The sequence below is a fragment of the Schistocerca americana genome, chromosome 3 (genome assembly GCF_021461395.2).
Source record: "Schistocerca americana isolate TAMUIC-IGC-003095 chromosome 3, iqSchAmer2.1, whole genome shotgun sequence".
Taxonomy (NCBI): Eukaryota; Metazoa; Arthropoda; class Insecta; order Orthoptera; family Acrididae; genus Schistocerca; species Schistocerca americana.
Genome location: NC_060121.1, coordinates 191,271,717 through 191,550,091, shown reverse-complemented (window position 1 = coordinate 191,550,091; position 278,375 = coordinate 191,271,717). Strand labels below are relative to the sequence as shown.

The window sequence follows — 278,375 nt, the reverse complement described above, 5'->3', positions numbered from 1 at the left end:
ATATGACAGCTTAGTATTTCATTAAGTAATGTAAGGGACTCAAATGGAGATTAGATTTGAATATGCCTCAATACTTGGTCTGCCAGTGCTGTATTGTGGTACAGGTATAAATAACTAACTTCATGAATCGGTCCACACACATCACTGTTCCTGTTTTAGTCTTTCTAGCTGTAATTTCCTACCCTGAGTCATCCAGTTAATATAACAATGCTGTTTTTGTATTATTGCTTACAGAATTTTATTGTTACTTGGTGGTAGAAAGAACTGATAAATATATTTACGAAAAGAAACCATTTGATGATATAGTGGTAATGACTGTTATTCAGTAACACACATATTTCTTTCTGGAGCAGTAATAAGTTTAGTGCATATAATTAGTTATCTTTGCTGTAATCAGAGACATGTCAACAAGTAGCCTAGTTTTCAAGCATTCTTTACAACCACTCCACTCAAACAGTACTTCAGAATGCTCTCCACTCTCTCTCTCTCTCTCTCTCTCTCTCTCTCTGCATGGACTGCCTTCTGCAGAGATGCCAAATGTAGTATAGTGAGGCCCAAGATTCCTGAATCCGTACTGGAACAATATTGTCACAGCCTTGTTGCCAAGAAAGAGAACACCTTAATCAATTATTCAAAGTACATGATCAGTCATATTCAGCATGTTGAAATTGCTGATTAGATCAGTGCTTCATATAATGACACTGCTAATAAGCTCAAATCAAGACATTGCTGAATACAAAATGTGGTGACTGGATTATGAACAAGGATCCTAGATGCTTATGCAAGAATGTTTGTGGGTGCTTAACATCATGGTCTTTTTTTATGACCTGCTAAATACCCTGTGGCTTCTCTGCATCTTTTGTGTTTTTTTTTTCAGTGGTGTTTCTTTTGATAGTGCTCCATCCTTCTTCAACGTTGCTAATATTCACCTCTACTGACCCTAATGTTGACAGAACACTATAAACTAACCTTCCTTAGACATGAATAATCAAGAATGATAGTCTTGTAAAAATATCTGCTAGGCACTCTTATATTATGTCCAATGATAATGCACACAGTGCCACATTCAGCTACAACATGATTATGGAGCACATATCAGGATCAAGATGCAGTTATCAGTGAAGTACTCATCACCATCATGCCATCTGCTCCTAGTAAAGATAAATTTCTTTTCTTCCTCTTAGGTCTTCAGCCATCACATTGGTTAGCAGCAGTTCACTATTAATTTCTGTCTTCAGCCACCCTCTTGAGAGCAGTGCTGCAGCTGGTAATCTCCATGATCTTGTTGATGTATTCTAGTCTCGGTCTGTCTTTTGCATTTTTCTCTTCTATTGTCCCTTCAAATATACTTTTAATGATACTTTGGCAGTAGGGCTGGATACTGGCCCATCTGACTGGTTAGCCTGCTAGTTTATGATAAATAATGCACAATGATATCTCCTATGCTGAGATGACAAGATCTTTGTTTGTTCATTCGGCAGTTAATACAAGATGTCTTTTAGACGCAGTGTAGGTCAGTGGAAGACACACGTGAAAATGAATGACTGACTTGACTTAAGAATTAATGTGGAGAAAATAAGAACATGTAAAAAACTATATGAATCGAGTTTTTTTAAAAGGGTATATCTAATGTTGAGTAAATTTTTCAGGACACACAACAAACTGTGTCAACTCCAAACTATGAAACAGATGCTTTTTGGTGGTTTTATGTGATTAGTAAAGTAATGTCTGAGTTTAAGTGAGAAAGATTTTCACCTTAAGTAATTATGCTATGTGTAATTGAGCTATAAACTTCATCGATTTACACCCTTTTAAAAAAATACATCCTAAATTTAAAAAAAAAAACCACGTCAGAATTAAGCAAACTTTGCTTTGTCTTTTTAAAATTTTGTTTAATTAGTTTTCAGAGGTATACAAAATACTATTAAGAGCAATGGTTTATGATACAAATCACAATAATTATTAAAGAATATAACACTAGTACTGTCATCAGCTAGATTACGTAAAATGCATTCTTATTATTCTGTGGCATTTTCAGGTTCAGTTGGCCAAGAAAATAGTTCTGTGTAGAAATACTTGTGCTCTTGAGGAATGTAGAGTTCGATTTTCTTCAGGTCTTCATTCTTTGATCTTCTGATGGGAAGTTTCCCAGAAGAGTGCGATGGTGATGACGGTGGAGCAGGTGTCATTGAACTGAGAGCTATGAAGAAAGTGTGTCTGACCATACCATTTATTGTTGAATACCCCTTAATGTAACCCTTTCTTTCATGGGAATAGACAAAGTGATAAAGTGTACTAATTGAAAACTTAATTCTTTCATTTCTGGGTTTACTTTTAGTCTCTTCAGAGATAGCATACTTTTTGTAGTGCAATGGCCACCAGCTTTTGAAATCCAGAATTTCTGTGGTTGCCACTTCTTTCACCACAAACTTTCCTGGTACAGAACTCTCTATAATATGATGAGCAACCGCGTGCGCTGAATAGATTCTATCAATTTTTTTGAGATGTTTTGCGATGATTCCAAAATCACAGTCACTAGGTAAAAAAGTGTGACCTCTCACAGGGAAAAATGGTTGTAGTTTCTTAAATCGATCTGTGTCTGTGAGTGAGAGAAGATATTAAGAAAGTGTCTGATTTTTGTTTTGGCCTGTGCAGTTATCTGAAAATAAACGGAGCTCTGTTTTAATTTGAGGCACCTCTTTTATAAAAGCTGATAAAAAAGAACAGATCTCATCTGGCAATTTTCTACCATTCCCTTCATGGTAAACATACAATGTATTCTTCTTTTGTTTAACGTTACTGATGCAAAATATACTAACAGTAAGGTGTCTTAAATAGAAAAGCTCCTGAACTGGAATCTTTGGTAGGCTTGTATTCTGCATGTAGTCAATTGTGATGGACAAAACATGACTTTCTTTTTGCCCCTCCACAGATAATTCATGCTTTAGAGCAGAATAAAACTTCCTACTCCTGTGTTTATGTATTAGTAGTTCAGCTGTAGCTGTCCTTTTAGCAACCTCATTAAGATGAGGGGCTTTAATTTTCTGGTTAAGTTCTTCACAGGTACAACATACATCTACTTGAGGCCTACGAAATCTGTAGCCAAAGTTCTTGTTAAAATAATACCAGTATGTGTAGTATGAGACAGTTCTGAATTCAGGATATTTCATTCTGAACAGTTTCCAATTGTTTTTATTGATAGCTGAGGGCTCAGGTAGCATATTTTGTCCTGAGAATAATGCGATTCATACAATGGGAAAGATCTAATATGATCATGAATCGCCTCATGCATTTCAGGTGCTACCTCTTTTATCTTCTGGAGTACAGCCAGCCATTTTTAAATCTCTGATTCTTCTGACTCACTTTTCACTCACAGAAAAAATTGAAAGAAAAACTTTCATGCACACCTTCGTTTGATCACTTCCTACAAGAATGTGGTAAGAGAAAGTAGCACTTTTCACTACCTTCGGATTAGTTCTGCCCTCTGGTCTTCTCTGTTTAACTTCACCTACATCGATCAAGCCTTGTAGATACAAATCCTGGGCATTCTTACTAAGAATACTGTAAAATTTTGAAGACACATCCAAACAGTTGTCTTTCCCCAGATTGTCCAAAAACTTTCTTGTACCTCTAACAGAAGATAGAAAAAGAAAGAAACAAATGAGTAATTGTTGCAGTAAACACAACTAGTACACGGCCGTTATGAAGAAGATGGAGGCTACCATTTAAAACAACTTTGGTTACCTATCAGTAATATTGTTATTAATTGCTTTAATTATAAACATAAAGTATAGCTTTGAAACAATAATGTATATCTAAATCATTAACACAAAAACAGAGCAAAATAATGGAAGCAAAGTGGCTTACCTGCATGAAAACACAGTTTTTTTAGCCTCAACAATGTTGCCTCTGTGGTTAACATGACCTTCACCCTTGAGTGGGGCTGCTTTTACTTTGTTTACCTTATATAATGACGGATTTGCACCACATTTCCTTTTACATGATTTGTCAGCATAATCACCACTACACACGCTATCAATGTCACTCATTTTATCATTTGATGTGAACTAATTGTCAACTGAACAGCAATGGAACGAAGGTGGTATATCACAGGTTAGAAAATAAGCGGCAAATTGAAACAGCTATTTACAATGCTACCAACAGATTTTTTTTAAGAGGTGGAAGTCAGTGACATATGCCCATTTTAAAAAAAACTATGATCTTTGGTCTGCAATTCTCACTCAATGTGAGACATTAGAAACGCCCTTTTAGAACTAATCGATAGGCATATCTATTGGGTTTCTGAAACAACAAAAAACTAAAAATCAGTGAAATGATGAGTTACACCCCTTTAAAAAAACTTGATTCATATACTAAGAATAAACAGCACAGAGTAACAGCCTGGTGGCTGGCACAGAAGTAATTTATCAGTGCAAAATAAAATACTTGCAGTGTGACACAAGGGTGATGCACTCGTGAACTGAACTGCACTGCTAATTGTGGTCACTACAACAGCCCCCTTGGCAGGAGTGGAGTGCCGTCCAGGTAGCACACCAGGAAGTGCATGCGCCGACCTGACCTGGTGGTGCACTGGTCCACCGGAGTTGACATCCTGCTCGGTGGTGGTGCCGGAGCTGCTGTTGCCAGACCAAGTTCTGAGTGAAGCTGTGTTCGCCGAGTCTCAGTGGGGGGGTGGCTTGTTGAAGATGTAGGCTGGTTTGACCCTGTCAATTGTAACAGAGGCTCATTTTCCATTCACAAGAATACCCAGGGTGCTCCTCCCCTACTGAGGATTCGATGTGGCCTGGTGTACGGTGCCTGGAGGACAGTTTGACGCCATGAGTTTGTAACATAATGTGAGTCCATGTCCTGATGTTTTTGTTTACTAAGGTGGCAACAGTTCCGTGCCTGGACAGTTGTGGAGGTTGAATTTCCCTGACAAGATCATGAAGGTGACTGATGAACGTAGACGGGTCTATATCAGGCTGTGGAGTCATGTCTACAAACTCGCCAGGCAGTTGTAATGACTCTCCATACACTAAAGTGCGCGTCATATATCTTGGCGGCCGAGTTTAGGTTCGTTCTGCGCATCTGACGTCACAAAACACAGTCAGCCAATGAACAGAGAACGACGTTGCCAGATCTCGACAGCAGTGCAGAGCACGGACGAGTGTCTTCAGTTTTAGAAACGTTCAGTCATAAATAAAGTAATAGAACAAAAGCAATGTCTTGATAGCAGGCTTTCTTTTACAGAAAGTTTGGAAAAAGCATTCTTTATACCAATTGCTTCATATTCTATTAATTAATTAAACCAAACAAGCAATAAGACTCCTAATTCAGGCGATAGCAAGGAAAGGTGTTTGTTTCAATCTCACGAACTGCTTTTTCGCAATAAAGAACAGCGGTAATTGTTTATTTCCTATTGTACTTCGACGAAGCGTGAATAATTCATAGTCATACCAACAGTGTTTATAAGTAGTTGCGTGAGGTGTTAAGAGTCCTTATGAAATTAGACTGTTCGGAGAGCTGAGGTAGCGGAACGATTAAGGTGTTGGGCTGCCAAGTGAAAGATAATGAGTTCAAACCTTGTGCGGTGCTTAATATTTTCTTTTTTTAAAAACAATATTGGAGTGCCTTACTTCATGAATTTTATTCGTGTGAATGAAATTTCTAGTGCTTTGCCTCTTCATTAACTTTTTCGCTGCAGCAGACACGTGCTCCCCGCATTCCGCGCTGTGCGCATTTTTGTCATCACTGCACTTCTCGCCTGTGCAGACACATGGTGTTCCCACTGCTTTGACACACTTATCATTCGATTTCACAAAAACTATTTGGCCAAAAAATTTGATTTTTACACGTCTTCTTGCCTGATACCTTCCCCCCATAAATGACTTAGTTTTGTTTGATGTGCAGCATTAAATGTAGTAAACCATTGCACGAAATTTTGAAGAGTTTGCAGAGGTAAAAGCCCATAGCGTATACTTTCCGTATGGTCGATTTTAGTTGCCACAATGTTGAGAATGAAATGTGGACAAGATACCTAAATTTCATATAATATTTACTGTATAACAATATCTCATTTAATTTAAGTGCCACATAGGTGTCGTATGTAATATTGAGAAATATTCCGTCTTTCGCGACTGTAATAAAAGTTTTATATACACACGGCGCGTTTGGCTTTATTTTAAAGCACTTCCATCGGTGAAAGGTATGGCACATACACAATGGTATTCATGTTCTATTTCTTGTTTTTGTTCCACAGTCACAGTTTTACCAATGGTATTGAAATATATCCCTCCTCTGCAACTGTAATAAGTGACTTATTTAGACCAGACGCGTTTCTCTCTTTTGAAGCATCATAAGAGGACTGTGTTTTGTGTCCTCCATTGCCAAGTCACCTTTCGTAGTTTTGTGCTGCGGTAGCACAATATTCAACGTTTGTGTTGGCTCATCAGTGTTTTAGCAAATAAATGCTGTTTGACATAGCTCTGAGCACTTCACTGACAGACGGTATATTCAAGTCCGTCCTAATGTTTTTGTAAGTCCACAGTTTTGTTTAATGTATTTTGTCTACTTCCTTTTGATTGATTGAAGTGCTTTAAAATAAAGCCAAACGTGCCCAGTGTAAGTAAAACTTTTGTTACAGTTGCGAAAGGTGGAATATTTCTCAATATTACATATGACACTTATGTGGTACTTAAATTAAATGAATATATAGGTATCTTGTCCACATTTCATTCTCAACATTGTGGCAACTAAAATCGACCATACGGAAAGTATACTCTATGGACTTTTACCTCTGCAAACTCTTCAAAATTTCGTGCAAAGGTTTACTATATTTAATGCTGCATAATAACTGCGTTGAACATCGAAACAAAATTAAGTCATTTATGGGGGGAAGGTATCAGTCAAGAAGATAGGTAAAAATCTAATTTTTGAGCCAAATAGTTTTTGTGGAATCGAATGATAAAGAGTGTCAAAGCAGTCGGAACACAATGTGTCTGCACAGGCGGGCAGTGCAGTGACAAAATCGCCCACAGCACGGAATGCAGGGAGCACGTCTTTGTAGCAGCGAAAGGGTTAATGCGGCCGTGGTGGCTTTACTTCATGAACTGCGCGCTCTCCCCTACACGTAAGCTTGCGAACTATGATATACTATGGCGCTGCTTCTATTGGCGCGTGCGTCGTGTGCAACTGGCAACGCAGCAATCTCGAGCGTCTGGGCGGGCATGCGCGAGCCGCCAAGATAAAAGAATTGAACTATAGCTGTACAGAGGAACTGTCTAGATCTGGCTTTTAAGAGTTTCATAAGCCAAGCAGGCCCATTGGGAGAGCTTCTGTCCACCCGGCATCATGGCATATCAGGGCTACTTTCAAAGTGCAGTGCCAATGCTCTACATGCTGTTACTGGCCGGATGGTAGCTGGTTGTGTTTTGGTGACTCATCACACAGAACACCATTAGGTTTGTGAACAAATCAGATCAAATTGTTTACCATGATCTATGGTGATGTGCGAAGGACAGCCAAATCGTAACACCCAGTTTAATTTGAAGCATATGCCAAGGTTTCTGCCGAGACATTGTCCACTGGGGCCACTTCTGGCCAACGCATGAATTGGTCGATCATTGTCAGCAAAAATCAATGGCCATTTGAAGGTGGTAACAGTCCCATGACGTCGACATGTACGTGTGTAAAACAAGTGGTGGTTTCAGGAAAGTTTCCAATAGGTGCATGCAAGTGCCGACCAACCTTACTGCACTGAAGCTGTATACAACATCGTGTCCACTCACGGTAGTCTTTCTTCATCCCTGGCCACACAAAGCAATTTGAGATTAGGCATATTGCAGTTTGTGCTCCAGGATAGTGCAGGTAATGCAAAGATGTAAATGCGTGTTTCCTGAATATTGCAAGTAAAAACGGTCGGGGTTGCTCACGCTGACAAAACATCAGAAAATTATCAAACAAATGTCAGCTGAAGAACCCAAGACAGAAGCCAACAGGCAAAGCAGTCCTATCACACTTCCCTGTGGCACTTCTGATGATACCCTTGTCTCTGATTAACACTTGCCGTCTGGGAAAATGTACTGGGATACATTATTCAGAATGTCTGTGAGGCACTCACATACCGGAGAACCCATACCATATGCTCAGAACTTTGTTTACAGTCAGCAGTGGGACTCTGTGTCCAACACTTTCCAGAAATCTACAAATATGGAATATGCCCAGTGTCCTTCGCAGGTTATTGTGTATGGAAAGGGCAAGCAGATTTTTGCAAGAGAAGTGATTTCTAAATCTGTGCTGATTTGTGAACATAAGCTTTTCTGTCTCAACGAAATTTAATGTATTAGAATTGCTCAATAATTCTGCAGCAAACCAATGTAAAGGATATTGATCTGTAATTTTGCAAGCCCATTCTTTTACCCTTCTTATATAGGGTGTTCAGTTAAACTGAACATATTGAAATATCTTGAAAACTACATATCAGATCAAAAAAGGTTTTAGTGCTAATTTGTTTGCCTCAGAGGGGGACATCCAATGATACCACACTTGACCCTCCACCCCATCCTGCACATGGCAGGTGGGGGGCTCCTTTGAAATCCTCAATGGAAACCGCTATTATGTATTGCAGATTACAGTTCTAGGCATAATCTACATAAATTTTCTCTGAAGCATTTTCTTCACCTCACCACAGATGGTGCTGTACTTGGAGGAATCAAAATGGATACACAGTCATAATTCATGACATGCTACTCAATGGTCCTTGAATATCCAATGGCACATAGGACCAGACCTCCACGTTGTGAGGGTAGGATAGGCTAGTACTTCATAACTTCTAATTGGAAACCACATTCACAATGTTGTATTCCTCCAACATATTGAGCAGGGGACTAGTTGTCATGCAACCATGGCCATATAACAAACTATGACATATCATAACAGGCATTCCACTGCAACTGAAGCTCATGTGTCATCCAGACATAAAACAGATAGTGGCTCTAAACATTAAAATACTTGCACAGTTCTTATTGCCTGCACACCTAGCTATTATATGGAGGGCATGTGTGCAAGTGGACAGTGAATGTTGCAACTTCAGGAGCAAAAATTGAAATGATCCTGATTTATGCTGAAAGTAGGAGAAATGAGGATGCTGTTGCCTTGTATGCCAAGCATTTTCCAGAGAAAGCTCATCTCATTCGTTCTTTTACAAGGTTGTGAACACCTTCATGTCTGATGCAGTGTACAGATTGGCAAAAGGAAACAACGCAAACTTGTTACAGGAGAAGCTAATGAAATAACTGTACTAGCGGCAGTGCACCACAACCCATGGATAAGTGCATGGCAATTACACCACAATTCCAGTATGTCTGTAGGTAGTATTGTTATAATACCGCATAATCATAACTATAATCCATATCACATGTCACTGCATCAAGAACTTCATGGCACCAATTTCCATGATTGGGCAGTGTTTCATGAATGGGCACATCAACAAATGCAATTACCCCCACATTCTTTGGGGAGGTACTATTTTCTGATGAGTCTACATTCACAAACCATGGCAGTGTTAAACAGCATAACATGGATTACTGGATGTAGACAATCCCCACTAGTTATGGCACGTCAACCATCAACATTCTTGGTCAGTTAATGAACAGTGTGGCATCGTGGGGAACAAACTCATTGGTCTGTATTTTATTGATGGCACCTTGAATGGCTGCAAATATTGAACATTTTTGGAACAGGAACTACTGGTACTAATGCAGGAAATTTGACAACATAAGTGGTTTCAGTATGATAGTTACCCAGCGCTTTAAGCAGTTGAAGTATGGAGGTATTAGACCATGTTTACGCTGGTTGGTGGATCAGCAGAGGCCGCCCTATTATTTGGCCCACTAGGTCACCAGATTTTCACTGGATTGCTTTCTTTGGGGATATTTAAAAGTTAGGGTGTATCAGCAAGTGCCAACAGGTCGTGAAGACAATGTTGACTGTATCAGAAACACCTGTGCTGACATTCCTGCAGATATGCTTCTGCCCTGTGTACGATCATTTGAAAAGTGGATCACCAAGTGTATTGAAGTTGGCAGTATTATGTTTGAACACTTATTCTAATTCGAAAAGTACAGCAGCAGTCACATTAAGCCACAGCCACAGAGGTGCATTTGGTAGTCCCCTGTCTGGTATGCTGGAGGAATACAAAAATGTGAATGGAGTTTTCAATTAGAACTTATGAAATACTGGCTTGTCTTAACCTCGTAGCATGGAGATGGGGTCCCACATGCCATTGGATATTCAATGGCCGTTCAATAGCATGTAAAATATGATTGTATACTCATTTCTATTCCTCTGAGTACAGTGCCATCTGCAGCAAAATGAAGAAAACATAATCTGCAATAAAAAAATGGGGATTGCCATTGAAGATTTCATAGTTTTCTCCCGCCACTCATGCATGGGGTACAGTAGTGTGTCAAGTGTGGTATCATTAGATGACCCCCTCCAAGACAAACAAATTGGAATCATAACTTTTTTTGATCTGATGTGTAGTTTTCAAGATATTTCAGTGTCCTCAGTTGAAATTAACACCCTGTATACAGGAGTCACCTGCGCTTCTTTCTAGTTGCTTGGTACTCTGTACTAAGTTGAGAGATTGATGGTGAATATGAGATAGGTAATGGGCCAATGCCTAGTTCTCTCTGTAGAACCAAACTGGGATTCTATCTGGACCTGTTTTTACTTACTTGTTTTCAACTCTTTCAGGTACTTCTCAATATGAAGGATGCCCGTCTCTATATTCTCTACAAGGGATTCTATTCAGTCGTCAAACAGGGGTATGCCTGTATGATCTTCCTACATGAATGATTTTTTTAACAGTGAAATTTAAGGTGATGAAATATTACCAGAAAAGAGTGACTCAAACTCAAATATCTCTGTTAAAAGTGCTTTGATGAAAAGGTCATTATTTGCAATGCTGAAAAATACATTGAAAAATAAAGAAAGGGAGATTTGTGGTTCCATTAATTTTATTGAATCTTATACAACCTGACAAACAATCCATTTTGATTGGGTGTCATTACATCCATAGTTGGTATATTCCAAAGTAGTTAAAGATGTGCTTTGTAGGTTGTGTGTGCTTTTTCAGCACCATGGGACTATAAACCCAGGCTCACACATGCAATAAAAGTGTCGTCACAGCTAGTGGCATAATGCAGTTGCATGTGTGAACTCCCAGTTTTTTGTAGTGCAACTTGAGAGATGTAACTTTTGTCATGTCACAAAAAGTTCAGCTCAGTTGTACTTTGTTACACCACTTACTTACCATCACTGCTCCCTGGCAGCAGTATTGTAAATCACGAGCATTCTGTTGTAGTTACCATGCAGTAATTGCTGCTGTGCTCCATTTGATTTGAGTGTGTTTTTGTTTTATTTCTGAAAAGAGTGAAAACAGTGTTCAGCAGGTACACTTTCTCAGCATCTACAACTACAAGAACAACAGCCAATGTTGGATGATTTGTGTGTGTGTGTGTGTGTGTGTGTGTGTGTGTGTGTGTGTGTGTGTGTGTAAACCAATGACATATCTCACGAAGGAATAAATAAATAAACTTAATGCTGTCGGTTAGTGCACCATTACAGACAGGAATTTTTGTCTCTGAGTGTATTTTCTTTTATAAATGTGCTTATTTTCCTGATTGATCCATATACAAAGACAGAAAAACAATTTATTGAAAAACCGGAGCTTACAACAGTTATCTCCTGAAAATAATGTAAATGGTGAACAAAAGTAAAATCTGGGAATGCACAGTAGATGTGGGTACATCATCCTTGTACTTGACATCAGAATAGTTTCCATGCACCAGACATATGTAGCTTCTTGCACTTTAACCATGAGTGGCTAATATGCATTGTTTGTGGATGCCTACTCTGAGGTCACGCACGAAGTTGATGTGTTCACATCTATTGCACACTTAAAAATGAGCATACTCCTGAAACTGTCTATTAGTGCAATATAAAGTACTAATTTAAAATAACAACCTTGTGGAAACAATGTCACTCTTTAAATATATATTGAAGCTGTCAATTCATGTCCAAAATAAGTCTACCAAAAGCATTGTGGGATGAAGCAATTTTGACTGGAGTATGTATTCTAAATTGCACTGTGAAAAGTAACATTTCGTGCAGGATATAATCCAGCAGACTAGTGAAGATCCACCATATGTGATTTAGATATTTCTGGTTGATCACTCTCAAATGTTGTTTGACTGTGCCTTCACTGCTGTTTAATTTTGCTGTCATTATCACTAGCACTAGCAGTAGCACTAACAGTATCATCATCTCAGGCTTTTACATGCAACTCATAATTAAACATTGGTTTTGTAATTTATTCTGTGTTTCATAAGCAATAGGGAAGCTGCGAAATGTGGCATTGACATCTTCTTTCCCTGCCCATGCTCATTTCCAAAAAGGATTTTATGTGATACATTAAGTTGAGGAAAAGCAAAACGTCTTTAGAATACATCATACAATATGTAGCTAGAATTTTGAATTTTTTGATATAACCCACATCTAAATGCAGCATTTGGTTTGTGTGTTATATAATTTTTAATGAATCAGAGCAGCAGAATTCAGGGAGCTTTGCAGCAGCCATACTTGGCCATTGTTACTCAAGGTGATGAGAAATAGCAGCATGCGATGTGAGTCTATAACAGGCTGGTGGAAGCCATGTCCAAGAGGGTGAGAAAGAGATGTCTCAAATATTCTAGAGTATTGTTGTAGGAATACTTCCATTGAAACTAAAAAGTAAGACACAGTTTGAGGGAAGAGAGGGAGACCCCTGTAGGATGGGAGGAAAGATATAGTCTACCAGTGATAGGCAATAATAAAAGTAGTCTAATCACGGATGTTACAAAAAGTGATGTATATGGTGTCACAGCAAGTGAAAAGTTTCAATACAGGATGCCTTGTGTGAACAGATCGCGATGGGGTTGGCTGAAAGTTAACTTGTAGCTGGAGGTGGTTCGATCTCAGCATTATGGTAAGCTTTATTGGTAGTTCATTTGATGTTGCAAAGTAAAACAATGTACAACTGCATATGAAGTGGTCCACAAAAGTTTTATTTTGAATGGTGACAATAACCATAGACTCAGACATGGTTAGATCAGATGACTTCAGCTTAGATGATATTACTGTGACATGCCTCAGAATGGCACTGGTAAGTAAGGCTATGCTCAGTATGTTGCTGTGCATATTCTCAGTGATGTGATAAATAATCATGGGTGGCTTTATGGTCATGTTGAGTGATACATAAGAGTAGTGGATAATCTTATTGTGTATGGTACCTAGCAGTATCTTAAATATCTTGGGATTTCATATATGAAGTCTTGTGTGGCAGTGTATTTTGTACAGCTGTCATGTTAAGTGTATGTTAATGTTCATCTGCTGAATAATCTCCTACTGGGATCACTTGTTCATAAATAGTTCATTGGGAAGGTGATGATTTGGAATTGGTGGCTTCAATCACAACACCTTGAATTCTGGAGTAATGCACATCACTCATTGAAATGAATACAATATTGATGGATACCAGCTTAATTGGAAGATACAGGGCCCCAGCAAAGTAGTTCATTGCATTGATTGACTATTCTGTCAGTTCTTGGTTTAATATTTTATACACTATGAATGGAACACACACGACCCTAGTGTAATATTCTACAATATTTATTATTTGTTACACAAACTGGTTTTTGGCTGTTATGTCATCATAAGGTACAAAGATAAGTTGACTGACAAACTCAAAAATACAATAAATGATGCACAATCCATACTTAGGAAAAGTTTCAACCTAAATAGCCAGAAAGCTTAAATCCAGGAATGTAAAAACATCATTCTATATGCACAACACTGTTGGACACTTTTTGCCCAATGGTAAAGACAGCATTCCGGCTTTGGAAAAGAGTGGAATATATAAAATTATTTGTAATTGTGGCAAATTCTACACACATCAAAAAAAGTTTTGCATCACCCCGGTTCCTAGTTTCCTGAAAACGGATGTTGACTGTGGATGTTGTATCACAGATACAGTCCCTTTGACTGTTCAGAGATGTTACTAAACCCACCCAAAGATGTAAACAACGATGCATCAGTAGTGCCTATTAGACCGAGGGGATCCAACAGCTGATCAGTTCCAGTCATTCCATCAGGAAGGAAGTACATGGCTCATGTTGCCTGTAGTTCAACCATGCCTAGACGATCAGTACCCCAGTTTGATCACATCCGCATTGTTACTTTGTGCCAGGAAGGGCTGTCAAGGGTAAGTGTCCAGGCGTCTCGGAGTGAACCAAAGCAATGTTGATCGGACATGGAGGAGATAAAGAAAAACAGTAACTGTCAATGACATGCTCACTCAGGCTGCCCAAGGGCTACTACTGCAGTGGATGACTGCTACATACAGATTATGGCTCGGAGGAACCCTGACAGCAATGCCACCATGTTGAATAATGTTTTTTGTGCAGCCACAGGCTGTCGTGTTATGACTCAAACTGTGCACAGTAGGCTGCATGATGCGCAACTTCACTCCCGATGTCCATGTCGAGGTCCATCTTTGCAACCATGACACCATGCAGCGTGGTACAGATGGACCCAACAACATGCCGAGTGGACCACTCAGACAAACTTAAACCAGACAAACTTCGGAGATGTGTTTGGAGGCAACCCGGTCAGGCTGAACACCTTAGACACACTGTCCAGCGAGTGCAGCGAGGTGGAGGTTCCCTGATGTTTTGGAGTGGCATTATGTGGGGCCAATGTATGCCACTGGTATTCATGGAAGGTGCTGTAACAACTGTACGATGCGTGAAAGCAATCCTCCGACTGATTGTGCAACCATATCGGCATCATATTGGTGAGGCATTCGTCTTCATGGACAACAATCCACGCCCCCGTCGTGCACATCTTTTGAATGACTTCGTTCAGGCTAATGACATCTCTTGACTAGAGTGGCCAGCATGTTCTCCAGACATGAATCCTATCTAATATGCCTGGGATGGATTGTAACTGGCTGTTTATGGATGACGTGACCCACGAATCACTCTGAGGGATCTACGTCAAATCGCTGTTGAGGAGTGGGACAATCTGGACCAACAATATCTTGATGAACCTGTGAACAGTATGCCACAATGAATACAGGTATGCATCATTGCAAGAGGACATACTGCTGGGTATTAGAGGTACCATCAGCAGTCTGAACCATCACCTCTGAAAGTCTCACTGTGTGGTGGTACAACATGCAATGTGTGGTTTTCGTGAGCAATAAAAAGGGTGGAAATGATGTTTACATTGATCTCTATTCCAATTTTCTGTACAGGTTCCAGAACTCTTGGAACCGAGGTGAACCCAAACTTTTTTTTTGATGTGTGTATACAGGTGAGTCTGGGAGAACAATATGTAAATGTTTGGAGGGCCACCACAGAAGTTAGAAACTTAGAAAAGGAGACTGTTCTTTTGCTGATCACCTGCTTAAAGAAGGCCATAGTTACAAGGTGAAATGTTAATATTACATTACATCCATAAAGGAAAGAATATGAACTATCTTGAAATAATGGAAGTTAAAAATGTGAACAAGTTAATGAACACCTAGGTTAGTACTCAATGACCAGGCACAGTTCCCTTACTCCCCACTTCTAACTCCAGATATTACTCACAATCACATCCAGGCCATGTTGTAAATTACCCCTCTTACTCTCATGCCCTTTTACCTTTATTTCAGTTGCTATAACTTCTCTCACTGTGTTAAAAAAAATATTTTTTATAATCATAGCTGCTTCACTCACTTGCTTAATATCACTATCATATCTTATCATCTGCTTGGAATTTAGGACCTATTAAAGACGGGATTGTTTTGTCCAGCCACATCTTTGGAATATGTTACCAAAGTTTAATGTTAAATTATCTTCTTCTATGTGCAACTGTTGTAATTTGTCTATAGCTCATTTGTTAATGTTGGATATTGTGTCTTAGTTAAATAATATTTCATCACATCTACACTGAAATGATCCCTCTTGTTTTGGAACATTAACATTTTTGTGCCTGGAATTGGAGGTACTCTGTAGATGCACTAGTTTAAAGTATTTGATCTGACAAAATTTCACTGCACCACATACTTATCTTTGTGTATGATAATGGTGTAACAGCTGAAAACTGGTTTGTGTAACAAATAATAAATATTGTGGAATATTACACCAGTGTTGTGCATGTTTCATTCATAATGCAGTCTGTTTTTACCAAACATTTTCTAGCCAACTAATATCCCCCCTGGCCTGAAAGAGCATGCACGTGTATGTGCGTTTGTGTGTGTGTGCTCTTATGTAAAAAGTGGGTAGGTAAGTGGATTCAGTTGTTGCACCATCACTTTCATATCTGCAAAAAAGAGAGAAATCACACTGTTGAAAGCTCAATGTATATTATATAACAACAAAAAATTTTTTTCACACTGCAGCTAAAGGGAATTTATTCAATGAATTTGAAGAGATTAAAATATTTATTATAAGGAAGAGCAATTCCTGAACAAACTATATTCTTATCTAGACTAAACTTCAAGATTTGGTTGTAAATTCTGCAAACTATGGATAACACATCAGCACTAGTTTCCACATTGCCACGAATTTCTGTATGTGACTGCATCTCAGCGGAACCTGGCTGCATGAAGTGAAGAACTGATGCTCTGGCAGCAGAGGAGAATTTAAATTTGAATTTTAAAAGCTTCTGCTTACATACTCTTACTCTTTATCCCACAGAGTATTTATGTTTTCTTGTTTTATTTCCTCTTTTCAAATTTTCCCCATTACTTACATTATAATAAAACTGTGATTACTTTATGCACTTTGCAAACATGGGTATCTGTAGTCAGTTTGAATACATAGCAGTGTCTGTCGCTGTATGTTTTTACTCCCTCAAGTGCAGAGCATCTATAATTTCATTTTACTTTCTCCTGTATAATATTTCTTTTTGCTTATTTTCTTACAGAATTGCTATGGGATTCAAACAATATTGTTATAAGACTGACCTTTCATGCAACCTTCCAATATTGTAAGCACTGTTAAGATTTTAAAACTGCTAGCTTCTGTTATTTCTATTTTTTCTATATCTTTTTTATTAGGTCTCTCCACATTCGTTCCTTTTACTGTGTGTCAGGGCGCTGATGACCTCGATGTTGAGCGCCCATAAACCCCAACACACACACACACACTTAATTGGAGAGCTAACGATACTTCTTCCTACTGTACTTATATTGTAACTGTGTGACTCTCTGTCCCCCCCCCCCCCCCTTTTGCTCAATTTGAAAATTCTTGTTGGTGGTGCACAACAGCTAATATTGTGGTGCTATCATGTTGATAGCGCATTGGACACATTTTGAGAACTTTGACAAGGTGCTGCTTGTAGTGCACCCGCATTGTTGCATTTTGACCTATGGTACACAATCCAGCCATAATTTTTAAATATATTAAAAAATGTATATCTTGAACTTTCACCAATTCCTGTATTGACAGTGTGATGTTACAAAATAAAAGTGATGTTGTTATTCAATGGAAAGTTGGAAATTGAGATTTAGCTTACTGTTTTATCAATCACAATTGGCGTAAGAATCATAGATTGACCATTGTCATAAAATATTGCATTATGAGATGTGATTAGTTTTTACTTGCAGTTTCGCGTGGCTTGAGGCAGTCACAACTAGCGTGCTATTGATTAAGAAATCGCATTATTGTCTTTCTAATTACTTCATGATCGTAGATATGATCATACCCGGTTGTGAAGTTATTGTTATGACAAAACAATTTCCTAAGGGACCAGAAAGTTCTTAAGGGTGCAAAAACAACTGTAACATCACACAAAAGGGAAATTCAATATTAAAGCTGATGCAAAAAGACGATAAAACAGTTTTCTTTTTATCAATGTAACACGCACATTGGACTGCTGATCTTGGTGTCTGTAATATTAGCAAAATGCATAATTAAAATGAAAATAATACTGAGGAGATAATAGGAATGAGCACTGCTAAATGATTCAGTATTCCCAGAACAAATAATTATTATAACTAAAACATATATCGTACCTTAAGCTTAATACAACAATGACGGTAGATTTTTATGTCCGTATCATGTCCATTGAGCGCTCTTTTATATAGCCATTGTCTTCTTTGAGTCGCTCGTGCGTCGTCACGGTAAGTTATAACAGTTCTTTACACTTCACTCAAACTTAAACATAACACGTTTTTATACATTTAGTAAAAATTAGATCAGACTGCCACAAATCTGCGTCCGTCTTACTTGAGAAAAACAGTACAAGTCTTTTTAGCGCTCAAGGCTTCATTTGTTCTCCAGCGAACAAAATAGTGAAGGATCGCATATCTATCCGTATGTTTCTGTTTGCCGCCCAAAGACGACGAATTACATTATTTAGAAAATTCCACCGTCGCCATGCGACGCCTCATTATGCATTAATCATTATTTACAAACAAGTATCTGCCTTCTGGCTGAAAGTATTAACTACTCGTATTTGCTGTTTTAATGTAGTCAAAAATAGCGAATATCACATTGCCTCCCATGAGGAGAGAGGGAATGCCGAAGGATTACCTCGATCCTCATGTCCTCATGAGATATTCGTGATTTTTGGTGTGACATTTACATAATGTTACTGGCGTACTATGTACTTAAATTGAAATTACATTAATAAACATATATCAGATATTGATCATTTTTCAAAATAAAGTTTTTCATTCTTTGTTCATTAGTCACTTCATTCCATAATACCAAGATTAATATTTATGTGCATATTTAAGTTTGGTCCATATTTGCTTATAACAATAAGTGAACGTTCATTTCGCTCTTCAGGGGATAGAATTCAGAAATTACTTTCTCTTGAGCTTAACAACTAATACATGAGTACAGTGAGTGCTTATTTTCACTAAACTAGAGTGGACAATGTTCGAGCATCTGTTGACTCATTGTGGTTCAATTACAGTTTAATAACGTAGCACTACACTTCGTGATGCTTTCACTTTCTGTGTTAGCTGTCTACGGCGTTCATCATGCAGTACATCTGTCCTTTCCACTGTGGTGCCAGGAATTCAAGTGGCTTCCCGGGTTTTTATTTACAATATGAAACAGAAGAAGTGGAAAATTATTAGTATAACTCACAACCTATTGGATACATTTGTTAAGGAGCGGGACTGGTCTGGAGTTTAGGGTCTTCCTATAGTGCACATTCATTTTCTTTGTCCATCAAGAGACAGGGTTATAATTCATTGGGTGCATTCACTTGTGAATAAAATACTTGAGACGGCTGCTGTCGCCCGATCTTTTGGTTGCCGGCAGAACCATTTCCTTGTGAAGGAAAGTTCGCATTTGGTACTGTTTGAAAATTGTTCCGCGGTCCTCTATTCTGTGAAAAGTTGTTCTGATGTGCTGGGTGGCCTCCGCCTTGCCCATGCCACTTGCTATTTTTCGACCTATAACTTTGATTGTACACTGGCCCATTTGAAAAATTACCAATCGTTTGTGGAGAATTTCCATACTGCTCAGGCGCAGAATTAAAGGGTGGGTTTCCGTACTGATGTTGTACCTGGTGGTTGTAAATTGGGTGGTATCTCTGCTGATTACTGTAATTGGTTTTCTGCTTCCATTTAAAGTTATTGCCATTTGCGTTTTCATAACGGCTGGCAGGTTGGCAACAGCGGTCGCAGTAGCTCGCTCTCTCCATCGGCGCATTGTTGTCCGCGTGCGATGCATTCTGCTGGCTGCCAGGGAAGAATTTGCCGCTGCCAACCTTGGAGCGCACATCCTCGCTAATTAAATCTAAGGAATCCAGCACAGGAAGGAATGCATCCGTGTCTTCTTCGGACACATTTACTAGTTTCTCTCTAATAGACACAGGGAGTTTGCTTTTGAGAATCATAATTACGTCCTTGGAAGAAATCGGAGAATCCCAGAACTTAATTTTTGCTAGATACTTCTCGAAGTATCGCCGGAGACTTCCATGCTTCTCATTGAAAATCTCCGCACCATACACCTCCTTCCTTAATCTCTGCTGTACCCCATTACTCCAAAATTCTGCCAAGAACATTTTCTCAAACTCTTCATAATTCCTACACGTGTCTACCATTTCCGTTCCCCATAATGCTGCATCACCAGAAATAAAGCCAGTGACGAACTGAATACGCTGTCTGTCTGTCCAGCTACTGGGAAATATGCCGGAAAAATTCTTTAGGAACACGATGGGGTGTATTTCTCGCTTCTGCGGATGAAAAACAGGAAAAGTGTGATGCTTAATCACACTTTCCTCTTGCATTAAACTCACAATTGTGGGCGGATCATTTATTTTCCCTACTCGGGACTCAACAGGACTGTTGTTTTGCATGTAATCAGGCGGTGAACGATAAGGAGTTGACTGACAGTCGTCACCGTCTAAAGAGTTGTTCCCTATAGTTTGCGTATGCGTGTGCGGATTTTCTACCCAGTTTCTCAGCATTCTGACTTCGTCCACTACTTGCTGCTTCCACTCAGGAAGATCCCGTGTAAGTGTCCTTCGAATCTGTCCCAATTCAGAAACCACTGTGTCTCCCGACTTACCAGGAGCAGCTAAGATTTCATAAGTTACATCCTTGACAGTCTCCCTAAGCTCCTCCCTGACCTTCTTTTCGACAAAAATATCTTTACCCTTTATCCATTCACCGTAGTGTTCCGACAATGCCTCCGCGTGTGCTTTCACGGTGCTCTTAACCTGTTCTTCAATATTGATTGAGTCTATCTGCCTCGACAGATCCTCCACTACACCTTCAATATCAGATACTGCATTTCTAACTGAGTTTATTTCTTTGGTAGCTGCCTGAATTTTTGTGTTTAATGTTCCAGATACTTCAGCTATTTCACTTTTCAACTGTTTCTGCATTTTCTGAATTTGATCACTGATCTTAGTTTGCACCTCACCCAAGTGAGTATTTAATTCAGCCGTAATTTCTTTATGCAGATCTGTTTTGATTGTGCCTAGCTGTGTTTTTAATTATTCGCTTACAGCATCTAATCGGACGTTAACAGCCTCAATTTGTGTTTTTACTGATTCGCTTAAAGCATCTAATCGGGCATTAACAGTCTCATTTTGTGTTTTTATAGTCTCATTTACTGCGTCAAACTGTTGTTTCAGCATTTCCATTAACGCACCGAGGTCATTTGTAGCTGCAGCGGGAAGAATTTGGACTTTAGGGTCACTTTCCCCTGTTACAGACATGGTTAGTTCAGTTTCCACACGGGAACCTACCGTTCGCGATCGTAAAGGGTATGGAATACTATTAACGTCTTCACTCCCGTCTCCTGTTGTCACCTGTCTCTGTTTACTATCTGCCATTTTCGTCAGTAAATCACGTGCTACGTAAGGCTTTCGTCGTTTGTCAGTGACGTGGTGAGTCCGCTAAGAGCACCGCTCTCGCGTGAGCAACAAATGAAATTCTATCTGGCGAGAAGACAAGATGGAACCTAAACGTTTCAGACAAATGAATGAAGATGCTCTTCACTGCAAATTGCACACACTATCCACCATGTTGAAAATGTAATACAGCTATACTAACAATGGAGAAAAATAATTTCTGTTATCAGACTACGAAGAATTTTACTTTGAAAGATAAAATAAAGCAGATTTTCTATAGCGGGAAGGAGATAGAAAGGATGTGGATCGACTTGGAAAAGCAACGTTGCTACTGAAGCACTACACTGCGTATGCAAAATTCTGACTTACTTTTTGATGGCTTGGTTACCGCTATGTTGTCTCAGCAAATTCGCGTCTCCTTTCTTTTCCTTTCTCTCGATAATTAAACTGCGTTATCGACCAGCGTATTTTCTGTCATTCTCACAGACAGATGATGTGTACATGAAACGACAGAACATATATTAACACAAGCACATAGAAAATTTTCCAAGAATTTGAACTAATTTTTGGTCAAGTCCCTGTTCGGGCGCCAAGTGTGATGTTACAAAATAAAAGTGATGTTGTTATTCAATGGAAAGTTGGAAATTGAGATTTAGCTTACTGTTTTATCAATCACAATTGGCGTAAGAATCATGGATTGACCATTGTCATAAAATATTGCATTATGATATGTGATTAGTTTTTACCTGCAGTTTCGCATGGCTTGAGGCAGTCACAACTAGCGTGCTATTGATTAAGAAATTGCATTATCGGCTTTCTAATTACTTCATGATCGTAGATACGATCATACCCGGTTGTGAAGTTATTGTTATGACAAAACAATTTCCTAAGGGACCAGAAAGTTCTTAAGGGCGCAAAAACAACTGTAACATCACACAAAAGGGAAATTCAATATTAAAGCTGATGCAAAAAGACGATAAAACAGTTTTCTTTTTATCAATGTAACACGCACATTGGACTGCTGATCTTGGTGTCTGTAATATTAGCAAAATGCATAATTAAAATGAAAATAATACTGAGGAGATAATAGGAATGAGCACTGCTAAATGATTCAGTATTCCCAGAACAAATATTTATTATAACTAAAACATATATCGTACCTTAAGCTTAATACAACAATGACGGTAGATTTTTATGTCCGTATCATGTCCATTGAGCGCTCTTTTATATAGCCATTGTCTTCTTTGAGTCGCTCGTGCGTCGTCACGGTAAGTTATAACAGTTCTTTACACTTCACTCAAACTTAAACATAACACGTTTTTATACATTTAGTAAAAATTAGATCAGACTGCCACAAATCTGCGTCCGTCTTACTTGAGAAAAACAGTAAAAGTCTTTTTAGCGCTCAAGGCTTCATTTGTTCTCCAGCGAACAAAATAGTGAAGGATCGCAAATCTATCCGTATTTTTCTGTTTGCCGCCCAAAGACGACGAATTACATTATTTAGAAAATTCCACCGTCGTCATGCGACGCCTCATTATGCATTAATCATTATTTACAAACAAGTATCTGCCTTCTGGCTGAAAGTATTAACTACTCGTATTTGCTGTTTTAATGTAGTCAAAAATAGCGAATATCACAACAGATAACTTGTTGTTGTTGTTGTTGCCTTCAGTCCTGAGACTGGTTTGATGCAGCTCTCCATGCTACTCTATCCTGTGCAAGCTTCTTCATCTCCCAGTGCCTACTGCAACCTACATCCTTCTGAATCTGCTTGGTGTATTCATCTCTTGTGATCTACCCATCTAATCTTCAGCATTCTTCTGTAGCACCACATTTCGAAAGCTTCTATTCTCTTCTTGTCTAAACTATTTATCGTCCGTGTTTCACTTCCATACATGGCTACACTCCGTACAAATACTTTCAGAAACAACTTCCTGATACTTAAATCTATACTCGATGTTAACAAATTTCTCTTCTTCAGAAACGCTTTCCTTCCCATTGCCAGTCTACATTTTGTATCCTCTCTACTTCGACCATCATCAGTTATTTTGCTCCCCAAATAGCAAAACTCCTTTACTACTTTAAGTGTCTCATTTCCTAATCTTATACCCTCAGCATCACCCGACTTAATTCGACTACATTCCATTAACTTCGTTTTGCTTTTGTTGATGTTCATCTTATATCCTCCTTTCAAGACACTGTCCATTCCATTCAACTGCTCTTCCAAGTCCTTTGCCGTCTCTGACAGAATTACAATGACATCGGCGAACCTCAAAGTTTTTATTTCTTCTCCATGAATTTTAATACCTACTCTGAATTTTTCTTTTGTTTCCTTCACTGCTTGCTCAATATACAGATTGTCAACATCGTTAAAAGCTTTCTCTAAGTCCACAAATGCTAGAAACATAGGTTTGCCTTTTCTTAATCTGTCTTCTAAGATACGTCATAGGGTCAGTATTGCCTCAAGTGTTCCATAATTTCTTTGGAATCCAAACTGATCTTCCCCGAGGTGGGCCTCTACCAGTTTTTCGATTCGTCTGTAAAGAATTCGCACTAGTATTTTGCAGTGACTTATTAAACTAATAGTTCGGTAATTTTCACATCTGTCAACACCTACTTTCTTTGGGATTGGAAGTATTATATTCTTCTTGAAGGCTGAGGCTGAGGGTATTGTGCCTGTCTCATACATCTTGCTCAACAGATGATAGAGTTTTGTCAGGACTGGCTCTCCCAAGGCTGTCAGTAGTTCTAATGGAATGTGGTCTACTCCCGGGGCCTTGTTTTAACTTAGGTCTTTCAGTGCTCTGTCAAACTCTTTACGCAGTATCATATCTCCCATTTCATCTTCATCTACATCCTATTCCATTTCCATAATATTGTCCTCAAGTACATCACCCTTGTATAGACCCTCTATATACTCTTTCCACCTTTCTGCTTTCCCTTCTTTGCTTAGAACTGGGTTTCCATCTGAGCTCTTGATATTCATACAAGTGGTTCTCCTTTCTCCAAAGGTCTCTTTAATTTTCCTGTAGGCAGTATCTATCTTACCCCTAGTGAGATAAGCCTCTACATCCTTACATTTATACTCTAGCCATCCCTACTTAGCCATTTTGCACTTCCTGTCGATCTCATTTTTGAGTCATTGGTATTCCTTTTTGCCTGCTTCATTTACTGCATTTTTATATTTTCTCCTTTCATCAATTAAATTCAATATTTCTTCTGTTACCTTAGGATTTCTACTAGCCCTAGTCTTTTTACCTACTTGATCCTCTGCTGCCTTCACTACTTCATCCCTCAAAGCTACCCATTCTTCTTCTACTGTATTTCTTTCCCCCATTTCTGCTATTTATGCTCTCCCTGAAACTCTGTACAACCTCTGGTTTAGTCAGTTTATCCAGGTCCCATCTCCTTAAATTCCCACCTTTTTGCAGTTTCTTCAGTTTTAATCTATAGTTCATAACCAATAGATTGTGGTCAGAGTCCACATCTGCCCCTGGAAATGTATTACAATTGAAAACCTGGTTCCTAAATCTCTGTCTTACCATTGTATAATCTATCCGAAATCTGTCAGTATCTCCAGGCTTCTTCCATGTATACAATCTTCTTTTATGATTCTTGAACCAAGTGTTAGCTATGATTAACTTATTACCTCTATTTTTGGTAGATCTAAAGATGATTGTTTCACAACTAAAAACAGTTATGTGGCAGCTTCTTTATGTTGTGATCACAACAAATGAATTCAAGAAATAGTAACTGCTGAACAGTAGGTGTAAAACAAACCATAGGGCAATAGAAACAGAATTGTGATACATGAACCCTTCAGTGACTATCTTAGCAAAACTATATCAAAACATCTGTCACTACTGTAATGAAATTCTGGTCATACGTAAAGGCTGTCAGTGGCATCAAAATTAGTGTCCAGAAACTCTTGCATTACAAAGGAACTGAAATTGAGGGTAGTAAATCAAAGGCTAAAGTGCGTAACTCTGTTTACACATTCTCAGTTACAATGAAAGATACAGGAGTACTGTTCTGGTTTAATTCTCACATCATGGCTGAATGAGTTATACAGATATTAGTGTCAGCAGTGCTGACAAATGCCTGAAATCTGTAAAACTCAAACAGCCTCAGGGCCCGGTTAAATCCTCATCAGATTCCACACAAAATTTGTGACTGAGGTAACCCCTCTGTTAACTGTAATATACCATAGATCAATGAAATAAAAAGCTATGCCCAGTAGTTGAAAGAAAGCACAGGTAACATCTCTTTACAAGAAGTGTAGCAGAAGTGATCCACATAACTATCATCCAGTACCACTGAAATCCAGAACATAGATAAGATTAGATTCAGTTTTCATTCCACAGACCCAGACCCAAAAAAATATATGATTCTTGTGGGTGTGGAACATGTCAGAAAGTATAACATAAAACATTTGAATACAATACGTACTACCCTGATCATTTGTCAGGAATTGTCAAACTAGGTGAAAACAATACAGTAAACTGGAACAACAAATACACTCCTGGAAATTGAAATAAGAACACTGTGAATTCATTGTCCCAGGAAGGGGAAACTTTATTGACACATTCCTGGGGTCAGATACATCACATGATCACACTGACAGAACCACAGGCACATAGACACAGGCAACAGAGCATGCACAATGTCGGCACTAGTACAGTGTATATCCACCTTTTGCAGCAATGCAGGCTGCTATTCTCCCATGGAGACGATCGTAGAGATGCTGGATGTAGTCCTGTGGAACGGCTTGCCATGCCATTTCCACCTGGCACCTCACTTGGACCAGCGTTCGTGCTGGACGTGCAGACCGCGTGAGACGACGCTTCATCCAGTCCCAATCATGCTCAATGGGGGACAGATCCGGAGATCTTGCTGGCCAGGGTAGTTGACTTACACCTTCTAGAGCACGTTGGGTGGCACGGGATACATGCGGACGTGCATTGTCCTGTTGGAACAGCAAGTTCCCTTGCCGGTCTAGGAATGATAGAACGATGGGTTCGATGACGGTTTGGATGTACCGTGCACTATTCAGTGTCCCCTCGACGATTACCAGTGGTGTACGGCCAGTGTAGGAGATCGCTCCCCACACCATGATGCTGGGTGTTGGCCCTGTGTGCCTCGGTCGTATGCAGTCCTGATTGTGGCGCTCACCTGCACGGCGCCAAACACGCATACGACCATCATTGGCACCAAGGCAGAAGCGACTCTCATCGCTGAAGACGACACGTCTCCATTCGTCCCTCCATTCACGCCTGTCGCGACACCACTGGAGGCGGGCTGCACGATGTTGGGGCGTGAGCGGAAGACGGCCTAACGGTGTGCGGGACCGTAGCCCAGCTTCATGGAGACGGTTGCGAATGGTCCTCGCCGATACCCCAGGAGCAACAGTGTCCCTAATTTGCTGGGAAGTGGCGGTGCGGTCCCCTACGGCACTGCGTAGGATCCTACGGTCTTGGCGTGCATTCGTGCGTCGCTGCGGTCCGGTCCCAGATCGACGGGCACGTGCACCTTCCGCCGACCACTGGCGACAACATCGATGTACTGTGGAGACCTCACGCCCCACGTGTTGAGCAATTCGGCGGTACGTCCACCCGGCCTCCCGCATGCCCACTATACGCCCTCGCTCAAAGTCCGTCAACTGCACATACGGTTTACGTCCACGCTGTCGCGGCATGCTACCAGTGTTAAAGACTGCGATGGAGCTCTGTATGCCACGGCAAACTGGCTGACACTGACGGCGGCGGTGCACAAATGCTGCGCAGCTAGTGCCATTCGATGGCCAACACCGCGGTTCCTGGTGTGTCTGCTGTGCCGTGCGTGTGATCATTGCTTGTACAGCCCTCTCGCAGTGTCCGGAGCAAGTATGGTGGGTCTGACACACCGGTGTCAATGTGTTCTTTTTTCCATTTCCAGGAGTGTATTTAGAGAATTAATATGCTGTCAAAATGAAACATTGTTATGCAGTATTAATAAATTTACCATACACAAAATACCTGATCTTGATTGTTGTGACAAAGTGCTGCCAAAACTGAAATCTAGCAGACATTGTTACTTAAGCTGGCCTACCAGTCTCTGTTAAAATATTCATCTATAGAGTGGAAGGAGTTGCTTATCAAAAAGCCTTTCAAACTCTGTTTAAACTGTGCTCCATCTGAAACCAAGTTTTTAATGGTTGCTGGCAATTTATTGAAAATATGTGTTCCTAAATACTGACCCCTTTGTGGAGCAAGGTAAGTGATTTTAGGTCTTTACATAGATTATTCTTATTCCTAGTATTGATACTGTTTATTGAGCTATTGGTTGAAAATAGAGATGTATTGCTTGCAAAAAATTTCATTAAGTAATAAATATACCGAGTAGCTGTGGATAGAATACAAAGTTCCTTGGACATGTTTCTACATGATGTTCTCAAATTTACACCACAAATAATTCTTATTAAATGCTTTTGCACGCTAAAAACTTTTGCTTGGTTTGATGATTTACCCAGAATATGATCTTGCGTGACACAATAGAATGAAAGTAAGCAAAATATACAAGTCATTTTATATTTATATCTTGTACATCTGACATCATTCTTACTGCAAATACAGACTTATTTAGGTGCTTAAGCAATTCTGTGGTATGTTCTTCCCAACTGAATTTGTTAACAACTTGTAATACCAGAAATTTAACACTGTCAACCTCTTTGATCTGCATGTCTTCATATGTTATACACATGGTGGAAGGAAATCTCTTACAGGTTCTGCACTGCATATAGTGGGCCTTTTTAAAGTTTAATGACAGTGAATTAGCTTTAAACCATTAATTAATGTCAGTGAAAATTTGATTAGTAGCTATTTCTAAATCTGTACTTGATTCGGTACTTATTACAATGTTTGTATCATCTGCAAACAAAACAAACTCAGCATCTGGCAATGTAACAGATGAGAAGTCATTAATGTACACAAGGAAAAGCAATGGACCTAAGATGGAACCTTGGGGAACACTGCATGTAATTAATTCCAAAACATATGAAATCTGACTGCTTACTGCACAGGTATTTCGCAACAACGCCCTTCGTTTACTGTTAGTTAGATAAGATTAAAACCATGTCGCAGAACTGACAGTGACACTGCAATATTCTAATTTACTTAAGGGAATGGTATGGTTCACACAGTCAGAGGCTTTTGACAGGGCACAGAAAATGCCAGTAGCCTCTAATTTATTATCCAATGAATAAAGTACATTCTCACTGTAAGTGTTAATAGCTTTCTCTATATCAGAACCCTTACAAAATTCAAACTGTGCCTCGGGCAATTTATTATTTGCAGTCAGATGCTTAAGCAGATGCTTGTACACAACCTCTTCAAATATTTTTAAGAAAGTTGGCAAAAGTGAAATTGGTCAATAGTTCGATAGTATCTCTTTATCCCGCTTCTTGTTAAGAGACTTAACTTCAGCATATTTTAGCCAGTCTGGAAATATTCCACTGATTAGAGACTTAATATAGAAAACTCACATAAGCACTCTTTGATTAACTTCATTCATATGTGTCATCATACCCACTAGAATAATTAAGATTTTAAGGATTTTTATGATGCAAGCTACTGATTTTGGGAGATTTGTGAGTCATTTCCATTTTACTGAAGTTATTTTTAGAGACTGGCCTCAGATACTCCATTGCACTGTGCGCTGAACCCGATAACCCCAAGCTGTCAGTAACAGAAATGAAGTATTTGTTTAAGAGGTTTACAACACTAGATGCACTTGTTACCAAAGTCTCATTTATTTTTAGAGCTATCTGTTCCTCTTCCTTTTTAGCCTCACCTGTCCCTGAGTTTACTACATCCCATACTGTTTTTATTTTGTTACCCAATGTAATTATCTTTTTCTCAAATAAAGCTGCTTTGACTTCTGGATTACTTGCTTCAATATTTTGCAGTATTCTTTGTAATGCATTACAGTGCTAACACAGAGCTGTTCCTAGATAGTAGATACAGTCTCCTTTTTGTCCCACATGATGTCTTAATTCCTTGTGTAATCCATGATTTATTTTTTGACTTCTGTGTGGTTTGAGTTACCTTTTCACTGACAGCACTTTTCAATAAATCCACATTAAAATCACCAGCAAGGACTATTTCCTTGTTTTTTACTGTGAGATGGGACAAAAGAGCTTCCAGATTTTTTAGGAAGAGGTTAAAATTGCCTGAAGGTGATCTGTATATATTTACTATTATAAAGGACTTATCATGAAATACTACTTCTGTTGCACAAGCTTCTAAATGCTGCTCTGAGGAAAATTTATTAATATCAATATTCTTGAAATCAAAAAATTCTGACAAATGTAGCATCTCCTCTTTTCTTCATATTTTCTCTACAGAAGTAAGAAGCAAACACGAATCCTGCAACATTTAACATATCTATACCAGTGGTCACATGATGTTCAGAGAAACAGATTATATTAACTAGTTTGCTCAACTTTAATTCTTCAACACAAATAAGCAACTCATTAAGCTTACCCCTTTGTCCTCAGATATTCTGATGCAATAAGGATCACTGATTTTGTGCACTGGCTAAATTACAACTTCTTCCGTAGTGGTCAATCCAAGGATTGGTTTGCAACAGCTACAATGGCAGCTTGTCTCCATTCTGTGCGTCTTTCAGCTTTTCTCTTCATTTCTTTATAGGTGTCACATCCCACATCTTTCATGATTTGATCCATGTACCTCAGTCGTGGTCTTCCTCTTGGTCTTTTTCCCTCGACATATCCCTCTATGATTGTGTTCAGGAGTCCTTTATGTCTTAATAGATGGCCTGTAAATTGCACTCTTCTTTCAACAATGAAACTCCAGAAGCTTCTCTTCTCACCTGCTCTTTCCAGAACCACTTCGTTTGTGACCTTGTCGATCCATTTTATTTTGAGCATGCGTCTATAGCACCACATTTCAAAAGAATTTAGCTTCTGCTGTTCCTCTGTCCCGACAGTCCATGTTTCACACCCATAGCATGCCACACTCCACACATATGATTTCAAAAATCTTTTCCTGGTTTCAAGGCTGATGCTCTTAGATGTGAATATGTTTTTCTTCTTGTTAAAAGCAGCCTTTGCTTGAGCTATTCTACTTCTCACTTCTGCCTTGCTCCTTCCATCCCTGGTAATATTACTGTCCAGATAAGTAAATTTATCAACTTGTTCAAGCAGTTCATTGCCTACATGAACTTGGACTTTCACTTGATCTTCTTTGTCGCATGCCATTACTTTTGTTTTTGCTTTATTAATTCTCATATTATATTCTTCACCCATAACTTTATACATTCTATTCAGTAGGACTACAAGATCTTCTTCACTTTCAGCCAGGACAGCTATATCATTGGCATATCTTATCATATCTATTCGTTGGCCATGAATTACAACACCTGTCTGTGAATTTTCCCTTACTTTTTTCAGCGCCTCTTCAATGTATACGTTAAAGATAACAGGGGATAGTGCGCAACCTTGTCAGACACCTTTCTGTATCTGCACCTCTTCTTGTTTTGTCCATCCATGGATAACTGCTGTCTCGTTTTTGTACAGGTTCCATATCATTGTTCTATCTTTATGGTCTATTCCTACTTTTTTGAGTACCTCAAACATCTTATCCCATTTAACATTATCAAAGGCTTTCTCTACATCTACGAAAGCTATGTATGTTTTTAGGTTCTTATCTAGTCGTTTCTCTATTATTAGTTTTAGAGTAAATATTGTTTCTCTGGTTCCTCTATCTTTCCGGAATCCAAACTGGTCTTCGGAAAGCGTAGCTTCGACTTTTTGTTCTATGCATTTTAGGATAATTGAGGTTAATATTTTAGAGGCGTGAGTAACTAGGCTGAGTGTCCTATAATTTTCACATCTTGCAGCATTTGCCTTCTTTGGAATGGGGATCATAATGTTTTCCTCAAAGTCTGTAGGAATTTTACCCTGCTCGTACATGTTGAAAACAAGATTATACAACTCCTGATTCAGTTTTGCTCCTCCAGATTTCAGAAGTTCGGCTGGGATATTGTCTATACCAGGCGATTTGTTGTTTTTCAATTTTTTCAGAGCTAGTTCAAACTCTACCTTTAATATAGGTTCACCTATGTTGTGTGCATCTACTTCTGTTTCTTCTTCCATGATGTTTTCAGACAGGTCTGGTCCACTGTACAGTTTTCCTATATATTGTTTCCATCTTCTTGCAACTTCATCATCATCATCCAACATATTGCCATTTTCATCCATCACAGCCCTACACTTGTTTCTTGTGTCTCCAAAGCAATGTCTCACACATTTATAGGCCTTGTCGATATTTCCCTTGCTCATGTTGTCCTCAACTGAAATACAGAGATCATCACGGTATTTTTCTCTTGCTTGTTTTGCATCTCTGTTGATTCTGTTTTTCAGACTCTTGTATTTCTCTTGGTCTTCCTTCTTCACAGAATTTTTTAATTTCCTTCTTTCTTCCATCATATTTAGTAGGTCATTAGTGATCCATTCCTTCCTTTTCTCTGTCCTTTCTTTTCCTATTACTTTTTCTGCTGCTTCTAAAATACCAGTTTTTATTTTTTCCCAGCTGCTTTGGATGTCATTGCAGCCCTGTGTATTTGTTTTCTTGTCTGTTTCTAGTTGATAGTGCTTCAGTGTATTTTCGTTTTTCAGGTTTGTCAAATCCCATTTACATGTACTTCTTCTTTTAATGTTCTTGAATTTTAGTTGTCGTCATCATAACGAGTATGTGGTCACTTTCCACATCACAGCCTGGATATGATCTGCTGTCCTTAACTTGGTTTTTAAATCTTTGCTTCACTAATATGAAGTCAATTTGGTATCTGTTAATGTCTCCAGGCATTTTCCAAGTATATCTTCTTCTTGGATGATGATTAAAGAAGGTATTTGTACTGCAAAGTTTATTTCTTTGGCAGAATTCTACAAGTTTATCCCCTCTTTCATTTCTTAATCCTAATCCAAAATTCCCTGCCACATCCTCTTCTTTACCTTCCCCAACAGCAGCATTCATATCTCCCATGATGACAAGGTTTTCAGCTCCTTTAATTCTGCCAATTACTTCTTCAAGGTGGTCGTACATCACGTCGATTTCATCATCCTCGTGCCTCGTAGTTGGCATGTATACTTGGATTATGATTGTGTCTCTTGGTTTAGTTTCCAATCGGACATAAATTATCCTCTCACTATGTTGAACAAATCCTTTTACTCTTAACCCCATCTCTTTATTGAGGATAATTCCCACTCCTGCAATCCCAGGACTGTCTTGTGCTGTTCCAGTGTGTATGATTCTGTAATCCCCTGACCAAAAGTTGCCAGCATTTGGCCATCTCATTTCTGAGACTCCCAGTACATCAATATCCATTTGTTTCATTTCCATTTTCAAGTTTTCCAGTTTACCGCATTTAAGAAGTGAGTTGACATTCCATGTCGCTATCCTTCTTACATTAATGCTTTTGGATTTTGGTATCTCTTTAGTTGTCCCCGCCCGGAGATCCGAATGGGGGACTATTTTACCTCTGGAGAATTTAACCAAAGAGCTTTTCATCATAAGCTGTTGATACTTGGGATACCCGTCCAGGTCTTTAATGGAGTGGTTTCCCGTTGCATTCTCCATTCTATGCCATTGGCCACCTTGTGGCTCCTCCGCCTTTAGGAGCAGTTTCCCACCCCAAGGGCAAGAGAGTGCCCTTCCTTCTAGCCGCTCATCTGCCCTCCTAGAAGGCCGTTGGCACTTGATAGAAGGTAATCTCCTTATCCCGGGAGATATTCGGCTCAGTAGAAGTATAGGTTGGAAATGGAAGACCCCTAGCCCTCGAAACCTAATAGTGTCAGGGTCGGAAAAGAACAAGAGTTGGCCGAGGGTGGCCAAATAGGAAAGATAAAAGTGAGGAGCCTGGGATAAGTAAGTGGAAGCAATGCCAGGACTCAGCTCGGGACCCTGTGGTCGCCAGCCACGTACTCACTAGGTGTGAGTCCCTGAAGGAGAATTACAACTGGATGAACCTAATTTTCTTGTCAGTTTTGAGTGTCTCTAATTTCAATCAGAGGCTGTCTGCATGGATTGTGTACATTAAAATTTGCTTTCTGGATGCCTGTTTTATCAATGTGAATATCATTTTTAGCTTGTCTCTGAAAATCTTTTGTTTCGACCCTCCCTACTGTAAAAGAACGTGCTGTTCTTTCACTTGTAACCACTGGTACTTTACCACTTGTGACAGTGCTTCCCCGCCCCCCCCCCCCCCCCCCCCCCTCCAAGTTATCTGCTATTAGCCCAGACAGTTTTCCCTTCCCTTCCCTTCCCTGTTGAGGTGAAGGCCATGCATAATATAGTCCCACCTGCTGATAGAGTCAGCAGGAACTACACCGACGACCCCATACCTGATCCAAGCAGATGTTCCACCTCTAAATTAACTCTCGTAACAGAAGAGTTTAAATGAGGCCGGTCATGGTGCCTCAGAACAGACACGAGCCCACCACCAGTATGTCTTGTTGCTGAAACTATCTTTACCAGGTCAATCTCAGTTGAATAATTAGGGTTCCTATCTATGTTGTTGCCCACCCCACCCACTATTACCATACTGTCTTCCTTTGTGTAGTCTTTGCAAAGTGAACCTACATCCTCTATCACCTGACCCTGACTCGCACTAGGTTCAAAAAAACTTGTGACCTGGTAACCTGATTCTAGTTCATCCTTCAACAGTTGCCCAAAACCTTTACCATGTGAACAACCTAACAACAAAACTTCCTTATTTTTCTGACTTTTTACTTTTCAAACACTTTTTGAAAGTTTGTTGTGTCCTGTCTACTCCTAAATCTACTTGTGACTCATCAGTTTCCAACTGTAACAACAGATCAAACCTGTTTTCCATATTGACAACAAAACTGTCTGAGAAAGTCATATTCCCATTTCTTCTACTACCTGTTGTCACTTCCCACCTCTCTTGTCCCTTCTCCCCCCTTAACCTTGTTTTGCTTTATCTAGTTCCACCTGAAGGGCAGCAATCTTCTCCTCCTGTTCCACTATCTTCCTATCTCTACATCAAATCCTACACAACCAGTGAGCCTTGTTTACTTCCCCAATCCCCACGCCACTACAGTCACCCACATGAAAGAAACTGCAACAACTCTCACTCCACACCCCAGAACTAACAATCCTACAGCAAGTTATACACTCCTCACTCATGGCTAACAAATTTTAGCTTTAGTGTAAGTTAAAACAAGAATAACTTCCTAGACTACTCAATTAATATATTAAATTTCTTAGAAAGTTTAGGCCTAAAGTTTGGATGGTAATTCAAAAGTTCTGGAGAAACAAAAACGATTTAACCTGTATTTTTTGCGAGATGAAATAAAAAGTAAACACAGAACTGAGCCTACACTATACAAACTTTTCACTTATTTTGGAACTTCCCACTTCAGATACTTACTAGAGAATCAAATGGATAGCGGGTAAGAATACACTAACAGCACAAACTTTACTTTATTGAAATATTCTGAGCTTAAGCACAATGAGGTATCTCGGACAGAATGACCTCCTCCATGCCAACCAGAATGGATTCTGTAAACATCAGTCGTGTAAATCCAAGTTGTACTTTTCTCACAAGACATCCTGAAAGCCACAGATCAAAGCAGTCAGTAGATGCAGTATTTATTGGCTTCCAAACAGTTTTCGACTGATTGCCAAACTAATACTTACTAACAGAAGTATGGACATATGGGGAATCAAACAAAATTTGTGACTAGATTGAGAATTTCTTGGTGGGGAGAAAACTGTGTTATTTTGAATGGAGAGTCATCAACAGATGTAGAGATAACTTAAGTAGTGCTGTAGTGATGTGAGTTGGTGCCTGTACTACTCATGTTGTATGCTGCTAACCTGGTAATCAATATTAATAGTAGTCTCAGACTCTTTGCAGTGATGCTGTTATCAGTAATTAAGTAGTATTGAAAAAAAAGCCTCACATATATTCAGGGAGATCATGATAAGGTTTCAAAGTGGTACTCAGATTGCCAACTTCTTTAAATGTTCTGAAATGTAAAAATGTGCACAACACGAAACACAAAAACTCAGTGACCTATGATTACATATTCAGTAGGTTGTTATTGGAATGTCAAGTTATACAAATATTTGGAAAGCCATAGATAATGCAAGGTGCAGACAGGTTTGTTGGCAGAATATCAGGAGACTGCTTGCAAACTTCTTGTGCAACCCATCTTAGAGTACTGCTTGAGTGTGTGGGATCCATACCAAATAGGTCTAACAGTGAATATTAAACAGATACAAAGAAAAGTGGTTCAAAATGGTTCAAATGGCTCTGAGCGCTATGGGACTCAACATCTTAAGTCATAAGTCCCCTAGAACTTAGAACTACTTAAACCTAACTAACCTAAGGACATCACACACACCCATGCCCGAGGCAGGATTCGAACCTGCGACCGTAGCAGTCCCGCGGTTCCAGACTGCAGCGCCAGAACCACACGGCCACCGCAGCTGGCAAGAAAAGTGGTATGGACTATGACAGAACTGTTTGACCCATGAGTGTGTCACAAAAATGGTGAAAAAACTGCACTTGAAGATTGATCTCAACTATGTCACAAAAGTATTTTACAGAGCTCAAGACCCAACCCTAAGTAAAATCTGGAAATATTTTGTTGCCTTCTGTGTATCACTCCCATATGGCCCACAAACACGGGATTAGACTGTTTACCACACACAGAGCCATTTAACCCGTTCGTTGTTGATGGAACACATATGACGCTCTAAAGTAATATGCAGTAATGAGAATTAGGGCATTAATGTTCCATATCTATCATATGCTGTTATCTGGTGAGAAGCTTTTGAATCTTTGAGCCACGAGCTGGATATATAGGGGACTGTGAGTGGAGTGACATGTGTTGATAACTGGAACAGTGCTTCTGTTTCACGAAAATCAAATCACCATCTCTTCTGTTCCAAGAATGTCTGAAATGTGTAAGTGCTGTTTCCTTACACATCATAGGAATTGTTTTGAAACTTTACTACACTCTTCTGTAATTGATTGTACATGAGTTGTAGTTAATGGGATGTATACAGTTCAGCAAACTACATCGAGTGGGAGAAGCTCTGGTGTGTGTATGTCCACGGGTGTCAGCAGAATTTTTTCTAAGACGGAGCAAGTGTCAAAAGTTGCATTTTGATATAACTGATTGGCGAGTTTGAAAATGTGAGTGCCCCATAAACTAAATCTGGTGAGTGGCACACAAAACTTTCTGTATTTCAAAATATTAATAGCTATCTTGGTATTTTGAACATGATTACATTGGTGCCTAAACATTAAACATATTTGTATTTCTATAATACATGCAAAGTACATATCTTTATGTTATTAATATAGATGGCTCAGAGCACTATGGGACTTAACATCTGAGGTCATCAGCCCCCTAGAACTCAGAACTACTTAAACCTAACTAACCTAAGGACATGGATGTCACATTTTTTATATAATGACCTGAAATTTCAGCCTCATACAGTTAAATCCAGGCTGTCCAAGGATTTACGAAATAAAGCTTGAAAACATTTTTGAAAATAATTTATTCATACTCACATATTATTAGGTTAAACCAAAAATTAAAAATCTGAAATGTGAACAAGAGTCAGAACGAGTAGAAAATACTGCTGGATACCAATAAAAATGCTGCATTAATACCCCTCCAAGTGGAGAAACAGGGAATAAGATTTAAAATAAGGCTTCTTCAACTTTGATACCTTCTATAGTACAGTTTCCTTATAAAACTCCACATCTGTTCATTTTAATGGATTTATTGTGTTATTTTCTTGATTTATATCTTTTACTGTCAACTGACGTTATTATGTCTCCATGTTCATCATCAAATGTGGGGTGTCTAGGAAACCTACTTTCTCAGATCACCAGACAACATTCAAACACATCATATTGAAGAGTTTTATTACAAAAAAGTAATTGACAATACTTTGACAACTAAACAGAAGTGTCACAAGCAAAGGGTGACATATGAAATAGTGGATCTGGTTCAGTATAAACAATTCCAAGTCTGTACAAGTGAAGTAATGAGTCTTGACACTCTATCCATGTGCCTAATCTTGAAGCCTCTGCTGTCGTGTTGTCGTTCTGGAGAGGGGTCGGTCAGCATGCTATTGGTTGACGTCTTCTCACAGCCATCTCTTCTCTATTATTCCCGACTAGCATGCCAGTGCTTGACTTTACATCATAACAGACGTAGCTAAACAGAATATGTTTTGAAAGGTACATTATTTGGGTTGATTATGTAAAGTGTAACCTAGGGCCAATAAATGACTAGATGAATGTAGGAATCATCCCAAAACCATTCTCAAATTGGCTGGTAGAACCAACTTTTAGCAGCCTAGGATTGTACCAGGGTAATCAATGTGTCTCCGGTTTGTCACACAGTTGTGCAGCATGCCAACTGGAAGGCAGAATTCATAGTTCTGTGACTGCATGAGGCACTGTGTTGGCACATAAAAGCTTTGACAAAGTCCCAATCCTGGAGAGGACATCATGACTGACGTGTTTGGGGTGAAGTGTAGATATTGATGTGTTTGGGATTAAATGTAGGTATGTGCAGTTTCGCATCCATAATGGCTTCTCAACAGAGAAACCAATACGTGATCCCATAAACTCTGTTACGGCACACATAAACATGACAACATGCTCTGTTATCATTTTCAAACAATGGACAATCCAGGATAGAATAATGACAATATTATGAAAAGGATAGAGTGTTTACTCACCATATAGAGGAGAAGCTGAGCTGCATATAGCCACAGCAAAAACATGAATATGCACTTGAGCTTTCAGCCAAAAGGTGTGTTCTAAAGTAGAAAACACACACACATATGCAGAACCTGTCTTTTCTACTTTTGTAATCATTTTCTCTAGACCCTTAGCAGACATCAGACCAATGCCTTTTTTTTTCATATCCTTGAGTGTCGAGATGTTCTGCAGGACTACTGGCGTACAATCACTGTTCTTGTGAAACAGCTTTACCAGCAGCAAGCAATTCTTCATGGAGGTAGTTAAGTTGGGCATCTTGGATGCAAACAGAGGAACAGCCATGTGCCACACATCTGTTAGTGTGCATATTCTGATGCTTACAGTACCATCTATTGGTCAAATTTTCTTTTTGTTCCATGACGTTTCCCCTGTATCTATAAAATGCTGTTCAAATCTGACATCATTCTGTGTAGTGGTTCTCTTTCTACAGCACAAGCAGAAGACTGAATGGAAAGGAAACTAATATAATAAATGTTTTCCATTATATACTGTATCATCTGATGAATGAGGATACATTCCTGAGAACACTGAATAATTATCTGTTTTGGACACAACAACAATATGGGTAAGACAGATTGCTGCTCACCATATAGAGGACGCTCTGAGTCGCAAATAGGCACAATGGAAAAGTATACTAGTATGGTTCAACTTTCAGACTATGTCCTTTATCAGAAAGAGAACCACCTCCTCCTCCTCCTCCTCCTCCTCCTCCTCCCCCCCCCCCCCCTCCAGTACTAAATTGGTGATCCCTTGATGCCTCAGAACATGTCCTACCAACCGATCCCTTCTTCTAGTCAAGTTGTGCCACAAACTTCTCTTCTCCCCAATTCTATTCAATACCTCCTCATTAGTTATGTGATCTACCCATCTAATCTTCAGCATTCTTCTGTAGCACCACATTTCGAAAGCTTCTATTCTCTTCTTGTCTGACCTATTTATCGTCCATGTTTCACTTCCATACATGGCTACATTCCATACAAATTTATTTATTTATTTATTGTTCTGTGGGACCAAATTAAGGAGAAGTCTCCATGGTCATGGAACGAGTCAATACATGAAATTATAACATGATAGTAGAAACAGATAAAATGAAATACAAAAAACATATTCAGGCAACAAGTCGTAAGTTTAAATAAAGAAAATCAACAATGTAACACTAGAATTTGCTTAATTTTTTAGCTCTTCCAGGAGCTCCTCGACAGAATAGGAGTGAGCCATGAGGAAACTTTTCAGTTTAGACTTAAAAAGAGTTTGAGCTACTGCTACGATTTTTGAGTTCTTGTGGTAGCTTATTGAAAATGGATGCAACAGAATACTGCACTCCTTTCTGCACAAGAGTCAAGGAAGTGCTTTCCACATGCAGATTTGATTTCTGCCTAGTATTAACTGAGTGAAAGCTGCTAACTCTTGGGAATAAGCTAATATTGCTAACAACAAATGACATTAAAGAAAATATATACTGTGAGGGCAATGTCAGAATTCCCAGACTATTGAATAGGGGTCGACAAGAGGTTCTCGAACTTACACCACACATAGCTCGAACAGCCCGTTTTTGAGCCAAAAGTACCCTTTTTGAATCAGAAGAATTACCCCTAAAAATAATACCATATGACATAAGCGTATGAAAATATGCAAAGTAGACTACTTTTCGTGTTGAACTGTCACTTATTTCAGATACTGTTCTAATGGTAAATAAAGCAGCATTTAGTTTCTGAACGAGATTCTGAACATGGGCTTTCCACAACAGCTTACTATCTATCCGAACGCCTAGGAACTTGAACTGTTCCGTCTCGCTTATAATATGCCTGTCTGATCAAAATATCAGTTCTTGTTGAAGAGTGAGTTAGAAACTGTAAAAACTGAGTCTTACTGTGATTTAGCATCAAATTATTTTCCACAAGCCACGAACTTATTTCATGAACTACATTATTTGATACTGTTTCAATATTACACACAAGATCCTTCACTACCAAGCTAGTGTCATCAGCCAACAGAAATATTTTTGAATCACCTGTAATACTAGAAGGCATATCATTTATATAAATAAGAACCAGCAGTGGCCCCAGCACCGACCCTTGGGGAACGCCCCACTTAGCAGTGCCCCATTGGGACTGAACATCACTACCACTCTCAATATTGCGGAGAATTACCTTCTGCTTTCTGTTCTTAAAGTAAGAGGCGAACCAATTGTAAGCTACTCCCCTTACTCCATAATGGTCCAACTTCTGCAGTAATATTTTGTGGTCAACATAGTCAAAAGCCTTTGTTAAATCAAAGAAAACACCTAGCATTCGCAACCTTTTATTTAATCCGTCCAAAACCTCACAGAGAAAAGAGAATATAGCATTTTCAGTTGTTAAACCATTTCTAAAACCAAACTGTACATTTGACAGCAAATTATGTGAATTTAAATGCTCCAGTAACCTTGTATATACAACCCTCTCAATAACTTTAGCAAACACCGATGGCATAGAAACAGGTCTATAATTGTCAACATTATCCCTGTCTCCCTGTTTATAAAGTGGATTCACTACCGAGTCCTTTAATTGGTCAGGAAACCGACCACTCCTGAAGGAAAAGTTACAGATATGGCTAAGTACTGGGCTAACATACATAGAACAATACTTCAGTATTCTGCTAGATACCCCGTCATATCCATGAGATTTCTTGATCTTTAGTGATTTAATTATTAACTCAATCTCCCTCTTGTCAGTATCATGGATGAGCATTTCAGGTAACAATCTCAGAACACTTTTTTCTACGAGCGCTATATGATTCCCTGTTGGGACTAGGTTTCTATTTAGTTCACCTGTTATATTCAGAAAGTGATTATTAAATACTGTACATATATGCAACTTATCAGTAACACAGACATTCCCACTACGCACTGATACTATATCCTCGACCTGTCTCTGCAGACCAGCCACTTCCTTTACGACTGACCATATGGTTTTAATTTTATCCTGAGACTTAGCTATTCTATCTGCATACCACATACTTTTTGCCTTCCTAATAACTTTTTTAAGCACCTTACAATACTGTTTGTAGTGGGCCACTGCATTTAGATTTTGACTGTTTCTGACGTTCTGATATAATTGCCACTTTGTTCTACAGGTTATTCTTATCCTTCTAGTCAGCCACCCAGACTGCCTGTTTGTGCTAGTACCCTGTTTTGAATGTTCTAACGGAAAGCAACTTTCAAAGAGCACGAGAAAAGTCTTGAGGAAAGCATTATATTTATCGTCTACTGTATCAGCACTATAAACATCTTGCCACTCTTGTTCCTTGATAAGGTTCACATAACTATATTTAACATGTGTTGCAGCACAAAAATCTTTTAGAGTTAAAATTTGTGCATCATGATCGAAGCAATTGATCGGCATCTTAGGGAGCACAGAACATTCCAGCCTATGACTCACGACTGGGGAAGACCTAGAACGACGAGGACACGTTCGAAGCAATTGATCAGCATCTTAGGGAGCACGGAACATTCCAGCCTATGACTCACGACTGGGGAAGACCTAGAATGACGAGCACACCTGCAATGGACGAGGCAATTCTTCGTGCAGTTGACAATAACCCTAATGTCAGCGTCTGAGAAGTTGCTGCTGTACAAGGTAACGTTGACCAAGTCACTGTATGGAGAGTGCTATGGGAGAACCAGTTGTTTCCCTACCATGTACAGAGTGTGCAGGCACTATCAGCAGCTGACTGGCCTCCACGGGTACACTTCTGCGAATGGTTCATCCAACAATGTGTCAATCCTCATTTCAGTGCAAATGTTCTCTTTACGGATGAGGCTTCATTCCAACATGATCAAATTGTAAATTTTCACAATCAACATGTGTGGGCTGACGAGAATCCGCACGCAATTGTGCAATCACGTCATCATCACAGATTTTCTGTGAACGTTTGGGCAGGCATTGTTGGTGATGTCTTGATTGGGCCCCATGTTCTTCCACCTATGCTCAATAGAGCACGTTATCATGATTTCATATGGGATACTCTACCTGTGCTGCTAGAACATGTGCCTTTACAAGTACGACACAACATATGGTTCATGCACGATGGAGCTCCTGCACATTTCAGTCGAAGTGTTTGTACGCTTCTCAACAACAGATTCGGTGACCGATGGATTGGTAGAGGCGGACCAATTCCATGGCCTCCACGCTCTCCTGACCTCAACCCTCTTGACTTCTATTTATGGGGGCATTTGAAAGCTCTTGTCTACGCAAGCCCGGTACCAAATGTAGAGACTCTTCGTGCTTGTATTGTGGACGGCTGTGATACAATACGCCATTCTTCAGGGCTGCATCAGCGCAACAGGGATTCCATGCGACGGAGGGTGGATGCATGTATCCTTGCTAACGGAGGACATTTTGACTATTTCCTATAACAAAGTGTTTGAAGTCAGCTGGTACGTTCTGCTGCTGTGTGTTTTCATTCCATGATTAATGTGATTTGAAGAGAAGTAATAAAATGAGCTCTAACATGGAAAGTAAGCGTTTCTGGACACATGTCCACATAACATATTTTCTTTCTTTGTGTGTGAGGAATGTTTCCTGAAAGTTTGGCCGTACCTTTTCGTAACACCCTGTATAATGTCCCTAATCTCGTCATCCAATTCCATAAAAAACTATTGAAACTGACAAGTATAATAATTCCTTTGACTTATGACAATTTACTATTTGTACCACTAATTTCATAATGAGCTCATGCTTGGAAATTTAGTACAAAGTGCTTCTTGAATACAAAACAATGAATCCTATAAAAATCGTCTGTTGATCATTGTAATTTTTTGGTTTTTGTTACCTAAATGTTTAAGTTCTTCAAGCATCATGCCATGATGCCACTCTATAATAAATATTTGGTGCCCAATGATTAAGCAGTTGCATAATAGACATTGAAAATTCTCATCCTTCTCTTCAAAAAAGTACTATGACTCCCCTTCTATTTTAAGGCTTGTGGTGATAGATCACTTGAGTGCCTATTGTTCCACTGTGTTTGTCCCTCTGCAACAGCCATTTCCTTTGTACCACAAGCAAACAGTGAGGGATAAACAGTACTGCCACTATGATTCTGCCGAACTGAAGAAAGTCATGCCTACTGGAAAATGGTGCACCACATGCTGGAAGGAACAGTGTTGCATCGCACTTCTGAATGAAATGTCATGCTGCACTGAGCAGTTCTGAAAAGGACAAAATAAAGCTGCGATGAACCTTGAAAAGCAGATATGTACTGAGTAATGGTGAGACGGGCTGAGTAATGGAATGAATGCTTGCAGTACACGGAGTACATGTGAAGTTTTGTAAGGCTTGGCTGACTCTGGTCTAAGGTATGAGAATTTGAACAAATGACACTGCACAATTCATGAAAAACACTGACCAAGTTATACATGTTTTTCAATAATAAATTCATAATAGCACAACAAGACATATTGCAACATATTTGGAAGAGCATATCAGAGGCACATTCTGCAAACTGTACAGCAGTAAAAAGTGTACTTTCAACAATTATTACTGTAAATGTCTGTTTCATGCACTTATATTCTAATAAAGAATCAGAAGGTGTACATTTTATTGATGAAATCAACTGCAATTCTTTCTTGATCTTTCAGCATTCTGCATCTTTCCTCTTGATTGTGGTAAGGAAAAGAAAGTATTTTTATACTTCATACCTTCAAAGTTACAAGAGGCTCCTACAATGATGTCAACACAATGAAAGAACACAGTATAGATAACTGTGACCTAGGATGTTGTCTGCTTAGTGTCAGATGAGGACAGAAATGAAATTCAGATAGATTGACACACCATGCTAGTCTGTAGCACCCCAAGGCAACAACTGGAAAAGTGAATTTATGTTTTGGTTAATCACCTTCACCAGCACATTATAATCCTGTTCTGTAAGGCATAAAAAATAATTTGTAATTTAATCTGGGATTGTGATGGGTAAAATACCAAATAAAAATTGTAAATCAAACTTTTCATTTACTGAGCCAATCAGATAGTGGTATATTTATTTCAGTTTATGTACAGTGTGTTGTCATTTATATGGTCTTCTGTAACCATTATAAAATATAAAACTGTGGTTTGTCTGTACAATACAACACCAACATCATCATATACATATGTATAAAATGTGCATTCTGAAGAACACACTAATAAATATTTTCAACCAGTATTTAAGTGCAAGTAAATTTCTTACAATGATTCAAAACAAAGCAAATGCAGAAAAATTGTAGAAACTGAAGTTTATATTTTTTTTTCACCAGCCCTATTTTCACATATTACTCTCTGGCATTCCTGCTATATACAATGCTCTATACTGTACAATCACAATACTGTTTCATAGCAAGCATGAGCAAAGCTAATCTGGTGGTGAGCAGTTTCCCTCACTTATGATGCAGCATAAGTGCATGTTGGATATCACACCATAATAAATATCTATATATCAGTTCAGCATCACCAGCAGCAGATATATGCAGTTCAATGAACGAAAAAAACAAAAAAAGTATAAAATAAATGCAAAGAAATGTGGAAGTCTGAAGTTCCATTTCTGACCTTCCCACAATTTCTATTATATGTATACTGATTGTGTAACAATTACACTATAAAGCACCTATTTAATTCTAACTGTAGCAGCAATTAACAAGAGAAAACTGTTGATCACTGACTGTTATAAATGCAATAGAGTAATAGCTGTAAAGTTGATGGAAAAATGGTTTCTTTGAAGCAAAGCTGTAGTACAACAAGCTTTTCAAATAGTTACAAAATCACAGATAATGAATAAGGTTTAATAAAACGGTATCAACAGTAACTGTACTCAATATAGAGGAGGCTCAGTCAAAAAACTGCAGTCTGTTGCAGAAAAATTAATAATCTCAGAAAATGGACAATATGGATCACAGCTGCTTCATGCACCATATGATCAAGTAGCAAGCATTCTGGGATACATTCCGTTCTCTTTACTTTAAATTCGTTTTCTCAAGAGGGTGACTCCTTTTTTAAGAGCTGGTCAATCTGAAACAAAAAACTCATTTTTACTTTCTAATTAAATTTATAACAAAACAATAGTGTAGACAAATCTGAATATAACTTAGATCCTCTTTCTTTTATTTTTTCATGGTAAGTTCAGATATATATAGGCCTATATTTTAAAAAGTGTCACTATGTATCTATTGTTCAGTTCCAGAATTGTAATAGTTTAACGATGCAAACATTTTATTTCACAGGCACAAGGGAGTGGTTCACAGAAACAAAGTTAATAGAAGTGAAACACATGCTTAGTGGCATATTTTTTCTTCACATTATCACAATGTGTTGCTAATTTATTTTAATTTTTATTCAGATGGAAAAGGAGAAACACTGTTGACTGAGCAGATGACTGTATTGAGGTCAGTCATCAAAAGTGTGTGCAAAATGTGAAATCATCAACCTGAAAATGTATATCCTATAAATCATACAAGAAAAACCTAAAAATCACATGAAAACTAACCCTTACTGCACTTTTTGTAACTATTAAAAATCTGAGATTTTATTAATGATAAATGATGCTGTTGGTAATGTCAACTATGATGGCATTATATTGCACTATTTCCTGTCAAGAAGTGTACTGATCTGGAAAACAAAATCAATCATGTAATTATAAGTTGTATAGCTGTATAATAAACTGATATAGTTCTGCATAAGTACAGATCCTTTGTTTAGTAGCCCAGTCAGACATGGATGTAGAAATTACACCGTCATGCTCTGTAATTGCTGTGACATCCACCAGCAGGAAATCTGTGGGCCACCTGGCATGAGGTTAGTGTACACACAAAAGTGAGTCAGCCACCTGGGTGAATAAATGGCTGGCTGCATCCTGTTGTAAGCCACTTCAGTATTTACATGTGCGTATGTCCTGCAGTGGTATTGGTGCCCTTCATAATGAAGAGTCGGGCCTCAGAACTGCATTTGTTTTGCTCTTTGGACTTTGCTTATAGCTGCTGCTACTGACTCGTGATAAGTTTTCTTCTCATGATCTGCCTGCCTTATCTTGTAATGAAGGTGTTTCCAGGTTTTGTGATACTACATTCATGTCACGTGTTTGCACTGTGATTTATATAGACATAAATATTGAATGCTATTACAAAATGTTGTATAACAAAATGAAACCAATTTCCTTCCATCACTGTTTGCTAGCAGTGATATGAAAGTATTCAAGGAAATCTTTATCATGATTAACAACAGTAACTCCCCCTCTTATTATGAGTATGTTATAAGGAATATATTTTCTTCAACTCTTTTTCCTGAGTCTGTTCCACCATAACCATTGGCCCTTGTCATAGTACACATACCTATACACTAAGGTGACAAAAGTCATGGGATGGCGACATGCCCATTTACAGATGGTGGTAGTATTGAGTGCACAAGGTGTAAAAGGGCAGTGCATTGGTGGGGCTGTAATTTGTACTCAGGTGATCCATGTGGAAAGGTTTCCAACAGAATTATGGCCGCAAGGTGGGAATTAACATACTTTGAATGCGAAATGACAGTTGGTGCTAGATACACAGGACATTCTGTTTCAGAAATTGATAGGGAATTCAATAATCTGAGATCCACAGTGTCAAGATATTGCTGAGAACACCAAATTTCAGGCATTATCGCTGAGAACACCAAATTTCAGGCATTATCTTTCACCATGGACAACATAGTGGCCAATGCCCTTTGCTTAGACTGATAGCAGCAGCATTTTTGTACAGTTATCAGTGCGAACAGACAAGCAACACTGTGTGAAATAACCACAGAAATCAAGTTAGGGCATATGACAAATGTATTCCTCACGACAGCGTGGAAAAAGTTTACATTAATAGGCTACAGCAACACATGATCAATACAAGTGCCTTTGCTAACAGTATGACATCGCCTGCAGTGCCTCTCCTGACCTTGTGACCAAATCAGTTGGACCCTAATTGACTGGAAAATTGTGGCCTGGTCAGATTAGTACCAATTTCAGTTGGTGAGACATGATCAAAGTGTTCAAGTGTGGTGCAGGCCAAATAAGGCCATGGAACCATGCTGTCAACAAGGCATTGTGTAAGCTGGTGGTAGCTCCAAAATGGTGTGGATGGTGTTTACATGGAATGGACTGGGTCCTCTGGCCCAAGTGAATCAATAATTAACTGGAAATGATTATGTATGGCTACCTGGAGGCCATTTTCAGCCATTCATGGACTTCACGTTCCCAAACAAGGATGTGCAATGTCACAAGGCCACAACTGATTACAATTGGTTTGAAGAATATTTTGAACAATTTAAGTAAATTGATTTGGCCACCCAGATTGCCTGACATGAATCCTATTGAACATTTATGGGACATAATCGCATGGGGTGCACAAAATCCTGGACCAGCAACACTTCCACAATTATGGATGGCTACAGTGGCAGCATGGCACAATATTTGTGCAGGGGACTTCCAAAGACTTGTTAAGTTCTTGCCAGGTCAAGTTGCTCTACTATTCTGGCCAAAAGGAGGTACAACGCAATGTTAGGAAGTATCCCACGACTTCTGTCACTTCTGTGCAAAGCCACATATGTGGCCAAGAACTTCAAATGTGGTGGAGTACCACCCAGTCCTCAAGAGAGTGCAGATACAGTTCACTGTGCAAGAGGTGTGATGGCACTAGCCATCTGGAACTATCACTGTCACCTGACAATTTAGTATGGATAAATAACATCAGACTCTGGGGCTATGAAATTGGGCATGCAAGAAACGAATCAAAAATGGAAAAAAGAAAACTTATGAACTATTAACAATACAGTAGTGTGAAAAGCATCAGGTTGAGGATCAGGAGAAAACTAATACTCATTCAAAAACCAATTCCACTTTCAAAACTGGAAGACCTCCGCATGGGATCACTAGACAGTGAATCCCTTGCTGATGTCTTCTTAAGTTCTGCTGAAAATAATATTTTTGAGTGGTATCTAAGTAATGTAGTGTAATATACTGGCATTATTATTACATAGATTAATCATTTGTCTTATAGATGAAACACCCAATCAGATGCAACAATTTATAAAAATCCTCTCACTATTGAAATAAAACAGAAACAAAAAAAAAGTAAAATTTTCTACATCTCATAATTCACAAAAAACCAACACATGTCAATTCCCCACATTCAGGAAATGACCACAATCAGCCCAGCCACTCATAAAGTAGCACACACATGCAATGCTGATTTCAAAATGCAACTCAATGAAAACAATTATAACAGAGAGCAACAGAAAGACAGACAAACAAATAAGCTATTTTTGAACAACAAGAAATTGGTTTCTGTTGAAGTGAGAAGTCTCAATATACAATAACTGTTGAAGTGAACACTGAACAAATAGCAAACCTTGCTTCTTGCATAATTTCATGGTTCTACGTCAACGTGAAGTACCCTATAAGTTTTAATGAGGGAGTTTGTAATAATTAAAATATGTGACATGAATACCCACATCTTTTGATTGCATTGGCATAGAAGCTTCAATTTCTTACACTGCCAAGGGACCGTAGATCTTAAAATGTGACAATTTCTAGATGATACGTCTACCAGTTCCTGAGAAAAAGGGGTCTTAACAGAAGGATGGATGGATGGATGGATGGATGGATGGACAGACAGACAGACAGACAGACAGACAGTCGGGAGGGGGGGGGGGGGGGGTGGAAGGTAGGGAATTGGATAAATAAAAAAATCTACTCACCAAGTGGTGACAGAACACACACATAAAAGATTATATTAGGCAAGCTTTCAGAGCCAGTGGCTCCTCCAGACAAAAGGGTTGAAGGGGAAGGAAGAGAGTGAAGGAAAAGGACTGGAGAGGTGTAGGAAAATGGGCTGGAGAGGTGTAGGAAAATGGGTAGATTTCGGGGAGACTTACCAGACGGGATGAGAAGGAAAGCTTGCCTATATAATCTTTTATGTGCGTGTTCTGCCGCTGCTTGGTGAGTAGAATTTTTTTATCTATCCAATTATCTTATTTTGTCAAAAAAGACAAAAAAGTTTTTTTTCTAGTGTAATATAATTACAAATGCAACATTTTTGGATTTTTTCCCTTCACTTGTACAGTGAAACCTTGCTTCTTGCCAAATTTCATGATTCTAGGCCAATAGGAAGTACCCTATAGGTTTTGATGAGTTAGTTTGCAAGTGTGAAAATATGCTTCATAAATGCCTGTATCTTTTGATTACACTGACTTGGAAGCTCGGTTTTTTACACCACCAAGCACTGTGGATCTTAATATGTGACATGAATGTCAACATTATGTGTCTACCCATTCCTGAGAGAAAGGGCTATTAACATTTGGGCAAACAGAGAGAGACAAACAATAAAGTGATCCAATAATGGTCTGATTGTACCTCAAGATGTATTTATCTTTAATAATGATCCACCACTTTAGTAGATACAGTTTATACTTGTAACTGTAACTAGAGGTGAAATGAATGTGGAGTTATACCTCTGTCTCCGAGTGTAAAAGAATGGAATGTCAGCCTTAAAGCTGTTGTGTTGCTGTTGCTTGAGATGTCAATCCCACATTGCCTACAGCAGAATACAAGATTTTCAAGACTTTGAATTTCATGTAAGTTTTGTAAATAACTTTGAACAGTTTTTGTAGGGGCCTTGGTTTGCAATCTCAACATTTTGTGAGTATTTAGGGACTGCTTATTCAGTGACAGAAGCATCAAGACTTCAAAATTAATACAATAGAGTGATGAGTTTGAACTCTGTTTCATTTGTGGTAATATTAAACCTATATTACACTGTAAGAGGACTTTGTCGTGAAACTTTTATAAGATCTTTAATGATGTACTTAGGTGTTTTTATAACATCTTTCATAAAAATTGGACCACGGTCCTGCATTTTATATAAAGATCCCTCACACTTCTTTGATGAGATATTACAAACCTTTGATTTGTTGGAAATTCGATTTAATCGTGCCGGAGCATCAAATTAACTTTGATTTATTGTAAAATAGGATGTTTGTGGACTTTTCACAAGTGCAGTGAATCTTAAACTTTCCTAAAGAGTTTGGAAAATTTTTTACGAGAGAGACTAGCTCCCAATAAAGACATTAGAAACATAATTATTTATTGTGGTTGTACAGCTCCTTTTTATTAATGTCTTTTTTGATTAATTTCGTGGTTATCGGACTCAAGTACTGTGAGCTTTAAATAGAGATCACACTTTGTTCCGAAATAAATCTGACCATGTTCTTCATACAAATGTGTCCCCCACATTTTTCAAATAATTAATTTATTCAGTTAATAAATGAAAATGTCACTTCAGAATGGCAACAGTACAAGTAAGATTATTTTACTGACACTTAAAACACTATGCTCGTCCAATCTTGTTGTTAACAGTTGTGCTTGTTTCCACATTCATACTGAAGTAACTACCGCTACACTGCATTTCCATGTTAATTAAAACATGTAATCACTGATTACAGAAGCCTTTTCATTTTATGTTCCACTATCAATATGTCCATCCATAACAATTACTGATTCATAAACATGACACTGGCTCAACCATAAATCTCATAATTAATCCATGCACCTTTCTGTGAAATAACTGAATTACTGAAAATTTTTCTTCTATGATGTGACATAAAACTTAACTCTTAATTATTTTTCAACCAAATTACTCATACTAATTATCCATGATGCAGCTGCACACAAATGCTATGTGTGGGAGCTCAACACTGATACTTTTTCACACACCAAGATGGCTTATGACCACTAGTGCTATGGCATTATTGCCATTATAAAGCAAGACAATACTCCCACAGAGAAAAGGCATCTTCAGCTTTGAATGTTCCAGAAGCCAGCAATAAGTAAGGAGTTCAATATCAATACATTACAACACTAAAAATACCAGTACTACTTAAACGGTCAACAAATGATTCTAATTAAAATTGTAATTGCAGGTGGTTGTGTTTTATCGATTAGGTGTCACTTTCTCCCAGAATGCTTACTGAATTTATGTATAGCTAAACCACTGAAGGTCTTGTGTTATTTGATTTCTTACTAGTTTTGCTCATCAGAGGTGGGCATCTTCAGATAGAATTACCATAGCGACAACACATTAAATGTTGTTATTAGGGAAATGAATATCTGAAGACTCGTACATCTTATAAGGGGAAATAGTAATCAGTCAAATGAACACTACTTATTGTGGGTTACCTGTTCAATACTTCAATGGTGGTTGTTTCTTCTTTCTCTCTTTAACTGATGGTCGATCAAAGACTGAACAAGACACAGTGACAAGTGTTGGAAGTTGCAATACACGTTAAATGGTTTTGTTCGCAACTGTTCACTGCATTGACGTCTGGAGAGGTTTCTGTTAACTACATCACAATATGTTGGTGCATTAGTACTTGGGTTGTACTTTTGAATCAAGAGTGCACTATTTCTGTTTCCTCAGCATTTTCCAGATTTGATAATTAAACCATGGAGGGTCCTTTCCATCCTTAATCCATTTACTTGGCACATTCATTTCCAGAGTGTGATTTATAATCAGTTTAAACTTTGCCAATATCATACTGAATCTAAATGTCCATTCATTGTAAACTAAGTTGGATGCTAACAATTGCTTACCTGTTTTCTCTAGCATAAATACTATCCTAGCCTTCCTGATGGGCTATTACCTATAGTGACGAACATCACTACAGTGACATCAAGATCACTAATCTCTTTCTCTATGCTAACAATGTGGATAACATTATGTCTGTTTGTAGCTACAATGTCTAAAATATTTTCATTGCGTGTGGGTTGCCTAAGTAGTTGTTTGGGGCAGTTTTTGGAAAATGTGTAGAAAATTACTTCACAAGACTTGTCTGTCCATAACACCTGCTGTGAATCCATTGATGCCACAGTCTTTACTTGGTAGATTAGACAGTCACCACTAGCTAATACTACATGATCTTGATATTTATGTGCTACTGAGCATTAGTTTTTCCTTAAATGATTCTACAACTACTCTGTTGGAATCAGGAGGCTGGTGAAAATATCTGATAATTAACCTGAGTTCAGCCAGGCTTGCTACTCACATCCAGATAACTTTACAGTCAAGACTCAATTTCAATGTTGATAGAGACAATATTTTTACTGACAGCAATGAACACCCTCCCTCCTATAATGTCTAATCGTTATACATTTCATACCTTGCTCAATATTTTGGTGCTTTCTACCTTGGATTTCAATCAATTCTCAGTTTTGAGAATAATTGGTCCACGACAACTTTCCTAGGGGGGGGGGGGGGGGGGGGGGGGGGCGCAGTAAGCTCAGGAAAATTGTCATAAATGCTTCAACAGTTTATTGTTAAAATTTTGACCGTTGAAGTGCCTCTACTTTGTATGCAATCTGATTTTGCACTCTGCATATCGACTGGCAGGCATTCATCAAATGACCTCAAACTACCGCCGAGCCTTATAAAGACCATGCAAATACCACAAGTACTACACTGCCCAAGCTGCTGCTTTCTTTGTGTGGTGCACCCCTCACCATCAGAGTAGTCCTACAAATGTGCAGGTCCAAAAATCTGCAGCTATGACCATCGCGGAATCGATGGTTGATGAGACCGAAACCAAAGGACCCCAACTGATTCTGGATACAGTGCCACAAATTGTGAGCTCTGCTTGCAGGCTGCAAGTAAGGCCAGCAGTCTTCACTACTTCCACTATCTGCCTGTAGGAACTGAGGTGGCCCTCAGAACCCAGTGGTGCTGACATAAGCAAGAACTTGCACACTTCTGCACCCTCCACTCTTGATAGCTGCAGGCAGGGTGTCCATATCTGGGATGAGTCTGGGCTGCAAGTTTGGATGTTGCCCAACATGAGTCCATGGGATGTTCATCATCCACTATAGGTCCATTATGTGTGTCATAGCCTACACCCACACACTTCTGCAGCAGAACCGAAATCAACTTCGGACCCTACCATCCTGGGCAGGAGTACCTTGCCCAGTGGAACCTTTGGTTCCCAAGTAAGATGTGCAGCTTACATTGAGCTTTTCTCACTACGACCTTTCACAGTGGCACCAACTGGCACTGATCCACTATCCCTCCTGGTCGGCTTCTCCAGACCACGCACCACCTACATTTTTCTCCCAAGGCAGTTGCTGTTGGCGGAGGAGGGGACGGCAATGAAGTGGCACCAATTGCCACTATGGAAACTGAGTAACTGCTACAACATTATTGTCAGCTCCTGTGGTACCATCAAGCAGATGGCACTTCTACTCAGGAACACCCTCTGACAGGACCATGTCAGACTCCGACATATAAATTAGCCCAGGACCAGTCTGAGTCAGTTGTAATGAAATAACAAATTATGAACCATAGGCATATTGGTTTAGTTTACAGTGTTAGCATTTTGGACTCCTGTTTTTTTTAAAAAATAGCTTGCAATGCTCTGGACATGTTCTGCAATAGATCTCAAATTGTCTAATTAATCAGAGATAAGTCTCCTTCAGTTTCGTGTGCAACCTACCTTTACGAAAGTCTGACTTGGTGTTCTCTCACTCAGCAGTTTCACGAAGAGTTACTCAAACCAAAGTGTAAAATAAATAGTGATTTATCTCTTAATATTTTTTGTTCTGTTGAATTATTTTAACCTTCAAACATAAAATGTTTTACATCATCAATGTTAGTATTACATACCTGAGTTTTATACATTTCTTTGACATCTTGCAGGTCAAGTTTGAGTTCTTGTGTCTCTTCCACTTTCTCTCCATACATCTGCAACAGAGCATCATACTTGTGCTGAATATCTTCAAACTGAGCTCGGAGCTCTTGAGCACTGGCGAGAGCTGTTTCCTGTTCTTCAATGCGTGCTATCAGTGCCGATACTTCCCCTGTAAGTGCTGCCCTCTCTGCATCCCGACGTGAAAGTTCCCACTGTAGCTGCTGGACTTCACCTGAACAGAGCAAGCAATGATTATAGCTTTTCGGATACTTATAATCTGACATTCTGTCTCATATAAAAAACAAAAAATTTAAGAAGAGCAAATGAGATAATTACTTAGCTACACTAATAAGCAATTGAATTAGAAGTAGATGGCATGTCATTTGACTGAATAACTGTCGGACTCATCAGCATGGTAGTCGAGTGGAAGGTTATAAGAGCACATTTCACTGCAGGCAAATTGCGGGGTTTGGAATGTGAAACACTTCCACTTCAAGTTCGTGCAGGCATTGGGAACTCACTTGTTACAATATAAATGGTATACTGCGTGTAGTTCAATTTGGAGAAAGATGCCGCATAAGAGTCAACACCCGTTTCGGCAACAATGTATTGATGACAGAGGTTGCTTTTGATTGCTGAAGATTGCAGCAGTGGCAGACAGGCTAAAATATAGCAATTCAAGAATAAATGCTGGACAACAATGATCAGTGAATACCCAAACCTTTCAGAACTACCATCATTGCTACGCAATACAGAAATGACCCCTCACATGTGGATCTCTTCTCACAGTATGCCATCAGGAATAGACATTAGGATAGGCACAGTAGCAGCACCATTGAATGCACAAAGCACAAAAAAGTGTCACGAAGCTGAGAGTTCCCATACACATGGCAGAGAAAGAATAATTATGTCAAAAATCACTTGAGGGGAAGCAACCTGCCTGCCAACACAACACCACTAATACAAATGGCAGAGATGTTCTTTTGTTTACATATAATGAAATGGAGCCTCTGAAATAGCTACCGTCACCTCTACTTGCAAATGACGCAGGAGCTTACTGTCCTGCAATGTGCATACATTTTCTCACTTACAGTGTTTTCATTAACACGCTGCTCTACATCAACATTCCTGAATTGTGTCAGATTTGTCTAAGGATGTCCTGCAGACTTGAGAGAACCTGTGTGGTATCTAAGATCAACTGACCTTAATCCCTTTAGGCATACCTGAAATTCCATCAAGCAAGGTGTATGTGCTTTGGCCCCAATCCTGAGTAATCTCCGTAAGTTGTGGGTGGCAATTTAAAGGACACGGATCAAGGTGGCTCTCCAATACTTCTGGTGTCTCATAGAGCTCACGTCAACACGTGTCACCACCACTGTTAGTGCGAAAGGGAGTGCTATACATTACTTGGTAGGAGTGTCGAGTGTGTGTGATTAAAGAGAGGAGTGCTTTATTCAAATTTTTCCATCAACCACTGACCATGAAAATGACATGGGTTTTGATATGCATGCAGTAATAAGAATTTAGTTCAAAAATTACACATTGCTTTTACATATTACATTGAAAAATTACATGTTAGGTTTAGGATAATACACTACCACAGAATTCTTCCACCTCATAAACACAGCTGTTGATTAATAGCTTCTGTAGATTGGTTGGCTGTTAGAGTTAAAAGAGAGCAAACTGCAAGGTCATCAGTCTCTTCATCCTATCTGTGTTGAACCAGGAATAGTCCTCAAACAAAGGATATAAGAGCCAAATCCTGGGAAGACCAACTAAGCTTGATACAATATGACAGAAATAAAATAAAGGAAAAGCAGGAAAGGAGTGAGAGGGGGTAAATTCAGTAAGCCACTTCCGTGCGGAGTGCAGCTGGAGGACACCAGGACATTATGGGACACACACCCTCTACAACCCACCAGCACGAAGTCACTGTCCATTACATCAAGGAAATGACCAACACAGACAAGACGATAAAAGCTCAGGAAAGATAAAACATTAAAAACAGCAAACATAAAAGAACAACGAGAATAAAAAGGTGGGTCGGGTAGAGGCCAGGCCAGACCGCCAAGCAAGGGTCAGTATGGCATCCCAGGGCCAGAGCAGCCAACTCTTCAGTTGGTCAACAAGGCTAAAGTCCCCCACCTCACAGACACAAGTAGAAACTACCTGCACAGGTGAAATGTAAAACCAGGTCATCCGCTAACACCAGAGGTAGCGTGTCAGGAAGGTTAAGAGATCGCCACAAAGCAGCCAGATTTGGACAGTCTAGTAGGATATGAGCCACCATCAGAAGGGCACCACATTGGCGGTAAGGTGGGTCCTCACATCAGAGAATTTGGCTGTGGGTCAGCCAAGTGTGGCCAACGCACAGCTGAGACAGGACAGTGGATTCCCTGCGAGAAGCGTGAAGGAAAGACTGCACATGATCATGGTCTCCTTTATTTCTCTCAGTTTCTTTGGGGTGTTCATGGTGAACCATTTCCGCGTTCAGACATCCAACAACTGATGGCACAGAGAAAACCGAAGGTACAATTCTGGAAGCTCCATTTCCAAAATTGGATCCTGGCAACCAACTTTGCCAAATGGTCGGCATGTTCATTCCCTGAGATCCCCCCATGTCCAGGGGTCCAAACATAGATGACCGGCCATCCAGCTTGATGGAGTCAGAATGAAGATTCTGGATAGTTGTCACTAATGAGTGACGAGGGTAGCATTGACCTATAGTCTGAAGGCTACTCAGGTAATCACTGCAAATTAGCAGGATCTTGATGATGCAAGGAAGAGCATGGATAAGGGCTAGTTTACTGGCCACCAGTTCAGTAGTGGAGACACAGGATACATTTGACAAGGACTGTAGTTCACTGAAATTTGCATGAGGGTATGCAAAACCGATCTGTCCATTAACCATTGAGCTGTAAGTGTACACCACTTCTGAACTTGGAAATGCATTGAGGACGGCAATGAACAGGTGGAAAAACACCATGGGGTCAACTGAATCTTTCAGCGAAGGATAAATCGAGACATATGTGAGGTCGGGATATATGCCATGCGGCCATAACCGATAGCTCCCTGACAAGAGGCAACAGTGGGGGAAGTGGATTTCAGAGCTCAGACAATGTAGTCTAACTGTAATTACGACCCCAGTTTTTGGTCTCTGTTGTGGGAGGTGAACACCCCTACTAGGAAAAAGGACACAGTAGTTTGGATGCTTCCGGAAGCTGTGAATATGTATAGCATAATTGAGTACCTGTTGCTAGCATCTGATCCATAGTGAAGGAACCCTAGCCTCCATGAGTAGGCTTCTCACAGGGCTAGCTTGAAAGGCTCCTGCTGCAAGTCGGAACCCACAGTGAAGTATCAAGTTCAGCGACTGTGGGCAATGCCGAACCGTATGCCAGACTCCCATAACTAAGGCAGTACAGAATCAGGGCTTTGTAAAGCTGCAGAAGGGTGGAGTGGTCTGCATCCTAGCTGGTGTTACTGAAGCAGCAAAGTGTATTAAGGTGTAGCCAGCACCTTTGCTTAAGCTAGCGAAGATGGGGAAGCCACATCAGCCAGGCATCAAGGACAAGTCCCAAAAAGTGATATGTCTCCACCATGTCGATTAATTGGTAGTCACAGTAAATTTCTGGTTGTGGATGAACTGTGTAATGGCAACAGAAGTGCACGACGTGAGTCATCGTGACAGAAAACTGAGAACAATGGGCGAGAACCCATGACTGCGCCTTTCAAATGGCACCCTGCGGTCAGTTTTCAGCGACACACACACACTAGAAGAGCAATAGTAAAAGCAAAAATCGTTAGCATATGAGGGGGCACAGGGACTATTAATACAGAGCCCTGTGGGACCCCTTTCCTGTGGATATGGGGGTACCATGGAAAGCACCAACTTGGCGTGGCATGATAAGAAGCTCTAGACTTATATCAGGAGTGGGCCATCGAGATCCCACTCATGTATGTGTTGTGGTGTTGCCATGTGATGTCATAAGCCTTTTGTAGGTCAAAGAAGACAGTGAGCAGGTGTTGTCTCAAAAACTGTCCAGATGGCAGATTACAGGCAAGCCAAATTATCAGCAGTGGAACGGCCTTGACAAAAACCGCCCTGGGATGGAACCAGAAGGCCCAGAGACTCAAGGAGCCTACACAGCTACAGGCTCACTATGCATTCGAGAAACTTACAGAAAATATTGGTGAGACTAATTGGGTGATAGCTGTCCATATCTCGGGGATGCTTCCCCAGTTTCAGTACTGGGATGATGATGCTCTCCTCTCACTGACATGGGAGCTACCCTCACTCCAGATACAGTTAAAAATGGTAAGAAGAAGGTGCTGTCAATCCACTGATAGGTGTTTGAGCTTTTGGTTGTGGATGCTTTGTAGTCTTGGGGCTGTTTCAGGGCAAAGGGCTACGGTGTTGAAGAATTCCCACTCACTGAATGGAGTGTTATAAGGTTCCAGGTGCTTTGTAGTGAGAGGTAAGTACAATCGCTCAATTCGCTGTTTAAGGACTTGAAAAGCAGGCTGACAGATCTCAGATGCAGAGGCTCATGCATAATGCAGAGCAAAATGTTTGACTATGACATCTGTGTTAGTGAAAACAGCACCGTTCAAGGAAATACAAAGTACACATGCAGAGGACTGATAACCACAGAGGCATCTGATCTTAGCTCAAACCTGCAAAGGAGGCACGTGTGGTCCAATGGTTGAAATGTGCCATTTTCGGCATTCTTACTTCTGTCGTTTTATTAAGTGGCAGACCTGGACATAGAGCTGTTTAAAGGCAATGAGGTGCTCGATTGATAGATGGTGTTTATAGATTAGAGAGTCCACCTACAATCTCTAATGGCCTCAGCAATTTTTGAGGTCCACCGAGGTGCTACCTTCTAACGGAGGGAGAACCTAAAGAACAGGGTTTTGCCAAGTCGGCTGCTGTCAAAATGACTGCTGTTGTATTCTGAACAGCCTCGCTAATGTCTCCATTTAGTGGGCAGTGACAGGTGATGTGAAAGCATCCCAGTTGGCATTGTGGTCAGCTCATCTAGACAGGCACCCATGGGAGTGATGCTGAGGGATGGACAGGAAGACTGGGAAGTGTTCACTACCACACAAGTCTTCATGGGCCCTCCAGTGGATGGATGGGAAAAGACCAGGGCTGCAAATAGAAAAATCAGTGGCCAAGTAATTTCCATGTGCCACACTGAAGAGTGTGGAGGCACCAGTGTTTAAGAGACAGAGGTCAAGATCTGCCAGTAAGTGTTATATGTCTTAACTGTGGCCAGTGATCATGGTTCCACCCCAAAAAAGGGTTATGGGCACTGAAGTTGCCGCAGATTAGAAAAATTGGGGGGAACTGAGAAACCAATGCAGGTAATATGTTCTGAGGCACTCCACCATTGGGAGGGAGATAACCATTACAGGCAGTAAATACTGAAACGCTCTTGCCCAAACAGCCACAGCCTCCAAAGTTGTATCAAGAGGCACAAGTTTGCTATATACAGAGTTCAGGACACATGTGCAAACTCCACGTGACACCCTATCATAATTGGTACGATTCTTAAAATTCCCCGATAGCCACAGAGGACAGGAGTCCATGTTGCCAGAAGCCAAGTTCCTTGAAGGACAAAGCAGAAAGCAGGAGAGGAGCTTAAGAGATGTCATAGCTCAGTCAGGTGGTGTGAAAAAACCACTACAATTCCACTGGAGAACTGTATTGACAATTTACTGTGAGGGTGTGAAGGGACCAAGGAGGCAGATTACATCTACTGGTTAAGAGGGAGTGGTATCATGATGTACACGTTCTGCGACACGTTGTTAGTGACATTATGGGCCCTAGGGGCCGCTGGGATTGCTGCTGTAGTCACAGAAGCAGAACATGTGGGATTCAGTGTGTGGGTGTCACTGGAATTTTCTTCATCTCGGAAGAATTATTTTGTCTTTCTTTTCTGCAGGCATTTGGATGACTGGGAGGACCTCCCTGAATCAGTTTCAGGGACTGAAGAAGCTCATGCAGCTCTATGATCAGCAGTCTGTGGGTGCTTCAGCCACTGGCTGGTATCCAGTTGCAGAACGGAAGAAACCTTGGAGGGGAGTGTCCCAAGTGACCCTGACATAAGAAGCTGGACAAAGGTGATGCGTCTTGGCATCCATGGTGGGTGGGGAGCCATTGCTCCAGAAGTAGGTGTGGGGGAAACAGCAGTAGGAGAACCCCCAACCATTAGGGGAACAAGCACTGTCGAGCAGCCCCAAGGGCTCACTGTAGGATACGTTATGGAGGAGAGTACCAACGGCAGAGAGGGTGATGTCATCATAGCTGTAGCATATGACACATCATGCATGCACAATATAGATGCTCATAATTTTTCTTGGCCTCTTCATACATCAGCCTGTCCAAAGTCTTATACTCCCATATTTTTTTCTCCCCGCAGTCTGGTGAGCAGCTGGTGCAGACAAGCGGAGGAGCACAAGGAATGTTCATGTACAACAGTTGTTCACAATTTCTACAGACTGGGCTGGCATTGCAACTTGAAGACATATGCCTGAATTTCATACCTTTGAAGTACTGCATGAAGTTGGCAGGACAAAGGGACACATGGTGTCACGGCACAGCGGTATACCACCTTTTCATGCAACGAGGAGCCCTCAAAGGCCTATTGACCTTCGAACCCTTGTGGACACAACTGATAGAAAGTACACCCTGTCACTCCAAGATGGCACGTATATAATCATCGGATTGCAAGAGGAGGTCACGATGGAAAAGGATGCCTTGAACCCTGTTTAGATTATTATGGGGAGTGACAGTCACCAGAGTGTTACCCAGCTTGTCACAAATGAGAAAAGTCCATGACTGGACATGGGATGTTATTTTAATCAAAATAGATCCACTCTTCATTTTTAAGGTGGTTGCAACTTCCCCAAACCTGTCCTCAATAATCTATACAAAGGATAAAGGCTTTGTGGCCAAAAAAAGAATCCACATCTGTCCTTGTACAAACCAGGTATTGGGGAGAGCATTTCTCTTGCTTCTCACTTTGGCTGATGTCCCTCCCATGGTACACCCAAGGAAGGAAATATTTTGGAGTCATATTGCTCTGCCATGGAGAGGGAGTGTTTCTACAGATACCTCTCAAAGGAATTCTATGGTAGGTCTATCACTGCCAGGGGTAGTTTAATATACAGCTGTATGCCAGTATACTGGAAACTATTTTGGGGCTTGTTTAATTTATCCTAAGTCTACATTATTTATGTTTTTTGTTCGATAATTGTGTATAGAACTTCTCCAATTTAAAGTCTCCAGCTGCTTCATTGGTATTGTCTCTCCTAACTGCAAAGAATAACCACCAAATTCAACAGAGATCACTGAAGGTGAAAGAAACAGCCACAATATAATATCCGTGTTGCTCTTATGAGCCACTTAATTGCAAAATATGTGTTCATTACATCATTACATGACGATCCAAAAGATGCCTTGGTACTATTTATTGATCATATTTTATGGCTTTATGAATCTTAAACAGTACAACGAAGACTACACATTTAAATACGGTTGGTACAAATACCACTGACATGAGTGTCTGAACCCCCTCAGATTTTCTAAATTAATAAACATTATCAAATCAGCGTAGACCATAGGAACCTAATGATTTTATATTGCACCCCTATGTACTAGGATTTTGTTATAAGTGCCAACCAACTAAAAGATGACCTCCTGAACACCATTGATAATCAGCTCAGTAAAGGCTGGCACATGACTATTAAAAAGCGAAAAACAACTGACATCAATAGTAAACCATTACAGTAGGCTTTTACAACAATCCCAATGAAGTGTATTTGGAGATTGAGTAACCTGTTTCAACTCTAGGAAACAAAATTTAATTATGTTGCAAGAGACGCTGTAACAGTGCAAAGTAGCTAACAGCGGCTTTCTAATGCAGCTTATAGCAGCTGTTCTTGTGTTCAAACAGAATAAACAATCACCAAGTGTACAAACCCATTCCATCATACATTTTACATTATTTTACAATGAAAAAACTGTCAACTAAAAAGAGATTAGGAAGTAAAAAACAATGTGAAATTCAAGACCATCCTACAGAACAGGCAATCAGTTTGGAGGTATCAACCTGTAGTGGTACCTGACATCAACAGTAAACATTTTTACAATCATAAAATTTTGGTTGTGGTGTAGAATGTTTGTCAACACCTTTCCCAACATTTCCCCCGTGTTTTCCCCCTTGTTCAGTCCTTTTTAAAATGAAAATTCTGCCATATGTATCACAAAGTATCTTACTTATCTGTCTCAAACGTAATTTGCAAATTCAATTTGAACTAATACACATATATTCTTAGAAGACTCCATCAAGGTGGCCACAAAGAGCAGCTGAACTAATAGAAATTGAACGACATTGTGCACTGTTGTCTGGTGTTAAGCTGCTGCCGACTTACCTAACAAACAACATTATTTTTAATGTGTCTACCTTGTCTATGTAAGATGATTTCAAACTCAATTACAAACACTTCAGCGACTGTTCAGTCTACAAGTCACTTTTACTTTCTTAGATAAGGACACAGAACAGTGTAATTATTTTCTTCAACGATTTATTGCGAAAAGGTCGAATTTTATGTTGTGCTATAGTGGATTCCCTTAGAAGTTTCTTGCATTTGAGAATATGATTAAAAGGTTTCATACTTAATTTTAACCAAAGCAAATAAAACTTCTAAGTGATTTGTTTTGTCAGTTATAATCTAATCCCATAACATGGCTTTGTTATGACTTTCTACTCAGGTGCAGCAAATGCTTCCAAGTATTTTCATCCATTTTTCCTGTGGCAGAAATGACATACTAGAGTTATTTTGTTATGATCTTGTCTGAGTGTCAATCACTGCTGCAAAATGTCTCTTAGATTCCCAACTGTGTTGCAATTTGCTGTTCTATATGCTTTGATATTTATCTTTTCTGGAGTTAATCACATTGATTATTCATACAACCAGCCACAAAATAAAAATCATATCACAGTGTCTCCTAACAAAATTTAATACTGTTTAAGACTATGAAAAATGCAGCCAAAAAAACAGATCAAAATGCTGTGCATCCACTGGTCTGCCACAATGTATAATAGTATATACTACTCTTCTGTTATTCCAAATTCCTACCATGCCACATTTTTACCACTGTAATTGACAGTGAGTGTTTAGGTATAAGACTCCTACTGTATGTACTGTTACTCATGCTAGGAAGCCAATTATAGACATTTCTTGATAAACAGTGTAAGTATTTGCTTAATCTCAAGATGTCATCCAAAACCTGGTGTTTTAATTCCAATTGGATTTTTTCCAGCTTCACTATATATCAATGATGTCAATAGTATGTGTCTAGCAAACCCCTACTCATCATTTTCAGTTTCTTCTATATGGCCACCTGTGACATTATCTCCAGTATATGTTTACATTACTAACATTCTACTTACTCCAACATATACAATTACCTAAAACTTTTTGAGATTTAATAACAGTGTGCTGCCAACATACAAAAGTACTAACCATCCCGTAACTTCAGCTGTGCCTGAAGTCCTTCGAGCAGTGATGTTGTGTTTCCAGAACGCAGACTATCATACACATTGCTTAAACGCCCAGAATTTGATGCTGTGTCAAATGCCTCATCAGGAAACTGAAACAAATCACTTGTTAATTATAATGCACATTAAATGTACACTCACTGACCACTAAATATTGAGAAATTTTCAAAAAGGTGAACTACATTTTATATCTCTATTTTTGGGTGGAAAGCTAGAGCAACAGTAATTTGTCTAGGGAAGAAATCAACACCAGCAGCCAAGTCAGTGAAGCTGCGGACAAATGTAATACTATAGCTATGATTTTTTACCAATTGTTCTAGTTTTTCCTAATATTATAAAATTACCACCAAAAAGTGTCACAATAGATGCAGAAAGGTCAAAACATCAAATCATAGCTGCATTTCATAAAATTACAGGACTTTTCAATATGAAAAGTACAACATATGTAGGGGACCTCCGAAAGAAAGTTGCACATGTGGCTCCACACTAAGACCACTGCACAACAAGAGTGGGAAATTGTCAGAAGACAGTACATGTTCTGGGTTTACTGCAGAGACAAATCTGTGTATGACTGAAATGGTGTAGAAAATGGAAATATACTCTGAAGTTGAAGTATACAGGACAAAATGGTTCTTGTGAGCAAAACATCTAACTTGCTCACACATTCACCATGAAATTTTGGTGGTATATGGACAAAATACAATGTTGCATCAAGTCATAGAGAAATAGTGCCAACAATTCGACCAAGACTGCTTATATATGTGTGTGTGATGCCAATCGGGAAGGAAGGTCAACAACATCAACCACAGATGACAATATCCAAGCAATTAGCAAGCTGAGAGAACATCTGGGGAGAGAGAGATTTTCCGTCAATGAGGACATTCACGCAATGGTTCTTGAAGGATCAAGGAGCAGATTCTATCACTGACGAATCGAACGACTATTAGAATATTTCAAGTGTCCTTTATAGATACTTGGTGACTGTGCTGATAAATAGTGTACATATATGCATTAGTTTGAAGTGTGATGCAGTATTCAATAATAGTTACTTTGCCTGCAATATAATGTGTAATTTACTTTTTGAAGTGCTCTTGTACTACAAAAATTTACAGTTCTTTCTTCAGATAAAGATGTAATTGTAGACAATTACAAATTTATTTATTTATTACATTTTATGGCCTTCATTGAATCACTCTATCCAACTTTGTATAAAGAATTTTTCAGTTTCCAGTCAGCCCAGTACTTCTTCATTCTCTCGAATCTCATCCTTCTTTCTTCATCGGAAATCACCCTTCCTATTGTCTGTTTGTTGATTCTTGTTTGCAGTCTGGTTTGTTCGCCTGTGAGCTTCCTGATTTTGTCAGATTTGTTTTTTAGGTCTTCCAATGCAATGTGTAGCTCATCCATATCTTCCTTGATTTCTGTAAGCCACTTAATGTTGCATTTACTATTCCACAATTTTTCTATTATTCTCGAGATAATCCTGTTCTCTGGTGTTCTGATTAGATGTCCGAAACATGAAATGCATTTCTTCCTGATTGTACTCATTATTGGTTCTATTTCCTTGTAGACTGTTTCATTTGTAGCTACTCTCCAGCGTCCATCTTTCAAGTACGATTTGTTAATGCACGTTCTGACGATTCTTCTCTCTATTTTGAGTATTTTGCCTACTTGTGCAGTGTTAGTTGTTTTGAAGATGGTTTCACTTGCATATGTTATTTCTGGTTGAGTAGCTGTTTTGTAGCGTTTTAATTTTGTTGCTATTGACAGGCTCTTTTTGTTGTAGGTGTTCTTGATGATATATTGTGCTCTAGTCAATTTGTTTATTCTGCTATGCCATGTTGGCTTTTCATTGAGGTTATAAGTTATGATTTCTGCCAGATATTTAAATTTATTGACAATTTTGATTTCTTGGTTTCCTATGGCAATTTCGTTTATGAGTGGTGGGTCAGTTAACATGATAATTGTTTTTTCAAAGGATATTCCAAGATCAATTTTCTGTGCCATTTCCTGTAGTGAGGTAACTTGTTTGGTTTCCTGAATACAGTTGGACAAGAGAGCAAGGTCATCAGCAAATCCTAGACAGTTTAAACTTGTGTTGTCTTTGGGTCTTCCAATTTGGATGTTCTCTGGGTGAGTCTTGTACCATTCCCTCATTATGTATTCTAAAGCAAAGTTGAACAGCAGGGGTGCCAAGCAATCTCCTTGTCTTAAAGCTGTTTTTATGATGAACGGCTCAAAGAGTTCCTCCCTGAACTTGACTTTTGATACAGTGTTGGTTAAGATGAGTTCTATCAATTTGATTAATTTTTTATGGAGCCCGAAATTTATTAACGTCTATGGATACAGTCATATGCTTTTTTAAAGTCCATGAAGGTTATTACAAGAGGTTTATTTCATTTATTGTAATATGCTATGGCTAATTTTAAAGTGATGATCTGTTCTGCACAGCTTCTCCAAGGTCGGATTCTGGAGAAAATCGTGTATGTGCAGTCTAAGAGATACCTCTGTTATTAACTGGGTTGCTTTTATCTCCTTTTTTGTGGAGTGTGTGGATTATGGCTATGGTCCAATGTTTAGGAAACTTTTCTGTTACCCAGATTTTTGTTAAGGCTATGTTTAAGGATGTTCGAACTGTATCACTGGCATATTTCCACATTTCTGCAAAACCTTGGTCTTCTCCGCATGCCTTATAATTTTTCATCTCTCTGAGTGCCGTTTCGACCTCTTGGATTGTTGGAGGATTTATGAGATCAGGTGGAGTCTTGATGGGTGTGTCTGTATTAATTGCTAAAAGTTCCTGGAGTTCTTCACAATTCAAAAGTTTACTAAATGCTTTGCCATGATTTCGGCATTTTCCTTGTCATTATGTGCTATTTTTCCATCTTCCCTTTGCAGCATTAATGTGGAAGGGGCAAATTTTTGTAATTGTCTTCCAAACATTTTGTAAAAGTCTTTGGAATTGGTTTTGTGGTAATTTTCTTCTTCTGAGTCAATTAGATCTTTCTGTGATTGTCTCTTGGTTTGACTGATAATTTGTGTGAATTTTTTCCTGATTTTTTTGAGGTTGGTTGCATTTTCCTCTGTTTTCTGTGTTTGAAATTTTAACAATGCAAGATGTCCAACCATGCACGATGTCTTTCTTAATGAATGTTGTCACATTCTGAGTTCCACCAGACATGTCTTTTACGTGGGTTCGATGGGACTAAATTTTATGCTTGTTGCCTGAGAATTTGAACCAGTTCTTCAAAATTATTTGTCAGTTTTATGTTTTGTGTGACTTCTCTATATTTATAATTTCTAATTAATTGGTGGGGATCAAAATTCCTCTTTCATTTATTGCACTTTGGTTTCTTTTTTAGTGGTGTGAACTTAATTTTGATTTTGACAATGTAATGATCTGAACCTATATCTATCCCTCTTAATATTTTAACATTGTAGATTTCTCTGTGGAAGAATTTGTCCATAAATACATGATCCAGCTGCCATTCTCCTTTTCTCCAATCAGGATGTTTCCACATTATGAAATTATGAAAAGATGATATAACCACATATGAGAATCTGTCATATTTGGACTCTGAAGTGAAAGAGAGAGATAGGTGATTTGTGTGTTGGAGCAGCGGATATGGCATACTTCTACATTTCAGTCAGTTCAGAGCAGTTGGTAAAAGACAGAAATTTGAATTCAGAACCTGATCTGAAATACACTTGTGATCTGCCACATAAGTTCACCATTATTAGTGACAGACAGACCTGTCACCCTCTGTTCATGCTCAAATTGGCATCAGTTGATGGACAAGTAGGTAGTTATATCATTTACCCAATATGCATTTTATATTTTATAACAGGTTTCCAAAAATCAGGACAACTGTTCTATGCTCAAGTTAAAAAAAAGCAAAGTCTGTGACACAAAATATTTACAATGAAGAACTGAGAGTTGCAAATGTGTAATGAACTCAAACACACTTGACTGCTGGTCTCTGTAGGGGTCTGCTGTGTTCATCACACCAGTCATTATACAGTGTGACTCCGAAAAGAGTACTGCTCGAGTATTGCTTCAGGTACTTGCAGAATATCACTTCCGATCTAGGGTTCCAAGAGCATTGTTATCTTTCCTCTGCCTGCCTACTTATTTGCCTGAATTGGGAAATTCCAACATACAAAGACAGATGCAACACGTTCAGTTATTTTGTGTCTATTCATTTTTACAAAATGCTTATATTTGGGTAACTGTTAACTGCTAAGCAAATGCTTTTATCCAATCTGAACAGAGCCTGTCTACTGCTGTGCAAGAATCTTGTTCAAGTCTTATGAGTATTTCAACAATTAGACTAATTCAGGAACTAAACAAACTATCTTGATGGTTAAATTGAAGGTGGGTAAGCAGCAATGGTTGCTAGAGAAGGAAACAAGTTTTGTGGCTAGAGAAAAACTGAAAAAGGAGGAGGAGGAGGAGGAGGAGGAGGAGGAGGAGGAGGAGATTACTGTTTAATGTCCCACTGACAATGAGGTCATTAGAGACGCAGAACAAGCTCACATTAGGGATGGATGGGGAAAGAAATTGGCCATAATCTTTCAAAGGAGCCATCCTGGTATTTGGCTGAAGCAATGTAGGGAAATTGCAGAAAACTTGTATCAGGATGGCCAGACGAATGCTTGAACCATCGTCCTCTTCATTGCGGGTCCGGAGTACTAACCATTGTGCCACCTCACTCGGTAAACTGAAGAAGATGCTTCTCGTTTCCAATATTACATTTAGTGTTCTCTTGTTATCTGACTGGAAGCTGTCTTTGAGATGTTACAAGAGCATTTTGCCATCAGGAAGGTTGTGTTGGGAGAGATCACACTAAACAACCAAGGGGTAAAAGCCTCAAAATTCGGATTTCTGTCAGCAAGAATTTAATAGGCTGAACACAGGCAGATGAAGTATGATTGTATGAAATTGGCCTGCACCAAAGCTACCTGTCATGTATCTAGTTCTTCCTCCAATGATTTCCCTCTAACAAAACTTCAGAGAGTAAGGAATGAAGGCGGTGTACTTATATGCATTTTCTTCATTACAATAAACGTTTTACCACACTCTCATTCGAAGAAAGATCAGAAATAACTGCAGTTATGTATGCTGTAGTTTCTCCCCATAAGATTTTAGTAAGCACCCAAATATGAGCTGTACAAGATTTTGTGCTACCACACCAATGTACTGGCTATTGTAATCATATGTCAAAAAGTATCAAATTCAGACATTTTGGCAACTGTCTTACAGCTGAGTGCCTCATGGGATCTCTTCTTCTCCCAAAAGTGGAAGAGTGCAATTGCTAGTGCACTAAGAAGCAGAAGTATCTGTTTCCTTCATTAACTGATTTGGAAAGATACATTGGTGCATAGAAATTCAAGGTGAAAACTTGGAGAAAAGAAGACGTATAAGAGTTATGTTTTCCTGAAAATGTAGATTTGTGTCACCTTCTCATAAGGAACTACTGGTTATTATGAAATGTTACGAAGCAAGACCTCATTAAGTTGACTACATCTAACATGACAATCACACAATGTGTGTACAAGTTTGAAGAACTATGTCACATGTCCTTATATACTACATGCAGCTTTAACACATGGTGGAGAAAAAATTAAATAAATAAAACTTACAGCAGATTTTCACTGATGAATTGCTCTTGGGTTAGCAAGTTCAATTTTCAATAGATTATATTCATTACACACATTATCATGTGGAACGTGTCAACTGAACAAAAGAATGCTTTTAGCCATTTACAGATTTATAAATGGCTACATATGTCTATTAAAGAAGTTTTCTGTGTATAGAACAGGTTGTTATGGAGAAACAATCTGAATCTGCATTTGGAAACATATGTTGTCAGTCATACAGTCCATGGCCAGATTATCACAGAATTTTATATCTCTTTCAAAAAGAAAATTATCTTCAGAAAACTATGAAATTATGGTACAGACTTGTTGGCCAGTACTTCACATCAGAAAGCAAAATTATTAGTACTGCCGACAGGCACACATGAAAGTATGATAAACTATCCTAGCCTTTGTATTATTAGATCCTTTCTTAGGGATAAGTCGGGGAAAGTTAAGAAGGAAGGTCCGAACACTCATATCCCAGAATGAGAGGAACTTGCCCTCTGTGAGGAGGAGGGTGATCTCAAAACAGACGAGTCTCTCTCATCCTGGCATCTGAGTAACATGATCTTCTTTAGTTATCTTTCCCAACTTACCCCTTTTCCCTATCCAATGAAGCAGCTAATAGCTTAAGAAGCTACAACAGTTTCTTGTACTTTTATGTGTGTCTATCAACAGTACTAAGAATTTTGCCTCCTTAAGATTTCATAGCTGAGTATTTTTCTCCCCTCTGCGCCAAAGTTAGATTTACTACAGAGAAGTGCAGGTCATGTTTTCTTCTAATATTGTGTTTGTGAATATCTACATTATTCTCACAATGCAATGGCTTGTTGGAAAAAACTTTCATCAGTAAATAAATACACTGTAACACTGTGGTTAACATCCCAAATCACTTAAACAAATGCCAGCAAACTACATGTGTGTGCAGCACAAACGGTTCGAATTACTTTCTTCTATTGAATAAACACTTTTTGCAGAAGTGAGGAGTTAACCCAGAATATTAGCCTGCAGGCCATAAGTGAATGGAAAAATGCAAAATAAGCCAACTCACTATTTCCAAGTCCACATAGTCGTCAGTTATTCTTACGTGAAAAGTAGCTGAATAAAAATGTTTAAGCAGGTCTACTATATGGGCTTTCCAGTTTAAATGTTAATCAGTATGGATATCCCAAACTTTAAAACTTTCTACTCTGTTTATTATTTTTTGTTGGCACACAACATTAATATGAGGTGGGATGTTTTTGACAGTACAAAAATAGACGAGTTGTGTTTTTTCAGACTTTAAAGCTAATACATTCATTCAAAACCAGTCAATCAGTCAATAACTTTAACAAAAGTGTCATTTACTGATTCCCTGCTATTGCTTATATGTTGGGCTTGACAATAATCCATATATCATCTGCAAAAAGTGACAAATTCTGCCTCCTGATTTACAGAAAATGGTCGGTCAATAACATATAAGACTACCGTTTTTTGTTACACTTGCATATGCACCATGCATCAGTCCACTATAGGTGAGTGGTCACCTTTCCCTTATTTTACACATAGCAAGAATAGTAACTGGTACATAATAAAAACTTGTGGATCCCCTGTTGTGATTTCTTGTCATGCAGACAACATGGCACCCCTAATTGTATAACTCGAACAGTCTTGCTCAACTTTTCGCCTCTAGTAGCTCGAATAGATACTAAATCAGGCAGGTGTTGAATAATGTATTCCATAAAAACTTAACTTCTATTAATAGAACATTATAATTGACATTCTGAAATGCCTTCGATAATTCACAGGGGAACCAAATAGGTGAAGCTCCATTATTTGAAAATTTTATTACGACTTCAGTTAAAGCGTAAACATCTTCCTCAGTAGAGTATCCCTTTTGACGTCTAAACAGTGAATGACGAAGTATCCCCTAACTACAAAGATGGATGACAATCCTTCAGTACATCACGTCTCAACACAGCTTCGTCTAGGAGTACCATTAAGCTTGGACTCTTCTGTCTATCTGCCACTGCCTGTCATCCTACTCCTTTTAGTGAGTCTTTTCCACAGACCTCCAACACCAACTAGAACTAAATTTCTATTTCATGCATTTTTTCATTACTTGAGAGCTCTCTCTTATTTTGTTCTTCTTCCACTTGTTTCCACAACAAGCAACCTAGTCATCTTTGGATATAAAATCTTGAGACTGCATCCATTTAATTATACATATCTGCAGTAATTTCAAAATTATTTTGTTATGTTTAACAACTTCATCTATATTATTAAAGTGCTTGCACTATAGAAGAAACTGGTGTCTTAACCAAAAAGTTTTTCATCCCCTTAAAGTTCAGTGCCAATGACAAAAATTGATTCCTGACAGTTTACTAACTTGAACAATGTAAGAAAAGATAAGATTTGCTACTTACCATAAAGATGACGTGTTGAATCACGGACAGGGACAATTGACACACTTACACACAAGCATCCTGGTCTGAGCTTCCACAGTTTGTGGGCATGGGTGTGTGAGGTGTGCTTGCTTGTGTGAAGGAATGGTGTGTGTTTCTCTTTCTTTTTCTGACAAAGGCTGTGGCTGAAAGCATATGTGTAAGTGTCTTAATTGTGACTGTCCGTGACTTAATGTGTCATCTTTACAGAAAGTAGCAATCTATGGTGTCATCTCTACAGAAAGCAGCAATATATCTTTTCCTACATTGTTGATATTCCAATCTGGTGTTTCCGTTGTTTGAGTTTGATAACTTGATGTTTCTTAGAAGGACCACAAAGAAATCAGCCACTATGTTGTTGAAAGAGCTATTTGATTGTATGTCTGAATTAATTCTGGAAAAAAACACAAGTAAATATGTCCAGTCAGAAATCGATTTGAATCCAACTCCCTCTGAATACAAGTCATCACGTTATCAATATAAATCCTGCACAACAGAAACATGAAGGCTTAGCTTACAATGTGTCCCTAATTCACACCATAATAATCTCCAGCAGAGTACGTTAGCAGGTGTAATACTGAAGTGGTGGAAGAATTTGCTTCTTGATGTCAAGGGGGGGGGGGGGGGGGGGGCGGCGGCAGGTAATCACCATCTGCAGATAAACTGTGAATGGTGCACAGGCACACACATAAATCTCATAAAATCATATTAGCATTCAACATATTGCACATCTTTTAGCTGCAGAATAACTCAATCTCACCCCCAGCACCACCAACCACCCACAATATCACACATCAAACTGACATACTGGACTTTCATTTGGGAGGATCAATGTTCAAATCCCCATTCAGGCATTCAATCTGATTGCCATGGTTATTCAAAATTGCCTAAGTGAATGCTGGGATGGTTCCTTTAAAAAGAACAAAGCCAATTTCTATCTGTACTTAGACCAATCCAATCTTGTGCTCCATCTCTACTGGGATTTTAAATACTAATATTAATTTTCTTTTCCCACAAACGCAAAGGATGATATTCAAGACCACAGCAAAAAATGACAAGTGAAGTAGGAATAAAAATTAAAAGGCATCTAGCACACAATATTAGCATTGTCAGAAACTAAAATGGTGAACTGGTGTGCATCACACAGAGTTCTGGCTGCTCTCTCATATAGGGTTGCTTTTTCCTCACCCATAAATGGAATAACAATGTAGTATATCAATATGTATAATGTCTATTGCTGTTCTCAAAAAAGAACATAACAGCAGAACATACATACCTGTGGCCAAGTTACACTTGACACAGACTCTGACAGTGACATTCTGCCAAAGCTCAATGTGGGTGATGACCTTGGAGTTCCTGCAGGAGAAGAACCTCTGCCACCAGAACGCTCCTTTTCAACTGCTATGTCTCTGTCTCGTAACTGATCCTGTTCAAGAGAACATTTAACAGTTGTAACACCTTTACTATTATAAGTGCAATGATGGTAATTTAGCCACATCATCTGTCTTTCCATGTATTGACATTATATCATTAAAATAACCTGAACTCACTCATATGAACATTATATTCACGACATAACATGAAAAAGATATGACAGTTTCCACTTCTTTATGTACTCGTTTAGCACTAGTATGACAGCCTGCTTGCTTACTGGACACACACACATACCAACAACTATCTGCAATAGTCAAATTACTACTACACAGTGAGAAATGACAGAATTTTCAGTATTTTTGTATACAGACCTCACACTCATACAAAGGAATTCTTTGAGAAAAGCTACATCTGGAACTGGTATCCAAGAACAACAAGTACAGTTATCAACAGATAATATGAACATTCCAATCAAATCCCGTAAAGAAGCACCTGAATCCAAAACAGGAAAACTACACACAAATGTCTTATCAAACGCTATCCCCACATCTAGAAGCATCAGTCACCATTTAGTAAAATCAGTACACAGAGAGGTCTTCCAACTGGTAGTCAAAACATATTTTGAAGTACATACTCAAGAGTGACGGCCAAGTCCAATAAATGGTTATAAGTATAATTCGCTGTGAATGTCAGCAAAAGGACAGTGAGTAACCAGTACAAACAACACATATACAGTTTATTGAACATTTGGTCCACAACCGACTACTGTCCTCAAACATCTCAGTTGCTGAAGAACTCTGTAGAGTATATTATGGTGTGTGAACAAACAAATGGGATAACATTGCCAAAACGATAGTGGAAATTTGTCTCAATAATCATTTCATATATCAGGATAAAGTGTACAACATGAACACAGAGTGGGACTTTGTACGGAAACTGTTGCAGAATTCATACCAATGTGCCCTATTCACCTGGTACCTGGGACATGGCAGTCCCAGGTACCAGGTTTGGGATCCTCTGGATGAAGATGATCCACAGAACACACCTGCAAGGAAGTACCAGAGCTAGATATGAACATCATTCATCCACAGAGACAGAAGTTCAGCAACAGGGACAGCATAACAGTATTTCAATCTATGAGAGATCCTGACAGTAAAATCTCAGTTGTGATTTTTTTTCCTGGCATACTACATCTAAAAAAGTTTGCATTATTGTGTGATTGTGGCACTTACAAGAAGTATTATTATTATTATTATTATTATTATTACTATTTTCATGAATGGGCAGTTTAATACAGATGTAGGCTTATGTTCCACTGTAAAATGTTGTGTATGACATTTGAAACAAAAGAATTGAGACTGATGTTACTAACTGCCACTAATTTGCAGTACCAGTTAGCAGTGGTCAACTACAAAATAGGATCCATACAAGCCCAGACACTTCTCCATTCATTCATTCATTTTACCGCTCAAAATATTTATTGAATAGCACTGTTTAAGATACTGCTTAGGAGCTATTCCACTATTGCTGACTGATGGCATACAGGAGCATGATTATGTAAGGGGCAATTAAAAAGTTTGTTTGAACGCGATACAGTCCAGACACACTAAGCCAATCAGACAAAATTGCTGTGAGCATTGAGGCAATCATCCCATTGATGCATTATGTTGAAGGTAAAACACCATGTTCTGTTCTGTGAAGAAGCCGTAACTGCCTGCTTCACATTCTTGTCCAACAGGAACTGTTGACACTTCAAGCCCTTTTTTAAGGGACCGAAGGTGTGATAATTGCATGGGAAGAGATAAGGACTATAGGATGGGTGCTCAAGTGTCTCTCACTTGAATTGGACTCCCAGATCGACCGGAGTCTTGTGTCAAATGTGCATCTCTGCTTGCTTGTCATCAACTGGTTCAAGAACAACACCGATTACTCCTATTCTGTATCATTACTGGTGACAAGAAATGGTGTCTTTATGCTAATATAAGGAAAAGAAAGGAATGACTGAGCCCAAACAAAGCAGCAACTCTCCGACAAAAGCCTGCTTGATTCCAGAAAAGATAATGTAATGCATCTGGTTGAAAAGTGACAGTGTGGTGTACTATGAAATACTTCCCAAGGTGTAACCATCACTGCTGACATTTATTGTCCACAACTGAGATGTCTTGTAGATGCAATCCAAGAACAATAAACTGCATAAAGTGATGCTACTCCAAGATAATGCCTGCTCACATTCTGCTAGACTGATAAGAATGCTGCTGTATGGGAGTTTGGCTGGGAAGTCATTCTGCAGCCACCTTATTCACCAACTCTTGTGCCCTCAGATTTTCACATTCTCCACTCTCTATTGAACAACCTTCAAGGCATTCCCTTTTTGGATCAAAATGTGCTCCAAACATGGCTTGTTGAGTTATTCGCCTTAAAACGACTTAATTTCTACAGCTGTGGAATCAAAAAGTTACCACACCACTGGCAGAGTATTGTAAATAGTGAAGGAGAATATATTATGGATGCCTAAATTTTCTGTTATGTGTATCTGTTGTGTTTGTCAAACTTATAGAAAATCACTATGAACTTGTGCACCAAGCCAATATTTTACCAAAACTCCACTAACCTTCAAAGTAATCATCATTAGCTACCATAAACTTCTGACATTGGTTGCAAAGCTGTTCTAAACTGCCAGCAAACACTTGTTATGGAATCTCTTGAAGCGCCATGGACATGCATTGTTGGATATTTGCATCACTACTGCAGATGAGAACTGATGCTACCAATACGATCCGGAACCACGTGACAGTCAATGGTATAGTATTCATTGCCTTCCCTGCCTCCCAACAAAAGTCAGCTGACAAAATCCAAAATTAAGACAACATTAATTGTTTTACACAACAGCAAAGGCTTGATCCATAATGAATTTCTACTCGAGGGAGGCAGGGAAGATGACAAACACCATGCCATTGACTGTTGTTTGTTCTCGGATCATATTGGTAGTACCATGTCTTATCTGTAATGGTGCGGATATCCAACAATGTACGACCATGGTGCTTCCACTAATTCCACAAGAAGCATTTGCTGACAGTTTGCAACAGCTTTACTACTGATGCCAGAAGTGTGTTGTAGCTAAAGGTGACCACTTTAAAGTCATTAAAGGTATTTACTTTCTAACTATTGTTTCTTTTATTTTCTGAGACCATTCACTGAATTTTTCAGGCAAATCTTGTATAACAACTATGGCATTGTGCTTTTCTAATATTATAGTTTGCACCTGTAACAAGATGTGCATACTACAGTGGGTGTATCATTCACCCATTCCTTAGAATACAATACGTACAATGACATATGAGAGTGTTGTCAACCAGTAAAATCACTTCAAAGCTCTTTTGAAAATAAAGCTCACATTTTAAATGTAACAATTATGTGTAGCTTCGGCAAATTTATCTTCATAAATTATCAAATAACAGTATGGTAAAAGTATGACAGAATCAAGTAGACAAATGCACATGCATGCCGCTCTCCCCACACACATGCTATTCTTTGGGGGCACTTAGCACACATATGTTAATAAATTAATTGATGGGACAATATGTTCATAGATGTACTATTATCTCAATATAGATGAAAAGAGCGTAACCTGGAGCATGGCAGTTTTCCTTTTCTCAGCTTCTGTAGCAGCACGCTCTACTGACAGCTGCTGCTCTAAACTGTTAATTTGCCTCTGTAAGTCCTTCATCTCTTCTGCCAATGTCTCCTGCATAGACTCAGATGTGCGGTGTTCCCTGTGTGACAGACAAAACTTCTAGATAAACTAGTGAAATTTGTTTTAACCCACAAGCACACGCACACGCGTGCGCCCATACACACACACACACACACACACACACACACACACACAGAGAGAGAGAGAGAGAGAGAGAGAGAGAGAGAGAGAGAGAGAGAGAGAGGGGGGGGGGGGGGGGGGGGCAATATTTAAAGTTATATTAAAAATACAGAATACACAGCACAGCAATCACAATGCTTATACAACAGTCTACCAAGGGGCACATGCAGAAAGTTTTCTATGTCTACGAAGCTGCTACCAAAATGAGACACTGCACATTACCATTCACCTTGACTGCAAAAACAGTTGCCTTCATCTATACTAAAAGTGGAAGCCAAAGAAGAAATGAACAAGTCTCACTCTCATAAGTTGTGCATTAATATGACTTCATGGCACAATACTGCTGACAGAGATCATCTAATTTACAATAACATCAGAGCTCACCTAAAAATTGTTATGATACCATCACACCACACAGTGCAGACAACTAAATGAAATTGTTGGCCAACCAGAATACTCCCAAAGCCTGTTAGATCTTCACATGGATTTAGGTTAGTGATAAATTAATTCGCTTACCGCTGCTTTTACAATCTGTACACATGTGTGCTTGGCACTGCCCAACAATGAGCTCTGACCACGCCAACTTTTTTTTTAAGCAAGGTGGTAGTGGTAATAAATAAATAAATGTTGTGTGGCACCATGGCCTGGTGCACGTCTTTCAACTGGATGCCAATCCTGTGTCTTGCTTGACCTTAAAATCAATGGCACCCATGTTTCCCCAAAAACTCATTCATCCAAGTACTATCCTGGCCCAATGTTGCTTAACTTCGATGATCAGGCAGGGACCAATGTTATCAGTGTGGCAAGGTTGTTGGCTGGTAGTATTGGTCATCTTCAGAAACTTACACTGAGTTATACAAAATTCTTATGATCTTGCATCATAGCTAAGTGACGACAATGCGGTTCAGTCTCACACTCCTTTGGTCATCACACTTGAACTCCACATCCCATAACTACAATCCCCTAGACATTTGGTTATGAAACAATTGATGGAGTTTGTCTATGACCCTCCAGTCAATGATGTGCATAAATTTACAAGATTGTGTCTTCAGTGCATGTCAGCTTGTACAACACCCACCAGTATTTTTCATCAAAATACAGAAGCCTGTTATCAGAATAATATCTCATGCTAATTTAAGAACTTCCTACCAAGACATCTACTTTTAATTTTGTTTTTTAATGGGGGAGGGGAGGTATTCTGACAATTAGTTCATAAATGTCCTTAGTCACTGCCAATATTTCTCTCAAATGAAACAACAATTTACTGTTTCCAGTCACAATTTATTCTAACAGTAAACTTGTGACTGATAGCAGTAAACATGTTGTTTCACTCCATATCAGTAACAGTAACCAAAAATGTTCAGAATACTTCTCTTTCTCAAAAACCAGAGAAAAGCATAAATACAGGGTGTTTCAAACAGAATGAACTCATTTTAGATGGTGATAATTACGAAACTTGGGAAGTGCTGGCATGGAAAAGTGCACTGTCTGAATTGGTGTAACCTAGAGTTTCAGAAATCGCTGTTAGATGTCAGTCAATGCGTCTTCTCAGTTTGCAGTCAGTCAGAAGCAACATAGCATCTGCTCAACAGAATGCATTTTGTCTGCTGCAGTTTGCAAAGAATGAGTCAGTAATTTCGGTCCACCGTGCTTTTCGTCGGTGTTCTGAAATTGATCGGCCTGCACTCAAAAACATTAGTTGTAGGTATATCCAATTTGAAGAGACCGTATGCTTGCGCAAAGGTAAGAATCCAGGTGGACCTTGCACTTCTAATGACATGGTGGAGAGAATACAGTAAACAGTCAGCTACCTTCAAAAATGCTGCCGAGTTAGCTCTCTCCACAACTTCAGGAGGATTCCAGTGACTTTTATTTTCCAACAAGATAGAGCTCCACTACACTGGCACGACAATGTACATCAGTTTCTCAATGGCACTCTGTCTCAATGCTGGATAGTGTGCATGGGACCCTGAGACACTGCTCTGCATTCTTGGCCTCCAAGATCACCTGACACGACCAATGCGATTTTTTCTTGTGGGGACATGTGAAGGAAAGTGTGTTGCCCTTTACCTCGTGACACAGAAGAAGTGAAGTTGCCATAACTTCTGTAAAAGCAAATACAATGTGTAAAGTTTATGACAATTTTAAGTATCAACTAGATTATGTCCGTGTTGCTGCTGAGAGATAGAGAGTATTTTTAACAGCTTAGCTAAAAATATAAGATTTTGTGAGTATTTTGCAATGCACCTCCCTTTGTAGCATGTTTTCATCAATAAATATGGAGTTTTTAAATAAGGTCATTCTTTCTGAAACACCCTCTACAATGACTTCTAGGGGCTAAGATTAGTAAAGAAAAGAGCCAGATATATATGTACTCAACAATGTTACTTATATGCTTACTTACTTACTTACTTACTTACTTACTTATACTGGCCACATGAATGGAGTTGGTCCTTGGCCTCACTCATTTCAGCCTTCCACACCTTTCTGTCAGCTGCATCTTCAGCTCTCTGACCAGTACCTGCATGTCTGCCATGGTATTATCCTTCCATCTCTTTCTCGGCCGTCCTAGTGGTCTCGTTCCTTTGGCTTCTCCATCCATCACTGTCTTTATTACTGTGTTTTCATCTCCCTCCTCACATTTCCATACCACCTGAGTCTATTAGTTTTCACACTCGCTACAATGTCATGTAGTGTGTATAACTGCCTGTGTTCTCATTTTTCCTTATTCTCCACTATACATTTTCTTTCACTGGTCCATATTTTTTCTCAGTACTTCATTTTCAAAAGTGATGAGTTTTTTCTCAGTTTTTGTCAGGGTTCATGTCTCGCTTGCGTAGCACACTGTTGGTTTGATGATGGTCTGATATATTCTTATTTCTGCCTGCCAGGATAGTAACTTAGATCTTATGATGTTATGTATAGCTCCTAGACATCTTCCCTTGGCTTGAATTCTCGTTACAATCTCTTGTTCAATAAGGTTTCATTGGTTGATGTTGATACTGAGGTACATGAATGTGTCTGTCTTCTGTATTGTTAGGTTACTGACTGTTAGATGGTTTGGTCCTAACTGAGCTCTTCTTCCTATTACCATGAACTCTGTTTTATGTTCATTTATGCTTAGGTACATTTCCTTAGTTTCTTTCATCAGTACAGTTCCCATTTTCTCCAGGTTTTCCATGCTCTTTCCTATCACCACAATACCATCCGTGAAAGCCAGAACATTTATCTTTATGGTAACTCATGCACATTTTTGTGTTACTCTCCTCAGGATGTTATCGAGTGTCGAACTGAACAAGGTTGGTGATATAATATCTCCCTGTCTCACTCCTGTTTTCACCTGAAATGTTGCTGAGAACTCCCCCTGTACTTTCACTCTACATTTTGATTCTATCACACACATTTTAGTTAGCTTATCTGGTATCCCATACTCCTCTGTTATACTCCACATCTCCTCTCTCATTATGCTGTCACATGCTTTGTTGCGGTATACAAACATACAGAAGGTATCCTGATTGTGCTTCCACTCCTTATCTATCATTTGTCCTAGTGTGAATATTTGGTCGGTTGTAGACTTGTTGTGAACCCCACTTGTGCTATGTCTAATATTTCTTCAGTGTATTGGTTGAGCCTGTTCAGTATAATCCTTGATGTTATTTTATAGCAAGTGGATAGTAGTGATATCCCTTGTAGTTCTGTGTCAATGTCTTGGCTCCCTTCTTGTATATGGGACACAGAGCAGCAGTTTTCCATTCCCCCAGCATTACTTCTTTCCTACATATGTCTTTTATCAATTCCGCTAATCATTCATATGTCTTTGTCTCCCCCTCTTTTGTTGAGCTCAGCTGATATCATTTCTATGCCTTGAGCCTTCACATTTTACGATCTTTTTATTGCCTCCTTCACCTCTCTCAGATTCTGTTCATCAACTAATGGTTGTACTTTCTGGTTGTTTTCTGCCCTGTTCTTGTTGTTGTATGTGTCTACCACATTGTTCAGCAGTTCTCTGGTGTTTCCCCTCCAGTTCTCTAGATATCCTTCATTTGTAGTGATCAGTTTTCCATTCTCAACCTTCATTATCACAGGCTTAGGTCTGTACTCATTTCGATAGCTTCTCATTGTCCTGTAAAACTGTTTATTATAGTTCTGGCTATAGTCCTCCTCTGCCTTCTCTATGTGTTTATTGATGGATGATCTTTTCTCTCATTTGATTGTTCTCATCATTTCTCTCATGGCTGTCCCGTATTTTATTTGATTTTCATATTTGTTATTGATCATCATTACCTGTCAGGCAGTCTTCCTGGCCTGAACCGCTTTTCTACACATTTCATTAAACCATGGCTTGTTCTTGATATTGCTCTTATTGTTATCGCATAGTAGTTCTTCATCTTCTTTCCTATTACTTTCGTTCTCTAATTCTGTAAACCTATTTCTAAGCTTCATCTTAAACTGTTTATTCACCTTCTCTTCTTTTAGCCTACTCACATCTACTCTTTGGGTTCTTTCACCACTGTTGCTCTTACTTGGTTGTTTTGGTAATAATTGTTTCATCTTTATTAGCACAAGAGAATGGTCTGATCCTATCTAAGCTCCTCTCATTGTCCTAACATCTGTTACTGCCTAGTTTATGCTTTTTCCTCTATCAACACATGGTCTATTTGGTTCCTAGTTAGTCCATTCGGTGAAGCCCATGTTGCTTTGTGTGTGTTTCCAAGGGGAAATGATGTATTGACTATGTTTCTAACTGTGGCGAAGTTGATGAGCCTTGTACCATTATCATTTGATTCAGTATGCAAGCTGAAATGCATATATGTGGTTGCCATTGGTGTTCTTGTCCTATTTTGGCATTTAAGTCTCCCAGCACAATTTTCATGTAATACTGAGGTAATCTGGAGCACATATGATTTAAGGGTCATAGAATTCGTCTTTTATGTCTTCCTCCTTGTCCTCGGTTGGGACACGGACACTTACTAATGAGATATTTCTATATTTACCTTTGATTGTGATGCAGCATATCCTTTCATTGACATGTTCTAGTGGCATCACACTGACCATTATTTTATTATGTGCCACAAATCCTGCCCCAAATATATGGTGACCATGTTTGTTTCCACTGTATATGATTGTACAGTTTTTCTTTCTGTGCATGCCTTGCCCAGTCCATCTTATCTCCTGCAGGGCTGGAATATCCATCTTGTACCCTGTTAGTTCTTCATTGTACTCTGTTACTTCTTCATCAAATATCTTTGTCTGCCCAGCAGCATATAGTGTTCTTACGTTCCATGTTCCTATTCACAGTCCTTTCCTCGTAAGCTTGAGTTGTTTTCCGTAATATCCATTCCACTTGAAGGCTGGGTGTAACTTTATAGGAACCCTCCATTTTTTACAATGTAGAGTGGTTAGTCCAACAATTAACCCTGCCACTTTATTTGGGCCCAGAACTGGCTGGAAGGCTATCTACCTCCCAGAGCAAATTAAAAATTATATAGAAAACAAGATGGAGTTTAAGACTGAATTATTTAAGACTGAATTAATAACTTTCTATTGAGCAATTCTATCTACTCCACTGAAGAGTATTTTCAAAGACACTCTTAAATTTAACGTTCTACATTAGTTTATAATTACAATTAGCATTATAATACAGTAATGCAAAGTAATTTCACTTTATTGTACTTAAATTACACCTAAAGTACATCTTCGGCTTCCATTAAATGTATATCTTCAGCCTTCTTTCCACAGCTCAGAGACTACTTTCCATGGGATCAATGGAACACGAGTAATGGAATGTAATTGTTACATGTGAAAAATCTTCATCAATCAACTTACTTATCTCGCTCCTCACGTAGTTCAAGGTAGAGTTTCCGTTGACAGCTCAGATCATCCTGCAACTGGGCAATCTCAGCATTAGCGCTCGATAGCCGGTGTTCCAGAGAAGAAACTTGGGAATGCAGAGATATGTTTTGCTCCCGAGACATACGTTCCTGTTCTGTTAGAGCAGACATTCGGCCTTGCAGCTCACCTATGCAATCATTGAAATATTTAGCATTGTTTAATATATTGACACTGCAATATTTCACACAGTAATATTCTAATGAATGGGTGACTAAGATTATCTTTCATGACCTACTTCATTTCTCAATTGGTAGGCTGTGTCTAAAAAGGTAAACTGTGTCCAGTTCCATTTCTGATACGATCACCTTCATAGATCATTCATGAATACATTTCCTCTCCAGTTTATAATACTAGAACAAAGCATCTGCAGCGTGGTAGTTTTGAAATGGGAAAGAGCCAACATAATAACTACTAACATGAAACATAACACCACACACATGCTGTCTTCTTTGTTTAGTGGCCTATGTCACATGTTTACAGGTTATAGAGGTTAATACCGTCTTTTGCAACTATAATAAAAATCCTATCAAGGAGAAATCCATTTTACTTTATTTTAAAGCATTTTCGGTGGTCACTATAACAATTTGGCTTTTGTTATAAATCTAGGATCATGGTACAGTTCTCATACTTTAACTTACTACTAGAAACAATATTGAATTATTATCATTACTTGTGTTTCTCATTTTAACGTTCTCCAACACATATGGATTTTTGTACACAGTGCTTTCACTGATACAAAATATATTTATGTTTTTATGTCATGTTGGTCTACTGTCCTCTTACGATTTCGTATACTTTGTTTTGGTATAGTGGGATGCAAACTTCTTTTGTTTTGTTTTGTTTAGAGGGTAGTTATTACTAAATATGTCTGTTCCTATTGTGGTAGGAAGGAGGAAAAAGGAGGTTAGTATCTGATGCCCCATTGACATCAAGGTCATTAGGGATGGAGCACAAGCTAGGATTAGAGAAGGATGGAGATGGAAAGTGGCCATACCCTTTGGAAGGAACCATCCCGGCATCTGCCTCAGAAGATTTAGGGAAATCACAGAAAACCTAAATCAGGATGGCCAGATGTGCATTTGAACCATTATCCTCTGGAATGTGAGTTCAGTGTGCTAACCATTGCGCAATCCCACTCGGTCCATTGAGGGTGGGTGGAGCTTTTCTTGTTTTACAAATGTTGAATGGCCCGTGTCCTTGCTCTTTTATGTTCTTTCTATCTTACTTCAAATGTTCTGCTGATCTGTCCAAAATATAGAGTGCCATAACTGTTACAATGAAGTTGATAAATGCCATCTTTTAGATATATGTCAGTGTCATCCTCCTGCTTTAGACATTTCTGTATTGTATACTTATATTGATATGGTTTCTGTGACCTGCAGCCGTCTAGAATGAAATTATAATTATATATTAATACCTTCAGCTGCTGAGGGTGTTGATATATATCAACGGGGACTGGTGCAAATGTGTGCCCCAACCGGGACTCGAACCCAGGATTTCCTTCTTATATGGAAGACACTCTATCCATCTGATCCACCGAGGGAACAGAGGATAGTGTGACTGCAGGAACTATCTTGTGCACGCCTCCCGCGAGACCCACATTTTCACCTGATATGTCCACACACGACATTCGTCGTGTCCCTAGCCAACACACTCATTACTCGTGGAAGACATTCTTACCAAGTCCCGAAGGAGTTCAGGTAATATGTGTGCATCTGCACAGAAGAAGAAGGTCATGGCCCGTATTGCCAGAACTATATACTTACATGGATAAGGTGTCTGTTCTTTCGGACATGGCAGTATGTATAACTACAAAGTCTGTCACATTTCCTGTACTGTTTGAATAATAAAACCCATATTGTTTCAATCCAACAGAAATTAAAGATATAAATGATGCTGGAAGACACACAGAACTCAATTAGCTCAAGTGAATAACTCTGAACTTTGATGAAGTAGTTGTGGTGAACAAGGAGTGAGGGTTGGGTTGGGTTGTTTGCATATCCATCCGCACATACACACGTCTGCTTGTGTCTGTGTACGTGCGGATGGATAGGTGGTGGTGGGAGGGTGCATGGGACAACTTTTACACCGCGGACGGTTACAAGGGTAGGAGCCAGAGGGTAGGGGAGGTGGTTTGGGGGTTTCATAGGGATGAACCAAGAGGTTACGAAGGTTAGGTGGATGGCGGAAAGACACTCTTGGTGGAGTGGGGAGGATTTCATGAAGGATGGATCTCATTTCAGGGCAGGATTGGAGGAAGTCGTATCCCGGCTGGAGAGCCACATTCAGAGTCTGATCCAGTCCTGGAAAGTATCCTGTCACAAGTGGGGCACTTTTGGGGTTCTTCTGTGGGAGGTTCTGGGTTTGAGGAGATGAGGAAGTGGCTCTGGTTATTTGATTCTGTACCAGGTTGGGAGGGTAGTTGCAGGATGCGAAAGCTGTTTTCAGGTTATTGGTGTAATAGTTCAGGGATTCAGGACTGGAGCAGATTCGTTTGCCATGAAGACCTAAGCTGTAGGGAAGGGACTGTTTAATACGGAATGGGTGGCAGCTGTCATAATGGAGGTACTGTTGCTTGTTGGTGGGTTTGATGTGGATGGATGTGTGAAGCTGCCCATTGGACAGATGGAGGTCAACGTCGAGGAAAGTGGCATGGGATGTGGAGTAGGACCAGATGAATCTGATGGAACCAAAGGAGTTGAGGTTGGAGAGGAAATTCTGGAGTTCTTCTTCACTGTGTCCAGATCATGAAGATGTCATCAATAAATCTTTACCAAACTTTGGGTTGGCAGGCTTGGGTAACCAAGAAGGCTTCCTCTAAGCGACCCACGAATAGGTTGGCGTATGAGGGGGCCATCCTGGTACCCATGGCTGTTCCCTTTAATTGTTGGCATGTCTGGCCTTCAAAAGTGAAGAAGTTGTAGGTTAGGATGAAGCTGGCTACGGTAATGAGGAGAGAGGTTTTAGGTAGGGCAGCAGGTGATCGGCGTGAAAGGAAGTGCTCCATCACAGCGAGGACCTGGACGTGCGGGATATTTGTGTATAGGGAAGTGGCATCAATGGTTACAAGGATGGTTTCTGGGGGTAACAATCTGGGTAAGGATTCCAGGCGTTCGAGAAAGTGGTTGGTGTCTTTGATTAAGGATGGGAGACTGCATGTAACGGGTTGAAGGTGATGATCTACGTAGGCAGAGATACGTTTTGTGGGGGCTTGGTAACCAGCTACAATGGGGTGGCCGGGATGATTGGGTTTGTGAATTTTAGGAAGTAGGTAGAAGGTAGGGGTGTGGGGTGTCAGAGGGATCAGGAGGTTGATGGAGTCAGGTGAAAGGTTTTGTAGGGGGCCTAAGGCTCTGAGGATTCCTTGAAGCTACGCCTGGACATCAGGAATGGGATTACCTTGGCAAACCTTGTATGTAGTGTTGTCTGAAAGCTGACGCAGTCCCTCAACCACATACTCCCGACGATCAAGTACCATGGTCGTGGAACCCTTGTCAGCCGGAAGAATGACGATCGATTGGTCAGCCTTTAGATCACGGATAGCCTGGGCTTCAGCCGTGGTTATGTTGGGAGTAGGATTAAGGTTTTTAAAGAAAGACTGAGAGGCAAGGCTGGAAGTGAGAAATTCCTGGAAGGTTTGGCTAGGGTGATTTTGAGGAAGAGGAGGTGGGTCCCGCTGTGACGGAGGATGGAACTGTTCCAGGCAGGGTTCAATTTGGATAGTGTCTTGGGGAGTTGGATCATTGGGAGTAGGATTAGGATTATTTTTCTTCGTGGCAAAGTGAAATTTCCAGCAGAGACTATGAGTGTAGGACAGTAAATCTTTTATGAGGGCTGTCTGGCTGAACCTGAGAGTAGGGTCGAAGGTGAGGCCTTTGGATAGGACAGAAGTTTCGGATTGGGGGAGAGGTTTGGAGAAAAGGTTAACTACTGAATTGGGGTGTTGAGGTTCCAGATTGTGTTGACTAGAATTTTGAGGTTTTGGGGGGAGTGGAGCTGTAAGTGGGAGATTGAGTAGATGGGAGAGGCTGGGTTTGTGTGCAATGAGAGGAGGTTGAGGTTTGTTGGAAACCTGATGGCCCCCTCGTACGCCAACCTATTTACGGGTCGCTTAGAGGAAGCCTTCTTGGTTACCCAAACCTGCCAACCCAAAGCTTGGTAAAGATTTATTGAGGACATCTTCATGATCTGGACTCACAGTGAAGAAGAACTCCAGAATTTCCTCTCCAACCTCAACTCCTTTGGTTCCATCAGATTCATCTGGTCCTACTCCACATCCCATGCCACTTTCCTCGACGTTGACCTCCATCTGTCCAATGGGCAGCTTCACACATCCATCCACATCAAACCCACCAACAAGCAACAGTACCTCCATTATGACAGCTGCCACCCATTCCGTATTAAACAGTCCCTTCCCTACAGCTTAGGTCTTCATGGCAAACGAATCTGCTCCAGTCCTGAATCCCTGAACTATTACACCAATAACCTGAAAACAGCTTTCGCATCCTGCAACTACCCTCCCAACCTGGTACAGAAGCAAATAACCAGAGCCACTTCCTCATCTCCTCAAACCCAGAACCTCCCACAGAAGAACCCCAAAAGTGCCCCACTTGTGACAGGATACTTTCCAGGACTGGATCAGACTCTGAATGTGGCTCTCCAGCCGGGATACGACTTCCTCCAATCCTGCCCTGAAATGAGATCCATCCTTCATGAAATCCTCCCCACTCCACCAAGAGTGTCTTTCCGCCATCCACCTAACCTTCGTAACCTCTTGGTTCATCCCTATGAAACCCCCAAACCACCTCCCCTACCCTCTGGCTCCTACCCTTGTAACCGTCCCCGGTGTAAAACCTGTCCCATGCACCCTCCTACCACCACCTACTCCTGTCCTGTAACCCAGAAGGTGTAGACAATCAAAGGCAGAGCCACGTGTGAAAGCACACACATGATTTACCAACTGACATGCCTACACTGTGAAGCCTTCTATGTGGGAATAACCAGCAACAAACTGTCCATTCGCATGAACGGACACAGGCAGACAGTGTTTGTTGGTAATGAGGATCACCCTGTGGCTAAACATGTTTTAGTGCACGGCCAGCACATCTTGGCACAGTGTTACACCGTCCGGGTTATATGGATACTTCCCAGTGACACCAACCTATCAGAACTCCGGAGATGGGAACTTGCCCTTCAATATATTCTCTCTTCCCGTGACCCACCAGGCCTCAACCTCCGCTAATTTCAAATTGCCGCCCCTCATACATCACCTGTCATTCAACATCATCTTTGCCTCTGTACTTCCGCCTCGATTGACATCTCTGCCCACCCTCTTTGTATTTACATATGTTTGCCTGTGGCTGTATATGTGCGGATGGATATGTGTGTGTGTGTGTGTGTGTGTGTGTGTGTGTGTGTGTGTGTGTGTGTGTGTGTACCTGTCCTTTTTTTCCCCCTAACGTAAGTCCTTCCACTCCCGGGATTGGAATGACTCCTTACCCTCTCCCTTAAAACGCACATCCTTTCGTCTTTCCCTCTCCTTCCCTCTTTCCTGATGAAGCAACCTCGGGTTGCGAAAGCTTGAAATTTGTGTTTGTGTTTTTTATCGTGTCTATCTACCAGCTTTTTATTTATTTTTTTTATTTTTATTTTTATTAAATAAGCAAGCATAGGTAGGTGTATGTGAGGCACAAGGGTACAGGGGAGGTAGTTTGACAAAATGGGAGGGTACTGGGAGAACAGCAAGGAAACTGTGTGGGGGAGTGTACACAGTGGAAAGGTGAAGAAGTAGCTGAAGGACAGAGAATATCAGAAGCCATGGGAATTGTAGTATTGGAGGAGACACTGAAGGGACAGTTAGAACATACAGTACATGTCATGTGTTTGGTGTGAAAAATTTACGCTGCTCAATAGTTTTGAGAAAGACTGTAACAATTATAAAAAATGGTAGAAGCATTCTTTAGCATTCTGCCAGACATATGTTCAGCTGATCCTGTTTCATCCATGAACTTTCACGGACTTGTTTAGCCTGCAACCAAAGAAAATATGCCACTATCTCTCATAGCACCACTTACCTATTGTGTCCGTGAGTGACTTTTCCTGTTTCTCAAATGTCGCCTGACGACTTGCAGCTGTGGCTTGCAGCTGTTCCAGCTGCCTCAACAGTGGTCTCGTTGCTCCTGAGGCTGCTTCAGCCAGCTCCTCACTCCGTGCCTCTGCTGCCTCAAGTCTACGTAGCAGCTCAGCAGTTTCTTGTCGTAAAGATGCCTCCCGCCTGTAAATTACTCTCATACAATCTATTTCTGCAGTAAACCAATGTGCACCAGTAATAAAACACTATCTGACAGGAAGCTACTTACAACTGGGTATCTGTTACCCAATCAAACAATACATTTAACTACTTTAGAAAGACAATTTGAAACAGCATTATCCTGGTGCAATTGTCTTTAAGAAGCTGCTTACATGCAGAAGAAAGCGAACTGGGAATCTCCATAAATTCAAAACTAATTTAAAGTCATACACTGAAGTGACAAAAGTCATAGAGTAGCAATATACAAGTACACAGATAGCAGTAGTATTGAGTATACAAGGTATAAAAGGGCAGTGCATTGATGGAGCTGTCATTTGTACTCATGTGAAAAAGTTTCCAACATTATTATGGCTGCAAAATGGGAATTAACAGACTCTGGATGCAGAATGCTACTTGGAGCCAGATGCATGTTATAGTCCATTTCTAAAATCACTAGGGAATTCAATATTCCAGGATCCACAGTGTAAAGTGTGTGCCTAGAATACAGAATTTCAGTGGAGTTGTCAGTGCTTAAAAAAAAATATCCCTATGTGAAATAACTGCAGAAATCAATGTGCAATGTACAATGAACATATCTGTTAGGACAGTGTGGCGAAATGTGGGGTTAATGGGCTATGGCAGCAGATGACCAATGCGAGTGATTTGCTAACAGCACGACGTAACCTATAGCACCTCACCTGGGCTCATTACCATATTGGTTGGACCTAGAAGACTGGAAAACGGTGGCCTGGTCAGATGAGTCCTGATATCAGTTGGTAAGAGCTGATGGTAGTGCTCGAATGTAGTGAAGACCTCACCAGGCTCCAAGTTGTCAACAAGGCACTGTGCAAGCTGGTGGAGGCTCCATAATGGTGTGGGCTGTGTTCACATGGAATGGTATGGGTCTTCTAGTCCAACTGAACAGATTATTGACTGGAAATGGTTATGTTTGACTACTTGGAGACCATTTGCAGCTCTCCATGGACTCATATTCCCAAACAACAATGGAATTTTTATGGATGACAATGAGCCATGTCACTGGGCCACAACTGTTTGTGATTGGTTTGAAGAACATTCTGGACAATTCGAGTGAATGATTTGGCCAACCAGATCACCCAACACAAATCCAATCAAACATTTAAGGGGCATAAACAGTGAGGACAGTTTGTGTACACAATACTGCAGTAGCAACACTTTTGCAATTATGCATGGCTCAGTATTTCTGCATGGGACGACCAACGATTTCTTGAGTTCAAGCAAATGTTGAGTTGCTGCTCTATGCCAAGCAAAAGGTGATCTGATATGATATTAGGAGATATTGCACGACATTTGTAACTTCAGTGTATATCATCAGCCATTTCTTCTAAGAATTATTTAAATATTTTGGTTCTGCTTTTGTACAACTACCATTACCGCTGTACAAAATAATGGTCATTTAAATAACTCTTGATCATACATCTCATAGTAACAATTGTTTTTGATAGTTATTAGTAAAATCACGTAAATGTTAAGCACATTGTAGTACACATGCATCAGCAGAATAGTAAAACTGGAAAATCAGTAGTTTTTCAATTAATTATTGAATGCATTAACTTCCAGCCTTCTCAAATATGAATAGAATATGGTCAATGTGTTTGTCAAATGATCTGGGATACCAGTATCTATCTTTAATGATGATTATTTATTTAATCCTAAAAACGTCTTTCCTTCTCATCCCATCTGGTAAGTCTCCTCTGACCCGGGGTTCTGGGTGACTTTTCTGAACTGTAGCCCTTTCCTTAAATCTCTCCAGTCCTTTTCCTTCACCCCTCTTCCTTCCCCTTCAACTCTTCTGCCAGAAGAAGGAGCCACTGGCTCGAAAAACTTTTAAAAGTTAAACCTTTGTGTGTGTGTGTGTGTGTGTGTGTGTGTGTGTGTGTGTGTTCTCCTTCCACTGCTTGGTGAGTAGATTTTTTTTTATCTATCCATTTACATTATAAGAACAAGATTGTTATAGTTGTATCTCAGGTAATTTATGAAGTGACTTTTCCATCTCTGTAGTACTCATGCTTGAGCATTCATCTTCATGGTCTATGACAGTTTGGGATCCACAAAAAATACTGTGTGAATGACATACAACCAAACTAGGAAATTTCAAGGGATGCTTATGATTAGAATGTGATTACTGCACACATCAGCACAGTAATTAGTGTAATTACTAAAACAATGTCAATCAAATGTGGCAAAAAAATCTATAACACAACGGAAAATCCAAGATAGAATAACAACGATATGGAAAGGACCAATTGCCATTCACCAAATAGAGGAGTCGTTGAGTCACACACAGGTACAATGAAAAAGAATGCTGGAAATATTCAGCTTTCAGATGAAGTCCTTCATCACACATAGAAAAAACACACACATTCACACGAGCTCAATTCTCTCTCTCTCTCTCTCTCTCTCTCTCTCTCTCACACACACACAGACACACACACACACACACACACACACACGTGGCTACTATCGTTACCAGGCACTAGGCCAGCTGCAATTGCATCTGAGGTGAGTAGCAATCTAATTAGAGTGGTTAGTTGAGGCATTTGGGGGAGGGGGGGGGCAGATGGGGAATGGGGAGGGATAGCAGGGCAGAGGTGAGTGTGGGGCAAGATGCTAGAGCTGCCTGTGCGAACTTGCAGGGATGTAGCAGGGACAGGAGAGGCCTGTTAGGTGCTGCATCAGGGGCTGTTCCACGGGGGTGGGGGTGGGGGTGGGGGTGTGGGTGGAGGGTTAGATGGCATGTTTAGTACTGGAATGGGATCAGGAGAGAGGGGATAGGCAGATGGAGGGCAGGGGATATTGAAGTTTGAGACGGGGCAGTTATGAGAGCAAAGGATATGTTGTAGGGAGAGTTCTCACCTGTGTAATACAGAAAAGCTGGTGTTGGTGGGATGAATCCAGATGGGACAAGCTGTTAAAGCATAACAGCACCCATTAAAGTGATGCATGTTGTGATGGGTGGCATACTCTGCAATTAGCTGGTCTAGCTGTCTCTTAGACACATTCTGACACTGGCAATTCTTGTGGACAGGTAGGTTGTTACTTGTCATGCTCATGTAGAATGTGGCACAGTGGATGCAGCTAAGTAGGTAGACCACACGGCTGCTTTCAAAGATGTCCCTGCCTTTGATGAGGTACGACATGCCTGTGACAGGACTGGAGTAGGTGGTAATGTGAAGATATATGGGTCAGTGCTTGCACACATAAGAATCTGGTACAGTAGTGCTTAAAGGCTTCACAAATTGTCCTCCTGAAGTCAGCATCTATTTATCTATGGTCCTATGGTTCATTAACATTATACAGAAATTGTTGTTTCGTTACAAGTTTCTTTACAGTGATTGTGTAACTTCCAATCATGAACTGTACTAAGTACATATCTCTCCTGTCTACGGTCAACTATTATTTTAAACTTGAGCCACAATACTTTTGTGTAGGCCTGACCTCTCTGATGCTGTTTGTATTGAAATTGGTCTTAGTGCCCATGAGGCTGGTACAGCAACAATGATTACTAAACTGCAACTGGCAGCTAAAACAAGTAGGAACATTTACATATTTAGTAAAATTATATATTTACCAAGCAGCAGCAGAACACACACATAAAATACTGTTGTAATTGGCAAGCTTTCAGAGCCAGTGGCTCCTTCTTCAGGCAGAAGGGTTGAAAGGGAAGGAAGAAGGGTGAAGGAAAAGGACTAGAGAGGTCTAGGAAAAGGGGTAGATTACAGGAAAGTCACCCAGAATCGTGGGTCAGGGGAGACTTACCATATGGGATGATAATTTTGTCAATAATTGACTGTTTTTGTTGTTATACATATTTAGTAAGACAGATAAAGGGGCAGTTTGTCACATTCCAAAGAGATAATAAACATTCAATGATTTAGTTGATGAGGAAAGAGCAAAAAGCCACAATAATCAACAGATGATTTGTATGGGATTCATTGTTCTGTACTAAATAAGAAGGTGTGAAGCATGTGATGAAATTGGTGGCACAAACAGTAAATTTTCTGAAGACCCATGCATTATTACATCATTAGCTGTGATAGTTTTTGACAGAATTGAACAAAGAGTATGGAGATATATATTACTGCAATGAACATTAGTTGAGTCAACGGGCATACCTGGAACAGTTTTTCAATTTAAGACTCACTATTGTTGAGATTACGAAGGAAAAAGGAAAGTACGAACAAAAATTAGAACAGTCAGAATGGACTGCAGACATCTCACTTGAAGTAGACTTGACTGCACAATACACACAGTAAGATGCCGCAAGGTGAGAAACAATTTATTTCTGATTTGGTGGGGATGAATTTAGAAAGAAATTGCAAGACATCCCGTGTTCCTTGTGTTATTTCTTTCTGATCTAAATGTGGTGCATTTGCAGTTTCTCTTTCTTCCCGCTCAGACAATGTAGATGTGAGCAGCCATGCAATTCAACTCCGCATGTGAGTGAGAGCACTGCATGCTTGGAGAATTCTTGGCTCTCAATTCATGACATGATGCAAAACTTCACTGGTGCGCATAACTTTTGCATGATGCGGCACTGCCAAGTAACACAGCTTGATGAAACTTGGACCATACATAGAAAGCACATCTATAGTATGGTGTGGTATGGTATGGTATAGTATAGTGTAGTAGAGGAGATAACTGAAAGAAATATGCCATGAGGTGAACAGAAATGGCATATATATTCAAAGACTGTAATTACACTGAAGTCACCACGATTTATAATGGTCCTCTGGACTTTACAATAGGTGGGACACGGTTCTTAACGAGTTGCATGGTAACAACGGACAGCACTGCGACATGCTCCCATGCTGGCCACAACGGTAGTAAGGAATTTTTGTGGTAGTGTGTTCAGTTTCTTTACCAGCATAGTTGACAACTGCTGAACGTTCGTTGGTGTATATGGACATGCCGTGATATGTCTCCTCATCATGTCCCACAAGTGCTCAATTGGATTTAAGTCGAAGGAATGGCAGGACAGTCCATTTGCCAAATGACCCTCGTTCCAAGAACTCCTCCCCCTGTGCAATCTGATGCTCTCATGAACTGTCATCCATTAAAATGAAGTCAGGGTCGAATGTAACCCTGAAAAAGTGTTAATATTGACTGATGAACTTGCTGTGTTCAAAGATTTGGTGGTAAATAATCTCAAGCGACATTCCGCCTCTCTACGCCATAACACCTGACCATCAAAATCATCAAGTTTGACAATGTTCCTGGTTGAATTGTGTGTTACCGTCTTTGTCATATGAGGGTAAGTTTTAATTGTGTGTTCCCACCTCTAGTCATATAAGGGTAAGTCCAAAATCAATACTCAGACTGAATCTGCTCACATCTGAGAAAAGCACGTAATCTCACTTCTCATTGGTCCAGTCCCTACACTATCGGCACCATTGCAAATGGTGCCACCGATGTGCGGGTGCAGGTGTCAACGAAACACAAAGTATTGGTTGTCATGCAAAGAGATCACTCCCATACAGTTGCCATGCTACTATGAAGCATGTAATTGCTTGTCTTACAATACTGTTAAATGTTGTTGCAATTGCACCCACTGTTTGACATGGGTCCTTCTTTGCCTGCTGCCCAATGTAGTGGTCATCTGCAGCCATGGTTGACAGAGGTCAATCACCTCATCTCCTTTGGGCAGCAGTGCCTGTGGTTCAGAACCTCCCCGCAATGCTGTGAGCAATACCACACTCCTGGGCTCCACTTGTGAAACTTCGTTGTTATTTCAGTTTTCTGATTAACCTTCCTCTGCTGTCTCCAGACCATGTTTTAATGGAGAACACTAACACCATGCACCACAACTGCTCACTGATTATCACACACTGTCTTTTCCCAATCCTTCAAATGCCTCATGTTGACGACCAGCCCCATTTGGCACTACAGTCATGCTGACATCACGCCGTGTGACGTCCAACTATCTGTGCACGCTGGGAGACCTCTCACAACCTGCTCCCAGACTTTCATTCATTTCCAATGAGTAGTTAACACGTTATGTTACATTATGTACCTCATCCATCAGTTTTGCAGAGCAGTGTATTTCTACACAGTTTATTTCATTAACAGAAGTAACCTTATTTTACAGCAAAATTCATTTTTTTCGTGGAAACCTGAGAAATTGTATTAATGGCACTTAGTGTTGAATAATTCTGATTCATGATAAATTAAAATCATTGTTATTTAGCATGCCATTACATACCCTGAATGTTCTTCTTCAGTTTGGCGCAGACGCTGCCGTAAGTCTTCAATTGTTGCATTTAAGTGTTGCTGCTGTTCCTGTGAATTACGTTTTGCCTCTTCAAGAGCAGCTTCCAGTTCCTGTTGGGCCATGTTTTCAATACTCTCCATAGCCTTGGCAAGTTGTTCTTCTTTGAGTGCAAGAGCCTTCTTACTTTCATTCATCTCCCTAAAAAAGTTATAGTAAAATAACAAAACAGAAATGCAATATTATAAATGGATCAAGCAGTCACTTGTATTTTTTTCCCTTGAGGACTGTTTTCCTCAAAGTCAATGTACTTGCAGTAATTTTCAAAACAGAGTTGCCTGTCATCATCTCAGCATGTATGTTTCAAAGTCTTTTAACATTGGTTATATTATGTTACATGTTTGCAGTTCCTTTTAACAGTCTGAAATGCAATCCTTGAACACACAAAATAAATAAAATTCTTTTATTTCTATGAACACAAAAATGTTTGGACTATAGGTTTCGGTCAGTGATGACAGTCTTCAGATCTGTAGCAAAGCATGGGAAAACCAATACAACTAGTGGGCAGTATATATCTTATTTTTCTTTTTAACAATTCAACTTTATTCTCGTTTCTAATTTATTACATTTTATCACTGTCATAACTTACACAGTCTATAAGCCCACTTTTGTATTCTTCATTTTATTGCATTATCTACTATTTTACAACAGAAAAATTAGTGCAGACTTACAGCAGCAACATCTATTGAGCTTATAACACATACATATTTTGTGACTACTGTACTGCAGTTTGTTATGAAGAGTAGACTCTTAGCAGCATGACTCAATGGCTCTGTGGCCTAGTTTACACCACAATTCAAACATGGTTCAAAATGGCTCTGAGCACTATGGGACTTAACTACTGTGGTCATCAGTCCCCTAGACTTAGAACTACTTAAACCTACCTAACCTAAGGACATCACACACATCCATGCCCGAGGCAGGATTCGAACCTGCGACCGTAGCGGTTGCGCGGTTCCAGACTGTAACGCCTAGAACCGCTCGGCCACTTCGGCCGGCAATTCAAACATGTGTGATGTTGCTAAGCTGATTTTGTATGTTTTAGGATGATGTCACTGTGCCTTCATTATATTAGGATATGTTTAAAACCAGTATGCTTTTTATATTTTAAGCACAATTTTTCACTTGTATAAGTAATACTTTTCATTATGGCTTTTATTATTTTAAGAGGTCTACTTCCCACTTCTTGTATTTGGTTTTTCCATGTTTTGTTGCAGGTTTGAAGATGGTCATTGCTGACCAAAACCGATAGTCAACGGACCAAACAATTTTTGATTGTAGACGGACGTAAAAGAAATTTATTCTACAGTTTCTAGATCATTGTTCCATTCACGATTATGTTGCAGCTTATGAAACATGAAATAAAAAGTAATTTACAGATTTTGTAGTATTTAGTATTTAGCAATTAGCAATAACCTATATGATAACAATTAGGACTGTAAAGAAAGTGAACTGCAATAAACGTTCAAATGAAAAATGAGAGTTAGCAGGAGTCAAGAGAGAACTACAAAAATAATGACTGATGACCAGACAGGATGTTAAAGTTTAGCATCTTGTTGACAGCAAAATCATTATAGATGATGTAGAAGCTCAGTAGGATAAACCACCACCACCACCGTCAGTAACAGCAGTTGCCGCACCAGTTAACATCATGTCTTCTGGACAAATGCTTCCTGTACTCTTTTCATAGCTTTTTGTTTCATATTGCTTCCACACGTCTTCCACTGAACACTAACTAACTAACCAACCAACCAACTTCCCACTTATCCCCCCCCCCCCCTCCCCTCTGCCCCATCCTCCACCTCTCATACAGCCATTTATCATGGGAAACATGACGACAGCTGGTCAGTACGTGAAGACTGATGCTACCACTTTCAGCTGTGTGTTTTTACAATTTCTTTGTTCATTGCGACAGTTTTGGTGCTACAATGCACCATCATCAGCTTCTGTGTACATCAGTGTGACAACAGTGTTAGTCATCCAAGAAACATAAAGACAATGTGGCAATAAATGTTATCAAATATTCTTTCTTTAAGAAACAACTTATTTAGGCACATCATCATTAGATGAAGAAAATCATAATAAAAAGTAATTTGTTATGTTCATTAATTATATTAATAGTAAATCTCATATGACTATGAAACAAGTTTGTTGCTTAATAAGAGAAGCCACTCACTGAAAAAAATCAACATTCGAGAGCACGTACTGACAGTAATTTTTAATTCAAAATTGCCACAAAACAAGACTGTTGCACCAGGAAAGTAATAAATCATATATATTAAATTAAAAGTCAACCAATACGAACATGTAAAAAGTATCTCAGGATCAATACGTGCACTGCAGCAATCATAAGTTAGTTAAAAAAGCACTGACTGTCTGCTAAGTTCCACTACCTGTGTCTAATATAAATATAACATGAGAAAACTGTTCTTAAACAAAAGTAACAAGAGTAAGCATATAGCTCAACAACAGCACAGAGTACAAAACTCTAACGGGCTGCCCTCCTTGTCCATAATAAACTGCACTTATTCTCTTCTCAACACAGAAATGAAGTATGAAATCAGTGCAAAATAGAATTATAAAATAAAATCCTTCCATAAAACCCTGTAATATTATATAACTACTATGCTTTGGCACTGAGTGTATGTTTTCTATATACAGTATCTTGTTTAGTGAGGCAACACACAGTTTCAGGTAAAATTTTAATTTACCTGTCTTACACGTTACCTGTACCATGCAGAATGCTGTTTGGGCATGTCTAACCAGTGATAGTAAAGGTTTTATTTTGTAATCCTACTTTTCAGTGATTGCAAACTTCCATTTCTGTGGTGAAAACTTCCATTTCTGTGGTGAACGCAGAATATGTGCAGTTTTTTATGGATGGGAGGGCAGCCCATAAGAGTTTTGTATGCTGTGCTGTTGTTGGGACTATATGTTTATACTTGTTGTTATTTAAGAACTATGTTATCATATTCAACTTATATTAGACACAGATGTTGGATCTTTGTGGACAGTCAAGCTACAATCCATATATTGATGGTGACGTACCTTTTACATTTTCATAATGGTTGTATTGTATTGTATTGTATTGTATGTTAACTGGGGACCTAGAAACAACACAGAGGCTCCATCCCCGCTGCAGCCGCAGTGGTCCACAACCCCACAACGACTACCGCCGTCCACTTCACCCCTCTGCCGCCCCACCCCGAACCCAGGGTTATTGTACAGTTCAGCCCCCGGTGGACCACCCAGGTAACGTCTCACACCAGACGAGTGTAACCCTTATGTTTGCATGATAGAGTAATGGTGGTGTATGCGTACGTGGAGAACTTGTTTGCGCAGCAATCGCTGACATAGTGTAACTGAGGCAGAATAAGGGGAACCAGCCCGCATTCGCCAAGGCAGATGGAAACCCCCTAAAAACCATTCACAGACTGGCCGGTTCACTGGACCTCAACACAAATCCACCAGGCGGATTCGTGCCAGGGACCAGGCGCTCCTTCCCGCCCGGAAAGCCGTGCGTTAAGACTGCACGGCCAACTGGGCGGGCCTTCATAATGGTTGACTCTTATTCTTAATGTACACAACTTACTACTCTCATTGAGCAACAGCTCTGTTTTGCAGCCATTTTGAATTCACAATTACTGTTAGTACATATTCTCAAAGATTGATTTATTCAATGACTGGCTACTCTTATTAAGCAACAGAACTGTTCTGCAGCCTTATGCAATTTACAATTAATTTAATTAATGCACAGTATAAATTACATTTAATGTATGATTTTCTTCATCTAATGACTATGTGCTTAATTAAATTGTTTATTAAAGAAAGAATATCTGATAGCATATGTTGCAACATTGTTTTTATGTTTCTTGGATAACTAACACTGTTGTCACACTGATGTACATATAAACTGGTCACACAGAACGAAGAAATTTCAAAAACACATAGTTGAAGGAGGTGCCATCAATCCTGACAAACTTCCATTAGGTCATCATCTTGGTCTTTTCAAGTCTTTTGGAACCCAGGAAGGAACTTCTTTCAACCATCATCTATTCATCCACTTCAACAGTATTTTCATAATGATCAAAATTACATCTTAACTCAAATCTTTTTCCTGGTCCATTTATTTTCTATCTCTCCAAGAAATTCTTAACGTAAATCTCTCCACTGTTCACCACACAACTCTCAGTTCTCTGGCATATTCACAGTCATTTTCCTCTATTTCTGACACAGTTTGCAATGATATATATGAGTCTTCACAGTAACTGTGTTCCATTGATTGGTGCAAATATGTCTACTTCAGTGTAGTATATTTGACACTGTGTGGTGCTGTTCAATATGCCTCCCAAAATGCATGTATGTGGTTCTGTCACACACTGAATTTTAAATATTGGCCTCTTGACCAAACTTTTCAGATGTAGCTTGTACATCTTCCATTGACATGCAAGACAAACAAACGTGGCTGAATTATTTTGCAATTCTCCAATAATATAGTATTTCCCACAATAACTAACATCTTTTATGTTTCACAAATAAAGAATAGTCAACAGAGATTAAAAAAATAGCGGAATTGCTTACTTTGATGCAGCTTCAAGTGAAACACTTAATGTTTCCACTTTCTGATTCAGATCATCAATCTGGCTATGCAGAGCAGCTATCTCCTTTTCTTGGTTTTTGGTTCTTGCTGTCAGCTGATGCACTGCCTCAATCTGTGTCCTCTCCACTTCTTCCTTGGCAGTAAGAGATCGTTTCAACCTTTCAACTTCTTGTGACAATTCTTCTAATTGCTCCCTAAAGTTTCAAGAAGCAAAAATAAGTTTGCAAAAATATATTTCATTGATTCACATCTTGTACATGATTATTTTATAGGTCCTAAACAGATAACAGCATAACTGAAAATCATTTAACTTATTAGCATCAATAAAAACGTATGTATTTATGCAGCTGAATGTAGCTGACTTAAACCCATTAGTACCATAATTTCAAATTTTTGTTCAGTATATGCAGAGTCAATCACAGTGAAGATATTTGCATGTGTCCTGTGCCATTCTGTGTGGAGAATGTCCTAGCTCACACGGACATCAGACTTAATGAGTTAATTTTATTCATAATTTAGCAAAAGTGCATGTATCAGCACAAGCTTTCATCAAAATTTTGATGAGAAACTGCTGCTCATTATAAATAGTCCAAATTGTAATGGCACTTAAGCTAATTTAACCAATGGAGTAGTTTTCTGTTAGTTATATTTTAGTCTTTACCCTTGATATAATAAAATGAAGCAAGTTCCTGATAAAAATATCAATTCAATTTTTGTTACTTCATTATGTTGTTGCTTCACATTGAAGTTACTATACATTTAGTTTCTCCATAATATACTGAACGCAATATTTTTAGTACTTATACCTTACAAGAGATTTTTGCCCGAATGAAAATATTATAAGGGAAAAAATAAGTGCAGTCATTCAGTGAACTGTAGGTTCATACAGTTACCTTTTCTCCTTGAAATGGAAGTGTAGTGTTTTAAGTTTAACTGTTTAATGTGGGTGACAATAACAAATCAATCCAGAACAGTGATGCACCCTGTTGATGATGCCAAAAGTGTGTGTGTGTGTGTGTGTGTGTGTGTGTGTGTGTGTGTGTGAGTGAGTGAGAGAGAGACTTACTGCACCTGTGATATTTTCCACTAAGTAATCAGATAGGCCACAATTTCAGTAATAAAATTTCAATAGGACGAAGAAAGGTAACACATTATTTTACAACATTCTTCTTGAAATAAACCTTACTTCTGATTCTTGATTGTGTTGTCACTTTCTTTTTCCTTAACCCTGAGCTTCTTGATAATATTAGAATATTGCAATTGCTGTTTTGACAGTTTTTCTCCTTCCTCTCTCAGTTCTCGTATTACTTCGTCCTTTTCTGCCACTAAGCCTTCCAGTTCAGTTTTTGATAATCTTGATGCTGCATCTAATCTTGCTTGCTGTAAGAGAGAAACAGAATTGAACTATCGCACTTAACACAATTAAAAAAATGTCATTCTTAAAGTAAAGCGTACCTCAAGTTGCTTCCTCAGTGTCTCCTTGTCACGTATAGCTTGCTGGAATTTACGTTCTAGAGATGACAACCTCTGGGTATATTCCTCCGTCACTTGATGGATGTCTTGGGATTCTGACACACTTGACTGTAGGGCTGTTTCTAACTGCCTGAGCAGAGTTTCCAAAATGTATTGTAAATTTCAAAAGGAACAAATATCTTACTGTTAGAGCTTCATTAAGACATGTCATAAATTTCAAATAATAAATAAAATATTTCAGTAATAACACAGACACATAACAATGCCAAAATATTAATGAATCCAAAATTATCTGGAAGACCTTCACATTCATCTCTAGAACTCTACTTAAATGAAAATTTTAAGGATGGGAAAAAACAAAGGAGAGGAATACCATTAGAAGAAAGATAAGCTAAATTACATTTTTTTTAAAAAGTGCAACAATAAGATGCAAAGAGAAGATTAAAGAAAAAAGGTAAATGGAATCAAGTAGTAATGAGATGTTAGTGAGAAACTACTTGTACTATCCACGGCCAGGTGAAAGAAAGCAATGAAGCCTGGCTGGATATATATGTGTTGCACATGATGAGTTGACACATAATAGAAATAAAAGAGAGGGGAAAAGTGTGAAAAGTAAAAAACGATGAGAATTAAAAGAAAGTATATAAGAATAAATTTATTTTATTTATTTAGTCATCCAACGGCATCTAGAAATGATGTAGTATGTGTCAGCACAATAGAATGAAAATAAATAGCTCATATATATAAGGATTTTTTAATTTTTTTTTTTTTTTTTTTTTTTTAGAGGCTAGGGCAGATTGTTGGCCATGGCCTTGCTGAAGAAACCACCACAGTGTTTCCCTGAAATGATTCGGGAAATCTATGGAAAATGTAAAACTGGGTGCCTAGACAGAGCAAACTCCATCCTCCCAAATGTGAGGTAAGTGTCTTGAAGCAAAGGATGAAGATGTTGGATGTGTTGCTGTAAGAGACAGCTCAATGGCTGCAGAGTTTTGAGAAAGAACCAGTTTAAAATAAGCTTGTGCCCCCCCCCCCCCCCCCCCTAACCATGGACCTTGCCATTGGTGGGGAGGCTTGCGTGCCTCAGTGATACAGATAGCTGTACCGTAGGTGCAACTACAACGGAGGGGTATCTGTTGTCAGACCAGACAAACGTGTGGTTCCTGAAGAGGGGCAGCAGCCTTTTCAGTAGTTGCAGAGGCAACAGTCTGGATGATTGACTGATCTGGCCTTGTAACACTAACCAAAATGGCCTTGCTGTGTTGGTACTGCGAACAGCTGAAAGCAAGGGGAAACTACGGCTGTAATTTTTCCCAGGGACATGCAGCTTTACTGTGTGGTTAAATGATGATGGCGCCCTGTTGGGTAAAATATCCCGGAGGTAAAATTGTCCGCTATTCGGATCTCCAGGTGGGGACTGCTTCGGACGACATCGTTATCAGGAGAAAGAAAACTGGCGTCCTACAGAACGGAGCATGGAATGTCAGATCCCTTAATCGAGCAGGTAGGCTAGAAAATTTAAAAAGGGAAACGGATAGATTAAAGTCAGATATAGTGGGAATTAGTGAAGTTTGGTGGCAGGAGGAACAAGACTTCTGATCAGGTGAATACAGGGTTATAAATACAAAATCAAATAGTACCCCTAGGTAGGAGTAGGTTTAATAATGAATAAAAAAAAAAAAAAAAAAGGAGTGCAGGAAAGCTGTTACAAACAGCATAGTGAACACATTATTGTGGCCACACCTACCACAGTAGTAAAAGTTTATATGCCAACTAGCTAAGCAGATGATGAAGAGATTGATGAAATGTATGATGAGATAAAAGATATTATTAAGATAGGGAAGAGAGATGAAAATTTAATAGTCATGGGTGACTGGAATTCGATAGCAAGAAAATGAAGAGAAGGAAATGTAGTAGATGAATATGGAATGGGGGTAAGAAATGTAAGAGGACGCCACCTGGTAGAATTTTGCACAGAGCATAACTTAAATCATAGCTAATACTTGGTTCAAGAATCATGAAAGAAGATTGTATACATGGAAGAAGCCTGGAGATACTGGAATGTTCCAGATAGTTTATATAATGGTAAGAAAGAGATTTAGGGATCAGATTTTAAATTGTAAGGCATTTCCAGGGGCAGATGTGGACTCTGACCACAATCTATTGGTTATGAACTGTAGATTAAAACTGAAGAAACTGCAAAAAGTGGGAATTTCAGGAGATGGGACCTGGATAAACTGACAAAACCAGAGGTTATAGAGTGTTTCTGGGAGAGCATTAGGAAACAATTGACAAGAATGGGGGAAAGAAATACAGTACAAGAAGAATGGGTTGTTTGAGGGATGAAATAGTGAAGGCAGCAGACGATCAAGTAGGTAAAAAGACACGAGTAATCCTTGGGTAACAGAAGAGATATTGATTTTAATTGATGAGAGGAGAAAACACAGTTATGCAGTAAATGAAACAGGCAAAAAGGAATACAAACATCTCTAAAATGAGATTGACAGAAAGTGCAAAACTGCTAAGGAGGGATGACTAGAGGACAAATGTAAGGATGTAGAAGGTTATCTCACTAGGGGTAAGATAGATACTGCCTACAGGAAACTTAAAAGAGATCTTTGGAGAAAAGAGAACCACTTGTATGAATATCAAGAGCTCAGATGGAAACCCGGTTCTAAGGAAAGAAGGGAAAGCAGAAAGGTGGAAGGAGTATATAGAGGATCTATACAAGGGCAGTGTACTTGAGGACAATATTATGGAAATGGAAGTAGATGTAGATGAAGATGAAATGGGAGATATGATACTGCGTGAAGAGTTTGACAGAGCACTGAAAGACCTGAGTCGAAACAAGGACCCCGGAGTAGACAACATTCCATTAGAATTACTGACAGCCTTGGGAGAGCCAGTCCTGACAAAACTCTATCATCTGTTGAGCGAGATGTACGAGACAGGCACAATACCCTCAGCCTTCAAGAAGAATATAATAATTCCAATCCCAAAGAAAGTAGGTGTTGACAGATGTGAAAATTACCGAACTATTAGTTTAATAAGTCACTGCAAAATACTAGTGCGAATTCTTTACAGACGAATCAAAAACTGGTAGAGGGCGACCTTGGGGAAGATCAGTTTGGATTCCAAAGAAATGATAGAACACTTGAGGCAATACTGACCCTATGACATATCTTAGAAGACAGATTAAGAAAAGGCAAACCTATGTTTCTAGCATTTGTGGACTTAGAGAAAGCTTTTAACAATGTTGACTGGAATACTCTCTTACAAATTCTGAAGGCATCAGGGGTAAAATACAGGGAGCGATAGGCTATTTACAATTTGTACAGAAACTAGGTGGCAGTTATAGGAATCGAGGGGCATGAAAGGGAAGCAGTAGTTGGGAAGGGAGTGAGACAAGGTTGTAGCCTATCCCCGATGTTGTTCAATCTGTATATTGAGCAAGCAGTAAAGGAAACAAAAGAAAAATGTGGAGTACGAATTGAAATCCATGCAGAAGAAATAAAAACTTTGAGGTTCGCCGACGACATTGTAATTCTGTCTGAGACAGCAAAGGACCTGGAAGAGCAGCTGAACGGAATGGACAGTGTCTTGAAAGGAGGATACAAGATGAACATCAACAAAAGCAAAACAAGGATAATGGAATGTAGTTGAATTAATTCGGGTGATGCTGAGGCAAATAGATTAGGAAATGAGACACAGAAAGTCGTAGATGAGATTTGTTATTTGGGGATGTTCGAAGCAGAGAGGATATAAAATGTAGACTGGCAATGGCAAGGAAAGTGTTTCTGAAGAAGGGAAATTTGTTAACATCGAGTATAGATTTAAGTGTTAGGAAGTCGTTTCTGAAAGTATTTAAATGGAGTGTAGCCATGTATGGAAGTGAAACATGGACGATAACTAGTTTGGACAAGAAGAGAATAGAAGCTTTCGAAATGTGGTGCTATAGAAGAATGCTGAAGATTAGGTAGGTAGATCACATAACTAATGAGGAGATATTGAATAGAATTGGGGAGAAGAGAAATTTGTGGCACAACTTGACTAGAAGAAGGGATTGGTTGGCAGTGCATGTTTTGAGGCATCAAGGGATCACCAATTTAGTATTGGAGGGCAGTAGGGAGGGGAAAAAAGCATAGAGGGAGATCAAGAGATGAATACACTAAGCAGATTCAGAAGGATGTAGGTTGCAGTAGGAACTGGGAGATGAAGAAGATTGCACAGGATAGAGTAGCATGGAGAGGTTCATCGAACCAGTCTCTGGACTGAAGACCACAAACAACAAAACAACAACAACAACAACAACATGTGAAAACAACATGCACAAATAACTGCATTTTTCCTTAATTATAATTTTATATACAATAGAATATGTTACAACACTATAGAAGTTACTGAAAACTAAAGCAAAATATTTTTGTTTGTAATCTCCACTACTCATGAATGTCTCAACTTTTCTTTTCATTTACAGGACCTCATCTTTCCACAGAAACCCCCAAATTTCTGCTGGACATGCACAATTCCCTCGTGTGTGTGTGTGTGTGTGTTTTGACAGTGCTTGAAATAATTCCAGTTACATAAGAACACTTAACAAGCAGTGTCTTTTTACTAGTTCTATCAAATCATCATATTTATTTATTTTGGGTGTTTTAGATGTTAGGCTGGTGTTATTGGGAACTGTGATGTCAATAATCATGTGCTATGGTAAGACTTATTCACTAAAATTATTAATTATACCAGGACAGTTTGCTAAGTTAGTACTGTTCTGCTCAGTACATTTCTCACTGATCATTTTCCGTTACATATGAAACATCGACATTTATCATCAGAAACCAAATATTGTGTTTGATAAGGTTCCATTAGTACTATTTCTCAACTAAGTATATAACTAGTTTTATCTTACATTCCTGACATTGTCCAATATATTGTTTCTAGAGCATTGTACACATATTGAGAGTTGTTTACCATAGGAGTCTCTTGCAGTGTACTTCATGTTGTCTCTTATCATGATAACATGATCTTGTACCGTCAGGTTACAACCCACAATTTCCAGGAACAACTGCACAGAGGTCAAGAAATAGTGTTACTGTATATTTCTGTGTTACCTTTCATGTTGACTTAATTAAGATGTAATCAAAGCAAGGATTTTGCCATCCATGCATTCATATTTATTTTTACAATTACAGATTTTACAAATTCCTACGCGACTGAGATTCAGAAGTACGAGGTGTATCAAAAAGAATCATCTGATTTGGCATGTCCATTTTTCTGAAACTAATACACATATACAATGAATTTTGTTTCTTTGATGAACAGGAAATCAAAAAGTTTTTTTCATACCATTTCCTAAGTTTTCAATATGCCCCCCCCCTCGACGCATGGCTTATGTCAACGCAGTATTCAAACGGTCCCCACACTGCAGTGAGCAGGTCTTGAGTTATAGGTTCCACAGCTGCTCTTACGCAATGTTTCAGTTCATTCATTGTTATTGGTAACAGAGGCGCATATAGAGTCTTTTATAAACCTCCACAAGGAATAATCACATACAATCAGGTGTGTGACCTTGGAGGCCAGTAACGTAAGGCTGAATCATTTGGTACAGCGCAAACTGATACATCTTTCAATAATCCTTTGATTTAAAAATTTCCGTGCTTCCAGATGCCAGCGTGGCGGTGCCCCATACCTTTGGTAAATGAAATCATTCAAATCAGTTTCCCAACCGTGGGAAATGAAAGTTCTCCAGAATATCGTGATATGTACTTCCTGTAACAGTCTTCTTGGCACAGAAAAATGGACCAAACACCTTTTCCCATGAAACTGTACAAAACACATTAAATGTTGGAGAGTCCCTCTCATGTTGTACAACTACTTGTGGTTGTTTCGTACCCCATATTCTCACATTATGCTGGTTCATCTTTCCACGTAAATGGAATGTTGCCTCATCACTAAACACTAAGTGTGGAAGAAAACTGCCATCCTCCATCTTGCCAAAAACAAAATTTCGAAACTCCACACATTGTCATTTGTCACCTTCATGAGGAGCTTGCAGTAGCTGAATTTTGTACGGTTTCATGTGTAAACATCGATGCAACACGTGGCAGACAGACATCAGGGGCATGTTGGGCATGTTGAGCTGCACAGCGAATTGATTTCTGCGGACTCCTTGTGAAACTAAGGCAGATACATTTGATACCTGTGAGAGACACTTGGGGACAGCCAGGCGATTTGCCTTTACACAATCAACCTGTTTCTTGGAATTGTCCATACCACTGTGTAATGCTCTGTGCTGTAGGAGGATACACACAATATCTAGTATGGAAGTCAAACTGAACAGTTATTACTCAACCATACAGGCCAAACATAGAATACAAAACTGTTTCTTTTGTCCTGACACCATTTTTACTAGAACTGAAATGTGCGCACACTGCTGCTGCCTAGCAGGACCCATGTAAAACTCGAAAGTTGGCCCTTTACAGCACTATGTTGTTCAAGCAAATATCTCAATTTTTAAAAATTGGATGATTCTTTTTGATATAACCTGTATTTAATTGTCTGCATGACATGCGGCATGATGTAATGAAAAACTATGAGAGATTATCTTATTTTTATGTTACTGTTGATTTGTAGACTTCGTTTCATGTCTTGGAAGTGTGATTTTTTACTGTTGACTGGAGAACATGTTTCCATGCTTTTATCACAAACTCTCCAAGTTTTTGCTGTAGTTCTTCAATGGTAGTATTCGAGGTGGCTGCACCAAATACATAACCTTACTAGACATCTTAATTATTAATGGATTTGACCATGTTTTGCTAATTTGGGCTGTTATTCAGGAACTTATGCCATGTAAATTCCCCACCCAGCTTTTTTTTTTTTTTCTCCACAGATATATGTCACCGAGCTAATTTCATGGTGCCCATAGATTTAGTAATTAATGCAAAACTGAAGACAGAATACATGTGTGAAGGATAGTTCAATGTTTGCTGAGTAACAGCCACTCATTCGTGTGTGTGTGTGTGTGTGTGTGTGTGTGTGTGTGTGTGTGCGTGCTTGCGTGTGTATGTGTGTCTACTGCTGACAAAGGCCTCAATGGCCGAAAGCTTTAATTGTGTGAATCTTTTGGTTGTGCCTATCGCGACTCAGCATCTCCCCTATATAGTGAGTAGCAACTTTCCTTCTCTGGCATTGTTATAATGAGAATTTATATTTTGTTCTACTATTTTCATACACCTTGATAATTCTTTGTTCATATTCCTTAAGTTATAACATTCTTTTGCCCTGTTCATGTAATTTTGCTTCATTTATTCCCATTCTGTGTGTTTTTTGAAAGACAGTTTCATGTCTGATATTCTCCAATATTTAGTAGTTCTAAAAATATTCTGTGTGTTTGTAATTTTTGAAATGAACTGATTAATAACAATAAAAGTATCAAACTCCAAAATTAAAACTGAAGAACAAATAACTTTTTTGACACACCACTAACATATTTACCAAATACCCAACTCTGATACCAATTTGGTTTTAAGTAGTTTCCTTGCAGTAGTCTAGAATGTTACATTTCTTTGATGACATTTACTTAAGCTCACTGCTGATATCAATGGGTGATTACATATTATGTATACCAGTCTTCTTTACATAAGTTAATTGCATACTATCTTCTCGAAAATTTCTTATAACAGTAGCTGTGGTTTACTTATAAACCCTATAATTATACAACAGCAACAGTTCTCTTAATGTCTAATTTCAGAAAGAGATCACTAAAATAACCTAAATAGGTAATGAGAATGTTATATGCTTTCCAAAACTGTACCAAAGCTATAAAGTTTGTAAGTCCATTGTTCAAATCTTTCACATCATTCTTTTTTTTCTGTGGTTGAAAGATCGACGAAATTATATATTAATTATACTTTCCTATCAGTTCCTAGCAGATTCATGATGGAGCTGTTGCAAACCAGCAGATCTGAATTGACTAAAAAGTCTAACACTACACATAGGTGCACAGATTAAATCTATTCTTATGGTGGGCAAAGAAGAGTTATTTCCCTGAAAATATGTTTTATTTAATAAGCATACATTTCTTGTTATGTAATGTAATTACTTTAATGGTATTTACTTTAGCTACAATTTTGATCATTAAACCCCATAATGTTTGAATAACTGGCAGGAGTTCAACTAGCTAAATTCATCAAAAACTCTTGATATTTTAACAAGTAACCCTGTCTTTTCAAAATACGAACTGAATCCAGTGGTGCTCTGCAATACAAACCCATGGTGGGTAAGGCTGTGCAAGCATGAACCAAATAAGACGTTGTACAGGGCAACAGACAACACATAATCAAAACTAGCACCACAGCCAATGGGAAATAACAATCTCCAAGATGTACTGATGAAATACTTGTGGGCAGACTAAGGATTGGTGGTCACATGATCCCTATATTGGTTTTTCTTAGAAAAAAAGAGAGAGAGAGAGAGAGAGAGAGAGAGAGAGAGAGAGAGAGAGAGAGAGAGAGGATCCCATTCAGAATTCAAATAAAATCCTTCATCCCTTGTCACAAGTGGAGGGCAGTGTCACAAAAGCATTAGAGCAACTGGAATAATGATGATGGTCACCAATAAAAGCAACCAATTACTTTTCACCAATACTACTAAAGTGTGGAGAAGTATAACAGGAACTTCAGAATATGTTTACTGAATTGTTCTACAAGGTGTTACAGAAATGCTTTTACAAAAATTTTCAGTTGTATTTAAAATCAATGCACCTGGGTAAAACGCAAGTTTTTAACAATGATTAAAATTAATTTTATCACAAAACTTACAAAAATACAGAACTGCAAATTTCAATGAATGTTTTATATCATTTCCATGAGCCATATTTCTTAATGCTGGCCGGTATAATTAAACTTGCACAAATGTCTGTTGAAAGATACATGTTTTGGGTGGTTGGTGGGAAGTGTAAGGTAGGCCCAGAACTTGTCTAGTTCAACATAATAAACTTCTTAAAATCACCTCAAACTGTCTGGTACAATTGACTCTGAACAGCCTGTGGCTCTAGCATGTGTCAAAAACGCTGGATATACCAGTTTCCAAATTTGATGAAAAATTCACAATTTTTGCCCAACTTCTCTTGTGACTCACAATATAAATCTGGGTTCACAAGTGAAGGTTAAAGAACAAACCTACTCTGTAAATGGCAATGCCTTTCAGTGTCTACCACAATCATACTACCACAGAAAGTTTGTCAGTAAGCTACTACAGGTCTAGGGTGTACATAGACAAAAGGTATAACACTGTGTCTATTAAATATAAAAACAAAGATGAGGTGACTTACCGAACGAAAGCGCTGGCAGGTCGATAGACACACAAACAAACACAAACATACACACAAAATTCAAGCTTTCGCAACAAACTGTTGCCTCATCAGGAAAGAGGGAAGGAGAGGGGAAGACGAAAGGAAGTGGGTTTTAAGGGAGAGGGTAAGGAGTCATTCCAATCCCGGGAGCGGAAAGACTTACCTTAGGGGGGAAAAAAGGACAGGTATACACTCGCATACACGCACATATCCATCCACACATACAGACACAAGCAGACATATTTAAATATGTCTGCTTGTGTCTGTATGTGTGGATGGATATGTGCGAGTGTATATGTATGCGAGTGTATACCTGTCCTTTTTTCCCCCTAAGGTAAGTCTTTCCGCTCCCGGGATTGGAATGACTCCTTACCCTCTCCCTTAAAACCCACTTCCTTTCGTCTTCCCCTCTCCTTCCCTCTTTCCTGATGAGGCAACAGTTTGTTGCGAGAGCTTGAATTTTGTGTGTATGTTTGTGTTTGTTTGTGTGTGTGTATCGACCTGCCAGCGCTTTCGTTCGGTAAGTCACCTCATCTTTGTTTTTATATATAATTTTTCCCACGTGGAATGTTTCCCTCTATTATACTGTGTCTATTAAGTTGCACAGATAGGTGGGGTGGGATGGGTGTGAGGGTGAGTGTTCTTCCCCTCTGAAAATAAGCAACTGATGACTTCTACTGAAAGAGATGACACTGTGGTTAGCACTCTAGACTTACTTTCAGAAGGATGATAGTTCAAAACCCATGCACCCACCCAGGTTTAGCTTTCCCTGATTTCCCCAAACTGCTCCAGACAAATGCTGGGATGGCTTCTTCGGAAAAGGCATGTTCAGTTTCTTTCCCCATACTTTCGTAATGCAGGTTAGTGTTCCACCTCAAGTGCCCACAGTGTCAATGGGTAGTTAAACTATACTCTGCCTTCTATCTACACTCTGTAAGCCACCTTATGGTGTGTGGCAGAGGGTGCTCTGGGTACCACTGTCACTGCCCCCTTTTCCTGTTCGTCATGAGTGGTTCGTAAAAGGGGGGGGACTGCTGGTAAGTTCCCATGCACACTCATATCTCTTCAATTTTATCTTCAACAATATTATGAAAAGGATAGGTGCTACTCAACAAATAGCGGAGATGCTGAGTCACAGATAGGCACAACAAAAGGACAGTCAGAAAATGAGATTTTGGCCAACAGGGCCTTCATCAGAGGTATAACACACCACACACACACACACACACACACACACACACACACACACACACACACACACACACCTACACACACGTCACTCATACACACGCGACTGCAGTCTCTGGCTGCTGACACCACACTCCGATGAAGGTCTTGTTGGCTGAAAGCTCATTTTCTGACAGGCTTTTTGTTGTGCCTATCAGCATCGCAGCTACATGGTGAGTAGCAACTATTCTTTTCATAATATTGTTACATTCCATCCTCCATTTTACATTGTTTAATTTTATCTTCGTGGTCTATTCGCAAGATATATATAGGAAGAAGCAAAATACTGTTTGACTCTTCTAGGATCTTGAACAGTAAACCATACTATGATGCAAGAAAACTCTCTTGCATCATTTTACGTATGTCATGAGGGGTAAGGAGTTAATGGGGCAGTTTGAGCTAGCTTTCTGTCACATAGAAACCGTTTGGTAATCCTTTTGGTAATGGGTTCAGCTAATTACCAAAGCTGGCTATTAGCAGTGACTACAAGTGTGTGTGTGTGTGTGTGTGTGTGTGTGTGTGTGTCAAAAACTACCTTTCCATTAATTGCTCAGCCAACTTGATACTGAAAAAACATTTGTTGCACCCATTGGATTTGTATAATGCTACTGGTTCTACTACAGTTTTTCCAGAAAGGAACTGTTGTGACTTGGCAAGACAGCCAAGTCACTATGCGAGGATGCCGAAAGGCACGCGTTAAGCTCACGCAGACTGGCGTGAGGTCTGGAACAGTTAAGGGAATTAATAGTAGCAAATAAAGTACGTAGATGATGTAATACTTAACTTTAATCCATAATTGGAGAACATCGCTCTTGCTGATACATTAATAACAATCTCAATATACACTGGTAATGGCGCCTTGCTAGGTCGTAGCAAATGACGTAGCTGAAGGCTATGCTAACTATCGTCTCGGCAAATGAGAGTGTATTTGTCAGTGATCCATTCCTAGCAACGTCGGCTGTACAACTGGGGCGAGTGCTAGGATGTCTCTCTAGACCTGCTGTGTGGCGGCGCTCGGTCTGCAATCACTGACAGTGGCGACACGCGGGTCCGACGTATACTAGCAGACCGCGGCCGATTTAAAGGCTACCACCTAGCAAGTGTGGTGTCTGGCGGTGACACCACAGGAACAACATTCATTTTTAACAGGGAAGGTGTGCAGACCGGACTGTAGAAGAAGAAATGACCACAAGGTGAGTGAACACATTTCTGAATGAAGAGTATATACTAACTGTGACACTGCAAGTTGTTAGTCTTTGTGAGGGGACTATGGATTCAGGTTTTTCCATAACTCAGTCTAGGAGGATGGAATGGAATCATTAGGAACAGTTTTATATGTTGAGTCATCTGACAGTTGACTCCAGAAGCTGTGTCCCCTGATTTGGGACAGATTTATCAGTTACATCTTTGTGGTCTGGACTTATGATGAACTACTCCACTTCCAATAACAGATTAACTCCTTTTACCAAATTGAATTCACCTGGTCTTTTTTTAAATTCCAAGCCACCTTCTTTGATATTTAGATACATTTCGCTGGGGTTCACACCCAGACCTATGGCCATATAAAATAAACTAATAAGCAATACTACTTCGACTTTGACAGCTGCCATCTTTCCAACATCAAAAGCTCCCTTCCCTGCAGTCTAAGCATTCATGAGTAATGTATGTGCTCTGCCTCTGAATCCCTCAACATCTGTATCAACAACCTCTGCCAGCTTGTCCTCATCCACAACTACTGCTAAGGTCTTGTCCTACAAACAAATTTCCTGGCTAGTCTCATACTCTCATCCCCCAACAAATACAATTCCTACTTTCAAAACATCGATAAGTACCAGTGGCGTAGCGTGAGGGGAGCCTTAGTCTCCCCTGTATTTGTGCTTAGCCGACCGGTATGGTATTCGTGCTTAGCCGGCCGGTATGGCCGAGCGGTTCTAGGTGCTTCAGTCTCGAACTGCGCGACGCTACGGTCACAGGTTCAAATCCTGCTTCGGGCATGGATGTGTGTGATGTCCTTAGGTTAGTTAGGTTTAACTAGTTCTAAGTTCTAGGGGACTGATGACCTCAGAAGTTAAGTCGCATAGTGCTCAGAGCCATTTGAACCATTTGTGCTTAAAAAAGATGCAATAGTAAGTCAAAACAAAAATATAAACAACTTTCTACTAAGAGCACTAAATGTGCGAAGACATCAGTTTTGTAGCCCGCGCCACCGCACCCTGAGTATTGGTGTGTCTGCCTGCTTGAGACTCGACTGCTCTGTCTCTGCCTCCCCTCCCTTACCTGGCTGTGCTAGTGGTGTTCTCGGCTCCCCACCACTTCCCCCCTTCCGCGAAGGCTGGTGCGCTGCACTTGCCAGCAGGTATCGAGACTAGTCTCTGCCACTTCTATGCTGGCTTTTGACATGGAAGTGAACAGTCGCGCGGTTTATGTTCGTACTCATTCTTCTTTGATTTTAGTGCATATTTTCGTTGTGTCGCCAACATGAGTGAGCCAGCAACTGAACACCTTATAGAATTTTTATTTAAAAAAGTGTGAAGCCAAACAAAAACGCACTTTTCAGACAGCCTGGTACGAAAAGTATGCTAGGTTGTTATATATGTCTTCTGTTTGATGGTGAAAAGGAATGGTGCAATGAGGGCATTTGTACAATAAAGGACTTTGACAGGAAAGCACAAAAGCATTAGATATCAACGTCACCTGCAGAACAAAGAATCATTTCAGTTATTGGGCAAATCTGAATTCAGCACGCCCTTTCTGAAGACGCTCGTCTAACCGCAATAAAATACAACGAACAAGTTGCATCCAACAGGAGAGTATTGGCTCGTCTTATTCATGCAACTGTATTTCTTTCTAAACAAGAACTAGCCTTTCGCAGCCATCGAGAAGATGAATCCTCCAGCAATCTGGAATTGTTGGATTTACTAGATCAAGGAGAGCAGTCACTCCGAGACCATCATCATCTTCAACCTTTAAAGGAACTTCTCCAGATATACAGAATGATGTAATAGAAATGATAACTCTGGCAGTTAATGAGAAAATAAAATCTGAAATTCAGAACTGCAGTTTCATTTCGATTCAGGCTGACGAAACATCAGACGTGTCATGCAAGAATCAAATGAGTATAATATTTAGGTACTGTATTGCAGACAAAATTGAGGAAAGATTCGTTGGATTTTACGATATTTCTGGAGATAAAACTGCTGAAGGTTTGTCAAACATTATTCATGCAGTATTGGAAGAATGGAATGTGGAAGGAAAAGTGGTTACTCAAACATATGAAGGCGCTTCAGTAATGGTGATCAGACAAAGAGGGCTACAACAATTGGTGAAGCAGTTCTGTCCCTATGCGCTGTTTATTCGTTGTTACGCACACCAACTGAATTTGGTACTGTTACATTCCCCCAAAATCATACGACAAGTACGCATGTTAGTAAGTGATCTTATTGCATTCCATTCGTTTTTTAGCAAATCATCAAAACGAACTGTATTGCTAACTGAGAAAGGATTGAAACTGCCACATGCAAGCAACACTCAACGGTACTTTCGTTCCGGAGCAGTTTCAACAACATCTAGTCGTTTCTCAGGGCTATATAGTGTTTTTAATTATATATTTGATGATACAGACTCTCTGTGGGACCCAGAATCTTTGAGCTGTGCTGTGGGAATGAAACGACTGATGGATGATCCTACGTTTGTCTACTTCCTTTGCTTCTACTGAGGGTGCTTTGTTTATGTTGATCATCTCTTTAATGTTCTTCAGTCAAAATCTGCCAGTATAACTGCTTGCCAAGACGAAATAAGAATTGTTTTGAGAAACTTACGACAATTAAGAACGGAAACATTCGTTGATGAACGCATTAAATGCAGCTTGTGTTTGAATGGATATCATTCTGTGACAGTCAAAAGACATCTCTCAGGGCATTAACTTACGAGATACTGGATTTGCAAATTGTTCAGATGGAAAGAAGGTTTCAAGACTTTTCCCAAATTCAGTTTGATGAACTTTTGAACGAAAAGTATTTCCCGAACTATCAAAAAGAATTCCCAAAGTTGAAACTACTTCAATTATTAGAACAGTACCCTTTTTTCAAACAAGAACAACCTGAAAATGAACTGTGTAACATAAACGCTGATGAGAAAAGACACTTATCTCCAAGAATCCTCTTAAAGTACATTGTCAACAATGATTTAGATTCTGTTTATGAAGAAACAACAAAGTTACTGCGTTTGGTTTTGACCCTACCCGCAACTACAGCAAGCAGTGAAAGAAGCACGAGTGCTCTTGAATGAGTGAAGAATTATTTAAGGAATACAGTGTCCAACATCCAGCAGTCGTGTTTGAGCACGTTAGCAACAGAAAAGACACTACTTGGAGAGCTATCCAGTGATCAGATCTTTGTAGACCAAGTTATAGACTTATTCGTGGAAAGAAAAGATAGGTGCATTGCACTTGTGTACAAGAAAATATAAGTGCTTCTTCTCTCCCTTGCTGCTGGAGTTCTACAAATTTGTCATCGTTTCTTGAACAAGTTAGTTATTATTATTATTATTATTATTATTATTATTAGTGGCGGTGGTAGTGGTAATGGTAGTAGTAGTAGTAGTAGTAGTAGCTGTTGTTTTATTTGATGCATTTTGTTTCATTTGTTTAAATTATTGTTTATTGTACTATTTTGTCTCCCTATAATAACTGCAGAGTCTCCCCAACCTTTACAACCACGCTACGCCACTGATAAGTACCCAGCTCCACTCAAGTGTTAAATGCCTCCATACATTATTCTGTCAGAGCTATTGCTTTCACAAGTCAAGCCTTGAAGTGAGATCATATCTTCCCAATATTCTTCCCATAACACTCACAGTCCTCTCCGGGGGACACCACCTTGACGAAGCACTGTTCGTGCGGTTGGAGAGGCTTGCGTATCTGTGGAAAGCCACGGGCTATGCCAAAGGTAGAGGACCTACTGCCGGAAAGGCCTCAGCTGATGGATCACACTAAGAGTGTCCCACAACATCCTATCTTCCCTATCCACTCCTAGTCCTACCCTATTCCCTGACCCAACCCAAGGTGTGATGCGATCCGTGCTGAGGGGTGCGTGGCACTTGGGAAGATGTGTCGCAAACGAAGCCTCAGGGATACCGGGCAACCTCCCTGAGTAATTAGCCTTACACCGCATGGGGTATTCGTGGTGTGGATCTTCTAGATCCCCATATCTCGTGGGACTAACATGGACACAACTACAGAAAAAGAACCTGGGGGGCAAATTGAGACCTCAGATACCCAAACATCGGGGACTGAACCGATGGAAGGCACTTCCACTAATCAGCCAGAAGTGGGAACTGTAACCAAGAAGCTAGACCAGATTAGGATCAAAGGCTTGTCTGGGGCCCAAAGGAGGAAGCTAGTCAGGGAACAGAGGGAAAATGAAGGAAAAGAATGGCTTCCTAAACACAAGTGGAGGGAAGTAAAGGGACTAGAACCCAAGACCCCCAGGAAAAAACTGTCTCAGGTTGAAAGGGACACGCAGACCCCCACAATGTCAAAGAGGGGTAGTAAGCGGATCAGGAAGTTGTCAAAGACTTCCTCCTCACTGGATAAGCGAGTCCAGAAAAAACCGAGGCAAGAAATAGTGAAACGACCTATAGTACTGCAGTCTCGGTTTTTAGGATGGCAGTTATCCAGGAAGGTTATCCACTGGTGACCATTACATAGCAGCAGGAGGAACTAGTACAGATGGCCCTCTTTGAAAAGATTAAGGGGGACGCTCGCCCAGGTCCCAACTTCAGGAGGGTCTATCTAGATCGTGGTGCACTCATTTTTGTCTGTTAGGGGGTGCACACAATAGAATGGCTCAAGGACAAGGTGCCCATGATATCCCCATGGGAAGATGCAAAGCTGCTGGTCAAGACGGCAGCGGAGCTTCTTAAGACCGCAAAGATATCATTATGGATACCCAAGATCCTTAAGGCAGTCTCTCCCACAACTCTGTTCGGGAAAATAGGGGCCCAGAACCCAAAAGTCCTGACAGAAGACTGGAGAGTGATTAATCAGAAGGTTGCTCTGGAAGGACAAACCCTGGTGGTGGTGGTTGGTGAGAAGTCCCTGAAGACGATGCAGGAGCAGGACCTGAAACTGTTTTTAGGGTTCTCACAGGTCACAGTCAGGGTTCTCAAAGACCCAAAGATGGCAGTAAGATGGAGCCTGGAGGTGCTGCAGATTAATCTGCAGATTAATCTGCAGCACAGTAAAGGGGCCTTCGCTGCCCTGAGCCACTGCCCCGGGGAGGCAGGAAATGGACGTGGCCCTGATACAAGAACCCTATTTATACAAAGGGGGTGTATTGGGCCTCAGAGGCACTGGAGGTAAGCTAATCTATGCTAGGAATCTAAGAAACTTCAGAACATGCATCTATGTTAGAAACGGCATTTCTTTCATGCCAATGATGGATTTCCGCTCTAGGGACTTAGTAACCATCAAAACACAGCAATGTGAGGAAGGTACCATGAGGGAAATTGTCTTGGCCTCGGCATACCTTCCTTACGAAGACAGTTCTCCCCCTCCCTTGGAGGTGAGGAGACTGGTAGAGTTGACCAACTGCTGGTGGGGTGTGACGCCAATGCCCACAACCTAGTCTGGGGCAGCAAGGACACCAGCAGTTGAGGTGAGTACCTTCTTGAATTCCTCTTAGCTAACAACTTAGAGGTCCTGAATAGGGGCAATCAGGAATAGCAGAAGGGAAGAAGCAATTGACATCACATTTGGTTCCAGGACGATGGGTAGCTATGTCAAACAATGGCATGTGGTGTTGGAACCATCCTCATCGGACCACATGTACATTAAATTCAAGGTTGAAATGGGAATCAGACAGACCATGACTTATAGAAATTCAAGGAAAACAGACTGGGAGACATATAGGAGGGACCTTGACTTAGGCTTATCAGAAATTAAAACCACGATAAGGAAGCCAGTAAATTTGAGGAAGTAGCAGACGCTGTTACCTCTGCCATAGTGACCTCATATCAGGACAACTGCACAATCACCAGGAAGTGCACAAACAGGAGTGTTCCTTGGTGGGGTGGGGTGGGGTGGGGGGGGGGGGGGGGGGGGGGGGGGGGAAATAATCCCGGTACGGAGACTGTTTAATATTGCGAGACATAAAAGGCAATGGGCTAAATAATGTGAGGCCCTTGTCAGTTACAATCTTGCAATAAGACAAGCAAAGGAGGCATCCTGGAAGGCACAGCTGCACTAGCCAGACTTCACAAGATTCTCACTAGAGTACCGACTAATCCAAGAGGTACGTTGAGGGAGGAGGATGGCGAATATACAACAACAGCACATGAGAAGCTGGAATTGCTCCTCAAAACTCACATTCCTCAATATGCTCTGCCGGATAGCACAGACCAGTATGTGAGCCCAGACAGACAACGGTTCTCAAACACTCGAAGAGAGGACTGGGAATCGGCCAAGGAGTGTGTCAACTTCATCAAAATCCAGTGGGTGGTGGGAACATTCCAGCCGTTCAAGTCACCTGGCCCAAATGGAATTTTTCCAGCTCTCCTGCAACAAGCAGGAGGAAAGCTTATAAGAATCCTATGCAGGCTATTTAGGGTTAGCTTAGCAGTAGGAATCATTCCCAATGTTTGGAGGGCAGTGAAAGTTGTCTTCATTCCAAAGCCAGGGAGAACTGATCATACCAAGGCCAAGGATATGAGACCAATCAGTCTGTCCTCCTCCATTCTCAAAACATTGGAAAAACTAGTTAATGTATACGTTGGGGAGAGGAGGCTATATGGGGGTCCCTCTACACCTGAACCAACACGCATACCAACCAGGTAAATCATGTGAGACAGCTCTCCACCAACTCATCAGGAAGGTGGAAAAAACACTTCACTTCCAAGAAATAGCCCTCTGCATCTTCCTGGATATCGAGGGGGCCTTTAGTAACACAACCTTAGATTCCACGATAAGGGCAGCAGAGGTGCATGACCTGGGGACCACATGTAGGTGGACCAGAGCTGTGCGTATACCTACTACTATAAAGGAATTATTATTAAATACTACTTCAGTTGCACAAGATTCTATGTGCTGCTCTGAGCAAAATTTTTTAAAATCAGTATTCCTGAAATCAAAACAGTTTATGACAAATAAAGTAACTCCTCCTTTCTCCATATTTTCCCTACAGAAGTAAGAAGCGAACTTGAATCCTGCAACATTTCACATATCTGTACCAGTGGTCACATGATGTTCACCGGGGCAGATTATATAAACTGATTTGCTCAACTCTAGTTCTTCAACACAAATATGTAACTCATTACACTTACCCCGGCAATAAGGATAACTGATTTTGTGCACTGGCTGAATTACAACTGGACGAACCCAATTTTTCCGCCAAATTTTGACTATCTCCAGTTTCAATCAGAGCCTGTCTGCATGGATTGTGTGCATTAAAACTTGCTTTCTGGCTGCCTGTTTTATCAATGTGAACGACATTTTCAACTCGTCTCTGAATGTCTTTTGTTTCTGCCCCCTACCCTAAAAAACTACTGTTTTGTCACTTGTAACCACTAGTACTTTAACATTTGTGATAGTGCCCCCCCCCTCCCCCCACATTATTTGCTATTAACCCATACAGTTTTCCCTTCCCTTTCCTGTTGAGGTGAAGACCATGCCTAGTATAGTTCCATCTATTGATAGAGCTGACAGGAACCACACAGATATGAGACCCCATACCTGATCCAAACAGCTGTTCCACCTCTAAATTAATTATTCTAACAGAAGAGTTTAAATGAGGCCAATCATGGCAGTGAACTAGACTGGTCTACAGCTTCAAGTTAAACAGCAGAATGATCAACTAATGCAGTGCCACCTGCATCTTGGCAAAATGAAGACAGAGCATTAGATAACTGATTGTAAGAACTTGGTACCATCAAAATCAAAAAGTACATCTCCTCTGAGTGACTACATTCAATTATGTTGGATTCAGGATAACCAAAATGGCCAGCTTACTGGTGAGGTAGGGCAAGAATTACTTTGGCTTGGGTGAAATGTGAATGAGAACCAGTGTCCCATTAACTGATAAATATAAATCATACAAAAACAAAAGACTATTTTATCATTGTAGAATAACTCTGTAAAACCACAATCAAAGGCCAGACTTATACAAAAGAAAAATGGAGAACCCTGACACAGTTTATCAGGCAGAAAATCATGACCACTAATTTATTACAATTTACTTTTGTGGTTCAAGGCCTCATGCAAGGCTTTCTAGTTGATTCCACTTGGGAAGCTTGCCTGGCTTGTGTAGTAGGTAACTGATGTGTAGATGCATAGTGTAGTATCATGCATTTTTTGTGATAATGGAAGGAAAGTGGTAAAACCTGTGACTGGTGCAGAGCCTACTACTCTCAAATAGCACCCAGGGAGCTTTTGAGCTTAACATTCGCATCTGAGAGACAGGTCACTATCAACAGTGTCCTTTCTCCATTAAATGCAATGGAAAGGTTTGGAACTTAACATGGCCTCTGGTGTAAACAAATATTAGTTTTCTTATGAGAGACTTAAATGGTACCGAAAAGAAGTTACTAATAATACATTTTAAACTTGCATAAAACTCTATTAAGTTTTTTATTATGTTATAATATTATGAAAAGCTGATGGAATACAAACAAAGAATGAGAGAAAAAACTACCAGGCAAGCTGTTAATGCAAATCTTTGCATGATGGATATAAACATAAAACAGGTGACGGCTGAAAGACACCATCAAATTGTAAAATACAACATGGTATTTAGTGTATTGTTCACTTTACTACTGAAGAAGAAAGTAATTTAAAAAAGCATATAAATGACAAGTGTGGCGAATTTCTTTGTTGTTGTGGTCTTCTGTCCGAAGACTGGTTTGATGCAGCTCTTCATGCTAGTCAATCCTGTGCTGGCCTCTTCACCTCTGCTTACCTACTGCAGACTACATCCATTTGAACCTGCTTATGGTGTTGAAGCCTTAGACTATAACACCACATTTCAAAGCTGCTGTTCTCTTCTCATCTGCACTGCATATATTTTTTTACTCTTTTAAATTCCATTATTTCAATATTTTATGGTTTATGGTATTTTTTAATTGTTTATCAATGTGTTTCACATAACAAATTTCAAATAACTCTCACTTTTGACACTCATCTTTCAAACAAATAATCTCATGCACACTACAGCTGTAGTCTTACATGCTCCAGTGTACCAATTAAAAATTAGGGCACCAAAACTTCTAAAACATCTTCGGTAAGCAATCAATAACCATGGCATGTTAAGAGAAAAAAGCTCTGTAGATATGTTTCCATACCAACCTCTTCAAATCTGTGTTGTGCTCCTCCAATTCAATATTTAGCCTGCTTATTTCAATCAATTTTGACTCCCTTGACTCCAATATCTCTGTCATATCAGCCACTCTCTAAAAACAAAGAAAATTTATTGAATTTTTATATCCATAGGAAGTGTAAAGGGATTTAGAAAAAGCTGTAAAGTTGAAGGAGGCACGGGGATGAGACAAGAGAATTGCCCAGACCCAGAGAGGGGAAACTACCATTTAATTATGATACGAAATGCTTTCATTAGACAGAGAGAGTTTAATTATTACACAAAATGCTTTCATTAGACAGAGACAGAGACAGAAACAGAGAGAGAGAGAGAGAGAGAGAGAGAGAGAGAGAGAGAAACCAATTTACTCTGTTGGTTATAATTAACTCAAAGCTTTTTGTGAACAGATAATCAATCAAGTTTTCATGAACACACGTACACCATGTACACCACCCTCATGACTTGCATCATTTCTTCCTTTCTTTCTTCATTTTTTCCCTTTTATCCAAAAAGATTTCCTCAAAAATGACTTTATCAAAGAAATCACTATTTACAGCTACAATGTCACTAAGGGAAAGCAAACTGGCATTCTTACAGCACTTCAATACAGCATGCTGTGCTTCTGATGCTGTTCAGTCTGTTAATATCTCTCAAAGGATCACTGCATGTTTAGGCTGTGAGAGCATTGTCACTTTATTGCAAGAAGTATTGTTAGCACAAAAAATTGCCACCTGAAATGGAGTATGTCACAGCAACATCATAAGAATATCCAGCTGCTATAGTGACACAAAAATATTAAGATCTCCTTCATAATGGTTCCTCACTGTCAACAACACAAGCTGATGACTGTTACCTACAATTGTGGCTCATAGGTACACTTAACCCATTACTGGCCGTTGTCCCTTTTTTGGGACGCGTATATTTTACTTATTTCTACGTAAGTAATGGAGCTTTTACTCTTTATTGTTGCACCTGTAGGTTCAACTAACTGCTATGATGCCTGTAAATGTAAAATAAATAACTTTTTACTAAGTACTTCATGTCAGGAAAATTATAAACTTGCCGATTTTTTGTTCTCGCACTTGGCAGCACTGTGTGTCTGCTGGTAGCTCCTGGACGACAAAGACCTGTGATTTAGTTGTCTGGGCGTGTTTGTTATGAACATATGGATGTCCGTGAAATATTAAGTATACTTCAGATTTTTTCAAGTAAGTGCAATATCGATATATTTTATACGTCCCAAAAATGGGACAATGGCATGTTACACTATCATTTATTGTCGATGTGCCCTATTCTTGTATACACGTATTATACAGAGAAGAATTGCATTTTACGTTCTTTATATCTGCTTTTTTTCATATTCTATTCGAATTTTACGATTCCAACAGGATAAAAACATGCTGCGTGGACTTACACTTGCAGAAATTCTAGCAGAACTAGAGAACCATCAAGAGAGTGACGATGAAGATGATGATGTAGAATTGGCGATCATTCCAACTGATGCAGATGTAGTAACAGATGAAGAAGACATTGATGAAAATGTACTGAACAATGAGTCTGTTGTACAAGATGTAGCCGGTACTTTAGAGCTCATAACCAGCCGAGATGAAGCTAATGCTACAGTTGTACCTCCAGAAGCCAAAAGAAGGAAAGCGTTAGGAGATGGAGCAGAAAGTGGTACGTTATCAACAAAAAAATATAACTGTAAGTGGTGTAAATGTCAACCAACGTACACAAACACTAGTGAACCAGGGAAGAGCAATGAACATTATGTTGCGGAATGGCTAGCAAATAAGACAGTGCCCCAGGTGTTTGAGGATTCTTTTTTCTGAGAAACTAATGGATACTATTATTGAACAAAGCAAAATCTATGCTTGCCAACATAACAAAATAAATTTTCTGCTAACCAAAGAAGAACTAAAATCATTTATTTGCATACTACTTCTGAGTGGTTATCATAAGCTTCCCCATGAGAATACGTACTGGGAACAGGCTCCTGATGTCGGTGTTCCTTTAGTCTTCAACTCCATGTCAAGAAATAGGTTTCAGGAAATAAAGAAATTCATTCATCTCAATAACAACTCCAAAATAGACAGAAACGACAAGATGTACAAACTGAGGTTGTACTTTGGAATGCTGAAAAAGGAATTTGGTAAATTTGGCGTATTTCATTCAGAACTCTCAATTGATGCAATGATGGTATGTTATTATGGCCAACATTCACCTAAAATGTTTATGAGGGGAAAGCCTATCAAATTTGGATATAAAATTTGGTGTCTTAGAAGTTCCAGTGGCTTTCTTTATAATTTTTAGCCTTACTGTGGCAAGACTGACAACAAACAGGAGTCTTTAGGTGCAAGGGTAATAAATGAACTAACCAGCATGATTGCAGAATCAGAGTATCCGAATTATAAGCTTTTCTTTGACAACTTTTTCACCAGTGTTGACACACTGATCACACTTGGAAAGAGTAAAATGAAAGCTACAGGAACAATAAGAGATATCTGAACTAATGCATGTCCTTTGATTGACTCGAAAAGAATGGCAAAAGAAAAGGAACGACGATTCTATGACTACATGTTCGACAAAGAGAACGAAGTTCTGGTTGCGAAATGGAGTGACAACAAACCAGTATGTGTAGCGACAAATTAAAGTACTATTACTCCTCTGAGTTCTACTAAAAGATACTCACGAGCAAAGAAAAAGGAAATATCTGTTACAATGCCACATCTCATTGAAGAGTACAATGCCCATATGTGTGGCGTAGATCTACTGGACAAGCAGATATCACTTTACAGGACGAGGATAAGGTCAAAGAAATGGCGATGGCCATTATTCACACAGATGATAGATATCTGCATAGTAAACACATGGCGTGCATGCCAAATTGCTAACTCTAATGAGAAGCTCTCACTTTTGGATGTCCGACAGAGAATAGTGATGTTTTACCTATCAAAGAAAACAGGATCAGTACCAAAACGCAGAGGACCACAAGGAAGCAAATTGATGGGAGGACAGGTGAGTACAGATGTACGACTACATCCAGGAAATCATTTTATTGTGGCGAGTAAAACACAGAAGAGATATGCTTACTGCAAGAAAAAAAACAACAAAAATTTGTGATAGGTGCAATGTTGGTGTACACGACAAGTGTTTTGCTTCATTTCATACTGAATAGACATTCAATAATATTAAAACATTCTTTATTTATTGTTTGTGTTGTTTCTTACAATATTATGCATGGAGAATAATGTCGTGAATTTGGATAGTGCATTTGGCCAATGTCCCAAAAATGGGACGGTCTGTAGTTTTTGTTCTAATAAACTGAAAACTTTCAAAACCACTTTTTATTCAATTGACCACTCAATGTAACGTATTTATGTATAAAAGTTTGCAAAAAATGATCCGATAGAGTTTTGGCCAGTAACGGGTTAAAGGTACACCTAAAAAGAATGCGACTGGGCTGGCTGCATCAACTTTGACAGTATGCTATCATTTCCACACAGACACATTGGCCTCTAAGTGTTCATCACACACAAATTTACAACCCCCCCCCCCCACACACACACACACAAAAAAGAAAAAAAATGTGCTTAAAGAAGAAGGGCAAATATACACACTCTTTATCAATGGCACTGGGTTCTCTTCACAGCTAAGCACTGGATTTGTGTGGTGCTCAATAATCATTGTAGAAGAGTGTAGAGGTGGCCACATACGTAATGTGATCAAAAGTATCTGGACACCCCCAAAAAAATGCGCTTTTCATATTATGTGCATTGTGCTGCCACTTACTGCCAGGTAATCCACATCAGCAACCTCAGTAGTCATTAGACGTGAGAGAGCAGAAGGGGGCACTCCACGGAACTCACGCACTTTGAATGTGGTCACGTGACTGGATGTCACTTGTTTCATGCATCTGCATGCGAGATTTCCACACTCCAAAACCTCCCTAGGTCCACTGTTTCTGATGTGACAGTGAAGTGGAAACATGAAGGGACACGTACAGCACAAAAGCGTACAGGCCGACTTCGTCTGGTGACTGACAGAGACCGCCGACAGTTGAAGGAATTCCAAACTGCATCAGGATCCACTGCAAGTACTATGACAGCCAGGCGGGAGGTGAGAAAACTTGAATTTCATGGTAGAACGGCTGCTCATAAGCCACACATCATGCCGGTAAGTGCTACAAGACACTTCGTTTAGCGTAAGGAGAGTAACCATTGGACGACTGAACAGTGTAAAAACATTGTGAGGAGGGATAAATCATGGTACACAATGTGGCGATCTGATGGCAGGGTGTGGATTTGGCAAATGCCTGGTAAACGTCATCTGCCAGTGTGTGTAGTGCCAAAAGTAAAATTTGGAGGTGGTGGTGTTATGGTGTGGTCGTATTTTTCATGGAGGTGGCTTGCACCTCTTGTTGTTTTGCATGGCACTATCACAGCACAGGCCTACATTGATGTTTTAAGCACCTTCTTGCATCCCACTGTTGAAGAGTAATTCGGGGATGGCGAATGCATCTTTCAACACGATCGAGCACCTGTTCATAATGCATGGCCTGTGGCGGAGTGGTTACACGATAATAACATCCCTGTAATGGACTGGAGTGCACAAAGTTTTGACCTGAATCCTATAAAACACCTCTGGGATGTTTTGGAATGACGACTTCGTGCCAGGCCTCACCGACCGACATAGATACCTCTCTTCAGTGCAGCACTCTGTGAAGAATGGGCTGCCATTCTCCAAGAAACCTTCCAGCACCTGACTGAATGTATGCCTGCGAGGGTGGAAGCTGTCATCAAGGCAAAGGGTGAGCTAACACCATACTGGATTTCAGCATTACCGATGGAGTGCGCCATGAACTTGTAAGTCATTTTCAGCCAGGTGTCCGGACACTTTTGATCACACTGTGTATCACTGCAGGACTTCAGAGTGATATCCCACAGGTTCAGCAAGGATATGGATCAGTCAGATCTCTAACACCTCATGCCACTATTGAGGTTAATTTGAGAGTTCTGAAATATCGGGACTGTATTCGCCAATCTCCTATCCAGCCCCCATGTCAACATTTAGATGATGGGTTCATCCTTCAAGATGATAATGTATTAGCAAACCATACTCACATCATTAACATTTTCCGCCAGAAGCCAGGAATCAACAACAACTTGTGGTAAAGCTGACATGAACCTGATTCAGCATTCTTAGAACCAGTCGAAACTTGTAATGGATCATCCCAGGAAGCCTCCTCACACACTGGATGACTTGAGGAGGACCACCATCAGAGTGGGGCAAGTTTGAAGAGCTACAATCTGACTCCCTTGTGGACAACATGCCAAAGAGAAATCAAGCATATTACAATGGAATGGGTGGAGCAATATGTAGATGAAGATGAAATGGGAGATATGATAATGCGTGAAGAGTTTGACAGAGCACTGAAAGACCTGAGTCGAAACAAGGCCCCCGGAGTAGACAACATTCCATTAGAGCTACTGACGGCCTTGGGACAGCCAGTCCTGACAAAATTCTACCATCTGGTGAGCAAGATGTATGAGACAGGCGAAATACCCTCAGACTTCAAGAAGAATATAATAATTCCAATCCCAAAGAAAGCAGGTGTTGACAGATGTGAAAATTACTGAACTATCAGTTTAATAAGTCACGGCTGCAAAATACTAACGCGAATTCTTTACAGACGAATGGAAAAACTAGTAGAAACCGACCTAGGGGAAGATCAGCTTGGATTCCATAGAAATATTGGAACACGTGAGGCAATACTAACTCTATGACTTATCTTAGAAGCTAGATTAAGGAAAGGCAAACCTACGTTTCTAGCATTTGTAGACTTTGAGAAAGCTTTTGACAATGTTGACTGGAATACTCTCTTTCAGATTCTGATGGTGGCAGGGGTAAAATACAGAGAGCGAAAGGCTATTTACATCTTGTACAGAAACCAGATGGCAGTTATAAGAGTCGAGGGGCATGAAAGGGAAGCAGTGGTTGAGAAGGGAGTGAGACAGAGTTGTAGCCTCTCCCCGATGTTATTCAATCTGTATATTGAGCAAGCAGTAAAGGAAACAAAAGAAAAATTCAGAGTAGGAATTAAAATCCATGGAGAAGTAATAAAAACTTTGAGGTTCGCCGATGACACTGTAATTCTGTCAGAGACAGCAATGGACTTGGAAGAGCAGTTGAACGGAATGGACAGTGTCTTGAAAGGAGGATATAAGATGAACATCAACAAAAGCAAAACGAGGATAATGGAATGTAGTCGAATTAAGTCGGGTGATGCTGAGGGTATTAGATTAGGAAATGAGACACTTAAAGTAGTAAAGGAGTTTTGCTATTTGGGGAGCAAAATAACTGATGATGGTCGAAGTAGAGAGGATATAAAATGTAGACTGGCAATGGGAAGGAAAGCGTTTCTGAAGAAGAGAAATTTGTTAACATCGAGTATAGATATAAGTGTCAGGAAGTCGTTTCTGAAAGTATTTGTATGGAGTGTAGCCATGTATGGAAGTGAAACATGTATGATAAATAGTTTAGACAAGAAGAGAATAGAAGCTTTCGAAATGTGGTGCTACAGAAGAATGCTGAAGATTAGATGGGTAGATCACATAACTTATGAGGAGGTGTTGAATAGGATTGGGGAGAAGAGAAGTTTGTGGCACAACTTGACTAGAAGAAGGGATCGGTTGGTAGGACATGTTCTGAGGCATCAAGGGATCACCAATTTAGTATTGGAGGACAACGTGGAGGGTAAAAATCGTAGAGGGAGACCAAGAGATGAATACACCAAGCAGATTCAGAAGGATGTAGGTTGCAGTAGGTACTGGGAGATGAAGACGCTTGCACAGGATAGAGTAGCATGGAGAGCTGCATCAAACCAGTCTCAGGACTGAAGACCACAACAACAACAATAACAACACTTTTATATATATTGCTTCTAGCAAGAAAGACACAGTATTTACAAATGAGCAAGAGAAAAGTACTGCTGTCAACAAGCAAGATGCAGTTTTTACGAATGAGCAAGAGAAAATGTGAGTAAACAATTTCAAAATATAAAACATAATCCACGAATAACAAACTACATGAAATAGTTCATCATATCTAAGCTTCACAAAACTTTTACCAAAGTCTAGAGGTTCAGCCCACCTATACAAAAACACATTCAGCATACAAAAACAAATTTATCACAGCTCAGGACTAACCATATACTACAACGGTAAGGCCAAAAATGGACATATGCCACAGATTTTACCAGAACTACATTTTAAAGATTGGATAATAAACAAAAATTCAATGCAGACAATTTTCTAACATACCCCATGTTTGCAGATGACATGGAGTATTAATTTAGACCTGTATCTGATTTTGGTTGCCAGCCACAGGACACACACAATGTACAATAAAAGGCAAAGTGCATATACAATATAAATAACAACAAAATCTGATGGACCATATTTCCTAACCTAAAGATAATCCTTACATACGTATTTTCATGAAAATAATATAAAAAAAAAGGATACCACTGAGGATGGCATAACTGTGGTGAAACATGTTTGGGTGGTAAAACAAAACAATAATTTGTGTACCGTACTTGCAAAAAGGTGGACCCATCCTTAATTTATTATTATTTTTCTGCAAGCACAGGAACTGAGCTAAAAAATTCAGATATGAATTTAGTGTATTCATTTATAACCTGTTTTCCTTCTGCTAGTGCCACTGCCTTCTGTATGTTGAAATTTTACTCTCTTGCTAGTTTATGGTTTAGGCTGTGGCTGGATTTTAATATTTTAAACCTTTTTCTATTGTAATTGTGTTATAGTTGAGGGCTATTATGTGACCAGCAAATGTGCTATGGGACCTGTTACTCACCAGAGCTCTGAGATGTTCTGAATATCTTGTTTTAAACTTCCTGCATGTTTCTCCAATGTACACCAAGTGACACATGTTGTATGTAAGAATAGATGGAATATGGTAAATGCACAAAACAACTCATGAAAATCTCTGGCTTTGTGAAAGGCCTATATTGATACCTCAAAACGATGAACCTCCAAGAACTAACTCTGACATACTTACTCATGCTGAGGAAGAAATTACAGAATGAATGGACGATTCTACCAATTATCCAGACCAATTTTTAAACTCTTTTAGCACACCCAACCTTTCATCACACAAAATTAATTTGAAGAATGGCTTTCCAATTACTTTGTTGTGAAATCTGAACCCACTGAAATTGTGTAATGGTACAAGGCTTAAAGTTACTTCTCTCCAAATGTAACATCATTAAGCAGAAATTTTGATAGGAAATAGCACAGTTCAGCTGAGCAAGCTTTTATACATGTTAACTGAATCTTTCATCGGTTCTTGGTAGAATAACATTATAATAAATGAGAAGTACTAGTTTGCTTTCATTCTACAGTATTTATAGTTTTTATACCCTAATTCTAACAATTTCCCATTTCACTTTAAACTTGTACAATTCCCAGTGAACTTACGTTATGCCATGACCATAAACAAAACACAACGCCAGACACTGTGTGTTGCGGGTATGGACCTTAGTGTCAGTTGCTTTTGGAATTGCCAGCACCTACATGGCTCTCTCTTGTGTTAGTGAAACACACAAGCTCTTTGTTCAGGTTCTCGATCATACCTCTTCAAACATTGTATACAAAGAAGCTTTATAGTTCAAAAATAAATTACACACAGACAAAGTTTCCAGTACAGCTATAAATAAATAACTGGGCAATGCTGGGTTTCTCAGTTAGTTCTACACTGAAGATCTGTGGATGCAATCATAAGCTTTTTTTGGAGTCTACAAGATCACTGTTTATATAAATATAATAAAGACTACTATTCAAATTCCACTCCTTAAAGGTGGTGCCCGATTAACATATTTACTTAATTGTAAGATGAGGCTTCTCCCCAAATTTGTCATTTACATTATCATTTGTCTTACATTATCAAAATATTAGTACATTTACAGATTAAAATTTGTCAACTGAGGTCTTGTAAAGATTTATTTTGAAGAATCCGGAAAGGTTATGCAGTGTCACAAAATTGCTGACACTAGCACTCGTACTTCTGCCACTGGTGCATTCACAGACAATGTCTAATTTGACTATGGTTTGTTTTTATTGACTATTATTTAATATACTGAATTCTTTCCTTCACAAGAGTTTGCTTTCTTCATAGATTGGCCGCTGTTGCGCCTAAGGAAACTGATCCATACTATGCTTCTGGTACAACGTAGACCAAACAACAGGCCAGAATGATGAAGCCAACAGCATGGCAACAGCATGGCATTGCATCTGCCATGCAGCCCACAGATGTTAAGCACGAGTTCCACGACGGTGCATCAAGGGAGTTAGAATCTGTTTTAACCTCTTTGCACTGCACAGATGCTGTTCCTTTTTTAACAATGAATTATTGTTAATTGCTTTTGTGGACTGAATGAAGAAAGTTATCACAAAAGTAATATTACTTGTTAATTAGCTTAGTTGAGTAAAATGCAATTTTACCACTATTTTTCTTTAGCTATTTTCACAGCAGCGATGAAAAAAGATCATAACTAAAACCCCTTCTGAGTTAGCTGCCTTTCCATTTGTAGTGTGAACTGAACTGACCTTAAAATTAGACAAATAATTGATAATACTACACATTTCTGCAGGAGGCAATAGAAGTCTTGATAGTGGCCATTGGCATACTGAAGTGTTTTTTTGCAGTAATCCTGTTAATGCTCACTGTGAAGTATGACAGGAATGAAAGTGGATATGTCAGCTGTTGGTTCTATGCAGTCAATGAGAGAGCAACAGGCAAATGACATGTTTGGAACAAGAGACAAAGGAAAATATTGCCATATTCTCACATCAGTACAGACACAAAACCCACTATGAGTTTGGAGTGGGAAGGGGGGGGGGTGAAGAAAGAGAGAGAGAGAGAGAGAGAGAGAGAGAGAGAGAGAGAGAGAGAGAGAGAGAGAGAGAGAGGGATAGAGGGATAGAGGGATAGAGGGAGAGAGAGAGAGAGAGAGAGAGAGAGAGAGGGAGGGAGGGATAGAGAGGGAGGGATAGAGAGGGAGAGAGAGAGAGAGAGAGAGAGAGAGAGAATTGTGTTCTCATTTAACTCACTGCTATTTCAGCTGTGCAATGAGGTTCCACCCTAAATGATACCTGAGAAATCTTGACGTACTTAACAGCCAAATATTTGCGACAACCAAGATTATATAAATTTCATTGCTGCATGTGGGAATACACTGCCTCTTTTCTCACCTCTCACTGATTAGGTGAAACTATTATCTCAGATACTAATAGTAACACCACAGGTGGCTGGCTCAAACAGTAAGCAAACAAGGAACTGAAGATAAAAATTAATGTAAATAATTTCTTTTTGTTTATTTTATTTCCCCTTGTATTGTCAAAATGTAGAAAATCAATAAATGGCATAAGTTTAGAATTTGTAAAATGTTAACTTTTTGTGGCAGATAATTTATACCATGAAAGTGTTCACAATTTTGATTAGTCCGAACATGTTAAAAACAAAATTTTCTTAAAGAGCCTCTTTTTTTTAAAAAAGTGTCATGTTATATTCACAGTTGTCTTTTTTGTAAACCCTTGTCACCAGTTTTGTAAAGGCCTCATCGCCACTGCTGCAGAATCCGAGTTGCCAATGTTGTTATGGTAGGCCGAGTTTGTGAGTTCGTGAAATGGCTTCTGGTGCAGTACACCAGGAAGACAATTTCTCCCTGCCACCATTACACAGCTGTGCCCCAAGGTCCGGCAACAGAATAGGAAAATGAAGGTTCTACAACACTCATACAAATTAGTAACAAAGTCACGCAAAAAGGTTTACTTATCTTTGTGACTTGTTGAATAATGAAGTCTGCAACACTGCTTGTAATATAACACACCTAAAGGCCCTCAATGGTTAAGTGCAAATAATTGTGTGTAAACTTCACAGTACACAGCAAACGCAATTTACAACCACTGTCTGTTCACTTCTATGAGTCCACTAAATGACATTCCCTGTCTAAGTCAGCCCTGGATGATAAGCTGCTCTTCTATCTTACAGGTAGGCTTCTGTCCACTGTCATCCGGTCATTGGTCGGTTGTACTCGGCTTGCAATTGGCCGAGGCAAAGTCGATATCTTCATCTTCAGTGCCGCCCATGGTGCTGGTGGAACTCGCATAAGTGACAACTCTCTATGGCACTTGCACCAGCATCTTTGTGCCTGAGTTGCTTTTGCCCTGGCTGTGTCTTCTTCAGATGACACAGCCGTCTTTTTACTTAGGTAAATACTGTAATTAATATTTATGGATGGCATATCAATCAAGCCATCGCAGAGTACCCTCGTGTTATTAGTGCTGCTTTCCGGCAAAAGATATTAGTTGTGCCATTGTGGTGAAGGCAAACAAAAACAAAGTATGACTGCCACAGCTAATCTCCAAATTCTTCTGCCGACTGAGAATATCACATTTTAATGCAGGTCTGTGCAGTTTATTCAGAGGATAGATCTTGTTCTTATTAATAACATTATCAGTCAGCTGAACTTCAATTGATTCCATTAGAACACAATCCAGACACGAGAAGCGGCAGCAGCAACATGTTTCTCATCATACTTCATTTCGTGTTCCTTAGTTTACAAGTGCTCCACCACAGTGGATTTTTTTTGGTCATCGTAATCTTGTGCAGCAGCAATGTTCTACACACCTGTCCCCAATAGCATGAATAGTTTGACCAATATGTGCCTTACAGCAGTGCATAGAATTTTATGGACACTGGGTTCCCTCAGCCACAATTCATCTTCAACTCCTACAGGATTTTTTTTCAAATTATGTTCAAAAAAAGTATTTGTTCTTATAAACAAAAAATGTCCTATAATGAACAAAATTATATATAAACATATAAAGACAGCTTTAAAGCTCAAAATAGTGAGTTACTAAATTCTGAAGATCGTCGATAATAAAATCCTAAGTATACTTGTGCACTGGACTTTGACTAAAATATCCAGAAACTTGAAGTCATTTTTTAGTTTCTGTGTAGCTTTGAAGGTCAACCATGTGTTTCACAACAGTTTCCTATGAACATAAATCTTGGAGGAACTGGCTGAAGCACAGTCGATGTATTTATCTACTACCACTGGCGACCACTTGTCACTCAACTGACAAACTGTCATCCCTTCAGTCTCTAATGAAGTAACATCACATTCTTCTTCACTTCCTGAGCTGCTAAATTCAATGCCAAACTCAGGAGCACTATATCCATCCTTTTCTGAAAGCATTCACTTTGTTACCAAGTATCCAAAGCTGCAGATGGTAAAGATGACATCTAGTGGAAACCACCTCAACCAAAACATGACAGCCAGGCTACAAATGTAGTACCAGATGCTCTCTAGTGGCTGAACACTTAACTATCAGTGCTGAAGTGGATATAAGTGGTTTTTACTTTTTCAGAGGTCTGTTCATAAGTTGCTCGCTTACACTCGGGATTTTAAGTTCCTGTTAAAATAATAAAAATGAGATAACTCAGGGTTTTAAGTTAAGGGATTAACAGAACTCAAAAGGGCACTAACTTTGGCTGGTGGATGAAACACAGTCTCAGTGTTACAATTTCTTAAAATTATCCCTATTTCAGCCGAAACTTTCCCAGCATATGGTAAGAGAGCAACTGATGTAAATTCATCTTGCTTACTTCCAGTGATGGTCTGAACTCTAGGCCTGATGGATCGGCTTCTTAGAGAATCAGTTCCACTTAAATACAGGCTGTAGGTGTTCAGTGTCCTATAGTAAGCTTTCCACACCAGGTAATGTGGAAGCCACTCTTTGCATCAGGATCGCATGTGCCACAGTGTATTGGTAAAGAGGATGACTGCTAATTGCATGCAGATACCGGTCAGTACATCTAGATTTGTTGTAAATGTTATGCCCCACAGTGCCATCATTCCATTTGTAGACAAGAACATCCAAAAATGCAATTTTTAAGTCAATCTCCACTTCCATGTTACAACTGTAACCTGTTACACACCTACAGAGCAGCACGTTACCACAGTAGAACACCAGTAATTCAAGTTAATTAGGGCTGAGGCTACCTTGAATTACAAAAACCTTGGATAACATGGAAATATCACAAAATCCATGGGTAAATAATGATTAAATGTTTAATGAGTGCAATAATGATTAAAAAATAAATAAAAAATGGTGTAGTACAAACCTGTGTTACATGTAGATACATTGGTACACAATTCCAAGTTGCAAGAATATAAGTTACATTTAAAAAAAATTGTCCATAGTCTTTCATTTTAAAATAGAACCTCATTTTTTAAATGCAATGTTGCATCATCTTCTAACAAGCATGGTGTCAATTGGAGTAGCTTCTGCTTGCTGCTTGATGTAATGCAATGCAGATAGCACTGCAAAATCCTTTGCATAAGTGATCACTGTTACAATTCTTCAGGCAATTCCTCATCATCACTGTCTTCTGTGGATTCAATAAGGATGTCAACAATTGCAAGATTGGTCACTTCAAACAGTTCATCACATTCTTAAACACCACTCGCTTTACATTTTCACATCCAGCAAGCTTTTTCCATCAGTTTTGCCAAGGCTAGGTCATTTTTGTCTGTACTCTAGATATCCGTTTTATTCCATAAAATCTGGTTCCAAGACATTTTTAGTGTCTTTCCCTTTATTTCGGACCATGAATTGGCTATCCAGTAAACTACATCTTCTGTCGCAGTTTTTCTTTTTTAGAAATTTTTTGATGGTTCCTTTATCTTCTGTCATTTGTAGAGGCACCTAAAGCAAATGATGACAATGCCCCCCCCCCCCCCCCTTTTTTTTTTCAAGCATTGTAAAATGGCTAGGTCCATAGCCTGTAATAAACTCATCATGTTAGGAGGTAAGAACAGTGCACAAATGCTGTCACACTGTAACTCTTCCTCATCAGGGAGTGAACCAGCATGTCAAGCATTAAGATTGCTTTGGAAGGCCAGTATCTTTTGGTCTCTGGAACAAAATCTTCAAAAAGCAGCTGATCATTGCTAAAGTCGTGTTGGTCAGCAATACGAGGGGGGGACACAAAAATAACCAGAATTTCTTTCTAGAAAGCATATACTTCATTGTTTTCAAATACAATCTGAATCTCCTTCGAAGTACTCTCCATTAGCATTAATACACTTGTCCAAATGTTCATTCCAGTGTCCGAAGCACCTTTTAAATTTGTCCTCTTTGATACCTGCTAGCACTTTCATGACATTGCATTTTATGTCTTCCACATCCGCAAAACGATTCCCTCTCAAGTCTCTTTTCACCCTCGGGAATAGGAAGAAGTCCGAAGGTGCCAAATCCGGCGAATAAGGCGCGTGGGTCAAGGTAGTCGTCTTTGTTGAGGCCAAAAACTGGCGAACACTAAGAGCCGTGTGCGTGGGAGCGTTGTCGTGATGCAGGAACCACACACCAGAATCCCACAAAGCCGGATGTTTTGCAACAAACTTCTGCAAAGCCATTTCATAACCTCCAAATAGAATTTTTGGTTTACTATCTGGTTTTCATGGACAAATTCAGAGTGTACGATCCCTTTGATGTCAAAAAAACAGATCAACATTGTTGTACCATTCCATTTCACTTGTTGAGCTTTTTTTGGTCGAGGTGAGCCAGGTGACTTCCATTGTGATGACTGTTGTTTACTTTCTGGATCGTACCCATAGCACCATGACTCATCATCTGTAATGATTTTATTGATAAACGTGGATCGTCTTTGAACGCGTCCTTTATTTCGATACAGGCTTGAACATGACGATCCCCTTAATCTACGGTAAGAAGCTTCGGCACAAATTTTGCTGCCTCTCTTCGCATCCACAAATCGATGGTCAAGATGTGCTGAACTGAGCTCCACGACAACCCGGACAAGTTCTCAAGTTGGTCAATTGTCCTGCGTCGATCTTCACTGATGAGATCATGGATTTTGTCGATGTTGTCTTCGCTTCAAGCGGTTGAAAGGTCGACCGGAACGGGGCTGATCTTCAACCACCATTTCTCCCTTTTTAAACTGAGAAAACCATTCGTACACTTGCGTTTTACTAAGAGCACGGTCTTTGTAGGCTGTCTGAATCATCGCAACAGTTTCTGCTGCATTCTTGCCGAGAAAGGAACAAAACTTCACTGCTGCACGTTGTTCGTAAGAACTAGCCATTTCCTCGTGTCACATCTGCACTGTACGCACACTCAAAGAACTGTCAAAGAAACCAAACTTCTCACTGTTGGGTGACGCCGTGTGGCAGAATGACTCAGCAGAGCTCCTACTACAACCCTGTGGCAGCGCAACCTGCTACTACAAGTACATGATTTGCAGCATTATGATTCCGGTTACTTTTAGGCCCCCCCTCATACTTGCACCTAATGTCGACACAGCCAATTTACCCTGCATTAAGAAGGCATAGTAGCTGATATGGGTGTTGGAGTGCTGTTCATTTTCTAATGCTGTATGTGCTGCCCTCAAGGTACTTGTTACTTCATTGATGCATGTGCTCCTGTGTTGAAATTGCCCCCACTACGCTGGATTGCCTCTGTTTCTCCAACACTCTGTTTCAAGAATGAATTTACCATTTCATGTCTCTGTTTGACATTATTTCAGTGTCACATTTGTGTATTTTAAAATTTCCTTTAATTTCAATTTGTCCCTGATTTGTATTGGAAGTTGGTGCATCCCTGACTGATGTAGCAACTATAAAATTGTTTACAGCTGTGGTAAGCAAATCCTAGAGGCTCAGGGAATCTTGGCTCTTTGCACAATTAGTTTCCATTACTCTGATGAGATTTACCCTTTCAGGAAAATTAATATTTATTGTTTCAAAAACGATTAAGATAGTAGTTGTCTGAGGGCTAGCCCTCAGGATTTGCTGTTACCTTCTAGGCCACTTCAGTTAATGTGACTGAGGGTTGTGTGTGACTATTACATTCAATTGTTATATTTTATTGTCAGATTAATCAGTTAATCATTAATAATTCATTTGTAAATTGCTGGTTATTACATATAAGGTTTGATTGGCCTGAGAATTTTCATATTTTCTATTATTATTATGCTTGACTTAGATTTTTGTTTGTTTTCTGTCAGCCTTCCGAGCCTTTGTAGGTGCTGCTCCGGGATCATATTTGTTACCTGCCAGTCCACTGGGCATAGCTGGTCCGTGTCGTCTGTGTACGTGCATGAGGGTGGCGTGCTGCTTCCCATTGTACTGCAGCATCTGAGACATTACGGCTCCCTGGTTTGCTATGGCATCCTTTATAAATCGAGTTTCTACCTCACAGCAATTGGGCGTTAATTTACCCAGTAGTGCCCATTGCTTTCCATCTTATTCAGACTTGGGCTGCTCCTTCTGTTGTTTCCCCGTCTGAAGTTTGGCTTTTTTAACATAAAAAGTCTCAATGTTGATGTAGTGCTCAGTTGTGAAATGGTATTATTTTTCCATATCAGTATCTTCAATATACCAAAGAGCCTTCCCTTATTGGCTAAAAATGTTTTTGAAATTACGCCATTCACTTTGACTAGGGTTATAAGGAATTTATCTTTTTTAGTATTTATATTGAACCTACTTTGTGTTGTTTAGCCGTAAATCTGAATTGAAGAGTTTCCATTGTTAACATATAAGAGCAATGATCTATATTTATGCTTGAAAAGATGGAATAAGAGAATTCAGTGGAACAACATTACGAAAAGGATAGTTGCTACTCACCACATAGTGGAGATGCTGAGTCACAGATAGGCACAACAAAAAGACTGTCACAAAATAAGCGTTTGGCCCACAAGGTTTTTGTCAGCAGTGTGGATTCAGCTGAGACTGCAGTCGTGTGTGTGTGTGTGTGTGTGTGTGTGTGGTGTGTGTGTGTGTGTGTGTGTGCAATCTATTTTTGACAAAGGCCTTGTGGGCCAAAAGCTTATTTTGTGACAGTCTTTTTGTTGTGCCAATCTGTGACTCAGCATCTCCTCTATATGGTGAGTAGCAACTATCCTTTTTATAAAATTTTTACAGTGCATCCTGGATTTTCCGTAGTTAGAATTCAGTGAAATGTGTTTTGGTCAGGCAGCTGAATTATAAGATTTCTCAGTGCAATAAAATATTGCTGAACTTTTGTGAATGGCCTGCACCTTCCCATGCTGGTTAGTTGTTCCTTTATCCTGAGGTGTCCACTGATATTTTAGTGTTAGCCTCAGAGTGTGTCTGTCCTCCGAGAAGTCATTTGTTACTATCTTCTATATGGTGCCTAATACATTGCATTATAATTGTTCCAGATTTGAGTTGGCATTATGGAGAGCAGGGCTTGTGTTGGGTTATCTTATTTTTGGTGCACGTGGATTGCTATGGATTACTGCTAAGGAAACAAGAGGTCGGCAGGGGTGTTCCCGTAACTTGAGATTCATTTGTATACCATTTGGTCCAGGCCAGTTAATGTCATGGCAGACACTATTGGCAATTTCTACCTGTTTGTCTGCCTTACAAGAAGTCGACTGAAATCTTAAGTTTCCCAGAGACAGCAACACCACCTATAAAGAGTTGCTTAGAATACAAAATGAACTTTGCCAGGTAGCATCTGGCTGCTTGTCGCTACTGCTGATACAGCTAACAGCCACACTTCAAGTAGCCGGAAGTGGGAGAAAGTACTGCTCAACTGCACATGCGCGTGAGCCCGCGAGCAACTCCTCAAACAAACTTAATGTAAACAGTTGTGACATAACACTCGTCAGCCGCAGTTCACTGTTATGAAGTATTCCACAGTCTTCATCCTAAAGCCTGTTTCATCTGTTATTTCTAGCCAAAATCAGAAAAATTTAATTGAAGACTAAAACAATGAATTCTAAAACATTCCTGGGTTTTTCCCAGATGAAAAAATTCCTGGGTTTCTCCAGATTTCCCGGTTGTCCCGGAGCGTATACACCCTGCAAGAGCACTGACTGACTTTTCTTGTTAGGCGCTTGCAGCGGAGAAGGAGGGGGGAGGGATGTGTGTGTTTTTAGTGAGGAAGATTGAGCTGTGTTGGCTCATTCCATGTTTTTACATTCTTGCCTACTGACACGTTCTGCCTCTGTCCACTCACCACGTCACACCTCTCTGGCCCCTTAGTACAGTTTTGGTTGCAGTTCCTTGGGCAGATAGTTGATTACATTGGCGGTCAGTCAGTCACAGTCAGGGCAAGATAGAGACAGTGGCACATGTGACATACGGCGGGTTGTGCATGGAGGTTACGGGCGCAGATTGTCTAAGTGGCTGGTCGTCACCAAAGTCATGTTGGACAGCAATACTTGGGCCTAATTTCGATGCAGCTGATTTCCCTGCATTAAGGAAGCATAGTTGCTTATATGGGTGTTGGAGTGCTGTTCATTTTCTAATGCTGTTTGTGCTGCCCTTGTGAGCAAGGTACTCATTATTGATTGCTGCATGTGCTACCATGTTGAAGGTGCTCCCACTAAACTGGATTTCCATCACACTGTTTCAAGAAATGAATTTCTTTTCATGTCTCTGTTTGAGATCATTTGAGTGCCACATTTGTGGGTTTTAAAATTCCCTTTAATTACAATTAGTTCAATGCCTGCTTATTTGTCAGTTGCATCTGAAACTAAATGTCGTATGTTCTAGGCCCCCATATGTGTTAGTGACCACTGAGGTCAATATTGAGTCTGATTTGTATTGGAAGTTGTTGCTTCCCTGACTGATGCAGTGGCTGTAAAATTTCCTACAGCTGTGGTAAGCAAATGCTAGCGGCTCAGTGAATCTTGGGTCTTTGCGCAATTGGGTTCCATTACTCTGGTGAGATTTACCCTTTCAGGAAAATTAATATTTATTGTTTCAAATATGATTAAGATTGTAGTTGTTTGAGTGTAGTGCCCAGGACTTGCCTGTTACCTTCTAAGCTACTTTCAACAGTTGATGTGACAGAGTTGTGTGTCATTCACATTAAATTATATTTTATTGTAAGATTAACTGGTTAATCATTAATAATTCTTTTGTAAAATTCTGGTTGATACACGTAAGGTTTGGTTGGGGCTCCACTCATGCTGAGCTTTCTGGGTATTTTCATATTTTCCAGGATTATTATGCATGAGTTTTTGTTTGTTTTCTCTCTGCTTTCCAAGCTGTTCATAGCATTTGGAGGCACTGCTCCAGGGTCTTATTAGTTACTTGCCGCTTCACTGGGCATAGCCTGTCCACGTCAGCCGTGTACCTGTGCATGGGCTGCGCACCGCTTCCTGTCTCACCATACCTCTGAGACATTACGGCCTCCGGGTTTGCTACGGCAACCGTAATAAGTTGAGTTTCTATATTGTAGAAATCAGACGTTAATTAAACCAGTAGTGCCCATTATTTTCCATCTTATTCGGACTTGGCCTGCTCCACCTGTCCGTTCTGTGGTTTCCCTGTCTGAAGTTTGGCTTTTTCAACGTAACACTCTTATCGCTGGTGTAATACTCAGTTGTGAAATGGTATTTTATTATTTTTCCACGCCAGTATATTGAATATGCCAAAGAGCCTTCCCTGATTGATTAAATATGTTTTCATAATTATGTGATTCACTTTGGCTGGGGTTAAGAGAAATTTATCTTTTTTATTATTTATATTGAACCTATTGTGTGTTGTTTACCTGTAAATCTGAATTGAAGAGTTTCCATTTTTAATGTAGTTGAACAATGCTCTATATTTATGGTGGTAAGATGGAATAAGAGAATTCAGTGGGAATGTATTTTGGTCAGGCAGCTGAATTATAAGATTTATCTGTGCAATAAAATATTGTTGAACTTTTGAGAATAACAAATGACTTGTGATATGTGGCCTGCACCTTTCCCGGTCAGTTTAGTTGTTCCTTTATCCTGAAACGTCCACTGATATTTCAGGGATTGCGAGTATTCATTGCAATTAGAGGCAGTGAGTAAGGGAACTGTGTCCAATCACTAACTCTAGATACTATTCACAATCCCATCTATATACTCTGCCAAATAGGTAAGTGCACCTAAATGACTAACAATTGGATATAATGGCATCACTTCCTCGTGAATTATGGGCGAACCATACTCTCTCGGCAGAATGGCAACACCGGGCTGCAATTTCCTAATATTATCTGTAAACAATGAGATCTTTTTCAGGATTCAAAATGTCTTCTGTTTTATCACTTCTATTACTGGCATAGTCCAGCTAAGATAGGAGGACCATGGCATTCCTCTTGTCTGTGGGTAAAACTACTAAATCTTTATTTTTTCTGATAGAATGAATAGCTGCTCCTTCAGCAGAAAATATATCATTCTTTGGTGGCTTGGTGCAGCATATAATACACGCCTTTCCTTGTTTTTTATGCTTCATCCTATGGGATGCAGATCACTGTATAGTGTTATGGTTAAAGTTCAGAGAACAACTTCAGGCAACTGAATAACATCACTTTCCTATTGGGGCCAGGAAAGGTGTCAGGGGACGAATTTTAGGTGTTCCACATTTGATTGGTGTTCAGAGAGGCATCTCATGGCAATGATGGAAGCTGTAAGCTCTCGTGCCACCTGGCCCAACCCGACTCAGTGTATTTATTAGTAAAACTGTATCAAAACCTGTACAGTCATTCACAAGGTTAGCCTTCAAATACAGATGAAAAACATAGTGGGAGGCTTTATAAATTGTACAGAAGAAGAAAATATGCATGTATGTGTAGAGTCTGGTAACAATAGTTTTGTATAGCTCAGTGGCATAGTGCAAGTTTCTCAATTAAATGCCACTTCACATCTATATTGGTCAACACTGACCTGATCCATGAAGATGTGCAGCCAGCACAAAACGTACAAACCCCAGAATTGAAAATACATCATACAACTGTGATGATGGTGTCTCAGCAAGAGTGGAGAACAATCATCACTGCAGAGAGTGGTGAAGATAAAAAGAGCACTCTCAATAGTGCAGCAATAATCTGCTGTGAATTATGTCATTCACCACTAAATGTGAATGGTGGTGTTTTCATAGCAGTGGTTCACTTTGAATTCTTCTCAGTTCAGCCAATATGCATGAAATATTTATAAATTATATACATAAACCTTACTCAAAAAATCAGTCTACTTATCAGTAAAAACATAAAAATCATTACAGTAGTTCCTGAGATTACTCTGTATGTATCGACAGCAACATATAGAAGACTTCAAATTTATATATGTAGAGATTATATCCACTTATGATATTATTTTGTGGGCCATTCCGTGCCAAGTGGTCTAATATCGAGAAATGTTTCCACATGACCATCATGGATTTTGATGAAATTTTGTATGAACCTTCGCACATGTTCTCAATGAACACTGGTAAAGTATCAGTTTCAGAAATTCAATACTTGCAGAGATATAGCCACTTGTCTGAAACCATAGCACAGCTTCCAATAGTGCATCCTTGAATTTTCAGCAACTTTGAGATGAGATATCTCTGTAAGTATTTGCATGAAAGAAACAAAACTTGGCCATCCTATACAACTTTTAGAGCTCTTGAAATTAAAATATTAAGAAAAGGATTTCTGAGCAATTTTCATATAGATAATTTGAATCAAAGTTGGGCGAAAAAATAGCTGTTTAAAAAAAATGCGAACTTTAGTTTTTTATATCTCTAAAAAGTAATTGTGGGATGTACGTGAAACTTTGCACACCTTAACTCACCAACACAAGGTCTTAGAATATGAAATTTCATTCTCCTATTGCTTTCCATTATTTCACAAATCTAGGGTGAAGTTGACAATTTTTCAAAAAGTGCTAAAAATGGGTATTTTTAGTCAAATTTTTCAAAAAAGTGTTTTCTCCAAACTCTTCTAAACTATGGTCATTAGAAAGAGCATATTCTAAACTATCTACAAAAGTTGATTTGGTTTTGCAATGCAAGCCTATAAGGCCCTAAAAAGTAGCATCATCAAAGAGGTGCACTGGAAGTTTGAACACATTAGAGATCATAAAGAATTCAATGAATAATAGCTTCATATTTTCTGTACTTCTCAAAATTGTAAATATTTACAAGTGGAAAATGAAGACCTAATTTTTGGATTCAATTGTATAAAACATTTTTCCAAAAAAGAATCGGTATGCTTGAATCATGCATAAAGTGATGTAAATCTTCCAATCAATATTGCAGAGATTTTAATACCTAGGTGTTGTAAGCTGTGAATTTTTGTCTTAAAGTTATTAGGGAAACATGTGACATTGGTTGGTTAAACATCCAAGAGTTTTAATTTTGTATTTAATCACACTTAAATGTAGCCTACTACCTTGGTAAATATGTAACCACCAGTTTCACAGAGAATTCACAAGATTCACTGTTTATAGAAAATATAATGGCAACAATTACTTTAACAATCACATTGTTTCATTATTGTGAGCCTTTTTTGAACAATTAGTATTTCAGTGGTGTGTTTGCAGCATAGTGAGTGGGTTCTCTTGACTGAGTGTGGCTTGTTAAGTGATTTGTAAGACCATCAAAGTTTGTAATCTAATTTACAAAAAATTGTTTTGATTGTGTCTTTTATAGCATATATCTCTTATTAGGTTTTTTCATTGGTATTATACATTGTGTATAATTTCATTCAGTAGCAATCTGTCTGAAATTTAAGCAGATTATAATCTGCACTTAGAGGCCAAATACATTATTTAGTTACTGATTAGAGATGGATGCAGAAGGGAACAGCATACATTCCTACTCAATTGGGCAAGGAGATAGTGGAACAAAGTGTCATGTCACTTTCTTTGCCAAAAAAGCTGCTTTAAAATGGTTTGCGGATTTTAGTGATGAGGAAAAATAGTTGTTGGTCCGACGTTCTGAAGCAAAGCTGGATAATACCCCTCAAGTTTGCCTACACCATGAAGCCCTGTTATTGACACAATATGAGAGGTTACAAAAAAAAAATGCTTCAATCCCTTTAGTAAGGTGAAACATAATTTTAAGGCAGGAATTCGCACTCTTGATACTGAAACAGCTAATAAGGCTTCTGATATGTTGAAGAAGCAGCTTGTTAATAACATAAAGCCAGGTCTTTGTCCGGCTTGCAGGACTACCTTAAATAAACACTTGGACGAAGCTTTATCAGCCTCATCGTCACATTCTGATGAGGATTTTACACCAAAAGAAGAATTAAATAGTAGCTTATTGTCTATCGGTATTTCACCCCTGAAGAGAACAGTAAGCTACAGAGATAAGCCCCAATATGTGAAGAAGAAAATTCAAAAGGCTCAAAATGTGATTAAAAACAGAATTGTAAATACAATGGGAGTAAACCGACAAATTGAAGATGCTAGTGAATTAAGGAATGTGGAAACTGTGCCGACTATGCACATTTGCTGACTGAACTGAAAGCCAAGATGCAGAATGCAATTCATAAAGAACAGATGCAAATTTTAACCTTGGCACCTGTAAGTTGGGCAGTCAGACAAGAATGGTGAAGAATGCTCGGAAGCTTAAGGCAGAGAAGGGCATTCTGGCACTTCCCGAAAATAGGCAAAGCAGGAAATTACCAGCAGAAGTTGCTAGTAGAGAGCGAATTTTTTTTGAAAATGATGAGTACAGTAGGGTGTGCCCTGGAAAAAAGATAGTATTTCAGTTAGACTTTTAGATAGGAAGACATACATGCAGAAAAGATTGTTACTTTGCAATTTACGGGAAATGTATGTTATTTATAAGAATATAAATGGTCCAGAAATAGGGTTCTCAAAGTTTTGTGAACTTAGACCCAAATGGTGTGTAACAGTAGGATCAGCTGGAATGCATGCAGTTTGCGTCTGTGCAATTCACCAAAATGTTAAGCTTATGCTTAACGGAGCTGGTATACGTGAAAATTATAAGGAGATTCTCAGCAAGGCAGTTTGCAGTTTGAACTCTAAACAGTGCATGCTACATCGCTGTGAAAGGTGTCCTGGGCCCGAAGCTATAGCATCTGAAATTGCCAGCTATTTCCTAGATCATGAGCCACAGGAAGTTATTGTGTTTAAGCAATGGATACATACCGATCGGGCCACACTGGACACGAAGCAAATGGTAGTGGATGAATTCATTGAAGATGTAAAAAAATAAAATATGGAGTCTGTCATGCCATCATTACATTGCCAAGCATCAAAGCTTGCATCTTAAAAGGCCTTAAATGGCATCTGAAAGACGAAGAGCTTGTTGTCCTAATGGATTTTGCAGAAAATTATCCTTTTATCATTCAGGATGCTGTGCAAGGCTTCCACTGGGACAATAGTCAAGCAACAATTCATCCATTTGTTATCTACTTTCGTCAAAATGAGAAAGTAGAATCTTTAAGTTCTTGCATTATCAGTGATTGCTTGCGGCATGACACTATTACAGTCATGTTTTTATCAAGGAGCTCATCAAATATATAAAAGCACGGTTTGCACAGATATCCCACATTCATTATTTCAGTGATGGCTCCAGTGCTCAATACAAAAATTTCAAGAATTTCCTAAATTTGTGTTATCATAAGAGTGATTTTGGAACGAAAGCCGAATGGAATTTTTTTGCTACTAGTCATGGGAAATCACCTTGTGATGGGATTGGAGGTACAACAAAGCGGTTAGCAGCAAGAGCAAGCTTGCAACGGCCATTTAATGGACAAATTCTTACTCCCCTAGATCTGTTTCACTTCTGCTCTGAAAACATTAATGGAATTAAATTTGTTTTCGTCAGTAAAGATGAAATTGAAAAAAATATTGTGTCACAAGAAGAGAGGTTTAAACTTGGACAAGCTGTAGCAGGCACTAGAGAAAGTCATCACTTTTTACCTATTGATGAAACAACAATTCAGGTCAGCAGAGTTTCACATGATTGAAACTTCCTGGCAGATTAAAACTGTGTGCCCGACCGAGACTCGAACTCGGGACCTTTGCCTGCATTAATAAACTTTATGCACCCACATGGTCCAGCAAATTCATTTTATTGGCCACCAAGAAGTGACAAGTGCTGGGTTCCGGAACACCACATTATTGCAGTTATTCCAGCTCCATCAGTAAATTCGTCTGGCCGGCAATACACCATTCCTCTTGATATTCATCAGAAAATTAATGTAGCATAACAAAAATTGAAATAGGTTAGAGGAAACAATCTAAGGAACCCAAGAGTGCCTTCTAATTTTACACAGGGCACTTAAATAATTTTACTATCAGGCTTGGGAACCTGTGTAAAGAAACCCTTATCAGACTTGGGATCCTGTGGTAAAGAAACCCACCCATGGCTGTTGTTGCTAAGCTATCGGGCGTGGCCCCTATGGCAATGGGAATGCTGGTTTTCTCAGGTGAAATGAAACTAGCAGTGGTTAAGCCACCGTGGACCATAGCAACTCATTTATACACTTCTTTTCCATCAGTAAGCTGGTGTTGTTCATTAAACAGGCAACTAATAATTAGATGATTATGCAAATAAATTTTACGATTTACATTCATTCTTAATAATAATCGTGTGTGTGTGTGTGTGTGTGTGTGTGTGTGTGTGTGTGTGTGTGTGTGAGAGAGAGAGAGAGAGAGAGAAAGAGAGAGAGAGAGAGAGAGAGAGAGAGAGAGAGAGTGTGGGGGTGGGGGGAGGTGACAATTAAGAAATAACATTGTTTCTATTTTTATACTTTTGCTATTTGGACTTAAGCTAGGTCCTATTCATCAGGACTTCTTATTTCACTTATCCCAGACATTAATAAACATGTATAAGGCAAAATAAAAGATTTCAGGTTTTTTAGGGCCTTATATGCTTGTATTTCAAAATCAAATCCACTTTTCTAGATAGTTTAGAATATGCTCTTTCTAATGGCCATAGTTTAGAAGAGTTTGGAGAAAACACTTTTTTGAAAAATTTGACTAAAAATACCCACATTTAGCACTTTTTGATAAATCATCAACTTTACCCCAGATTTGTGAAATAATGGAAAGCAATCGGAGAATGAAATTTCATATTCTAAGTCCTTGTGTTGGTGAGTTATGGTGTGCAAAGTTTCATGTACATCCCACAATTACTTTTGGAGATATAAAAAACTAAAGTTCGCATTTTTTTTAAAACAGCTATTTTTTTGCCCAACTTTGCTTCAAATTATCTATACGAAAATTGCTCAGAAATCCTTATTTTACTTTAAAGAGCTCTAAAAGTTGTATAAGATGGCCAAGTTTTGTTTCTTTAATGCAAATACTTACAGAGATATCTCATCTCAAAGTTGCTGAAAATTCAAGGACACACTATAGAAAGCTCTGCTATGGTCTTAAACAAGTGACTGTATCTCCGAAAGTATTGAATTTCTGAAACTGAAACTTTACCAGTGTTCATTGAGAACATGTGTGAATGTTCATACAAAATTTCATCAAAATCCATGAGGGTCATGTGGGAGCCTCTAGACCACTTGGCATGGAATGACCCTTGTGAGACAAATGCATGGTATCTTTGAGCTAAATTAGCTTTAATGTGAGTGTACTTCTCACTTCCTGACTTTTTATTTACATTAATTCCATCTAGTATTGAACAAGTTGGGAAGTTTTTTCGAAGTATTATGAAAATTTTTGGTACAAATTTAATGTAAACAGGAAATCAGCACAAACTGAAACATATTAATATAACCCTTATAATGTACTACAAATTAATGTACATATACTCACCTTTAACAGTTTCTCCACCTCCTGGCAATGACTGTCATCGGAACCTCCACTAGAAGTCTCAGAAAGTTCCCGCTGGTGGCCTGTTTATCATTAAAAGTGTTATCTTTTTCGCACACAAGAGAAATATATATGATGGTCTTAAGGAAAGAAAACAAAAGCTAAGTCAGAGCACTAACACTACAAACAAAGGTTTTTTAGCAAGCGTTCAAAAGCTTTTGTAGTCATCTTGGTAAGATTTGTGGAATTTATCACACTTATTATCTGGAATAATGTACATTAATTGAAACAGCTGAAAACAATGCTCATCCAACAAAAACCGATGACTTTACTAAAATAATACCTTACATATAGAAATCTCTGTCTGTCTGTCACACACACGTGCGTGCACACGCGCGCGCACACGCGCGCGCACACGCACACACACGCACACACACACACACACACACACACACACACACACACACACACACACAGACAGATATACAGATAACACCTTAGGGTAGACCTGGAGTATGTACTACAGATGATTAATAATACTGCTCACCTTTTGTTTTTGGAATTACTGAAAACTTGCTCTCTGACCCATGTGAACTCGAACATTCATGTTCAGCAACTGCTAGGGCTAGTTTTCCTCTTGTGGCTCGCTGTAACAGTTTTGCTGGACTATGACGGGAGTGTGTGCTGCTGCTGTCTCCATTTGGACTATGTAACAAATAAGAGTACTGTCAGCATAAACTTGATTACTCACTTATGGAAGATATTGCAACACATCACAAAAAAGGACAAAAGTTATTACCACATATGACATAAATAATATTTTATCACACTCTTTATGGGATTTCCTATTTGAAAAATACTTTATTAAGAGTTACATTGGGTAGAGGATGAGGGAGGCACAAATAAGTATTTTTTTTCTATTTTCATGAGCTGGATGCCAAATATTAACACTGTCGTCCAAATGTTACCACTTACCAGCCACACAGTGACAATTCTATAATAGCAAAATCTGCAGTTAATCTAAATCATCCCATGACACTTTGGCTCAGAACAGACTGCATAACTAATTTTAAAACATGTGGTAGCAGGAGGTTACAATGAGAATAAAGTGGGAGATGATTTACAATAGATTTACATTAGAAAAAGTTTATGAACCTCTATAACACCACGTACCTCAGATAATGTGCTTCTGTATATAATCATACCTTATTCATCAGATTATAAAATGACATTGAATATAAATTCCCTATTCTGAAGAGGCTTCTTGAGAACATTCTTATTGTAAGCAAATTCTAATGAATTAATTGATTTATGACATCTTAATATTCACCAAAAAGTTAGCACTACTTATCGTAAACTTATTTCAGTTATTGGTTGCCTAAATTGTGACGATAGTGGGAAAAAATAAAATAAGTAACATTAACAGAACTTTCCATCAGTGCTTGAGAGAACTTGACAATAATAGCAAAAAGGAAACACTTTTCTGACATTCTACAATTGTAATTAATGTCATCACAAACAAGTTTCTGACTCATTAGGCCATCATCAAGTGCCAACTGAACGTCGCAATCACAGATTTAATAACATGCAACTTACTGAGCTACTAGTGATACAAATAAAGATTGTTTAAAAAGAAGATAAGTATATATTTTCATATTATAAAGGAAATTGTTATATTTTAAAAACGGATAATACCATTGATTTTTACTATTGCAATCTAACATTTTCATAAATGAAACTTATTTAATGAGGGGGTATTGTGTTTAGGCTTCCAAAAACTAACTGTGTTGCCTGTGTATCAACCAAGTATGTCCAGTAGTGTCATCTTTGTTTTTCTTAACAGTGTGTAAAGTGTCACAATGTACATCATGTGGATGGTTTTCAGCTAAAAGACATTCCACAGATGTTGAATCTGCCTTTTGGATTCACTACAGACTTCTTAAGCAACCTCAGTCACTATAAGTCTTTACTTTGTTTATAAATAAGATATATTCCGTGAATACAATGGAAAATCCAGGATGGAATGTAACAATATTAGAGAAGGAAAGTTGCTACTCACCATATAGCAGAGATGCTCAGTTGCGATAGGCACAACAAAAGATTCACACAATTGTAGCTTTCGGCCATTGAGGCCTTTGTCAGCGATAGACACAAGTACACACACACTCATGCAAACGCAACTTGCACACACGTCTGCAGTCTCTGACAACTGAAACCACTGTGTGTGTGTGTGTGTGTGTGTGTGTGTGTGTGTGTGTGTGCGCGCATGTGGGTGGGTATTGCTGACAAAGGCCTTAATGGCCAAAAGCTTTCTGTAGTGCCTATTGCGACTCAGCATCTCTGCTGTATGGTGAGTAGCAACTTTTCTTCTCTAATATTGATATATTATGTAAATACTTTTGATAAAGTTTACTCACCTAGAAATAATTTCTATATCAGATGAAGTTGTGGTTTCTAGTTCATCTCCAGATGTATGGCCACTTGTCTGCTCTGACTCTACTTTCACAAGATCAGATCTGCTGAAAATGATGATATGAATTATATTTTATAAAGATGCAAAGGTCATTAACTATGAGCCAAGATCCAAAGTAATACAGTGTAACAGAGAGATGTCCTGAACTTCGAAATGAGGGTTAAGAGGTCTTAAACTCAAAAACTGTAGTCAGATCAATTCAGGAAAATAAAATCAAACTATTAAAATGTTCATGAAGTAAATATTTATCAAGCCACAGATTGATGCATGAGCTTAATAAATTGCCAGTCCTTATTTTACAAACTCACATCCCACATGACCTGTTCTATTCATGACTAAAACTATATACTGATGAGCCAAAACATAATGACCACCTGCTTAATTAGTCTATTGTTCTGCAGACTTGGTAACAATTCAGCAGCAGTGCTGCAGGGTGTGGATTGTACAAGTCCTTGGTATGTTTACAGAGGTGTGTGGCACCAGATGTCTACAAACAAGTCACCCAATTGAGCCAAAACATAATGACCACATGCTTAATTAGTCTATTGTTCTGCAGACTTCGTAACAATTCAGCAGCAGTGCTGCAGGGCATGAATTGTACAAGTCCTTGGTATGTTTCCAGAGGTGTGTGGCACCAGATGTCTACAAACAAGTAATCCAATTCCCATAAATTATGGGCCCGTGGTGGTGTACCAGATACATTCCATCTGGTGCCTGGTAGTGAACCAGATACATTCCATCTGGTGCCTCATAGTGTACCAGATACATACATACAGATGATGATGATGATGATGATGATGATGACTTCTAAGGTTTGTTTACAATATTCTCCAAAAACACACATATATCAGTTTTTTTTTTTTTACATTTTTACACAATAATCAAATTTAAATTCTAGCACTGTGCTTCCTAATGCATTACTTTAGTCTCATTGTGAGCAGAATATGTCACAGCCAACATCACACAACGTTCATACTTCAACAGTCTCTGATACGCACAGTAGCTTGCTATATGCGTCTTTCCACAGTACAGTGTGCAAACCTTTCAACTTTGTCATCACAAGTGGTTAAACGTTTAGCTTGTTGCATCAAGGTCATCATAAATAGAAGAGGAAATTACACATTTTAACACAGAAATAGCAAGGTAAATATATAACATATAGTACAATAAACACACACAAAATAAATGTTGCTTATACTTGCAATATATATAATGACATTAATTTAATGATTTTTAATATCTTTGCAGATAGATTGATCATAATGTGCAGTGTTTGCTAAGTGTCCAGACAAACTTAAAATCGTTCTAAGGTTAGTGTTTCTGAAATTAACTGTTTATTCGACATCATTGTTAAGAGCGTCTTTTCTCGTAATCCACATTCATTCCATGCTTTACATAAAATGTTTTGTTTTTTACATTGCTCCTTTTTTTGCAGAGTGATACAATTTCTGGGACAACTTTTATTTTTGGACGCTGTACTAGGCAGGTGGGTTGTCATCGCGTTACTGAGAACATTTCACCCTCTAATTTCCACACTACTTTTCACACCCATAGTATTCACTCATTTATATTTGCTTTTGCAACTTGCCGTAGCCCTGCACATGTTTCACTGTACACTACATTGAACTTCAACGTTCGAATTTATCACAGTTTATGGTATCTTAAAACATTCCTGTCATTATATATACAATTTTGTTCATTGTTTTTTTATCATTCTAAACATTCTACTATACATTTGTTTATGCAGCAATTCTATGTTTCTTTTATGTCACCATATAATTTCTTCTTTTTTTAAATTACTAGTGAAGCCTGAAAGGAAAGATTAGGCACAGCACAAGCCACACAACACCACGGGAGCTCATGTGCATATCTATGAATCAAATACTACAGTTTAAGTAAGAATTAAAATTACTCTAAATCGGGATACAAGCTACAATACTTGATGTATTTGTGGACCCTAATCTGTTTTCCAATTTTGTGTAATGATTTTGTACTTCTACATCACTTGTCTGCTTTAGTTTGACATTTTACATTATATTCTGAAAGTCTGTGGTTTCATTCAGTGTTTTGAAATGTAGTTCATTTCTAGGTATGATTTCTGTTTGTGCTCAGTCTTCTGTCATAACTGTTACACTGTAAATTCCTGAGTGAGTGGCATAACCTTCATTATGCAGCATAATAAATTAAATAAATCGTTTAACATAAGGACATCATTTAAATAATAATAAAGTTTTCTTCTTCACCATCGCTTCTTTCTTCTTAGCTGCTGACCTGAAATAAAATATCTTAGACAATTTTGTATATTCGTAAGCTGTAGAGATGGTGTTGTGCTTTACATTTGTGGTTTGTGATTCAATTACCTGCATGTCTCTTTAATGACTTTGTTTATGCTTTTATATGAAACTGATGTGAATCTCCTGATGGTATAATCCAACTATTTTATTTGTTCTAGGATTCTGCAACAAATACAAACCAGCTTGTGGAATGCAAGCAGTCATGTATGGACTTTCACAAAGGAGTGCCCAGTTAGTGTCACATCGCTTCAATGGACAAGATTTTGGGTGAATATTCAAAAGTAGCAGCACACCTATTGTAAATTTCTGAGTTTGTTTTATAGTTTCGTCCAATTCATGTTTTCTGATTCTGGCATTATTTGCTATAATAATGAATACATTTCGTATCTTGTTATCATAGGTTTCCAGTTGTCCAGGAATCTTCGGAGGTAGATCACAAAAGTCTTTAGTTTCCTTTACATCTAACATTATATCTTTAGGTGTAGAGTCATATACTGGCAAATTATTGTAAACTCCCTCGAAAAGAGACAAATAGTTCACCTGCTTGGAATGATTCCCTGACATGTAAGATCACATAAAACAATTTAGTTTCCTGAAGACCCTTTCACATTGATTAGACTGAGGGATACATCCTGAGATAAGGACAATTTTGATGTCATTATTTTCCAAAATCTACCTCCACTTATAATTGTCCGAGAGGATGGTGACAGGTTTGCCAATGCTAGGTATATAATCTCTTCTTACCTGTTTAATGATTGTATTGGCTATTGTGCATTTTACGGTATACAGTTTCACATATTTTGAGAAAAGGTCATACAGAGTGAGTACATACTTGACACCGCCTCTACATCCAGGATACTGTCCACCTATGTCTGTTGCTACAATTTCTTTAAGTTTACTGGGAATAATAGGATTCTCAGGATTTGCCTTTTGACAAATAGTACAGGTTTGGAAAATTTTGTGAATTTTCCTACACACATTTGTGAAATAACAGGAAGTGTTTAGTTTCTGTATACATTTCTTTGTTCCATAGTGTCCCAAAGTAAAATATATATGCCAGATTAGATTTGCTTCTGATTCTTGTGGAATATAGAATGCTTGAAGAGGCCTGCACAAGATAGACTAGTGTAGCGAGCTGCATCAAACGAGTATGAAGACCGCAAAAAAATTTGTGTTCCACACATTTGGGTTTGAAGAAATTTTTATATATTTGGTAATATGTCATAAAGGACTTGACATTTTTAAGCCTTGGGTTAACGGCCAAAGATTTAATGTATAGACTATCCAATAAGTATGCTTGATGCACCGCATACTGAAACAATTAGACATTTCATGTTCTAAATGGAATCAAACGATGGTAATGATGGAACTGATATTTAAATTTGTAAGACTTTATCCCCCGAGAGATGTGAATGCCAATGTGATGGTTAAGGAGCATTCTGACGATTATGTTGAGAATGTGATTAAGCCCAAATGCCTACAGACAGACAAAAGGCCACAACAAAAGGCATGGAAACAATTTCTTAGAGGCAAAAGAAGTATGCCAAATTCAAATGTATAATTGTTGTCCAATTTCCAATCTGGTTGAAACAATACAGTGTACAATAGGTCACCTACGTCATGCCTATTCTGGTCAGTAATGTGAGGTTTTACAAAGTGCTACTTGAATGGGAACAAGACAAAATTTTTAGTGGCTCTAGAAAGCAAATAGAAATTTAGTAAGTGCAAAATTGAAAGAAATGTTATGCCAGGATGGTCAGGTCCATCACTTATAATGTGGTTGACTATTTCAATAAGAAATTATTTGAAATCCGTCAAGTTTTTGGAAAAGTGAATTATACATTACTACAAAGTTGAAGCTGTGAATGAAAACTACAAAGTTGAAGCTGTGTATGAAAACTCAGAGAAGCTCTTTTGTCCCCAAGACAAGGAAAATACTACACCATATCATCATAGTGAAGGCTACAATGTATTGGAAAAAGACTGGACTGACGAACCTGAAGATTGGACTGTATTAAACAGAACATTACATTATTTTTCTTGAAGTGTCACAGAATGGCGTAGGTACTGTCAATCATAATTTTCAAGTGACTGCTGTTCAGTGCCGGATATAGAAAAACCTCAAGGAGGGGGAGCTAAAGATATCTTGAGCTGACTTACGCATCAATAGTTTCCTGTACCTAACTCTTATTACGAGTTAGGAATGGAAACTATTGTTATGTTATTAGTAAAAATATTGTTATGCATCTTGTAACAATATTTTTACTGACAAATTACTATGAACTACTATTATTAATACTTCACAATCAACTGATCACTCTCATTCTTGACTAATCTTTACACTTGCACTTGCTACAACTTGGACTTTTTACTTATTCATTCTTCCATCTTATTATTTCTGCTGAATGTAAACTAGCTTCCTATTCGTTGAATACTCCGTATTTATAATGCTACATATTGAAGGTTCTCTGTACAAGAAAACAGTACAATATTCATGACTTTTCTCGAACAAATGCCAGATGGAATAACGTATCGAGATCACAAGCTACCTATGAGCCATGAAACGAATAAAATACGATAACGCGGACGTGCCTGCTACACAGGAAACTACAACTACTTGATAACTCAATTCAGTCAAGTCGACTGACAAAAGAAATGAATGAACATCGTGTGGGCTGACTGGCGGGGGGCGGCACGGGTGGCAATATGGGCGGCCCTACAAGGGGGGGGGGGGGGGGGGCACCCAGCGCCCCCCCTCCCCAATACATATCCACCACTGGTGCTATTGGTAGTGTCAGCAATAGTGTAAGAATGTTTTGTGTGAGCTGTTGATATAAGCAGAAGGCACTTGAGCAGAAAAAGCAACCACTGAAACTGAACGTGCTTACACAAATGTGAGAGTACAATTGTTCCAGCAATGCAAGAGCCACAGAAGAAGAAATCCTATGTCTTGTGCACATGCACAGTATAAACAATGCAGATGTATGGCTTTGAGGTTATGTGTTAATACGTATGTGAATGGTCTGACTTGTGGGGGAATGTGGTGCCCATGCTGGTGCCAGTGCAAGCAGCTTGAAACACCTGTCTCAGCTGGGCATACGGCAGAATGTCACACATCAAAAATAGGCAGATTAACACTTCCTTTGGTCAGCCACTCCCAACTGTGGTCTTGAATACATCAACCTGTCATCATAATGGAGGTATATGACAGTAATGATCTACACCAACAAGTACATCCACCTCAACGTCACCCCATTATCATTTTCATAATTTTAAAATCCTTCATTTCCTCATATCTTAGTTGAAATGTGAGTCTGGTTTGGCTATAGCATGTTTCCTTAATAATAACTGTATTTGACTCCTCTTCTTATAAATTTTCTAAGAAATAAAAAAGCCAGTATATGAATTTTCATAAAAAAACTGAGTTACATAATACATGCTAAACTCACACACTCACAAACTAAATATATCAGATAATTGGTAAAATAAATATTGAAGACAGATTTAAACTAACAAAGCTTTCAGGTGCCCTACCTTTCTGATGATATAGGGGACTGGTCACGAGTAACAAGTGATGTTCTGTTTTCCTCCTCACCCATAGCATCAGCTAGCATAGTTTTAACATAATAAGAACTGGATTGCTGTTGTGTTATGGGTGCTGATGGTGTGCTTTCCTCAATGCTGCTATCCATCAATGTGGCGTCACCGCTGCTATCTGTGCTCATAAGTGTTCGGCTGTCTGACAATGTGGATCCACTTGAGCCATCTTCAGCTGCCGAGGTAGCTTCTACCACCTGCAGATTATTCAATGTTTGTTATGGCACACTACATATTATGAAATACACACATCAAAAAAAGTTTTGCATCACCTCGGTTCCGAGAGTTCTGCAACCTGTACAGAAAATTGGAACAGAGATCAACATAAACATCATTTCCACCCTTTTTATTACTTATGAAAACCACGCACTGCATCTTGTACCACCATATAGCGAGATCTTCAGAGTTGGTGGTCCAGAGTGCTGTACACACTGGTACCTCTAATATCTAGCAGCACATCCTCTTGCATTGATGCATGCCTGTATTTTTCATGGCATACTATCCACAAGTTCATCAAGGCGCTGTTGGTCCAGATTGTCCTACTCCTCAATGGCGATTTGGCGTACATCCCTCAGAGTAGTTGGTGGGTCACATAGCCCTTAAACAGCCCTTTTCAATCTATCCCAGACATGTTCGATAGGGTTCATGTCTGGAGAACATGCTGGCCATTCTAGTCGAGCAATGTCATTATCCTGAAGGAAGTCATTCACAAGATGTGCACGATGGGGGCACGAACTGTCCTCCATGAAGAGAAATGCCTCACTAATACGATTCTGATATGGTTGCACTATCGGTCGGAAAATGGGATTTACGTACTGTACAGCTGTTACGGTGCCTTCCGTGACCACTAACGGCATACATCAGCCCAACATAATGCCACCCCAAAACAGAAGGAAAGTCCACCTTGATGCACTCACTGAACAATGTGTCTGAGGCATTCAGCCTCACCGGGGTGCCTCTGAACAAGTCTCCAACGATTGTCAGGTTGAAGCCATATGCAACACTCATCGATGAAGAGAACGTGATGTCAATCCTGAGCGGTCCATCTGGCATTTTTTGGGCACATCTGTACTGCACTGCATGTTGTCGTGGTTGCAAAGATCGACCTCGCCATGGATGTCAGGAGTGAAGTTGCATATCACGCTTCCTATTGCGCACAGTTTGAGTCATAACACGATGTCTTGTGGCTGCATGAAAAGCCTTATTCAAAATGGTGGCGTTGCTGTCCAGGCTTCTCTGAGCTATAATACGTAGGTAGCGGTCATCCACTGCAATAGCAGCCCTTGGACGGCATGAGCAAGGCATGTCATCGACAGTTCCTGTCTCTCTGTATCTCCTCCAGGTCCGAACAATATCGCTTTGGTTCATTCCAAGATGCCTGGACACTTCCCTTATTGAGAGCCCTTCCTGGCACAAAGTAACGATGCAGCACGATCAAACTGTGGTATTGACTGCCTAGGCATGGTTGAACTAAAGAAACCACAAGCCGTGTACATCCTTCCTGGTGGAATGACTGGAACTGATCGGCTGTTGGACACCCTCTGTCTAATAGGTGCTGCTCATGCATGGTTGTTTACATCTTTGGGTGGGTTTAGTGATATCTCAGAACAGTCAAAGGGACTGTGTCTGTGATACAATATCCACAGTCAACATCTATCTTCAGGAGTTCTGGGAACTGGGGTGATGCAAAGCTTTTTTTGATGTGTGTAGTTGTTCTGTTCAAGTATTCACTCGAACTTAATCAATTGAATACCTTTATTTACCATTTCTTAGCAGTAAAGAGAATGTTTCTTTTCCAATGTAAGCATTCTTTTACATTTATTGTCAATTTCTTGGCTTGTATCTCAAGTTTCCTCATTCATCCACGTCACTGCCAAAAAAACGTTCTTTAATACATGTTTTAGTGACTCTTCAATTTCTTTGCTTGTATGAAAACACATTACACGTAACACAAGCAGGAATCAAGGATACAAAACCCTAACTACAGTGAATTGAGAAAAACTGAATCTGGTAGAATATGCCTGACAAGTTCTTACTACCTGAGCAGTGAATATGCAAGTCTTTATTGGTATATAAGCGTGTGATTCCTTTGGTGAAAGGCACCCTATAACAAAGTCTTACTGCCACTGACTGAAATATCAATCTTCTGTTGTTAGCACCAATGAACAACTTATTAATAACCCTTTCAACTGAACACCACATGTTGCTTCTAAACTCTGCAATAAAAAGTATAAAAATTAGTTGTTCTGGTGAATTAAACAGAATCCCACAATGCTCACCAACTACACCTACTTCTCTCAGCAGATAAAATGTCCAGTCTCTTGTCCTTTGCCACTTCACAGATAACCTGCTTGGAAACAATTAATCAGATGAGTAATAACACATCAAGTGGACAAAGAGGCATGTGACTGAAGCAACCTATTCTCTCACTAGAGAAAGAATGATATTTACCACACAGGATACAAAGAAGTTCGTTGGTATTTAACAACTGCTTTTGCATCTCTCAGATGGGGGAAAAAAAACCTCAAAAGGAATACAGAGAAAAACATAGTAAGATAATATACTGAAGTTCCATTATTTGACACTGAACTCCAAAAATTCTCATTTTTACTACAGTCGAAACTGTCATTACGATGTTGAAGGACCTAGCAGTTTATGGCCATTATAGCCAACTTGCTTTGTTCTTTGATAAAAATTTTGTATCTGAAAATTTTAGGCTGGAAGAGAGGTAATTCTTCAAAGAGTAGCAGAAATACAGTATATATATGGTATTTACATTACAGTATTTGTGGGAAGGGGATGAAGATTTTTTTTTTTTTTAAATGGACTTGTAGTCCGGGGTGATATGTTACAATACAGCATCACCGGTCTATTGCGGTCTAACTGTGTTGGTGAGGCAGTAAATTTCCACAGGGCAGTGACTGCGTCACTGCAATTCACTTTGGAGGTGTGGCGGTGGGACTTGTAGTCCCGTACCACCCTCTGACGGTGATAGTACTACATGAGTGAGGCAGAGAAATTTTGCCTAACATGGGCAGGTGAAGGTGTGGCGGAGAACTGGGGGATGAAGAGGAATTTTTCTTATATTTATACAGCACCCACAGCTATAATATGCCAGGGAAATGTAAAACCCTTTAATAAGTCAACAAATAAATAGTAACAAAGTAAACTGTTCAATAATGTTGAACACAGTCCTGGATAATGAATGAGAGAATATATTGCGCATGTTTAAAACTTGCTGTGAATGCTGTATCGTATAATGGTCATGGATGACCATTATAACTTTGTTCCAGTTACTTTATTACAAAAATTAATCAACAATACCAATATGAAAAGACAGTAGTCTACACGCAAATTACATGAAGGTCTACACTTTCTCCTAAGTTTTTGTTTAAAATGTTGTACAAATGTGATCCACTGTATCTAACACATCGAAAATATCTAACACACACAATGACAAAACATCAATAATGAATACACTGTTATTATACTTCCATGCCTTGAAAAAACAACACATACTGGAATTTAATTTTCTAGTTTTCTACAACTACAGTAAAGACAGCGTTGTTTAGTTTTATAACAAGTTGCCTGAAACTTAAAATGCAGTTCAGTATGCATACCACAATATACTGTTCTATTGAGGGTTATCAGTTATCTTTGACTGCTTTTTGCATTTAAGATGTGCATACACATCTTGCATTTGACAATACATTTGTTTTAAGGCCCGATTTGAAACCAACGATTTACAGAAAACAAGAATTTGTAAATAATCATTACATTGTTGTCAGTAATCCCCAAATACGTAACAAACAAAAATGAACATTGGACGTTATAATCAATTTAGAATTACTTCTCAGAATATGTAATAAAAATATGTCATTTTATACAATTAGCCACAATAAGCACTCATGTACTAAGTAATTTTTAAATATAACGTTTACATAGAATTTATACGGGACCATTAGATTTTGCTGGTGTAGTCAATTTGTTGTTAAAAGCTATGTTGCTATAAATGGTGACTATGTTTGGAGTTGTTTGTAAATTTTATACTCGCACAATATGATTGGTTGGTTGGTTTAAAAGAGAAAGGGGGGGGGGGGGGGGGAGGTGGGAAGGGACCAAACTGTAAGGTCATCAGTCCCTTGTTCTGGTAGAAGAATGACACAAGGGAAAGATGAAAAGAAAGGAGAAGTACAGCACAATAACAGGAGAAAGGAAGAAACATAAGAATGACAGGAGGACAAACAAGAGACCAGATGACCAAGGCTGGCCGACCACGAGAATAAAATGGAAAAGCCAGCCACTCTGCGACACATTAAAACATCCACTCTAAAAGCATCAGAGTTGAAAACACAAAGGGACAAAGGACATGCGCTAAAACTTATATAGAATGACAAAACCCACTGTCACGTATAAAACGTAAAACTAAATTAACCAATGAGGTGTTGTCAGCTAAAACTAATAGCAACGAGTCCAGTAAATGGCAACGAGTCCAGTAACTGAAGAGTCCATCACAGGGCAGCCAAAGATGGACAGCTCACCAAGATATGGGCCACTGCGAGCCGGGTGCCACACTGATACTGAGGTGGGTCATCACAGCACAGGAAGTAGCTGTGTATCACTCAAGTGTGGCCAATGAGGAGCCGGCAGAGAACCACAGGATCCCTGCGAGAGGCCTGCATGGAGGACTGCCACACATTCATAGCTTCCTTAGTGGCAAGCACTTTGTTGTGTGTTCTGAGGTTATGCCATTTCGTTTCCCAAAGCCGCAAAACCTTGTGGCGTAGTACTGAATGCAGGTCAGTTGCAGAGAAGCCGATCTCCGTATGCGGTTTCCGCATAGCCTGTTTGGCCAGCCTGTTGGCAAGTTCGTTGTTTGGGATTCCAACATGACCTGGAGACCAGATAAACACCACTGAACGACTGGACCATTCCAGGGCATAGATGGAATCCTGGATGGTCACTACCAAAGGATGACGAGGGTAGCTTGTAGGCTGCTCAAGGAGTCAGTACACAGAAGAAACTACTCCCCATGCCTTGAACAGATGTGCCAAGAGCACGAGGTATAGCCACCAGCGCTGCAGTGAAAACACTGCAGCCATTGCGCAAGGAATGCTGTTCAATATGTCCTCCATGGACATACGCAAAGCCGACGTGACCATCAGCCACTGAGCCGCTGGTGTAATCACTTTGTGGCCTCGGTACATGTCAAGAATAGAGAGGAAGTGGCAGCAGAGAGCCGCAGGGCTAACTGAGTCCTTGGGCCATGTGAAAGGTGCAGGTGATGCCGCGGCCTAGGTGTACACCACGGAGGTATACGTGAATGGACCTCAAGTAGAGGTGGTAAAGGCAAGGACTCCAGTTCAGAAAGAAGGGATCAGACATGAACTGCAAGTGGAAGCCCTGATCTGGTCCATCAATGCCGGAGATGAATTGCTGTGGGTGGGAAAAGGAGATGGTAATTCGGATGCGCAGGAGAACTGCGAACGTGTGCAGTGTAACTGGTCAGCAGTTGTGCATGCCTAACCTGCAATGGAGGGACTCCAACCTCCACAAGCACGCTGGTCACTGGACTCGTCCTAAAAGCTCCTGTTGCTAGGCAAACGCCACAGTGGTGCACTGGGTCGAGCAAATGCATTGCTGAGGGTGCCGCTGAACTATAAACCAGACACCCAGTGGCGGGATTGAACAAGGGCTCTGTAGAGCTGCAGCAGTGTAGAGTGATCTGCACCCCAGTTGGTGTTGCTCAGGCAGCGGAGGGCATTGAGGTGCTGCCAGCATTTTCGCTTAAACTGACAAAGATGAGAAAGCCAAGTCAATCGGGCATCAAAAACCACTCCTAAAAATCGATGTCTCCATTACAGTGAGGGGGGTCATCAGTAAGGTAAAGTTCTGGTTCCAGATGAATGGTACGACAGCAACAGAAGTGCGTAACACATGACTTTGCAGCCAAAAGCTGGAAGCCATGGGCTAGAGCCCTTGACTGCACCTTGTGAATGGCTCCCTGTAGGTGCCGCTCAGTAACACCAGTACTGGCAGAGCAGTATGAAATGCAGAAGTCATCTGCATACAGAGAAGGTGAGACGGACGGCCCTACGGCTGCTGCTAGACCAGTAATGGCCACTAAAAATAGAGACACACTAAATATAGAGCACTGCGGGACCACATTCTCCTAGATATGGGGGTAACTATGGGAGGCACCAACTTGGACACGGAAAGTACGGAGCGACAGGAAGTTTCAGATAAAAATCGGAAGCGGGTCCCAGAGACCCCACTCATACAATGTGGCAAGGATATGATGTCGCCAGGTTATGTCTAATGCTTTACATGAGTCAAGAAATATGGCAACTAGGTGTTGGCATCTGGAAAAGGCTGTTCGAATGGTAGACTCAAGGGACACAAAATTATCAGTGGTAGAGTGCTTCCCTGATATGGAGCCAGTAGACCACGTGACTCCGGGACCAAACTCAACTCCCAACACACCGTATGTTCCAGTACCTTACAGAGAACTTTGGTGAGACTGAAGGGCCGACATCAAGCTGGTTTTTACAGGGTTCACCAGAATGATGGGCTCTCCTGCCATTGCGATGGAAGGACACCATTGCACCAGATCCGGTTGAAGATGATGAGGAGACAGCGCTTGTAGTCAGATGAGAGATGTTTAATCATCTGACTGTGGATCTGATCTGGCCCAGGAGCTGTGTCATGGCAGGGCACTGAGGAGCTCCCACTCAGTAAGTGAGACATTATAGGATTCACTATGGCATGTAGTGAACGAGAGAACTTTCCCCTCAAGCCACCGTTTGAGAATGCAAAAGGCTGGGCGTTCATTCTCTGACACAGAGGCTCGAGCACAGTGCTCAGCAAAGTGCTCGGCAATCGCGTTTGCGTTGGTAGACAACACGCCATTTATGTTAACGCCGGGAATATCTGTTGGTGTGTCTGGTACCCAAAAACACGTTTGATCTTTGCCCAGACTTAGGAAGGTGACGTATGGCACCCAGTGGTTGAGACATATCTCTCCCAACACTCTTGCTTCCGTTGTTTGATAAGTTGGCAAACATGGGCACAGAGCTGTTTAAAGGCTATGAGGTGCTCCAGGGAAGGGTGCCGCTTATGCCACTGTAGAGCTTGCCGACTCTCCTTAATTGCTTCAGTGACTTCCGTCAACCACCAAGGGACTGTCTTTCACCGGGTGCACCCTAAAGAGCGAGGGATCGTGTTTTCTGCCAAAAAAGCGGTTGTTGTAGTCACCTGCTCAACCATCACATCGATGTTACCGTGTGGAGGAGATTCAACAGTGACAGCAGAGGTGAAAGTTTCCCAGTCTGCCTTGTTTAAAGCCCATCTGGGCAGACGTCTGTGGGCCCGACGCCGGGACAGTGACAGGAAGATGGGGAAGTGGTCACTACCACACAGGTTGTCATGTGCTCTCCAGTGGGTAGATGGGAGACATATCCTGGGCTGCAGATTGATAAATCAAAGGCTAATTAATTACCATGAGCCACAATGAAATGTGTGGCAGCCCCATAATTTAAAAGGCAGAGGTCGGACTGAGGCAGTAAAGTTTTGACATCTCTGCCTCGGAGTGTAAGTATGGTGCCACCCCACAAGTGGTCATGGTCATTAAAATCTCCCAGAAGTAGGAAAGGTTTAGGGAGTTGATCAATCAGTGCAGTTAATACATTCAGGCATACTGTACCATCTGGAGGAAGATATACATTGCAGACAGTTATTTCCTGTGCCGTCCTTATTCTGACAGGCACAGCATCAGAGGGGTTTGAAGGGGCACAGTTTCACTACAGACTGAGTTAAGGACATAAACGCAAACTCCACCTGACACTAGATTATAGTCGCTATGCTTCCTGTAGTATCTCTTATAGCGCTGGAGGGCAGGGGTCTGTATTGCCAGGAACCAGGTTTGCTGAAGGGCAATGCAGAAAGCAGATGTAAAGTTAACAGTTGCCTTAGCTCAGCCAGGCGGTGGAAAAAACCGCCGCAATTCCACTGGAAGATGACGTCATCGTGAGACTGGGAAGGCATGGAACATTCAATGAGGCAGTTTACACCACAGGGTCACCTGCTCCCACCAGCTTTTTGCCTGAGCAGTCTATATCCATTGTGTCTGAGGGTCTGGCGAGATCTAGATCCTCAGCGGACGCAAGAATATCCACCTCATCTGCAGACACAGAGCTTGCAGGTAGTGATGGTGTGGGTGTCACTGCAATTCCCTGGGTCTTGGGGACCTTCTTTTTGGATTTCTCTCACTGGTCCTTGGGTTTCCCTGGCTAGGAGGACTTCACTGATTCAGTCTCCGGGACTGAGGACATGCATGAAGCCCTACGACTAGCTGCTTTTGGGCTCTTCAGCCACTGGTGGGTGTCACCTTTCCCACTCTCAAAAACCCGGGAAGGGAGTGGCCCAAAGGACCCCCTCCTAGTGAGAGGAGCTGAAGAAGACTTACACTTCTCCAGCTCAATTGTGGGGATTGATATTCCCAATGGTTTGGGGGGTGTGTTCCTGAGGTAGGTGGTGCGGGAGCAACAGGGAGGGAAGTGCCCCACCATCAATGGGGCAGGTGTAGTCTTCTGATTCTGAGAGGCGACAGGAATGTGAGGAACTGATGGGGCGACAACTGTTCTCGTAGCGGCTGCGTAAGAGGTGGTCATAGTCACAGGATGTAGGCAACCAAATTTTCTCTTGGCCTCAGTGTAGGTCAGTTGGCCCAGGGTCTTATATTCCATGATTTTCCTCTCTTTCTGTAAAATCCTGTAGTCTGATGAGACAGTGAATGCTGCTCTCCGCAGCTGACACAGGTGGGAGGTGGGGCACATGGAGTACTGGGATGTGATGGACATCCACAATCTCGACAAGTGATGCTGGAAGTACAGTGGAAAGACGTATGGCAGAACTTCCAGCACTTAAAGCACTGCTTTGGGGGAGGGATATATGGCTTGAAGGCACAGCTGTAGACCATCACCTTGACATTCTCGAGTAATGAAGATGAAGGCACCGGTGGCAGCCTGGTTATCCCTCGGACCTCGATGGATGTGCGGGACGAGATGAACACCTTGCTGCTCTAAATTGGCGCACAGTTCGTTTTCAGACTGCAAAAGAAGGTCCCTGTGGAAAATAATACCCTGGACCATATTTAAGCTCTAATGGGGCATGATGGTTGTACAGACAAGAGCTACGTTCAACATTACTGGATTAAAGTTAAGTATTCCACCATCTGCGTCCATTTTTCTAAGTTCTAATTTCCTTGTCCTGTTCCAGACCTCACGCCAGCCTGCGTGAGCTAAACGCGTGCCTTTCGACTTCCTCTAAATTTAGTGGGTTGGTCTCCTGCCAATCCACAACATTTTGGCAATGAAATTTTCTGCGTTCTTAACTATACTGCCCTGATTTACTTGTGTAATGGCTTTGCCACAATCTCCAGATTATCGCTTACAGAATCAGCAGACGCAGGCCTTACTGGATGCCCTTGGACAGCTCGTCCAGGGTCAACGTGCAATGCAAAACGATGCAGCAGCCACCGCTCCACCGCTAACGCAGCCACAACACGCTGTTGCACCAACTTTTTGACCTTTTGATGCTGCACTGGAAAGCTGGACGGAGTGGTCACGCCAATTTGGATTCCATCTCGCCGCCTACAGAATTCAAGGTAATGAGTGGCAGCTTTTTCTCCTTTTCTCCTTTCCTCCGTAGGGGTGACCTCGTACCGTGTGATAGTCAAATTATTTCCCCGACACGACGTAGCAACTCTGTCCTATGACGAAATTTTGTCTGCATTAGATGCATATTTCAAAGAATCAGTCAATGTAGTTGCCAAACGGTATACCTTCTTTCGTACAAAACGTACGGTAGGTCAAACTAATCGGGAGTGGGTTGCCACTTTGCAAGGCCTTACTAGGGATTGTGCTTTTGAGTGTCAATGTGGACTCCCTTATTCAGATACTATGGTACGTGATGCAATTGCACAGAACGTTTCTGATGTTCGTATAAGGGAACAGATTTTGAAACTAGTCAATCCCTCCCTTCAACAAGTGATGGCCATATTGGATCGGCAGGACACACTTGACTTTGCTCAGGAATCATTTGAAACTTCCCCACCCGTGTGTCACATTAACCGGCCCGCCGGGCGCGCTGCACGGAACAGTAAACAGTCCTCGCGCCAGGCTCTCAGCCACGTGTGCCGCACAGGCAAGCAAATGCAGTGCTAAAATCATGCCCGCGGTGTGCTACTAGACATTCGCGTGAGAATTGCCCGTCATGCCAGGCTATTTGCTTTTTCTGTAATAAAAAAGGCCATGTTCAGAGTGTTTGCCAGAAAAGGCTCAAATCGGACACTCTCAATCATTCCAGGCCCTTTGCTTCACACCGGAATCGAACCAAGGATCCTCCGGCTCGTGAAACTTCGCCCATGGAATTTCATGTAGTTCATTCCACTACGCCCAGTGCCACTCTCTCTAACAGTGACTGTGTTCGTCCCACAAAAAGTGTGCGTCGACATTGCCGAAAATCCCGTCAAGTCGCAAGTGATTATGTACCAGCGTCAGTTCACGTTGCACAAGACAGTCACTCTTGTCGTCAGCAGGACAATAAACTTTTTGTAGATTTGGACATTAATGGCAAAGTGATACCGTTCCAGCTCGATACCGGAGCTGCAGTTTCACCGATCAATCACGACATGTACAAACAGCTGGGCACACCTCCGTTGCGTGCCGCAAATTTTAAGCTAACTACATATTCAGGACACGGGCTCCCTGTGTTAGGGCAGTGCAGCCTTCTTGCAACATACAAGGGACAAACGAAACTTGTGTCATTGTACGTCCTTCATTCTTCTTCTGCAGTGAACTTGTTTGGTTTCGATTTATTTCAGTTGTTTAACTTGTCTATAGTCAATCAGGTCCTATCAGTGAACCAGACTGTGCCTTCAGACAGTGTTTCTCGTCTATGTGAAGAATTTGCAGACATTTTTTCACCGGGCCTTGGTTGCGCTAAGAACTTTAAAGTACGTTTGGAACTGCAAGTAAACGTGCAACCGAAATTTTTCAGAGCGCGCAATGTTCCCCATGCATTACACGATTTGGAATCACAAGGTGTGATTGAACGTGTGCAGGCTTCTCTCTGGACATCACCCTTAGTAATTTTGCCAAAACCTTCCGGAAAATTGAGACTTTGTGTGGACTTCAAGGCAACAGTGAATCCACAACTAGTGATTGCAACTTTTCCTTTACCCCGCCCGGAAGATCTTTTTGACAAACTGTGCCCGGGTAAATATTTTTCGAAGTTGGACCTAGCAGATGCGCACTTGCACAGACCGGTGGACGACGAATGCCAGCGCGTTTTGGTGGTTACCACGCATCTTGGTTTGTATCGATTCAAACGACTGCCATTCGGGTGTGCATCCGCCCCTGCATTGTTTCAGCAATATCTACAAACAGTTTGTGCGTCGGTCTCCACTGTAGCAAACTATCTGGACGATATTGTGATCTCTGGAAAGATGGAAGAAGAACATTTAGCCAATCTCAGAACATTATTTCAGGTCTTGCGACAAAATGGTCTTCGCTTGTGGAAGGACAAATGTATGTTTTTTGCTCGTGACTTACCCTACCTGGGACATGTACTCAATGCCCACGGCATACATCCCAGTCCCGAGCACCTCCGTGCCATACAAGACTTGCCTTCGCCGCAGAATTTGAAGCAGCTACAGAGTGTGCTGGGAAAAATTAATTATTATAACCGTTATATCCCCCACGCCTCTTCCATTTCAGCTCTGCTTCATCGCTTATGCCGTAAAGGTGTTCCATTCGTCTGGACGATGGAATGCGAATGCGCCTTTCACCAGTTGAAATCAGCGTTGCTTTCCAGTACTTGCCTTACGCCATTCCCAGACAGACAAGAGCTACGTTCAACATTACTGGATTAAAGTTAAGTATTCCACCATCTGTGTCTGTTTTTCTAAGTTCTAATTTCCTTGTCCTGTTCCAGACCTCACGCCAGCCTGCGTGAGCTAAACGCGTGCCTTTCGGCTTCCTCTAACATCAATGGGATGGTCTCCTGCCAATCCACAACAATGGTAACAGAAACATCCCCAACTTGTCACAAGCAAGTAATGCCCATGACTGGGCAGAGGATGCTATTTTTGTCAAGACTGACCCAGAGCGCATTTCGGACAAGCCCTCCACCTCCCCAAACTTGTCCTCCAAATGCTCCACAAAAAACTGAGGCTTCATCAAGACAAAGGAGTCCCCATCAGCTCTCATACTTACAAGGTACCGGGGCGAATAAGCTTCACTGCCATCCTTGGCCTGGTGTTCCTCTCATAGTGTGGCCACGGAGGTGAATGATGTGGGTTCATATTTCTTAGCACTGAATTTTTACTTTGCTGCTTACTTACAGACTGCTGGCGGCGGACCACCAGCCAGAGATGACATACTACGCTTCATGGCGTGTCATCCACTGTGATGCCACCCACTCCGACCAGGGGCCCTCCCCACAGGCATCACCCAGCCTCAGCAAGGGCCACCTGGCAGGATGGCCTTTGCCGGGAGTCCCAATGCCCCAGGGAGATGGGCATCTACTCCATGGCATACGTCGGGAGTTAACGGTGCAGGCGTCAGCAGAGCAATCCCTGTGTTGTCTGGGGGTTGCAATAAACAGGGTACATGGTGGCCCTACCACAACGGACTGGCTACCATGCTGGATATGTGCTAAGAAGGCCATGGTCATCACCGGGCAGAAAGTGACACTGCATAGTGCTTGGTGGAAAACGCACCCAGGAAGGTGTCCTTGCCCAAAAGATGGAGAATGAGCAGGACTGCAATGTGACAACGAGGAAGTGGGCTAAAGATCTCAATGCACGATGGACACAATGTGCCATATAACGAGTCCTTCTCCAATTGGCTCGACCTTCAGGAAAATTTAGAAAGATGGAGGTCAAACCCGACAGGGGACCATCACATAAAGGCCGAAACGTGTGAGACTCCTTGTAGTCGCCTCTTATGACAGGCAGGAATACCTCAGGCCTCTTCTAACCCCCGGACCCGCAGGGGGACCACAATACGGTCTCTCATGGTCAGGAAAATAAAATAGAGATACTGCAAATCAAAGTAAGTTTTAAGCCATGTTTATAATAAATAATAATAATAATAATAATAATAATAATAATAATAACAATAATAATAATAGTCAGCAATTTACAACAACATTTTAACTTTTGTTCCAAATTTCTGAAAGTTATCCAGGATGTGAAGCACATTTGATATTAGAAGAAAATGTACCATTGCTTGGAGACCTAGAGGGTCATACCAATTGGAAACATTTCTTTTATTCTCAAACACTACAACTTCTCTTTGTGAAATACAAATCTTGTCACTTCTAGATGAGTTGGCATAAGTTGATCACTTGCAGTTGCAGTAGGCTGGGCACAGCAGCTTCACCGGCCTATCTCAACCAATAACGTAACACCATTTTGTAAATAACTCCATGGCAATGACCTAAGTGTTTTCATTACTCTGTAGACAGCTACTGTTTTTGCATGTAGCCGTTAGCGCTCGCAGCTGAAAGCTTGCAACAGTGAGCCTAAGCAATGACACCTACAGCTGAGATGGTGTAAGAAGATCCCTACCTTCTTATACCATCTCAACTATAGGTGTAATTGCTTAGGTTGGAGGACCAATTTAGACAATAGCGTGCACTGTGTTTTTGTACTTGATGGGGACAGAGGTGGGAAAGGGTAGTCATAATGAGCTAATTCATTTTCAGCATAAATTGCTCTGAGGCATAAAAAACACAATAGCATTACAGTTGCAATGTTGACAAAAGAGTTCACGGGTGAACAGCTGAGTGTTAAGTGTCCAAGCAGCACAATATTTCAGCAAGCGACCACATTGTCAGCATCAGATGTGCTGACAAACCGATCGCCGAGACACCGATGTCAGGCTTTTATCTCCTCTCCCCCTCCAGGTATTCCAGATGAGGTCTAAGCCCAGGCACGGAGTGTTCAGCACCCTTTTTATCAGATTCAAAACAGGTTCCCAGGCATTATTAAGGATGTAACCGCTATCTTGATTGATCAGTTGTTCCTGTGCTCGAATCTCAATAGCTTCTTCAATGACACAGTCCCAGAATTTGGAAGTCTGTGTCAGAACCATGGTTGGTTGTAATTCTTCCTGTGCAATTTCGAGAGGTGATGTTCAGCAGCCACCGACTTGTTAGGCTGCTGCAGTCTGGTGTTACGTTCATGTTCTTGGCAAGAATCTTTGATAGTATGTACCGTTTGACCAATGTAAGTCATGCCACATTCCCAGGGGACCTAGCAGACTCTGGATTTCCGTAGTCCTAGATCATCCTCGACATTACCAAGCAGTGCCTGTGTCTTAATTGATGGGTGGAAGTCTTCAACTGATGCTTTTGAAGAAATCGACCTATCTCTCCCGATAAAGTGCCACAGAATGGAGTAAATGCTATGCTCCCATCGTGCTGAGGTTCCTCTTCTGTTTCCTATGGTCGTATAGTTGGTGCAGGATGTAGAGCTCTCTGAATTTGCTTCTCTGTGTAACCATTTTTCCGGAAAACCAGCCTCAGGTGTTCAAGATCTGAGTTAAGGCTCTCATTGTCAGACAGGGTAAGGGACGTGTGAACCAATCTTTTGAAGACGGCGTTCTTCTGTGCGGGATGGTGGCAGCTGTTTGCATGTAAGCAAAGGTCAGTGTGCGTCTTCTTACAGTAAATGCTGTGGCCCAATGTGCTGTCGGCCATTCTTTTAATGAGGACATCCAGAAAGGGGAGCACTCCCTCCACTTCGACTGGCAGAGTAAACTTGATGTACGGAATTGAGATGCATGAGGAAACCATTCCGCTTGTCTCTATCGTGTGGCCATATGACAAAGGTGTCATCAGTATAGTGGAAGAAACAGGTAGGTTTCCACTGCGCTTAATGCAGGGCTTCCTCCTCGAAATGTTCCATGAACAAGTTGGCGACGACTGGTGAAAGTGGACTCCCACTGGCTACTCGTTCAGTTTGCTTGTAATATCCACCATCGAAGAAAAAGTATGTTGATGTCAGGATGTGCCTAAAAAGGTTGGTCATCTCTGTGTGAAATTTCTGACCAGTAAGTTCTGAGGCTTCCTGCAAAGGCACCCTTGCAAAGAGAGAGACAACATCGAAACTCACAAGGACGTCCGAATCACGGAGTCTGAAGTTGTTAATACGCCCGACAAAATCCAATGAGTTGCGAATATGATGTGAACATTTTCTGATGTAAGGGCTAAGCATTTTGCAAGTGAGTATGGGGAAGCACCAATGTTGTTGACAATCGGTCGTAAAGGCACTCCCTCTTTGTGTACCTTGGGAGTCCTTAAAGTCTCGGTTGTAGCTTCTTCACAACATCCTCAAAACATTGGTTCACATGGCCAATACCCTGTATGGCCCATACCCTGTCTGACAATGAGAGCCTTAACCAAGAACTTGACTACACAGAGAAGCAAATTCTGGAAATATGGCTACACAGAAAAGCAAATTCGGAGAGCTCTATGTCCCACACTGACTGTACAACCAGGGGAAACAGAAGAGGAACCTCAGCAGGGGTGAGGGCATAGCATTTAATCCGTTCTGTGGCACTTTATTGGGAAAGATTGGTCGAATTCTTCAAAAACATCAAGCGAATACTGTCTTCCGCCCATCAATTAAGTCACAGGCACTGCTTGGTAATGTCAAGGACGACCTAGGACTATGGAAATCCAGATTCTACCAGATCCCCTGGGAGTGTGACACGACTTACATAGACCAAATGCTACGTTCTATCTAAGATCTTTGTCAAGAACATCAATGGCACACCAGACTGTAGCAGCCCTAAAAATTCAGCAGTTGCTGAACATTGCCTCTCAGAATTACACAGAATGAATTATGACCAGAACAAGGTTCTGTCACAGACTTCCACATACTGGGACTGTGTCATTAAAGTATCTATCGAGATTTGAGTATGGGAACTGTTGATCAATCAAGATTATATTCTTAGAAGGCCTGGGAACCTGCTTTGAATCTGATAAAATGTAGAAAGAAGTCATCCCATCACAAACTGACTTCGAGAACAGGCAGAGATACTACGTAGACGCTGTCAGTACCTGCCCCTGGGTGCAGACTGCGAACAGAACAGATGCTGGACGCTCTGCGCCTGGGCGTGGAACGCGTTTGGAACACCTGGAGGCCGGTCGCCAATACCTGCTGTTCAACCATGAACTCTTTAATCATGAAGTATGCTGGAAGAAATTGAAAAATCAGTTACAATGTTATTCAGCAATTTATGTAATATCAGAATATGATAAACTGCTCACCTTATCCTTCAGAGATGGTGTTGCTGGCAGCACTACAGACGGCTTTGGTATATCAGCTGACACAGAGACTGGAATTCGAATGGGTTCTGTAGTATGAGCAAGAGCAAGCTGGAGCCCTGCTCGACAGCCAGTGTGAGTTGCCACAGGGATTTCTGGAGGTGCCTCTGTCCTACTGGCCCCCAGTAAGCCACTGTCACCAATGGGCTGCGACTGTATCACAGCCTGAGGGAACTGCCTGCCACCAGATGCTTCCATTATCGTCACAGTAGCTGTTGCCGTGCTTTCTGATGCTGATGTGTAGCTGTCATCTGCCACACTCTCATCGTCTTCTTCTGGAATAACTTCAACACTCTCAGGCGAAGTTTTTTCTGATGTATCACCACTCCTCGTTTGTGGCCTGAATCCAAGAAGAATTAATCAAACAATGCACATATTACAAAAATGAAGAGGATATTCACATGTAGGCAGCACGATTACTACAAATACACTGTATCATCTGAAATGCACATGAGATCATTTACTCCACATTGAGGAACTTGGAAAATTGTTAGTCTTTTCTTGCTTTCTTTTTTCCCCTCTTTTTCAAATGCACACATTGTACCACTGAAAGCTGCAAATAATAGAAATGACAAGTATTTTTATAGTAGGTATGCTAAAAAAAATCTGTAGAGCATTATATGTTGGAAGATATAAGCATCTTTTCTTGCAAAGTGGGAGACAACAACTTTATGTAGCTTAACCCAATAAGGTAAAATTTTTAAATTTAATCTAAAAGTTGTATGAATAAACTTTATCGCATCTACCACTCATTTATATGTACAATTATTGTCTTATGCTTAAGACATATCTGACATTCATATCAAAAATGGACACTGCTTGCAATAGCAAGGAGTTACACAGTTAGCAAGATCCGTTGTAATTAAAACAATGAAATGGTTGCACCAAGAGGTACCATACCCTGTTGCAACAAAAAATGAGTAGCCCAGAGTATTGCAAATAAATATCAGTGGCCAGTATAGTAATTCTTTTAATTTTGCTTTAGTTTCATCACCACTCTTAGTATTGCTGCTTCTGATTTTTCAGTTACAATAGGCTCCATTTATGTATCTTCTGCAATGTCACAAACATCACTATCTGCAGAAAGCAGTGAATTCTGGCATATTTAATTTTATAAGAATTGGGTAGCTGAGTATGTGAGTGTATCAAAATTGTTAATCACAATTTTTCATTGGGAAACATCTGCAGCCCCATATCTATGAAGTGCCTGAACTACTGAGATTGCCTTCAATAATTATCAATGAATTTATAGATGGGAACAATTAAATTAGATGGCATGAAAATGAGCTAATATGAACACAAAGCCCTGCTATCTAAACAGTTTATATACTGCCACAATTGCTGAGGCACAATGATTGTAAGCCATTCATTTCAGGACAAAAGTTTTTGCTAGGTGAATTTTTAACATTTCTAATGACAGAGTGTAGAAGATATAGAATTGAAATTAAATGAAGGAAAGGGAGGGGGTGGGGTGGGGGGTAGGGTGCTAAACTAGCAGAAACAGCACAGTACAAATGTTGTGCAGCATACCATCTAAAAATCTAACAAATCCAAAATAACAGTTAAAGGCACAACCCGCTTCCTTCTTTCCATGGTTGACATATGGTATGCAGTATGTTAAATATGGTGTGAATGGTGGCAACAATGGAACAGAAATGACTGAATCAATTACAATGCAGATTGGGTATTTCGTCATAATGAGGTGTATTAAGCATGGAGTAAATGTTGCCAATGACAGGTACCGACCTCAAGTTACACTACAGATCAGCAGGTTACCGCATCCTTTATTTTATATTCACTTTTTTTTGTTGCAACACCAAACAACTAAATGTCACATCTACCTTAGACCTTAGACCATACTGTAGATTATCTGTTGCAATCAAGATTTTCTGGGAGAAGGGGTGGTGGATGCTATCATGCTCAAAATCTTATTTCACACCAGATTTTCATTCATCTGAAACTGAGTACATCTCTGCCAATATCAAGAATGACTTGCTGGTTATACATTCAGAACACATCAGCTGCATACCTGACTTTCTAGAAAATCTTGAAATTTAAGTACTCAAAAAACACCAAAATATGCAAGCATTTATGACCTAAAACTTACATGAATATGACCTTAAAAATTATATATGACTTTATAAAGTTTATTTAAAAACATACTTGTTGACTGTTTTATATACCATGTAACAAAATTCACTTCTGAACAAATTGTGAGTGTAGTACTTCTTTTTTGTGGTGTTTGAAACTAACTAGTACTTATTTTTGAAATGTCTGCATTTGTCTGAAAAAACACGAAGCACAGTAGAAACAATACCATCTATCCAGGCCATAAAACCATTTTTTTACCAATTATTTAAAATATTCTAAATTCTTTAACACGCTCCGCCAATCTTCAGTGTCTGCAGAATATCATTGGATCACAAAGTGTATTTTCAGGTTTTCCAATTTCAATTATCTACAGTTGCTGAGGACAGTTTTGTACCTGGAACAGTTTCTCTCCACACCACAGGATGTTACAGAACGCATTTGAAGGTGGCAAGATCACTGCAAGCCAGTTTTGGTTCACTGTCTTTAGATGTTGTGGCATTCCCACAAAAACTGTCATTAATTTTGAACACTGTAGAATATCCAGGATTCCACTGGAGAGCATTTTTGCACTTTGTTGTTCCCTTTGTCAGTCACTTGACCAGAAGCTTGGCCCAACTCACTCTGCACATGCTGCACAATACTCAGGGCATCATAAGGTTGAGTAGCAGCAGCTTCCAGTCATGTGCTGGCTTCTGATACCACTGAAAAGATAGGCCAAGTTTCCAGAAAAGGTATATGTACAGACTTCTTCCACGGTTTTAATAGCACTTGATTCATCAGTGTCAAGTTCACAAAAGATAGTCTTTATATTGGTGTAGTTGATACAAAGATACTCGGCAGCATTAAGCATTCATGTAAGAACAGGATGAGAGGGAGGGGCATCGAAGGTGTTTGTTCCTTGAACTGTCTTTATTTTGATGTAGGTGGCACAGTAATACTCAGCAACATTAAGTCAAGAACACCATCGTCTAAGAACAGGTTGTGGGGGAGGGGCAATGAACATGCTTGTCCCTTGAATTTCTGCACCTGTATTGAAAGTTTCACTCAGATTTTCTTGCCCCAGGAAATTAGGTCTAGTTTGTACATATCATGGTAACCTGACTGCACCTCTTTTGCAGCTCTTTGTACTGCATGTGCAAGGCAAGTGACATACACTATACTGGGGTAGAGAATCTGAAGCCCCTTGTTGCTTTAGCCATGTATGAAGCACCATCTCTTACTACCACCAAAACATTGTTTCCGTTCACACCATCCAGGCTTAGTAGGTTTATGGAATTGTCAAACAAAATGGCTATTGTTGAACTGTTAACTCTCTCAAGAGGTTCACGCATAAGGATGAAAATTTCTCCAGGCCCATTAATTTTTTAGAACACCAACAACAACATTTAGAACGTAAGGCCCATCAACATCAATGGTTTCATCTGTTGACACCCAGACCTTTTTGTCAGCAACACTAATTCATGAGTTGCTGAGCAACTCCTCATAGCACGCGGATCAACAGTTGCTTCTCACTGCAGATTCATCTGGAACTGGATGTGTCACACACTTCTCCAAGAATTGTCTGAAGCATGAATTATTCAGATTCTCCAACGGCATGTTGCAAGAGACAACAATCTCACACAAGTCCTTGAAGAATGATATTGTGGTTGAGTAACAGCATTTGTCTGCTGTCATTTTCATCACTTCTATTTACACAGCAACTGTGTGTGGTGGTATTACAGTGTTACTGCATATTAAATTGCTTTTTAGCACTAATTTTAATTTCACACAGTTATAAAATAATATTTATCCACTAATGCTGAAGGACTTCTCTCCAAAATCACAAATAAAACCTCACAGCATCATTCTGTTAGAGCACTTTACTTTTGGCATGTTGAAACAGACTAAGTTTGTAACACGCTTCTAGAGCATTTTGTCAACACCACACAACAATATATTAAGTCAGCAAGCTGACTAATGTGTTGCACTGCTTGTCTGGTATAGTCCTGACAAATAAAGCTTCATAGTAACTGTTGTGTTTATTTGTAAAATACCACCTGAAACATTATCAAGTGAGCAACATTTTCATATTTTTATTCTAGTGTTTCTTTAAGACATGACAAATATATTCATTTTTGGCAGAAGTTTGCCAAAGTATGACCTATCACAGCAAAAGCTGCCTGAAATATGACATAACTAGAAAACGTGTAAATATGATTTATATGCAAAACAAAAATATATTTTTCTACACTACAATACCTGGATTTATGCATAAATTGTTGTAAAATTCACACTAAAAAACAGGAAAAATATGACTTGTCTTTAAAATCTGGCCCATACTAATAATTTATTAATTGGAAGGACATAAAGTGAGTAAAGAACTGTCTATAAAACATAACATAGTATAGTGCATATCAACAGCTGATAAAAATGTGACGCCTACATAATTCAAATGAATATAATTACTGAATGCTGCTCTTTTTGTTTCTTCTATAATTATTCACCATGCACAATAACTATGCTGAACCACTTCACAATTAGATGAAACAATCTTGAGCCAAAGTCTACAGGGGTAACTTTACTCAGTAAGTGGTATGGAAACTTATCTACGAGGAAAATTGAGCAGGCCTACTCTAAAAAAAAAAAACTGTTGTTATATACTGTCCACCATCTTCTTAGACTTTCATTTGTTTTTTGGATGTTAATGGAATAATCCAAACCTGACTATAATAATTTCTTTGACTGTAAAACATTATCTCCATAAATTATCTACAGAGAACAGTGTTAAAATTAAGACACTTCAGTACCATTTAATTCATGATGAAAGAAACAAATATAAATCATTCAATGAAGCAATTGCTGATAAGTTTCAATGTATCTTACAACTGTATTGGTTACATTCATCAGCCTGCATAAAATGCACATTATTTAGAAATGCTTGCATAAAAAGCTATCCTATCACTTGAAATGAAGCATAGCTATTTCACTGTGGGTTTATCTTTTTCTCTTGTTTCTTGCTTGTTTGTATTCTGAATCAAAATTTGTATTAATCTGCAGAAACCATTTAATACCATTTAATTATTGTTTCTTGAATAAAGTGCATACTGAATTTATTGAATTATATTAGAACATAAGCATGAATAGAATATCCCAACCTGGTGATAAAAGTTTAATCATAAGTATAATGTATCTGTAGTCTTACTATTGTCCAGACAAACTATTTCCTTCTATTTATATCACAGTTTTCATTTCTAGTCAATAAAAAGAAGAAACAATAGTATTCTAGCTGATGACACTTTCACAAGCATTATGAGAAAGGGATCACACATCTGGCAAACCTTTTTATGGGGTGATGTTGGCTGCCAATATTTAAAAGATTGAGAAAGACATGACCTTACACATCTCCTTTGACATAACAGAACCTCGTGTCAAATAGGATGGAGTACTGTAACGCATTTATTTTACAATAACTTTAGATGTGGAAGAACACAAGGCACTGTACACATATGAAGCTGGCAGTTGGTGCAGTGATGTTAAAGGATAAAGAAATTACAATAAATGAAAAGCACCAGTTTGCTTTTGTTCTACAATATTACTCTTATTGTTAACCGGTTTTCGGCTTACAAGGCCATCTTCAGACATTTACTGAGTATTATCACCAAAGAAGTTAAATGTTAGCAAACAACATTGGAAGAGTAGTAACACACCTAGACTGAAGTAGAAACATACAGTAAGTAACATCTTTGCAATGAAAACGTAAAAACTGAACAGTACATAAATAACAATGGAGTAGACAGGAAAACCTTTAGTACAAAATAGGAATAGCTTGCCTACATAACAGTTTCTATTAATAAACAAAACTAATAAAATAAAATAAAATTAGTACTAGACAAGGCTGCATCAGGAGGTATGAAACATGGAGAGTGATACACAACCAATTAAAACAAGAGACAGTTATTAATGTTAATACAGAATACATAAGGAACTTAAGCAATATCAATAAGATAAACAGAATGCTCACAACATCCCATAGCTCACAAACATGCAGCTTTCCATTGAAGCAATATCAATAAGATAAACAGAATGCTCACAACATCCCATAGCTCACAAACATGCAGCTTTCCACTCAATGGTACACCGTCTCATATCTATCCCCATGTTGAGAGGTGATTTTAAAGCAGAGCTAGATACAATAAAATGTATTGCCACAGCCAATGGCTACAATCCAGTTCTTATTGACCACATCTTGCACAGGAAACAAAAACGGGAAATTATACCCCTCCTCTATGCCCCACCCGCTTCCCCATCCACTGTCTGCAAGAAATGGTGTACACTACCATTTCTAGGTCAGGTATCACAGATTGTAGCCAAGGCACTGAAATCCTGCAACTATAGGCTTTCCTACTATGTCAGGAACACGACATCCCAGTGTGTTTTTAATAGAAAAGACAAGATCCAGTTATTATCCAACAGTGGGGTATACAAAATAGCCTGTTCTAATTGTGACAAAAATTTTACATTGGTCAGTCAGGCAGAGACATATCAACTAGGCTGGCTGAACATGAATGCAGCTGGAGGTTGCAGAATTCAGACTCTGCATTTGCTGAACATGTACTGAGTGAGGTTCACAACTACCAGCCAGTGTCCCATGTACTTCACTTAGCAAACAAAGGCCATAAACTCAACCTGCTGGAAGCCCTAGAAATTAACAAACATCTTACTCACAGTCCAGATCTCATCCTAAATGACCAGACACAGCTCAACACTTCCCCTCCCCTAAACTTCATATAATCATCTTTGTTGTTCATTACTTCCCACACTCTCTCTTCCTACATATTCCCATTTTCCTGTATTCATTAAGTTGTTTTGTTTTGTTGAAGTTGTCTTTGTATTCCACATAGACTGTAGTTTCAATAGTTAACGCTTTCTTTTAACTGGTACTTGTATTACTGTCCATGTTTAACACCCCTTGTAGTTGTCTCATCAAATACTGTTCATATTTTACTTTGCTCATTTATTTAATGAAAACTGTTACACAGCCACTGATTTGATTATAATGTTAATTAATGAAAACTGTTACACAGCCACTGATTTGATTATAATGTTAATGTTAAAATGCAGTACCACCACACTCTCAAACTGTAGGTTCCCTCAAACACCTCCATTTTCCTGCATTCATTTATATCTGTTTATCTTATTGATACTGCTTAAGTTCCTTACGTATTCTGTATTTACATTGATAACTGTCTCTTCTTTTAATTGGTTGTGTATCACTCTCCATGTTTCATACCTCCTGAAGCAGCCTTGTCTAGTACTAATTTTATTTTATTTTGTTAGTTTTGTTTATTAATAGAAACTGTTATGTAGGCATGCTATTCCTATTTTGTGCTGAAGGTTTCCCTGTCTACTCCATTGTTATTTATGTACTGTTCAGTTTTTACTTTTTCATTGCAAAGATGTTACTCACTGTATGTTTCTACTTCGGTCTAGATGTGTTACTTCTCTCCCAATGTTGTTTGCTAACATTTAACTTCTTTGGTGATAATACTCAGTAAATGTCTGAAGATGGCTTTGTAAGCCGAAAACCGGTTAACAATAAAAGTAACATTGTAGAACAAAAGCAAACTGGTGCTTTTCATTTTATTATAATGTTGTTCTACCAAGAACCAACGGAAGATTCTGTTAATATGAAAATAAATTACATTTTTTAAGTGAGAAAATATTGCAATAACTACACACTTAACCTGTTTGAATACTGTGTGTACACAAAATTGGGCAGAGATGTTAATACAGACATTTCTGTGCTCTGAATAAATAGGGCTATAGATTAATGTAATTCATGTTCACTGAGCTTTTGGGAGTGGAGTTAGAACATCATTAGTTCCTGAAGCAATGTTTACTTTCATTATTCCTTGTAACATCAGTGCATATGGTGCAAATAGAGGCCTAATATGATATGACTTCACAGTACATGAGACATATGATAACAGTAACTTGAAAGCACTTGCATCAAATATGCACTTATGCAGTTGGACAATAAAAGTTATGAGTAAGAACAAACAAGTTCTGCAGTGACTGCCAGGTCAGTTGCTGGTCAAACTGGCAGCAGACAATGAAATACAAAATGATGTGGACCCATAACAGAAATCTCTCTTGTGGTGAAAATGAGATCAGAGATGGAATCCACTTCCATATAAATAAACCTTCAATTCATTCATCTGAGTAATCTGCTAGTCAATGTCCACAGTTTCCTTAAGTGTCAATCAACAAGATTTTGGTTATTTTAATACCTATGGTGTGTTAAACTATCCTTTCTTTTTCTGCCATGCGGTCAAAGAGCAATTCCATACAGTTTCGAAATAGGTTGGAGTTTGCCATTGTGCATCAAGCAATCATATCTGGGATTCTTCTTTCTAAGTAGGCATGATCTTTCATTGATTCAATGAATTCAGACACGAAATAAATTATTTTGAAGATGAGATGTAGCACAGGTGCCTGGTAACAGCAAATACTGAGGGGAGCACATTTCATGTTAGATAATGACTGAAGATGATGTTCACTGTACAACACAACACATTTATTTTAGACTTCATACTGGGCTAAGAGCTACCTCTAACATCCTAACACATTTACTTTAGACTTCATACTGGGCTAACAGCTACCTCTAACATCCTGAATTAGTCTTTAATTTCCAACGATGAGCAGTCAGTGAAAACCACACCATCAAAGACAGGAAAAGAAGGTTTGGAATTTTGTGTTATGTTAACAATTGCTTAAGAGTTCTAATATCAGCAGTTCACAAACAATGCTCAATATACGAGCTGTGGTGAATGTCGTCTGTACCAAGTAAATATTGTGTGTCAGTCACATATATGCTCGATCTTCCAAGTTGACACTCCTCCTACAAAAGTGAAGAGAACAAGGAATACGAACATAACCAATGTGGCCATTTCCTTTAATCCAAGCAGAAACATCACCACAATGCCTCATAAAAATTGAAAAAGTTGGGACTCATATGCTGGAGTTTATTCCCTGGGCTTTTAGAAAGAATATGAATTTTGACAAATTGCCTGATGGCATCTGTTTTGGTTTCTTTGGCCAACACTGTCTGCCAATTTTTTTGATGTTTCGCCAGTACAAGTGTCTGGCATTGTCTGAGCTTTACCCTGCACTACATCAGCAATTGAGAGTGAAGCTTTGATACTACCAGCCACTCGTGCTGGTGAAATGTCAGAAAAAAACAGCAGACACATGTCAGCCAAAGAAACTGAAACAGAAGCCTACAGGCAATTTGTCAACAAGTGGTTCATGGTGTGGGTTCCTGTAGTTATGTCCTAGTTCATGAACCACGGGCAACGTATGAGTGGCCAAGTAAGTGGTCCCGACAGTCGGGACACCAGTTACTTTGGAATAAGGCAGGGCATCTCATATTCTGAGTCGTGGTCACCTTTGTGTTCATACGGCAAAGACTACCAAATCCACCGGTTAGTCCCTCAACCGTTAGGGGTAATACCCAATGGGACTCGGGGCAAGTAAGGCTAGCAACCTGCTTCCCTGGTACTTTAAATATGATGCTGGCAACAATCAGAGCAAAATGCCTCGGACCTTTGGAGGTGATGGAGTCCCACCTCTTAACTGACAAACCTAAGATACGGCTTGGCAAACAAATGGTAATGAGATGGGGAGCTATTAATATCAATGGGGACTACTCTGGGAAGAAGGTAGAGCTGGCAGAGGCTGCAAATAAGATGGGGCTGGACGTTTTAGCTGTTAGTGACATTCGGGTAAGGGGAGAGAAAGAAGAGGAAGTGGGAGAATACAAGGTCTACCTGTCAGGAGTCAAAGCAGGAATAGCACAATGGGGTGTAGGGCTTTACATCAGGAAAGAAATGGAACCCAGCGTAGTTGCAATAAGGTTGTAAACGAACGACTGATGTGGATAGATTTGACAGTGTCTAGCAAGAAAATTAGGATTGTGTCAGTATAAACCCAGCGTAGTTGCAATAAGGTTGTAAACGAACGACTGATGTGGATAGATTTGACAGTGTCTAGCAAGAAAATTAGGATTGTGTCAGTATATTCGCATTGTGAAGGGACATATCAAGATAAGATGGATAGTTTTTATGAGGCACTCAGTGATGTAGCTGTTAGAGTAAAGGACAAGGACAGTGTTCTGCTCATGGGTGATTTTAACACCAGGATTGGAAATTGAACAGATGGGTTGAAAAGGTTATGGGTAAATTTGGAGAGGATATGGAGGCCAACAGGAACGGGAAACAACTCTTTGAGTTCTGTGCCAGTATGGGCTTAGTAATCACAAACTCCTTTTTTAAACATAAGAACATTCACCGGTATACTTGGGAAGGCAGGGGAACCAGATCTGTCATTGACTATATAATAACAGATCAGGAATTCAGGAAGGCTGTGAGGGAAACACGTGTATTCAGGGGATTCTTTGATGACACTGATCATTATTTAATCTGCAGTGAAATTGGGATTGTGAGGCCGAAAGTGCAGGTGGTCAGGTCCATATGTAGGAGGATAAGAGTGGAGAAACTTCAGGATAAGGAAATCAGGCACAAGTACATAACAGCGATCTCAGAAAGGTACCAGTTAGTTGAATGTAGTCAATTACAGTCATTGGAAAAGGAATGGACAAGGTACAGGGACACAGTACTAGAAGTGGCTACAGAATGTCTTGGAACAGTAGTGTGTAAAAGTAGGATGAAGCAAACAGCTTGGTGGAATGACACAGTCAAGGCAGCCTGTAAAAGGAAAAAGAAGGCTTATCAAAAATGGATACATACTAGAACTCAGGTAGACAGAGAAAGTTATGTGGAAGAAAGAAACAAAGCCAAACAGATAATTGCAGCATCCAAGAAGAAATCTTGGGAAGACTTTGGAAACAGGTTGGAGACTATGGGCCAAGCTGCTGGAAAACCATTCTGGAGTGTAATTAGCAGTCTTCGAAAGGGAGGTAAGAAGGAAATGACAAGTATTTTGGACAGGTCAGGAAAACTGCTGGTGAATCCTGTAGATGCCTTGGGCAGATGGAAGGAATATTTTGAAGAGTTGCTCAATGTAGGTGAAAATACGATCAGTAATGTTTCAGATTTCGAGGTAGAATGGGATAGGATTGATGATGGAAATAGGATCACATTTGAGGAAGTGGAGAAAATGGTCAATAGATTGCAGTGCAATAAAGCAGCTGGGGTGGATGAAATTAAGTCGGAACTCATCAAATAAAGTGGAATGTCAGGTCTTACACAGGATAATTGAAATGGCCTGGGAGTCGGGACAGGTTCCATCAGACTGGTTCAAATGGCTCTGAGCACTATGGGACTTAACATCTGTGGTCATCAGTCCCCTAGAACTTAGAACTACTTAAACCTAACCAACCTAAGGACATCACACACATCCATGCCCGAGGCAGGATTCGAATCTGCGACCGTAGCAGTCTCCATCAGACTGAACAAAAGCAGTAATCACACCAATCTTTAAACTTGGAAACAGAAAAGATTGTAATAACTCCAGAGGTATCTCTTTAATCAGCGTTGTGGGTAAAATCTTCTCAGGTATTGTTGAAAGGAAAGTGCGAGTATTAGTTGAGGACCAATTGGATGAAAATCAGTGTGGGTTTAGGCCTCTTAGAGGTTGTCAGGACCAGATCTTTAGCTTACGGCAAATAATGGAGAAGTGTTATGAGTGGAACAGGGAATTGTATCTATGCTTTATAGATCTAGAAAAGGCATATGACCGGGTTCCTAGGAGGAAGTTATTGTCTGTTCTATGAGATTATGGAATAGGAGGCAGACTTTTGTAAGCTATTAAAGGTCTTTACATGGATAGTAAGGCAGCAGTTAGAGTTGACGGTAAATTGAGTTCATGGTTCAGAGTAGTTTCGGGGGTAAGACAAGGCTGCAACCTGTCGCCACTGTTGTTCATATTATTTATGGATCATATGTTGAAAACAATAGACTGGCTGGGTGAGATTAAGATATGTGAACACAAAATAAGCAGTCTTGCATATGCGGATGACTTAGTTGTGATGGCAGATTCGATTGAAAGTGTGCAAAGTAATATTTCAGAACTAGATCAGAAATGTAAGGACTATGGTATGAAGATTAGCATCTCCAAAACGAAAGTAATGCCAGTGGGAAAGAAATATAAACGGATTGAGTGCCAAATAGGAGGAACAAAGTTAGAACAGGTGGACGGTTTCAAGTACTTAGGATGCATATTCTCACAGGATGGCAACATAGTGAAAGAACTGGAAGCGAGGTGTAGCAAAGCTAATGCAGTGAGTGCTCAGCTTCGATATACTCTGTTCTGCAAGAAGGAAGTCAGTACCAAGACTAAGTTATCTGTGCACTGTTCAATCTTTTGACTAACTTTGTTGTATGGGAGCGAAAGTTGGGTGGATTCAGGTTACCTTATCAACAAGGTTGAGGTTACGGATATGAAAGTAGCTAGGATGATTGCAGGTACTAGTAGATGAGAACAATGGCAGGAGGGTGTCCACAATGAGGAAATCAAAGAAAAACTGGGAATGAACTCTATAGATGTAGCAGTCAGGGTGAACAGGCTTAGATGGTGGGGTCATGTTACACGCATGGGAGAAGCAAGGTTACCCAAGAGACTCATGGGTTCAGCAGTAGAGGGTAGGAGGAGTCGGGGCAGACCAAGGAGAAGGTACCTGGATTCGGTTAAGAATGATTTTGAAGTAATAGGTTTAACATCAGAAGAGGCACCAATGTTAGCACTGAATAGGGGATCGTGGAAGAATTTTATAAGGGGGCTACGCTCCAGACTGAACGCTGAAACGCATAATCAGTCTTAAATGATGATGATGATGATGGTGGTGGTGGTGGTGGTGGTGGTGGTGGTGGTAACACTAGCCTTAACAATTTTGTAACCTTGCGTGACCACACTTTGTATGATGATGATGAAGATTTTGTATGTGGGGTATCCAACAGCATGGTCATTAATGCCCTTGTGGAGAATCAGCATGCCATACATACAGGGTGGGGGGGGGGGGGGGGTGATGATGGAGGCTGTCTGCATATCTGTTTAGGCTGTGTTGTTTATAATGCACTGAAGTCCACCTCCTCTCCCCAGCCCTATAGGGATGAGGCCCAGCACAAGCAGTCAGCAAGGAATGGTCAACACGTTAGTGTAACTGCATCCTCATGAAAGAAATGAATAAGAAATGGCAGACATTCACATAGCTTCCATTCATGAAATTACTGAGGGATGTTATATCTACAAGTGGTATCATATGCTTTTTCAAAAATCACACCAGATAAATGGTTGCAACATAAGAATGACTCCACTATCACCATCTCCAGTAGAATTAACTTATCATGGTCAGAATGGTAGTGCCTGAAACCGCACTGGGGGCAGCCACATGGTCCCAGGATTTGAGGAGCCAAATGAGTTGGTGTTTGACCATGTGCTCAAAAGTAGCTAAGCTGGTAAGGGCTACATCGTGTAATTATTAGGGCTGGCATGATCCTTGCCTGGTTTTCATAGGGGGATTAATATTGCTTCCTTCCAAGATCTGATCTGATTGAAACAAGACAGGAGCTTGCCTTTAGGGCACAGACGACAGACTATGGCAATAATGAGTCTGATGTGGTCCTGGAGCAGTGTCCCTGGCTGCTGACAAAGCTGACTCCTATTTCCACATGGAGAATGGAAGATTTTTGCCCAGAGTTTACGGGAAAAGATGTCTGCTGATGCTGGCCAGTTCCCAGCTTGGGAAACCTGACATCACCATTCCTGTGCCCAACTACTGCTGGCAGAGCTCCCTGGAGAAACACACAGCCCTCCCTCCCCTACATTGCCAGACATTTTCATCAGGCCCCTCTGCTGAGGCCTGTCAAGCTTAGGTGGCCATGCTAGTAGCTATGCAACCACCAACACAGCCCTCAGCATCACAGGGGCATACAGGCTCTTATGATAAAGTGGTGCCCCTGTGAAGGCCACACCTTGTTGGCAGTAAAGAGCCTGTAATGATATTACGTGCACTGTAGATTCTTTGAATAATGATTATATGTCCTTAGGCTTCAATCAAATAATTTACATACAGACTTTTTGCAGTTTACAATTACATTATATAGTTAATCACTGTATGCTGTGTTAATTAAATAATATTTTCACAAGACATTTGGTGATCCTGAGTAACCTAATCAAGCACTGGGATGGCCACATAACAGCCAGGAGCAATTAAATTATACACTGAAGTGATACAATACTTATTACATTCATTTTGTGTGTCATCCATGTAAGGAATACTACCATCAAAATTAGTATCACATAGTAAATCGTACCCTTTATGTATCGGTGGTTCTCTGGGACTTTTTGAGCTGAGTGCATCTTTTTTTCGGAATGGGGACTGTCTTGCTGTTATTTTCAACAATGCACTATCACTACCCATCATGTGCCATAATACAAGGTGGGAGATGTCATTCCATGTGTAACATGTGTGGCTGTGTTGCATCAAAATTATTTGAACAGTTTGCTGAAGTGGTGAATTATGAGTTTGGAAGTATTATGTCAGTCAGTGGGGTAATACGGAGTAATAATTCAGTTTATTCGCAGAAGGTGCACGTAATTACCTACGAAATTAGTGGAGGAAACAGTATCGTTGTTCTTACTCAGTAGCTTCCATTAGCAGAACTTATGTTTTGAACAATTATGAAAGGGCTACTGTGGACAGTTATTATGTGGCAGAATAATTTGGAAAAGCAATACAGCTACAGCGAACTTCAGTATGAAAATGGAATACATTTAGCTGTTAATATGAACATGATTGGGTCTAGACATTGTTAGCTTATGTGTTACTTGCAAAGTATCAATAAATGAAGTAAAATGGTTTATCCTTTCACCAAAACATTTTTTCACCTAATGTTCTTAGGAACTTTAATATTCATCAAGTAGAGAGACACTTTTCATATTAGGTAACACAATTACATTTATTTTGCGAAGAAAGCATGTTCTCTCTGACAACCATCCCCATCCATGCCTGATCACCAGAAATTAATATAAAAGAAGGCATGGAGGAGGTTAGAGGTGGATTATTGTGAAAGAACTAGCTTTTCAGTGAAGAACAGTCAACACAGAGAACTCTGGGATGCAATAATGAGAAACAAACAAAACAGTAAAGCATCCACATAGAGAGATACAGTAAAAATGTGTGTTACCATCAAAAAGATTGTGTGAGAGATGGCAACTGACAGCAACCTGGATTACATATCCAACATAGCAACACACACTGGGTAGCACAGTTTCAGCACTGCATCACTGAACAGCAAACATCAGTCACAGAAAGAAACGTATCACTAGATAATGCTGTGGGAGCTTGGCTCAGTAGAGAGGGAGAATATCATAATGCAGGACTCAAAGGTGAGGATGTGACTAACGAAGATTTCTTAGACAAGCAACTTATGATCAAATTAAACTCCCAAAGCCAAAGATGCAAAAAACAGGAAGGGTTAGAGGGGACCTTACTTGTTAGTAAAACCAAGCATCAGTCCCCTCCGGATATGTCAGTTGGATATGATGGTGCTATTCAATGTGATACGACAAAATCACAAAGGACAGTCAACAGAAAACAGTAAGGAATGAAAGAAATTTAAGGAAAGTCAAGAGAAATGCACGAAGGGATTAAAAGAATTAAAGGAAAGTCAAGAGAAAACTAATGAAGGAATTAATGTAAGAAGTTTGGGAACGTCAAGAGAGGTTCGTGAAATAACTAAAATCTACATTTAAAGAGGAGGGGGTAAAAGAATTACACGATGGAATTAAAGGCGGGTTAGAAAGAGAAATGTGTGGCTACATGTAATAAAATGCAAAACACACATATTGTCCTCCCCCCCATATTTGATACTAATGAAGCCACAGTCCAACCAACATCAGACTCAGGCTTGTTAATCAGGATACCTAGTTCCAATCTCGGCATCTTGTGCAGAACATCTGCTAATGAGATCTCAGATGACAAGATGAGCAGCATCTGCACAAATGGTGATGGCACTAAATTAGATGATAACAAGCTCAGTGCTGTTTCAGCTGCATTATCAGTGAGTAAAGAATGTACTTTGAAGTGGAAAATTCCAGTAAAGAAAGAAACAAGATTTAGAAGAAATGAGACAGAGGTTTTTAGACCAGAAAAAACTTAAAGACACTTTAGCTCTAACGGAAGAAAAAGAAAGCACATTGTACATCGAGTCTGAGACAAAGTTTCTGGCGGTATACTGATCTAAAAGCAAACAGGTGAGAATTTAAATTTGATTTTCAACTGTCTGTACAACAGATAACGTGACAAAAATATGTGGAATAACAGGGGAGATCATATCAAAGTCAACAATAAGCTTGTAGGTAAAAAGCACAAGGGCAGAGCCAAAGGAGCAGCCACCCCCTCCATCCAGAAGTTTATAAAGACAGAAGTATTATATGATGGAAGAAGAGGTGGAAAAAGATGACAAAGATGTCAACAATGATGAGGCTGAGCATTATGTAGGCCAGCAAGAAGACAAGAGTGCCACCCACAAAGGAAAAGGCCTGTGAATTTTATGAACAGTGGTTTACATAGTGTTTTTACTGTTTGGGTTAGTGTACTGTAGGTGTAGTGCTAACACAAAAGTAGAGGGTTAGTTTTGCAAAAAGTGAAAGCTTCCTTTTCCCCCTACTTTTGGTATTTAGCATTGTAACATGTACAAGGTTAGTTATAGAGAATGTGGGGATATTACCACACTCTACTTATTTTGATTTTTGTTGTGCATATTGATCCTAAGCTGGTTTCTTGTTTACATATCCCCTGAGTTACTCCGGCAGCAGAAAGAGGGGACAATAGCATGATGCAGTTCTCGTTCCACCTGCTGCAAACAGCTGAAACAGTGATACTGAAACTACACAGTGCTGCGCCCGCCTGGTAGGAGATTGGTGGGCTGTGCAGTCATCTTGTTTCACTTTCCATGTTATTCTAGGCAGCTGGGAGGTCATCAACACTGCCCTCACAGCTGACAACCCAAACAGTGCAAATGACAGTACAAAGGCCACTTGCCATGCCATGTAGAGTGTCCATATCAATGCGGAGAGCATGCGCACTAGCCCAAGAGATATTAGCTAGTAGCACACATGAAAATCAGCTTGTACTTGTGGTTTCAAGCGTTGTGTGGCAAAGAAAAACACTAATCATGCTTGCGTTAGTACAGTATTTTCTTTAACAACTGCAACCTACATCCTTCTGAATCTGCTTACTATATTCATCTCTTGGTCTCCCTCTATGATTTTTAATCCCCACACGTCTATCTAAAACTAAACTGGTGATCCCTTGATGTCTCAGAATGTGTCCCATCAACCGATCACTTCTTCTGCTCAAGTTGTGTCACAAATTTCTTGTCTCCCCGATTCTATTCAGCACCATTAGTTACATGACTGACCCATCTAATTTTCAACATTCTTCTGTAGCACAACATTTCGAAAGCTTCTATTCTCTTTTCGTCCCAACTGTTTACCATCCATGTTTCACTCCCATACATGGCTACACTCCAGACAAATTCCTTCAGAAAAGACTTCCTAACTCTTAAATCTAAATCCTGACAGACTTAAAGTACTCTACTGACATAGTAAGTTGTGAGGAAACTTCTTACATTAGAAGCACTATCCTTTTCAAATAACAGTTTTGATCATGCTCGGTGATTGCAATCAAATATGTGATTTTGGTTTTCTGTATGTCCTCTCAGTAACTTAAACAGTTAGTAAAAAGTAAAAAAGTTGTTTGTTTCTGTGTGCTTCTCTACAATTTGAGAAACAAATTCACCATTCATGAATGACAATCTAAAGCTGAAAAATAAAATTAGTCTTCTAGTTTTCACTTTCTCTCCAAACTGTTCTACTAAAGTAATGGAGACACATCAACTATCAACTGCATTATTTTGTTTCTTTGATTCTACTATACATTCAATATCATCTGAAGGTTTAAAGTGTAGTCTAGCTTGTATACAAAATAAGGATATCTTTTCTTATAGGTTTTCACAATTTTAAAATGATTTTTCTGACAACTGTCTACAGCAAAAGTTTCTACTAATTGACTTCTTAGTTTGTGACTAATAATTAAACAACTGGATAATATTTAACTCCCATGCTTAACAAATTATATGAATCATTCAATTATCAAAGTATAACACTGTTTTTATTCCCAAGTCAGTTTACTTAAAGTTTAGTTTTCTTATGTTTTAGACATCTTTACCTTGATGTTGAAATACCTTTATTATTTGCACATAGTTGTTAAAGGTAACAATTTATTTGCACATAGTTGTTAAAGGTAACAATCTTCTAGCAGACCACATGTCTATGACAATGATAATACAAAGTTGCTTAATGACACTGATGTTTGTAACTCTCTCTCTCTCTCTCTCTCTCTCTCTCTCTCTCTCTCTCTCTGTGTGTGTGTGTGTGTGTGTGTGTTTTTTTTTTTTACAACTAGAACAATCTTGTTGAATTCACATGCTGAGAACATCCCAACTCAACTGGAAATTAGGAAAATAGGCACTCTGTAAACATGAGTACATAGGATACTTGCAACTGACGATGTACCCAGAAAGACGAAGCGAAGAACAATTCACAAATTTCTCTCTAAGGTCATACAGAGATAAAGACAGAGTTTCACAACATGTCAGGTGCCTCAAATCACTACTTGACTGGTCATGGTCATTATGCAACAAAGGCTCCCTGCATAAAATCAAGAACAAATAATCAGTGCTTTTGGCAGTGTGGGTATCACAAACCAGTCATTGTGGGACTGCGCATTCTATGAAGGTGCATTATGTCACTGTAGGCAGGCAGTGAGGATGCGAGATTGAGCCTATGCTGGGTTTTCCTTTTAAGTATAGCCATTTTCTGTATTTAGGTAGTTGAAATCACCTATCACAATAAATGTTTCTATTACAATTTGCAGGCAGGGAAGGGGGTGTCCTGAAAGAGTGAAAGAATTACAACACTTGGGTGTTCTCCAAAACCGGTGATCACTGGCAAATCCTTCCATTCCAGAAGTTCCAACAAAAGAAGAAATCAGCAAAGTCTCAATCAGGGATAGTGGCAGTCACAGCTGATTTCTCTACTGCTTTTAGGTTGGCAACGTGTAAGTTTTGTGTAGTCAATAGGATGATACTTTCATGTAATCAATGAGAGGTGAGAAAAGAAGCAATGAATTTCTAGCACTGTCTCTTCTTCGCTGCTGTCACATATATCATGCTGTTTTTTTTCTGAATATGACACGAATTATGAGGTTATGGTTGGGTTGGAATGTGACAGTTTGGTTTTCGGCAAATGTGAAAGTTAAAAAACCTGATTGTGGTCACAAATTGATCTGTAGTTTAGCTAAGGTTCAGGTTAGTGTAGAATGTGACAGTTTGGTTGTGAGTTGGTAAATTCAACAAATGTGGAAGATAAAATACATAGTCGTATTGACAGATCCACTTGTAGCTTAACCGAGGCCCAGGTTGCAACAGAATAACAGTTTTACTCACAAAAATGTACTTAATAATCATTGTTATTACATACATATCTTTCTCCTGCATACGTCATGAGTTAGAGGTTGTGGTTATGTTTGGACCTAACAGCACAGCTTACATTAAATTAACAATTTTGGTTGCCAAAATATTTGCCTGTTTCTTCCAAATGTGTTATGATTTCATAGGTTGTGATATGTTGACATAATAATGTGATGATATTCCTCTGAAACACATTGCCTGTCTATTGCTTAGAACCAGCAGCTGACACAACCTCTTTCCATTCCGTAATACCTCAGGGTGAACACCAACGACATTGCTGCACGGAACACAGAAGTACGCTACTAGCTCTGATCTAGCATTTTACTGATGAAATTAATAAAAAACTTGTTGTTAGAATCTTCTATGTGTGTTATATTAGTAAATATGTCATTATTATTAAAAGAGTCATAGAGCTAGTCCACAGTCCCACAGTACACAACTCAATTTCAACTGGAAAAGAAGAGAATCTAAGAATTTGAGATGTAGTGCTATAGAAGGATGTTTAAAATCAGTTGGGCAGATAAGATATGGTATGAAGAGATTCTTCAATAAACCAAAGAGGAAAGGAATGTGCAGAAAATGGGGGCAAAAGAAGGGAGACAATGACAGAATGTGCATGCTGGTGGGAGCTGTTGAGGCTAAAACCTGTAATGAAAGACAGAGACTGGAATGTATCCAGCTGAGAGTGGAGGGTGAAAGTTCTACTCTGAGTGTGAGGTGAAGAGGCTGCCAAAAGAGAGGAGTTCGTGGCAGGCCACAACAAGTCAGTAAAAAGATTAAGGATAATGCATATCCCTTGATGGTGAGAAGATACAGACATCGACACTGATTTTGAGATGATGCAAAATGGGAATTTTTCTCTTCATTACACACCACATGTTTTGGATGAACTCTGTAAATCACTACTAGACATGAAAGCAATGCTATAAGATGTCCAGCAAAATGGCATAAAGTGAGAGTTTCTAGGAGCATTACAGAATGACCAGACTAGACTCCAACTGATGATGAAAGGTATGAAGCGAAACGTTTATGCTCATGAATCACTACAGATAACAACTCTCACAGACTCAGTCAGGTCTAGGGGAATGTTCAATACTAGCTATTGGCTTTGACCTTTGATCTGATGGGCTGCTGCAGTGTCATATTTATGTGTGTATTTTGAACTGATCTTCCATGTAGCCTTACATTCTATCAAATGTAATCTAGTTGTTTTATAGAGAAAGTAAGGTGTTAGTCTTTTATGTTCATCAGAAATGGAAATCTGTCTTTGCACAGGATTAGAAATTGTTTTTTAAGTATTAGTAGTAATGCAAAATATTGAGGCAGTTGCGGAGCCCAATTCTGTTGCTGATTTTGAAGGTACGGAAAATAATCCCAAATTCCTCCTGTTCATTTCACTATTTTGATATTGGATGATGAACTGAGAGAACTGATGAATGTAATCAGTTTTGCCAGACAGTACAGCCTAATTGCTAGTTATTGTATCTTTAGTGTTTGTGGCAGTGTTTCCAAGAAATGCGTGAATGACTTATATGTGGTGCTGCTCAAAAGATCTTATGTGGCAGTCTATTCATAGCGAGATGTGGTTTGATAAATCATGGCTTCCTATGAAAACAATTTTACTACTTTCTTACTACTTTTGCTTAAGATCTCCTGTTTGGCTTGCGGCTCATGAGATATAGACAGACTGTAAAAATGTCACAGACTGGTATTTGTTTTGCCAGGAAGTTTGTTCGGATTTTGTTATGAAAAAGAGATAAAAATCGGTAGGCTGGAGGATATAGAAAGTCACAATTTGCAAAATAGAACAAAAAATAAATAAATAAATGTAAACAAATAAATGGGAGATGTTACTGAACCACTGGTTTCAGGGACAGTTGTGTCAAGAGATCACTCTTCTCCAGACATGATTTGTAAGGTATTTGAAGGGAGGATAGCTTGTATTGTGTTTCAGTTAGTAAAAAGTTACACAGCAGATTGGTCCATTATCACATGTGGTGGGCCAGTTAAAGGGGTTACATGAAGCTCGGTACATGCATTTGGCTGTGAATCATTTCATTGAATTTAGGGATAAAAAACAGGAGTATCTACAAACATAATTGAAAGTTATTGGGGGACAATAAAGATTAATACTGTGTGAGAGAAAAGGAGAATTTCAGTGCTACACAGTCATTTACATAAGTATGTCTGCAGGAAGAATGTTCCACAAAATAGCTGTTTGCTTGAGGAATTTTTTGGAAGGAGAGAATGTTTGTGGCAAGGAAAGAAAGGTTTTTTATTTTGAAATTGTTGTGGATTTTTTGTTATTTATTTTAATTTTTACATTTTTTTGTTTCATGTTTGGTATTGAATTCTTAGGGGTGAATCTTTTTTTATTAATGGTTTCACAGATAGCATTGATTTCTTGGACATCAATCAATCGGGGATAATCATCTGCTATTGGTAAGTACTGCTGCATATCTATTACTGAATTTTCATTTCTATAGTAATTCTGCCCAACAGGTACTTGCTGTTTGGCAGTTCTTGCAGTAAGTGGTGATGTTAGCAGTTGTTTGAGATTGGGTGTTAGCCAATTTGTAGGAGGCATGGGGCAAGTAGGGCAGCAAAGCAAAGTGGACTGTGGGAAGGTGTAGTGCTGATTGTGGGAACATGCAGGAATGTGCTGGGGAAAGGTTTCGCTGCTAGGTGGTTTGGGAAGGGCGAGCGTTGGGGAGTGGGAGGAGGGGGGGACGAGTGGGAGGAGGGGGGGGACGAGTGGGAGGAGGGGGGACGAGTGGGAGGAGGGGGGGACGAGTGGGAGGAGGGGGGACGAGTGGGAGGAGGGGGGGACGAGTGGGAGGAGGGGAAATGAGTGGGGAGGAGGGGAAATGAGTGGGGAGGAGGGGAAAGGAGTGGGGAGGAGGGGAAAGGAGTGGGGAGGAGGGGAAAGGAGTGGGGAGGAGGGGAAAGGAGTGGGGAGGAGGGGAAAGGAGTGGGGAGGAGTGGGGAGGAGGGGAAAGGAGTGGGGAGGAGGGGAAAGGAGTGGGGAGGAGGGGAAAGGAGTGGGGAGGAGTGGGAGGAGTGAGGAAGTGTGGGAGGAGGGTGGAGGAGTGGGAGGAGGGTGGAGGAGTGGGAGGAGGGTGGTGGAGGGTGGAGGAGTGGGAGGAGGGTGGAGAAGTGGGAGGAGGGTGGAGGAGTGGGAGGAGGGTGGAGGAGTGGGAGGAGGGTGGAGGAGTGGGAGGAGGGTGGAGGAGTGGGAGGAGGGTGGAGGAGTGGGAGGAGGGGTGGTGGTGGAGGAAGGGGAGAGGAGTGGGAGGAGGGGTGGTGGTGGAAGGAGGGGAGAGGAGTGATGAGGGGGAGGAGTGGGGAGGGAGAGGAGAGGAAAAAATAGTGAATTACAAGGGTGTGTTGTTGAAATAGAAAGCTGTGCTGTGCTTGATTGGGAGAAAGGAGGGGATACATATGTAGAGGGCAGGTACTAGCGAAGATTGAGTTGGGGGCTTATGGGAAAGTAGAAAACATCACAGGGAGAGTTCCCACCTGTTCAATTCAGAAAACCTGGTGTTGGCAGGAAAGATCCAGATGGAGCAGGCTGTGAAGCAGTCTTTGAGCTGAAGCTCATTGCACTGAGCACCACATACAGCAACTGCGTGGTCCAGCTGACTCTTTGCCCGAATTTGACAGTGGCCATTTATGCTGACAGACAGCCTGATAGTTGTCTTGTCCACATAGAAAATAGCATGTTGGTTCCTGCATAGTTTGTAGATCACATGGTTTCTTTCACAGGTAACCCTGCCTTTGATGGGACAGGAGACATCTGTGATTTACTGGAGTAGTTGGTGGTGGGAGTATGTGCGGGATAGGTCTTGCATTTACATCTATTGCAAAGATATGAGACAGAGGCAAGGAGTAGGTTGCATGGATGGAGCAGGGGTGGAAAAGGATATTACAGGGTTTCAGTGGGTGCTGGAATACTACTGTGAGAGGCGTGGTAAGGATGGTGGGTAGGATACTCCACATTTCAGGGCATGATAAGAGGTAGTCGAAACCCTGGGGAGAATGATGTTCATTTGCTCCAATCCTGGGTAGTACAGAGTCATGAGGGGAGTGCTTCTTTGTGGTTAGAGTGTGGATGTGTGAGAGGTGGTAGGTGACTGGAGAGACAAGGTATTGGAGATCTGTATCTGTACAAGATTGGGTGGGTAATTTCAGTCTGCAAACGCCACAGTGAGGGCCTTGGTATATTTGGAGAGGGCCTGCTTGTTGCTGGAGATGTGACACACACACATGGGTGGCTAGGCTGTATTGAAGGGAATTCCTGATATGGGTTGAGTGGTGGCTGTCAAAGTAGAGGTATCGATGGTAGCTGGTAAGATGGTTATGGACAGAGGTATTGATTGCCTAGGGCATCCCAAGGAATCCTTCCTGACTATGCAGTATGCCAAAATCTTACCTATTGATCTAGAATGAGGGTGAGGATGTCCTATCCAAATTCCTCCATAAGGACATCTTCTCCCCCATTTGCTTCACCTGGTCCTCCTCAACCCAACAAGCCACTTCCTTCAATGTCAACCTCCACTTCAAGATTGGCTACACCTTGACCTCCGGCCATATCAAACATACCAGCCACTAGTAATACCTCCACTTTGACCCACTCCGTACCAGGAAGTCCTTCCATCCAGCATAGCCAGTCGTGGCAGCTGCATCTGCATTAACAGGGCTCTCTCTCCAAATATATCAAGGGTCTCACTGGCGCCTTCATGGACTGAAATTGCCCACCCAATCTTGTACAGAAACAGACCTCCAGTGCATTAATCTCCAGTCACCTACCACTTCCCACATACCCAGTGTCTAGCCACAAAGGAACACTCCCCTCGCGACTCAGTACCGCTCATGACTGGGGCAACTGAATAACATTTTCTGTCAGGGTTTCAATTACTCCCCCTCATGCCCTGAAATGAGGAATATCCTACCCACCAACATTCCCACCCCTCTCATAGTGCTGTTCCACTGCACTCCAGACCTTCATAATATCCTTTTACATCCCTACTCCATCTCTGTCCCCAACCCTATCTCAAGGCTCATATCCCTGCAGTAGGCCTAGATGCAAGACCCGTCCCATAAATCTTCCTACTACCACCTACTTCTGTCTGCTCAGAGGCATCTCCTCTCCCATCAAATGCAGGGCTACCTATGAAAGCAGCCATGTGATCTATTGACTAAGATGTAACCAAACTATGCTGTTTACTACAAGGGCATGACAGCTGACAAGTTGCCTGATCGCATGAATAGCCACTGTCAAACTGTGGCCAAGAGACAGCTACACCATCCAATTGCTGAACATGCCTCAGTTCAACGACTGCTTCACAACCTGCTTCATCCGGATCCTCACTACCAAAACCAGATTTTTTGAATTGGGCAGGTGGGACTCTCCTCACAATATGGTGTATCCGACATTCCCATAACCTTTGAGAATCCCTGTCTTCCACTTACCAATCCACTTCCCTACTGCCACTCCAGCTCAACAGCCTTCTATACCACCAACATACTCTTTTCTACTTCTCTGCTTTTCTGCTCTCCCTTCCTCCACCCCCAAAATCTCCAGACACTGCACCAATTAGCGCTACCCTGTCCCTGCATGTTCCCACAAGCAGCACTACACCTTCCCCCACCCCACCCTGCTATGCCCCCCTCCCCACCCCCTGCCTCCTCCGAACCCCAGCAACAGGTTGCTCCTCCCATAAGATGCACTTAAAACTCAGCCTGGCCAAGTGGTCAAAGGCAGTGGCCATGTGTGTGAATTGCATGTATGTGAGTCTGTACGTGTTTTCTACTTCAGATGAATGCCTTTCTGTGCAAAGCCAGAATGAATAGCAGTTTTTTAGTTGTGCTTGTTAGTATGACTCAACATTGCCTTTATACAGTTAGTAACAATGTATCCTTTCCAATACATTGAAGTTATTTCATCCTTGACTTTTTTCACTGTTTGTTTCAACAAAATAAATATTAAAAACTGAATCACAACTTACATCTCGACTGGCGTCTGCAACTCTCCAAATGCTTCTTCATATGAGCAAGGCGCAACTGCACTTTCAGGAGAGATGTACGGTGATGAAGTCGTCCGTGACGTTCGTCCACTACATGGGTCCCCCAGAACCTCTACAGAGCTTGTCGTATCTGGAATAACCTCTACAGATTCTGGAGAACTAGTAGCAGCACATGACCTAACACCTGTCACTGAAGACGACACAGACATATCTGGGCTCATAAGACCCAATTCTGACTCTGGAGATGTTGTGAAACTGCTGCCACATTCCGAACCAATCACTTCAACACTCTCCGATGACTTTTTGTCACTTTCAGAAGAAATGACAGATAGTCTATTATGTTTAAAGCTACCTGTCGATGGAAGTTCACGTCTATGAGTAACAACCACAGCATTCTCATCTCCATCATCAGTACTTTGCCCCACAGTCACAACTTTATGGTCCACTGCACAACACTCAGCATCTGCATCTGTATCTTCACTCTCTACAACTAGTTTACTCCGGCTAAATCCTTCATTTGAGCGAAGTTCACTTGGATCGTCACAAAGTGCTGATGTCTCATCACTATCCATGTAACTGAGAACTCCCCCTTCATCCCAGCTCTTCTTTCTCTTCTTTGCAGCTATGCTTGCATCTTTGTTCCTGGAATCATGCTTGAGAGAACTTGTGCGAATGAGACCACCTTTTTTAGGCTGCAATGACACTGGATCTGAGCTTTCATCGCCATATACTCCAGCATTAGCTGCAAAACATACAAACACAACCCTCTCAGCACACTCAAGGTTACTCTCATCATACTGTGTTTGATATGTGTATACTGACTACTATTTAAGAAATAATCATCATCAGCCTTGGAGCTGCTTTGAACAGATTGACTATAGTGAAAGGTGATTACTTTGAAGACATTACACTCACGTTCAGAAAAAACAGAACATCCTGAATGACAAGAAATAGGACATTCATTTTCATAGGACATGTACATTAGTATGTTCTGCAGAAGTGATTAGCATTTCAGTCACCACAGTTCAGCATGTGTCCTGTTGCCTCTTAGGCACAGGAACTGCCATGGACCCTGACAACTTGTTCCATGTATGATGGCATCAATGTGTACAAGGCATGTATGGCATCCTATGGTACAGCAATCAATGCTGCATTCACCTGGTTCCAAAGTTCATCTGTAATGGTTGGAATTGGGTGACAGCACTACACCCATCATTTCACCACACCCCACACATTTTCGATTGGCAACAGGTCTGGTGATCTCATGGGCCACGGCAAAGGGCTGACATCCCTTGACGCAGCAACATGTGGTTGTGCATTGTCTTGCTGAAAAATGGCATCTGGGGACACAGAGGGTATGGCTACAGGTCACAGGATGTCATTCACTCAGATCACACTGGTCACAGTGCCCTGGACACACACCAACTGTGATTTGTGGTTGCACTCAACAGCACCCCACACCATATGGCCTAGAGTTGGTGCTGTACATCTTGTGAGAACGCAGTCACTGTGATGCCGCTCCCTCCATCAGTGGCAAACCAAAATACAGCCATAAGTTTCCAACAATGAGAACCTGGATTCATTCGAAAACACTATCTGATGTCATTCCTGTCCCCAATGACATTGGTCCACACACATATTCATCAAAGGTAGGCGAAGAAGTGGACGATGCACATTAACCCACATGTCACCCCTGTGTTCCACTGTTGCACCAGAGTTACGGAGAAAGCAGATCTGTCCTGCAATGCCATTAGGATGAGGGGAAAGGGGGGGGGGGTCCGGGTGGTGCGACCTGACCCATATCATCATGTTCTATGACCTTCCGCGAACCATTCGGCACACACCCCTTGCACTGCCAAAACACTTCCTCCCACAAGAGCAGCAATTTCCCGGATGGATGCATCACATTCTCTCAAATGCCAATAATGCACCCTCTTTCGGTGATTTGATGGTACGGTTCATGCATACATCTGTGAGGCGTCCTGCAGGTCTGCTCAAGTCACACTGATCTATGACCTGTGGTTTGGAGCAACAACGAGAGATGCAGGCATGTTTTACCGGTAGGTGGTGGTACACCACAATATTGACGATCACCTACAATCTACGAATGTTATGTTTCAACTGCAACATACTAATGCACAAGACCTCAGAATATGAACATTCTGGATTCTGTCTAGTCATTCAAGGTGTTCAGTATTTTCTTCTTTTTTTTCTGAACATGAGTATCTCTTCTACTCCAACCACATCCATGGAAGTCACAACTATTTAAAAGCTAGGACTAGTTGCTAATAGACATATTTAATGGAAAAATATATGTACTGCAGAGCTGTGAAGGGAACAGAGAACTTATTTAAGATGTACTTTGAAGTTTTCATGGTAAGATGTTAAAAACTAATCTTTCTTTCTAGCTGTTTACAAATCATATATATTTTCAAGAATCTGTTGGCAGTGTTACACCTGAAAAATTAACAAACACACTATTAGAGTATGACTAGCTGTAAGTGTGAAGTTCATGACTTACTACATAACTGATTTTTTTATTCTTACTGAAACAGGGAGCACAGCAATAGCTCTTACAGTTTTGTTGATTATACAAGCTGAAATGCAACTCTCTACGAAGAAAAACCAGTGTTTCGATACATACACACATGTCGACAAAGAAAGGAGGAGGAGGAGGATATTGGTGTTTAACGTCCCGTCGAACACGAGGTCATTAGAGACGGAGCTCAAACTCGGATTAGGGAAGGATGGGGAAGGAAGGCGGCCGTGCCCTTTCAAAGGAACCATCCCGGCATTTGCCTGGAGTGATCTAGGGAAATCATGGAAAACCTAAATCAGGATGGCCAGACGCGGCGACAAAGAAAGAGAGCACTATTAGACAGAATCTCACATTAAAGTTACAGAGTTAGTGATAGGACTAGTCAACACAATGTACAGACTGTGAACAATATTCTGGTTATCAGTCCTCAGTGCTGAATAGGTATTATCCTTTTAGGTTTCTTCATGTCAGTATGATGTTGGGTAAGTAAGTGAATATTCACATTTTCTCTACAGCAAGTCTGCTAATTGTTACAGATTAGGATAGTTCCTATACCATGATCAGCATGATGCACAACCCTAAAGGTTAATCTTTCTAGCTCCCATCCAAAATATGCTGACAGGAAAAAAATAAAATAAATAAATAAAAATGGAGGCTAATGAAATTTCGAGAATATACCGGTAGTTGCCTAGGTAACATAGTTAGGTGTTTAACACTGCAAGATCACAGGATAATGTAAGTGTGAGATAAGACAGTGCAGATGTGGAATGCTGATACATTAATAACCCATGAAACCTCCAGATAGTTCAATGCGTGCATGCAAACATGCATATTTCATGTTGTCCAAGTGCTGCATGTCATTTTGTAGGATAGAGATCCATGCCTGTTGCACTTGGTCCGTCAATACAGAGACAGTTAATGCTGTTTGTGGATGACGCTGGAGTTGTTATCCAATGATCTCCCAGATGTGCTTGATTGGAGACAGTTCTGCTGATCGAGCAGGCCAAGGCAAATGTGGACACTCTCTAGAGCATGTTGGGTTACAGAGCCTGTTGGGTTACAACAGCGGTATGCGGGCAAGTGTTATTCTGTTGGAAAATGCTCTGTGGAATGCTGTCCATGAAGAGCAGCACAAGAGGTAGAATCACCAAAACGACGTACAAATTTGCGGTCAGGTGCATGCGATAACAAGAATTCTCCTGCCGTCATATGAACACATCAAACCATAACTCCAGTGTGTGTAGCACGCAGGCAGGTTGATTGCAGGTCCCCAACTAGCCTCCACCTAACCAACACATGACCATCACTGGCACCTAGGCAGAACCAGCTTTCAGTGGAATACACACTACAGGGTATCTGGCTCAGAGTTGCCCTAGAAATGATCAATTTGTAACAGTTCGTTGTCAGTGTGGTGTCAACTGCTGCTCAAATTACCGCTACAGACGCAGTATGTCATTCTGGAGCCACACACTGAACACAACAGTCTTCCCTCTCAATAGCACCATGTGGCTGTCTGGAGGCCAGTCTTCTTGCAATCATACATTCTCGTAACCACTACTGCCTGCAATCATGTACTGTGGCTACAATCCTGCCATGTCTGTCTGCAATATCACAGAAGGAACATTCAGCTTCTCGTAGCCCTATTACACGACCTCATTCAAACTCAGTGAGGTTCTGATAATGGCACCATCATCGCCTTAAAGACATTCTTGACTAATATTAACTCACCACGTCCAATCTCAAAGGTAACTAACACCGACTCTAATTTGACTGATGCGAAATTTGAATTGACGTCATCTCTCAGACATAGCATACCTAACAACTTTTATTTATGTCGTACAACTCCTTTTTGGTGTTGTGATTTTTTTCTTCGTCAGTGCAGTTATTTTCTGGAGTCATATACCAACTGCCTAAAAAATGAAATAATGAAGAAGCACCCAAAAGACATGGTTGTATGTGTGTGTACACACACACACACACACACACACACACACACACACACACACACACACACACAGTACATTAGTGTTGTTCAAGTATACTGTTGTTACCAGGCCTATTTGGGGGCACGAACAGTGTCAGATGATGTGTGATCGATGTGAATAACATGTAAATACCCCACATACTTGTGTGAGACAGCATTGTAAGTGCCTGAGAGAGATTGAAAGGGAACCCCATTGTGGGCCTCCATTTGGCCAGCTGGCTCTATTGTATATTTTTATCCAGATTTACAGCAGCCGGTTGTTGGATTGCACGGGAACATGAATGCAGGCACACTCTTTATCAAAGTTCTGGTTGACCATCACAAGTGAGGATTGCAGAATTGTGCACCAAGCACATCATAACCCCTTCACAGATGTGCCTATCATCCAAGATTAAGCAATGGACTCACTGCAACATTCTGTGTTACCTCGTACCATTGGTCAGAGCCTAATAGCAGCTGAGCTAGTGTATTTCCATCACATGCTTATAGTAGACTGCAGTTACCACGACACAAACGGCTGTGTTTGAAGTGGTGGTGTGACAGGAAAGCATGGACTGTTGATGAATGTTAACACATTGTGTTCAATGATAAATAGTTGTTGATGAATGTCACCACATAGTGTTCAGTGATAAATAGTGGTTCTGGACTACCCAGGTGATCGTTGTCAGTGACTAAGATGGTGCCAAGGGGAGAGGTTCCATTCAGACACACCAGTATCCTGCATCTCGCTGTATCATCTCTAACTCGACAGTGCACTGGTTCTATTTTTCAACAGGATAATGCTCATCCACACACGGCACATGCCTCTATGAACTTTCTGCATGATGTTGAAGTACTCCCATTGTCAGCAAGATCCCTAAACTGTCCCTGACAGTGCATGTGTGGGACAGATCGGAAGTTGACTCTATCCTAGTGTCAGTATCCAGGACACGTAAGACCAGTTACAACAGTTGTGGGCCAGCTTGTCTCAAGAGAATACACTGGTTTTATGACGCTTTTCCCATTCCCCTTCTGGGTGTTTCATTTTGTCAGGCATTGTATGCATACAGGTGGGTGTCTCATCCTGTAGCCTGAGTGGCCTGTCCTTCCTTTTTTAACTTCCCCCAACTTCTCCCTCTCTTCTCCCCCATAAAACCATTCATCCAGAAATCACAAAGCTGGTACTCAGGGATGGAAATTTTGTAAGATGCCTGGCTATCAACCTCACACAACAGTCCTACTGCACACCTCTATAGAATAAACACTTTTTTTTGACCTTAGCTGCACTGCCTCAAAAGATTATGCTGTGGCCAGTTTTGTGAAAGTATGCTAGCAATCCCATCTGCAGGTGAACACCAGAGAGACCTCCAAGATCAAAGAAAGAATCTGGTGACTCAGTTAATTATCATCCTCATTCTGGTGCCACCATAATTTAGCATGCACATTGGTGCCCTGGAAGTTCATCTACATCTACATTGATACTCCGCAAGCCACCCAACGGTGTGTGGCGGAGGGCACTTTACGTGCCACTGTCATTACCTCCCTTTCCTGTTCCAGTCGCGTATGGTTCGCGGGAAGAACGACTGTCTGAAAGCCTCTGTGCGCGCTCTAATCTCTCTAATTTTACATTCGTGATCTCCTCGGGAAGTATAAGTAGGGGGAAGCAATATATTCGATACCTCATCCAGAAACGCACCCTCTCGAAACCTGGCGAGCAAGCTACACCGCGATGCAGAGCGCCTCTCTTGCAGAGTCTGCCACTTGAGTTTATTAAACATCTCCGTAACGCTATCACGGTTACCAAATAACCCAGTGACGAAACGTGCCGCTCTTCTTTGGATCTTCTCTATCTCCTCCGTCAACCCGACCTGGTACGGATCCCACACTGATGAGCAATACTCAAGTATAGGTCGAACGAGTGTTTTGTAAGCCACCTCCTTTGTTGATGGACTACATTTTCTAAGCACTCTCCCAATGAATCTCAACCTGGTACCCGCCTTACCAACAATTAGTTTTATATGATCATTCCACTTCAAATCGTTCCGTACGCATACTCCCAGATATTTTACAGAAGTAACTGCTACCAGTGTTTGTTCCGCTATCATATAATCATACAATAAAGGATCCTTCTTTCTATGTATTCGCAATACATTACATTTGTCTATGTTAAGGGTCAGTTGCCACTCCCTGCACCAAGTGCCTATCCGCTGCAGATCTTCCTGTATTTCGCTACAATTTTCTAATGCAGCAACTTCTCTGTATACTACAGCATCATCCGCGAAAAGCCGCATGGAACTTCCGACACTATCTACTAAGTCATTTATATATATTGTGAAAAGCAATGGTCCCATAACACTCCCCTGTGGCACGCCAGAGGTTACTTTAACGTCTGTAGACGTCTCTCCATTGATAACAACATGCTGTGTTCTGTTTGCCAAAAACTCCTCAATCCAGCCACACAGCTGGTCTGATATTCCGTAGGCTCTTACTTTGCTTATCAGGCGACAGTGCGGAACTGTATCGAACGCCTTCCGGAAGTCAAGAAAAATAGCATCTACCTGGGAGCCTGTATCTAATATTTTCTGGGTCTCATGAACAAATAAGGCGAGTTGAGTCTCACACGATCGCTGTTTCCGGAATCCATGTTGATTCCTACATAGTAGATTCTGGGTTTCCAGAAATGACATGATACGCGAGCAAAAAACATGTTCTAAAATTCTACAAGAGATCGACGTAAGAGATATAGGTCTATAGTTTTGCGCATCTGCTCGACGACCCTTCTTGAAGACTGGGACTATCTGTGCTCTTTTCCAATCATTTGGAACCCTCCGTTCCTCTAGAGACTTGCGGTACACGGCTGTTAGAAGGGGGGCAAGTTCTTTCGCGTACTCTGTGTAGAATCGAATTGGTATCCCGTCAGGTCCATTGGACTTTCCTCTATTGAGTGATTCCAGTTGCTTTTCTATTCCTTGGACACTTATTTCGATGTCAGCCATTTTTTCGTTTGTGCGAGGATTTAGAGAAGGAACTGCAGTGCGGTCTTCCTCTGTGAAACAGCTTTGGAAAAAGGTGTTTAGTATTTCAGCTTTACGCGTGTCATCCTCTGTTTCAATGCCATCATCATCCCGTAGTGTCTGGATATGCTGTTTCGAGCCACTTACTGATTTAACGTAAGACCAGAACTTCCTAGGATTTTCTGTTAAGTCGGTACATAGAATTTTACTTTCGAATTCAATGAACGCTTCACGCATAGCCCTCCTTACGCTAACTTTGACATCGTTTAGCTTCTGTTTGTCTGAGAGGTTTTGGCTGCGTTTAAACTTGGAGTGGAGCTCTCTTTGCTTTCGCAGTAGTTTCCTAACTTTGTTGTTGTTCACACCAGGTGCCACACTCAATGTGTGTCCATTGATCTTGACTTCTGGCATCTGTATGTGATTTTTATTTCTCTGAAACTGTGTTGTACAACTCGTTGTCAAGGGGTAATGGGTTTGCTTTTGAGCTAGTTATACACCAGTGCCACTGTTCTCCTTTTTGTGTTTGGTACGGATGCTCCTAGGTTTCTGATCAGCGTACCTGCCTCATCAGTAAATGCAGTACAACAGTTCTTGAAGCATCCTACAATGTCCAGGCAAATTGTTTATGTATATCAAGAACAGGTGCAGATCAAGCACCAAACCCTATGGCACACTATTTTTAATGTTTGCCCACTCTTAAGAGTGAACATTTGTTTGCATGAACCTCTCTTCTTTATCTATACTAATAATAAAACTGTAAAACCATCATGTCTATCTGTTGGAACATACCAATCTCCAAAACCACTAGATGAATTTTCTTGGAGTTTTCAGTTGTAACTTGAATGTAGCTTAGAGGTATGAACAGGCTTTATTTCATCAAAGTTGGGGGATAACAGTAAAAAAGACATTATACTTTAAATTTTTATCTAAATCTGTTTTGTCTACCAGTTGGAAAATACTAATCTCCAAAACGACTAGAACTTTTCACGTGATTTTCACGGGTAAGATGAGCATATCTTGTAGTAAGCTATGGGGTTTACTAAATATAAAAAAAAATCTTAATCTAAAGTTTTTAGATAAAACTGTCTGCTCAGCTCAGTAGTTCAGATGTTTACCTCAGTGACATGATCTGCATTGTGTAGTATTCCAAAGAAGCAATAGATGGCACTGTTTGTTTTCTTAAAATGAGTGAGGTTTTTTTTTTTTAAGTTTATGTCAGTGACATAAGTAAGTGCTGCAATCTCATCTCATCTCTTGTTTAGGATATATGGTTTACTGATTTCGCTTTCTGTATTAGGAACTTAATGGCATTGCTTTGCTTTTTTTGATATGTTTTTACTTTAGTTCTTTACTAGTAAAAACAAATTTACTGAACTTGCTTTGTGATTTTGGTGTCCTACTCATAACATTTTCATTTTTTTGTTTATTAATAAAAATGCTTAGAAAACAGTTGAGTGTTTCTGAATATACCAAAAGGCTAAAAGACTGAGGACTATGTGACCTCAAGAATCCATGAAGATACCTAGGTGAGACTTATTGCGGCTCGAGAACATCAGGCTATAACTTGCTCTTTGGCAATACCTTCCTAAAGTGAGGAGCAAAGTAGCTCTTATCAAAACCGTCACGCATTAACTCACTCGTCAGTACCTTTCCCTCACATGGTAAACAACTGAAGTTCTCAGTGTGTTAGCACAGCTTTTCCATGGTCTATCCCGTGTTTGAAGCAAATAAGCTCTTGTTCATGTCCCCAACCATACTACTTCAAATGATGCATACAAAGAAGCTTCATAAATCAAAAAGAAATTCCACACATAGGAGATGAGGAGGAAGAGTAAGAGATCAGTGTTTAACGTTCCATCAATAACGAGGTCATTAGAGATGGAGCAGAAGCTGAGATTAGGGAAGGACAGAGAAGGAAACTGGCATTGCCCTTTCGAAGGAACCATCCCGGCATTTGCTTTAAGTGATTTAGGGAAATCATGAGAAACCTAAATCAGGATTGCTGAACATAGGTTTGAACCATCATCCTCCTGAATATAAGTCCAATGTGGAAACAACTGCACTACCCTGCTCAGTTCCATAATATGAAATCTAGGGCACAGCTATAAATAAATACCCAGGCAAAGCTGGGTTTCTCAGTTAGTTATTTAACTGTGACTCCATCCATGCAAATAGAATGTCACCAACACCAGGACTAGTTGCCCTAGAAGGACATGAAAATTCATACAATTGAGTGTTTTGGCAAGCTCACAGATGCTAACAGAATAACTCTTATTATGTAGCTCTACCACAGCTGAGTTTGTGAGACCATTTACTGCTGGCTTCATAGGAAGCAACACCGAAGTGACGTAAAACGGTTATTCACAGGAAAGTTGTTCCATATTCTGTTGGAACTCAATTTAAAAATAAATAAATACGTAAATAAATAAACAGAAAATTTACGTTCCTGCTTTCGGATCTTTGTTCCTTCGTCAGGGAGGAGAAAGGGGAAGAGGGGAAAGTGGATTCAGTTACTCACAACCCAGGTTATGAAGCAACAGGGGAAAGGTAAACAGGGAGGGTAGCAAAGCCAAAGATATTCTACTGATATTTTGTGCATCTATCGGCTGTACTGAGCTGAGGTAAGTACTGGCCAGCCCCTCTATCTCTTTGTTACTATTTGTTTTACATATTTATATGAGATTCTCCATTAATCATTTAAACAAATAAACAGGCAGAACTTGGAGGGAGATATGTCTTTAATTATAGATCACTTACTCATACCCACCTTTATAAATGAGTTTCACTGCCTCACATTTCAGTCTTTCAGAAATAACACACTAACTTGCCAAATGATCACATAGGTACTTAAGGGGGGATGAGGGGAAGAGGGGTGGGCAATATTTTTAGCCACTGTTAGGAAGGAGTTGGAAAGAAAAACATAGGTACAAAGAAGGTAACTGTGAAGAAACCATAGGTAACAGAAGAAATATTTCAGCTTATCAATGAAAGAAGGAAGAACATAAATGTTCAAATCAAGAATACAGGCCTACAAGTCACTCTGGGATGGAATAAATAGGAAGTGCACGAAAGCTAAGGCGAAATGGCTGCACAAAAGATATGAAGAAATTGAATGGGTTTCAGAAGGACTGATTCAGCATATAGGAAAGACAAAACCACCCTCAGTGAAGTTAAAAGCAAGGACAGTAACATTTAAGAGCACAATGGGAATTCCACAGTTTAATGCTGAGGAGAGACGACATACGTGGAAACAGTACACTGAAAGCCTCTATGAGGGAACGGACTCGTGTTGACATAATAGAAGAAGGAACAGGAGCCAACAGGGTAGAGTGAGAGGATCTCTTATTAGAATCAGAATTTAAAACAACTTTGGATGATTTATGATTAAATAAGGTAGAAGGAATAGATAAAATTCCATCAGAATTTCTAGTCACTGGGGAAATGGTAAAAAAGCAACAATTCAAGTTGGTGCATAGAACGAATATGGCCAATGATATACCATCAGACTTTCAGAAAATTATCATCCACACAATTTTGGAGATAGTAAGAGCTGAGAAGTATGAGAATTATTGCAATCAGCTTAACAGCTCATGGATCCAAGTTCCTGAAAGAATAATATCCAGAAGAATGGAAAAGAACATTGAGCATCTGCTAGATAATGATCAGTTTGGCTTTAGGAAATGAAAAGACACCAGAGAGGCAGTTCTGACCTTGCAATTGATAATGGAAGAGTAAAGAAAAATCAAGACACACTGACAGGATTTGTCAATCTGGAAAAAGTGTTATACAATGTCAAATGGCACAAGATGTTCGAAATTCTGAGAGAAATAGTGTAAGCTGAAGAAAAAGGTGAGCAATATAGAATACATGCATGAACCAAGAGGGAACAATAAGGCTGCAAGACCCAAGAACAAAGTGTTTGGATTAAAAAAGGGGAAGGACAAGGATGCAGTCTCTCGTCCCTACTGTTCAACCTATAAATCGAAGAAGCAATGACAGAAATAAAAGAGAGGTTCAAGAATTGGATCAAAATTCAAGATGAAACGATATCAATGACAATATCTGCTGATGACATTTCTATCCTCAGTGAAAGTGAATGGTACTTACAAGACCTGTTGAATGGAATGAACAATTTGATGAGTATAGAATACAGATAGAGAATAAATTGAAGGAAGATGAAAGTAGCAGAAATGAGTATAGCGAGCAACTTAACATCAGAACTGGAAATAATGAAGTACATGAGGCTAAGGAATTTTGCTACCTTGGTGGCAAAGTAAACTATGATGGATGGAACAAGGAGGGCATAAAAAGCAGACTAGCACTGGTAAAAAGAGCACTCCTGGCCCAGAGATGTCTATTAGTGTCAAACATAGGCCTTAATTTGAGGAAGAAATTTCTGAGAATGTTTGTTTCAAGCTCAGCATTGTATACTAATGAAACATGGATGGTGGGAAAACTGGAGCAGAAGAGAGTTGAAGCATTTGAGATGTTGTGCTACAGAACAATGATGAAAATTAGTTGGACTTATAAAGTAAGGAATAATGAGGTTCTCTGCAGAATCAGTGAGGAAAGGAATATATAGAAAATGCCGTTAAGAAGAAGGGACGTGTGTTAAGATTGCAGGAAATGACTTCCATGGTACTAGAGGGAGCTGTAGATGATAAAAATTATAGAGGAAGACAGAGACTGGAACAAATCTAGCAAATAATTGTTGATGTAGACTGCAAGTGCACAAGGAGAGAAAAAACTAGCCTATGGTTCATCATGACAGTTAACTTTCAGTTCCATATTCGACAGGTTATTCTGCAACTCACAAAATTATTAAGGCTTTCGTGGCCACTTGTTGACAAACTGCCTATTGGCTTCTGTCTCGGGTTCTTCGGCCGACGTTCATCTAATGATTTTTCTGACGTTTCGCCAGCACGAGTGGCTGGCATTATCAAAGCGTCATCCTCCATTGCCGGTGGTGAACTGGAGGCGAGCTCGCGGCCGCAGACTATATGTACCTGGCGCGCCAACGTCCGAGGGCTTCTCCGCGGTCATTTCCGGTGCAGTTCTCCTCTTGCTACCTGCGACGGTCGTTCGCTGCAGTACGGGAAGCCAGGATCCGTTTACCTTAAGGCTTTCCTCTTCCTTGTTGAAACTGTTCGCGTGTTTTTGGATTTCTACAGCTTCTCTGAACAAGCGCGTGTGATAGTGATTCTCTACAGCACTGTAGAAGTTCTGGCTGTAGAGAAGCACTATCACACGCGCTTGTTCCGAGAAGCTGTAGAAATCCAAAAACACGCGAACAGTTTTAACAAGAAAGAGGAAAGCCTTAAGGTAAACGGATCCTGGCTTCCCGTACTGCAGCGAACGACCGTCGCAGGTAGCAAGAGGAGAACCGCACCGGAAATGACCACGGAGAAGCCCTCGGACGTTGGCGCGCCAGGTACATATAGTCTGTGGCCGTGAGCTCGCCTCCAGTTCACCACCGGCAATGGAGGGTGAAGCTTTGATAATGCCAGCCACTCGTGCTGGCAAAACGTCAGAAAAATCATTAGATGAACGTCGGCCGAAGAACCCGAGACAGAAGCCAATAGGCAGTTTGTTATTCTGCAACTGTAACGAATGGTATGTTGGTCAGCTGTTGCATTGTAGCTAAGTTTGTAAAGTTTTTGAAGCTTGCAAAACATAAATCTTAAGCTACTTGTAATTCGAACTAGTTGTAATTTAAATTAAATTTTTTAAATAGATTTGATGATGAGCAAGCAGCTCAAAAGCGGTCATGTGGAAATAAAGGAAAGTGATCTGGAGATCAAATTTGGACAGGTTCCTTTTTTTTTATATACATCATGAAGTATTGTCTGAAAATGCTGCATTAATAGTCAGATCTGACAGGATTTCAAAAGTGGTGCTAAGATTGGCATTTTCTTCAATGGTAAGAAATGTAAACTAATGCACTTTATAAAATGCAAAACTGTAATATTCTCTGACTACAATATCAGTGAGTCCCAACTGGAGTCAGTAAACTCATACATATATATGGGTGTAACAATTTGTAGGGATATGAAATGGAATGATCACATAGGAACTGATGGAGCTAAAGCAGATTGTAGATTTTGATTCATCGGTAGGATACTGGACAAATGCAGTCAGTCATCAAATGTCGTCATTTACAAGCTCGTAGTCGCGCGGTAGCGTTCTCGCTTGCCGAGTGCGGGGTCCCAGGTTCGATTCCCGGCGAGGTCAGGGATTTTCACCTGCCTCGAGATGACTGGGTGTTGTTGTGTCGTTTTCATCACCATTCATCCCTATTACGGCAGGAGGAAGGCAATGGCAAATCACCTCCGGGAGGACCTCGCCTAGTACAGCGGTGCGGGTCTCCCGCATTGTCCCCTACGCTCTGTCAAGGAGTATGGGACTTCATCATCAATATGAAGCACTTGTATGACCCATCATAAAATACTGTTCAAGTAAATGGTACCCATACAAAACAACAATAGCAGAAGATATGAAACACATACAAAGAAGGGCAGCAAGTATGGATACTGGTTCGTTTGACCCGTGAGAAAGTGTCTCAGAACTGCTGAAAAATATGGTCTAGCAGATGTTTAAAAAATAGATGCCAACTATTCAGTGAACATTTTAAGAATTAGTATTATACGAGATGAGACAAGGCAAGCTAACTACAGAGAGGCATTTAAATGGTAATTCTTCCAATGCCTAAATAGATCGGCAAGAGGCTTAAGTATGGTACAATGGGAACTATCCCCTGCTGTGCACTTCGCAGGGTATTTTTTTTTTTGTGTGTGTGTCGGGGGGGGGGGGGGGGGAGAGGGTGTTTATCAGTCTTATACTGAAAGTACCAGATGACAATGAATGTGATGAGGTGGTTGGAATGCCAAAGAAATTTACAGGCTACTGTGTATAAACTGGGCCAACATGCAAGATTGGCAATGTACCATTTACTATGCCACATTATGACCTATGAACAGGACTTTCTCCCTGCCTCATCCATATGCTGCAGGAGAAATACTGACACTCTGATAGAAACAATCCCAAATCACAGTCCTGCATTTCACACACTACGTCCATCAACCAATGAACTTTGAAAATAATACTGATCCATGAAAGTCATACAGGAAGCTTTTTCAATATAACATTCTCTCTAAATTACATTGAACAAAGTCCAGAAATAGGATATTGAGGAATACTATAAACGAGTTATGGGCTTTGACCAGTGATGTAGGAAACATGTGACAAATGACATAAACAACATGGCAACTTTATGCGTGTTGATGTGATATGAGTGACATTTTTTTTTTCAAATGGTCTAAGCTATGGATCAGTCGTCACCACAACTACTTTCCTTTAGTTTCACATTCACTGACTTCATCAACTCACAACCGAAGTTTCAGCTGCCAATATAATCTAGATCTCAGGCAAAGTTACTGATTCGTCTGACACCACAACCATGATTTTTTACTATCACACAAACTGGCTTTGCCAACTCACAACCAAACTGTCAACTTCCAACCTAACATAGACCTCAGGCAAAGCTACATCTTTCTGCTTTCACATGCATTGGCTTTGCCAACTAAAACCAAAACTGTAAGTACATGCCCGAAAAGCGACACCACAGCAGTCCTTAACATTACATCAGTGGTCAGACCCAATGACTCATAGCAAATACTCCTCAACACCAGAAATCAGTGTACATCATCTCTTTGTAAAACACTGATATCTGAAACTGCACACTTTCAGTAATTGCTGATGATAACAACACTGTAATCCAAGGTGAGGATAAAGCATAAAAGCAAAGAATGAGAAGCACAGTGAAGTTGACATTTTCTGAAGATCAGTCCAATACAAACTGGATATACTACACACTGGAAAAGAAATTTAAAGGAACCACTAATGACGTTCACTGATTAAGCTTTGAGAGAAAATCTGACAGGAGACGGAGCATTCCTATTTTGATACTAAAATCTGTCGAGGAAAAAATTTAAAGAAAGATATGGTCTTGTAAAAAAAGTTACAACAATTAGCATATCAATCAGTAGAAAACCTATGACCATTTTGTTGGCAATTACGTATCATATAGTGGAAACTGGCGAGAATGAGATGTTATTTGAATAATTAAGTGTGCTGACAAATGTACTCCTCAAAATAATAGGAAATGGCAAATGAGGTATATATGATAGAACATAAGAGATATTTGTATAACTGTACAGTATAGATTGAGAGATTACAACTCAGTGAGAATGGTCAATCAGACAACTTGTATTTCGTTTTTACTTCTTTGCTTGCTGGAAGTAGCTACTATAGTCTCCGTTTGAAAGCAACTACAAAACTTTAGTGGGACGCAAATAGTAAATGGCTTGTGTTAAACAAATGATGATATATAAGTTTGAGATGGTTATGTCTTACCTTCCGATGTCCTAGGATTTTCAAAGAAAGATCCAGTAAAAGAACCCCATAAACTTGCTGTCATATTCAATTTACTGTTTCCTTTCGGCGACTCCTTTTGGGACGAGATGTCGGTATCGCTAGGCTTATCCGTCGGCAGTGTGTCCACTCCTGACTTCAATCCCCATGTAGCGAAAAAGTCGTCGCTTGCAGCTTCTAATGTGGGATCTCGTGTCTCTGGATGTTGCTCATCTTCCTTTATATCTAGTGCTTTATCTATGGTTTTCTGCGCTTCTTTCAGGGCATTTTTTGCAAGACTAGCTATCCCAGACGCATCAAACCAGCTCATGATCAACTGATACTCGACATAGTCTGCAAGAAAACACTGCAGTAGAATTATGTTATTTAGTATGTACGGCAAAAAAGCAAACGAAATGTGCCTGTAATACAGTGAGACCGGTATTTTTGTCTATAATTAGGATACTATCAATGACTACCAGAAAAAGAGAAATGGTCAGTTATCTAGGAACTATCTATTTAAGGTTACTAATAATTACCTGTCACTTGAACGAATTCGGAGAGTGCTCTATTCAATAGGAAAACCGAATACTTGATTGCAACAATAATTGAGTAAGTACTACGTAACACAATTTACAATGTATTTTTTTTAACAATGAGACCACGTAAAAATACGTGTTCTGCTACGTATATGTAAATTATCTCTGCAATAGACGCGTACGTGTTTATTTTGAACAGCTGATATTCACAGCATAAGATCTCTGCGCATGAATTAATGTCAAAACATACTGTAAACATATATGGGTGTCTATCGAGGTAACATGTGTGGAACAGCAACGAAATGTTTTATTTGAGTGCATAATAATTCAAAATATTGAATACTTCAGCCAGTGTTCATAACTATTAAATTATGCATAAATTGGTAGAGGAGCATTCCATGATTAAACACAGAGTCAATAAATTTTAAAAAAGATTTTTACCAATACCTTCTAAGCGAAATTCCAGTTTTTATACTTCAAATTCCAAAATACAGGATTTTCACAACCAACCTCTCTGACTCAAAACCAACTCAGAGTTAATAACGCTAGGAACAATGATTGCACTCGAGCAGTAAGAATATAAAGAGATTAGGACAAAAAATGTAAACAGTAAATATCTTACACAGTAATTGTAAAAAAAATATGTAAACCTACTCTTAAACTGCATCATAAACTGTCATAAGGCTCACTTGGTTCAGTGCTCCAGTGGCGCAATCGGTTAGCGCACGGTACTTATAGACAGTAAGTCGTGAGCAATGCCGGGGTTGTGAGTTCGAGCCTCACCTGGAGCAATATTTTTATTTAACTCACGTACTCTATATTCAGCTAATATTATGTCCTTACATGGTTTTCATCTAATTCTGCTCCTTTTAATGTACATATTTTTTTATCGAACCTGGGCTTGAGTAGCACAAGATAGAACACACGTTTCTGCGCCCAGCGAGTGGAAGACAGCTATGGCATCTACTTTCAACCCCGCCTCCCCTTCCCCCCGCCACCTTAAATAACAATAAAATTCTCAGAAACTGAACTTTCATCGTAATCAGTCACAAGAATAGACGAATCAGTCTGAAGAAGGAACAAATTTGTTCGTGATATATGACAATTTTCGAAACAAGTTCTATTACAGGCACACTTGATAATATGGATGTGCAGCTCTTGTCTTTCTTTCTGTGTCTGCATTTAAATTATAGGGTATAGGTTCCCCTTTTTGTAAACGTGCTTTTTTCCTTTTTACCCGAACTTGTTAGATCGGTTACAGCCTAAAACGTTCACTTTTTGCGGTTTTCAATAAACCCCACTGATAATGGCACAGAAGTGCTGAAACATGTTTGGTTACAAAGAAAAAAAGGCGGGACATATTTCCTACAACCTTTGATAATGGTGGTGGGAACTAAGGCATATACTTTCCCGAACGGGAAGGCGTGCCGGTCCCCGGGACGAATCCGGCAGGCGGACAGGCTTATTTCACATCAACCCGGCAGCCGACATGCCGGTATTTTTGCCGGGCCGATACGGGACCTACCGCCTCTTCACACGTAACCGACAGCCGCACGGCATGCTGTGCCGTCCTTCCGTGTCTTGTGCATGTTCAGCTGACCTCGACTACAAATGGAGCACGACTAGCTATTAGCGTTTGAAAAACAGAAGAAGAGGATGTGTGCATTGGGTCCATCCACTCAATATGAGAAGAGACGAAGTGGGTGCATTCTTTATTCTTTTTGAAGGATTAAGGGGAGATGAAGACAAGTTTTTTTAATTATTTTCGGATGAGTTTACGAACTTTTGACGATTTACATGCACGAATGAAGAGTTTCATTCAACGCCTTAATAGATCCTTCCGAGAATGTATCCAGCCGCTACAAACGTTGGAAATTACCATCATGTGAGTGGGAAAGAAAACGAAAGCTAAAATTAAAAAAAAATTATCCTAAAGGATGTATATTTTTGTTATCATCTTAAAAAATTAAAACATTGGTTAAGCATTTCCACAACCAGTAAAATAGTCAGATGTGTGTGTCAAGTTATTTGGTCTCTGCGTTATGAATGTATGTCTCTACCCAACAAAGACGACTTTGAAAACATAGCTGGAAAATTTGAGCCAAGAACAAATTGGTGCTGTAGATGGAAAACTTAATGTGCCACTGACGTAAAAAATTTTTGTACTTAACCTAAAAAATAAAGATTTGTACTTACCACAGTCGTCTCTGTCTTTGTCACACGTCGTTCAAAGCTTCGTTCAGTTCTTTGCAAACTTCGATCCATGCATTCCTTGTTTGTATTCTGTTCTTATAAGTACCTACAGTCTTGTCCCACAAAACTAGTCATTCCAGAGCTAATGTCATAAGGACTTCGATATCAATAACCTCCATTACACAGTAGACTAGAAATGTCCAGAACAGATTGAACCACCAACAAAGTAAAACACAACTGGCCGGCACACGATACTTGTCGAGTATACAAGGTGGTCCATTGATCGTGACCGGGCCAAATATCTCACGAAATAAGCATCAAACGAAAAAACTAAAAAAGAACGAAACTTGTCTAGCTTGAAGGGCTAGATGGCGCTGCTATAGGTCAAACGGTTATTAACTGCGTCTTTTTAAATAGGAACCCCCATTTTATTACATATTCGTGTAGTACGTAAAGAAATATGAATGTTTTAGTTGGACCACTTTTTTCGCTTTGTGATAAATGGTGCTGTAACGGTCACAAACGTATGGCTCACAATTTTAGACGAACAGTTGGAAACAGGTAGGTTTTTAAATTAAAATACAGAGCGCAGGTACGTTTGAATACTTTATTTCGGTTGTTCGAATGTGATACATGTACCTTTGTGAACTTATCATTTCTGAGAACGCGTGCTGTTACAGCGTGATTACCTGCAAATACCACATTAATGCAATAAATGCCCAAAATGAAGTCAGTCAACCTCAATGCATTTGGCAATACGTGTAATGACATTCCTCTCAACAGTGAGCAGTTCGCCTTCCGTAATGTTCGCACATGCATTGACAATGGGCTGACGCATGTTGTCAGGCATTGTCGGTGGATCACGACAGTAAATATCCTTCAACTTCCCCACAGAAAGAAATCCGGGGACGTCAGATCCGGTGAACGTGCTTTGACGACCAATCCACCTGTCATGAAATATGCTATTCAATACCGCTTCAACCGCACGCGAGCTATGTGCCGGACATCCATTATGTTGGAAGTACATCGCCATTTTGTCATCCAGTGAAACATCTTGTAGTAACATCAGCATACATTAGATTGCCATTAATAAAACGGGGGCCAGTTATCCTTCTTCGTATAATGCCGCACCATACATTAACCCGCCAAGGTCGCTGATGTTGCACTTGTCGCATATGATGCCGGTTTACGGTGCCGCTGTTGGTGAATGACGCTTCGTCGCTAAATAGAACGCGTGCAAAAAGTCTGTCATCGTCCCGTAATTTCTCTTGTGCCCGGTGGCAGAACTGTACACGGCGTTTAAAGTCGTCGCTATGGAATGCCTGGTGCATAGAAATATGGTACGGGTGCAATCGATGTTGATGTAGCATTCTCAACATCGACGTTTTTGAGATTCCCGATTCTCGCGCAATCTGTCTGCTAATGATGTGCGGATTAGCCGCGACAGCAGCTAAAACACCTACTCGGGCATCATCATTTGTTGTAGGTCGTGGTTGACGTTTCACATGTGGCTGAACACTCCCTGTTTCCTTAAATAACCTAACTATCCGGCGAACGGTCCGGACACTTGGATGATGTCGTTCAGGATACCGAGCAGCATACATAGCACACGCCCGTTGGGCATTTTGACCACAATAGCCATACATCAACAAGATATCGACCTTTTCCGCAATTGGTAATCGGTCCATTTTAACACGGGTAATGTATCACGAAGCAAATAGCGTCCGCACTGGCGGAATGTTACGTGATACCACGTACTTATACGTTTGTGACTATTAAAGCGCCATCTATCACAAAGCGAAATGGTCCAAATGAAACATTCATATTTCTTTACATACTACACGAATACGTAATAAAAAATGGGGGTTCCTACTTTAAAAAAAACGCAGCTGATATCTGTTTGATCTATGGCAGCGCCATATATCGGGCCAACCATAACGCCATATAGTTTCCCCCTTCAAGCTAGACGAGTTTCGTTCTTTGTAGTTTTTTCGTTTGACGCTTATTTCGTGAGATATTTGGACCGGTCACTATCAATGGAACACCCTGTATGTGTAGCGCTCTACTGTTCTGCATGCCCAGTGTGGTGTCACCGCCAGACACCACACTTGCTAGGTGGTAGCTTTTAAATCAGCCGCGGTCCGCTAGTATATGACGGACCCGCGTGTCGCCACTGTCAGTAATTGCAGACCGAGCGCCGCCACACGGCAGGTCTAGAGAGACTTAGTAGCACTCGCCCCAGTTGTACAGCCGACGTTGCTAGGAAAGGTTCACTGAGAATTACGCTCTCATTTGCCGAGACGATAGTTAGCATAGCCTTCAGTTAAGTCAATTGCTACGACCTAGCAAGGCGCCATTTATCCTTTGCTATGTATCTAATGAAGCATGTATAGTAACAAGACCAATGTCACCAATTGTGGATTAAAGTTAAGTATTCCAGCAGCTACGTACCTTCCTTTATAGCATTCATTACGTATCCCGTTTCAGACCTCACGCCAGCCTGCGTTGAGTTAAACGCGTGCCTTTCGGTTACCCGTCACTGTGGACTGGCTGTCTTGTCAGTCCACAACACCCAGTCACCTGCGCCGGTATTTCCGCATGACACCGACAACGGGCCGACACAGTGGAGGCCGCTGGTATCCCACAGCCTCGGCCCGGCTGTCGTTTAGCCGTCCACGTCGTCAGTCGGCCAGGTGTGAAACGTCTCGTGCCGGCCGCTGTGGTTTAGCGGTTGTAGTCGCTTCAGTCTGGCGACGCACGGCTACTACGGTCGCAGGTTCGAATCCTGCCTCGGGCATGGATATGTGTGATGTCCTTAAGTTAGTTAGGTTTAAGTAGTTCTAAGTTCTAGGGGACTGATGACCTCAGATGTTAAGTCCCATAGTGCTTAGAGCCATTTGAACCATTTTGAAACGTGACGTAAGCGCCTCACCCCCACAACCGGCTAGCGGTTCCGGCTGCCGTGTCGAGATCCGGTGTACCGGCCAGCCTGTGAATGGTTTTTAAGGCAGTTTTCCATCTGCCTCGGCGAATGCGGGCTGGTTCTCCTTATTCCGCTTCAGTTACACACTATGTCGGCGATTGCTGCGCGAACACTGTCTCCACTTACGCGTACACCATAACTACTCTATCACGTAAAAATTTAATGTTACACTCGTCTGGTATGAAATGTTACCGGGAGAAGAGGGGGGGGGGGGGGGTTCACTGGGTTCGGTGAGGGGTGGTGGGGTTGTGAACCACTGTGGGCTACGGCGGGACGGAGCCTCTCCGTCGTTTCTAGGTCCCCGGTTCAATACACAAGGCCTACACTTCTTCCAGACTTGTCTTGTTCATGAAATAGGTATAAGCTACTTTCGTTATAAATTCTCCATGTCCACAGCTACGGTTCCCCTAACCCCGCAAATATGACTAGATGCCAGTATTAACGTGCCCTGCCAGAGTCACACGCGTACCCGTAGTACTGATGAACTGGGGAAGTCCTGTTAAGCAATAAGTCTTCATATTATTTATCATATATGATTTTACTTCCATATTGGATGTCACTCTGGACATCAGAGACCATCTGTGCAAGCAATATGACGTGACACCCAGCCCACTATGGGCGTGATGTTGCACCAGTACTGAACATCATATACAACCGTTCGCTCGACGAAAGATCCGTACCCAAAGACTGGGAAGTCGCACAGGTCACACCAATATTCAAGAAAGGTAGCAGGAGTAATCCACTAAATTACAGGCCCATTCGTTAACGTCGATATGCAGCAGGATTTTAGAACATATATTGTGTTCGAACATAATGAATCACCTCGAAGAAAACTGCCTATTGACACACAGTCAACATGAGCTTAGAAAACATCGTTCCTGTGAAATACACATGAAGTACTGAGTGCCATTGACAAGGGATTTCAGATCGATTCCGTATTTCTGGATTTCCCGAAGGTTTTTGACACTGTGCCACACAAGCGGCTCGTAGTGAAATTGCGTGCTTATGGAATATCGTCTCAGTTATGTGACTGGATCTGTGATTTCCTGTCAGAGAGGTCACAGTTCGTTGTAACTGACGGAAAGTCATCGAATAAAACAGAAGTGATTTCTGGTATTCCCCAACGTAGTGTTATAGGCCCTTTGCTGTTCCGTATCTATATAAACTATTTGGGAGACAATCTGAGCAGCCGTCTTCGGTTGTTTGCAGGTGACGCTGTCGTTTACCGACTAATAAAGTTATCAGAGGATCAAAACAACCTGCAAAACGATTTAGAAGAAATATCGAAATGGTGCGAAAAGTGGCAGTTGACCTTAAATAAGGGAAAGTGTGAGGTCATCCACATGAGTGCTAAAAAGAACGCGTTAAACTTCGGTTACACGATAAATCAGTCTAATCTAAAAGCCGTAAATTCAACTAAACACCCAGGAATTACAATTACGAACAAATTAAATTGGAAGGAACACATAGAAAATGTTGTGGGGAAGGCTAACCAAAGACTGCGTTTCATTGGCAGGGCACTTAGAAAATGTAACAGACCTTCTAAGGAGACTGCGTACACTACGCTTGTCCGTCCTATTTTAGAATACTGTTGTGAGGTGTGGGATCCTTACCAGATAGGACTGACTGAGTACATCGAAAAAGTTCAAAGAAAGGCAGCACGTTTTGTATTATCGCGAAATATGGGAGTGAGTGTCACAGAAATGATACAGGATTTGGGATGGACATCATTAAAAGAAAGGCGTTTTTCGTTGCGACGGAATCTTCTCACGAAATTCCAATCACCAACTTTCTCTTCCCAATGCGAAAATATTTTGTTGACCCCGACTTACATAGGGAGGAACGATCACAAAGATAAAATAAGGGAAATCAGAGCTCATACGGAAAGATATAGGTGTTCATTCTTCCCGCGCGCTCTACAAGATTGGAATAATAGAGAATTGTGAAGGTGGTTCGATGAACCCTCTGCCAGCCACTTAAATGGGATTTGCAGAGAATCGATGTAGATGTAGAACAACACATTTCCTGGGTGGTCCTCAGGAATGCCCCACACAATCATCCTATTCCGTGCTAGTAGATTCTTTTTGTGGGGATATCTAAAGAATCGTGTTGATGTCGCCGAACCCACAACTTCAGATGTCTCCTGACAGCCCATCGAGGAAGCTCGTCGCTCCGAGACACCAATGACTTTATACCTCGTCTGCAGGTCGTTCAGACGCTGCACTGAGTTGAGCATTCAAGAAAACGGACACTCGTTTTGAACACCTCAATTAAATGAACATTCTACCGCCAGAAAAGCCATCTGAAACTCAGTCACCAGGTGTTCGGTTCTTTACCAAACTGCTCGGTATTTCAACCCCGTGTTCGGTATTCCGTACGGAAGTATGAGTGGTTCGGTATTTTTAGAATTCCATTCATATAACTAATCTATTTAATGATTTGCAAAATTGTCAACAGGATAATGACGGTTCCATGCAGCAATGCCACTGTGGTAAGTCTTCAGTCACACAAACCATTTACAGTCTGACGCTAGAAATCAACCGAGCGTCGATACGGTAAAAACATAACTACGCATTCGTTGTAATTTGAAGTTTGAAACATACAAAACATACGACGACTTTTATCTAAAAAATTAAAGATAAAAAATCTGTTGAAAGCTAGCAATAATAATTAGAATTTTTAATGTTTATTGTTTTCACTCTCTGCTAAGCAGATCCTTTCGCCAGGCAATGTTCGGTAATTTTGACAATTTAATCTAGCAACCCAGTCGTGAACACAATCAAGCAGGACATGTTGCAGGTAACCCGAAAATTTGGGGCGTTTGCAGCTTCTACTTAAAACTGGCAGAAATATGTTTTCAATTGATTAGTGCACAGTTGTTTTAAATACATCAGTTACACGATACAAAAAATAATGTTCTGTTAAAAAAAATAATAACTCACCGCTGGAACTCTCTGGAGAGTAGCCGCACAGTTTGAGGCGTCTTGTCACGGTCCGAGCGGCTCCCCCAGTCGGAGGTTCGAATTCTGCCTCGGGAATGAGTGTACGTGTGTGTCCTTAGAGTAAGTTAGATTAAGCAATGTGTAAGCTTAGGGACGATGGCCTCAGTAGTTTAGTCCCATAAGACCTTACCACAGATTTCCAGTTTTTTCAGGAGAGTAACTAAAAAACTATGTTCAAAACTTTGCAGAAAGAATATCTCTTCTGACGTTTACCTTTTATTACTTTGTTAGTTATACAGAAAAAAACCTTCTCTGTGACATGTTGCAGTATGTTGGCGGTAGGCCGCTGCATGCGGCGATGGGCCAAATGATTCGAGACCACTGCCGCGTGATGGAGTACCGACTCGACTTTGACATAAATTAACCTGCTGAATGCAACATAGGCCGCAAGATGTCGCCTTTTATAGCAAGCTAACGACGCACGCAACATTTCCATAGCATGCCACAATGTTGCAAGCCTTTGGCCCACCACAAACGAGCCTTTACTGATGTGCCTCATGTTTCTTTTTCATATATGGTTTATAAAGTCAGCTGCCGTCATAGTCTAAGTCAACATTGCATTTACAGTTATTTTCATTTGAAAACTAGACATACTGTCGTAGAGCCAGAAGGATCTTTATATTGCATTCATCGCTTTTTTCTTGTCAGTAACTTAATAGTTCAGATGGCTCTGAGCACTATGGGACTTAACATCTGAGGTCATCAGTCCCCTAGAACTTAGGACTACTTAAACCTAACTAACCTATGGACATCACACACATCCATGCCCGAGGCAGGGTTCGAACGTGCGACCGTAGCGGTCGCGCGGTTCCACATTGAATTGTCAGTAACTGCTATGGTTAACACAGTTTAAAAAAATAGGGAAGGTGACCTGAGAAGAATTTCGCTTGCGACTAAATGACGATGCAAATTTCAGAAAAGTGTGAAAAAGTACGCGTAATTTTATTACAGCAATAAATGTTCTTAGCCACGAGGAAGTTGCGCAAGTAAGTTTATTTTTCAGCTGGTAGTCGCGATGTACCTTACGAGAGGATGAAACGAATTTTTTCAGTTACTTCAGAATTTCTATCACAAACTTGGGTGAATTACATTAGGCGCTTGGAATCATATTACAGAACCAAGACATAAATATACCAGATGTACCGGTATGAAATGAGCGTTAAGATACAAATGTGTCAATAGGAAACATTTGTTGTGAACGAGCCTTTTTTTTTTTTTTTTTTTGCTTGGTTGGTATGACATCTGTCAAAGATACTTAGTATACATCAAGTCATGGAACAAACAACATCATATGTTTTCATCGTGTCAACAATGTCGAATTTTGTACCAGAAAGTGATGATTTGCGGAAAACATGAATTTTTTGTTTTCATTTGAAAAAAAAGTGCTGCAGAGTCGCATCGAATGCTTGTCGAGGAATATGGTGATCATGCTCTATCAGAAGCAACATGCAAAAGATGGTTTCAACGGTTCAGAAGTAATGATTTTGATGTAAGAAATGAAGAACGTGGAAGACCAGCAAAAAGTTCGAAGACGCCGAATTGCAAGCAATATTGGATGAAGATGACACTCTGAGTCAGAAGCAAATGGTAGCAATGCTAAATGTTGCACGACAAACAACTTCTGACTGTTTGAAAGCTATGGGAAAGATCCAAAATTGTGGAAAATTGGTGCCACATGAATTGAATGAAAGACAGATGGAAAACTGAAAAACCATTTGTCAAATTCTGCTTCAAAGACATGAAAGATAATCAGTTTTGCATCGAATTGTTACTGGCGATGAAAAATGGATTTATTTTAAGAATCCTAAACGGGAAAAATCATGGGTTAATCCGGGACAACCATCAACATCGACTGCAAAACCAGATCGATTCGGCAAGAAGACAATGCTCTGTGTTTGGTGGGATCAGAAAGGTGTGGTGTATCATGAGCTTCTAAAACCCGGTGAAAATGTGAATACTAATCGCTACAGCCAACAAATGATCAGAATCAAATGGTTCAAATGGCTCTGAGCACTATGGGACTTAACTTCTGAGGTCATCAGTCCCCTAGAACTTAGAACTACTTAAACCTAACTAACCTAAGGACATCACACACATCCATACCCGGGGCAGGATTCGAACCTGCGACCGTAGCGGTCGCGCGGTTCCAGATTGTAGTGCCTAGAACCGCTCGGCCACTCCGGCCGGCAACAAATGATCAATTTGAACTATGCATTGATCGAAAAAAGACCAGAATGGGCCAGAAGACATGGAAAAGTCATCAATCAAAACGCTTGGCTGGGAGCTGCTATCCAACCCGCCGTATTCACCAGACTTGGCCCCTTCCGACTAACATTTGTTTTCATCAATGGGACATGCACTGGCTGAGGAACACTTCGATTCCTACTAAGAAACCGAAAATTGGATGTCTGATTGGTTTGCCTCAAAAGACGAACATTTCTATTGGCGTGGTGTCCACAAATTGCCAGAAAGGTGGTCAAAATGTATAGAAAGCAATGGTCAGTACTTTGAATAAAATTTTACTTTTCAATTCAAAATTAGTGTTTCATTTTCACAAAAGAAACGCTCATTTCATACCGGTACACCAGGTAACCTCGAACAAATGGTGTGTGTTCCAGTGAGTAATGTACATGAAATTGGATTTTGCTGTGTTCTGCATAATTATGTACACGACTGAGGTGATCAGCTTGAAGACATGGTCACTCTGAAAACATTTGAGTGTGCAACACACGTGGGTGGAAGGAGAAGTTGTGCGTCAACAGTAAGAAAAAGCAATGCATTGGCAATTGTTTCGCAAAATGCTTTGGCGGGGCAGCATAATGTGATTTGTTGCGTAAGGCGGAGGTTTCCAGACTTCTTGTCAACATGTAGCACTTTACGTTTTTAGAAATTTGGGCGTACTAATGTAGCTTGTTCAATATTTAAGGAACACTGGTGTGGGGGAGAAGAGGGGGCGGATGCGAAGGTTGAGTGTCGAAGCATGATTTCTTCGGATCAGGACGTCATTTAGCGTAACGCCCAAAATAGTGGGAATAAAAATTAACCATTCACTGCGCAACGACTACTAACGACCACTGTAACCGCACGTATTAGTACGGTACACAACCTAAGTTGGCACCAGTTGGTTATTAGGGTCACGAAAAAGGGGTGGAGTGGGGGGGGGGGAGGTAGAATCCGACAGTCCGAAACAAACATTCTGCCGTAAATCCACTTTCTTAGGATTATACGGTTACTGCTTTTACTTACCAATTTTCTCACTATCATTTTACTTTAAACATAAAGCAACGTAAGTTAATAATTTTACTTACGTCAGTACGTATTTTGTTTACGTACGCGTTACGGCAAGTTGAAAAAGAGAGTGAGGGAGAGAGTGTGCTATATATACGTGCATATGATAAACCTCTCCCCTTAAAAATATTGAATGTTGCCGTGCGGAGTGGCCGCGCGGTTTCAGGCGCCTTGTCACGGACTGCGCCCCCCCCTCCCCCTCCTCGTCAGAGGTTTGAGTCCTCCCTCGGGCATGGGTGTGTGTGTGTGTTGTTTGTAGCATACGTTAGTTTTAAGTAGTGTGTAAGTCTAGGGACCGATGACCTCAGCAGTTTGGTCCCTTTGAAATTCACACACATTTAAACATTTAAAAATATTTCTCACCTTCGTACCTCTATGTTAGCACAGATGACGTGTCGCTGATCTCATTTGTGCTAAGATTGCAGCACATGCGAGGTGCCTATTTGCTTCCACCGCCCTGAGTGGAATGCACAAGTTCTAATAATTGTTCACCAACCTACAGTCTTCTACAATCGTTGTCGTCTGCGCAGGGAACAGCATGTAGGTCGTGAAACCGTTATCTTGGGGCTCTAGGAAACTCCTATCGAGGAACTGTTATTTTAAAAATAATTAAATTTCCAAACAGTTTGTTTATACGGGATGCCACTCGCTTTTTATGAGCAAGGCGCCGAAGATCACCGAAGTGCTTTGTGTACCTTCTCGTCTAGTAGTTGTTTATTATTCTGCTGGTTATTAATATTTGTGAAATAGTGGAATGGTATCACGCTATTGAGAGATGCTTTAAATATGAGATGCAAGTAAATACGTTGTTTAGCGTGTCTAATATTAATAACAGAAGATTGTCGTTTTGGCGCGCAACTGTCGAATGCAGCAGCCAATCGGAGAGAAGGACCAAAATTTAGCCGGTCTTTCTCACGATTCCCGTACCTGACAAACCATCTGTCATCGGTAGCTCGCACCACATTACGTCATCTTGCAACTGCTGCATTCTCAACTGCTCTAAGAACGCGGCTTGTACCTGGATATGGTGACTGCAAAGCCAGCAGTATTATAGCGTACCACCTGAAATGTCCTGCTTGCATTAGGTATAACCTGTGAAATGCATTAAAATTATTTTTTTCATTTCAGTCTTGTATCTTGAGTGCTATTTCGTCTGTTGCACTGTAAATTCGTCTGGAACACAATGGAACAAACATATCTGCTGCTGTCTTCTCTATCTCACACAATTCGTTTCAGAACAGTGCTTACTAGAAGTGGTTTGTTTTATTGATATAAGTACCATTAATTATGTGAACATAATTTCTTAAGGCATTCATTTGGGTTTTAACTTACATCATGTTATGTAAAGCAACCGTTGCCATTATTGTCTGTTCTCCATTAAAAGAGAAAGGGAACAATACATGTATCCTAAGTTTGTAGGAAATTATAATTCGTGCTGCTACCGCTGCTTCTTTCTTGTCGGTCACAGACAGTCGGTGAACAGATAAACAACTTTAGAAACAGGTAGCGTGCACATAGATGATATGCAACTGATGCTAGCACTTCATTACAGAATGATACTTTCACGTTAGAATACATTGGCCTTTAAATAATAATAAGTCCAGAATAACTGTTCACTCACGTAGTCAGATCTGTACAACGACGATTCTGTCGTCGTGAGAGATGATTACAATTGACCGCTGATAACATACAGAGTGGGCTAAGCAGCACTTCACTCGGACATAATTAACTTCCCGGCTGCCGCGGCGTAAGGAAAACACCAGAGGACTACGTCGATGCATCCGATACGTTGCTGCGTTTAGCAGCGACCGCCAATGCTTGTGGTACCATGTTGAGGTACCAACTTTTGCATGATACCCCGTTCTGCGGACGACACAAAACTTTATTTGTTCCAGAAGTGTGTGAAATCATCATCAGTGTTTTGTAAGCATACATAAAGGCACGTGGAAAGTTCTCATATGTTTCTAACACAGATTTGATATTGCTTTATTTTTTATTATTTATACTCTGTAGTGAAACATAGTACCGTATATAAGAAAAACACAACAATAAAATAACACAACAGTAAATTATAAAACATAATAATGAAGTATTGAATAAACTTTGTAATGAAACATTGAGTAAACGGACATCATTAATAACTGTAAAGTACAAATGTATACTACACAAAACATTATGACCATCTGTTTAATAGCGTGTTGTTCCAATTTTCAAACACAGCATAACAAAAATTCTGCTTGGCATGGATTCAACAAGTCCATGCTAGGGCTCCAGAGGTATGTGGCACAGATGCCTACGCACGGGAAATTACCGCAAAAAAAGGAGTGATGAAACTTCCTGGCAGATTAAAACTGTGCGCCGGACCGAGACTCGAACTCGGGACCTTTGCCTTTCGCAGGCAAGTGCTCCACCATCTTTTTTTTTGTATTTTGTTCGTTATTGATCGTTGTGTATGGTCGCTGCGGACATCGCAAGACATCCTGTTCAAGTTCGGTGGTTGATCCTTCCGCTCAGTTTTTTATTACAGAGGCCAACCGGCACTCTGACTGAACACGCTGAGCTACCGTGCTGGCGTCATCTGAGGCTGCCCAAGCACGACTCACGACCCCTCCTCACAGCTTTACTTCTTCCAGTACCTCGTCCCCTACCTTCCAAACTTTACAGAAGCTCTCCTTTCTTTCAGGAGTGCTAGTTCTGCAAGGTTCGCAGGAGAGCTTGTGTGAAGTTTGGAAGGTAGGAGACGAGGTACTGGTAGAAGTAAAGCTGTGAGGACGTGTCGTGAGTCGTGCTTAGGTAGCTCAGATGGTAGAGCACTTGCCTGCGGAAGGCAAAGGTCCCAAGTTCGAGTCTCGGCCCGGTACACTGTTTTAATCTGCCAGGAAGTTTCATATCAGCGCACACTCCGCTGCAGAGTGGAAATCTCATTCTCTAAAGGAGTGGTGGTTTACGGGCACGCAGCTGGCGCCCAATATGTGTTTCACTGGGTCAGACCAGGCACATCTGCTGGCCAAGACATCAATGTGAGTTCACTGTAATGCCCCTCAAAACACTGTAGCACGATTCTGACTTTGCAACACGGGCAGTTATCCTGTTGGAAACTGTAACCGCTATAGCGGGAGACTTCAAGCACTAAGAGATGCAGGTGGTCTGCAATAATGTTCACAAAGTTCATTGTTGTCATGATGCCATAGATTACCACCATAGATCCCGTGGAAGCCCAATTCAGTTGTAATGTTCTTTTAGAAACAAATATTTACGATTACATTGAATGAATGTCTGAACTGTGGAATGGGTACTAAACTCGAATTATCGTGTAGCATGTTGGGGTGCTTACACTGCCATTGTCATCAAAAACTTTATACGAACAATTTGGGCAACGTAACTCCCAGTGCCAACAAGGAAATAGAATCACTGCAAAATGCATTCAGCTCATTATGCACTGAATCCTCTAGCCCTGCTCAGTACTGATAACTTTGGTCCTGGTGCACATAACAAATAAAATGTTTTATCTCTAAAGTAGCAACGGTGAAACGCGACAAATTCTGGTCTATCATGAAAAAAATATGCTAGCTACAGGCTCAGCAATGTGCAATATTAGCCCTAATGCTATAAAATGCACATGAAATTATTTTGGCGGATAAATGAAAGCATTTAACAAAAATCCAATTTCTTTGAAAATCATATGACCTGGACAGGTATGCTATATTACAAGTTAAGTTTGTCTTTTCAAAAACATCTACAATTGAAGTTACATTGGTTAGAATAATATATCATATTTACTCATTGATCCACAAACAACGAGATTTATACAGCAAGTATTATCTAGCCTCATTAATCTAGCATAAACGCACATCATTAAATTACATATGGCTCTGTTAACGAATCATAGAAACATTACAAAAGTGAAATATCTAACTAGCCTTTTTATCAAATCATTATACATACACTCCTGGAAATGGAAAAAAGAACACATTGACACCGGTGTGTCAGACCCACCATACTTGCTCCGGACACTGCGAGAGGGCTGTACAAGCAATGATCACACGCACGGCACAGCGGACACACCAGGAACCGCGGTGTCGGCCGTCGAATGGCGCTAGCTCGGCAGCATTTGTGCACCGCCGCCGTCAGTGTCAGCCAGTTTGCCGTGGCATACGGAGCTCCATCGCAGTCTTTAACACTGGTAGCATGCCGCGACAGCGTGGACGTGAACCGTATGTGCAGTTGACGGACTTTGAGCGAGGGCGTATAGTGGGCATGCGGGAGGCCGGGTGGACGTACCGCCGAATTGCTCAACACGTGGGGCATGAGGTCTCCACAGTACATCGATGTTGTCGCCAGTGGTCGGCGGAAGGTGCACGTGCCCGTCGACCTGGGACCGGACCGCAGCGACGCACGGATGCACGCCAAGACCGTAGGATCCTATGCAGTGCCGTAGGGGACCGCACCGCCACTTCCCAGCAAATTAGGGACACTGTTGCTCCTGGGGTATCGGCGAGGACCATTCGCAACCGTCTCCATGAAGCTGGGCTAGCCCGCATCTCGTGGCCGTGCGGTAGCGTTCTCGCTTCCCACGCCCTGGTTCCCGGGTTCGATTCCTGGCGGGGTCAGGGATTTTCTCTGCCTCGTGATGGCTGGGTGTTGTGTGCTGTCCTTAGGTTAGTTAGGTTTAAGTAGTTCTAAGTTCTAGGGGACTTATGACCACAGCAGTTGAGTCCCATAGTGCTCAGAGCCATTTGAACCATTTTTTTGAAGCTGGGCTACGGTCCCGCACACCGTTAGGCCGTCTTCCGCTCACGCCCCAACATCGTGCAGCCCGCCTCCAGTCGTGTCGCGACACGCGTGAATGGAGGGACGAATGGAGACGTGTCGTCTTCAGCGATGAGAGTCGCTTCTGCCTTGGTGCCAATGATGGTCGTATGCGTGTTTGGCGCCGTGCAGGTGAGCGCCACAATCAGGACTGCATACGACCGAGGCACACAGGGCCAACACCCGGCATCATGGTGTGGGGAGCGATCTCCTACACTGGCCGTACACCACTGGTGATCGTCGAGGGGACACTGAATAGTGCACGGTACATCCAAACCGTCATCGAACCCATCGTTCTACCATTCCTAGACCGGCAAGGGAACTTGCTGTTCCAACAGGACAATGCACGTCCGCATGTATCCCGTGCCACCCAACGTGCTCTAGAAGGTGTAAGTCAACTACCCTGGCCAGCAAGATCTCCGGATCTGTCCCCCATTGAGCATGTTTGGGACTGGATGAAGCGTCGTCTCACGCGGTCTGCACGTCCAGCACGAACGCTGGTCCAACTGAGGCGCCAGGTGGAAATGGCATGGCAAGCCGTTCCACAGGACTACATCCAGCATCTCTACGATCGTCTCCATGGGAGAATAGCAGCCTGCATTGCTGCGAAAGGTGGATATACACTGTACTAGTGCCGACATTGTGCATGCTCTGTTGCCTGTGTCTATGTGCCTGTGGTTCTGTCAGTGTGATCATGTGATGTATCTGACCCCAGGAATGTGTCAATAAAGTTTCCCCTTCCTGGGACAATGAATTCACGGTGTTCTTATTTCAATTTCCAGGAGTGTATATTCTGGGTTTACTCAACAATTACAAATTATGAGCCAACTCGTCTATGCTACCCCGCGTCCGGCCATCCTGATTTAGGTTTTCCGTGATTTCCCTAAATCGCTCCAGGCAAATGCCGGGATGGTTCCTTTGAAAGGGCACGGCCGACTTCCTTCCCCATCCTTCCCTAATCCGATGAGGCCGATGACCTCGCTGTCTGGTCTCCTTCCCCAAACAACCCAACCCCCGTCTATGCTAACGCACTGGCAAAACAAAAATCTTAATTATTTAACATCTTTACCTTGCTTGCATGAAGACTTCTATGTCCTCGTAATTCCTACATTGATCTAAGACCACAAAAATAGCCTACTCCATCGTCTTTCGCTCAGAGACAGGTACCTACAACAGTGCGCCCAGCGCTCACTTACTTCTACACGACAGTCTCAGACCAGTAACAGTATCTTTGGCTCTGCGGTCGTGCACAGTCAGCGATCCGCTTTATAAAGCCTATCAGAGACATACACCGTTTATAATATTATAGTTTCAGTTTGATTTACATTAATATTATTTTCATATTCGGGTGCCACATACAAGTTTGCCTCAGTAAACCCCTTTCACAGTGTACCCACAGCATAATTCTGTCCACGTTGGCCTGCATCTGTGGTGTGGTGCATGTTTCGGGCAGCCATTTGCCTGGAAGACGTCATGTAAGGACTCAGAGATCATCGACATGGTGTATCAAGAAATGCGATTCATTTGATAGGTGAGACGCTTATATTGATCCACAGTGAAATCTCAACGATGGTCTGCCCTCTGCGATCGTAACTGTCGATGTTATAGGGTAATTTCCAAGAATGATTGCTATCAAAGTCGCAGGGTCCAAACGATACATTTCGAACGTGCGATCCTAACTCGATCATACGACTCTGGTGGCGAGCGCTATGATAAATTATTTGTGATCATCATTTACCGTGAAGATTTTCAACAGCTGCTGCTTCAGCCACGTTTAAAATTTTGATGTCGTCATTTTCCGTCGTTCCCTTTCTTGCTCTAAGTCACATACTTCTGCGAATTATTTGTGAGTCGCTAGGGAAACCCAGACGATTTATATTGATAGTGAGTGGGATGTCTGGTGTTCTAGACGTTTCTTCGGCTGATTCTCTCACATGGAAAAATCTGATTCCATGCTCATCCAGCGTAGAAAATTGTTTCACTTTTTGTCGCAAATATGGAGTACTACAGGACGAGGAAAGAAGGGTCTGTGTAGACTGTGGTGGTAAAGTGTGTAAAACTTCGTAAGAAGAGTTTCGATGCTGAAATACCGTTACAATTTCATTACGGACAGTGCGGAAAACAAACGAGTATCAGGAAGAACACATGGTTCGACTCTTCCAAATTATCCATCCGGCCAAGCTAATAGTTCTATTGCGTGATATTGGCAGAGCTTAGCAAGGCTATGGCAAAAAGGGAATTGTCCTCGTAGCGTACACATTACATGGAGTTTCGCATGACGACAACCCCGACTTCGAGTAAGGTAAGTCGTCTCCTTTGTAATTACAAGTATTTTTGTAACGCTCTTCTTTTGTCGTTGCTGTAGGGACCACCGTAAACATACTCATAACGCCCGCCACCAGTCACATGATCGATTTAGGATAGTTCGTTCGATATGTGTCGTTTGAACCCCGCGGCTTCGATAGGCAATCATTCTTGGAAATTACCGTTGTAGGGTCAACACAGGAGCGCGTAGGGGTAGTGTGCTTTGGAGCTCGATGTTCAACAATGGCCTTTGAACGGTGGGCTCCGAAACACTTGTGCCTGCTCCAGCACTGAACTCCGTAACTGCCTGTCCTGAATTACACCGTGGGGGATCTTCCGACCTCTACGTTTTGTGATGAGACGTGATCGTCCAACACTACACTGCCTACTCGTTATTTCAGCATCCTTCAAGTACTTTCCAGAGGTGCTCACGACAGTAGTGCACTAAAAGGCGTTTCAGAGATTCTCGTTTCAAGCCAAAGCGCCACAACAATGTGACCTTTGTCAAAATCACTTATATGAGTGGTTTTCCGCATTTTTGGGTATCTTCGGTGTAGTGATTGCCCATTCGTCTCTCTTCCGCTTACATTCTTTCCATACTGCGTCATGTGTCCGAAACCGAGGCTCACACGAAAGAAAGCCTTGAGGCGTACATCACTGCACGTAGCACTGCAAGTGCCAGCAGCCGTCTCCGGCGGGGAGCTAGTAACTATTTCAGATGAGTTTAATAATTATTGACTGCGCGTTTCAATGGATGCAAGTTCCCGATAGCACACGAGAAACTTAAGATCCTTACTGGGTATCTTTTCGATAAAATATTTATTTCCCGCAGGCCCTGCACAGAACCGAGCGTTCCTGAAATGTGGCGGACAAGCCTACTAGTGTGACAACTTTGTTGCAGGGCCCGTATATCTCGTTAGTCCCGCCCGAAACACCGTCAGGAGACATTCAACCTCGTAGTGGCCAGTGTTTATAACGTTCTGACTCATCAGTATATGATTATACGCTACAGCCACGATCAGAACCTCTTTCAGAATTGCGAGATGGAGAAGGGAAATCGTTACTGTTATCTACAGACTGATTACCTGTTGGATTGGGGCTGGGAATGTCCAAGTTGTGCACTAAAAAAAGGGTTTACTTTTTCATTAAGTCGCATGAAATGTCTCACGGTATATGCGTGATAACGACTGTGAGTGATTACAACTTACAATCCGATGTTGGTATAATAATAAAGTTGTAGTCAGTGCATGTGTCAAGAGGAATTGCTATGAAGAAAATTCAAGGCAAGTCATCAATATTGTCTGTTTTTAAAAGACAAAGGAATGATGGTAAGTAAATATTTATTACAAAATGTACTCCAATTTACTCAATTTTGCCACTTATATGTAGTGAAACATCTAGTTTATGGGGAATAGCAACAGTTCTTTTAACCTGATATGAATATTTCATTAGCCTGTTAACCTCTATACATATTATTTGCTAATGTTGAAACATTTGTAAGACTTACACTTGTGTTCCCAGCTTCAAACTGCAAAACAGAACGTAGTTTTACTGTTCTACGAGGACTGAAGAACTATTTGTGTTCAACAACGACACAGCGGACGCTCATTCGTGTAGCAGTTTGCAGTGGACACAAGTAGATGTTCGATAAAATAGACTTAAGAAGTAACTTTCTATATCTGGGATCCACAGTCATGTAGGACTTTATAAAAGACGTCATATTTATGCCAGTGACGGTAACACTGTGTTACAGTCACTGGCGTAAATATGATGTCCTTTATAAAGACTTAAGAACTGTTGCTACACTCTTTGTATCCAATTTGATTACAGGAGAAATGGTTATGGATGGCTATAAGATGAACTTTGTAATATTATTTTACCTTACGCTCTTGACACCATATTCAGTTACTGTTTCTGACTTTTTAACTATTGACTTTTTTATTTCTGGTTTTCATACTTTTCTCTTTGTGTTTTCATGTGTGTTTTTAATGTTTGAAGAATAAAGTAAATGAAATCGTGTATGTAATTGGCTATTTATTTGCATTTCTAATAAAAACCAGGCAGAATTTAGTTTGAAATAGTTTCCACGGTTGTTTAGGACATGATACGTAACAGTCATACGCACATTGTTGATAAATTAATTGTTAATATTATTTAACTTATTCATACTCGGCAATCGCAAAATACGTATAATCCAAGTTTAAATTAGCACGCTTTAGGAGTTAAATTTGTCATTAAAATACATGGCCTGAAGCGTTTATTAAGCTCCAGAAAGTGTTTTTAGGTCCGAATTTTTTCGTCTTTATTCGTGGGGATCCCTCGTTTAGATCCTCTAGTCATCTATACCCTATCTATCGAGCCTCGTCTCCTCCTCCCAATAATTTACTGCTGGTGACGGCCTTGTGTTTACAGCAGCCACGTGTTAACAGTCGCTGACACAAGACGTTTTTCAGAGGATGGCTTATATCTTCTGCAATAATATCTACGTCGCGATCCAGAACCGAAGAATGTTCTCAGACAATGTTTAAGAGTTGAAAATGGAAAAGCTGTTAGACGCCATTATTAACGCTTTGGATGTTCAAATGGCTCTGAGCACTATGGGACTTAACATCTGTGGTCATCACTCCCCTAGAACTTAGAACTACTTAAACCTAACTAACCTAAGGACATCACACACATCCATGCCAGAGGCAGGATTCGAACCTGCGACCGTAGCTCTGGATGTGTTCTAAGTCTTCCTTGCCTATCATTACTTTTTCTGGAGGAAAGGAAGTTATTAAAGAAAGTAGTACAGTTGAACAGGAATGGACATTTCTAAAAAGGGGCAGTCACAGAAGATACAAAAACGTAGATACAAGGAAGGTAACTGCGAAGTAATCAAGGATAAGACAAAAAATACTTCAGTTGATCGACGAAAAAAGGAAGTACAAAAATAGTTAGGGAAATTCTGGAATATGAAAATACAAGTCAGTTAGGAACGACATAAACAGGAAGCACAGAGAAGCTAAGGGGAAATGGCTGCATGAAAAATGTGAAGTAATCGAAAAATAAATGATTATCGGAAGGCCTGACTCGTCATATAGAAAAGTCGAAACAACCTTCGCGGAAATTAAAAGCAAGGGCGGTAGCATGAAGTATGCAATGGAATTCCACTGTTAAAAGCAGAGGATAGAGCGCATATGTGGAAAGAATACATTGAAGGCCTCTATTAGGGGGCAGACTTGCCAGATGACGTGATAAAAGAAGAAACAGGAATCGGCAGGGAAGAGGTAGGGAAGCCAGTATTAGAATCAGAATTTAAAAGAGCTCTGGACGACTTAAGAGCAATTAATACACACGTGATGGATAACATCGCAGCGGCATTCGTAAAATCACAAAGGAAGTGACAACAAAACGACTACACACGTTGATCTGTAGAATGTATGATACACCGTCAGACTTTCGGAGAAACATCATCCATACAATACCGAAGACTGCAAAAGCCGACAAGTGCGAGAATTATCGCACAATCAGCTTAACAGCTCATGTATCCAAAAGTCACTGACAAGAATAATATACAGAAGAATGGAAAATAAAACTGAGGATGTGCAACATGACGATCAGTTTGGCTTTAGGAAAGGTAAAGGCACCAGAGAGGCAGTTCTGACGTTGTGATTGATAGTAGAAGCAATACTGAAGAAATGTCAGGACACGTTCGCAGGATTTGTTGACCTGGAAAAAGCGTTCGACAATGTAAAATGGTGCAAGATGTTCCTGAGAAAACTAAGAATAAGCTAGGGGGAAAGACGGTTAATATACAAGGGGTATAAGAGTCAAGAGGGATCAATAAGACTGAAAGACCAAGTACGAATTGCTTGGATTAGAAAGGGGGTAAGACAGGGATGTAGTCTTTCGGTCCTATAGTTCAATCGATACATGCAAGAAGCAATGACGGAAATTAAAGAAAGATTCAAGAGTGAGATTAAAATTCAGGGTGAAAGGACATCAGTGACAAGATTCGTCGATGACATTGTTCATCTACATTTACATCTAGATCCATACTCCGCAAGCCACCTGACGGTGTGTGGCGGAGGGAATTGTTATGCTGAGTGAAAGTGAAAAATAATTACAAGATCTGTTGAGTGGATGAACAGCCTATTGAGTACAGAGTATGGCTCGAAGGGAGTCGGATGGTTCTATCTCGGCCATGTTAAATTATATGACTTTAGGAATATTTTTCTCCCTAACAATTGACATATTATCACGTTTTTTTGTTGTATTCCTTATATCTTTACCTTCATTTTAAACTGATAAGTCTTAAAAATAATAAAAACATTTATTTAAAAAATATTTTTTTAAAAGTAGCCATAAAAACTGCAATTTTTTACTTTAATTAAATTTATATCATAGTTTAATTTTAAAATTTATATCATCTTTAAAAGATATTCATATTTCCTCAGTTTAAATCAACAACTAACAAATAAGGAACAATTAAAAAATCATGTTGATAACATTAATAGTAGCCAAGAAAAATGTTCCTAACCACTAAAAAACACAGTTGTCGGGGAAATGCAAATAAAGATAAGACTATTAAACAATGATTTTATTCTTGCTTTAGTACTTTCCAGCTTCATATGAAGGTCTATCTGGGTCTTCCAGTTCTTCAAGCTGGTGCTCAATCTTTGTTCTTGCTTGCTGTGTGGCCTGGCGACAGTTTTTCTCAATTTCTCTGACAGATTTGTCCGCTTTTTTAATTCGAAGTTCATCGTCCTTTTTCAAAAACTTGATACAGTTCTTGCCTGGAGATATGCCTAGACGACTCAAAATTTTACACTTTGGTAAATTTCCTTCATTGAAACTTGTAATAGCTTCCTTCGTACACTCCCAACTGAAATGTAGTCATCAAAATAAAAGTTGCTTTTGGTAGTCGCTACCATACAATATAATTGAACGACTCTGACGGATTTTGCGTTCCACCATGTAGGCACTTATGCAAGAGGTCGGGATGGGGCATGTCTCTAAATATGGGTTTTATTTGTTCCATGACAGCTAAAGGAAGATGAGTGTGGTCATTGTGGTCATAAGGCTCGTTTTTCTCTTGGGCTTTTCAGAATTTGCACCAGCTTGTCTCACCTTTGGGGCATAGTCCGTGTCCAGATGTGTCTTCGTTGGTAACCGTCAAATGAAAAAATTCTGCCCAGACCCCTGCCTTCATATCCTTTAGAGTTTTTGTAGCATTCCTTCTTATAGATAGGCCATAATATAGTTGTATTTGATTTATAGCCTCACCAGGAAGGCGGCCACGACACCCGATGGTTTTTCCGTCGGAAAGTTTTGTTATCCCAAGTTCGTGTTTCAGTTTCCTTAGGCGACTACCCATCCGCTTCTGGACGTGACCGCAACATTCCAATTTCTCAATTGAGAAGTCGGGATCATATGGTTTGGCCTCACAAACCTTAGGGTAAGAAGCACTGTCCCCGTATCCTAAATAATACTTGTACCGCACTCAGTATTTCGGAAGCGATTCTTGGAACATTTCCACAACTCCTTTTACCTCCATTCCACCAATTACTCCAGAGTAGTTAGCTAGGCAATCAGCATCATGATTGTTGGTCATTCTATTTTCGCATCTGCAAAACTTGGATGAAATTGTAACATCAGTTACCTTGCCTGTGTTTTCTGCTATTGCAGTTAGCCTACAATTACATTGAGTGAAGTGTGGCCGTACGTTGCCACGATCCGTCAAATATTGCTGTCAAGTCTCTATTACTATCATTTTCACCGACACTTTCTTCAACAGCAGCCTTCATTCTCTCTTCACAGACCTCTTTTGCAGCATCTCGAAGCATCTTATTGTAATATTTGAAAGCTGGCGGAGTCGGCAAGTTTATTACACCGCAGAAAGTTTCCGCCGTTTCTTCACCTTTTCTAATACATCGGAATACGTAGGCTAATCGAACATACACTTCTCATTGTTTAGAGTCTGGTAAGCATGGAGAATTAGTAGTGGACACTTCAAAAGAACAGCCACTGCACTTTATTACTATCGGTACTTGTAAGCCTAGCCTGGTTCCAGTGAAGACGGTAAGGGATCCATTACATTTTACGCACACCGCAATTTTGCTAACTAGGTTACCTAAACTGTTGATATTAACAATATCATAGCAACATTCTTCTTTTCCATATATCTCATACTTAGCCAAGTTACGGGTAAGCTTCTTAGAAGAAGAGATTGTTTTAGAAGCGAAAGCAGCTTCAGTGCTAGTACTAGGCCTAGGCTCACCTTCAAAATGAACTTCCACTTCAGATTCACCACGATGCAAAAGCTGCTAAATACTGAAATACGAATATCGTAAACAAACTTCACTTTCAATCACCACAAACAAAGAACTGAAAACAACAAAGTAAACTGGCAGCTGTTTTCATCATTGTTGCCAACAGTATTTCATCAGTGTTACCAACTAAGCTTTCAAGCAGCTGTACTACAACAAGTAGTCACTACAGAGTAAAAAGAAGGTTGAGTTCATGAAAAGTGTGCGTTACAGGCTTTTACTAAAACGCTTGTAAAACGGAAACCACTGAACGTAAATTAATAAATTTAAACCCACATATATGCGTAACAAAAAGGTGCAAAAAATTAAAAAAAATTTTGAACCAAACAACCATCCAACTCCCCTAGAGAATAAATCAAAGAAACACGAAAGTAATGAGAAGTAACAGAAATGAGAACAGCAAGGAACTTAGTGTCAGAACTGGAAATCACAAAGAAGACGAAGTTAAGGAATTCTGCTGCCTAGGCATCAAAATGACCCATGATGGACGGAGCAAGGTGGACATAAAAAGCAGACCAGCACTGGCATTCCTGGTCAAGAGAAGTGTATTTGTATCAATCAGGCCTTAATTTGAGGAAGAAATTTCTGAGAATGTACATTTGGAGCACAGTATTGTATGATAGTGAAAGACGGACTGTGGGAAAACCAGAAGAGAATCAAAGCATTTGAGATGTTCTGCTGCAGAGGAATGTTGAAAATTAGGCGGACCTGTAAGTAATGAGGAGGTTCTTCGCAGAACTGGCGATGAAAGGAATATATGGGAAACACTGACAAGAAGGATAGACATGATGATAGAACCTCTGTTAAGACGTCAGGGAATGACTTCTATTGTATTAGAGAGAGCTGTAGAGAGTAAAAACCGTAGAGGAAGACAGAAACTGGAATACATAAGTAGTTGTATAGTGGCGGCCTCGGTGCAATTTTGATATCAAATTGATATGCAAATTAATTAATTTGATCAATTAATCAACCCCGCCCACCCCCGTCCCCGACAACCCCGCTAATCTTCGCCCCCGGCCACCCCCACCCACCTCCGCCCCCGGATGACGTCACGTGTTTTCTCAGCTGTACGTGTGCCCCAGACCCCTCCTCCCCCTCGCACTCTCCTCCCCCATCCCTCCCCATCCTTCAGACTACCCAATTGGCGGGAATTTTGAATTTTGGCAGGAATTTTTAATTTTGGCGAGAATTTTGAATTTTGATGAGAATTTCGAATTTTGGCGGGAATTTCTTTGTCCCAGGGCTGTGCTGACATCCCACCCGCCACCCCGGAAATTAAAATTAACGGTGCCCTTTCTGGGGCTTGAACCCTGGTGCTCCTGGGTGGAAAGCCCAAGTGTTCCCCCCTAACGCAATTAAACCACCAGAGGCACTTGGAATTAACGGGAAATTAAAATTGACAGTACCCTTTTTGGGACTCGAACCCTGGTCCTCCTTGGTAGAAAGTCCAAGTCTACTCTCCTAACACATTTAAACCACCAGAGGCGCTTGGAAGTGACGGGAAATTAAAATGATCGTTTTATATAGGACTGATGTGAGCATAGTATAATTTCTGAATCGTGATCAGATGTGTACAGTGCGGGCTATAACATCTGGAAAGCTATCACAAGGAAGCGATGTTTTAAGGAAGTAGTTTTTCATTCTACAATTTATCACCATAGTTTATCGTAGGGAAACCTACAAGGAGAATGTTTTCATGCGCTGGAAATATATTTCTTACACTGGGATGGTAACAGCATTGCACTCCATACGACTAATAGAACGGAAACCACAACGATCTGACATCATTGCGTGTTTTAAGTGCAGAACATTATAGCCTTAGGAGTGCATGTGTTTATGTTCTCTCTTACCAATACCTTCTTGGTAATGACCCCAGAAACAAGAACAATACTTTAGAATTGCTAGCGCAGTTTAGTTGCTTAAAACGCACCAAACCCCATCCGTCTGGAGCTCCATTATGTATAAAAACCACCAGTTTCTTGTTCTTAACCATTTGTTATATCATCACAACAGTTTCATATCTACTGTACACCAATAACGGGTGCTAATCTCCTCGATATTCACGCATATGGAGAAATATTGAGTCTTGGATGGGCGCGGGGCAGCAGTTACAGCCTCTAATAATTTTTTCATAATGTGGGGCCGAGGTCATAATATATTTCTTTAAAGTCAGTACCGCCATTAGACTGTTGTTTATTTGCAGTGTTACATTTACAATTACACAATCATGATTTCGGCTTCAAAGTGCCATTATCAAATGTTTTAAGTGTTATACAGTGCCTCGGACGGTATACTGTCGTATTTAAAATGCGCAATTAAATACGACTGTATGCTAGTAAATAAATTCTTAACAATATTCTTTGAAAATAAATCACGGTTCAAAGATTTTTACTAAAAGCTGGCACCTTTTGCCGGAGATAGCACAAATATAGCAGAAAGTATTCTTATTTACTAGCGATTCATCCAGAACATTAACACATTTAATCACACTATGTAAGCATGGAAGTAGTTGCCAGGGAGTAACTGATGAAATCATAACCAAATTCCTTTTAACAAACGGGAATTCTATTCACTTTAATAGTGCCTAAAAGCTTTTTTTAAAAAAGAAAGAGATTTAAAATTATAACCAGAAAGCAGCTTCTAATATCAAAGTTACAATTTATTCAGAGGCAGAAAGAAACAAGTTTTGACTGTATGGGCTTTCGGGCAGAGAACCTTCCCGCTCCCTTTTGACACAGCCGTAGCTACGACCGCTCACAACAGCCTCTGAAAGACTACACTAGTGAAAATCTGCAACACACCACATAACTTTAAACTAAGAGTTTTAACAATTTACACAAGCACACAAACTATGCACCTTCCGTAGGAGGGATGGAAACGGTACAAAACACTAACAATTGAAATATTAAACTTGCCACCGAAGGTGCACCTTGATTTTGACTTCTCAGAAAAGTCTTACGGTGAAAGGGTGGCAACTTTATATACTAAAATGATCATTTAAATAAAAGCCCATGAAATGCAATCTTATATAAAATTCTACAAGGTTGGCCAAACAATAGTTAAGATGCTCTACAGTACACAGATACCGCCTCTCAAGATCATAGGCAATAATATCAAAGTTTCCAAAGACCAAAACATATTTCAGGTATTAGGCCTTTACACTCCAAGCAATAAATTCGTTAACACACCAAATCCGACAAACAGGGCAGAGGCAGCTACTAACGTACAGTAGATTGATAGGGAGATTACCGAACAACCCGAACCGCAGATTGCTTTAACCCGCCCATCTTCCACAAGGGAAAAACGGACCACCCAATTTATAAACAACCACCTTCCCGCGGGTGGGCAAACGGAGAAGAATGGTGGGACGACCCCAAGCAAAACGGCTGGTGACCTCACCAAGAAAACAAGTAGAATTTAACAAGAGTAAATCAGACAAGACATCACCCGTCACTTAACTCCTAATAAACTGCGATTTCTCGAGAAGACCTGGCGCAGCACCCCCAAATCGCTCTCCCGAACCGTCCGCTGCCAGCCGCTTCAACGGACGCAGGAAGGCGCGCCGATCTCCCGTCTCGCGGCGTCGCAGCTCGCACCGGCCAGACTGATGTGGGTTGACTCCTGTTGCTCTCGTGTCGATCGCGAAGCCACTACCCCTCGCTACACGCCGCGGGCCACTGGACTCACGTGGCGACCTCACATGCGCCAATACTCAAGACGGACAAGTCATCTTGTGTCTCAGTGCACGACCGACCAACCGATCGATTCAACCGCCAATGACCATTGCCTGAGCAAACTCGAGCAGACTGGCGGCCTAACGCGCAGACTCAGATGCAGGAACCAAGCCCCGACCGGGCGACCACTCGCTGAGTTCTCTTACTGGCGGAGTGGAAAGATTCTCATTTTGCCGGCTTTGAAGGTTGATCCGAACGACAGACATACTAGCACTCTGAACGACAGACAGACACTAATCGCCTAACAAATGCGGACGAGAGACAGACTAGCAAGCTGGGGACGAGAGACTGACCCAGACTGACCTTCTGGCGAACTCATAGCGGCTCTTAAATGCACGTGAACAGGCAACCTTTCCCACCAGAGGGAGACACCGAAGCTGCGATTGCCACAGCGGCGCCAGAAACGGAGGGCAACTGCTTCACACTACGCGCTGGGGCGCGCTCTTCAAAACAGCAATTTTTACCACGGCTAAATCTTGCAGACTGCTAACCCAGTGTATATTGAGAAAAGGGATAATAAGAAAATTGATCGAAAATATACTCACGATGACAAGGCTCTTGTCTGTGAGTACGTTACGGCTAGTTGAAAAGAGAGAGAGGAAGACAGAGATACAGTATATGCGTACATATGATAAACCCATTCCCTCGAAAACTTCTCTCTTTCATACCTCCTCTGAGTTACCACATATGATGTGCCACTGATCTCATTTGTACCAAGATTTCAGTAAACGCGAGGTGCCTATTAGCTTCCATCGTCCTGAGTGGACTGCATAATTCTAATAAATGTTCACCAACCTGCAGTCTTCTGTAGTTGTTGTCCCCTGCGCAGAAAACAGCACTTAGGTCGTTAATCCGTTATCTTGAGGCTGTAATAAATTCTTAGCGAGGAACTGATATTTAGAAATAATTAAACTTCCAATTAGTTTGTTAATACGGGATGCTACTCGGTTTTTATTGGCAGAATACGAGAAACTTCACAATTACATTCCGCTTCAATCACAAATAATTTCCATTCTTCAACAAAATAATGAACTGTGTATTTCCGTAATTACTATCACACTGTCCTCAACTACATGTCCAAGACTATTAAAGTCTTGATCTTATGCCAACCGCGGTGGACAACATGTGTGTCCTCCGAGACTGCCGAAGCAGCTCTGATCTTACAGCCGAACCACTTCGCCCGCCTTCCAAGGCGCGATCCGAGGATCACCGAAATGCTTCGTATGCCTCTCCGTTTAGCAGTTGTTTATTATTCTGCTGGTTATTGATATTTGTGTAATAATGGAATGATAACACGCAATTGAAAGGTGCTTGAATTTGTAGTCCAAGTAAATACGCTGTTAAGTTTGTCTAATATTAATAACAGAAGATTATTATTTTGACGCGCAACTTCCGAATGCAGCAGCCAATCGCGAAGAAGGACCAGAATTTAGGCGATCTTTCTCACCACAACCGTACCTGACAAACCATCTGTCATCGGTACCTCTCACCACATTACGTAGTCTTCCCACTGATGACTTCTAAGCCTCTCTGAGAAGAGCTTCTTGTAATCTAATATGATGACTGTAAAGCAACAAGTATTACATATCCCCCTACTTCTGAGTTTTCCAAGAATTGGGAGGTTCTCGCAGACAACAAAAGAGTTTTGCAAGCAATCAAATTTTGATTAGAATTTTTATAAATTTTTCAGCTGTCACCTCTCAAGAGCCATACCATTCCATGATACTTATATTTTCTCATTGTTTTTGAAGATTTGAATCTACTTTATGTCTTTTTATTCTCAGATTATTTATTTACTTGCGTAATCATATACTTAATTATTTTGTGATTAGAAAATGCTGATTGTTACCCTCAATAAATTCGTGTATAACCTTTTACCCCAAAATTACTAATCTTTAATTGCACATTCTATACTAATTATATTGATCTTTTAATAGTCAAGGCTTTCAAAGAATCATTATTCTGCACTTTCATATTGTTAGCATTCTTTTTTCAACATACAATCTATCATTTCTGGTAGAATGCTCTATAGCAGTCCACTCCCTCCTGGCCAAGTTTCAATCAGAAAATTTTATACTGGTATTGAGCTACCATCGGCTCAGTGCCATCCATTAAATCCAACAAAGTGTTTCTCATATGAAGTTAAATTGCTATACCGCTGCTATCGGTACATTTAATTCCTTTAGGTTCAACAAAATGAAGAATTTACATTACTATTCACTTTTGGCACTTTGCCGTTCTTTTAATTCGATTAAACATTCTTTACCCTTTTTCTCACTATTAGGTCGGAACCATACGGTTCTGCACTTATTTATATTCGAATGCGTCATAGAGACGCTCACTTCACATGGATACAAATAGAACAAACACAACACCTATAACACTTCACAAACACCTGGAGACGGAAGAACATTACGCTCACACCATTTACCAGAACAAATGCAAGCAACCCACAACAGCAACCCATACTGAAGATTCTTTTGTCAATAATGTGGTATTGCATTGTGAAACTCCAGCCTTTACAAAGTGGTGTTGAATTCAACATCTATCAGTCCATTCTCCCATCTCCCAACCTCAGCATACAGCTCCAGTACAATTCCATGGATTGGTAGGACCATTCGTAGCCTATCAGTGTGTCATAATTCATTACAGCGGAAACAACTTCGCCGTTTGAATACATACTAAAGAGTAATGATCTATCTATTCTGACACAATCTTTACATAATCTCAAGACAAAATTCAGTTATTTCCATTACTTTTGCCACCATAATTGCTTCAGTTGTACATTGTCATATTCACTAACAGGGTTTAGAGTTGTGCCCTTCTTCTGCAATCTTCAGCTTATTTATTTTTCGTTATTTCGTCTGTGTTATACATAATAAACCTTGTCTTACTTTCGTATTCTTAAAATATTTTAGACTTGCTGGTTTAGGCACTGTTGTTGTAAATATTTAAAAATTGTTTCGCTACATACTTTATAATATGTTTTTTTGTTATGCGCATTAGTGTGCTCCTGGTGTCTTGTTATAAATATATATTGTTGTCTCTTGCTTGTGTACCTGTAACCCTATACATTGCATATTGTAGCCTGTTCACATATGTTCCGTCTAATGTCTGTTTTTCACCCGTGCTTGGCTGATGTTTGTTCTGGTGGGTTACTTTGTTTTTGACCTTGCTTGTTTCTTTCTTGTCGCATTCCCCGTAACGAAATTTACTCATCTTAACTTTGATAGTGAAGAATGTTGAAGAAGACAGAAATAGTTCTGAATGAAAGACGGGGAAGAACTAACAACAGGAAAATAAAATGAAATACGCTGTCAGTTAACTCAGGCACCTGGTAATCGTCAATTACGTGGCAATACAAACAACGTTATTGGAGGTTAGTATTCATTATATTTTCTCATATCACTGATTGACATTTCATGTACTAATTGTTGTGGCGGTACTTCCGTGGTAGAAAAATTCTTTATATGTTTTACATGTGTTACTGACCCCTGTCCCCCATTACTTTGCTTCTCCTTCTAACCTACTAGCCACGAATTTGATTTTTTGTTGTTCAGTCATGTTTTCAGGAATGACGCCCTCAAACAGTCTGATGAAGGCTACTAGGTCTATAGTTCACTAGAATAGTGATGGAATTTATACGCATTAGCTTGATTTGTTATGACACTTACATGAACAACAACTTTCTTTCTTTCTTGTTCACACCAAATTTCTACTTTTTGTTTGACTTCCTTTTCTACACTACTGACCATTAAAATTGCTACACCACGAAGATAACATGCTAAGGACGCGAAATTTAACTGACAGGAAGAAGATGCTGTGATATGCAAATGATTGGCTTTTCAGAGCATTCACACAAGGTTGGCGCCGGTGGCGACACCTACAACGTGCTGACACGAGGAAAGTTTCCAACAGCAGTTGGCCGGCGTTGCCTGGTGAGACGTTGTTGTGATGCCTCATGTAAGGAGGAGAAATGCGCACCATCACGTTTCCGACTTTGATAAAGGTCGGATTTTAGCCTATTGCGATTGCGGTTTATCGTATCGCGACAATGCTGCTCGCGTTGATCGAGATCCAATGACTGTTAGCAGAATATGGAATCGGTGGGTTCAGGAGGGTAATTGGAACGCAGTGCTGGATCCCAACGGCCTCTGATCACTAGCAGTCGAGATGACAGGCATCTTATCTGCATGGCTGTAACGGATCGTGCAGCCACGTCTCGATCCCTGAGTCAACAGATGGGGACGTTTGCATGACAACAACCATCTACACTAACAGTTCGACGACGTTTGCAGCAGCATGAACTATCAGCTCGGAGACCATGGCTGCGGTTACCCTTGACGCAGCATCACAGACAGGAGGTGTACTCAACGACGAACCTGGGTACACCAATGGCAAAACGTCACTTTTTCGGATGAATCCAGGTTCTGTTTACAGCATCATGATAGTCGCATCCGTGTTTGGCGACATCGCAGTGAACGCACATTGGAAGCGTGTATTCGTCATCGCCATACTGGCGTATCACCCGGCGTGATGGTATGGGATGCCATTGGTTACACGTCTCGGTCACCTCTTGTTCGCATTGACGGCACTTTGAACAGTGGACGTTACATTTCAGATGTGTTGCGACCCGTTGCTCTACCCTTCATTCGATCCTTGCGAAACCCTACATTTCAGCAGGATAATGCACGACTGCATGCTGCAGGTCCTGTACGGGTCTTTCTGGATACAGAAAATGTTCTATTGCTGCCCTGGCCAGCACATTTTCCAGATCTCTCACCAATTGAAAACGTCTAGTCAATGGTGGTCGAGCAACTGGCTCGTCACAATACGCCAGTCACTACTGTTGATGAACTGTGGTATCGTGTTGAAGCTGAATGGGCTGCTGTACCTGTACACGCCATCCAAGTTCTGTTTGACTCAATGCCCAGGAGTATCAAGGCCGCTATTACGCCCAGAGGTGCTTGTTCTGGGTACTGATTTCTCAGAATCTATGCACCCAAATTGCGTGAAAATGTAATCGCATGTCAGTTCTAGTATAATATATTTGTCCAATGAATATCTGTTGATCATCTGCATTTCTTCTTGGTGTAGCAATTTTAATGGCCAGTAGTGTATTTTGTCTCGCATCTCAGGAAGTAGTTTTTGCTCTATTTCTCTTACTTTATCCTGAATCGCACTGTGTTGCCTTTACAAAAGGATTGTACATGTGAAATGTTACAACGAAGTATTTCATGATCATTTTTGAAACATGCTTTGGTAGGTTTGAGTTGCTCTTATCTTACATTACTAAAGACATGAATTGTTGTTTGTATTACCCCATTATGGTGCTTAAAATCCTTATTTAACTTTTTGGTTTCAAGGTCAATATTTTGATTCATTTCTGTCTTAGAAACTTCTAATTTTTTACCCCATTCTTTTGTTTCAAAATATATTTCCTTGCAACATCCCTCAGTTTTAGCTTCAAAATTTGTAACATTTTGCTCCAAAGCATAGAACTTAGCGATAATTTGACCCATTCCTACCTTAACTTCTTTAAACCCCTTATCTGTTTTATTACTTAATTCCTTCTTATTTCGTTTTAGTGCTTCACGTAATTCCTGCTTGTTCTCTTTTCTTGCTATTCTTAATTCTTGCAAAATTAATTTTAGCACGGACCTTATATGCTGCTCATCCTAAGTCGGAAAAGTGTCAGCTGATGCTGTACCATTACTTATTCCATTTCCCCAGACATTTTACTAATAATAATGTTCCAATTACAAATCTTAGATTGCTGTATGCAAGCCAACACTTACACTACATTCCTTCCTTGGCATACTGCCGCCGATTCTCAGCAGCTGCGGGCCGCGCCGCTGGCTGCAACTTCGCTGTTGTGGTGTGCTGCAGCAGTCGCATCTAACGCTCCCTGTACTGCTAACTGCCGCTGCTTGCCACCGCCGCACCTGTTGTCTGTGGCTGTCTCACGCTGCTTGGTACCCTGCGTCTTCTCGTAGCATTAAGAATCTTGAAGTGATGATCGATAACGTAATCCCACGGATCGCACACACATTGTTAACTTCTATCTTCATAGCACCTCAGCATTTCCTATTCCTCAATTACTGATGGTACACTCACTGTAACGGAATATTTGATTTCGGAGCATCAGTTATTACAGTTGAAGTAAAGTTCAAAAACAGTCTAAACACAATTCAAAGCCAACTTATCACAGTTCTCTTGTCACTCGCAGTTCGCACGTATCACAGTCCTTGATTTCCCTGGTCGGTTACAGTTTACAGTTCTCGCTAATAAAATGTAGCCACATAATTCCAAAGCACTTTGAAATCAAAGATTATTCCCGCCAGGGATGCCATGTACGGGAAATTGAAAAAGAAAGACCGGTATATAAATACGTGCATATGATAAACCCCTTCCCTCAAAAAGTTACCACAGATGGCGTGTCACTGATCTCATTTGTACTATTTGCTTCCACCGTCCTGAGTGGAATGCATGACTGTCCTCCTGGACTACCAGTCCAGCTCTCTTATTTACAAACCATACATCACTAATAATGTCTTAACTGCCACCGACCGCGGTAGACAACATGTCTGTCCTCCGAGATTGCGGAATCAACTATGATCTTACAGCCGAACCATTTCGCCCGCCATCCAAGTTAGGCGCGATCCGAAGACCTCCGAAGTGCTTCGTCTGCCTTTTCATTTAGCAGTTCTTTACGATTCTGCTGGTTATTAATATTTTTGAAATAATGGAATGATAACACGCTATCGAGAGGTGCTTTAATTTGAAATGCAAGTAAGTACGCTGTTTAGTATGTCTAATATTAATAATATCAGGAGACTATCATTTTGGCGCGCAACTTCCGAATGCAGCAGCCAATCGCGGAGAAGTATCAGAATTGAAAAGTCAGCATTGCCTATGCTGTGCAAACCACATGTTACAGAAGATAAGAAGACCGATTTGCAAACTATGATTTAATTTTTAGTGAAACCTGAAGATAGACTGTTATATGAAAGCATCACATCTTAAAATTCAAGCCATGTTCAGAATGTTTTTATTACTCCGATATGATTGTAATAATGGATTTCAATAGTGCTGTGTTAATGAAGTAGAATATTACTTAAAAAGATGTTTTTGTATTACAGTACCAGTTTCTTTCATTTATCATCACAAGCAAGAATAGGGAACCAAAACCTTTTCTATGATTAAGTATTATGCAATGAAACATTTGTGTAAAGGGATATATACTATGTGATCAAAAATATTCGGAGACCCTCAAAAACATACATCTTTCATATTAGGTGCATTTTGCTGCCACCTACTACCAGGTACTTCATATCAGCGACCTCATCAGTCATTAGACATTGTGAGAGAGCAGAATGGGGTGGTCAGGTGATTGGGTGTCACTTGTGTCATACGTCTGTACGCGATATTTCCACACTCCTAAATATCCCTAGGTCCACTGTTTCCGATGTGATAGTGAAGTGGAAACGTGAAGGGACACGTACAGCACAAAAGCGTACAGGCCGACCTCGGCTGTTGACTGACATAGACCGCCTACAGTTGAGGAAGGTCGTAATATGTAATAGGCAGACATCTATCCAGACCATCACACAGGAATTCCAAACTGCATCAGGATCCACTACAAGTACTATGACAGTTAGGCGGAAGGTGAGAAAACTTGGATTTTATGGTCGAGCGGCTGCTCACTGGCCACACAGCAGGCTGGTTAATGCCAAACGACGCCTCCCTTGGTGTAAGGAGCGTAAACATTGGACGATTGAACAGTGGGAACACGTTGTGCGGAGTGACGAATCACGGTACACGATGTGGCGATGCATGGCAGGGTGTGGGTATGGCGAATGCCTGGTGAACGTCATCTGCCAACAGTAAAATTCGGAGGCGGTGGTGTTACGGTGTGGTCGTGTTTTTTACGGAGGGGGCTTTGTGCCCTTGTTGTTTTGCGTGGCACTATCACAGCACAGGCCTAAATTGATGTTTTAAGCACCTTCTTGCTTCCTACTGTTGAAGAGCAAATCGGGAATGGCGGTTGCACCTTCAACACGATCGAGCGCCTGTTCATAATGCACGGCCTGCGGCATAGTGGTTACATGACAATAATTTTCCTGTAATGGACTGGTCTGTACAGAGTCCTGGCCTAAAGACTACAGAACACCTTTGGGATGTTTTTGAACGCCGACTTCGTGCCAGGCCTCACCCACCGACATCGATACCTCTCCTCAGTGCAGTTCTCTGTGAAGAATGGACTGCCATTCCCCAAGAAACTTTCGAGCACCTAATGAACGTGTGTCTACGAGAGTGGAAGCTATCATCAACGCTAAGTGTGGTCCAACACCGTATTGAATTCCAGCATTACCGATGGAGGGTGCCACGAACTTTTAAGTCATTTTCAGTTAGATGTCTGGATACTTTTGATCACATACTGTAAGTGCCTTACGTCTTATTTAAGTCAAATACTGTGAACATAGGACTGACCGCTCGTCCAGACTTCTGCAATTTTATATATTGTTCTTGATTAATTTCTGTGTAATATGTCTTCAGTTAAGTACGTAAACTTATTTTGAATTGGAAAATTAGAATTAAGTACTAACAAAAAAGAACACATTTCCTGTAAAATGTTGAGAATGGCACTTAGATCCCCATTTACGTCAAGCCTTTACTTGTGTGTTACTCAGCACCGTTGAGTTCAACATTTCCTAAATCTCGTGAAGTCTGTAAAATTTGCCTCTAGTTATAATCCATATAAACAACGTTCACGGAATGGAAAAGCTACACAGCTAAAACTACCGTTATAACACTGTAGACCCAGTTAACTCGAATATACACAGAACAGGGACACGTAAGTCCACGAAGCATAGCCCCCCCCCCCTCTTCCTCAAACACCGACCATCAAAATCCTGCTCCCGTATGCCAATGAGAAAAGAAAGAATTAATTTTGCAACGGTCACTTCGCGCTGTTTGCAGGCAGACAATAACCTACACACGAGTGCTGACTTGGTTGCCTAGCTACAAGGCGGAGTTAGATGCAGTTTGCTACCGCTATTGGGCTGCAATTATCATCTTGTTCAGCAGGCTTCTGTTCGTCATTGTGTTCGCGGAATACCGTCGCGGCGATCCCACATTCATCTGACTGATGCTGTATGCGGCACGGTATGGATCTCTTTATTTAGTTGCTTTCCGCTCTATCATCACATTCCCCAGAGAAATGGAAGATGAAAAAATGATAAAGTGAGTTTAAAAAGGAAGAGGAGAAACAGAATATAGAGGATTCATGCAATTAATTTTAAATAAATGAATGCAGACAGTTTCATGTTCTATTTCAAGAGCCTACCGTGAGCTTCAGAAATTCTTTCAGTCCCTTCGAGTGAGTTTATCAACATCAGAAGAATTGAGCGACAAATAGAAGCCGACCAGGGGAAGATTAGTTTCAGTTCAGGAGAAATGTAGGAACACCCGAAGCAATATTGACCAAAAGACTTCGAAGAAAACACGAAGAAGGACAAAACATTGATAACATCATTTGTAGAATTTATGAAAGCTTTTAACAATCGTGACTGGAATGCCCACTTTGAAATTCAGAAGTTAACAGTGATAATACGCAAGGAGCGAAAGGTTGTCTACAAATGTAGTTATCTACGACTCGTACTGTGAACCAGAGCTTGTTCCGCGATGTTTTGGGGGCGCTTTTCGTGCCATGACCTCAGCCCACTCATTCAGTCTAAACTGAACACGGACCATGTTTTTTTTCACTATTTGCGGCCTCACAATATTTCCTTATATTTTATTATTATTCTACATCTTGGTGATGAGCATGCAGTAGACACGGCCGTTTACCAAAATAACGATAGTAATATTCACAGGGCTGCACGCATGCATTCCTGGTTAGGCAAACACTCAGGCATCCCGTCGAATCTTTACAACCCACTAAATCACCTGATACTGATATTTGGAGCAGCGATTGAAACGTAACGATCAACATCTCCGCAATTTGGCCGCTATATGGGATCTAATTATCAATCACTTCAGCTGGATATTGCGTAGCAGAAGAAACTTGTGGTCTCTCATCCTCGCCGAACTGGAGTCACTGTCATGAGTAGACGGGGTATTAAACAGTATTAGAATGATTTCTGCCGGATATAATTATTGTGCTATGTGCCGGGCATACGCACAAATGATAGCGCAGCTGTAGCAGAACTTGTTTAGGAGAGAAGGAGATACAACCCTGGTTTTGGATGAGGAGGTCACAAGAGTCGGAGGCCATGAAAGACAGGCAGTTCTTGAGAAAGAACAACAGTGTTGCAACCTGTCGTTCGTCAGAGTCTGTACAAGGAGCAAGCAGTAAAGGAGAAATGTGAGAAATGGAATGTGGGATCATGCAGAAGAAATAAGTTTTGCAGATGGCTTGGGAGAGCCGGCCGGTGTGGCCGAGTACGAAGTTACACAGTAAGTTTTGTACATTGAAGAACCAAAGAGTCTGGAACACCTGCCTACAATCATCTAGGGCCCCCGAGGCCACGCAGAAGTGCCGCAACACGACGTGGCATGGACTCGACTAATGTCTGAAGTAGTGCTGGAGGGAACTGACACCACAAATTCTGCAGGGCTGTCCATAAATTCGTAACAGTTCGAGGGAGTGGAGATCTCTTCTGAACAACACGTTGCAAGACATCCCAGATATACTCAATAATGTTCTTATCTGGGGAGTCTGGTGGCCAGCGGAATTATTTAAACTCAGGAAAGTGTTCCTGGAGCCACTCTGTAGCAATTCTGGACGTGTGAGGTGTCGCATTGTCCTGCTGGAATTGCCCAAGTCCGTCGGAATGCACAATGGACATGGGCGGCCGGTGTGGCCGAGCGGTTCTAGGCGCTTCAGTCTGGAACCGCGCGACCACTACGGTCGCAGGTTCGAATCCTGCCTCGGGCATGGATGCGTGTGATGTCCTTAGGTTAGTTAGGTTTAAGTAGTTCTAAGTTCTAGGGGACTGATGGCCTCAGATTTTGAGTCCCATAGTGCTCAGAGCCGTTTGAACCATTTGGCTTGAGAGATCATTTCAACATAACTTATAGTGTATTGAAAACAGGTTATAAGATGAACTGTGCACATCTACATCTACATTTACATCTGCATCTAAATACATATTCCGCAAGCCACCGTTTGGTGTGTGGAGGAGGTACCGTGTACCAACACTAGCCATTTCCTTTACTTTTCCACTCGCAAATAAGCGAGGGTGATGATGTGTGTGAATTCTTAAGAGACCAAACTGCTGAGGTCATCGGTCCCTAGATTTACACACTACTTAAACTAAGTTTTGCTAAGGACAACACACACACCCATGCCCGAGGGAGGACTCGAACCTCCAGCGGGAGGCGCAGCACAATCCGTGACAAGGCGCCTAAAACCGCGCGGCCACTCCCCACGGCTATGCGAGGCAAAAACGATTGTCTATATGCCCCGTGCGAACCCTAAGTTCTCTTTATCTTCGAATCGTTCTGCAGTCAACTTCAAATACCGGTTCTCTAAATTTTCTCAGTATGCTCCGCGAAAGAACATCACTTTCGCTCCTGCTATTCCCACTTGAGTTCGCGAAGCATCTGCGTCGTACTCGCGTGTTGATCGAACCTGCCGGTAACAAATTTAGCAGCCCGTCTCTAAATTTCTTCACTGGCTTTCTTTAATCCGATTGAGAGCGGACCCAAAACATTCGAGCAGACCTTAGCAATGGGTCGCACTAGTGTTTTATCCGTGATCTCTTTACAGATGAACTACACCTTCCCGCACACCATAGCATCACACGGCCACAGATTGCTGTTATCTCTGCCCGTCAGATTATCTGTGTGTACAGAGTACGAGGGCGGCACTATCACACGACGATAATCTCTGATGAACACTTGCCGTCGAGGACAGCGTATTGGCTTTTATTACTTAAGAAGAGTTCGAGACAAGTGTTGCTCGTACCTAGAACAGTTTGCAGTGGGGCACCACGTCAAACGCTTTCCGTAAATCCAGTAACATGAAATCTGTCTGTTGCCAATGATAAACGGTTCGCAGCATATCATGTGAGAAAAGGGCAAGCTGAGTTTCGCATGAGCGGTGCTTTCTAAATCTGAGGTGATTTGTTGATAGCAGCTCTTCCTTCTCAAGGAAATTTATTCCGATCGGACTGAGAATATGTTCAAGAATTGTGCAGCAAACCGATATTACTTTTCCATTCGCAAATAAGCGAGGGTGATGATGTGTGTGAATTCCTAAGAGACCAAACTGCTGAGGTCATCAGTCCCTAGACTTACACACGTAATGTTGCGGATCTGTTCTTTTTCCCTTCTTATATGCAGGAGTCACCGGCGCTATTTTCCATTGACTTGGGACTTTGCGATGACGAGAGATTCGCGATAAATGCAAGCTAAATAAGGGGCGAACGCCGTGGAGTACTCTCTCTAAAACTGAATTAAGATTTCACTCGGCCCTGGAGACGTATTTGTTTTCAACTCTTTCTCTACGCCAGGGATGCTTATTACTATAATTATCCTCCTTACGGGAGCCTGTACGACGGTCAAACGACGGTACGTTTGTATGAACCTCCTTCGAGAAAGAATTTTGAAACGCGAGATTTAAAACTCCAGTTTTCTTTTTGTTGCCTTATACTGTCACACCAGGCTGGTCAAGGTGTGACTGCATATAAGCTTTCGACCCGCTTAGCGATTTTACGTAGGAGCAGGATTTACTCATGTTCTCATCAAGATCTTTTCTTAAGGTATGATGGCGGTAGTTGTCATATGTTTCGCACATCGAGCTTTTCATGCACGAATCTCGCCTAACTTTTGCCTTCCGATATTTGCTCGTTCTTTTTTGAACCTATAATGCAACAGTCTCTACTTCCTCAGCAATTTCCGAATTTTGTTGTTAAACCACAGTTGAGCTTTTCCGTCTTTAATCTACTTATTCGACACATACTTCTCCAGAGCTTGGTATATAATATATATCTTTTTGATAATTGCCAACATCAGTCATAGATATTGAAATACTTTATTTTACAGATCGATTTCGGTCGCTGTGTGACCATCTACATGGCAAATTATTCGAACCATGTAGGTCCATATCGTAATAGCACACATTTTCAATGATGTGTAAGATGCATTGTGATGATTAATTCCAACAGATATCTTCACTTTTACTGCATGCAATGATTTTTAAATTTACAGAAGAACCTATTTTGTAACCTTAGCAGTTGCCGATCCAATGTACAACTCATAGAAAATATGTGCTATTATGATAGGGGCCCACAAGATTCGAATAATTTGCACTGAAGGCGGTCACACAGTGGAGTTAGACATCAAGGTGTTTAAACTTTGCCAATAACTTCTCTACATACATCATACTGAAGCTATATGATGTCCGTGCTTTTTCCCAGGAGGTTACTAAAAACTGCTTATCTTCTTCTCTTTCTAGCAAAGTACTCACCTAGCCTTCTTGACTGATTTACTAACTTTAGAAACCATCTATGCTAAGACGATGTCGTGATCACTAATCCCTATCTCGATACTGGTACCGACGATATGGTCAGGACTGTTTCAAGTTAGAATGTTTAAAATATTTCTATTGCGAGTAGGCTGTCGAATTAGCTACTCAAGACAGTTTTTGGAAAACATGTTCAAAGGACGTCACTGGGCTGCCTGTCCGTACCACCTGCAATCCATGGACCTACAAGTCTACACTCTGTAGGTTAGGGTCGCCTCCACCTAATATTTCATGATCTTGGTATTTCCGCGTTTCTGAACGTAGACTTTCTTTGAATGGTTATAAAACCATCACGGCGGAATCGGGTGGCTGGTAAAATCATCCGATAATTGGCTTGAGCTCACCAAGACCTGTTACAAGCGTCCAGATAACGTCACAGTCATGCTCAACTTCGACCTCGATAGATACAGTATTTTTATCGACTGAAATGAACATTCCGTCTTGTGGCACCTAATCTGTCTTTTCGATATATGTTTCATACCTCGCTAGATATTTCACACCTTTCTACTTCGGGTTTCAACCAGCTTTCAATTCCGAGACTAATTTGCGCGCAACAGGGCAGTAAATTCAGGAACTTTGTTACGAATACTTTGACAGTTTACTGTTAAAATTTTGACAGTCGAAGTGTGTTTACTTTGTTCGCCGTCTGAGTTCGCTCTCTGCGCACTGAACAGAAGCGACACAAAATTAACAGATTGCAGTGGAAATAAATCAGTCTCTTCTGAAGGAATTTGAATAAAAAGAAAAGATAATAAAAGCAGTCGATAACTTTAGCTGTTTAGGTGCCAAATTATCAGACGATGATTGTAATAAAGAGGATATAAAGTCAGTTACTGTGAACAGTTCAGTGATGGAATTCTTGTCATCGGAATCGAGAGCAAATCAATACCAGCAACAGTATTTCAGATACACATGGCAACCTTCAAGCAGAAGCTGAAGAGATAAAGTATATGAGAATACTGAAAGGGTAATTTAGTACATAAACGGAGATGAAAATATAATAAGCATTGCGGATTGGAAAGCGTGGTAAGGGAGAGAGTAGAAGGTGCTACGAGAGAATATGGGGTTGGTAACACTAATGAAAAAGAAGAAAGACCAACTGAGTTCTGACATAAATTTCAGCTAGTTATAGCGAATACAGTGTTCAAGAATCACTAGAGGATGAGGTGTACTTGGAAAAGGCCTGGAGCTGGGGGAGCATTTCAGGTAGGTCAGGCAGAGATTCAGAAATCAATTATTGAATTGTAAGGCACATTCGAAACAGATATATACTCAGATCACAATTTCGTAATGATGAAGAGTAGTTTAAAAAGAGTCAGGAAGAATCAATGCGCAAAGAAGGAGTCGAGAGGGAAGTGATTGGGAATCCAGTATCAGAATCAGAATTTAAAAGAAGTTTGGCCGAATTAAGACCAAATAAGATAGAAGGTGTAGATAACACTCCATCGGAATTTCTAAAATCATTGGGGGAAGTGGCAACAACACGCAAGTAATAAAGAATGAAGAGATACGCTTGAAGTTCTCAGAGGCTATTGATACTGCTCAGTAGGCAGTTCTATTGAAGAGAAATGGACGTCTCAAAAACTGGTAATTCACAGAAGTTGGAAAGAAAAACATAGGTGCAAGGAAGGTAACTGCGTCAGTTGATCGACGAACGAAGGAAGTACAAAAAATTTCAGGGAAATTCAGGAATACAGAAATACAAGTGACTTAGGAATGAAATAAATAGGTTGTGCAGGAAAGCAAAGGCGAAATGGTTGCATGAAAAATGTGAAGAAATCGAAAAAGAAATGATTATCGCAAGGACTAACTCATTTCAGTTTCGCTTTAGGGAAGGTAAAGGCAGCAGAGAGGCATTATTAACGTTGCAATGGATAATGGAAGAAGAGCCATTCTTAGAATTTGTCGTCCTGGAAAGAGCGTTCGATAGTGTCAAATATTGCAAAATGTTCGATATACTGCAGAAAAATATTGGTAAGCTATAGGGAAAGACGGATAAATACGGTATGTATAAGAACGAAGGGGGAACAGTATGACTGGAAAACTAAGAACGAATTGCTGGGATTAAAAAGTGTGCTGGACAGGGACGTACTCTTTCGCCCCTACTGATCGCTGTGTACAGTGAAGAATCAATGACGGAAATGAAAGAAAGATTCAATAGTGGGATTAAAATTCAAAGTGAAAGGATGTCTGTGATAAGATTTGCTGATGATATTGCTACACTCAGTGAAACTGAAGAAGAATTACAGAATGTGTTGGATGGAATTAATAGTCTGATGAGTAGAGAATATGGACTGTGAGTCAATCGAAGAAAGATGAAAATAAAGGGCCGAAATGAGAGCAGTGACAAACTTAACGTCAGAATTGGCAGGCGTTCACTGGTGTCCAAAATTAAAGCAACAAACCGCTATTTCCCCGTCCTGTGTCTAAATTCCGATATAATAATACAAACTGTCAACAGATGCTCCATTGAGCCGGCCGGTGTGGCCGTGCGGTTCTAGGCGCTTCAGTCTGGAACCGCGTGACCACTACGGCCGCAGGTTCGAATCCTGCCTCGGGTATGGATGTGTGTGATGTCCTTAGGTTAGTTAGGTTTAAGTAGTTCTAAGTTCTAGGGGACTGATGACCTCAGATGTTAAGTCCCATAATGCTCAGAGCCATTTGAACCAATTTTTTTGCTCCACCGAGCGAGGTGGCGCAACGGGTAGCACACTGGACTCGTATTCGGGAGGACGACGGTTCAATCCCGCGTCCGGCCATCCTGATTTAGGTTTTCCGTCATTTCCCTAAATTGCTCCAGGCAAATGCCGGGATGGTTCCTTTGAAAGGTCACGGCCGACTTCCTTCCCCGTCCTTCCCTAATCCGATGAGACCGATGACCTCGTAGTTTGGTCTCTTCCCCCAAACAACCCAACCAACAGATGCCCGTACGTCGTGTCGCACACGGAAGATGGCATTTCGATCAACGAACAACCACGCCAGCGATGTCAGAGCACCCATCAAACGGCGTGATATTTGTCGGGTAGTCCCACATCTACTCGTGCAACAGCTATGTACGCAGTCACAGGCGGTGCAGTATAACACAGAAAGACACCTACCAAAGTCTCTGCAATGGAGAGCCACAAAAAAAAAAAAAAAAAAAAAAAAACGGAAGCAGGAAAGTCGCAACCCGATGTGGCCCGACGGCTTAAAGTGAATGTAAATGTCGTATGACTAGGGCCTCTCGTCTGGTAGACCGTTCACTGCGCGTCGATGCAGATGAAAGGATGATGATTAGGACTACACAACACCCAGTCCCTGAGCGGAGAAAATCTCCGACCCAGCCGGGAATCGAACGCGGGCCCTTAGGATTGACAGTCTGTCGGGCTGACCACTCAGCTACCGGGGGCGGACGGCTTAAAGTGAATCATTCTGTTGTTTCTCGGATGTGAGGACGGTTGATAGAGACCGAAACTGTATCCTAAAGACCAGGGCAGGACCGACCATATTTGACATCAGAAAGAGAAGACCGTTATTTCGCTGTAAGGGCACAACGGAAATGGCTTTGTACTGCACGGCAACTGAGATCTGATCTCACAGCATCCACTGGACGTGTTGTACTGAGGTAAACGGCGCACAAAAGGCTTCGGCAGAGTGGACTTTATACTCGGAGATTCCCTGCACGTGTACCTCTGCACCGTCTTCACAGAAGGGAACGTCTAGAGTGGAGTCGTCAGAACGCCACCTGGACGCTCGAACAGTGGGCCAACGTTCTTCTCAAAGATGAGTCCCGAATTGGTCTGGAGAGTCAGTCTCGACGGATTCGCATTGGATGGAACGTGGAATATGATTTAGGGATGCAAACATTGAGGGAACATACCGATATCGAGGAGGATCCCTAGTGATGTGGGCAGGGATTATGGTGACCATAGAAACTGTACGGGTGAATTGGCAAGATTTAACTGGTGTTAGGCATCGTGACAATATCTTGAGACCTCATGTGCGGTTATTGCGAGGTGTTGCGGACCCGGAGTTCGTACTGAAGGATAATAATGCTCGACCTTATAGAGCACGGGTGATTGATGTTCAGAAGATATTGTACACACGACGTGGCCTGCTCGCTCTCCTGATCTGAATCCCATAGAGCATTTATGGGATCACTACGGAGACGTGTTGCATCACGTAAGCGTCCAGAAACCACTACTCAAGTCTGCGAGCAGCTCTGCACGAAGAATGGAAGTTGTTGCCTCAACTTGAGATTTATGACATCATTCACAGTCGTTGTCAGGCCTGTATGGGTGCCAGAGGTGGCCACACCCCACGCTGAGCACAGTAATCAGAGACAGTTACCAGTTGTCGGAATGTGCGTGCAAATCCGTTAAGTTGAAAAAAAAAACGAAGAACAGTTTTGTCTACCGATACGTACTTTGCAGTTGTTCACGTTTTATATTCTTTACATTGTTTCTACTTTACTGTCACCTGTTGATACTGTTTTGTGGCAAAGTAAACACAACATAGCAGAATTTCCGTTTGTTGCTTTGATTTTGGACACCAGTGTAGTTAAGGATTTATGATATCTAGGAAGCAAAATAGCCCGTGATGGACGGATCAAGCAGGACATAAAAAGCAGACTAGTATTGGCAAAAGAGAATTCCTGACCAAGAGAATTCCACCAGTATGGAACATAGGCATCAGTTTTGAGGAAGACATTTCTGGCAATGTACTTTTCGAAATGGTTCAAATGGCTCTGAGCACTATGCGACTTAACTTCTGAGGTCATCAGTCGCCTAGAACTTAGAACTAATAAAACCTAACTAACCTAAGGACATCACACACATCCATGCCCGAGGCAGGATTCGAACCTGCGACCGTAGCGGTCACTCGGCTCCAGACTGTAGCGGCTAGAACCGCACGGCCACTCCGGCCGGCGTACGTTTCGAGCGCAGCACTGTATGGTAATTAAAAATGGACTTGGTAAAACCGGAAAAGAAGAAATCGAAGCATTTGAGATAGGGTACTACAGGCAAATGTTGAAAATTAAGCGGACTCATAATGTATGAACCGGCCGCTGTGGCCGAGCGGTTCTAGGCGCTTCAGTCCGGAACCGCGCTGCTGCTACGGTAGCAGGCTCGAATACTGCATGGATGTGTGCGATGTCCTTAGGCTAGTTAGATTTAAGTAGTTCTAAGTCTAGGGGACTAATGACCTCAGATGTTAAGTCCCATAGTGCTTAGAGCCGTTTTTGATAATGTAAGAAATGAGGAGGTTCTCCGCAAAATCTGCGAGGACAGGGATGTGTGGGAAACATTGACAAGAAGAAGCAACATGATGACAGGACATCTGTTAAGCTATCAGGAATAACTACCATGGTACTAGAGGGACCTGCTGAGGACTGAGGAAGACAGAGACTGGAGCACACCCAGAAAATAATTGAGGACGTAGGTTGCAAGTGATACTCATAAATGGAAAGAGTGACACAGGAGAGGAAATCGTGGCGGTCCGCATCAAACCAATGGGAAGACTGGTGACTCAAAATAAAGAAAAAAGAAGGTTGGAGACTGACAATAACACGGAAAGTATAGAGAGCTCTAGCATATTCAAAGATTCCTCACTTAATCCTGGTCCGTGAAATTTTGTAAGTAGGCTTTGGCGGGATTGTTGCCGTCTGTTTTCCTCTCGCGTTTCAGTTTTTTTCGGCTACTCAGTGGCGCACTCTCGTGTGTTAAGTAAACCAGTCAGCATTCGTGCTGTCCTTTGTATGCAGGACAAGTTTCACACACTTAACAATATTCTAGGATTGTAAAACAATCTCCTTTGTAAACTGACTGCGTTTACCTCGAATTGCACCAATGAGCCGAAGTTTTCCACCTGCTTTACCAATGCCTGAGGTTATGTGATCTTTGCGTTTCATAATCCCCCAAACTGTTAGACCTATGTATTTTGGTTGACTAGTTCCAATTATGGCATTGAAATCGTAGTCGTAGGATACGACAGCTAGTTTCCAGTCCTTGCAGCACTCTGAAATCTTATCAAGATTTGACTGAATATTTTTTTTCAGATTCTCGCAAAAAAGTAGCGCATTAATAATACCTGCACTATCCGCAAAAAGTTTGAAGTTAACATTAGTGTTGTTTTTCAGGTCAGTAACGGACAACTTGATCAGAACTAGTCTCAACACACTTACCTGGGGCACGCTTGAAGTTGCTTCAACATCTGTCGATGACTCTGTATCCATGATGAGATGTTGCGTCCTTCTTACCAAGAAATTCTCAGTTCTCTCATAAAATTCGTTGTTATCCTATGTTAGCGAACTATAGTTGGTAAGTGTTGGTTTGGTACAGAGGTTTTAGCGTTGGGTCATAATTCAGGAAATCTGCCATCCACCTTATTGCGTTGATCCATGGCTTTGAGAATGTGATATCAGGAAATTGTGAATAGGGTTCTGTATGACCAGTATTTAAGCTGGTAGCATGGAAATGTTTCTATTAGAGACACGTCACCATATCCTTACGTTACTACAAGGCGCAATCAAATGAAAATGGGGCAAATAGAAAAAAGTAAGGAAACTGTTTATCATTTCAGAATTAACGTGGAAATCTCATGGGGATAGATCGGGACTGTATGAAGGATGTAGTGCTTTCCAGAGAAACGTCTACAGCATGGTTGAAACAATCTTGGCAACATCTGGACGGGCATTATCATGCAATAGAATTACGCCGCCGGCCGAAGTGCCCGAGCGGTTCTAGGCGCTTCAGTCTGGAACCGCGCGACCCCTGCGGTCGCAGGTTCGAATCCTGCCTCGAGCATGGATGTGTGTGTTGTCCTTAGGTTAGTTAGGTTTAAGTAGTTCTAAGTTCTAGAGGACTGATGACCTCAGATGTTAAGCCCCATAGTGCTCAGAACCATTTGAACCATTTAGAATTACGCCACCCGTCAACCCGCCGTTCATTGACTCTCTGGAATACGGCGCACAATTGACGCACAGCCGTACGTGGACACTTTGCAGAAACTGAAGCACGTCATCTAGTCTAAAAGGTCAGGAATGTTGAGGAACGGCATCATTCTGTTGCAGGATAATGCCTGTCCACAAAGTGCCATGATATTTTCGACTACGCTGCAGACGTTTGGCTTGGAAGCTTCATACAGTTCCGATCTAATACCATGCGATTTCCCTATTTTTGGAGCCCTGAAGAAATGCTTCCGTGGCCGTTTGTTTGTTTTGGGCGAAAAGGTACTCTCCTCGGTGAAATCGTGATTCTGTAGGGAAAAGCAAAAATTTTTTAGTGAAGGCACTGACCATCTTGTCTCACACTGGGATAAATGTTTTGACAGAGTCAACATTTTTCCGTGAAGGCACTGTCCATATTGTCTCACAATGTGACAAATGTTTTGACTTTTCGCGACTACTGTTGAAATAATAAACAGTTTACTTCCTTCTTTTCCCACCCATATCGTCTCCATTAGACTGCCCCTTATACAATACGTCACCCATTTCTTAACTGTGAAAGCCGAAGGAGTACGCACTCGGGAGGACGACGGTTCAATCCCGCGTCCGACCATCCTGATTTAGGTTTTCCGTGATTTCCCTAAATCGCTCCAGGCAAATTCCGGGATGGTTCCTTTGAAAGGGCACTGCCGACTTCCTTCCCCATCCTTCCCTAATCCGATGAGACCGAAGACCTCGCAGTTTGGTCTCTTCCTCCAAACAACCCAGCCCAACCCAACGAAGGAGTAGATTTTTTAAAAACGTTCACTAACTTTCAATGAATGTCTGTTATTGAAAGATGATAAAAGACAAAGAATTTTCTGACAGCACAGGAATCCAGTCTGTCTACTTAAACAAAACAGAAGTAGGGCGATTTCTTCAAAAGGTTGAAAGCGTAAAACTACCCAGCAGATCTAACATTTGACTATTCTTGCTGCCCTTTTTTGTGTACATTGAATAGTTGCTCTTAGTGTCATGTGGTTTGTGTCCTATACGCTTGAGTAATATTCGGGGACTGGTCGCAGAAATGTTTTGAATGTAATCTCCCTGGTTTCCCAATATCATAAAAATGAACCAGAGCCTGCCAGCTGCCTTGCGCACGACTGTGCTTATTCCGTTTCATAGCTCCAAAAATGGTTGTACGAAGGGATCTGTATGGATTGATTAATTCCAGTTGTAATATTCTTGTCATTGGGTACAAGGTTTTTTGCGTTTTGATCTTCAAAACTATATGACTACTTAAAATTTTGTATTCGGGGTTTTGCACGGACTGTAAATAGCAGTGTTTAAAATCTGTGGCTTACGTTGCTAATAGCACAGTGATTCGTCTCCCATCAAAGCACCAAAGTCGAAAGTCTAGGTAACCGAATACTTTCGACACTCACTGCGGATGTTTCAGGGGCGCGCTCCACAGCAAAAGTTCCGTCGTGCGTCCCGCGACTACAACGATTTAAGGCTGCTGCAGCGGTTGCGAAGCAGCCACCGTGTGTTCCGCGTATTGATCTCTGCTGCGTGGTGCGCATGCGCCAGCTGTCTTCCCCAGCGAGTAGGTCAGTGCCGCCGTTGCGTTGTTGCTGCGTGGTGCGAGGTGAGGAGGTAGAAGATACAGACCGAACAAAGCCCCCAGCCGCCGCTGAAGCCTTCTTCCCTGACTTCGTTCGTTACCTACAGTTGTAGAACGCGCCGAGGCTGCTGCCCGAAGAGCGACTGGTACACAACGAACAGCGGGAAATTTAGTCGGACTGACTGTTGTAAAGTGTGATCGTTGCAGCGGTTTCGTTCAAATGTGAAAGGAGACACTACACAAAACTGCCTTAAGTGAATAGTATCACACGGTTCGTAGAAATTTCTCCGTAGAGCTCAGTATGGATTTCGGAAGTATCAATCATGCTATATTCCACTTTTCTAGCGAGCGAGGTGGCACAGTGGCTGCTACGTTGGGCTTTCTTTCGGGGGGGACTGCAGTTCAAATCCCCGACAATCGTCCGTATTTAAGTTTTCCGTGGTTCTCCTAAATATCTTAAGGTAACATTGTGCTGGTTCCGTTCAAACGTACATCAGCAAGTAATTACAAGTAGCATTAATCTATCTACAACGACAGTATGCAAATTTACTTATTGTACAGATCACTAGCACCTATACACTGGAAATGTTAAAAAGGGTTTAATAGGATCTTTAGTATTAACAGAAAGTTCAAAGGACTAGGAACAAATTAAAAGCAAATAACCTTCTACGTTTTGAATAAGAATGAAAGACAATTTTAAGAGGGCAACAAGATGTTGTAGCACGAATTTCTGGTCGTTAGTAAGCGATTCATTAAATCCACTCTTGTATGGAATACTATCGACAGGATTTTATGACAAAATTGAAAAATGGTAATTTACTGCAGTCTTAATGACATCTGATGTGTGAGATAGTAGGACGTATCGTGGTGTTTGGAATAGAAAGAAATTGAAAAATGTTTTTAGATTGCTTTTGGATAAACCAGACTCTTCGATACTATGCGCTGACTTTGACCAATGACGTCCTGACATGACCCGGAATGTGACACACAGCACTCGTTTCCATGGTTACGAAATATAGATATCAAATACAGTACCGTATAAATTCTAAATAATGCATATGGAAGCTAACGGGATAACCGCGAGACATTGCGGCTTTGGGCAGAAGACAAACTAAAATGACATCCATCAAATCACGATAATAGCCAAATGTTCGAATCGAAACAACCAGAGAAACAGATATCGAGGACATCCTTTGACCGCCGGCCGAAGTGGCCGTGCGGTTAAAGGCGCTGCAGTCTGGAACCGCAAGACCGCTACGGTCGCAGGTTCGAATCCTGCCTCGAGCATGGATGTTTGTGATGTCCTTAGGTTAGTTAGGTTTAACTAGTTCTAAGTTCTAGGGGACTAATGACTTCAGCAGTTGAGTCCCATAGTGCTCAGAGCCATTTGAACCATTTGAACATCCTTTGACCTTTAAAAGATCGATAGCAATTCAAACAGCCAAAAACAGATACCAATATACAAAAATCATAAAGCGAAAGCTGTGCAGAGCCAAAACCTACTGCAATTAACGAAAAGCGATGTCGAAATAGTCACTTGATCTGTGTATCTCAAATGGAAAATTTGATAGCAACCAGAAAGCTAAAAACGGATACCAATACAAAACACTGAAAGGCGATACCAGTGCACATAAGTATCACCTGATCTACGCAAATACTTTTCCTCTTTCTTTCTTTGCTTTTTTATAGTCGTTAGCCTTCTGGTTGGTTTGATGCGCCCCGCCACGAATTCTTCCCTGTGCCACCCTCTTAATTTCAGAGTAGCACTTGTAACCGACATCCTGTTATTTGCTGGATGTAGGCCAAACTCTGTCTTCCTCTACAGCCTTCATCCTCTACGTCTCTCTCTAGTACCATGGCACTTATTCCCTGATGTTTCAACACACGTCCTATCATCCTGTCCCTTCTCTTTGTCAGTGTTTCGTGTATGTTGCTTGCTTCACCGATCCTCCTCATTCCTTACCCTATCAATCTACCTAATTTTCATCATTCTTCTGTAGCATCACATCTCAGATGCTTCTGTTCTCTTCTTTTCCGGTTTTCCCACAGTTCATGGCTCACTACCATACAATGCTGTGGTCTAAAAGCACATTCTCAGAAATTTCGCCTTCAAATTAAGGCCTATATTTGATACTAGTAGATTTCTTTTGGCCAGGAATGCCCACTTTGCTTACGCTAGTCTACTTTTTATGTTATCTTGCTCCGTCCGCCAAGGATTGTTTTGCATTCAAGACAGCACAATCCTCTAACTTCCTCTACTTCGTGACCAATGATTTTGGTGATAAGTTTCTCACTAATCTCATGTCTGCTACTTCTCATTACTTTCGTATTTCTTCGGTTTACTCTCAATTCATTTTCTGTATTCATTAGATTGTTCATTCAATTCAATAGATTCTTCACTGTAGATAGCAATACCATCAGCGAATCTTATCACCTGAATTTTAAACTCACTCTTGAATCTTTCTTTTATTTTCGTCATTGATTCTTCGATGTATAGATTGAACAGTAGGGGCGAAAGACTGCATCCCTGTTTTAGACCTTTTTTAATCCTAGCACTTCTTTTGTCTTTCAGTCTTATTGCTCCCTCTTGTATATTCCTTTTCCTGTAGCTTACTTCTATTTTTCTCACAATTTCGAACATCTTGCACCATGTTAAAATGTCGATCGCGTTCTCCAGGTCGACAAACCCCGTGAACGTGTCTTGCTTCCATTATCAACCCTAACGTCAGAACGACTTCTCTGGTGTCTTTACCTTTCCTAAAGCCAACTGATCGTTATCTAACACATACTCAGTTTTCTTTTCTATTATTCCGTATATTATTCATGTCAGTAACTTCTAGATGCATGAACTGTTAAGTTGATCGTGCAGTAGTTTCACACTTATCAGCTCCCGCTATCTTTGCAATTGTGTAGCTGCCGTTTTCTTAAAGTCTGATACTATGTCGTCAGTCTCATGTACTCTACACATTAACGTGGATAGTCGTTTTGTTGCCACTTCTCCCCACTGATTTTTGATACTCCGATGAAATGTTATCTATCCTTTCTGACCTATTTGATCTCAAGTACCTAAAAATCTTTTAAATTCTGCCTAATACTGGATCTCTGTCTTTTCGGTATTGACTCTAGTTTCTTCTTCTGTCGCGTCATCAGACAATTCCTCCTCCTCATAGAGACCTTCAGTGTACTCTGTCCATCCACCCGCTCTCTCTCTTGTGCGTTTAAGAGTTGAATTCCCATTGAACACTTGATGTGGCCATCCTTGCTTTTGATTTCACGGAGAGTTGCTTTACCTTTCTCATATGCTGTTTTAGAGCTTCCGACAATCACTTCTTTTAAGGGGGGCGTTGATGAAAAACACACACTATTTCAAAAATGCACAAAATCCACAGTTTTGGAGATACGGCAATGAAATTTTGCACCACGCTTTACATGAAAGTAACACATTTACATAGAAAATCCTTTGATTATATACATTCAACTTTTTTTGAATGAAATTTGAAGTTTTATTTTCAAAAAATAATGTATGTTCCTTTTCATCAGAAAGTATTGAAGAGATTTATACAAAAATTTCTCTGTTCCATCTCTTTATATGTCGTAAGCTTCTCTCATGAGGTTTTTGGAATAGATCAAATAAGAGAATTTTCATAATTTTTTAATTATAATTCCACAAGTATAATTTTAAATTAATGCAAAATTCCAAGCACTTTGCCCCATATCTCAGCTTGCAATCAGCATTTCAAAATTTGCTCTTGAAACAACGTTTATTAGATTTACAGACATATGTGTAAAAAATTTCATAATTGTAGCATTCATAGAATCTGAGGAAAAGGTGCATAAACTTTAAAACACAAACTTTTTAGGAAACACAATTTAAAGTTCAGCCTATCTTTTTTCCTTATGTCACTTCTTCAGAAGGCACCATTTTGTACTCTGGGTCGTTTTTCCCTTCAAGCCTTCTCTTCTGGTTTCTTGTTGTCTGTCTTCTTTCCTTTACCAGGCTTTCAACTAACTTTTCAGCTGCAGAGACGTGCTGTAAATCTATTTTTCTCAGGATGTCTTGAGTAAAATTTCCTATGTTGAAGCCCATTCTTTCTAATACATCCGTCCTCCAGACGTTCCCACCATTAAATACAATAACTGCATCATAAGTTGCAATTATGACAACTGTAGTAGATGCAAATGTATTTTAGGGCACCGTTTGCATGTGAGTGAATTTAGAGACTCATTTGGATTTTGGGTTTTGCCATGAACACACTTTTTGAGAAGTGCAGAATCGGCCAGAAACCTGTAAGTGGGCTTGACAAGATCCAGGATATAGTTTGGAAGCCTCTCCTTCTGAATGTAGGGGTTGTTATCTCGCTGAGCTTGACATGGCAGGGAGGCTGCGTCAGACTTTTAATTAATTTCCAGGCACTTCAGATGCGATTTCAACATTGAAACTTTGTGAACTTATTGCCCATGAGTTGTACTAACAAATAAAAAAAAATCGAAAGTTGACATTTTTGGTCAATTTAATCAACGTTCCCCCTTAAGTTTCTTCCAATTTTTCCTGCAACCATTTCGCCTTGGTTTTCCTGCATTTCCTATTTATTTGAATTCTGAGTGATTTATATTACTGTATTCCTGTATTTCCCTGACAATTTTTATACTTCATTCTTTCGTCGATCAACCCAAGTATTCCTTCTTTTTGTCCTTGCAACATCTGTCACTGTCCTTTTTAGACATGACCACTCCTCTTCAACTGGACTGCCCGCTATCGCATTCTTTATCGCGGTATCGATAACTTTTGCAAACTTCAAACGCGTTTCATTCTTTCCCAGTAATTCAATATCCCACATCCTTCCTCACTGATTCTTCTTTACGATTCTCTTTAACTTCAGTTTACTCTTCAACATTACTAAATTGTGATCTGAGTCTGTATCTGCTCCTGGTTATGCCTTACAATCCAATATCTGATTTCGGAATCTCTGGTTGACCATGATGTAATGCAGCTGGGATCTAACCCTGTCACCGGACCTTTTGCACACATACCTTCCTGTGATTTTTGGACGGAGTATTCGAAATCACTAATTGAAATTTTTTATGGAACTCAACTGGTCTTTCTCCTCTCTCATTCCTTGTCCCAAGCGCATGCTCTCCTGTAACATTTCTTCTGCTCCTTCCCCTAGAACTGCAGTCCAGTCCCCAATGTCTGTTAGATTCAGCTCCCTTTATGTATTGTATTTCCCATTCAGTATCCTCATATACTTTCTCTATCCTTCAGCTTGCGACGTCGACATGTATACGTGTCGGTGTTGGTTTGCTGTCGACACTGACAAGAACAACCCTATCACTGAACTGTTCACTGTAATGCACCCTTTGACCTAACTTTCTATTCGTAACGTATCCTGCTCCTGTTGTACCATTTTCTGCTGCTGTTGATATTACCCTATATTCGTTAGAGCAGGAATACTTGTCTTCTTTCCGGTTCATTTCAAGGACTCGCACTACATCTAGACTGAGACTCCAGCATTTCACTTTACAGATTTTATAGCTTCTCTACCACTTTCAAACGTCTGACATTCCGCGGCCCAACTCGTAGAATGTAACCCTTTCGATGATTATTCCATATTTTTCTCATGGTCACCTACTCCTTGGCAGTTGTCTCCCAGAGATAGGAATGGGAGACTAAACCGGAATTTTTTGTCGGTAGAGAGATCTATATGGATAAAAATGCTGATACCAATAAAAAAGCACAAAAACAATTCCAGTACCAAATTCCAAAAGGCGACGCCAATACATACAGCCAAAGCTAGCAGGAACTAACGAAGCGCCGTTTTGAAAATACCACTGATCTGTATAACTTAACTTAGGACGCCGATGCCAATATAAAAAGGCAAAAAGCAATAGCACTTCAAAGAAGCTCGAAAGGTTTCATAAATAATTCCAGGTTCATGTAAATTGTAATCACTAACATGTAGGTATAATATGAGGAGGTGGCGCTACACACTTGCGCTCTTACATGCCCCGAAACATTAGCTAACTGCTGTGTATTATTGCTTCTTGTTCTTAATTTCTGTCGTGTGCACGCAAAAGTTGTTTTAAATAGCCAATGTTACAGTGTTTTCGTGAATAATACAGTTTTAGGAAAGTATGTTCAGAAATTTTTCCGGTACTTAAATGCACAGTTTCTCCAGTAATACACCGCATTTGAGATCGTTAATGTAACTTTCTTTTTGTTATACGTTTCGAATAACCAACAATAAAAGTATGTGATGTGAAATGGCTGGTTTCGTAATCCAGTATTTTCGTTAATACGAACCTGATGTTCGGTCTATGGTCCTTTCCCGTTACTTCTGAGAAAATATTTTGCTATGTTTGGTCGGTTTCCAGTATTCCCTTTTCAGAACGATCATCCTTTCGAGTTCGATTGACGGGATATCTAATGTCAAATGACAGAAATAAAACCACTAGAGTACAAGTAAACTGCGCAACCAAAATTCATTTATATAGAAGGAAATATAACAGTACACTTACGAATGAAACCAGACTATCATCAAGACGATTGGTACACCCACAAATAATGCAAACTGGCATTTTATCAAAGCTTTTCCACCAGAAATTAATATGTTGCGGTAACTAACATGGAGGAGGAAGGCATAACAACTCGCCTTATTATAATCACATTAAACTCTGTGGTTCCAGAGATCTTTTCAACTCTCAAAACATATATGATGTATACAGGGTGTTACAAAAAGGTACGCTAAACTTTCAGGAAACATTCCTCACACACAAAGAAAGAAAATATGTTATGTGGACATGTGTCCGGAAACGCTTACTTTCCATGTTAGAGCTCATTTTATTACTTCTCTTCAAATCACATTAATAATGGAATGGAAACACACAGCAACAGAACGTACCAGCGTGACTTCACACACTTTGTTACAGGAAATGTTCAAAATGTCCTCCGTTAGCGAGGATACATGCATCCACCCTCCGTCGCAAGGAATCCCTGATGCGCTGATGCAGCCCTGGAGAATGGCGTATTGTATCACAGCCGTCCACAATACGAGCACGAAGAGTCTCTACGTTTGGTACCGGGGTTTCGTAAACAGGAGCTTTCAAATGCCCCCATAAATGAAAGTCAAGAGGGTTGAGGTCAGGAGAGCGTGGAGGCCATGGAATTGGTCCGCCTCTACCAATCCATCGGTCACCGAATCTGTTGTTGAGAAGCGTACGAACACTTCGACTGAAATGTGCAGGAGCTCCATCGTGCATGAACCACTTGTTGTGTCGTACTTGTAAAGGCACATGTTCTAGCAGCACAGGTAGAATATCCCGTATGAAATCATGATAACGTGCTCCATTGAGCGTAGGTGGAAGAACATGGGGCCCAATCAAGACATCACCAACAATGGCTGCCCAAAGGTTCACAGAAAATCTGTGTTGATGATGTGATTGCACAATTGCGTGCGGATTCTCGTCAGCCCACACATGTTGCTTGTGAAAATTTACAATATGATCACGTTGGAATGAAGCCTCATCCGTAAAGAGAACATTTGCACTGAAATGAGGATTGACATATTGTTGGATGAACCATTCGCAGAAGTGTACCCGTGGAGGCCAATCAGCTGCTGATAGTGCCTGCACACGCTGTACATGGTACGGAAACAATTGGTTCTCCCGTAGCACTCTCCATACAGTGACGTGGTCAACGTTACCTTGTACAGCAGCAACTTCTCTGACGCTGACATTAGGGTTATCGTCAACTGCACGAAGAATTGCCTCGTCCATTGCAGGTCGTTCTAGGTCTTCCCCAGTCGCGAGTCATAGGCTGGAATGTTCCGTGCTCCCTAAGACGCCGATGAATTGCTTCGAACGTCTTCCTGTCGGGACACCTTCATTCTGGAAATCTGTCTCGATACAAACGTACCGCGTCACGGCTATTGCCCCGTGCTAATCCATACATCAAATGGGCATCTGCCAACTCCGCATTTGTAAACATTGCACTGACTGCAAAGCCACGTTCGTGATGAACACTAACCTGTTGATGCTACGCACTGATGTGCTTGATGCTAGTACTGTAGAGCAATGAGTCGCATGTCAACACAAGCACCGAAGTCAACATTACCTTCCTTGAATTGGGCCAACTGACGGTGAATCGAGGAAGTACAGTACGTACTGACGAAACTAAAATGAGCTCTAACATGGAAATTAAGCGTTTCCAGACACAGATCCACATAACATCTTTTCTTTATTTGTGTGTGAGGAATATTTCCTGAAAGTTTGGCCGTACCTTTTTGTAACACCCTGTATATGCAGAATGAAGCTACGAATGAAACTGCACCAAGGCCAGGATTCGAAAACAGGTCTCCCACTTGCTAGGCAGATGCGCAGACCACTACACCACCCAGGCACAGTGGCTTTGCAAAACTGCGTGGACCACCCTAACATGCCTCCCTCCTCAATACAAATTCCCATTCATGCCTCAGCCTACTTCATATTCTATCTAGACCCGAACAGCATTGCAGAGACTCTCCAACTGTATTGGAACAGCGCCTCTACCTGAAATCCGGGCATAAGTGCTCTAATCAAATGAAACTATAGTGTTCCAGAGATATTTCTTGGTATCAAATGTCTACGATATATATACACAGACTGAAGTGATGAAAGGGTTCGAATCCCAGTCTTGGTACAAATTTTCAAAAAATGGTTCAAATGGCTCTGAGCACTATGGGACTTATCGTCTGAGGTCATCAGTCCACTAGAACTTAGAACTACTTAAACCTAAGGACATCACACAGATCCATGCCCGAGGCAGGATTCGAACCTGCGACCATACAAATTTTCATTCATCGCTTGGGTGTACGAGGTGCGACAATAAAGTAATGAGACTGATTTTCTTTGCAAGATGTGGCAACCCTGCAGGCTTGCGTAGGCACAATATCTTTGACCTTGGTCTACAAGCTGCGTCTACTTCATGCAGCACAGTGATGCAACTGGTCACTAGTGAGTTGTGCTGTAATAAGTTAACACATGTTTGTGTCTCTCGTCACGGAAATGGAACCGCATAATATTGCGCAACGGTATGCCATTTCTTTTTGCGTTAAATTGGGTGAAAACGCGACGACAACTTACGGTAAGCTTCAGAAGGCTTTTTGTCAAGAACTCAAGTTTTTCCGTTGGCATAAAATGTTTAGTGAAGGCAGAACGAATGTTGAAGATGAAGACCGCAGTGGACGACCATCAACCTCACGGACAGATGTCAACTTGACCAGGGCGCGTGAACTCGTACCATCTGACCGAAGATTATCCGTGAAAATGATTGCAGAAGAACTGAACGTCAATCAAGAAACGGTTCGTCTAATAATAACTGAAGATCTTGGTATGAGAAAGATTGGATTCATCATCACCATGATGCGCCATCCTATACTGCTCTGTCAGTACAGAAATTTTTAACCTCAAAACAAATTTCACTACTTCCACAGCCACCTTATTCACCAGATATCGCTCCGTGCGACTTTTTTCTATTTTCAAGAGTCAAAACGGCGGTCAAAGGACACCATTTTCAAATAACACAAGATGTCCAAAAAGCTATGACGAGAGTCTTGGAGGATATTACAGAAGATGAGTTCCAGAAATGTTACCATCAATGGCAGAAGCGCTGGAAAAAGTGTGTACAATCAGAAGGGAACTACCATGAAGGAGACAACACTAAACTTGACTAAAACTGTAAGCAACATTTTTTTTCCCGTAAGTCTCATTAATACATATGATTTTATCTGATTAAAACACATATGCCTGGGCTTCAGGCACGATGGTCTGCAATGCAGTTCGAGTTTAGGCGAATACCAAGTGGGCTGACGCGTGAATGGGAATTTGGATTGAGGAGAGAGGCATACTAGGGGGGAGTCTGCACAGTAATATAAAGCCACTGTGCCAAGGCAGTTTTGTGGTTAAGGCATCTGTCAAATGAGCAGGAGACACGGGTTCGGGTACTGACCTTGGTACAAATTTTCGTTTGTCGATTCAGTCAGCTTACATATCCATTATTATACCTCCATGGTTACTAGGACAACCAAATAAAATATTTAATCTCTGAGAGGTGAATGACGTCACCCACGACAATAGTACTATGTCACGATTAAAAACTGATCTGCTGTACTGAAGGCTCTAGTTAATTCTTGCTTTCGTTCTTTATCTGAATGTTGCTTTTCCTCTGTTTCGTTGTTTACCTCCCTCTCTTCTACCCTGCTGGGGATTCCCCAACGTCGACCTCAACGTCGACGGAGTGATCGCGCTTTACACACATGATATCCTCAAAAGATGGAAAAGAAGAAACGAGGTTTATTTGTGTCTAGACTATCGCGTTGAAACGGTACCCCATCGACGCATTGCGAGGGGAACGCATACCTGTATAAAATTTGGTCAGAAGTGCAACTGGACCGAAAATTTCCTGGCATGCTGCACGTGGCACGTTACCTGGGTAGAGAGTTATTAATCTTGCCTGTTGTCTCTCTTCGACTGTTGCTTCCTTCTCACGAATAAATAGTTTCTTACTTCATGTCACCATGATCTCGCAGAGTCACACTTCTTGTCTAACTGCAGGTGTTTCTGCGGAAATTTGCTATATGAATTTTGCTGGGAATAGTGCATCGGTTATGGACAATAATTTCAACCTAATCTGAATATATTCTTTAATATGAATGTAATGAACGAAATTTAAGGCAGTCTTCTCAGTTCGAGAGTAGCTAATAAACATAACCGGATTATTAATAGAAATAGCCCTGTTCGACACAAAAAGTATTATAAAGATAGAGAAGTTCCCTTGGTGCAGCCCATGGAAGTTAGGAACGGAATGAAAAAATGGCAGCTGACCAATTAATTAGCACGACTTCGTAAGAAGTAAAGAGAATCGTTCGAATTTCAAACGCATTCGGGGGAAACCATACTTAGAGAGGCTAGGAGTTGTTAACCATAAGAGTTGTAGCGATTTGTTTGCAAGTGCCGACATAGACCGACTATCAATTCAACTACATGTTTAGGGCTTGCAACCACGAACAACTTAAATTGGAACGATCGCAGGGACAATATTGTGGGTAAGGCGAACCAAAGGCTGCGATTTATTGGTAGAACAATTACAGGATGCGACAAATCCGCTAAGGAAACTGTCTACACTACACTCGTTCGTCCTGTGCTAGAGCATTGCTGTGCAGTATGGGATGCTTAACAGATAAGACTGATGAAGGATGTGGTGTCACCGCCAGACACCACACTTGCTAGGTGGTAGCCTTTAAATCGGCCGCGGTCCGTTAGTATACGTCGGACCCGCGTGTAGCCACTATCAGTGATTGCAGACCGAGCGCCGCCACACGGCAGGTGTAGAGAGACTTCCTACCACTCGCACCAGTTGTACAACCGACTTTGCTAGCGATGGTTCACTGACAAAATTTGCCGAGACGATAGTTAGCATAGCCTTCAGCTACGTCAGTTGCTACGACCTAGCAAGGCGCCATTACCAGTTTCTATTGATGCTGTAATACATGTACCGTCAAGAGCGATGTTCACCAATTATGGATTAAAGTAAAGTATTCCAGCAGCTACGTACGTTTTTTGTTAGTCTCATTTCCTTGACCTGTTCCAGACCTCATGCCAGCCTGCGTGAGCTAAAACGCGTGCATTTCGGCTTCCTCTCATAGTGGGTTGGCTGTCTTGCCAATCCACAACAAAGGACATGGAAGAAGTTCAAAGAAGAGTAGATCGTGTTGTACCGTTGCTTAGTAGGGGACAGAATGACACAGATATGAGTTGCGAAATGGGGTGGCGATCATTAGAACAGGGGCGTTCTTAGTGGCGCCGAGATCTACTCACGAAATGTCGATCACAACTTTCCCTACGATTGAAAA

General features: G+C 40.5%; 1 protein-coding gene and 1 non-coding gene across 4 annotated transcripts; one reads left to right on the top strand and one right to left on the bottom strand.

Annotated features, from left to right (window-relative positions):
• Nucleotides 1-44,247: 44,247 nt before the first annotated feature.
• LOC124606621 (TATA element modulatory factor) lies at nt 44,248-215,958 on the bottom strand. 3 transcript variants are annotated; one of them, XM_047138609.1, is made up of 20 exons: nt 215,805-215,958; nt 215,269-215,632; nt 199,323-200,082; nt 173,633-174,029; nt 157,229-157,488; nt 151,345-151,446; nt 149,475-149,632; nt 148,931-149,010; nt 122,305-122,408; nt 101,372-101,519; nt 101,103-101,296; nt 99,898-100,110; nt 95,251-95,457; nt 88,795-88,994; nt 82,655-82,847; nt 76,583-76,727; nt 72,857-73,006; nt 63,483-63,609; nt 53,921-54,177; nt 44,248-45,266 (listed from the first exon to the last, which is right to left on the bottom strand). In XM_047138609.1, exons 2-20 carry the CDS (start codon nt 215,594-215,596, stop codon nt 45,231-45,233), a joined length of 4,059 nt encoding a protein of 1,352 aa, XP_046994565.1. In that variant the 5' UTR covers nt 215,597-215,632; nt 215,805-215,958; the 3' UTR covers nt 44,248-45,230. The 3 variants fall into 3 exon arrangements, with proteins under 3 accessions (XP_046994565.1, XP_046994568.1, XP_046994566.1); XM_047138612.1 differs by having other exon boundaries at nt 151,345-151,443; XM_047138610.1 differs by having other exon boundaries at nt 215,269-215,619.
• A 545-nt stretch (nt 215,959-216,503) lies between these two features.
• Nucleotides 216,504-216,595, top strand: Trnai-uau. The gene is given in 2 exon segments: nt 216,504-216,541; nt 216,560-216,595. It is a non-coding gene; the product is annotated as a tRNA-Ile (tRNA).
• The last annotated feature ends 61,780 nt before the right edge of the window (nt 216,596-278,375 follow it).

Bases quoted from the DNA above. Each gene is read 5' to 3' on its own strand.
- LOC124606621 (XM_047138609.1), bottom strand. From the start codon at position 215,596: ATGAGCTGGTTTGATGCGTCTGGGATAGCTAGTCTTGCAAAAAATGCC. The intron at 63,610-72,856 runs GTATGTATGTTC...GATTTGTTTCAG, and splicing joins CAAGTGTAACTTGGCCACAG to TTTCCTGATGAGGCATTTGA. The intron at 54,178-63,482 runs GTTAGTACTTTT...TGCTCTGTTCAG, and splicing joins ACAGCTGAAGTTACGGGATG to GTGAAGTCCAGCAGCTACAG.